This window comes from Ochlerotatus camptorhynchus, unplaced genomic scaffold, assembly GCF_037179485.1.
Source record: "Ochlerotatus camptorhynchus isolate MF236.1 unplaced genomic scaffold, CSIRO-AGI_Acam_v1.1 ptg000462l, whole genome shotgun sequence".
NCBI lineage: Eukaryota > Metazoa > Arthropoda > Insecta > Diptera > Culicidae > Ochlerotatus > Ochlerotatus camptorhynchus.
In genome coordinates, this window is record NW_027040948.1 from 127,244 (window position 1) to 407,548 (window position 280,305).

Sequence of the window (280,305 nt, forward strand, 5' to 3'; positions counted from 1 at the left end):
TCTTCGGTCCCAAGCTAATCGATTCACCCCTCGAAACATAAGAAAAACCAATAACCCCTCATTTTATCTGTCAAACTTTCATAGCGAATCAAAACAAACATTGCGTAGTACTAGAATTTCGACTATAATGGGGTACGTTAATCGTTTGCTTGGGACCAATAGGCTAGTCAATTAGTGAGCCAATTTAAAATCGTTAGATTCGTATTGATTGTTGCTAGTAGGTCCCGAAGAAACGAGCTCTACTTTTTGGCTCAGCTAGATTGTTGCTACTAGCATAGAGGTAACTCTAAGACCACTGGGTCCCGAAGAAAATCATTATTATTTTTGGCTCACTCAGTACCAGAACAACGGTCCCAAGCAGTCCCAAGCTATTTCACTCACCCCTGCATGTTCTGCATGAATCCACACACCCCTGATGTTATCTGTCAAACTTTCATAGCGAATCAAAACAAACATAGTTTAGTAATAGAATTTCAACTAGAATAGGATACGTTAATCGTTTGCTTGGGACCAATAGGCTACTAAAGTGGCGAGCCAATTTAAAATCGTTAGTTTCGTATTGATTGTTGCTACTAGTCTTATAGTACGTTCAGACTACAGAGTTATAACAACAATCAATATGAAACTAACGATTTTAAATTGGCTCACCACTTTAGTAGCCTATTGGTCCCAAGCAAACGATTAATGTACCCTATTCTAGTCGAAATTCTAGTACTACGCTATGTTTGTTTTGATTCGCTATGAAAGTTTGACAGATAAAATGAGGGGTTATTGGTTTTTCCTATGTTTCGAGGGGTGATTCGACAAGCTTGGGACCGAAGATAGTACCAGAGGTGAGCCAAAAAGTTGAGCACGTTTCTTCGGGACCTACTTGTCTTAGAGTTACCTCTATGGTTATAACAACAATCAATACGAAACTAACGATTTTAAATTGGCTCACCACTTTAGTAGCCTGTTGGTCCCAAGCAAACGATTAACGTACCCTATTCTAGTTGAAATTCTATTACTACACTATGTTTGTTTTGATTCGCTATGAAAGTTTGACAGATAACATCAGGGGTGTGTGGATTCATGCAGAACATGCAGGGGTGAGTGAAATAGCTTGGGACTGCTTGGGACCGTTGTTCTGGTACTGAGTGAGTCAAAAATAATAATGATTTTCTTCGGGACCCAGTGGTCTTAGAGTTACCTCTATGGTTATAACATGTTATAGCGCTATCTTGATGGTGGTTTCTGTGTTGCAATTATTTGACAACCGTTATAACATGTTATAACTCTCCAGTCTGGACAGCGTTTTAGAGTTACCTCTATGTAACAACTGTTCGTCTTCGGTTCATGAGTTGATGGGTCGATAGGTAGGGTCCAGGTGTGGGAGCTGCCTCCCTGGCACCAGTAACATTGGTGCTCAGCACGGAAAACTAGATCGACGGAAAACAAATCAAGGAAAAAAAATTAGGCCCTAATGCTCACCTAATGCAGTTGATAGTTCGGTCCCATACAAAGTCCCACCAAGGGGTGCTAAGATGGTGTTTTTGTTAATGTAATGGCACTTATTTAAAATAGTTCTAGTACACCAACATTGATGAAATGAAGGTCCCAGATTTATTCAAATGTTGCCAAAACTAGCTCTAAAGCTCGATGAATCGATTCATAATCGAACAAATCCATTTGATCGACTATATCCGATATAATCTGAGATATACCAACAATCAATACGAAACTAACGATTTTAAATTGGCTCACCACTTTAGCAGCCTATTGGTCCCAAGCAAACGATTAACGTACCCTATTCTAGTTGAAATTCTATTACTACACTAAGAGATGAACTAGCCTCAGGCTAAAAATCTCTAAAATAAAGATAAAAAAAAAAAAAAAAAAAATATTACTACACTATGTTTGTTTTGATTCGCTATGAAAGTTTGACAGATAACATCAGGGGTGTGTGGATTCATGCAGAACATGCAGGGGTGAGTGAAATAGCTTGGGACTGCTTGGGACCGTTGTTCTGGTACTGATTGAGCCAAAAATAATAATGATTTTCTTCGGGACCCAGTGGTCTTATAGTACGTTCAGACTACAGAGTTATAACATGTTATAGCGCTATCTTGATGGTGCTTTCTGTGTTGCAATTATTTGACAACCGTTATAACATGTTATAACTCTCCAGTCTGGCCAGCGTTTTAGAGTTACCTCTATGGATATACTTCTTCTTCTTCGCATTTCAAGCTTATTGTATATCGCATATTAGCTTATTGCGTGCTCTCGAATTAGTGTTCTAGATGCACTTCCACAGTTATTAATTGAGAGCTTTCGATGCCTGTACCATTTTTGCATTGATATGATTGTGTGGCAAGTCCAATCATACTTCGATGCCCAGGGAAGTCGAGAAATTTTCCAACCCGAAAAATTCCTAGACCGAACCGGGAGTCGAATCCAGTCACCTCCAGCATGGTCTTACTTTGTAGCTGCGCCTTTATCGACTTAGCTAAGGGAGGCCCTAGCTTAAATCTCTGAAAACGGATAATATCTGTTTGTATCGTTCACATCTCTGTTATCGGATCACATCTCTACACGCTAAGAAAAAAGTACCCAAAAGTAAGTTCTTTTCACTCATCTCGGCACTATAGTGTAGGAACCCAAAAGTAGGTAAAGCGGGCCAAAGTAGTTTTCATTTACTTGTGTACAATTCGTACACACTAAGATTTTTTTACAGAACATTGTAATTTTTTACCGAATATGGAACAGCTGAACATTCGGTAATCGATTCGGTAATTTTTATGTTTTACAGTACATTCAGTAAATTTATATTCAGCTGAGCTGTCAAAATTTAACGATACCGCTCTGTAAATTTTTACCGAAAATGCTGTAAAATGTTTACCGGTCGATCTAAAATTTGTTCGGTAAAAATTACCGATTGTTTTGTTACTGCATTTTTTATGCATGCATGGATTATTCTTTCTTTTTTTCAAATTTGAAGTTAACAATAAGATAAATAGGTTATTTGGTATATTTTTTATCTACGAATGTTATTAGCTACAATGTTTTTAATATGCATGCATTATCCGTCTGTTTCGGAAAGCTGTTAACAGCATTGTGATTTGGAACATGAAGGTACCCAGAGTTCATATTCCTTCATTCTCTGAATTCGGTGGATGCATTTTCCCGATGCATCTCTTCACTTCTGCAGGGAACACAAATGCTGATAGCGCATGGATGGTGATGGCGGTGGTGCCCGAGCTGACCGTAGGAAAAACACATGATGGGATCTTCATTCATCTCGAGAACCATCTAAAAAATATAATCGAAATTAATGATAAAAATAATAATAATATTATAACTATAAGTTTTAATTTTACTTACTAACGAAAAAGATCTTCTGTTCCTCCATCGAGAGCTTAAATTTTTTGGAGTATTTACTCATTTTTCAAACACTTTCCAATTGCGCACTTTATAACACCGGAGAAACGAGTCATAACCAACTTTAAAAAGGTGGGCAAAAAAAAGTTTGACAGCACGTAATTTACAAATCGTTCGGTACTTTTTAGTTTTTTACAGTATTACGGAATTGCAGCCATTTACAGGTTCAATCCGTAATTTTATTTACATTTTATGGTAATTTTCTGTAAATTACAGAAATTCGTCACTTTTAAATGCTGAAAACCGGTAAAACACAGTATTTTACAGAACAATCGGTAAAAATTGTATTTTACAGACTAAGTTCAGCAAAAAAAGTACCGAACATAATTTAAGAAGTTTGGTGTGTATGGAATTTTCCACTAGCTTTCTACCCAAAAGTAAGTTAGTTGTACCCAAAAGTAGGTAAATATGATTATACTCAACGTTGGGTTCCCACACTTTACTACCCCTGTTGGGTGGTTTTGCTCCTCCGTTTTTGACAACATTAGAAGGAGAAAAGGAGACAAACTATTCAAAAGTAGGTAAAAGTGAACTTGCCGTTGGGTACTTTTTTCTTACCGTGTATAATTATCATGACAAGTAACTGTGACAGCAGTTTGTTTATAAGGAAGGAACATCGCGAAACCTCGACCAGCAATACAAAAAGGCGAATAAGCTCTTGTAATCAAACTTTTAATGCTCTTTCCTCATGAACCGATGCTTGCCTTGCCAAACGAACAACACCATCAGGTAGGGGAAATTATCTGCTAATCGATAGTGGTGTTCGATTGGCAATGTGAGCTTCGGTTTGTGAGATAAGGAAATTACAATTTGTTTGATCCGCCCTTCTGAATTGTTGGTTGAGCTTGAAAATCTTTGTTCTAAAACAAATCTATAGATAGAGCTGGCTGGAAGTAGTGCGTAACAGCTTTTGTAAACAATGACTTCTCTCTATGATTACTAAGGAAATTATGGCACGCCCACACAAACCAACATAACTATCATGTAAAGGAAGCCTTCTAGAAATATTAAAAAAAAAAGAGAAACTGCATTCATCTTTGCCTTGGGTATAGTCGTTTCGAGATGACGGACTACGATTTGGACAACCCTAGCATCCGGTGAACATAAACATCGACACGGCATCTATAGTTTGGTCTAGAGTCGGTATATAATGAGTCACGCCAAGAGTGAAGCCAAGTCTACCTATTGGACTGTCAAACTGGCTACCTATCGTGCAAAGTAAACAAACATTACGATGCTATGAAAGGTCCACGAAAGGTATCGCAATAAAATATAAAATATAATCGAAGAAATGATCATAAACACGCAGTGAGCATTAAATTGTCATGGGATACGTTTGGTAACGATCAGTAATGAGAATTTCTACTATTTTTTGTTAAGATGATTGGACAAAATCACTGATAGAATGATTTACAACAGCCGCTATTTTTTTTGCTAGCTAGAAGTCATTTGAAGTTGATGTAGCAGTCCTCTGTTGCCAAGTGAAAAGAAAGGAAATCTTTCGAAAACCATGATGCGAGTTCAATTGTTTTTCTCTTGGCGTGACTCATTATACACCGACTCTAGTTTGGTCATGTTTGGTCATCCATGTCGGTAGTCAATTAGGTTACCAACCCGAGGGGCACGCAATATAAATAACCGGTGCGTTGAAGTTAAAATGCAATCAAAAGCACTTAAAGTAATTAATGCGTTTTGAAGCAGTTCTGACGGTAATTAAAATTAACTATCCGTACTTAATGTAATTAAAAGTATTGAAAATGTAATTAATGTACTTTAATTACGAAATTTCGACTGTAATTGGGTTTCTAAATTTTTGAAAAATATATCGATTTTTAAATCAAGATTTAAAGCAAAATAATAACTTCACTGTTTGACACTAAACTGACAAACTGACAGCTCGCTCCCATATAAAGTGACACCGAGGAGCGCTAATAAGGTGATTTTTGCAAATGTAATGGTACATATTTAAAATAGTTCAAATGTACCAAAATTGATGAAATTTAGGGCTTGGGTTCCATTTTTAATGCAGATTACGAATATGCATTTACCTCAATACCCTTAAAGAACCCAATTGGGTTCTTTAATTTTGAAAATTGTATCGTTTTTTACACATTATCTGAAAGAGCTTCGTTTTCTGAGCACAGCGATATTTTTTTCGAACCCACACACTTTCATTTCGATTTTTAAATCAAGATTTAAAGCAAAATAACAACTTCACTGTTTGACACTAAACTAACAAACAGACGGCTCGCTCCCATACAAAGTGACACCGAGGGGCGCTAATAAGGTGATTTATACAAATGTAATCGTACTTATTTAAAATAGTTCCAGTGTGCCAAAATTGATGAAATTTAGGGTTTGGGTTTCATTTTTAATGCAGATTACGAATATGCATTTACCTCAATACCCTTAAAGAACCCAATTAATGGACTTATAAAGTAATTAATGTTCTACACTGAGTAATTAATGTGATTAAAGCAGTAGTTAATGGAATTAATTTAATTACAGTCGTTGCCTGCCAACCCTCCGTGCAGATATTTTCGTTGCTTCCAGAGTTGGAACTTGAAGCTTGAAGGGTTTGAAACAATCACAGGTGCTCAGGAAATGACAGTTCACACCAAGATACACACTAAAAATAATATCAGTATAATGCTCGATAATTCTAAGACTATCGACGAATAGTGGATGAAATCGGATAATATCGAAAGGCGCGCGTTAATTCATAACGAATCGAAATTATCCAAAACAAATTCGAGGAAAGAAATGTAGAACAGTCTTTATCTTTCGTCCCCCTAGTGAAATTTTGGATCTCGGTTCCATTTTCAATTCAGATTACGAATATGTATTTACCTCAATACCTCAAGCAACCCCTTAACAAGCCAATTCCAAAAGGTTTTCAAATGTTTCAAATAAATGTCATTTGTTTACGTTCATTACATTTATTGCGCAGTTCGAAGCGCGTATACTTACCCCTCGGCTTACCCTTCACGGTAACCAGCGTAAACACATAAATGAGTAAAAAATACACATTTTTTTATATTTCTAATACACATTTTAAGAATGTAGTACCAGTCAAAAAATGTGTATTTTTATACTCGTTAATGGGTAAAAAAAACTTCAAACTTTGCTGTCATTCCCACTAAAGAACTTATCAAAATCTCATACTCATAGTACTCATCCCATAGGTAAAAAAGTCAAGATCGCAGGTATAAAAATAAAACTACAATGTTTTGAATCGGAACCTACCTAACTAATAAAACCAAAGATTTAAGTAAACTGAAGGAGAAAAATCTATACAACTCGTTAATAAGGAAAATCCCAAAGGCTTGGTAGCCATCATAATGAAGTAATGAAATTGGGTTGTTAGCAGAATGCTTAAATAAAACAGCAAAAAAGGTTATCTTACATTTAATTCTACTTAATTAGTTTCATTTTTATACCTGCGATCTTGACTTTTTTACCTATGGGATGAGTACTTGTTAGATTTTGATAAGTTCTTTAGTGGGAATGACACTGATGAAGGCTGCACATTGTAGTCGAAATACGTTTCTGTCATGGATACCAAAATTAATTAAGTGGATTGCTGTTTTATTAAAACAAAGTTAAATTGTTGAGAAGTAAAAAAAATATCTCTAATTTTTTAATATTATTTATAAAAAATACGCCCTTTCAAATGCTGTTGATGGATATTTTTAAAAATGTCTCAACAATAAATATTTAAATGTTAAAAAGGCGTTTTATTGAATAAAACATTTCAATAACTAAAGAGAGAGAGAGAGAAGGATTAGTAATTTCCATTTCAATCCAATACCTTTTTTGCTTATCCAACTTCCATGGTGTAGATACGGTTCGTAAAATCGTAATGTCTTTCGTCGATAGTTGGTGGTCCTCTGTGAAGATGTGTTCTGCAACCTTTGAATTGAAATCATATGTTATGCCTTTTCCTCTTGTTATTTGGCCTTATTAACCTTCGCTAAATGTTCTTTAAATCTAGTTGCTAAAGTTCTCATGGTTTGTCATGCATATACTTTGTTACAATGATAACAACTTATTTTATTTACACCTGCTTTACCTAAAACATTAACTGGGTCTTTAGTGGACCCTAACAATGATTTTAACTGGATATGTCTACTAAATCTAATCCGAATGGTTTAAACTGCGGTATTAGCTTAAAGGTAATATCTCGATCAAATGGAACAGACACTCGTTTCAAGGGTTCAGGTGCTGCGGTGAGGGTTGTAAATAATTTGCTTTATAGAATTCTCGCTTTTTTATCGATGATTGCCTGGATTGTGGTCTCCTTGTATCCGTTGAGTGTCCCTGTTTCGAAGATGTACTGTAATTTCTTAACCTTTCCTATTTCGCTGAGTGGAGGAGCCTGCATACGATGCATCATGTGGTGGAAGGCGGCCATTTATGCTGTAACGAATGGTTGGAAGTATTGGGATGACTCTTTTGGGGCTTGAAGCGAAGAAGATGATGACGATAACCTGATGACAAGAAGATCGAGAAATACGAGTGTTTCGTCTTTTTCTACCTCGTGAGTAAATTTTATATCTTTTTGAATTCTGTTGATAGGGGAAATGGCTCTAATGTTGGCCTATGGATAGAAGATTGGGCCCATCGAAAAAAATCTGCTATTTATCAATTTTATCTAGACTAACGCGACATTGGGACGGTACTAATGGATATTCCATAATTGGTGCCATAAAAGCCTGCTAGAATTAAATATAAAAAATGTGACTCAATTGCCATTAGTTGAAAACGAATCCTACGCAATATAACAATCACCTTAGGAAACCAGAACGTAGAAAAGTGTGATAGAGTCAGGGATTTAGGTGTTATTTTGGACTCAAAACTTACTTTTACCGATCATTAAAACACAATTATTAACAGAGCTAACAACATGCTTGGTTTCATTTATCCAAATAATAAAAGAGCGTCGCGAATTTGCTATGATTTCATTCGTAAACGATATCGTATCACATTGCATTGATTCTATTGAACTATTGTCATCTTTAAATTTATATACACCATCTAGGCATTTACGAAATATAAATATATTTGCTACAAATCGTCATCGTACGAATTATGCCAAATTTGGACATTTGAACCAAATGATGGACACATATAACTTGCACTGCGATAACATTGACTTTACAATGACAAAAACCAAATTAAAGCAATATTTTAGTTCCTCGCATAACGTCAGCTAGAAGTATTTTTTTAACTTGTTCTCAATACATATTATAAAAAATATAAACAAAGACAAAATTGTAAAAATAGCACTTAAAACAATAATTGTAAAACGGTCTACACTGATTGAAGACAAATAAATAAATTAACTTAAAAGTTGACCAAATTCGTAGAACAATAACTTTTCGTAAAATGTTTGAACTTTTTTTTTCACGCAATATTTATGTGATTTGTACATAGGAAATGATTTTCTGGACTAAAAGATATGTTGTATAAATACAGAACAATAACTATTATTTGTGAAAAAAAATCAAAATTTGTAATAGTTGGTATTCTATGATTCTTTAACTAGGGGAAATGCCAAAATTAGAGCCATTTCTCCTATATGTTTTGTATTACTTCTACGTGAAGTCAACGATTTACATAGTTGAAGATGCTAATTTCAAATAACAGTGGTAATTTTTATACGATAGATCAGGAGATGAAAGTATAGAGTTGATAGTTCCGTTAAAATAGGGCAGTGTGAAAATTGTATATAGAGAGTAGAAAGCGAGTAAGGACAACTTTTTACTATTGTCTTCAGCATCTTCAACTATGTAAATCGTTGACTTCACGCAGAAGTAATACAAAACATAAAGTTAAAGTACATAGCTCTGGATGAAAGCTTACCATCAAATACTGTCATTGGTCGAAAGGTACAGTAGCAGTACCTACCCTACCCGTGTCCCTTCGAGATCGTCAAGTCGACGATTACAGGAGCACATACCGTGGTAGAAGTAACAATAAAGGGTGATACGGTCAAAATTTGGTCAAGGGAAAACGCGTGTAAATCGGTGAAATCGTTTATTTAAAAAATCAAATTAAATTTATTTTTCAAGTTCAATTAGTATAAAATTCAGGAAAAATATTCAGTTAGGCTTCCGCTTTTCCAAATCCGAATTGCCGGGCCTTACGCTTGACCCCTGCCATCAGATTTTGTACAGCCACCTTGTCCACCTTCTTCGCCGCAGAAAGCCAGTTTGCCTTGAACTGCTGCTCGCCCTTAGCAGTTTTTTTGGTCTTCTTTAGGTTCCGCTTGACAATAGCCCAGTATTTCTCAATTGGGCGGAGCTCTGGCGTGTTGGGAGGGTTCTTGTCCTTGGGAACCACCTGCACGTTGTTGGCGGCGTACCACTCCATGGCCTTTTTACCGTAATGGCAAGATGCCAAATCCGGCCAAAACAGTACGGAACAACCGTCTTTCTTCAGGAAAGGCAGCAGACGTTTATTCAAACACTCTTTCACGTAAATTTCTTGGTTGACAGTCCCGGAAGCTATGAAAATGCTGCTTTTCAAGCCACAGGTACAGATGGCTTGCCAAACCAGATATTTCTTTGCGAACTTTGACAGTTTCATGTGCTTGAAAACATATGCTACCTTTCCCCTTCCTTTTGCCGTTTAAAACTCCTGTCCCGGAAGCTGCTTGTAGTCGGCTTTGACGTAGGTTTCGTCGTCCATTACCACGCAGTCAAACTTCGTCAGCATCGTCGTGTACAGCCTCCGGGATCGCGCTTTGGCCGTCGTATTTTGTTTATCATCGCGATTTGGAGTCACTACCTTCTTGTAAGTCGATAGTCCGGCTCGTTTTTTGGCTCGATGCACGGTTGTAGACGATACACCCAGCTTATTTGCGGCATCTCGGAGAGAGGTTAGGGTTTCGCTTGAAACTACCGGCAACTCTCTTTGTCGTCTCAGCGGCTTCCGGTTTTCGATTTCCCCCCGATCCAGACTTCCTGGCTGTCGACAAACGTTCCCCAAACACTTTAATTACATTTGTAACGGTTGATTTGGCAACTTTTAGCGATTTTGCCAACTTTGCGTGCGAGATTTTTGCGATGCGCGAGCAAAATTTTGATACGCTGCTCTTCTTGCTTGGACGGCATTTTGACAACTGAAAAGTGAATTCCAAAATCAAAATAGGAGCAACATTCTACACACACACACCTTCAAAATGAGGGGTGTTCAGGTTTTTTAAATGCAAAATTGAAAGAAATACGTCAAGTTGATATTGACCAAATTTTGACCGTATAACCCTTTAGCTGCAATTTCCAAACATGCGACTGGATGCCTTCCTTCAGATAACAACTTGAGTGCGGTAAAATCGATAGAACTGTTTCAAACACATCGTCGGTAGATGAGCGAGTCGGCGATCATCTCTTTTTGCTAGTGGTGGCGGGGGGAATACTCCTCATCATCCCTCTTCGACGGGGGAGTTTGGTAAAGAGAGATTATCAAACCCATTTTGTACCTTCCTAAAAAGTTGTCCTTACTCGCTTTTTACTCTCTATATAAAATTTTCACACTGCCGTACTCTAACAGAACTATCAACTCTGTACTTTCATCTCCTCATCTATCGTATAAAAATTACCACTTTAGTTTGTTATTTGAAATTAAATTCTATTATTTTTTCCAGTTTCCTATTTTTAATTGAAACTAAGCGATCGGTTCAGCCTTTGATGGTGAATAGGAGAACGCCAAAAGAGTGCTGTGAGCTGAAATTTTTACCGTGAGACATAGGAAGCGGGTCACCTTTTCACTCGCTTTTTCACTTTTCCTGATAAATTGATTCATCTGAGATTACTGGTTATGACCTTCCGGATTTCTTGTGTATGAATAGTTTAGGCTCAAATCAGATCATATCTGTGTAAAATCGTTAAATAAGACAACTCAAAATCTGCTATTTATCAATTTAATCTAGATAAACACGTCATTGGGACGGTACTAACGGATATTTTTGGTTGCTATTGAAAATTTAGTCGACCGCTGAATTTATGCATGGGTTCATATTAGGGGCATTTAGGCCGACATTACATTCATTTCCTCTGAACAGAAAAAAAAAAATTTGGTGACCAGTTTGGTAAAAATAAATGCTACCTACACAATTTTTTTTTCTTTTTTAAAAAGTTTACATTTCGTAAAAATCTACATTTTTTGGTTTTGTGCATGTGAAATAAAATGCCGCAACTTTTTTAATAGCGACATCTTTTGCGAAAATCAAGCCGGCTGTTTATCTATTGGAATGAGAAACATTGTATTGCTTTATTTTGTGCATTTTGATGTTCGTCAACATATCATGCTGAAAATTGCATTAGGTCTTAGCTAACATTGATCGAATCTCTACGTCGACTTTCTTTTTCGTTAATAACTTGAGTATATAAACGTTTCTTGTTTTGTTTGTTGTATTAGATGCTAGATAAAAGCTTATTTTATAGATCAGTTTGCTGAAAATACGTGGGAATGTCTTTACATGCAGTTGGGGATACAAAGAGAAAGTCGAGGAAGAGAATCTGTCAATGCTACTTAGGACATAATGCAATGTTCAGCTTGGTATAGCAAGCATTTTATACCTTGTACAGACATACAAAGTACACTGTTGTACCATAGAGGTAACTCTAAGACCACTGGGTCCCGAAGAAAATCATTATTATTTTTGGCTCACTCAGTACCAGAACAACGGTCCCAAGCAGTCCCAAGCTATTTCACTCACCCCTGCATGTTCTGCATGAATCCACACACCCCTGATGTTATCTGTCAAACTTTCATAGCGAATCAAAACAAACATAGTGTAGTAATAGAATTTCTACTAGAATAGGGTACGTTAATCGTTTGCTTGGGACCAATAGGCTACTAAAGTGGTGAGCCAATTTAAAATCGTTAGTTTCGTATTGATTGTTGGTTGTACTACCGTTGTATTTCTTTAAGCTAGTACCTCAAATTGTACCTTTTGAGGTACTCGATTAAAGGAGTACAACGGTACTGCTTTGTATGTCTGTCAATGGTATTATACCATTGACAGACATACAAAGCAGTACCGTTGTACCATAGAGGTAACTCTAAGACCACTGGGTCCCGAAGAAAATCATTATTATTTTTGGCTCACTCAGTACCAGAACAACGGTCCCAAGCAGTCCCAAGCTATTGCACTCACCCCTGCATGTTGTGCATGAATCCACACACCCCTGATGTTATCTGTCAAACTTTCATAGCGAATCAAAACAAACATAGTGTAGTAATAGAATTTCAACTAGAATAGGGTACGTTAATCGTTTGCTTGGGACCAATAGGCTACTAAAGTGGTGAGCCAATTTTAAATCGTTAGTTTCGTATTGATTGTTGGTTGTACTCCTTTAATCGAGTACCTCAAAAGGTACAATTTGAGGTACAAGCTTATACCATTGACAGACATACAAAGCAGTACCGTTGTACCAGGGGGTGGAAACTAACGATTTTAAATTGATTCACTGCTTGAGTAGCCTATTGGTCCCAAGTACTTCTATGGCGTACCCCATTCTAGTTGAAATTCTATTACTACACTATGTTTGTTTTGATTCGCTATGAAAGTTTGACGGATAACATCAGGGGTGTGTGGATTCATGCACAACATGCAGGGGTGAGTGCAATAGCTTGGGACTGCTTGGGACCGTTGTTCTGGTACTGATTGAGCCAAAAATAATAATGATTTTCTTCGGGACCCAGTGGTCTTAGAGTTACCTCTATGGTTGTACTCCTTTAATCTAGTACCTCAAAAGGTACAATTTGAGGTACAAGCTTAAAGATATACAACGGTAGTACAACAGTGTACTTTGTATGTCTGTACAAGGTATTAGATGCAATTATTTTAGGTCCCATGTAATTTGTTATCCCTTCAGTACACCGAAAATAGTTTTCATGTAGCTTCCATTGGAAACGCAAATGATTTTCATCCATAAACAAAAATTTTTCACTTCAGTATCCAGTAGTTCTGGCAACCATGCCAAGTGAAAGTGGTTATAGTGCATTATATTTGTTAAAAATATGTACTCCCAAGCTTCTCCTAAATACAAACATTAGGGTTTACAAGCTCCTCCTAAATACAAACATTAGAATGGTCGCATCGCCTGCTTAGATAAGCGCGTTAAGGTTCTACAAAGGGTCATTATTTTGTTTACTTCTTCTTTTTGAAATATTCTTCGATCATCATTTTCTAAATGTATAGGTAAAATTCATTGGAAGTGCATGTCCCCACGCCAAAACTGCCCATTTTTTATAAATATCAACTGGTATGGTGAGGAAAACTTAACCATCTCTTTTCTTCCTTCATTTCAATACAACAGCAAATGTGATGTCACACTATCTAGTGGATAAGAATGTAGCAGACAAAACATAAGCACTGCCAGACTGCGCTATATGCAAGTTTGTTTACACCCCTGAGCGGGAAAGTGTATAACAGGCTACGTGCACTGCTGCCATCATTCCTGTTAGTGTTGAATTCAATCTTCTGTGACTTTTTTAATTAGACCGGTAAAATGTTTAAAATGGTCATTTATGTTTTATTTAATCAGTTTTTGATATTTATCCACCATTAAATACATCCACTCATCTATGTTAATAAGGCAGACTTCGCAATTAATTGTTTTAATAAACTTAAATTCATTGCTAGAGGCAATACATCTGGCACCGCTGTTTCAATGATACTTTCACGATTGCTAGCAAAGCAGTAAAGTAGCAATGGTTTTCTTTGTGATGAATTTTGTTCACCAAGAGTTTTGTGAAGCAGTTGTTTTGAGTTTCGTGTATTCGATTGCGTTTAATTGTGCTATACTTCGAAGAACACAAGTAAGTACATACAGTGAATGTGTTTTCCCCAGGAAATTTTCGTGTTTTACCCACGAAATACATGTTTTAAGTTTTCGTATGCATAATATATGAATGTATGTGTAAACTAATGATGATGATTTTATGATATTTAAAAAAGAAGAAGAACACACAATTACTTACCCTTTGTAGAACCTTAAACGCTGGCCAGACTGAGCAGTTATAACATGTTATAACGGCTGTCAAATAATTGCAACACAGAAACCATCATCAAGCTAGCGCTATAACATGTTATAACTCTGCAGTCTGAACGTACTATTAAAGTATATACATGACACTTCCAGTATGCAATCTACGAATTACTCCATTACAAACGCAACGCAATTTATTCGATGCTAACGCTAAAATTGTGGTCGCGCTATTTATCGCTGATGAAAAATAATTCAGAAACCATGCTACCTACCTACTTGCTTGGCAGGTGTTTTCACTACGCGTCTCTGTGTATCGTCTCTGGTTGAGAATGGGTGAGCTTCAGTACTCGCTTCACTATGTAGAACAGTGCAGAATTTATAAATCATTACCCCAAACATTTGATCACCAATATCAGTGCGAGAATCGCAAACCTATCGCTGCACGGACCCCGTTATCGTGAATGGACAATATGATAACATAAATTGCTGTCCAAATCGACAGCAAATTGTCACGTTTAATACTCGCGCCATTCACAATCGATTTAGTGCCTATCTGCTTATAAACTAACCAGTGGCGTTGGCGGAGGGGGGCGACGGCGTTCTGCTCCTGATTTCACCCTTAGAGGGATAGTTAAAATTTTCAATTTCTTATAAAATTAAACTGTTACCCCAAAAATAATGAAAATAGCGAAAATTTAAGGATTATGAGGTATATCAGAGATGTCCAAAAAAACATTTCTTCTGACATCTCGGATGTATCTCCTAATCCTTCAATTTTCGTGGAAGGTTTTTACATCTTCGACCGCAACATTCTTCTAACTTCTGCCGGGAAGTTTCTTGCAACCTGTTTTCGAAGTTTAAATAAACCTTTCCCGGAAGTTCTTAGTAAATCCTTATCATCAGAATGGATTAATTTAAAAAGCCACTCACTAGTCACATGCATATTTTTTTTCTCCAATGAACATCAAATCCATTCCTGAGATCCTCCGATCGGCCGATTTTCGAGAAACTGTCTGTCAAAATTGATTCCTTGTCTGTCAGAAATAATTCTGCTGGATAAATTTGTACCAACAGGTCTGTTCCTTTAAAATGGAGAGAATTCTGCTGGAATAGCAGTTTTATTAAAAAAAATGCATCTGTCAAATTTAAGATGGAATTAGTCTTCTATAAGGGTGTTGCTAAAAAGGTAATTTTTTTCTGTTTGATAAGGGGTTATTCGCGCATAACCCACCCGGTTATCAACAAATCACGCTACGCCACTGAAACTGAGTAGCAGCGAAATGTGGCACTATAGATCAAAAGCCCGAGATTTAAGGGAATCACAACAGTCAGCTGATAATTTACCTGCACCGATGTGAAACAAAAAAACTAGGAATACTCAGCCGCTGTTTTGTGACTATCATGCTGTATTTGACGTAGGTACATATGCATACATCTACAACCTATATGTGGACAACACCATACAGACGAATCCGGACAGTTTTTGCAGTGTGAGATTAGCAGATTCCACGAATCACTGGATGTCGCTGAGCACATACCTATAAGCGCATTATAAGCTTTGAATATAGAATTGCAGTGCTAGTGTGAAACTATACCGCTTTGGTTTTGATATGAACTCTGGGAGTCATCTATTATTGTTGCAGTGCTTTCCAAAACAGAAAAGGGGGCGGACATGTCCGAAGTTTTTCCAATCACCGTGAAATAGCAACCAAGTGAGCATCGAATTGCACTAATCATATTTTAATGGCATCGAGGGAGTGAACTTGCAGCGAATAAAGTGAAATTAATTAGCGTAAATTCTTCATTGTTCTTCCTTTTTAAAAAAATTAATTTAAATTTGAGTTTGTTGATTAATAATGAAAAATCTCGCAGTCGGTTCGGAAGATAGCGTCGCGATTAAAAGTAAACGAACCCTCTTTGAAACCGTGAAGCTCCTGTTGAACACTGTAAACCATGCATTTATTGGCTTTGTCTTCATCTATACCATGTGGATTTGCTCAAGAAATGGATTTCAGTTGATCTTTACATGGCACGTAATTTTATGCGTGTTTGGAGTACGTATATCGAACAAATGTGAAGATGATCAAATTAAATAACACTTGTTATTGATTCCCACAGTTTCATGTGATGATGGCGGAATCGATCATGGTGTTCTATTCGGGTACCTCGTGGGCACAAGCCCTGACACAACCGCAGCGACGAACGACCCACTGGGTCATGCAAGCCATCGGAAGCAGCTGCATCATTGTCGGCATAGGACTAGAGATCTATTGGCGCCAAATCAATAACAAGATCCACTTCCACGGGGCTCACTCGATCCTGGGCCTCGTGTCGTTGATCCTGCTGGTGCTGAGTATGGGCAACGGACTTGGTTCATTGTATGCAATGGAGTTGAGGAAAAGGATCAAACCGATCTACATGAAGCTGAGTCATCATTTCATCGGAATGGCGTGTTTCGTTCTTGGGATGGCAGCTATTGTGTTGGGCTACGACAAACGAATCTATAGAGCAAATTCAACTCCTGAGCTGCAGGTTACGTTGCAAGTGTTCACAGTTTTGGTGATATTCCTCAGTGTTCCGGGAGTGCTGCGAACGATGATCACACAGGCGAAGACTTTGCTGCGGTGATATGAACAAAATAAATATAAGCTTGATGAATAGTGCATGTATTTTGGGTTGATTTCATTCAATGCATGAAAGATTTTCCCAAGGCCGGTATTAATTTTTATTCCACCTTTTACGCTAAATATAGATTCAAACTATAAAAACTTGAACTGATACTCTAAGGAAGCCTTAGCGTGAAACTTTAAAGGCACAAATGTCAGCTACCACAAAACATACAAATTTGAAATTGCTACTCCTTGTTTGCTGTGCTATTACAAACAGAGAGTAATAATTTCAAATTTGTATGTTTTGTGGAAGCTGACATTTGTGCCTTTGAAGTTTCACGCTAAGGCTTCCTTAGAGTATCACCTTAACATTGGTCAGCACGTACGGCCCAATACCGAAATACACTTTCATCGTGGTGAATCGGTGATGTACTTTTGAAGGGATCGAATGAGTGTTACGGGTGCGGTTAAAAGTGTAGCGGGAAGTGCAAACCAAATTCCTAAATTTTTAATTTAATAGTTCATGTTCTCCAATTGATGCCAAAACCTGTAAATGCCTAAACACAATGACAGTGGAAACGAAATAACTCGATCCCTGATCTGAGCAAACCATCGAACTACTTGTCGGATGGAAGATACGATAAAATCAAAATTACTTTAATCAGACATGATGAAATTGGTCGCAAATGTCAAAACTTGTCCCTTGCGTCCACATAGCTTCTTCTTCTTATTCGCATTTCAAGCTTATTGCTTAGTGCATATTAGATTATTGCGTGCTCTCAACTTAGTGTTCTAAATGCACTTCCTCAGTTATTAATTGAGAGCTTTCGATGCCAATTTCCAATGCATGAATTTCTATATTGTGTGGCAAGCACAAGGATACTTTATACCCAGAGAAGTCGAAAAAATTTCCAAATCGAAAGATTCCCTCGACCGGACCGGGAATCGAACCACCACCTCCGGCTTGGTAAAACCGTGCCTTTACATACCGTTCGGGCTTTAATTTAATTAATGTTAAAACCGAAGCTTTTAGAACGAGAATGATTAACTGTTCTAATTCCGTGAAGAAGATGAACACTTCGAAACGTCGGAGGATAGACAAGTCTACCGTATGGGTGATAATATTCTTGTGCTCGTCGGCCACGTCTTTTACCGGAAGAGAACTAATATACCGGTCGGTTCTGGAATTTGATACGGGATCGACGGTAAACATGCTCTCGTCGGTGAACAGGATTACCGGATTTTTTCGCTTAAGGAAGTTCAAGATTTCCTTGCATCGTTCGACTCGTAGCTCCCGGATGCGGTTGGTTATCATGTGAGTTTTTTCCGTGCCCTCGACTTCGCCCCGCAATCTTTCTTTACGGTCTTCCGTGCCGTAAAGTCACTGATCCCGTGTTCCTTATTGAACGCACTAGATTCACCCGAATCTTCTTTTGATAGCAGCGATATCCTTCGGAACCCGAGCTGACCTCGGACGACTTGTGGCCACCTTCGCGGATAGTTGTCCTTTCTTTTCTCGGTCTAAAACCCTTTTGACGGTCCACCGGGACACTCCCACGGCGATTGAAATGTCTTTTTGCGACATTTGCGCGTGGGCCAAATCACGAATACGCTGCCACTTCGTCATGGTGAACTGTCAAACTAAGTAGGGTAAACGCTCCTATAGTTGCGGTACGTTAGAAGCGTTAGGTTCCTATAGTTGTGTATTGCGTCTCCATACACAACTATAGGAACCTAACGCTTCTAACGTACCGCAACTATAGGAGCGTTTCCCCTAAATCATTTTCTTTTATACACATCCTACTACGGTATGAGCTATAGGTTACGTGAATACACAGAAAAAAAGTTGTTGAATATTACATCCAAACAGCTGCACAGAGATCATTCCGACGGTTATGTAATATTACGTTGTACGATGTACATCGATTTTGCGAACAAAATTACATCCATTGATGTAATATTTTATCTATTACATCATTATTTCATACATTAGCTTGAATTACGTTGATCGATATTACATTTGTTTTTGCTGTGTAGGGTGGCCAGATTATTTTTTTCATTATCGGTAGCTTCTCAAAACTTCTATCGGTAGTTATCGGTAGGCTGTCTTAAGAAGGCTTTCCCGGTACTTGAAACCTTTGTGAGCGGGGGGTGTGTATTGCTCTGCTTCAGAACAATACACTGTATTTCAGTTCTTCTGCTTTAAACGTGTCGAAATCAATATTTCTAATGGATCAATGAAAAAGCTTAGGTTTTGACAGAACTATGCTGTGGCTACCACAGTATTTTACATTTGATCGTCCATATACAGTAGCGCCAAAAGCATGCTGTGGTGGGTTCAAAACTTGACTATCTAAAATGATCAATTCTGACTACACAGAAAACAAAACATACACCCATAGAGGTAACTCTAAGACCACTGGGTCCCGAAGAAAATCATTATTATTTTTGGCTCACTCAGTACCAGAACAACGGTCCCAAGCAGTCCCAAGCTATTTCACTCACCCCTGCATGTTCTGCATGAATCCACACACCCCTGATGTTATCTGTCAAACTTTCATAGCGAATCAAAACAAACATAGTGTAGTAATAGAATTTCAACTAGAATAGGGTACGTTAATCGTTTGCTTGGGACCAATAGGCTACTAAAGTGGTGAGCCAATTTAAAATCGTTAGTTTCGTATTGATTGTTGATACACCTGTGTTCAATATAATAGCAGCGCATGCCGATTTCCATACAAAATGTTCAACTTTGACAAGTTGTAACTTTGTTTTACGATCAATTGAGCTGAAAAGTTCGCCACAGAACTACAAATATGTTCAATTTACGATTACCAAATATCAAATTTTTGGAAGCACCTGCCGGAAAGTGAGACACGAGGTAAAATTGTTAAAAATAATAGCAGTACTAATAATTTGCATTTCAGCTCAATTTTGAGATTTTAAATTTTACACTACTCAAAATTCTAACAATCCCCACCAATCAGCTCAATTGATCACTGCTGCTGCTGCTGCAACCTCGAACTTTGCGCGTCGACAAATCTCGATTACTTTTCGGAAGGACATATCAGCATCTAATACGACAAACACAACAAGAAACGATCCTGTGCTCAAGCTATTGGCGTTGACGAGAGCTCTGTAACTCTTTACTCCTATGGAGAAATCTCATATGTAATCAGTCTATGTGTGAAACATGGCGGACTTTTTCTTATTCTCTCACTCCAACGCAAAATTTTTCAAATAAACTTGCTATTCCAGCAGACTTATTTCTGACAGACAAGGAATCAATTTGACAGACGCTTTCTCGAAAATCGGCCGATCTACAACAGAGGGGTTTTCGAACATCTTAATTTATTTTCGAAGTATCAAATCTAAGTGAAAATTTTCCAAATGGAACACAGCCTTCGTATTTTTTTTCTATTTGTTCAATCGGTAGATAAAAGATGTACCGAGAACTTATTGGAGGGTTCATGGCTAATTGATATCATCTCGATCAACTATGAAATGTTGCATAACATTGATGCAAAATTTAGCACTCCGTTTTTGTGTGTGCATTTATTTTTAGCGTTTTGAAGTTGAATCGCTGAGGATCAATCTCATTACCATAGAAAAATTTCAAGAGTACAGATATCAGCTCTCACAAAACTTATAACAAAGAAACTGGAACTTCACGTTTGTTGCAGTCCAGTACACAAGGAGTTTCAATTTCATGAATGATGTCACAACCGTCCAAGATTCATGTCCTAGAAATCTTGAAGTGATAGGGAATATCAGCCATCATGACGGTCATTGTTGGACGCTTCAATGAATCACCTGAAGAAAGCCTTACTCATATCTGATTGTAATTTAGGAACCAAATGAAATAGAATATGTATTCGCATTTGCTAAGTAGCAAATACAAAATATGTACATAGGACCAAAATCATAGGTTACTTCTACTGTATTTTAAATCAATATCTAGAAAAAATGCACGAGAATTTCACTACACAGCTTAAAGTAGTCTACGTCAACCCTGCGGTCGTGTCTTGCACTGAAAAAAGTTTTCACTTAGTTGCTATTTGGAACGCACATAGTATTTTTCCAAAAACAAAACCAATGATTTTTACCTGAATATCACATAACATTAGAAATTATATATGAGAAATCATATAGATTTCATTGGACACATAACGTTCATGTGATTTAGTGGTGCAATTTTCAATTATGGGATCACATGAAAGTTATGTGAAATTCACATGGATATTTTCCACTGGTTATGTGATTTATTTTATGAGTGTGTACACAACCCCACCAATTTTTCCATTAACAAAACCAATGATATCTATCTAAATTTCACATAACATTCATGTGATCGCATGAGTTCTATATAATAAATCACTTAAATTTCATTTGATTTTGTGGTGTTATTCCCAATTACGATATCACATGAAAGTTATGTGAAATTCTAATGAACATTTTCCAGTGCACTGAAACAAATCGACATGTACCGTTTATTGGATCCATCTTTTAACATAGCACTGTCAGCAGATTTATTCATTCTATGTGATGATTGATAGATTCCATCGGATTATCACTTAAAAACTATGACTGCGATATGGAATGATTTCTATCGTAATTTCATATACTAAGTACTTGATAAAACTTTGCTTCGAACGTGGTTAGCGATAGGTAAGATGTATATGAATATTGTCTGATATATTTCATGGTGAAAAACTGGTGATATGTAATAAGTGTGAACAGACATCTAGAAACTAATGGAAAATCATATGAGTTTGCACTATGAGAAAATTCAGTAAAATATTCCTGTTTTCATGATGAATATTGCTCACTAAAAGATATATCTTATAAGATAATCATGTATATTTTATTGGAGTTGCTTTTAACGATTTTTGACGTTTGTTGATATGTCGCATGTAAACGGACGTGTAGAAACTATTGAACTGTCATTTAACTTTGCAGTATAGGAAAACATGTATATTTCATATCTCATTGGAATAGCTTCCTTTGATTTTTGAGGTTTAAAGATTGTAAACAGATCTATCCCAATCATTATATAGTCATATAGATTTGCCTTTTAAGAAATCCAACAGCAAACATTTGTTTTGACATGGTTATTCGCCCCCAATAAAAAACATCTTCCATGATTGTTCTTTATAAATTATTGCAACGATGTTATCGTACACTCATTAAAATGATTAGTCGAACTAAATATTGCTAACAACAATTATACTGTATTGAATAATCTTTGTTTGTTATTGTTCAATAAGACAAGGGGTTCCGAAAAAGAATGTATTGAGATTTAAAAAAAAATGATTCTACTGCAATATTTCTTTTGCTAAGATTCTAATTGTAAGCCTTCTACACGGCTTATTCAGTTTCCAGCACTAGTACTCGAATTTCATGAACCAGTTCCATCAACTCATATAATCTAGTCGTTGTTTTATTGCACTCAGGAGCATTAAGAAAGATTTGAATACACGACACCACCGAAACGGAGCATAAATTTGTCAGTGCTATTTTTCTTCACTCTAACAAAACGAGCATAACGTTGCACTACATTCCATGTCGGGAGAGCTGTTCTTACTTCATGCTAATTGAACGAGCTCAATCTTGAAGTCAGCCGTGGCAGCAGTGGAATCGAGCGCAGACACCGAAAGCATCACACCTCAACAGTTCTTGATCGATTCCTAAATCAGCTACAATAAAAAAAAGACACAACTGTGAAAGCTCCCACTGCCTGATGTTTATTTTTCGATTTATTTTTAGAAATCGATTAAATATATGTGTCAAAAGAAGAAGTAAATTTCATGTGATTTTCACATAAACTTTACTTCGATTGATTTATGACACATATATTATATTGTGGTGAAAAGTAAAGCTTATGCTTATGGGTTTCAAATCCATTTCAGTTAATTATTATTATTTGACCGATTTTCATTTATCATATGACGATCATATAAAAGTTACCAATTTATTAGCATTGTAAATGTATCAGATATTCATATAGAATTTACCTGACACATTTTCAATCATATCATTTTCAATGGATTATCTTATAGCGCAAATTTATTAGACAGGAATAACAGGAATATGTCATATTGGTTCAGTGTGGATATGTGATTTATTCTTTGCGTGTAGGCCAATCACTTATAGTCACCAGTCACCAGAATGTCCTCAACTGCAATGTAAAAACATCATCATCATGGTTCATCCATAGAGGTAACTCTAATGGCGGTAAGCTCCAACTCGGATTAACTTTTAATACCGTCCCTGTTTGGATGATCTGTTAAGTGTTTGCATAGCATCGTGTTGAATAATGCTGATGTCGACATCAAAGCAGCCGGATATTTTTGATCGGGATTTAATCCGAGGATAATACCGATAGGAGCTTACCGCCATAAGACTAGTAGGTCCCGAAGAACCGTGCTCAACTTTTTGGCTCAGCTCTGGTACTATCTTCGGTCCCAAGCTAATCGATTCACCCCTCGAAACATAGGAAAATCCAATAACCCCTCATTTTATCTGTCAAACTTTCATAGCGAATCAAAACGAACATTGTGTAGTAGTAGAATTTTGACTAGAATGGGGTACGTTAATCGATTTGCTTGGGACCAATAGGCTAGTCAAGTAGTGAGTCAATTTAAAATTGTTAGTTTCGTATTGATTGTTGGTTCATCTCCTTCATCTCCCAGTTTGCCGCCTTTATCTGCGTCCGCGTTCTCTGTTATGATGAACAATATGACGTACGTATACAAATAAACGTTTTTATGAGCCAAATAAACCGTTGCTTTGTTTTTAGAATCAAATCTAAAGAAAACACGCACAAAAACAATAAATTTTAACAAAATGGTCGGTAAAAAGTTTACAGAACGCTATTAGGTTTTGCACCGTCGGGGTTAACCCATAGAGGTAACTCTAAGACAAGAAGGTCCCGAAGAAACGTGCTCAACTTTTTGGCTCAGCTCTGGTACCAAAGATGAATACTAAGATGAAACTGTCGGAAGAAAAACTTTTAATTTCAGTGTCCTCTTTCACGGTCCCTTTCATCCAATGAATACCCCCAGTATGCAAGGTAATTTTGTGGTTTTGCTGCCCCCTCCGTACAGATGAAATTTTGCGCGCTTTTTAAAACGATCGGTGATGATCCTCTGCAGAAGTTAATGCTTATACCGGCATCGATTACAAATATTTTACTGTTTGGTTCGTTAATCGATTAATCGATTATTCGAATGAAAATCGGTCATCACTAGATGAAAGTGAAACGTCATTTCAAATATAAGGACCGTACATAAATAATGATACAATTTGAAAGGGACCGGGGCTAACCACAAATTACGTCCGCACGGTAACTGAAATAAACACGAGTGTTCACCGGTTGCTGGTACTCGCTTCGGTCCCAAGCTAATTGATTCACGCCTCGAAACATAGGAAAATCCACTAACCCCTCATTTTATTTGTCAAACTTTCATCTATAGTGAATCAAAAAAAAAACATTGTGTAGAATTTAGAATTTCGACTAGAATGGGATACGTTAATCGTTTGCTTGGGACCAATATGCTATTCAAGTAGTGAGCCAATTTAAAATCGTTAGTTTCGTAATGATTGTTAGTTAACCACAATCTGTTGACAGTTCAGTGGTACTGTTTACGTGGACTTAGTCAATTTTTTCTTGGACAGATTTTCTCGATAATTTTTCAGGCTAAAGTGGTATGTAAACCCCTCTTCTGCAAAGTGTGGAAGAATGTTGCTCATGGACAGTGCAGAAGTGCGGTTTACATCTCACTGCAGTCTGAAAAATTATTGAGAAAGTCTTCCCAAGAAAAAATCGACTAAGTCCACGTAAACAGTAGCACTGAACTGTCATCAGATTGAGGTTAACCCCGACGGTGCAAAAACTTAATAGCGCACTAGTGCACACTTTACCAATAATTTAGCAAATTTATATTACAGTTCAGTAAATTTACTGAATGAACTGTAAAACAACAAGAAATTCCTGAACCGATTACCGAGTGTTCTGCTGTTCCATATTCGGAAAAAAAATACAGTATACAGTAAAAAAATCTTAGTGTGTAGTGATGTCCGATGTTTATTCGAATAATATACGAATATACGATTAACAAACCGAAAACTAACATCTTTGTAATCGGTTATGTCATGCCAAGTAAGCATTAACTTCTCCAGAAGATCATCATTCATCGTTTCAAACATATTCTGCACTCTCATTGAAAAAAAAAAATGACAACACAGCGAGCAAAAATAAATCAATTGGAGGTATTTACGTATTCTCGTCAATCTACACGGAGGAAAAATACTACCCAAAATTTGGTTTCTTTTTACTTCATTTTGAGTTGAGCCTCTCACGTGCACTAATTATTGTTGTCAAAAAAGGAACGAGCGATTCGACCCAACGATATAGTTCAGCCCAATAAGTTACTTTTGAGTAAATTGCATATTCTCTAATTTACGTGAATTAAACTTTATTTTGGGTAGAATATATTTAAGAGTAAGTATTTTTTTTTTGCTGGTGTTAAAATGGAAACTACTGTATGCGATCTACTCAAATTTAGGTAATTGGGCTGAACCCGGGAATTGATGGAAAGTACCTAATTTTGGGTAGTTTTTCATCTCCGTGTAAGCAGCCACGGCACTTCTGTTTGCAATTGTTCAGCGTCAGGCACGCATCTGACGCGTTTGTTTGTTTACATTTATCTACTGCTTGCCACTCTATCGATTCCAATCGACAGAATTGTCCAAAACAACGGTTTGAAAACATTTCATCAACGCTATGAACTTCTAAGGTGAGCGTGACTCTTGTCGGCAACCTATCCATTTGAAATGCATGTTAACCATGTTAATCAACCGGGGGATGTAAGATTTGCCTACAATTATATGGGATTCATCATCAGAGGATGTTAGTGGAGACCGCATGAACCGAGGATGCGATATACCTACCTAGCTGCAGTCTAATGCAAGAAAATTGGAGACCGAAAAATGTAGAGTGTATTAGTGAGGTAAATTAGTTATGTCGAAAAAATAGGAAACAGATTTCCAACTGGACACGAACCACGAACTTTGCGATTATCAAACTTGTGCTTTCTCCACTGCTCTCTCCATGCTTCTGAATATAGATAGCCTAAAAGCAAACATGAAGCGCTCATTTTCTCGCATACTCGACCTCGTATGCTTTTTTTCTGCTGGAGAGATTCGAGGCAAGTGTGTGCGTCGTTCTACAATGTTCTACAATGTGCGTCGTTCTACAAGCTTACTTGTATAGTCGAAAGCGTAGAGAGAACACGAATAAAAAAAGACAAAAAACAATTACATCGCCTGCATGGTCAATTTCTAACATTCGTTGCGATGTTCATGAACAGAGGATGATAGGAAACGGAACTAACATGCATTGTAATGGATTTTTGGTTTGTGTGTACAATTTGCGTGAAGCCGAAAACTTTGATTTTCTGGTTTGATTCCACTTCAACATTTGACTACTGCCACCTGTTGCTGTAGACATTACGTGACCAAGTTTCGTTCATGCGTGATTCGTAAAGTGTTTTTCTTTTATTGATTCTTGCTTGAAATGTTTGTGTTTCATGTGCTTTTGATAGCGGTATTTCCTACTGTTTAAAATGAAATGTGATGTCATTGGATATGAACACAGCATTTTATTGCACAGGTAGAGTCTCAAGTCATTCATTACTTCAAAAGAAAAGCCAAAGTGAAGTATACACATTAAGGTGTGTCAAGTATTGTTCCCCTCTCTAGATTTGTACAGAGTTTTTTTAAATCTTTTTAAGGAGATTTCTAGCCATGGACTAGATTTGTATAGAGTTCCCTTAACATCTGTGTCAAATTTGAACGAATTTGGATGCGATTTGGATTAGCTGGGGAATTTTAAACTTTGGATGAGAAAACGCATATAAATATTAATTTGCTTGCCAATCCTTCCCGCAATGCTGAATATTATCCATAGCTGACACTATGATTGGGCAAACTATTCAGAACAACTTTGTCTTAAACAAACATCGATTCGACTTCTGTGCTAAAAGTAATAAACCATTCTGTATTTAGCTTGCCATCACAAACGCAAGCTCGCTGATCTCATATACGCCTGTAGGTATGCACTGAGCCATTAGCCAAAAGTAAATGGTTAATAACCTTTTGCACAGTAGTCGAATCGCTGATTGTGACTCTTTGAAAGCAAAATTGGCAGGTTTTATGTGTACAACACATTCCTTAAAACCTATTATTTACAAATACAAAACATCATTATAGCATCTTATGATTCCATCGTACCATAGCACATTTGTTTATGCACAATGAATGGAAGTGAGGGCCAACTTCTGAATCTTCCTGGATTTCAAGAATTTAAAACCTTAAAATCTACAATAATTTCTGAAACTCATCAGTGCAGGGATGGAGAGCTCTTTTGGGACTTTTTTTGTTACTTTTTAATATAGAATGCTTATTCCGATTGAATTTTCACGTAACCCATTTTTAAAATGTAATGAAAGTTTAGTGCTATTACTTTCTCAAAATTCAAAATTTCCGCACCGTAGAGGCACACTCTGTGTTTCCACTGAAGGTATCCTTGAGAGCGCTGTCGAGGGCACCATCAGTGAAAACACAGAATGTGGCTGTACGGTGCGGAAATTTTGAATTTTGATAGGGCAGTTTAATATCTTTTTTATGATGGGATAACTAAAAATTCAACTGGAGTTTACGTTAACATTCTAAAATAAAATGTAATTTGATTACGAAACGATATTAAGAGCAAGAACATGTTTTTCATGTGGTGAGATATGTTGAGCAAATGGTGAATAAAGTCCACTGTCTGCAGGTGGGAATCGAACCCACACCTCCCAGTACGCTAGACGGGCGCTCTACCGCCATGCTACCGTAGAAATGATGCTACTCTCATCAATCTTACGAAGCAGTGATATGATAGAGACGGTCCAACTACCCTAGTAAGCGGGATGTGATTCATCATTCTCGCAACACACTCAACCACCACATGTACTCTTGTGTGCCTACAAGTACATGTCCTCTACATGTTCTTACCATCTAGTATCGTTTCTCAACAAGTAAAAATAGTTTGACTCAACATTAGTCATTTACCCTTGCAATAAAAAGTAATGAAAAAGCTCCAAAAGAGTGATCCACCACTGCTTCAGAGTGTTTTAGAACTACTCTGATCTTTGGTCTTAAGGTGCAAATCAGATTGGATTTAGCCTTTGTATGTATAAGTATGCATAAATGATTTGAACGTATGTATTGGTTTTGGTGCAGGAGTACCAATACATACAGTAAATTAGTGTTTCTCTTTATAAAGGGGGGAAGTATTGTAGTTTTGCAGTTTTAAGTTTAACTATATTTTTTTCTAAAAACTTTAGGGCAAGTGTAAACTTCAGATTCAAATAAATTCATACGTGTAAGGGGTCATGTACTTATTACGTAAGGGTTTATTATTTATCGGGGGAATTGAGTTCAACATTTTCTTATTTTTCAAAATTGCATTATTTACTGACTTTTTTTCCTTTGATTTATTTTCCGTCGATCTTGTTTTCCGTACTGCTACCAATGGGGGGGGGGGGGTTTGTATGGAAATCTAACTCATGACCATCCACTTGAGAAGCAAACGTGTAGCCAACTACGCCACGGGACCCCCCTCTGTGTACTTATATCTCGGATTTGTTAGAGAAAAAAGGGTTGAAAAAAACTTAAAATAGAGTTGTTAATGGACGGGTCCTAACTAATAGGAATAAGTATTTAGTTTACATGAATGCTAGTATAGACACACCGAACACCATAGCACAAATTCAAGTTTTCGGTTATGGTCTAATCTATAATTTGTGGATCCGAAGTCCGAAAGAAGCAGCAATTTCAATAATGCTCCTTCGACGATATTGATATGTTTGATGAGAGAACAGATAATAATGGCATTTTTTGTGTAAACTACTTGACTAAAAACGGAACAATTACTTCTTTAGTAGAAAGTAATTTCCTGGGAATGTTTGAATTAGCTTCTAAAGAAGGGCGAAAAAACTTCCAGAGCGCGAATAAAGAAGTTCTTCTGAAGGAAGTTTAAAGAAAGTTGTAAACTAAGCCGCAAAAACAAATTTGCGGTGCTTCCAAGAAAAAATATTGGTTAACGTCTGGCGAAAATTTAAAGAAACTTTCAGGAAAAATCGGATAACACATCCAGTTGAGGGCAGAAAAGTTTCAGAAATCAGAAGCAAATTCCAGTAGTAGCCATTTCCATGGGAAGTCAGAAGAAGCTTGAAAAAATCTTCCCATAGAAGTCAAAAAAAAAAAAACCAACGAAGAATGGCTTATGGAGAAACTTCCAGGGGAAGACAAAAGAAACTTCTGGGAGAATTTGATAGACACATCTGGTAGAAGATTAATTGAATTTCCTGGAGAAAACGGAAGACGCTTCCTGAAGAAAACTGAAGAAACTTCCTGGAGACGCTGGAAGTAATTCGGAAGTCAGAGCGCTTATGAAACTGTCGACAGAAACTTCAAGGAGTAATTAAGGAAAAAATCCGGAGGAAAGAGATTTCTAGCACAATATTCCCTGAAGTTCCTTACATGCTCTAATGATCCATTTTTTTTATATTCATAAAACATCGCTGAAGACCCGCAATGTCCATGAAGTGTTTGGAACATTCCTGAAATATATCTTATAATTCCTCGGAACTCCTTAAAGGTTCTTGCAGTTTTCCAGAAGTTAAAGGATCTGTTTTGATGTTTTCTGATCATCCTCAAAGTACTCGGAACATCCCTGATTATAACGAACCGCAAATTCATATTTGAAGGTCTCTAGACTATCTTGAAGATTTTGAAACTTCTTGAGTGCTCTCACAATTTTCTTGAAATTAATAAATCATCAGCATTAAAGTACTTAGATATTTCAAATATCTATAAATTTTTGAATTTTTCGAAACTGCCTTAAGAAAGCACGGAACTTCCCTTAAAATGTTTTCACACGTCTTTCTGATATTCCTGTAACTTTCCTAACGTTCACAAAATTGCCAGGAACCTCTCGGAGCTTTTCGGAAATTCCCTGAGTTTCTCTGAACTCCTTTAAAGTTTCAGTAATTTCTTCGTTCTCAGAACATCTTAAAAGTTCTATAAATTCTCCTGATACAAATACAACTGTCCTGAAAAACAATAAAATTTCCCTGAAGTTTTTTGGACATTTGAACTTTTCGAAATATTTCTGTAGTTTCTGTTCACTTGAGTTCTCTGGACTTTCCTGAAATTCCTAGGTTCTCGAATTATAACAGAAGTTAATAAAATTGTCTTTTTTTTAACCCTTACAGATTTTTAAATTTACTCAAAAGTCTGAACGTTTCTGAAGTTTTAGAACTTCTTAAATGTTCCAACAGTTTTCTGGAAGCTAACTCTGAAAACAAAAAAGTAGAGACATTCTTTCAAAAAAACCGCGAAACTTTTTGCTAGGAGAAGGACACATTCATGTTTTTGTATGTTGTATGCTTTGCTGAGTGGAAATGAGCCATTTTACGATGGTATCCATTCCGTCTCGCACGCTGAGCCGGTCAAGTCGCATCGGTCTCGTTGTACGACACTAGTATTTGAGTTTTTGAGTTTTTCCCCACGCGAGGGTTTTTTCTCGCCAAAGTTAGTTGGCATAGTGTTAAGACAACTAGTGCGCGAGTGAGGAAGCCGTTAGTCATACGCCGAGCGCTTTGATTACGGTCCAGCTTTATCTCATCATCATCGCATCATCACATCATCCCATTGATAGCAACAACGAAAGCACGTTAAATTGCCTACCGAGGCGACCGAGGCATACCAGCTGCAAGGTTATCGACCCAACAGCCGTTGGGGCGAACAATAGCATCGCACCAGTCATCTGCCGCCTCAGTGCAATAGGTATAACGTGTCGCTTTGTTTTCACCAGTATCGCTTCTCCCCGCATGGTCCAATATTAGATTAGGTTGGGTCATAATTAGGGTGATCCAAAATTTTGTAAATAGTAAATATCTATAATTTTTTTTTTCTTGATTTTTTTTTCTCGTACTTTTTTTAAGTAGAGCATAGTTAGGGTGATCCAAATTTTTTTTTCAGTATATATATTTTTTTTTTCTATTTTTTTTCCTGGTTTTTTTTCTTTTTTTCGTTTTACTCCTTAGTAGAGTAAAACTATATCAATTTTTTTTTGTTTTTTTTTTAGCTTTTTTTTTCTATTGTTGATATTATTTGAAATTATTGTATATATTTGAAAAATATTTATCAAAAACACCATTGCGGCGATATTTCACCGCAATGGATGAAAATGATAAAGGCGGGGGATGGTCGCTTTCCATCTCAGACGACGAAACGCTTAATTCCACCTCACACGAAAGTCTCGAGGAAGTTGTGGAAATGGAAACCCTTGACGTCCCAGTTGACTCGCTCTCCAGCAAAAATACTGGAGCATATCCCAAGAAAAGGTATCGCCCACAACCCTCTCCCCCACCATCTCCTCCTCGTCCACCTGCACCCCCCACACCATTGCCCCCGAAAACCTCTGCGCTCCCCCGCCTAAAGGCTTACCCAGAAGCCTCGAAAGGCCCATGGGTTGTTTTTTTCCGGCCCAAACAAAAACCTTTGAACATTCCGAGGATCTCTAAGGATCTAACAACACATTTTTCGGCCGTTACCGATATTTTCAAGGTAACACCAATAAAACTGCGCGTTACCGTTGATGACCGGAAGCAGGCTAACCAAATTGTTGCGTGCGAGCTTTTTTCATTGGAATACCGAGTCTACATACCCACTAGTGAGGTAGAAATTGAAGGAGTGGTCACCGAAGCGAGTTTGACTAGTGACGATTTCATGGGTTCCGATTCCTTCGGAATCTTTAAAAACCGTGCTTTGCCGAAGGTGAAGATATTGGACTGCCTTCAAATGCAGTCAGTATCCATCGTAGGCTCAAAAAAATCGTATTCCTTGTCGAACTCGTTTCGTGTGACATTTTCGGGTTCAGCATTACCTCACTACGTCGCTATAGGCAAGGTTCGACTGCCTGTACGTCTGTTTGTACCTCGGGTAATGAACTGCTCTAAATGTAAACAACTTGGTCACACATCGGACTACTGCTCGAACAAACCACGCTGCGATCAGTGTGGCGAGCAACATCAAGAGGGCTCTTGCGGTGCTCCTCCAAAATGCGTGTACTGCAAGGAGAGCCTGCATACCCTGACTGACTGCCCGAGGTATAAACAGCAGGGAGACAAAATTAAGCGGTCTCTGCAAGCTCGCTCCAAGAGAACAATAGCAGAACTCTTGAAGAATACCGCTTCATCTTCTCAGACCACACCAAAAAACAGTAACACGTTCTCCATTTTGCCAATTGATGATCTAGACTCTGACTCAGAGGGCGGTGAGGGTAGTCCGTTTGTCTTTAAAGGCAATACGAGAAAACGAGCAAAACAACATACCACCGAAAAGCCTCGTAAGGCCACTCGTACGGACCACCCTTCCACCTTGGAAAAATCAAGAGGTAACGGAAATGCACCGAAACCCATTCCACCGGGTTTTAAACCTTGTAATTATGACAAGAACTTTCCGTCACTTCCAGGATCATCTAAAACCCCAGATGTTCCAGTTTTTAGGCCAGAAAATCAGCTGAATAATCAGCAAGAACATGCTCCCATGTTCACGTTTTCTGGTATTGTGGATAGCTTCTTCAGTATATTCAATGTCTCTGACTCAACGAGGAGCATTATTAATTTAGTGCTGCCAATGGTGAAAACTCTTTTGAAGCAACTAGCTTCTAGGTGGTCCTTCCTTGCATCGATCATATCCTTCGATGGATAATTCTCCGAATGAGGTCGGGGATATGATCTCTGTTCTTCAGTGGAACTGTAGAAGTCTTATGCCAAAACTTGACACATTTAAATTTTTAGTTAACAACTCACTTTCTGATGCATTTGCCCTTTGTGAAACATGGCTCTCTTCAGACAACGATCTTGCTTTCCACGATTTCAACATTATTCGCCTTGACCGCGCAGATTCGTATGGAGGGGTGCTTCTGGGGATCAACAAGCTCCATTCTTTCTATCGAATCGATCTGCCTTCGGTGACAGGCATTGAAGTAGTTGCATGTCAGGTTAATATTCGAGGTAAATGCCTCAGTATTGCCTCAGTATATCTTCCACCGAAAACCGCGATCTCTCGTCAAAGTTTCGCGGATATCTGCACGGCTATGCCGGAGCCACGGTTGATCTTGGGAGATTTTAACTCTCACGGTACAGGCTGGGGGGAACTGTACGACGACAACCGCTCAACCTTGATATACGACATGTGCAACTTCTTCAAAATGACAATTCTGAACACCGGGGAAGCAACACGAGTAGCCAAACCTCCAGCAAAAATAAGCAGATTAGACCTCTCACTTTGTTCGAGTTCACTATCGTTGGATTGCTCGTGGAAAGTAATTCAAGATCCCTACGGTAGTGACCATTTGCCAATCAAAATTTCTATTACCAATGGTTCATCTTCTACTCGCTCGGTCGACATCGCGTACGATCTTACGAAAAACATTGACTGGCGAAAATTCGCGACCGCGGTTCTTGATGCCAGTCAATCGGTTGACGTACTTCCTCCGCTGGACGAGTACTCCTTTCTCGCGCGTGTCATCATCGATTGTGCGCTGCGAGCACAGACGAAACGTGTTCCGGGTGTTTCCGTCCGCAAGCGACCTCCCACCCCGTGGTGGGATAAGGATTGCACCGCCGCGAACAGCGAGAAGTCCGCCGCGTTTAAACGCTTCCGCAAACACGGTAAGGTCGGGGATTTCGAGCGGTACACCGACCTCGAAGAAACCTTTAAGGACTTAATTAAAGCAAAAAAACGCGGTTACTGGCGTCGGTTCGTCGATGGTTTGTCGCGAGAGACTTCCATGAGAACACTCTGGAATGTCGGCAGGAGAATGCGAAACGCGTCATCACCGATTAATGAAGACAAGGAGTACTCGGACAGATGGATTTTCAGCTTCGCGCGGAAAGTTTGCCCGGATTCGGTACCGGTCCAAACCAACGTTCGTGATCGTCTGTCGGGTAATAACGAAATAGATTCCCCGTTTTCGATGGTGGAATTCTCACTTGCTCTCCTTTCATGTAACAACTCAGCTCCAGGAATGGATAGAATCAAGTTCAACTTGCTCAAAAATCTCCCAGACGTCACGAAGAGACGCTTGTTGAACTTATTCAATCAATTTCTTGAGCACAACATTGTTCCGGATGACTGGAGGCAAGTAAGAGTTATCGCCATTCAAAAACCCGGTAAACCCGCGTCGGATTATAATTCGTACCGTCCCATCGCGATGCTGTCCTGTATACGGAAATTGTTGGAGAAAATGATTCTTTTTCGTCTAGACAAATGGGTCGAGTCGATTGGTTTACTTTCAGATACGCAATTTGGATTTCGGAGAGGCAAGGGAACGAGCGACTGTCTTGCGTTGCTTTCAACTGAAATTCAACTGGCCTATGCGCAAAAACAGCAAATGGGTTCAGTTTTCTTGGACATTAAGGGGGCTTTTGATTCTGTTTGTATCGATGTCCTTTCGGATAAACTCCACGATAGTGGGCTTTCACCAATTATGAACAACTATTTGAGCAACTTGTTGTCTGAGAAATATATGAGCTTCTCTCATGGAAACTCGACAACTTCACGAATTAGTTACATGGGTCTCCCCCAGGGCTCATGTTTAAGCCCCCTTCTTTATAATTTTTATGTAAAAGACATTGATGGTTGTCTTGATGAAAATTGCTCGCTAAGGCAGCTTGCAGATGACGGCGTTGTATCCGTTATAGGGCCAAGTGCACCGGACCTGCAAGGACCATTGCAAGATACCTTAGACAATTTTTCTACTTGGGCTATGAAGCTGGGTATCGAATTCTCTCCGGAGAAAACTGAGTTGGTTGTTTTTTCTAGGAAGCATCATCCTGCACAGTTACAGCTTCAACTAAAGGGTAGAACAATCACTCAAAGTATATCTTTCAAGTATTTAGGTGTCTGGTTCGATTCCAAAAGCACATGGGGAAAACATATTGCGTATGTGAAACAAAAATGCCAACAAAGAATCAATTTTCTTTGTACAATCACTGGAACTTGGTGGGGAGCACACCCGGAAGATCTGATCAGGTTGTACCGAACAACCATCTTGTCGGTTCTAGAGTACGGAAGCTTCTGCTTTCAATCCGCGGCGAAAACACATATCCTGAAGCTGCAACGGGTTCAATACCGTTGCCTCCGAATCGCGCTTGGCTGTATGCACTCGACGCATACGATGAGCCTCGAAGTACTCGCGGGTGTTCTCCCACTGACAGATCGTTTCGCGGAACTGTCCTTCCGGTTTCTTATCCGTTGTGAAGTAATGAACCGATTGGTAATAGAAAACTTTGAGAAGCTGCTCGACAGAAATCCTCAAACAAGATTCATGAGTCTCTATTACGATTACATGACGCTGGAGATTGGCTCTTCTTCATTCAATTCCTCTCGTGTTTGCCTCCAAGACTTTTATAGTTCCTCTGTAAATTTTGATCTGACCATGTTGCAAGAAATCCGTGGAATACCAGATCACCATCGGTCGATGGTTGTTCCCTTAATTTTTGCAAACAAGTACCACCATGTTAGTAACAATAAGAGTTTTTTCACAGATGGGTCAACTATAAACGCTTCCACTGGATTCGGAGTATTCAACGAATTTCATAGCGCCTCATATCAACTGCAAAAACCCTGTTCCGTATACGTTGCGGAACTAGCAGCCATATTTTACGCAGTAGAGCAAATTGCCTCACTACCATCTGATCACTATTTTATTTTTACTGATAGCCTTAGCTCGTTGGAGGCTATTCGATCAATGAGGCCGATGAAGCACTCCTCGTATTTCCTGACCGAAATCCGAGCTAAATTGAGTACTTTATCTAACTGCTCCTATACTATCACCTTAGTTTGGGTCCCATCTCATTGCTCAATTCCGGGCAATGAGAAAGCGGACTCGCTAGCTAAGGTGGGCGCTATGGAAGGCGATATTTTTGATCGACAAATCGCCTTTGCGGAATTTTTTTCAATTACCCGTCAGCACGTCCTCACCAACTGGCAACAAAAATGGAATGAGAGTGATCTGGGAAGATGGTTACATTCTATTCTCCCACAGGTGTCGAACAAGCCATGGTTCAAAGGATTGGACATGAGCCGTGACTTTATACGAGTCATGTCAAGGCTCATGTCTAATCACTACTCGTTAGACTCGCATTTCTTCCGAATCGGGCTCGCAGGCAGCAATTTGTGCGCTTGTGGTAGTGGTTATCACGATATCGACCACGTGCTTTGGTCACCCAAGTAACATTGCAGGTTTTATCGCGGTTTTGTAGCATTCTACAAGTCTAAATCATGGTCTACAGAACCCTCATAAAACCAGAATTGTTACTTGGGCATGCACCCTACATTGTGTTGCTAGATCCGAGTTATCCGCATCCCTCAGGGCCCGAGGAAAACAACCTATGCGGCCCGTTAGAGACATCTTGGCGAGCCGAGATCTCGAAAATTTTAATTTAATTTATGTGTTTTTAAAACGGATCGATCTGAGGATTTAGTAGTTAGTGTCATCTTGTGTTCTCTCAAGTTGCTAGGTCTCCATCGGTGTACCCCCATGTTTGTCTTTTTTTCCAGTATGTCGCTTAGTTCTAGATCAAGAGCACATTGCTCTAAAAAACCTTGTGTTCTCAATCCCTACCCTGCCACCCGTTTGTTACAATTTGTTACCCCTAACCTCGAGAAAGCCGCGAGTAATCGGCCCCCGCTTTACTAACGTTAGTTTTAAGTAATTTTGTACCCAAACGATGAATATCGGCTCCGCAAAGCTACGGCAAATGAGCCTGGAAAAATAAACGCATTTAAAAAAAAAAAAAAAAACGATGGTATCAGGCGTGAACAATGATGGTGAAAAAAAATTTCTTTCCGTAGTAAAAACAAAGTATACACAGGCTTGATTCAAGTGATTTATGTAAACGTTCTGATCAATCTAATTGCCTTAGCGATTTTATCCTCTTAAAACAACAGGTTCTCTCTTCTCTGAACAAACTACGTTTGATGTATCTCTTCACTAACAAACGACATTAGTACACACTCTTTGTGAGGAGGGGGGGGCGGGGGGGGTGGATACTCCATTAAATTTAGTTAGTTCCAATGTTCGATCTGTATGCTCCTCATCCCGTGGTGTGGAAGGGTTATGTTCCTCAACATCTACTATTAGTCTGCCTTGAAATTGTACAACGAGAGAATCGAATTTACTTCCCTTTTCTAGTAATCTTAAAATGGTACACATTGTAAAATGGCACTTACACTCTACGGTGAGATTTATGTTCGTTTTTTCAGCTTCCTCCATCCTCGGTCGGTCAATACATTACCCGCTAGGGTTCGAACATGGCAGAGATAATGACATCCTTGTGTGAACCGGCTGGGATTCTGCTCTTTTTCTTATAACATTTACAGTTTTGTGTCGTGGGAAGTTATGTGGGGGAGAAAACATGAAAAGATTGAATCTTCGATTTTATGTACTTTGATACTTTGAATTCACGTGAATTCAAAACGTGACATTTTTGCTTGAACTCTTCACAGTCATTTCGATTTCCTAAACTTAGTTTTGCCTAGCGTCTACATGTATAGATAAATATTCTCTCCAACGCAAACTAAATTAAATCTGCATATGCTCTGTTGTACAAAAAGTAGTTGAGAGTAGTTTTGATTATTGTACCAGATTCTGGAAGAAGTTTAAACGGAACGGTAATTGTGCGAACAATAAACGTTAAATAAGATACTTGTTCACAAAACAGGTGATTTCCTACCAGCTAAGAAAAATAACTTAAACTCAAACTAAACTCCTAAATTCACTAAGTATTCACTCTGCTTGGCTACCGGACTTGGTGCTAGAATCCAACTAATACAGCTCGTTTGATCGATTTCGGCACGTCTGGCAGCAAGCCTGGCTGTAGTACGCATAGCTGCACAGTTTCGCTTTGAGAACTATGCTACAGTTCGGGAAGTCGTCCCGACAAGTGCCGTCGTTCTGTATCATGTCAACTCGAGGTTCAACATAGGACTCCATAGAGGCCGCCATAGTTGTGCTGGAGGTCGTCGTCGAAGGGCAGGGCTCTTCGTTACAAACTCGGTATGCCATAGGACGGTCTGCATAGCGACAACTGGCTGACTCCTGCATGACCTTATCACGTAGGTTGAACTCGAGACACTTGACCACTCTGCGCTGATTTCCACTGTCGCATGTTTTGGTGCACTGTGAAGCAAAAGAAAACATGGTAAGCTCCAAATCACCGTTCTTCATTGTCAAATTGAATTTAAAAAGTTACCTCGCTCCACTCCGAGTAATGCCATCTTGGTTTGCAATCATCAATCGCTTCAGTGTCGCAGGTTTCCATCGACACGGGTCGCTCGTTATCGTTACATTCAGAATCGGTGGCAAAGTTGTCATTTCGGATGCACAGTACTGTTCTTGATCTGGTCAGGTTGAAACAGTCACCGGAACACTGTTGAAAATAAGCACAAATTAGCTATTCATTTTGAATCAACAATATCAAACGGAACTTACCAATCCCCAAGGTCCGGCGAACCATTCGCCGTATTCGCAAGCTCGATTACTGGTACACTCCCTGGTCGTATCAGGAGTGAACCGTAGATCACATCGTTCGGCATTCGTTGATGCACTTCGGTCGCAGAATATTGACCTGGTTTGCAGTCCTACTCCACAAGTTGCCGAGCAGCGTTCACTCCAATCGGCAGTTATCCAAACTCCCGTCTTCTTCGCTTCCACCTGTTGGTTGATTCTGCTAGCGTCCAAACTGGTACGTCCATATCCGTTAGTGATTTGCATATCATTTTGGGTATTGTGTCCGTTATGGTGATTATTATGGTGATGATGATGATGATTTACCACGGTAGGCTTTCGCTGATGAGCTTCCATTTGCGGTGGCTTCGAATGTTTCGTGCAGTCACATTTCTCGTTAGCTGGTGGTTGCTCTTCCATACAAGCTCCACTGTTGACCTGAATCACAATACCGGAAATCAGCTCCTGGACGCATTTGACTTCTCTGGTTTTGTAAGCCTCGTTGTCCGTGGTCATGTGCTCGCAATCACATTCACTCCATTCGGATAGTTTCCAGTACGCCGGACATGGTTGCGTATTGCACCGTAGTAGATGTTCGTTCAAAACCGGTTGGGCTAGATGAGCGCAACGCTTCGGTGAAAATACTCGAGTAGGTGCCTCACGGACGCACTTGATGATCGGTTGCTGAATCCCTCCTCCGCAGGACTTGCTACAAGCACTGAAACCAACCACCTTCCAAAGGAACTTCCGCTTGCGGAGCGGCTTCGATGTACTCGATGGCAGAGTATTATTCAAGATTGTTCGTTGCTTCGGTACACGGAAGCTGGCCTTTTCCGTTATGTCGTTGGATAAGGCTACTTTAGGGAGAAATTTTTAATCAGTCAAATGGATCGATTCGTGCAATCGTACAATTTACATACCATCAACTCGGTTGTCCTCGCTAGATTCCTGCTCCAAGTTCGGGTTTGTATTGATCGGCATGAGATATTCGTACTTGATACCGGGGTTCGGCTGCTGGGAGAGAACATACAGCTCGACGGCTTCGTTGGTCGGACCTGGAGCAGTAACCCACTCGGTGACACCTTCGATCTTGCGAAAACTGCTGACGGTGCCATTGTTGAGGCCATCCACCCGGCGGTACTCGAAGGTAGTTCCTGCACCCAGGTAGAAACCACTCAACGATATGGTGAAGTCACCGTTGATGATGAACCGCTGGTGGTCGGCAGTTTTGAGCACTGTAGGGAGATAATAGAGTAGGCTTATTGGTAATTTATAAATGGAATAATATAAGCACTGATTTTGACTCTCTGAAAGAGAAATTGATAGATTTTATGTGTCAAATACGGTATGTATTAGACACATAAAACCTGTCAACCTATATTTGTAACTTACATGTACAAAATATCATTATAACATTTATTGATTTCCGAAAAACATGTTTTATATTGTAGGGAGCCGAAGCAACCTTGGTTATCGTCGCCGTACCAATGGGCGGCGCCTGGCCTTAACCCTTTCGTAGCGGGATAAAAAGTACATTTTGAAACAAACATTATTTTGAATGTAAATTCAATTAACAACTATGACAGCAAGGGAATAGCTTCCATCCATCTACTTGTTTACCGTTTTAAATCGGAGGATTCAAACCACGTGAAATACGAAGAAGTTGTTTTGCAAACATCACTTAAACACTTGTGTGGGGTCGGCACGAAAGGGTTAAGATGTGTTCCCATTATTACCTATGGAATTCCCGTATGACCATTATGACTTTGGAACTCCAATAGCCATGACTGGTGTGTGTGTGTATTCCCTCTAACCCCCACTGGCCGGCAGTGTTATTATGGAAGAACTCTCTCTACAATGTCGCATTTATGGTCATTGTAGATAGCTTTAGTCCTGGAGTTAGAAGGTGATAGCTCTATTGCAGATCCAGTGACCCATTTCAGAATGTCTAGAGAGTCACGACCATTCCGAGGTTACTTTCACTCACAATAAGTCATGCATGTATGCATCACCGTTATCAAATGGATATTGGTTATACATACACACTTCCAGGTTCGAAAATATTCTTTTCAACTCTGGCATGTATTTAGTTTAATTTTGATATTTAATTTGTAAACAATAATTTGGACAGCTCTCACCATATTCTGCTCTTCTACCGTCGTTAATTGCTTCCTTTGGAATCCCTTGGACTTTTTCTCTAACGCTCCGTATTTCATTCCGTACTTCACAGGCAATTTCCTTCCGTAGATCGTCCTTGGTTGGTTCTAACATGATTCCGCCTTTTCAGGGTTTTTCTTGTTTTCCGACTGAGATAAATCCACATTAATTTCCGTTCCTGGATCGATGTTGACTCCTTCCTCGCTGGTTGGTGTAGTCGGTTTCATGTCCACCATCTGTCACTGAATTGCCATAATGATCTTGTACGAGGCTCACGTCCAAAGTCGCTGGTCCACCGAGCGCTCCGTGTGCGAAAAGAGAATGAAAGAAATACGAAAGTGATCAGTTTCAAGACGTCACAGTTGCATCAGATTCCCCAACTAACCATGCTCATGCTCAAGCAAAGTAAGACTATATAAGCTATATTGCGACTATATGGTTACTTGGGTATTCATATGGCCTTCAGAATGGTTCATCGGTGAAGTGAAGTATTTCTGAAAAAATGCGTTAAATTTCTCAATATTTTGATTTTATCCTAACGTTACCTCAATGTTATATCACAGACAAACAGATACCCTACCGTCATCTGTCGTATACACTGTGATGGGCAATACACTCAACAGATGGCTGTAGTGTGTAAACGTCAAACGCAAGGGAATTGATTGTGTGCGCTACAAGTGCCGGTACTACCAACTAAGAAACATTTAAATTGACCGTTAAAAACTATTTCGATGAACATTTTAAGAGTGTTATGTATGCTTGTATTTGATCATGCCTTCACTTTTGCAACTTCAGGTAATCCGCGAAAGTACTTGCATGTTTCTCATGCACTTTTGATCTAAATGCAATCACTCTCTCCGATAGCCATGACTGGCACATCTATACCAAATAGCAATATTTTCTAAAGAAAAACACATGCAACGCAATTTTCATAGTTTGTAATTCACGTTGACGAAGGAAAGGGGATATTTTAGGGATTAGGAACATGAACAAGTGATGCCAATTGTAATAAAATCAAAAACGTTCTTTTTAAGGGCGATCCCTAAACAATCTATTTTCAACTGTCACAGTTTCCATGTAAATTTTACGTACCTGTCATGTTCTAATTAGTTGTTTTTCTTGTTCAAATACACATTTTTGTACAGGACAATCATCCGATATTCTTTGTATCTTCGGAGATATTGTAAATTTTCATCCAAATTGGCATATTTTTATTTTTTTAAATAAATCATAGTCCGGTGGCAAATGGTGACTTCTGTTGGAAATTGCAACAAAAAGACTACAAAACACCGGCGGAGTTATCTACATCTGTCAATATCGTGAAAAGTTAGTTTTAAGGAGAGAACACAATCAAATTTATAAGAAATGAACTAGCCTACGGTTAAAAATCTCTATAATAAAGAATTTAAAAAAAAAAATCAAATTTCTTCTATCAGTCATTCGACTTGATACATGGGCGACATTTACACTACTTTTTTGTTTAATTATTATTGAAATTTTACATGCATGCATGCATTCATGTCATATTCATTTATTCATTGTGATAATTATTTTTCATTTCACTTATCTTGACATCCTATTGATAGGTCTTCTTCATCTCCCTATTTTGCTTAATCGGCTGCGTATTATCTTCATCTTCTTGTATCTTCTTCACTTTTTCTGCTATCTGATCTTTTGTTGCTTGTTGGTATTCTTCTACATTCACTCTTTAATCTATCTTCTTCTTTTTGCTCTACATACTTCTGTTTATTTTTCTGTATCACCTCATCATCTTCTTTCTTCATCCTTCCTTATTTCCATTGCCTTGTTTTCCTGTTCTACGTCTTCATGATTTATCCAATTTTCCTTCGGCGTCGTCTTCCTAATTTCGCTATTTCCCACTTTATCTATTTGATCATCTTCGTCTTCTTCCGCTTCGTTTTCCGTTCCACCTTTGGCTGATGCTTCGCTCAATCAAAATTATTCTCTTTATCTTCTTCTGCTTCTACTTCGGCAAAATTCACGTTGTTTCTCCTTATTCTACAGTCCACTATCCGCTTTGTCTTCTTCATTAGCTTCACCGTCTTAACATAACCGTATCAATTTTCTCCAGCTTAGTCCACTTTCTTTGATCTTCATCTGGTTTTTTTCCACCTGTTCACATTCTTCTTTCCTTTCTTACTCCGTTATCTGCTTCTCGTTGCTCCTTTTTTCTATGCATCCTTTAAATTTTTCGGTACAGTCCAGTTTGACGTAGAGAATTCAGCAAATTGGTGGTTTGCTCCCAAGGTTGCTTCCACTCACTTGCTATAAAAAATGTTTTTTGGAATTATGAAATCATTAGATATTATAATGATAATTAGTACTTGTAAGTTCCAAGAAAATGTTGTTAACTATGTGTTTGACACATAAAACCTGTCATTATTGCTTTCAGTGCGTCACAATCAGCGATTTTACGATTTATGAGCGCTCACTCTGAGTGAACGTTCACGAGTCATAAATTCGCTGATTGTGATGCACTGAAAGCGGAATTGACAGGTTTTATGTGTCAAATACATTCTTCTCAACCTCTTTTTGTATCTCACAAGGACAAAATATCATTATAGCATCCAATGATTCCATAATTCCGGAAAACTTTTTTTATAGCGAAGTGAGTGGAAGTAACCCAGTTTGCTCCTAAGATTTTCCTAGAGCATCTCGTAAGCTTGCTGTACAAATTTCGTTATCTTGTCGTTGACTCTCGTAGTTTTTGCACAGCAGAAACACGTGTCGCACATTAAAAAACCGATCCAAAACAACTGGGCGGGCTTCTTTCTTCTATAAGAACATATGGGTTAGCCGTTTTAGCACACACGGTCGAAAGTGCTTCCCCGTTCCATCCACTTGTGCGTGTCGTCTTTGACCTCTCTTGGAGTCTGTGGACGCGAACCATTGGTCGCTCCATCGTTGCCGTATTCTTTGCATCACCTTTCTCAACGCATGGGATTGGTACACCAATGGAAGGTTGTGTTCTCGCTATGTTTGCTAACCGATAAGCTTCGTTGTTTCCGTGGAAGTATCCAGCAGAAACGAACGGATTTGTTTGCTCCACTTCCTGAATCCACGGGTGCTTAGATGTTCCCGCTTCTATGGCTTGAAGATAGCTTGCAGAGACTGTAAGAATTACTAATTAGTTCGTTATGTTCGGGGTAGTAACAGCCATCTTCATGGCGTACACCGGTTGGATCCATCGGTGTAGACGACGGCTGATCGGTGGAAGCGGGTCGACAGTAGTTGTTCCACTACCGGGCGGACTTTCTATAGTGGATCGCCGGCTCGTATACATATTTTGACGTCCACATGATTGATGGTTTTCGTATGTGCTACGGACGATCGGTCTGCCGCACAAGTTGATCGACAGCGGGAGCGCTTAGTTTGTCAGCTCATTGAGGTGATCCTATCCCAAGTAACATTCCCAAAGCTAATTTGATTTATTCAGGTTTTATAGTTGATTTCGATAAGAATTGAAAATATAACATGCATTTAAGGCGGTTTTGATTGAGTAATATTGGTTTTATGTAAGTTGCGGTTTTATATCCTAGAGAATCCCTTGGAGAACACAACTAAAACATCGTTTTACTTGAGAATATTTATGCATATAACAACTCTTATGATGCACTTGAGGATGTTATCTGACGATATGATTTATAATGGCAATAAATCTACTTCATAAGTGCTGTATAAAACTCATTGAAGAATACATTGATTTACGCAAGTTATAAAAAAAGTATTGAACTCCTCCGGAAACAAAAACGGATGTGAGCATATACCCAACATTGCATCAGAAAGTTGCAGCCATCATAACGAGAATCCTAATGAAAGAATTCGTAGATCATCACCAGCACGGGAAGCTACAGAATCTTCAAGCTTACTCGATAATCATTCCGACGAGCGGCAAATGTTTGAGGATGAACCGCTGGAATCAGTGAAAGAGTTCCATGATGAACCGATGGAATCTGAAGAGGAGCTCGAGGACGAAGGCGATAAAAATGAAGTTTTTTCGACAGCGATTAAAAACTGGCCAATTCTTCATAACATCAAACAAAGTGCTCTAAAAGATTTGCTAAAAATCTTAAGCGGTCGTTTACCAAACACTTTGTTTTGTTTTGAAGTTTCTGTTCTACCTAGTGGAGATGGCCAATATTTGCATCATGGTATCAGAAAATGTCCCTCACAACTCTTTTCGGATATTGACAAATCATGTTCAATATCAATCAACATAAATTTGGATGGATTACCAGTGTATAAAAGCTCAAAAGACGAATTTTGGCCAATTATATTCAATGTCCTTGAAATGCCTTATGTGCAACCGTTGATTATTGGTATAGCGGAAAAAATAAACTAACAGATCTGAATGCTTTTTTGAATCCGTTTGTCGTTGAATTGAACGGTATTTTGAAGAATAAGTCGATTACTAAGGATACAAGATTTCGATAAAACCTCGAATAAAACCAATTATTTTTAAAGTTGGTTTAATGGAGAGTGAATAGTTTTGTATAGCGCAAAATAATTTTATTTGAGAATAATTGATCTTGTTTGATACTAAGTTCACTTGTTATTTTTTTTTCCTTTGGTTTGTTTTTTCCGTCGATCTTGTTTTCCGTGCTGAGCACCAATGGTACCGACGTGCCAGGAAGGCAGCTCCCACACCTGGACCCTACCTATCGACCCATCAACTCATGAACCGGGGACCAACGGCTTTACTTCCCATCCGAAGGAAGGCGTGATCAGAGATGTTATGCCTCAGAACATCCCGGCGGCGCCGACTGGGATTGAACCCAGGCCTACTGGGGTGAGAGATAATCACGCTTACCACTACACCACCGGCGCCGTTTGCTTGTTATTATTTTAACCAAGTCAATAAAAAATTAATGGTGATTTGGTGATGCTTTTGCATGCAAAAGATCGTCACCATACTTACACGATTGAATATCCAATGTAAATATTGTATCGATCAAAGCTTTGTTTTTTACACAGAATACTGCAAAATTAATGATTAGCTAGCTAACTGAAACTCTGTCGGTCATTTTGTATCAAAATAATTTATGTTTTTTATTATTTAATCATATCTAAATCTTTCTATTTCGCACCGTTGAATAAAACCTACCAGTATTAATAGAAGTCTTGACAACATCTTGTAGGGTGGGCAAAATTGAATTTGTAAGTGTTGTAAGAAGGTTTTATTACGGTTTATGAGATAGTTTAGCTTTAAATCTGGTTATAATAGTTTGAATCATAAGCTTTCTTCAAGAAGATAGTAAATTCAATATTTTTATTTGGGTATGCTCATAGAATAAGAGGGAGGTTGTTGTTGTTACGATCCTTCGCTAGTATACGAATAGCAATCCGCGCTATGGTTTGTGCTGCTAGCAGTTTGAACGGTAAGGCTCCCGCTTCAGCCGTGATCGATTCTATTGGGCTATTGACGATGGCTCCGGAAGCGAAACCATTTTATTGTAGGCTGGGGCGAGGTTCTGCAGGGTTACTGGTCCTCCTCGAGTATCTGCTCCAATTCTGTACGCGGTCACTAGGGCTGATCCCACCTGCAGTAGCGATTTTCGATCGTCACGCGGAAGTTTGGCATCGATCATCTGAAGGATTCGTAACCGAGGTTCGCACGCTTTATTCACCATGAGGTTTGAAGCTCGGAATTCGGTCGAGGGTTATACCCAGGATGAACGGTTTGTCTTCGGGATGGATACTCGGTCTATCACGATGTTACGTGCAGGATTTCGACGTGCATTCGACCTGCAATAAGATGTACGACTTTGTAGCTGTCACCATATCAGCTTTCCACTCCAGCTTTCCGTCCACTTGTCGACAGCTTTGACGGCGGCCTGCAGTTCACGATGTAGGCCTTCATTTTTTGCTTCTCGTACCACGAGAAGGATGTCGTCCGCGTACAAGAGAATGTCGACTCCTCCCGGTATTACCCGGAAGATAGGCTGCATCGCGACGAGAAATAGCGTCACTGATAGGACAGAACCCTGTGGTACTCCATTTTACAGCTGGTTTTTGCGGTGCACAGTGGTGCCAAGGGTATCAAAACACGCGCGTTTTTATTTACGCTGAAATGGTTAATTAAAGGTACTAGGTGTCTTCTGAGAAGTTTCTCGGGTTACAACACTCCTTCTTATGGTAAAAGAAAATTAAAGATTAATCCACCTAAAAGCGAGATGCAAAATTTTTTTTTAACATAATAAGATACAAAATAATTGTGCTGGGCAAAGCTGTAGGGAACATTATTGTGAACAACTTTGATGAAGACTATAACTTTCTAGCTCTTATAACTTCTGATATATAAAGGTTTTTTTTTGTGGAGACATCGTTAAAATCAGTTTTGTATCTGTAACTTTTTCTACAATATTTCTACATGTCTGGCATGCTGTATAAAGATGTTAGAAATATTAAATTACATATCTTTTCAGAAGACTGAAAATTGCTACCATCAATACTTGAAAAGTTATTTAAATTTTTTGGTTGAAAATTACCCAACTTCCAATAATAATAGCGTTTTGATTAACCCATTTTGAAATAACCCAGGTTGCTTGGTTATCCATTTGTATGTCTCTTTTCACACCTACTCGATAGCAGTCCCGTGGTTTCACAAAATCGTCATTTCAAATTCTGAAAAGTGACAAGTTTGAATGCAAGTATTTTGGTTAAGGGTCAAGTGGGGGCGGTCTGGTTTCTTCACCATTTTATTGCATTTTCTTGTACTTCCAATTGCTTAATGAATGGCTTGCTCGTTTTTGCCCGTTTAGAAGCTATTGTTATTGGAAGTTGGGTAATTTTCAACCGAAAAATGTAAATAACTTTTCAAATATTAATGGTAGCAATTTGCAGTCTTCTGAAAAGATATGTAATTTAATAATTTTAACATCTTTGTACAACATGCCAGACATGTAGAAATACCGTAGAAAAAGTTACAGATACAAAACTGATTTTAACGATGTCTCCACAAAAAAACCTTTATATCTCAGCAGTCATAAGAGCTAGAAAGTTATAGTCTTCAGCAAAGTTGTTCACAATAATGTTTCCTACAGCTTTGCCGAACACAATTATTTTGTATCTTATTATATTGAAAAAATAAATTTTGCATCTTACTTTTAGGTGGATTAATCTTTAATTTTCTGTTACCATAAGAAGGAATGTTGTAACCCGAGAAACTTCTCAGAAGACACCTAGTACCTTTAATGAACCATTTCAGCGTAAATAAAAAAGTGCGTGTTTTGATACCCTTGGAACCCCTGCACAGTGGTCCAGAATGCAGATTTAGGTGGAATGATATGTTTTGAGCCTGAAATTGAAACTTTAGTCTAAAAGTCTCTCCTACATAGTTGTTCCTTATAGTTAGGCCCTCATTTTTATGACAATGAATTCTAGGGTGGCTCCTATTATCATTAAAATCAAAACTCTAACTTTTTTATCTCTTAAATTGGCCTATTTAGAGCTATTTTCTTGAATTGAGTTAGGGTGGCTCTTAAAAAAACAGTTTTTTTGCTCTAGTTTTCTTATTTCGAATTTCTCAGCCAAGATGTCTTCAGATAACTTTTAGATCTTAAGAAGGCGCAAATTTTTGCTCCACAAAGCTTGTCAATATCTTTCTCGGATCAAGAGTTATTGATGTTTTTATACTAAAAATATGCACTTTTCAAATGTTAATATCTCTGGTTGGAACAAACAAAAAAAAAAAGAAGTTTTTTACCGCATTTAAAAGGGCGTATGTTATTCTCAATAATATGAAAAAATGGAGGTATATTATTTATTAAACTCGTATAAAATCAATTTGAATTTATTCATATTTTTTACTATATTTGGGTATATCTTTTTTATTAGAAGAGATACAGGCAACAAATTCAGCTATCAAACATTTGCCTTAAAGAGTTTTAAAATTCTCTAGAAGATAACTGTCATGAGAAATTTCAAATAAAAAAGTTATTGACAAAAGATGGATTTTATAGGACCACTCTAATGACAAATTTATATAAAATGAGCTAGTACATGTGTTTAGATATTTGGACATTTAAAGTCTTGGAAGAAGTTTTTGTTCTTAAAAATTCCCTTCTTTTGGTGTTTGCAAACATCAGGGTGGTTCTCAAATTAGGGAATTTGCGCCTTCTTAAGATCTAAAAGTTATCTGAAGACACCTTTGCTAGAGAAAAAAAAAACTGTTTTTTTAAGAGCCACCCTAACTCAATTCAAGAAAATAGCTCTAAATCGGCCAATTTAAGAGATACAAAAAAGTTATTCTAAACAAAGTTGCTTGAAATTAGCTCAGCTATAACTTTGCCGAAGAATGTATACCTTAATTTATTCAAACAAAAAAGTTAGATTTTTGATTTTAATGATAATAGAAACCACCCTAGAATTCATTGTCATAAAAATGAGGGCGTAACTATAAGGAACAACTTTGTAGAAGAGACTTTTAGTCTAAAGTTTCAATTTCAGGCTCAAAACATATCATTCCACCTAAATCTGCATTCTGGACCACTGTGCACTGTGCGGTGGTGCTCCTATGCTCCTATGGAAATTTTGCAGCATGTTCAACATCCGTCCACGTAATCGTCATGGTTTTAGTGTCCGCAGAACTCCGTTTCGCGTGTCACGTGGTATCGTATGCCTTCGTCAGGTCCAAGGTGGCTATCAGGCAGTGTTCATCTTGAGTTGGCAGCGATCTTTCCAACTCGGCAAAATATTTATCAGTGCCACGGCTGACGTTTGTCAAGCCGTCCACTCGTCTCTAGTTCGGTGGTCAATCGACGATTGAGAATCCGCTCGCACAGCTTCGCCATGGAACTGGTGAGCGAGACTGGACGGTAGGCATCATGTCGTGGCAGTACGGTTTTGGGATGGGGACGACGACAGCATTCCACCAGCTAACGGGAAACACATCCTCGTCTCAGATTCTGTTAAGAAGCTCAACAAGCGTCATTTTTGCGGACAGTGGCAGACTTTGAACGGATACCCAATTCAGTCGGGACCTGTCGAGGCACCTCGCCCTTTGCCGAGGGCCTACAGGAGTTCGTTAAGGGTGATATCGATGTGGTAGACATCGTCGGTGTTTGATGAGAGATCTATGGATTCTCGTTTGGCTGCTGTCTGAAAAGATGGAGAGTAGCTAGAGGTTGCTGATCTTCTACTATAGCATTTCGCTAATTCCTCCACTACTTCTTCGGGCTTGTCCGTGAATCCATCTGCTCGCTTGAGCACTACGGTGCGTTATTGTCGACTGCCTCGCAGAGCATTAACCTTTCTCGACAAATTGGTGGTGGTGTTATTCGGCGAGATTTTCGCTACGAAGTTTTCCCACGATTGATTTTTCGCTTGGTTAATAGCCTGTGCAAATGCTTCGTGTTGGTCTGGGTCGAAAAGTCGTAGACGTCGCAGGGATTTTAAAAAATTTCTTCGTCGTCGAATTACCGCCTTTACATCGGGGCACCACCGTGGTACGCTTTTGGTCCTACACGACTTCTGGTCCGTGGTATGGATTTAGTCGCTGCGTCGATGATCATCTCGGTGAAACTGTTGACGTCCCACTCGACATCTGATCGAATACTTTCGGCTGTGATGCTTTCATATAACGACCAGTCGGCTTGTTCGTAGAGGCATTTTTGTCGCGTCGTTCGCGAAGACGACCACCCAATGGACACCGTTATCGGAAAGTGGTCGCTGTTGAATGTGTTCGAATGGGTTCGCCAACTGAACATATGTACCAGATACTTGAAGCAGAACTTCAGGGCGATTGCTTAAGTGTTACATGTAGCCAGGTCGATGCGAGTAAGGGAGCCATTGTTAAGAATCACTATTGTTAGTCCAGAGTTTTTTCAGCAATGAATCTGCCGAGAGCGGTCGATGGATGTGATCCCCAAGCGAGATGGTGCGCGTTGAAGTCGCCCAGAAAAATAACCGAACAACTCATTCAGTGCGGCCTGACTACCCTGGACTGCACTCGATGGTATGTAGATGGATACTGCTGTTATCTGAATCGCATCAACGCATCTACGTGCAGCTACGAGTTGTAAAGTGGTATCGATTTGCACGCACTCGAAAGGTATACCTTCCCGGATAGCAAGGTATATCCCGTGTTGCCAGTGGTGTCGCTGTTCGATTCCATGAGGGTCGTGTAGTTCCTTCCGACGAAGTCTAGTTGTAACACAAGCGCTACAATAGAGGGCTCATGGTCGGCGATGAGGAGTTTTAGCTCGTTAATGTTGGCCCGTAGTCCGAATAGGTTCCATTGCAGGGCGAAGCAACCGCCCGAATTTTCATTACAGTTTCTATGGAATAATGTTGGCTTTGTGGTCAGCCGTATTGTGAGTGTCACGAAGTGAGGTTTCGATTCCCGCTCCAGCCGGTGGAACTTTTCGCAACCCGAAGATTTCCCTACTGGTCTACTGGGTGTTGTATCTTGTCCGTCTAGTGTTGAAGACGGTGTTAAATGTCTTTTAAATGATCTCCAAAATTTACTTTCAATTCTGCTTAGGGTTCCTCTGAAATTCTACTCGGAATTTTCGATTGAGTTCTCCTGGTTACAATCTCTGTGGAATTCTCCTCAGAATTGTCATATAATTCTAGTCATAGGGTAAATGACGGCTTCGGTAACATCTTAATCTAATGTCGTCAGGCGGTTAATTATGTCCAAGAGTGTTAATGTTTTGCCAAACGATGCTCTAAAGCATGATGTATCAAGCACTCAACAATTTAATTTACCCCCTGATGATAGTAGTTAAACATATTGCCGAAGCCGTCATTTACTCTAATTCCATTGGAATTTTCTCCTCGCATTGCTTTCATAATAAGCTTGGAGTTCTGCACGAAAATACTTAAGAATTATTTCTACAGCTTCCTAGGAGTTCTCTACAGTATGCTTTTGGAATTATCATAATTCTCATCAAAATTCCCTGAAAATGTCTTCCTGTAAGATCCATCCAAGAGCCATGAACATTTTTCCAGTGCCCTTGATTTATTTTTCAAATACGAAATCTATGATCATTTATGGGATTTATTTTCAAAATGAATGTTTGTTATTTTCGGCATTCAGTGTCAAATAAATTACATTGACTACAATTCGAACATCGCCGAGCCTTCGGATAGACAATTTGGAAGGTGATTTCTTGGCTTTATTTCAAAGCTGAGATGATCTTCTTCCATATTTTTTCCCCTGAAGAAAATCCCAACATTTTGTTTGGTAGTTATCTACTCATATTTTTGTTTTTCTAAATTCTGAAAAATGATTTTGTTAGTAGATTAGATGGGGCATTTGCCTTGCCCCTCTGTTCTCTCTGGCTACTACCATCAATTAAATTTTGCCAGTGGTGGCGGGGGGGGGGACCCCCCTCACCATCCCTCTCCAAAGGGGGAGTTTGGTAAAGAGAGATGAAAAAACCGATTTGTACTTTCCTTAAAAGTTGTTCTAGCTCGCTATTCTAATATCTATATGCAATCTTCACACTGCCGTACTCTAACGGAACTATCAACTCTATGCTTTCATCTACTCCATCTATCGTATAAAAATTACCACTACAGTCTGTTATTTGAAATTAGCATCTTCAACTATCAATTAAATGTAAATGAAATGCCCCTTGGCAGGATTTCAGGGTTTTTAGACGCATATAACACACCATGAACCTACAAAAAAAATGCACTGTAGAGTTGGTTTTAAATCTCTATTAAATAGTCTTTAGGCCTCAATGTGCTACTCCTATAAAAATGACGTGTCTACAATACATTTCCAAATTTATTTTTCTGTACAGAAGATAGACAATTTCTGTATATACTACATTTTTCTTTAATTGTTTTTCGTTATTTTTTATACTAGTTGCATCAAACTTGGTTTTATTTGAACATCAGAAAAAAAGAAAATAAGACCGCGGGTTGGGTGTATAATAAATTTAAAATAATACGGTTGGTAATCGGTGAATTATACTCAGATATCAACTCCATGATTATATCGAATCAGGCATCGATAATTTGCTATATTGGGATGTCCGATATCTGAAAAGGACTTTTTATAATGGTGAAACTCCATTGCCAATAGCCAGTAAATTTGACAACAGAATGAAGTACCCAGCAAAATAAAAAAAAAGTCCCTTTCAATCACGTTGAACATACACGGGAAAACTACTACAATGCACAGGTTATTTACATTTTCCCGTGGTGCGGAAATTGCGATGGTTTTGCATACCGCGCATATGGTATCGATCACATCGATTGACTCTGCAGCCAGCGACCTCTTTGAACAACAATCAGTGCCATGAATTCTAGCCAGCTGGTGGGAGGTGGAAAAATCAATTCTGGTCCGCTTCCGGTTATGGTCACAATTTAATAACACTGCCAGCGGCGGTCAACACTACAAACCCGCCAGGAGATCCCGTAAAGAACAACAATAAGCACCCGGGTCGTAATAATCATTGTTTATAACGATAAATTCGCACTTGGTACTGATTCCGGACCCGATTCGGTGCATTCGCTCTCTTTTTATGCGAAATAATAATAGCGTGCGGAATTAATGCAATCGTTGGAACAATGGTGCTGAAATTTATGGCATTCGTCGAAGGGATTGAAACAGAAAAAGGAGCAAATTGCTGCGGTAATTACGGGTTTTTCTGTGGAACAGATGGGCGATGTTTATGGTTATTGGACTTGGGAGAAGGGTTGATGGTGCTGGGTGAATCGCTTGGTATGGAAGTCAGCCGATGTTTGGAGACATATTTGCAAGACTTAACTCGTCAGCTCGTCAAAAACATCAGCGATAACCTTGGAACCCACGGCTAGAACTTGTCTCTATTAGTTCGTCAATTCTCGATCGAACACGCCTCACGCATGGAGGTCCATCTGGAAGATTTATGTTTACAAGATATTTCCACGCGGCTTAGAACAAGGCCGTCATCGTTCCACTTCGTTCTCTCACTCAGGAGCAAGGTAATAAAGCAGCGTGTATTTTTAGTTTATTACACCTTTTACCGAGCAGGGGAGCACGCAAAAGAATAATGGCATTCTTGTGAGAACACTCCTAATGGGACTCGGGATACTTAAGTGGGTTCGCACTAGCAGGGAGTCGCCTCACACCTTGAACTGGCCCCATTAATGTCGGTATGGTTTCTTAGTCAAGTCACCGCGTCCGTCGGTGCCTAGTTCATCATTCGAAAGTGTCGCTCGGCATTTTAGCGCCACCGCTGCTGGCCACCTTGTGGAAGGCAATCAACCAGTTTACAGATGTGTTTGCTCTCACAACTCGTATAGAGCATGTCACAGTAGTCGAACTAATTTATTGGCCTATCTTGAGCGGTTTTACTACCAGTAGTGTCACACAGGTGTAGTCATCAGTACTGACGGGCTCACGATTGACGAGGGGTGGCACGATGAGAATGTGAAGGTTTAAAATGGTTTCTGTAGTTGAAGTCTTGCGTTTGTGCGTTTTAGGCGTTTGGTGTCTGTCAAAACCGGTGTAAAGGGTGTCCCATATCAAATTGCATCACGGAAAAAACCCTGTAGAAAATTACCTACACGGATAGAAATCTCCTTACACCTTTTGGCAAATTTCTATTGCTGATTATTCATAAAATGTATAAGTCAACTAATAAGCAGACGCCTTGCAAAAAGTTAATGAAGCTCATGTGTCAAGTGAAATGTATAAGCGGTCACACATACCTTTTATGCATTCTTATAGGACCTATGTGGTTTGTCTTATGGTATGTATAAGACTGATGTTTTGGCAAAAATGTATAAGTGAAACACATAAATAAGATAATTGATTTTCGTTTCTTGTAGTTGACAGATCCTTTTCAAACTTTCAGATAATAAAATATAACCCATTAGTAAGCTTTTGGCATATTTATTTCATTCAACTTCAATATCATAACCATACGCTCGCACCTTACGCTTAACTCCACTCATTAGGTTTTGTACAACAACTGGCTGCAGCTTCTTCGGTACGGAAACCCTCTTTTTCTTCATGTCTTCCTCCGATTTGACCTCCTTGGGAAGCTTCCGTAGTACCTGCTTCACAATAGCCCAGTATTTTTCGTTGGGCCTAAGTTCCGGTGCGGTGGGGGGGTTCATGTCCTTGGTTACTAAAGTGACCTCGTTGGCTTCGTGCAATCCAGGACAACATTTGAATAGTGGCACGAAGCTAGATCGGGCCAGAAGATCGTAGAGCCCTCGTGTTGCTCCGCTTCTGAAGACACTCCTTGAGGTAGATCTCCCCGTTTACAGTCCCAGTAGTCACAAACGGCGCACTCCATGTGCCACATTAGCAGATCGCTTGCCAAATCATGTATTTCTTGGCCAACTTTGAAAGTTTCTGCTTCCTTACTTCCTCCGAAAAATCAAACTAGTACTCGGCGGTGAAGAGGTAGGTCTCATCATCCATGATGAGACAATGAGGCTTTGTCAGCATCTGGGTATACAGTTTCCGGGCCCGTGTCTTACACACCGCATTCTGTCGTTCGTCACGATTTGGAGCCTTCTGTACTTTGTAGGTATGAAGTCCCACCCGGTCCTTGGCTCTCTGAACGAAAGACTTGGACAGATTCAACTTTTTGGCCACATCCCTAACCGAAGTATTGGGATTCCGCTTAAACGCTTTCACGACACACTTGTGATCCTGATCACTAATAGAACATCCATTCTGACCGCATTCCTCCTTCCGTTCGATGCTCAGAGTTTCGTAGTAACGTTTAATCACACGACATACCGTTGACTGCACGATTCCGAGTTGTTTTCCGATGTCCCGATGAGAGAGTTGAGGATTTTCCAGGTGCTGCGCAAAATCAATTCTTCTTCTTCTTCTTTCCTTTATTTAACGTCGGTCTCTGTTCCGCAAACTAGTGCCAATCACCGACGGACATCGATTGCCATTCATTGACGACAATCGAATGTGCAGGAAGGCAGCTTCCACACCTGCGTAGGATATCACACCCATTCACAACACACATGGGCCGGGACCAACGGCTTTACTTCCCTTCCGAAGGATGACGTGACCAGAGATTTTTATGCCTCAGAAAAATCCCACCGACCTCGGCTGGGATTGAACCCAGACCCATTGGGGTGGTAGAAAGCAGTCACGCTTACCACTACACCACCGGCGCCGGCCAAAATCAATTCGCGACGTTGCTTTTCGGGTGACGCCATTTTTCCAACTTTCGAAAAACTGACATCGATAAAAATAAAGTGTAAACAATACACTCTTAACTACTTCTACCCATATTTTCAAGAGAAATTACCCAATAAGTAATTTTCTACAGCGTTGATGCAATTTGTTGTGGGACACCCTTTATTTATATTTAATTGCGTTTTTTTTCAAAATACAAAACCTTTGACAATTTGAACTTAACTCTGAAGATACTATGGAATACTTCCTAGGAAATTGTTAAAAAAATATATTGTAAATATCGCATGTTACACATTTTATGAGCAGGCATAACAAAATAATTGAAATTCTCAGCTGCAAAAATTTACCTGTGGTTGAATTTTCAACGACATTTCATTAATTTTTTTATTCAAACTCCTTCAGATATACAGTTAACGAGTAAATATGAACAGTTCCACGCCAAATGACGAATCGATTGGATGCGTCCTTCCCCGATTTGCATGAAACTTTGCATAATTGTTTTTGTTTCGGCCAGACGACCTTATTCGTACAATCTATTCAGTAGTTGAAGGAAACGAAGAGCCACCCCCGTCAACTGAAGCTTGAACCGGGTACCTGTAAAATCCAACATACCCACTGCAACAACTAGCAAACGATGCCATGTCGTATTAAGTCTTCAAGTTGTTATGTAATGGTATATTAAAGCTTATAAAATGGATAGAACGATTTGTTCCAACAGCAATATTATAAAATGCCCAACAAGTTAAATCCAAAATCCTTTTATATAAATCGGAAAAGTTACTCAACTTATCATCTTATTTTTCGACACTGAACCACATCACTCAATGTAATTCACGGTTTTTCACGCACTCTAGAGGTATCCATTTTTCAAGCGAATCGGTTCCGGAGTATTTCCTTCGAGAAATAACGCCTTCTCCTCAATAAACACAACAGGGTACTTAAAAACTTATTTTTTTTTAATTGGTTCCCCTTGACTAGGACACATGGTTGAAGCTTTTTGCCTGAATCTCGAACACTAAAAACACGTTTGAAATCTTACTTTTTACTTAATTGAAACATCAAACGCGTTTGAATAGTTCATAAAATGAAAAAAAAAATTAACTCGAAAAAAACACAGCTGCAAAAGCTAAACACGTCAATTTTGCAGCGTGGCCTACTACGATCGCCCGGAGAAGTTCGATTGCGATTTTGTTGGCTCACAAAAATAAAAGTTCTAATTCTAGGTGAGAAAACCATTATCTGAAAGTTTTCGCTCATTTATTTCTAAGATGAGCTGACGCTTTTAGTTTGAATTTTGTATGGGGAATTTGGATCAAATACATGAAAAAATGACACTCCTACACTCGATCGATCTTAAAAAAGTTTCCTTATTCTCGCTTTGATTCAGATTTTCAAAAATTGTAGTTCAGTTCATGAGTAATAACTTTGCTGTAGATTACATCATGAATCCAGTTAGTTTTATTGAGCTATTCGCTTTTGAATGTATATGATCATTTTGTATATGAAAATTTCTACTATATGAACATTAAACCAAAAGCGCCAGCACGTGTAACGTCAAAAAAGCTGAAATATTCAACGAGCGGTTATCGCATCGACACGAACCTGGATCTTGGCCTGTGGAAAATATGGATTATTATTTTTAGTTGTAATTTAGTTGATACGTTGCATAAATGCCTGTATTTTATTGCAATATACCACCAGAATGCACATACTTAATTAAAACCTCCATAATACCACCTTGAATCATGAGGATGTCTTCAGCAAAGTTTTCCTTTATAGTTTAAAACGTGTGCTGAAATTCTGTGATTCATCTAGTTTGTGAAGGAATATTATTTCTCCATACATTTCTACCATGCTTGGCATATGCACAGTTGTACACACCAACTTCTCATTTGTTAATAACTTTTCACTCAGTTGTTGAAATTTGTTTTTCTTTAATGTATTTGATAGAATCAACACCAATGAATGTTTACACTTAAAGTCCAAGATGTGCAGCGAGCCTTTCTCACTTATGTTTTACAACGCAAAAACAAATACAATTTATTACTAGAATTAAACTCAACTTTTCTTTACGTATCTATAACAAGCTGAAGCTCTATTCTATCTACAGCGTCAAAAATAGCTAAGTCTCGTCAACTGTGTACAAAGTTATTAGCAAATGAGCAGTTCGTGACCAAAAGTGTATATGCCAAGCATGATTTCAACCAATATCCCCATATAAATTTTAATTCAAAAGCGCCAGCTTTACAGAAATCTATGAAATATTCTTATTGTGTAGTCTATGAAAAAGTTTGAAGTAGATAAAATTGGAAAATACTTTTGAAAAGTATGAACGGCAATCATAAACCCATGATCGTAATGATGAGCAGGGATTCTTTAGGAAAACGTAAAAAAATCTCTCATATTATTTAAAATCCGTTTGTTAATCATAAAATATGGTTTAGTAATTTAAATACCAATCAAAAATTATACAGATTACGAGCAAGCGATCAAAGGTGTTATTGAAATTTTTAAAAGAGCATGGAATTTCCTCCACAAACACAAACTACGAAGATTTTATTTTCTTTACCCCCACTCCCCATCTTATGATTTTCAGGAGGACCCCCACCGAGAAGTGACAATAGTTAATAAATATAATATGTTAAAAAAAAATGATATGTTGGTTTATTAACCCAACGATGCACCCCCGATTCGCCAGGGTTGCGTGCGCTTTATTTTATCGCCATGAATTAGCCGGAGCTGTCAACGAGGTACGCGGCTAATGCGTCTCCCTCATCCTATATGTTGATACTACTCTAGTCCCACGCGGCTTATTGTAAATAGGTCCTATACTTTGTTATGACACTTTCGGTAGCTCCCACTTGGTGTGGGCAGGGGGGAAATTGTATTCAGTAGATGCGCTGGTAAGCTATTCAGTAGCATAAGGATGATGCTCAGTTTGACGTGTGAAATACTCAACAACGTACGTCTATCGACCATATGATGGGACTGGAAACATTGACAACGGATAGCGCCGGTATCTATCAAATCATGCAGTCACGTTTGGTAAAGCGAGCGCCGCCAAAATATGCGCTTCCCGCATGATGGATATGGTTGGGTAAATATTTATTCCATCACGTGGAAGCTCCCCTGACTGACGTTGCATCCGAAATTCTGTTGTTGTTATTAACAGAATGCCGAACATTTTCCGAGAGGAGAGAAGCGATTTGAAATTTGAATTCCCCGGCTAGGATGATGGTAAGCCTGTCGAGGACGGACGTGAACCGAAAACACCCGTGTATCCGTGGTCAAGGTTTATTTATGAGATTTCACTTTTCGTTGGAGCGTCAACAGCTGTTGTTTATGTTGGATCGCACTGTGGTATGCGCTTTTGAATGTTCGCATAGTTGATCGTTTTTTTATTTTGAGTTTTTTGAGGATTTCATATTCCCACCGTAAAAGTGACATTCCTAGAGAAAGTATTTTACCCATCCTCCCTCCCAACCACTGGGTATGACGGTTATTAGAAAATATATTTTCAAACATATTGTATCAGTATGAGACAGTAGTATGGAAAAAAACGTTTTTGTATGTTTTTGTACCTTTTCCCTTCAGGTTAGTTATCGCAATAAAATAGAGTATTTTTCATTATTTTGATATCAATGGGCGCATATTTTTGTGGTATTTATGGATTATTTCTGTTAATGTAAATACGACTAATTTCCTTATTTTGTATATGACGTGTCAATAAACCATTTAGTCAAGGTTTTTTTTCCACACAGATGGCGCTGTTCCGTTGGTAGGAAGTACACTGAAGTCTTTTTTTACACGGTTTTTTACGCGGTTTTTCGCGATTTACACGATACGTTTTTAACGATTTCTCGACAACGATACAACATATCGACTTGATTCCAATCACATTATCCGTTTCAAGCTATAGGTAATCGAATGGCATACTTAGAAAAAAAAATCACAATTTTTGGTGTAAATACAGAAATTTTTAAAATCCGGAGAACTTTGAGATTTGGGCGTAACTGCTTTTGTAAACAAACATGTCAATCGCTGATTTCTCGTGAATAAAAGACAAATCTCGTGAACAAACTATACCAAATGATAAAGGACCAATTCATCTATCTGTTTGTGTTGTTAGTTTTTGAGATTGAGCTTCAATTCGCAAGAAATCGTCAAATGAAGTGTTTGTTTACAAAAGCAATTACACCCTAATCTCGATGTTCTCCGGAAATATGTCTATATGGACCATAGCATGCTATAATTGAGCGGTTCCATATCATTAAAGCAACGAGTAATTTTCATCTTTTTTGATTTGCATGAAACCTTGCATACAAGTTTTTGGGGAAGAAAAACGCCGTTTTGCATACTTGGTTCGCCATTTTGAATCTAGCCTTACTTATGAGAAGGGCCTATGAAAAATGCACATGATATCTTCAAAAAATTGTATCTCAGAAACGGTTTGTCCGATTGTTTTGGTGTCTTGGGCGAAGTTTTAGACAATTGTTGGTGTTATATGGAGAAAATATGCACGGTAAAAAAAAAGTTTGGTATTTGTGTTTTGAACTAAAATATAAATTTTCCCTTTAAAGTGACATGTCAATATTTTTTTTATTATCCTTATGTTATAGCTGACTGAAAATGCTATCTAGTGCACAGTAGGTTGTTCTGGAGAAAAATAGGTTACAATGAAAAAAATTGTTTTTTAAAAAAATACAATTTTCAAAAAAGCTATTAAGAAAAGTCAAAAAAGTTTGTCACCCTAATTTTATGAAAGTACATCAAATTTGCAAACAAAAAGTACTTCGGTAACATTTTTCTAAGATGCACCGTTTAGAAGATATTACTGATTTAATATTGTTTTTTTTGATAACTTAATAAGTTTTGGCCCTTTTCGGATGTACTCCGTGTTTTTTCAGTTTCAAAAGTATTTTTTTCGGAAAGATTGGAAAATTTTGAGTTAAAATGACACTGACAGCTTAAAGATTCGAGTGAAATTCTCTGCCTTAAAAGTATTTTGAAAAACAAGTTACAAAATCCCACTATCAGGAACAATGATTTCTTCAAGTGATTTTTGGTGCGTTGTGCTGAAAATGTGCATTCAACTCTTGCATATCGCCTAACAGTTTAATCCATTTAAACTGGATGTGTTTATACTGTGCATATTTTCTCTCTATTGCCGAACATCGCCACAGACATCAAACCGATGAGACAACTCGATTTCGAGATACACCTTTTTGAGAACTGCAAATGTAAGCTCCTCAATTAGCAAGATTCAAAAGAGCGAATTAAGCTTATTTTTCAGGGATGGTGATTGTGCGCAATAAAAAATAACATTATATGTTGGATATCATCAGTTTATTTTTATTCCTGTATTTTTATAAAATTATTGTTTACACAACTTTCTTAACAATATTGAATATTTTGGCATCATTGTCAGGACAGTTTGAATAAAGCTTTGCCTTTATTGTATTTTCTGATAGAGGGAGAAATGAGTGGAATTTTAGAGTTCCTTGAATTGTTTTTGCATTATTATATTGATTATTTAGCTGCAAAGACATATTTTCGTATTCTTCTGTAGTAGAATAACAAAATGACAACTTTGTAAGTTCTTCTTCTTTTCGTTTGTTTGCCCAATTAAACAACTCTCTTGCAGTCTTTATCGGGTGTTCGCGTTCTTTGGCTAAACTTGCTCTGGTAGCCATGCGTTTTATCGTACCTCCAATAGCATCGCATGGACCTTTTCCGTGCGATGTTGCGAAGAAATGCCATTCAGCGTCAATACCATACTTTGACTTAAATTTACAAAGGCTAGAAAAGTTTTTTCGGTTTTTATACTGTGAAGCAGCACCATCTGACATAAAATAATTTTTTTTTTATGTTTTTATTTTGATCAATTTGTAAAAAGTTTATCATTTTATCAATAAACAAATTGACAGCGACTGAATCATGTCTTAGTTCTTCAGAAATTATAATGAAGCTAAAATGTTTAATTTGCATATTTTCAGTATAATATATTACGAAAGGATGGATTGTGGCCTGTTGCACGTTCCAATGGTGTGATTGAACTTCATCCTGCAAAACGAAGCTGTTATTTTCAGAAAAGTCACAAATAGCTAAAAATTCACCATCTTGCAAGTTTTGTTTTGTAGTTTTCAAAAAATTGGATTGTTCGGTTTTTACAAAATCAAGCGGAATCAAACTTTCTAATTTTGAGCTGAAAAATGAAACAAACTCATCGGTTTGCTTTACAATAGTTTCTAAATCACATCTGTCAGTGGTAACCCATTGTTCGAATGAAAGCTTTTCAACAAAGTTTTCTTCCAGTTGTTTCAATAAACTGTCTTCTAAAACTGAGGTATCTGGGCAGTTTTTACATCTTCGTAGATGGCAATAAGTTGTCTTATTTTCGCAAAGTAATCTATTCGTTAATGTTTTTAGATCATTCAAGACATTGTATTTTTTAAGCTATGTAGAATTAAATTGACATTTTCATGCGTAGTGCAAACGCAAACATTATGTGTTCCTGTGATAGTCAATAGTTTACATTGCCTTGGCCGGAGGCTTGCAAATGATGAAAACCCTATTTTTACATTGACGTACATTTCATTAAAGCGATTAAAAGCTTCTTTCAATGTCATCATTAACAATCTTTTCTGAACAGCTAATCTCTTATTTCCTGTCTTTACGCTAACAAAATCTCTTTGGCCTGGCATTGCACGGCTTATATCATCGTCCTCAAAAAAAATTCAAAACCAGTTCTTTTGTTTCATTACTCAAAGCTTTTCCAGAGCTTGAACCTTGAGATGAATCAAATACATTATCTCTTTCCTTTCTTGCATCTGATGCCATATTTCTACTGGTTTTAAATTCGTCTACAATTTTTTGTACTGACCATGATTTTGGCAACAATGATAAAATTGATAGTTTTTCTTGCCTTGTGGCTGAATTTAAAAATTTAATTTTCATATTTTCTATGACTTCATCAAACTCGTTTGCTTTTTCTGTTTTAGCGTCTAATTTAAAAAGATTTCTTCGTACACCTTCGACGATTTCAGCGCACTTTTTTTTCAGGATAGTGAACATTTTTAACCTTACCTAAATCTACAGGTCTTCATTTGATTTAATTGTGCTTAGCGTTGACTCTGATGGTATCGTGACCAAACTTTCATAGCTTTGCGAATCAGGTACATCAGGTATGGTCTGAACAGTTGGCATCCTTGAGCCGCCGGCTACGCTTTGTTCCTCGTTTTGGGTGAGGTGAGCTCTTGAATCAATATGTAGACGGCAAGACGAACAGACACGAAAATCCTTGGTGTTCAGTGTGGATACCTTGGAAAATCTAATTGATTTTAGTTTTTGGATGATACCATCCGTGAGATATCGCAGCTCTTTCGAACACTGAATGTCTTTGAATGGGCGAATACATCTTATTTTACTCATTTTGTAATCTGTAACATAAAAAATATTTTCCAATTGTTAGTTTTGTACGAAAATATCACAAAACATATAATTAAAATGTGTATTTAAAACTTACCTTTGCACCAAAACATGTTACACTTTCCTTTACAATTATTATGTTATCAAACAACACTGGATCTCGTTCAAAAACACAGGATTATGAGCTGAAATTACTATAATCACTATGCTACTAGCAACCTTTCAGCATTTACTGTTGATCAACTGTAAACTGTTGTTGGTTTTCCCTAGTAGATACTGGATGAATTCAGAACCGAGTCAGACATTATTATACAGCTCACGGGTAGAAATCATAGAATGCTGGGTAAAGACTGTTGGGAGATAGGTAGAGTTGAACGCTCAGGTATCGTCGAACCTTCAGGTACGAGTTTGGAGAGTTGGAGCGAGGTAGATTTGCTGGCGTAGGTATATTGTTATTGAAGAAGATTGTAAATTGTATATACCTGGAATGAATAAAGAGTGCGGCGGTTGTTGATTGAGGTATCAGTCGGCAGCCCTCTAGTTTGATGGAAGGTGACTACTGCGTTCTTTTTATTTATTATTAAGGAACGGTCAACGACGGAGCTAGCCTCGTTATGGCCAGCGTGGCCATGGTGGACTAGTTCCAACAAAGACCATGTTTACAATCACCAACTGTACGTAGTACAGCTAACTGGTATCTGATTACCTGTATCTAATACTTGTTAGCACGTTTTCAGCACAATGCACCAAAAATCATTTGAAGAAATCATTGTTCCTGATAGTGGGATTTTGTAACTTGTTTTTCAAAATTCTTTTAAGGCAGAGAATTTCACTCGAATCTTTAAGCTGTCAGTGTCATTTTAACTCAAAATTTTCCAATCTTTCCGAAAAAATACTTTTGAAACTGGAAAAACACGGAGTACATCCGAAAAGGGCCAAAACTTATTAAGTTATCAAAAAAAAACATTATTAAATCAGTAATATCTTCTAAACGGTGCATCTTAGAAAAATGTTACCGAAGTACTTTTTGTTTGCAAATTTGATGTACTTTCATAAAATTAGGGTGACAAACTTTTTTGACTTTTCTTAATAGCTTTTTTGAAAATTGTATTTTTTTTAAAAAACAATTTTTTTCATTGTAACCTATTTTTCTCCAGAACAACCTACTGTGCACTAGATAGCATTTTCAGTCAGCTATAACATAAGGATAATAAAAAAATTATTGACATGTCACTTTAAAGGGAAAATTTATATTTTAGTTCAAAACACAAATACCAAACTTTTTTTTTTTACCGTGCATATTTTCTCCATATAACACCAACAATTGTCTAAAACTTCGCCCAAGACACCAAACCAATCGGACAAACCGTTTCCGAGATACAATTTTTTGAAGATATCATGTGCATTTTTCATAGGCCCTTCTCATAAGTAAGGCTAGATTCAAAATGGCGAACCAAGTATGCAAAACGGCGTTTTTCTTCCCCAAAAACTTGTATGCAAGGTTTCATGCAAATCAAAAAATACAAAAAATAAAAACTGGAAAAATTTCCCACTTGTTCGTGGAACCGCTCAATTATAAATGGCATCAAAATCTGATTTTTTAAAAACAGTAAAAAAAAACCTAAGAGATTTTAATTTTTTACATGCTCACATCTCGTAGGTTTTTTTTACAGGGTTTTTTTTTACACGATACGTATCCCCCGTGTAAAAAAAATACCTGAGTGTAATAACATTATCCATACATGCCTATTCAAATAAAAAAAAGTAAATGAGAACCTAAAGAAATCATTCATGGCCTTTATCGTTCAGTTTTTTCTCGGAAATTATTGTTAACCTACAATAAAAAAAATGTTTATTCCCGTACATTTCAGCTCACTTTCCTGCCACTCCCCAGAGAGTCAAACAATTCAAATATGAGAAAAAAAAAGTATCTCTCACGACCCAAATAACCATAAGCATTAATAATTAACTTCATATCAACTTCAATCAAGTATTCATTATACCCGGAAACCATAAAGGGTGTCCACGATGAAATTGCCACACACAAAATTGATTCGCAAAATTCGAGTTTTCATCCGATTGCCATCAAATTTTCAGGGATTGAGAAATAACTATTAAACTTCGTTTTACCATTTTACTCGTATTTTATTTACAGTCCATACGCAAATGCCCGCACCTTGGCCGTAACCCCGGCCATAAGATTCTGCACAACCTGTGAATCAACCGTTTTTTGCATGTAAACCCATACTTTCTTCAGTTCCTCGACTGTCTTCACTACCTTAGGTCGTTTAAGAAGGTGCTGCTTCATAATCGCCCAGTACTTCTCGATCAGCAATTATCTGATTTACAAGCAATTTCACAGCATGACAAATGCCACCAAGCATTATGTTAATCAAGTGCCGTCAAGCAGTTTTTCTGGGCCTATAATCACATATAATGCAAGTACTTGAGGCTTAGAAGTCAGAGCTTTTATTGCTTGAAAGCTTTCTGTAATGCCGAGTTGATGCTGTGATTTGTCATTTCATTCAATCAAACACAACTGCAGAATATCTTCACCGCCAACAGGAGGAGAAGACCAGGAACAGATCATCACTACTTCTACTACTTCGCTGTAGGAGTTTTGTGGTTTGCCGGTAGAAAAATTTAACACCATCGGGTGGGATCGCCGTGTTCGATGTTATCCTTCTTTATTTTGTTTAGCGTAATTCCATGTTTGCAAGCCGCCTCAATTTAACCTGATATATGTCTTCCCCAATCTCAAACAGCCTTCATCGCATCTTCACCCATTTCAAGTATCTGAATGTCAAAGAGTAAACAAAATATCAATCTTTAATATCATTTAGTTCGATCATAGACAGCGGTCTCATTTAGGTCATACAGCTAAGGTGCGCAAACATAATCACTAAACTTTGGTCCTCTGTTTGAATCTTAAAACCAATACAATAAAAAAATCTATATAAACCAAACAGAAAGTGTATGAAAGAATGAGATGGAGGGGAAAGCCACCAATATTTTTGTTTTTAATTTGCTGCTTTTTATGTCGGTAAAACAGAGCATGCGTTCACTTCTTCTTGGTTTGACATTTTTCTCCTGGCGTAATATCAGCATTCTCTAAAGCTATGTCATGTCTTACCTCAAGCTTTTTAATAACCAATTATTTCGCCTTTTTCGGACTTCAACCGGCATTTGAGAATTTTATAAATTTGGACGGCTGTAAATGAACGAAATTATATGCGCCTCTGAAAATGTGCAGCCTATAAGTGCTTGATGGTTACATGGGGAGCTCAATCTCTCGATATGCCATGTATTTTGATGTCACACGATTTGTGAATTTTCTCTCACAGACTTCGGACTAGAGCCTCCTACCTTTTTGACATACTCAGCACAAAAATACTTTCTTAGCCCAGCCCCATTAATAAAAACGACAGAAAATCCTGTTAGGAGCGGGGCTTAGAAAGTAATGTTTGAGCCGAGTATGTAAAAAAACGGACTTCGGATGTGAATCTTACGAGGTACCAGACATGTTTTGTAGTGTCAGGATAGATAACATGTAAATGTCTGTGAAAGGGATTTCAAGATGTTGCAACTGCATTGTCCTCTGTGAACAACTTAAGGAAAATAAATTATGCGTAATTTTCGATAGATGTCACCTCACACAACAGCAGTGACATCTGATGGAAAATGGATGCAGAAGCATGACGCAATTAATTTTTGAATAGGCCCTATGTAGGGATGACATTAGTCCGGGGGAGGATATCAGGACATTTTTAGGAAAACCCTTTTTTTGAAGGAACGCACAGTGGGGAAAAATTGACCCAAAATCCCACTTAATTAGACGGCACACGTTAGGAGTCCTGCAAAATAACCTATCTTATATGAAACAAATTAATCATTTTGTCAAGCTTCTGCATTCATGTGCCATCAGATGTCACTGCTGTTGTTTGCGGTGAAATCTATCGGAAACTACACACAATCTGTTTTCCTATAATTGTTCACAGAGGACACTGCAGTGCAAAACATGTCTGGTACCTCTGTATATGCATTTAGATTATTATTCGAAGTCCCTCTTTTTTTATACATTCTACACACAAAATAGCTCACCCCTCACAGAATTTCCCGCCGATTTTTATGTATGGAGCGGGGCATAAATTATCTTTTGCGCAGAATTTGTAAAAAAGGAGGGATTTCCAATGTTAAAGTAAATGCATAAAGGGTGATACGGTCAAAATTTGGTCAATATCAACTTGACGTATTTCTTTCAATTTTGCATTTAAAAAACCTGAACACCCCTCATTTTGAAGGTGTGTGTGTGTAGAATGTTGCTCCTATTTTGATTTTGGAATTCACTCTTCAGTTGTCAAAATGCCGTCCAAGCAAGAAGAGCAGCGTATCAAAATTTTGCTCGCGCATCGCGAAAATCCGAGCTACTCGCACGCAAAGTTGGCAAAATCGCTAAAAGTTGCCAAATCAACCGTTACAAATGTAATTAAAGTGTTTGGGGAACGTTTGTCGACAGCCAGGAAGTCTGGATCGGGGGGAAATCGAAAACCGGAAGCCGCTGAGACGACAAAGAGAGTTGCCGGTAGTTTCAAGCGAAACCCTAACCTCTCTCTCCGAGATGCCGCAAATAAGCTGGGTGTATCGTCTACAACCGTGCATCGAGCCAAAAAACGAGCCGGACTATCGACTTACAAGAAGGTAGTGACTCCAAATCGCGATGATAAACAAAATACGACGGCCAAAGTGCGATCCCGGAGGCTGTACACGACGATGCTGACGAAGTTTGACTGCGTGGTAATGGACGACGAAACCTACGTCAAAGCCGACTACAAGCAGCTTCCGGGACATGAGTTTTATACGGCAAAAGGAAGGGGAAAGGTAGCAGATGTTTTCAAGCACATGAAACTGTCAAAGTTCGCAAAGAAATATCTGGTTTGGCAAGCCATCTGTACCTGTGGCTTGAAAAGCAGCATTTTCATAGCTTCCGGGACTGTCAACCAAGAAATTTACGTGAAAGAGTGTTTGAATAAACGTCTGCTGCCTTTCCTGAAGAAACACGGTTGTTCCGTACTGTTTTGGCCGGATTTGGCATCTTGCCATTACGGTAAAAAGGCCATGGAGTGGTACTCCGCCAACAACGTGCAGGTGGTTCCCAAGGACAAGAACCCTCCCAACACGCCAGAGCTCCGCCCAATTGAGAAATACTGGGCTATTGTCAAGCGGAACCTAAAGAAGACCAAAAAAACTGCTAAGGGCGAGCAGCAGTTCAAGGCAAACTGGCTTTCTACGGCGAAGAAGGTGGACAAGGTGGCTGTACAAAATCTGATGGCAGGGGTCAAGCTTAAGGCCGGGCAATTCGGATTTGGAAAAGCGGAAGCCTAATTGAATATTTTTCCTGAATTTTATACTAATTGAACTTGAAAAAGAAATTTAATTTGATTTTTTAAATAAACGATTTCACCGATTTACACGCGTTTTCCCTTGACCAAATTTTGACTGTATCACCCTTTATATAGAGGTACCAGACATGTTTTGTAGTGTCAGATACCCTATTTTATAATCTGTGAAAGGGAAATCACAAATCGAGTGTCAACAAAATACATGGCATGTTGAGTGATTGAGGTCGTGAGAGCAAATTTTCTCTCTCAAATTTAATTTTTTTTGGCTCTTTGGGAACTGGTAGTAAACAGGTAAAACTGTATAATTTCCGAAAAAAAAACTGAACGACAAAATCCCTGATTAATTTCTTTAGGTTGTCGTTCACTTTTTCTCACCTGAATATGCACCGAAAGCGAATTATTCCCACTTCTCTCAATTTCTATATGGGGATTTTTATCACTTCCTACCAGCGGAACAGCGCCATCTCTGTGGAAAATGGTCGAACAAAATGATTAATTGGAGAACCGATTGGTGATGGCCCGATTAGGCTTGACTTCGAGAAGTGATCACTTTTGCCCAATTTACTCCTAATTTTGGAAGAAAAATATAATTATCATCCAGAAACTGAACTTGGTGCGCTTAGATTGAGCAAACGTGAACTTTATCCTTTTAAAAAGAGCTGGGGGTTAAATAGAGCTAGTTTTACTTTGGTCAGACGTCAATAAGTGGTAAATTTTACCCGATTTCCCCTTGGCTTATAAAAACAAGATGAATCACTCGGAAAGCAGAATTTGACGGACAAAATATTAAACTTTATGTACTTAACTATTGTACAATTAACTAATGAATCAGTTGCTGCGAAGTTTACCATGTGGCGACCACTGCAAAACTCAATTTTACCCTATATTGCGTGTAATATTAATGACGCCAATCTATAAACTACCATAAGACGGGGCTCACACCGTTTGATTTCCTGAATAATTGTACGATAATTTAGTGCTTGTAGGCTTAAAAGTTGTAGTTTCAATTCAATTTTACACTTGATTTTTTGGTTAGTTACTTTATTTGTACAGGCTCAATCGTATAAACTTTACAGTTATCATTTTCGTTATACATTATTAATATCTTAAATCTAAAATTAAAGGATTTGAATCGATTACTCGCGGTCTTCTCTAGGTTAGTGGATGAAAATTGTATGGATCAGGAGAGGGAGAAAGAGATTTGGAATATGATTTATGATTCAAAAATTTCACTATTTCTAAAACATGTACTTAATCCTATCAACGTTATATAAACTCTGTAGTTATACAATTATTACAGTAACAAATATACAAAAAAAAATACATACACACACACAAAATACAAACTAAACACAAGTTTAATCACACATACCATCTAAGGTTAATATTCTTAATGAAAACATGTATCAGTTGCATAAGGCCAGGTCGCGTCTAGCCAAAATATCCCAACTGGAACACATGACCAAATAATGTGATCTGCATCCTGGTAACCTTGTCCACATTCACAAAGATTGCTGTCTCTAAGCCCAACACGGAACAAGTGAGCGCTTAGCGAATAGTGATTACACATGAGGCGAGACATCACACGAATGAAGTATCGACCCACCTCCAACCCTTTGAACCAAGGATACTTCGACACCTTAGGGATGACCGAATAAAGTCATCGTCCCAAACTCCCTTTACTCTATTTATTTTGCCAGCTGGCGAGTGACTGCTGACGATAAATGAAGAAAAATTCGTTGTAGGCGATTTGTCGATCGTAAATATCGCCTTCCATAGTGCCCACTTTAGCATGTCACAGACAAAAAGGAGCCAGTTGTCTCCTCTTCCTTTTAGGTCATGTGGAGTTAGTAGTCTCTCAAAAAAAAAATAATCTTTTGTGATATTAAACAAATTTATTCTCTTTGTCATTCCATCTTTGTTTAGTGTTCACTAGGCTGTCGACAGAAGCAAGCCACTCTCAATGTGTGTTTCGCGATCGTCTGTTTACTCGGCAGCAACCATTGTGTGGTCCTCCTCATTGTTCTTCATCAGCAGTTCTTTCGGTCGATGCATCGTCGACTTTGGAAAGCAACCGTTTCGTGATGAAAGTGTGAGTACTGACCACGTTTTGCGTCCATTGCTGCAATGGAAGCGCTCTGACCCCCTTTGGTGAAGCGGCCATACAATGAAATCACTGGAAGCAGCTCCCGTTCTGATGGAAGAGGCTTTTTGGATAGCGGAAGATAAAGTGTTTATTGTGTTGTACCTTTTGACTATAGCTTTAAGATGTTTTGTATAGTGAACAAGAATCCTCGGCTCTGTAAAGATAATTCGGTTGAGCCTCATCAAATACATTAATGATGAAAAACAATTCCCTGCGTGTTGATTGTTTTTCAACCCATCTTCAAAATATTTGAAACGACACCGATGTCACATGCTTGTCGATTTCGTAATCTTACTTCAAATCGTGTCTAACAATCTTTTTGGCTGTTCAAGAGAGAAGGATTAGCAATTTCCATTTAATTCCATTACCTTTTTTGCTTATCTTTGACAGATATGCATATTTCGTCTACACGGCCGATCTGTATAACAACAAATCTTAAGAAGTCGGGTTTATATTACTCTTTTTAGCTAAGTTTCTCTAATTTCCTCCATTTTCAGTAAACGTGACTTTTGCTTCATAATTAGTAACATAAATCCCACTTTTTACGATTCTGACTTAGTCACATCGGCCGTGTACAATGTACAGAATGCTTCAATGTCTTGTACTAATACCAACAATCAATACGAAACTAACGATTTAAAATTGGCTCACTACTTGACTAGCCTATTGGTCCCAAGCAAACGATTAACGTACCCCATTCTAGTCGAAATTCTAGTACTACGCAATGTTTGTTTTGATTCGCTATGAAAGTTTGACAGGTAAAATGAGGGTTTATTGGTTTTTCCTATGTTTCGTAGGATGAATCGATAAGCTTTGGACCGTTGAAAAAGTTGAGCATGTTATTTCGGGACCTTCTAGTCTTAGAGTTACCTCTATGTTTAATACTTCGGTTGCTGGTACGAGACAAGTATTATACAAAACACTGAAGAAGTCTGTACATTGTACATATCCGTCAAGGGTAAACAATTAAGGTACACGCAAAAAATCATTACAACCTAGACTGCCAGCAAATATATCATATTAACAATATGATCCATTCATGCCTTTTCCAAATATTGCAATGGCAACCCGCAAAATATTGCTTTACGCACCATCTAGCGTTGAAAAAGGTCAGCAACAATCATTCAATTACAATAGAAAGGTGCGAATATAGCACTTATTACAAAAGTTAGAGTCACATTATTTTCATTAATTAAATTGTGTATATTACTTTAAAATTTGTCTGACACGTCACTGTTGTCATCAAATAAAATAATATGCTAAAATACATTCATTTGAAATATTAAAATAAATTTTCATTTGGTTTACCCCTCGTGACGATTAACAAATACATTGGTAGCCTTTTTGGCCACAGAGGTGTTTTCATCGCTAAAAAGTTGGTTCGCCAGCTAAGCGAAAGAGTGGATCATATTGTTAATATAATATATTTGCTGCTAGTTCATATGAATTACTGACTTAGTTCCCGTAAACGTGATCACGCATAGTGGTGGCCTTTAAATTTGGGATTAAGTTTTTGAAAATACGATCTACAGTGGTGGCCAGTCCCGGAAGCTATGAAAATGCTGCTTTTCAAGCCACAGGTACAGATGGCTTGCCAAACCAGATATTTCTTTGCGAACTTTGACAGTTTCATGTGCTTGAAAACATCTGCTACCTTTCCCCTGCCTTTTGCCGTATAAAACTCCTGTCCCGGAAGCTGCTTGTAGTCGGCTTTGACGTAGGTTTCGTCGTCCATTACCACGCAGTCAAACTTCGTCAGCATCGTCGTGTACAGCCTCCGGGATCGCGCTTTGGCCGTCGTATTTTGTTTATCATCGCGATTTGGAGTCACTACCTTCTTGTAAGTCGATAGTCCGGCTCGTTTTTTGGCTCGATGCACGGTTGTAGACGTTACACCCAGCTTATTTGCGGCATCTCGGAGAGAGAGGTTAGGGTTTCGCTTGAAACTACCGGCAACTCTCTTTGTCGTCTCAGCGGCTTCCGGTTTTCGATTTCCCCCCGATCCAGACTTCCTGGCTGTCGACAAACGTTCCCCAAACACTTTAATTACATTTGTAACGGTTGATTTGGCAACTTTTAGCGATTTTGCCAACTTTGCGTGCGAGTAGCTCGGATTTTCGCGATGCGCGAGCAAAATGTTGATGCGCTGCTCTTCTTGCTTGGACGGCATTTTGACAACTGAAGACTGAATTCCAAAATCAAAATAGGAGCAACATTCTACACACACACACCTTCAAAATGAGGGGTGTTCAGGTTTTTTAAATGCAAAATTGAAAGAAATACGTCAAGTTGATATTGACCAAATTTTGACCGTATCACCCTTTATACACCAGCATTAATCAGGATTGTTTTAAAGTGGCATAATCCCAATAGCTACTTAGCTCACTAGGGTTGCACATTTATTCGACCTCCCTGGGTATACATACGATGTACGAAACCAAAAAAAGCGAAGGCTTAGAAAGCTCACAATTAACAACTTTGGTAGCGCTCAAAGAATTCAGGCTTTAAAAATCAGTTGGGACGTAGCTTTAAACTAGAAAATTTATCTTTGTCATACATGTAGCCCACATCATACTTATGTGAGCCACTAATATTCCCTTACACGATTTGTTAGCCGCTGTAGGTACGGGAACAAAGCAAAAGCTTACCTTTTGATCCATCATTATATTGAAAAGCCGATTTTGCAAATATCCGTACGAGTCCCAGTTGTTTCCTAATTAGAGTTCACTTAAAATAGCTGAAACAAGATAAACGCTCTTCCAAAATATTGAAAATACAACCGCTAATGAAAATTTAGTCTCAGTTGAGAAAATCTGATAGTTCAACCAAATCATCTAACTTCCTTTTACCAGAGCGGCACCTGTTGTCAACGCAGTCATGACTACGATAATTTCATCCCTCCTTCGAATGGACATTAGCTTGCAGCAAACAAACTCCTGCTTTTTAATTAACTGCCCTCTCTTCCACTTACCGAGATAGTTCTGGCTGTTCTGCAGCTCGGTCACGGTGATGTTGTACACTCCCGCCGGGATGGTGGCCACATGGACGTAGCCGCTCGTCTGCTGGCTCTTGGTGTAGATGGCGGAAACGGGCCGGCAGACGGAAGTGCCACAGCGCACGGCGCCATTATTCATAAACGTTCCGGATATCACGCCACTGTTGTGAACAGCCTGGAATAAATTTTGAAAGAGAGAAGAAAACATAAGTGATAACAGAAAAAAAAAACAGCAGCATTTACTTGAACGTGTGGACCATTTTCCGCCTGAGATTGGTCGACGTGCCGAGGGGTGGTTGGAGAAAAAGTGGGAGTCACAGGGATGATAATTTCCTCACCCACAGTGTTATCTGCTGAGTCCATATTTACAAACTTTCCTTCGTTTCGGGTATTTTTTGTTGCCTGCCGTTTTACCGTAGAATCGTTGCGAAAAACGAAAAAGGACCTGAACCCGGCCCATAATCACCGTACTGTCACTTGTCCAAGAATTTTTCAGTGGTTTCGGTGGTTCCCAATCAAGAATGAGGCAAAGTAGAAGCAGAAAAGCCCGGTAAGCGATTTGCGGAAGATGAGGCTTAAAAGTTTTCATCCTCGGTCAACTTTGCTAAACCGCACGTAAAGAAGGGGAAAAGGATTTGATTCCGGATGGGGAAGGTGTCTTCGTCGGAAGCCCAAAGGCGGTTTGGGTTATTTGGGGCATTTTTTTTGGTGATGGTTGCGCTTTTTGAAATCTGCTGCCAAAACGTACCGTCATGTCTTTGCAGATGTGTTGTGGCGTGTGGAAAACCTTTTTGCCTTTTCGGCGTGGGGCCAATTTGAGGAGTGAAATTGAAAGGACGGAGAAGAAATTTGAGACTTTCCGTAAATTGAAATTGTCTAATTATTTTGATTATTTTGTATATGCATTGACCTAGGGAGCTCCGTTATAATGGTTGGTTGGTTATGGTTCATATGGATGAATGAGTATGATTGATATTTCAATTTCATATAGCTGTTTAATTTCCGATATCTATAATCAAAGATCATGAGATCAAGTGCAATGAAATAGAGTCGTCATGTGTCAACATAAATCGGAAGAAGCTCCAAGTACATACTGCAGGTTTTTGAGCATGACCTTCCGCAATACAATATCTGAAAAAGTGGAAGCTCATTGGTTCCAGAACAGCGACAAACATGAAACTAAAATGGATAGATTCCGACAATGATTTCCAGTAACCGATTCAAGCTGCAATTGATTATGAAATATAGGACTTAACGTCCAAAAAGTACACCGTCATCCCCAGTGTGGAAAAATACAATGACAACCTACTTTCTACGCGATGGCGCTCACTGCTCACTGCTGAGAATCACCAAATTGTGTGCCACCAGCTAACAGGCAAAAAAGTGCCACTTTGCACCCACACTGGACAGGTTGAAAAGCGCGACAGGCGGAAGAAAAAGTTTGTTCATCGCCGTCATCCGTCGTCGCGTCGCGTCCCGTCGTCGATCTCGAATATCGGTGTTGAAGCGGAAGCACTGCAGAAGACAGTTTGCAGTGCTGAAAAGGGATTCCCTGGGGAGAACGAGCTCAAAAGCGACGCAGCAGGTGGGACGGGACGCGTTTTCTTGCGACAGTGAGAATTTAAAATATGCTTTCATCCTTTTCAGTCTTTTGAAAAATGTGTGTTTGCTTTTAATTTCTTGGCTTTTCTATGCGGGCTATGTCTGCTTTGGGTGAATGGGCGTTACTGGGTAGCTCATCCCTATATAAGGTTATCGGGTGAAACGTGATGCTTAGGGATTTAAGAAAGGGAGTTGTCTTGAGTTTCTTAGCATACGAAGAGAACAATGCGGTAAGCTCAAAGAATGTACACATCAAAAATTGGCATGTATCTATAAAGTAACTTTTTGTTTCTTTGATTAGCAGTATGGTCCACTCTTTTTTAATCCCCACGATTTTTCCCGACACTAGAGCCACTAGTGACACGAAAGGTGACTTGTACAATGTAAATTGAGCGTTTGGCAGTTGACATCTCAATATCAACAAAATAGTTTTGATATCACATCAAAGTGGATGTACTTCAATCGTGTCAAAAATATGGTCAATAGGAGAAATGGCTCTAATGTTGGCCTATGGATCTAAGATTGGGGCCATCGCTAAAAATCTGCTATTTATCAATTTTATCTAGATGAACGCGTCATTGGGACGGTACTAATTGATATTTTTGGTCGCTATTGAAAATTTACTAGATTGCTGAATTTATGTATGGGCCCAAATTAGGGGCATTTAGGCTGACATTACATCCATTTCACCTTTTACTTGCCAAAAAGGACAACATTATCATTAATACAGTGCATGAACTGACATTACGCTGCTTTTACTGCATTTGTTTATTTTTGTGGACCTCTTGGATGTAATATTATTTGTACTCAACTTTATCGTTTTTTTTTTTATTTTGAGTAAGGTCCTGCAAAGATAGATTTTTTTGCCGAAATTGGCACCACCGAGCAGCTTGGCAATTATTTTTACTGAGATCAGATCTCAACAAAATTTATGTTTCTTAGCTGAGATCGCGTCAAAATTCCAATTTTTAAGCTGAATCTCGGCAAGTTGTTAACTGAGATCCAGCAAAATAAAATGCCGAGCTAGTCGTCGGTGCCAATATCGGCAAAAAGAACTAAGTGTGTGTTCCAAATGTAAGCAATGATTTTAAACGTCGATTTCTCATTTTGATTTTCATTTTCATTTTGCAGCGTTTGGTGGGGCAATGGGAGCGCAAGTCAATCCAAAGCCGAGGATAAAGGAAGAGTAATGGCTGAATAGTCTATGCGGACCACTTGAACGCCATGGGAAGGGATTGGAGAGGTCGGTTATTGGGGGGTTTTGAGGAAATGACAAATAGTACTGCAAAATGTAAAGAAACCGAAAATCCATCTCCCAATGAATCATCCTTTCACATATATACCAAATTGACATTTTAAAGCAACGCTCAATATAAACAGACAATATATGAATAGGCTAGTTGCCAGTTGCTTTAAAGGCTATTTGCCTCCCTAAGCGGACCCCCGCATCCTAACTCTTTTGTTAATCTACTTAATGTTATTAGGCTGTCTAAATTTTCTTATTAAAGTTCGTTTGATGATTATGATATCTCATTAATAAATAATTGAAATCTCTAATCTACCTTATCAACTATAACCCATGCTTTATTAAGTACCTGCACTTGTGTATGTAATCTAAAATTTAACGTGTATCAAGTTGCTTTTGATTTTGACCTATATTTATTATATATTAGTTCGTCCCAGGTGACACCTTCAAGTGACTAAATTGCTTCACTTTAAAGTTAGTTTTCTAGCTGATTTTTAAATTATATAGATTATATGCTCCAACTACACTCACACGTTTCCACTATGTCGTCCCACAATGTATGGGTATGTCACAATAGAAGCACGCCACAGTGGAAATCCCGAGCCATAGTTCAAACACTTATCCCAAATCAAAATGAAGCACATATAAGATTAGTTACAATACCATGTACAAAAATAGTGTTTAACATTGTTCCCTGAGTAATACTTCAATGAAAACAACAATGAAAGCTTGTCACGCAAATAGAAGGAGCACTGTTTGGCGCTTTCTGAAATATTTCAATAGTATAATTCCCGTGCAAACTCTAATAAAGATAACCATAAAAGAGAGCTTAACGACGTATTCGGGGTATCATCCAAACCATTTGTGGGATAGTTTACTCATTCGGGATACAGTTCATTTATGATATTTGTTTATTAGGGAACCCATCTGTGTAAAAATAAATAAAATAAGAGTGATTTACGGAAAACCCGCCAGTATCGCACCCAACGTTAGTGCCTATACGTAAGCGTACTACGACGTGGCTCTCAAACAAAGGAGTAACAAGTGTGATGCTATCATTGCTAGACTAGATCTTTGGTTTTCTCATGCAGTGGTACATCACAGAGCGGAAGCTCAGTAATCCTCATCGCATGCTCATGACGCTATTCTGCCACGGCATGAGCCAACGATGCCGAACCTAAGCCAACCGTCTCCAACGCTCCACTATGAAGCATAAGATTAGACCCACCCACCAACGTCCAGGTTAAAAACTAGCCAAGGAGAGGGATTTTAAACGTCGATTTCTCGTGAATATAAACTCATTCCGGCAAACTTACACCAGTATGTGAGAGAAAGTTTGCAGTATCAGATGATATAGTTAGTTTGTGTAGGCGTGTTGTAATACGTGAACAATCGACGTCTAAACGCATTGTTTATGTTTGGCTTGTTTGTCTTTTTTACATGTTGCTCGGAGAACGTTCTGATAAACTAAAATCTTTGTAAATCGATTTTCCAAATTTGTGTTAACGTTTCTTAGCGTGTTGACAGTTTGCTTCCTGTCAGTTGTCAATCTGGTATGTAAAGAGGGGTGGCAGATATAATCTGCCTTTTCCTTTATCTGTTTGATTCGCCTTTAAATAGTACGTTCAGACCAGAGACGCGCGGAGAGAATAAAAGTAAATCTGGTTGCATGGCCAACTAATTTATTTTTCTGCAAGATTTGGCAACCCGCAGTTTTGTGTTTACTTCAAATGACTTTTAATTTGAGCGACTGTCGTCTGCTTCAGCATTACGGTAAAATGAATACGTCTTAAGCCGTATCGGTATCGCTATTCAATGGAAGTATTTGAAGACTCAATTTTTTACAACTCTGAGTGAAACCAAATATACCACATTGGAGGGTATATTCTACAGAGCGCCCGCATAAACAATAACCATAAGAAGCGCCTAACCACCAATTCAGGATATTATCCCAACTAAATGCAGTGTGGTCGCACCATCTATGATATCCTTTGTGTATGGTACCCGTTTATTATGGCGTTGCACAAAATTGTTCAATCTGCAATGGATCATTTTAGATAGCTGAGTTTTGAACCCACCACAGCTTTCATTTGGCGCTACTGTATACGGACGAACCAATGTAAAATACTGTGGTAGCCACAGTACGGTGCTGTCAAAACCTCAGCATCTTCAATGATCCATTGTTGCTTCCTATCATGTATAAGTGAAATCTCTTTTTAAGACTTTCACAGATTTTACTATCTTAAAAAATTACACCGGAAACGCCTTGATCTGTGTTACAGAGCCTGTGTAGATGTACATATTTCGTTGTGCTGAAAAAAAAATATTTCGTGAGAACATAACGAGAATACAACTGTTGAATAACAACAATATTCCCTGTCCAATTTCACTTGTCATACGCAAACTTAATTATAATTATTTAATTCTCAGCAGTTAACCAGTGTCTGGCTGAAAATCTCCTTAATTAAAACAACCATCCTCAACAATTAAATTCAACCCCAATCTCAATACTTCTCACGCTTTTCTTTGTGAAGCGCTCGTGTTTATTTACATTGCTCGATTGGAACCGTGTTTGACGGTTCGATTGGAACTTTTGGCTTCAGTCTTCACGCGTCTCTTATTTAACATCGTCTCTGGTTCAGACTATACTGCCGCTCTTCGCATGTCGGTCCCATAGTCGTTTTTGTCAAAACTTAGTTTTTCAATGCAAATGGTAGCTAATTACCCATATTTTCATGATACTGGACTACTCATCAACTTTGTTCTGAAAAAATTGGAAAGACAATCACATTGGTTGTCCCATCACATAAGAAACAATGATACGAAGCAAACTTAAGACGCGATTTTCTCGGCTTGCCGATTTTTGCTATGGGACGGACATTCAAAGAGCGACTGTATAGCTGATATCACGTAATAAAGGCTTTCTTTATATCATATTATAAAAATCTGTATTTGTCAACAAGCCCGAAAATTTAGTGTAACCAAAATCAAACGGTTTTATTTTTAAATTTAAATTATGATTTCGATGATTATGAACCACCACCAACGTTTGTCATCTTTATTACATAGACGTTATTAATTAAAAAAAAATATATTAAAAATTGCAATCCCATTGAACAAAAGTACATTATTTTCCAAATCCGTTCGATTTTGGCATGGTGCAAAAATCGAACCCTGTCCAAAAACGAACGGGTACTGTAATTTATTTATTATTGTATCAGTGTGGATTTAGCTAAATCTTCATTGAGTTCATTCATAGTTCAGAAGAAGTTTGTTCAATGTTTAGAATCTTAAAAAATGACTTAAGTTTGCTTTCTTTTTTAAATCATGAAATCCTATAATTTTGATTTTTTAAGTAATTTGTATCTTTTCTACAATTCAGAAAATACAAAACATTAAGTTCCAGTATTAGTGAGAGACAAATCTGCTTTCAACGGAAAATTTCCTGCATTTACTAAGATGACTTTTTTTTACCGATTTGACATACAAATACAGTTAATTAAATATTGTATCTGTCACCATGTGACATGGTTAATTAAATAAAAGGAAAGTGAAACTAATATTCCTTCCAACCTTCCAACGAGAAATCAAAACATCTGAACATTAGAAACCCATTCAGAAGATTCCAAGCCGATTCGAAGATTATACAATCATATTCTATTTAGTGAAAAATACGTTTTGGGTTTGATGCTCACAGATTGAAATCAAGCTGCTCAAAAGTAGGAAACGATTATTTATCAGAATTAATAAATCTAAAAAATAATGTACAATATATTGTCCTTATTAAAAAAATCTGTATATTTTTCAAAAATCTGTAATCTGTATATACAGATATCAGTATCAAAATATTGAAAAAAAAAATCTGTATGGTTACAGATAAATCTGTATGTGTGGCATCATTGCACGCGACGACGAAACGATCTCCCGAACACTCAGCGTATTCTCGCTGCCTCTCTCAATTTTTCACCCAAATTCTCTCATATTTTCTCCCGAAGCTCAGAATCTTTGGAAAAAAGTTACCAAACTCTAGCCAGTGATGCCACATACAGATTTATCTGTAATCATACTTATTATTTTTTTTTCCAAAATTTCGGTATAGGTATCTGTATGTACAGATTACAGATGTTTAGAAAATATACAGATTTGACAGATTATATTTTATATTCTTTTTGTCTTTTTTGATCAGCTTAAAGAATGAAAGCAAACCAAAAACATATTTTCCAATAAATAAAATTAATAAATTAATAATTTTGAAAGGACTTTAGGTGTTGATTGTTGGTTTTTAAGTAACAATGTCACATGACACGTGGGTAATTCATTTTTTTGTCTAATCTTTAAACAAGCCTTTAGCAAACTTTCTCGAAGAGTGAACTGGATATTTTGGAATTTGAATAGCGTCATATTAGAAAGAATAATGTATGCTGATGATTGTGGGCGACTTAGTGGAATACCTGTATAATGAGAGTTTACCTAGTTTCTAAGTGAAAGTGTACCTGTGTTAATATATATTCGGTAAATGCGATGTTTTTCTTCAGTCGAGTATTAGTACAAGACACTGAAGAAGTCTGCACATTGTAGACGAAATACGCGTATCTGTCAAGCATAAGCAAATAAGCTAGTGCAATTAAATGGAAATTACTAATCCTTCTCTCTCTTATTATAATAATGTATGCGATTTGACTAAACTTCAAGTAAAATTTATGTCAATAATTACGGAGTTGAAAAAGCAAACCAAGACCACATAAAGATTACCGTAATCTCAGACAAAAAATAAAATTCTAGAGAAATGTGATTGTTACTTCATTAAGGAAATTTATAGCAGGAAGCAGATTTGTATCTTACTATTGGTTTTTTTTGTATTTTCAGATTTGTAGAAAATATACAAAACTCTTTAAAACATCCAGATTGTGAGATTTCGAGATATTTTAAATTGATTAATTCTTTAGAAAGCAAAATTTAGTCATTTTTCAAAATTCTAAACATTGAATTTCTTTAAAAATATGTTTACAGATTTTTATCAGCATCTATATAGATTGAACATATTTTTTTATGAAAATGCTGATGTTAACATGAAAAATGTGGCCCAGCTTGAGGATTATTTCCCTCTCGCTCTCGCTTTTTTTTAATACACTGAAAGATTTTTGTTTTCGTTTTACCTTTATCCACTACATAGAAATTTTCGGCAGTTCTAAGTCTGCACATTTAGAATTGATAAAACGACCATAAAATATTGAAAAAGTTTCTAGAAAAACATCCAAATGATCCATAAAACATCGGAGAAAATCCTTAAAAAAGTGTGGATGATCCAAAAAAATATCAATACTATCAATATTATATGCGAAATTTAGCAACACAATTTTAAAAATGTACCGCTAAATTTCTAAAGAATGAGCATTTAAATTGTACGAATTACCCATAAACATATTGCAATTGATCCATAAAACATTCAGTAATGGACCTTACACGAAAGAAAGTTATCCTTAAAAAATCAAGTTTGCACTCTTAAAAATATAAGCATGATCCATAAATTAGACGTATATTATTCATGTTTAGGACACTATTTTTTTAAATTTTGATCCATAAACCTAGATTAATTGCTCCACTGCATATCTACTAAGATTTACTGTCCTGCCGGTGTATTTTAGGTAGAGGTGCGAAGCGACGGGCAAGCGTCTAGAATTAGCTTCCAACAGAAGATACTATAATAATATTCTTAAGATGCTGCATTTAGAAACTTTTTTAAGAAGCTTATTCTAGACGCTCGCCCATCGTTCCACTCTTCTGACAACATAAAAACACGGGCAGAACAGTAATCCTGAGTAGCTACGCAGCAATGTTGCAATTTTCCAAGGTTTATTGATCAAATTAGAAAAGGGTCCAAAACATGAAAAACATATGTATTTCCCATGGACTATAATTGGAGCACAGCATAATAAGCACGTCTACCAATAACTGGAACACCTACGCTAGGCATGATCCATAAAATTAACATTTATTTTTCATATTTTTTCTTAAAAAGATTATTATAGAAGCTTCTTTTGGAAGCTAATTCTAGACGCTTGACCATCGCTCCGCACCTCTACCTAAAAAAACACTGCAGGACAGTAAATCTAAGTAGTTAGGCAGTAATGGAACAATTTTTCATTATTTATGGATCAAAATTAATAATGTAGTGTCCAGAACGTGAATAATGTACGTCTAATTTATGGATCATGGCTATTTGGAATATCGGGATAACCCTGTACCGCCAAGCCCAGCGACAACCTTGTGTAAGATTCGGAGAGCTACGGTAACGATCGCTGTCAGAAATGACAGACATCACGTTTGGTTCATTGGAACTGTGAGTTTAGATAGGTCGGAGTACGAACAAAAAAAAAGAGGTACAATTCCAAACCATCTAGAACACGTTTTACAGCTAAAGTAAGTTAATTGCCTAAATGTGTTACTATGCCTATCGTTTAATTAAATTGTAGTGATTTGTAGTGAACTAGCTACTGAAGTAGGTTAGTTGGAGGTGGAGTTCGTGAACATATTGAATTTAATAACCCTATACTTGCTTAACCTAGTCTAAAATCTAAAATCTGGTGACCTACTATTTGTTCCTAAACGCTATATAATTGATTTACCCTAAGTAGCTATCAAGTAGCTCATTCTACATCGTTTGCGTGCTTAACTAAAATAATAATTGAATCCCTAAATCCTAAATCTAGCCAAAGATAACTCTCGGTTTGAAAAATCTCCCGCTCAGCCTCTTATTGCTTTTCATGGAGAAATTTCTCTTCCGTCCAGGTCTAGAGATTCCTCCAGGCTGACCTCATTCCTTTTCCAGATTCGGATCCGGCATCACTTCTCGCACTATTCTTTCTGCTTGGTTGTTTTTTTTGGGACAGACTTCTTGTTTCCATTCGACACCTTCAGCACATTTGTGCACTTCGAGCACGTCTACGGAACCTCCTTTACAGCCAGGCTTGCTTCCACTCACTTGCTATAAAACAATGCTTTTCAGAATTTTGAATTCATTAAACGTTATAATGATATTTTGTACTTGTTAGATACAAGAAGAAGTTGAAAGACAAGTGTTTGACACATAAAACCTGTCAAATTCGCTTTGAGGTAGTCACAATCAGCGATTTTGCGACTCGCGAGCGCTCACTCTGAGTGAACGCTCACGAATCATAAAATCGCTGATTGTAACACTCTGGTAGCGAAATAGGCAATTTTTATGAGTCAGATACTTACCTTTCAACTTCTTCTTGTATCTAACAAGTACAAAATATCATTATAACGTCTAATGATGTCAAAATTCAGAAAATCATTATTTTATAGCAAGTGAGTGGAAGCAACCCTGTTTACAGCTATTGTCTTACCAGCACAACTATAATGAGTCCAGAAATCGCAGACATCTGTTCTGTTCTTCGTTCAACGGTGGTGTTGATCTCTCTGACATTTTAAGGTTATATCCGATGTTGTTCTTCAAGAATGTTCGGATTAATGAAAGCAACTTCCTCAAAGCAGTCTCGTTTTGGACAGCTTGAAGCTGAAATAGGTTTTATTATAAGCATTAAGATTGGTTTAGATGTTATATTAGTTTAATAAAACCTATTTCAGCTTCAAGTTGTCCAAAAAGAGACTGCTCTAAGGAAGTTGCTTTCATTAATCCGAACATAGCTATATTTTTAAGCGCGCAAACTTGATTTTCTATGGAACACTTTCTTTAGTTTAAGGTTCACTGCTGAATGTGTTATGGATCAATTGCAATATGTTTATGGGCAATTCTTACAATTTCAATGCTCATTCTTTAGAAATTTAGCGGTACATTTTTTTAATTGTTTTGCTAAATTTTAAATTTTACATAAAATATGGATCATATTGATATTTTTTAAGGATCATTCACACTTTTTTAAGGATTTTCTCCGATGTTTTATGAATTATTTGGATGTTTTTTTATGGAACGTTTTCCAATATTTTATGGATCATTTTTTGATTTTTATATTCAAAAGTATGTTTGCCGAGGTTTTTCAACAAATGGTAATGGCTTCAATGTTACCTAACATAACTGGAACTGGAATTAGAATTGCTGCTGGCCAAATAGTCTCGGGTAATGAAACCCAGTGAATGAGGAAACCTTGTTCCTGAAATCTGTTTTTAGCCAATTGGATACCGTGTACGTTAAGTTATAAACTCTTCAACAGTAACTTCCAGTTCGCGGTATGTTCTGAAGTAGATCCTTTAAATGAAACTTCAAATTAAATTCCGCTGTTTCACTAGCCAAACTGGTCCAGTTGTGTTCCAGTTTCAGTTATTTTAGGTACTATTGAGGCCATTAACACTTGTTAGGAAACCTCTAGAGCTACATTCCACAACCCATTGCTGGTCACATGTTGTTCAAAATTCAATGTTTACAATTACTGTACATGTAATAAGAATAATTACAGATTATCAGAAATAAACATTATTTAAAAACATGTTGCATAAAATTTATTTGGCACTTTCATAAAACGGCAGTCCCCGTTCTGATAATACCCATCCTGTAGGGTACTCCAAATTTCTTAACGAACCGGAAGTCACCATATTGTATTCCAAAAAGGCGTCATCCATTGATTTCCTGTCCCTACAAGTCGTTCCCGTTCAGAAAAAAACCAATATTGTATGCAATTGAATACTTTTTCACAAACCAAAAGTGACCATCTTGATTCCAAAATGGTGTCATAAATAGATTTCGGGTTTCTACACGTTATCCCCGTTTCGAAAATACCCATATTGTAGAATATTCAACAGCTTTTCACAACCCGGAAGTTGCCATCTTGGATTCTAAAATGGCATGAATCATCGATTTCCAGCCTCTACACGTCGTTCCCGTTCCGAAAATATGTATCCATATTGTCCGGTTAACCCACACGAAGTACATTTCCTAGTTTGTTAGACTTCATTCCTTACGACCAACTTATACCGTGTAAAATCTGTACCTGAAGGGGAATGGTGCCATTAGAATAACTTTCAAGGAGGTTACCTCCTTGAAGATTGTTTATTTTTAATGAATATCTGATAAGTCTCTCAGTGAGTGTTTTCAAAGCGTAAGAAGCATTTTCTTGGTGCTTTAACTTGAACGATGCACCTGACAATTGCTGCTAAAGGTTTTGATAGAAAGTATACACTGCCACTCATGGCAAGTAGGTCCCATAGCACAAATGAGCATGCCGAGAAAAACGAGTTTTAAGTATGCTTCGCACCATTGCATCTTATGAAATGGGACAACCCGTTTTATGTTTTTCCAAAGTTTTCCAGAACAAAGGTGTTGAGTTCATCCACGATTACGAAAATATAGGCGAATATCTACCATCTCAATTGAATAACAAAAAGTTTTGACAAAATCGCAAATGGGACCGACTTGCGATGAGCGGCAGTACAGGTGCTTATAGTATACTGAACAAATGTCTTCACTTTGTAATGCAGCATGACATTATAGTGTCTTTGTCTATTAGAAGTGATGTCAAGCTTTTGATAATGACATCGTTGACCCTGTCGTAAAAGTTTACATCTAACCTGTCGTTGGTAATCAGCTTATCGTAAGGCACACGGCTATCACGCTATTATCCTGATTATGCACAACATTCAGCGAGCCAGACAGGGTCTGGAATGGAGCAGCATTCATAAAGCCATTATCGCTCAATTATATTATTCAAATTACTCCTTCAACAACTTTGGAACCGCTCTGGAAACATTTTTTAACCACACAGCAGAGGGCGCAGGGTGGGGGTAGATACCTTTGCGGCTACCGGTCGTTGGTTGGTTGTTCAAAGTCCGAAATTGAAAGCAAAAAGGGATGATGGGTATACTCACCACAAGTAGTGTAGCTATGATCTGTAGCAATGAATTTTTAACAAACATTTAAAATTTTCCACTTTTCCTCCGGGGGACCAGCAAAGTGAGTAGATATGTGTGTGAGTGTTGAATTTTGCAACTGCCGGAGTTGGACCGTGGGATGGGCGATGAAATATTCACGAACTTTATGCCACTTTTGCCTGGTGCGCCTTACTGCAGCTTTTTCTTTCTGTCCTCCAGCAACTTTTGAAGCTCTTGCACTTGTGTTCACTGATTCACTTTTTGTTTCTCTGTTCTCCGCTTGTACTTGGTTCTTTGTTTGACACAATTAATACTATTTCAAGTTATAATTCAATTTCGCCAAGCACACGGAGCACATAACTTCGAGCAACTTTTTCTTTTTGCTTGGGTTTTGCGTTGCTTTCCTTACTCGTCACAGATTTAGCTCGCTAGGATGCACCGATTATGATATGTGAGTTGAGCGTATTCGCAACTCCTCTGTGTAGGATGGTGATGATGATGATATGTTTTTTTTTAGTCACTGGAAATAGTTTCGGTTTGATGAAGTCACGTTTTTTTGTGCAGTGATTATAGCGGGAGAGTGTCACATCGTAAACGGAAAAGGCTGGCTGGATAGAGAATGTAGACTAAACTCAATTTTAAATGCGTTTCAATTCACTATGTGAATTGAACATAGAATTTTGATGGTGATTAAGATATGTAACGAGTAAATAGTTCTCTATTGATTTAAAAATTATGGTATGATATTTGCTAAGCCCAAACACGACCGTCAAATCAATTATCCATACACTAATTCCTTTACGACTATGCTGGAACCGTTTTACAACAGCGTAAACACGTATGTGCCTATCGTGTGACATTAACAGATAATAACATCCCAGGTGATCAGTCTCTCGAGTCACTTTATATACACACATGTAACAGTAACCATTCGGATAGCCCAAGGGCAGTGAAACTGATTAAAACACAAGCGAGATAATACGAGAATCGATTGGACCAGTAATGAAATGCAATGTACGTGGACATCATAGGCCGGCTGGTTTGGTAAATATTCGATTTAACTTTAATTAATTATCCGCCACAACCGAGAGTTTCGATTCAGATTTCCATTTGCATGCTGTTGTTGTTCATTGGGAATTCCCTTCACGGATAACCTACGTGAGTTGTCAGTGGGGAAATGATTTCGCAAATTAAAATGCATGACACATATGAAAATCGTGTATTGGTCGAATTACCGGGAGAATTGTGAACTTTGAAGAAATTAATATAGATTTTGTGTAGCAGTTATGGCTATACGTTACTAATATGATGTGTTCCAATTATTTCCTATTGAATTCCCATAGGCCATAATTGGAACACATCATAATAGGAACGTATAGCCATAACTGGTACATCTAGACTTCAGCGCTTTCTGATTGTATTCTTCTTCATACCTGCCTCAGAAGAGAGTTGAATTCGACGAAATGTAGCCAAATGTGTATATGCTCAAAAGTGAGTTGAATTTTCCGAGATTTTCCAGGAAAAAGTTCTCGAATAAAGGGTGGCCACAGTTAAATTGCATCACTTTTAAAAGCTGTAACATTTTGCCCTTTGAGTTAATTTTAATGAAATTTTGGGTGAGATGGCCTCAGTGTGTATTGTTTACACTGCGTGAATTTCATTGTAAAACTTCCAGTAGTTTTGAAAATGGAGTCTTCCGGCGCCGGTGCTGTATTGGCAAGCGTGACTGCTTTCTCATCCCAATGGGTCTGGGTTCAGGTAGGTGGGATTTTTCTGAGGAATCTCTGGTCACGTCTTCTATCGGAAGGGAAGTATAACCGTTGGTCCCGCCCCATGAGTGTTGAATGGGTGCAAAATGCTGTGCAGGTGTGGAAGCTGCCTTCCGGTACATTCGATTGCCGTCAATGGATGTCCGTCGGTGATTGGCACTACACTCTTAGCTACGATTACCTAAAATTATCGGTAAAAAATTATCAGTATGTCTTACCGATAAAAATCGTTACTTTTTACTTTAAATTGGCTATTTTTTACTATAATTTAGGTAATTTTTAACGATAATTATTGGTAATCCATGATTACCGATAATTTAGGTATGTGCACTTTCTTCGATTATCAGTAATTTTTACCGATATCTAGGTAATATTTACCGACTTTAAGGTATATGCATCTTAGCGTGTAGATTGCGGAACAGAGACCGATGTAAGGAACAGCGCGTGCTCGAGAAAATTTCACCTCAACAACCCGATAAAACATCCCACCAATTTTTCCCTCAACTTCGTCGGGTTTCGTCGGCATGATCGACCGATTTTATTTCCAACGAATCGGTCGATTGTTGCACCGACGCTTATGGGAGCTTAACACAGGGGTTGACTGATTTTACAGTATACTAAATTGGCTCACCAAGTCGATAGATTGAAAGCGATTTGGTAGGGTGAATAATCGATGGATAAAATTTATGGTAAAAATCGACAAAAACCTATCAAATCGGATGATAAAGGACTACTAAATCGACTGAAACTGAAACAGACAACATCGGCTGATTTGTTGTTACTAAATAATCTGATTGGTAGACATAAAGAATCAGAGAATAAGTAAATCTCAAAGAAATCGTCCGACGCAGAGCTATTAAATAGCTTTATTAATCGACATACAAAAACGAACAACGAATGAAAGTCGACTAAATCGGTTGATTTTAAACCACTAAATCTATCGATTAATCAGTATAGAAAGAAATCAAAATACCTATGGAATCCAACGAAATCAGTTGATCAAGAGCTATTAAATAGGTTTGTTTGTATTTTCCTTACAGATAGTATAATCGCAGTTTATACTTACAGTATATTATTAATACCTTAATTCTTAATCTTAATTCTTGAAAATAATGTAAACACGGAATAAAGACGAAATCTCGGACGAAACATGCTCCTGCTGTTCCTTGCGGTAGTCGATAGCTACTGAGATCTGATCGGGGAAAACTCTGGCGACTCAATATCAGATTGAGAACAATCATCAGAACTCCTGCGACTACTGTTCTCAGGAGTCAATGATGTACGGGATTCAAAGGATGTTTCTTGCGGTTTGGATTTCTTCGGACTGCCTCCAGGCTGTTGATTGGGCTGATCAGATGTCATCACCGAGTTCTTCTTCGAACCCGCGAAGTGTGAAGCTTGCTTTTTTGCCTGTGACTGGCTGCATCCCGGTTGCTGGGATGACTTCATCTTGTTTTCTTCTGAGCCCTCGGAAAGAGGAGATCGCTTCTTAGTCTTCGTCTGACGACATCCCGGCTGCTGGTCGGATGGCTTCGTGTTTTCTTTCGAGCCCTCGGAATGAGGTCGCTTCTTAGCGTCCCTACGCTGTTTCGCATAAATCCTTCCTTTTGCAGCTGCCACCAATCCCGTGAAAACTTTCTCAGGTGTTAGGGTGATATTATCTAGAAAACAATATAATTTTTAGTGTAATGTTCGTTACCTTGGATATTTATACTTAATGATTATATGCCGAATAAAGTTCAGGTTCCTTATTTCGCCTTCTTCGTCTGAGGTGAAATGGTTTTCCAGGTGGACATCATCCGCGTCGTCTGCAGCATGATCAGCAGCTTCATTTGCATTTTCCCCTTCACTGTCCATCAAATGTCGTCGGTAAATTTCATCATATTCCTTATATTTTGCGGTTTTCCGCTTTGTTCTCCAAATACTCCATCTACTAGCCATCGTGAAATTACTACAGTTTCACTACTCACGGTAAAAATCAACACAAAAACACGTTCTTTTAGCGAGAAAACTCTAAACACTTTGTAAATAAACAAACTGACCGTGACTAGAGTCGGTGTATAATGAGTCACGCCAAGAGAAAAACAGTTGAACTCGCATCACGGTTTTCGAAAGATTCCCTTTCTTTTAACTTGGCAACAGAGGACTTCTGCATCAACTTCAAATGACTTCTAGCAAGGAAAAAAATAACAACTGTAGTATATCATTATATCAGTGATTTTGTGGAATTATCTTAAGGAAAAATAGTAGAAATTGTCATTACTGATCATTACAAAACGTATCGCATGACAAATGTAATGCTCACTGCGTGTATATGATCATTTCTTCGGTTATATTTAATATTTAATTGCAATACCTTTCGTGGACCTTTCACAGCATCGTAATGCTTGTTTACTTTGCACGATAGGTAGTCGGTTTGACAATTCAATACGTAGACTTGGCTTCACTCTTGGCGTGACTCATTATACACCGACTCTAACCGCGACTAGTAAACTTCCATTATCAACACAATGGTTCGAGCTGATTAAATATACCAATTTTAATCCGACATAATCGACTCCCGACGAAAACCGACTTAGCTGATAGACTGATGTACCGACAGAAATCATTGAAGAAATCATCGACTAATGACAGTCGATTAAATCAGACAACGTACGATTCAAACGGCACCCGATTTAGTTGGTACATTAATTGACTGTTTTCGTCTGCTCCCGATAAAGTCGGGTTTCGTCGGTATATTAATCGGTTGATTTTGTCGGCACCCGATTTCGTCGGTCTACCGTAAAATTTCCTAGCTGTCAAATGTTTTATGGGGAACCCACATCTTTTGCACCGAGCCATCGGAAAGATGTTGGTAATTCAACAATCTACTGTTTCTCGTATCATGAATCGTTTCGGAGAACGTTTAACTGTCAATCGAAAGCAAGTGAGTGCAAGAAAAGTGTTTCGTACTGCGTTGAAGATCACAAGCTAGTGATTGCTACCTTCAAAGGCAAACCCAACTATTCCGTTCGGGATGTCGCAAAAAGTTTCGTGCAGAAAGCCAAGAAACGACAGAACTTTCTTAGTTCAGAAAGCACCAAACCGCAATAAACGACATAATAGGACATCTAGAACGCGGGCACGTAAGCTGTACACACATGTTGACAAACCTACACACTATGATTATTTTACCGAAATCTGTGAAATTTTACCGAAATCTCAACAGCTGAACGTTCGGTAAACAGTTCGGTGATTTTTCACAGATTTTCTGTGATTTTTCACAGATGTTCGTTGAAAAATTACTGGAAATCTGTGAAAAATCCACAAATTTCGATAAAATAATCTTAGTGCGCACACTGCTGTATCGTGGACGATGAAACATATACGTAAAAGCGGACTTCAAATAAATTCCGGAAATGCGAAAAACAAGTTCGATGTTTCAGAGTTCCCTAGGAAACAGCAAGTGTCGAAGTTCCCCAAGAAATTCATGATTTGGCAGGGGATTTGTTCGTGTGGAAAACGGAGCAAGCCTTTCGTAACAACTACAACCAAGTCTACAACCTGAAAAACGGCTGCTTTCATTTCTCAAATCACACAACATTCCTATTTTTTTAAGGCTGGATCTAGACACATATCACGAATAAAAAAACGCTGTAGAAAGTTACCCATGTGGTATTTTCTCTTGAAAATTTTGGTAGAAGTATTTTAAAGTGTATTGTTTGTTTTTATCGCTGTCAATTTTTCGAAAGTTGGAAAAAATGGCGTCAGCCGAAAAGCAACGTCACGAATTGATTTTACGCAAGCACCTAGAAAATCCTCAACTCTCTCATCGGGACATCGGAAAACAACTCGGAATCGTGCAGTCAACGGTGAGTCGTGTGATTAAACGTTACTACAAAACTCTGAGCATCGAACGGAAGAAGAAATGCGGTCAGAATGGATGTGCTATTAGTGATCAGGATCACAAGCGTGTCGTGAAAGCGTCTAAGCGGAATCTCAATGCTTCGGTCAGGGATGTGGCCAAAAAGTTGAATCTGTCCAAGTCTTTCGCTTAGAGAGCCAAGGAGCGGGAGGGACTGCATACGTACAAAGTGCAGAAGGCTCCAAATCGTGAAGAACGGCAAAATACGGTGGGAAAGTCACGGCCGCGGAAACTGTACACCCAGATGCTGACGAAGCCTCATTGTCTCATCATGGATGATGAGACTTACGTCAAGGCGGACTTCTGGGGCTACTGCTCTTCACCGCCTAGCACAAGTTTGATGTTTCGGAGGAAGTAAGGAAGCAGACACTTTCAAAGTTTGCCAAGAAATACATGATTTGGTAAGCAATCTGCTCATGCGGCAAACGGAGTACGCCGTTCGTGACTACCAGGACTGAAAACGGGGAGATCTACCTCAAGGAGTGTCTTCAGAAGCGTCTGCTTCCTCTGTTGAAGCAACACGAGGGTCCTACGATCTTCTGGGCGGATCTAGCTTCGTGCCACTATGCAACTATAAATGTTGTCATGGAGAGGTACGAAGCCAACGGGGTCACTTTCGTACCCAAGGACATGAACCACCCCCCCTCTCACCACGCACCGGAACTAAGACCCATCGAAAATATTGGGCTATTATGAAGCAGGCACTACGGAAGCATCCCAAAGAGGTCAAATCTGAGGCAGACATGAAGAAAACTGGGTTTCCGTAAAGAAGAAGCTGCAGCCAGATGTTTTACAGAACCTAATGAGTGGAGTTAAGCGTAAGGTGCGAGCGTACCCGAAGGATTTCAATCCCCCAAACACACTGGAGTTGCAGCCGATTAAAAGATACTGGGGAACTCCGTAAACATCCTAAAGTTGTCACTACGGAGCAGGAAGTGTTGCAATTATGGTTAAAAGCAGAAAAAAAATGCCGAGTTAACTGTTGTACAGAACCTCCCAACTAACAATTTTCGCAATGTAAACGCTTTGCTCATTTCATTTATACAGCCTCAAGCTGTATTCAAATTTTATACAACCTCTTTACAAGCAAATCTGGCGAACTTAGTCAGCTACTTATGGCGTTGTGACGGTTGGGACAAGCTCTTATTGCATATCTATTTACGCTGTTTAGTTGTGTGTGAACTTGAAAGGCGCTTACTCAACCTTTATCCGATTATCCAATAATCACTACACAGTTTTCTCTTAACGCCAGGTTAAATATTGGAGGAATTTATCATGTTTATTTTACTGTGAATTAAATTAATCGAAATTATTTATAAGCACACCACCACCACCAATTATGTTCACTGTACTGGAACCTGGAATCGAACTCGAGACGACCGCATTGGCGAACCTTGATACTACCAACTTCGCTACGCCAACACCTTGAACTGACGTAAACAAATTCACATGCCTTTCTACAACAAGATTGCTAATAGTGCACATGAATCACTTTTCTCGGCTAGTCAATTCAGCTTTGTAAAGAAGCAGAGTAAAAGCTGTAAAACTGCACAAGTCTAAAAATAAACCTAGTTGACTGTAAAATAGCTTCCAAAGTAGCGCTAACACAGTGAATTAGTTGAGTACAGGTTGTTTAGCTGTTGAAAAAGCACTTTTGATGTTTATGTTATTCATTAAGAGTTGTTGGTTGTTATGAAGCCAAGTTATATATTCGCTTTATTAGCTTTGTTTTGAAGCTAAAAGTTAAAAGTTGATTAATATTTGCATAGAAGTTACATTAGCGTTTATTGGGTGATGTTATGCAGTGCGTCTGAAAAATTGAATAATAGTTGTGAAAAAGTTGAGTTAACGCTCTCCTAAACTATTTTGCAAGCTTCAGCTTGTAGCTGTATCTACAGCTATGTTTCAGCTACTTTACAGCACAACGCTGAAAAGGTTGGCTTATAATGCTGAAAATGTTAGTTGAGCTTATGGGTGGAATTAAGAAGAAAGTTCAGGCATTTGGATTCGGTGAAGAAATAGAGTTGAATAAAGATACATAAACCAAGCTTATATATATAGTATACATTCCCTGAAAATGTCATGACAATCGGTTGAGAGACTTATTTTTGGCGAGTACTTCTAAGTGATGCAATTTAACTGTGGACACCCTTTATGAGGAAGTTCGAGAGAGGTTTCACTCAGTCTATTAATACACTCCTGGACAGAGTAAAATGATCATCGATTTTATTCATATTCGAGAAGTATTTCCTGGAAAAGCTTGAAAAATTAAACTCATCTTTTGAGTCAGCATCATCGTACGAGTATGTGATTTGCACTACTTCTGGCAGCACTCATCGCAAGAGAGTCAGCCACCTTCGAATGTACGGCGAAATTCACTTGTAATTCGAGATATCGGCTAGGTTTAGCAACTCGTATTTTTATGGTTTCCGACAGCCGACGTATCAGCCACAGTTTGCCTTTTGTTGTTTAATTTTGGCGTGGCTACGATAAGCGTGTGTTTTTGAGCATCCTGTTCATTAATTTACAGAGCCTTTTATCCATCGAGCGTAAAAGGTTTTAATGACAACAAACCATTAAACAAGAAAGCAAACCACATCATTCGTCGCTCGTCGGCAATAATTGACATGATACGCTTCATGAAATCCGATGTAATTTGATCCAGAAATGTGCGGTATAATTTTCCTGAAACAGTGTTTCGAGGAAGTGAACTGGAAAATAATTCTCGGAATCATTAAAATTGTAAATAAATAGTGATTCATATTATCTTCTGTTGAAACGGTATCATCCAAAATTGCAACATTAATTTGGAAATCAGTCTACCAAGTTTATTTTTTAAAGTAAAGTAGTTATATATAACCATGAGCATGCAGTAGCCTCTTGAACAAACTCATTTTAATGCATATTTCCAAGCTGCAACGACAGCGAATTTTCAACTGTACCACCATAGCAGGTGGAAAATGTAAGTGGTGGAGTTCTGGCACGGGAATCATCAGAGTTTAATTTAATTCCTAGATAATCGAAACCCGTTTGGAGCAACTGTAGCTTGTTCCGGATGGAAAATATAAGGATGTGAGGATGTGAGGTTCTTGCTGCTTGGAAGAAGACTTGGCACCATAAATGAAAATTTGCATTCACACGATTTCTGTGAGGTCAGCAGTTTTTGTAGTGATAGAGTATTAATAGACATTGGCGTAGCAAGGATTGTGTTCGAGCTGAAGATAGAAGATGAGTTAATCATTCAAAGTTTAGCTCTAACAGGAGCTATTGTTTTGTAATAATGTTCGGAGAACAAGTTTTGTTAAATCTGGAGCCAATGGGAATAATCAATTTTCTCCCAAACTAGAAAACGAAATCCTAGCCATTTGATTATTTTATTTGGAACAAATACAGTAACACTTTTATAAAATCGTAGCACAAGAACTCTTGGTAAAATTTTTGAAATTTTTGCTAGAACGTTTTTTTGTGTAACTTCTTACAATGAAACAAGATTTGAAACTTTTTAAAATTACATAAAACTTGCTTGCTAATAAGAAGTTTAAAAATACGATCAAAAGTCGATGTTCAATGATTTTTGTAAATTTTCAAATGCCCATGGTTTTAAATACTCCAAACGTTTGAATTTTTCATGAGCTTTATTTAAAAATGTAAATAATGAAGATAAAATTTTACGATATTTAAGTTTTAAACACTTTTAAGATGAACTGAGTTGAACTAGCCAACGGCTAAACATCTATCTAATAAAAACAAAAAAAGAATTCAATAAAAAATAATTCAAAATTACAAAAAAAAAAAAAATTACCGTGTTTAATCTACCAAAACGACTTTACTTTCCTAGACAACTTTGACTCAGACGTCATTTCGATAAGAAGTGACGATTTTGTGATACAACTTATTAAAACATTTCAAAGACAACATTTTGAAAAAAAAATGGCAGAATTTTTGCAAAATTGGGAATGATTGCCCATAAAATACAAATATGTAAAGTTTCATGTGCACATTAGCTGAATATTCGAACAAAGTTTGTTTCTCCAAATGCAATGTGTGTGTGTGTGTGTATTTCCTCTAACCGTTACTGGTCAGCAGTGTTATTATGTAAGAACTGGGCCCGTAGCCAGAATTTGGTTTCGGGGAGGTAATTTTATGACATAAAACTCCAATTCTTTATAAAATGTGTACATAACGGAACATCGAATGATACAGAGTCACGATAAATATGTTAATTTATTGTTTTTTTTACCTTCACCAAAATCGTTCAAAATCATGTATCTTCTAGTTTTTTTTTGTTAATTCATTTTAATCTTTGATCGGCATTTTCAATGAACTATCAGAATGTAAAATAATAATTTTTCGAACCCTTTAATAAGCATTTATGAGAAAAGTTATACAAATGTATGAATTTTAAGAAAATATATATGTCATGAAATAGATGCGAAATTTGAAATGTCAGTAAAAATCCTGTTCGAGCAAAACAGACTTGCAATTAATAAAAAGATAAGTTACGATTACACGACAAATGAGGTCGACTCAAAGTTGAGATTAATTCACTCATATTCTTGAAAACGAAGTTAACTCGTAGACTGAGTCAAACTTTCCGAAATTTTACAGGAATTTGTTTTCTAATATAACCAACATATTGATGTACATCATATTCGAAAAGATTTATGAAACTCGGAAAGTAAACTACGTTTCTAGAGTTTGAGTAATGTAAATTGAAATTTGAGTCGATCTTATATGCCATGTAGTGTTGAAATCCGTTAATTACTTCGGCTGTGAAACAATTGCCGAGTTAAATTTAACTCGTGGTTAAAAGTGACATTTCGAAAGTTATTTTCTTTGTTCGAAAATACATGTGTTATCGATCGACCGATTTTCGAGTAAAACTCAGCCACGGTTGCCAAAATCTAACTTCTTGTCCGTCTGAAATAAGCATGCTCGGATAGCAGGGTTAAGCGATAACTTTCCATCTGTAAAATTTAAACCAAAAGTAAAAATAATCTGCCAAATGGTTCAGAACCTTAGAACTGGTCCTTTTGCACTAAAGGTTCCATCCCGGGATGTCCCGGGATGAAAATCCCGGGATTGTGACATTTTCCGGGATTACCGAATCCCGGGAAATAAATTTATAAATCCCGGGATTGCGTTAATCCCGGGATTTTTTTTTATCACTCTTTTACCCCATAAAATCTATCTTGGAATATCTGTAGCAGAATCCAGAACTTTCACATCTTATGAAATGTATCTCTTCCCTTCTTATGTCATTCATTCTGATTTATCGAAAGTATGGCACACAGACATCACTTTTTGTATATGATCGTTGTACAAGAAGCACTCGTGAAAAATACGTTCTAGCAGTGAAGCAAACCGTGAACATTTTTATTAAATTTTATAATCGTGTATATATATGGTACATAGACGAAAATTAGGTTGAGCGTTGAGAGATGTCAATCATTCATAGTTTATCGAAAAACCATTGAAATGCATTGTTAATATGGTTGGAAGTACGTAGTACTAGTCTCAACTGCTGAAAAACTTAGTATTTGCAGATTTTAGAGTCCTTCCTCAGATTAGCGAGCTGAATCTTGTAAAATGCTTACTCCTTCTGGAGGAACTTCTATAGGTTACCGTTTTCTATCCTGGCTATCGATGTCATTTGTTACGCAGAAAGGTATGCATTACCTTCACCCGTAAGTATGTAATCTGTGTAATCCTAAAGCACCATACTCCTCATGATCTGTACGCACTATTGTGAAATTTGGCTGATAAACAAAACATCATGTCACATTAGGGAACTTCGTAGATGTCAAGAGACATTCATTTGATTTCAGAGAACTTCATAGAAGTTCGTGGAACTTCAGGGACCATCATAGATCTTCAGGATACTTCGTAGAATGTTAAACAACTTCGTGGAGTATGATTACGGAACATCGCATGAATTATTTGAAAGTTCTGCAAGCTAAGCAGAAATTAAGTTATACCTATCAAAAAAATGAAAGATGTAAGCTATGGAAAAATCTTTGAAGTACTGGGAACTTCAAAGAAGTTGACGGAATATCCCAGGAATTCGTCGAATATTCTACATATTCAGAGAACTTTATATAGGCTTTGAGTTCATGGAACTGAGTTTAAGTTCAAGAAACTTCTTGAAAGTACAGGAATCTTCGTATAACTGATATTCACCGATTTGCGATGATATCTCTCGATACTATTCAAGACTTTACAACTTAATCAAGTAATGTTCTGAAGATCTGCAACTGTTCAAAAATTCAAACGACAATTTTTAGACATCCTTGCAAGATCGAAGTTTGATTAGAGAGTATTTAAGGGATATGCAGTTGGTCCGAGATTTAAAGACCTCTGGATATTTTTCAAGACTTCAGGTTGATTAATTATTATTCTTAAGATATTCAACTGTTCATAAAATTCAAATAACGTCTCTAGAAAGTCTCTCAAGATTGCTGGTTGGTCAGATATTAGTGAATTCAGGTTGATCAGGAAATCTGAAAATCTTAAACTAGTCAAACATTCAATTAGCTTTCTCAAGATAGCATATCGGTTTGAAAGTACTTAAAGATCTCCAGCTGATCTTAGATCACAATAAAGTCCTCTGGATATTTTACAAGGCTTCAGGTTGATCAAGTATTATTGTGAAGATATTCTCCCAAAACTTTATGTTGATCTGGAAGTATTCAAAAGATCTCCAGATAATCGAATATTTCAGTGAAGTGAATATTCAATTGGATCATGTTTTATTCTGAAATATTCGATTTTGGTTACATTATTCATATTCAACATATTCAGGAAGAAGCTTAAAATGTGAAGTCAAAAACTTCATTTATTTAACAAAAATCTCAATATGCCAGCTTAAAACTAAAAAAAAAAAAATCCATAGGAAGCCTGCTCCAGCTTCCGCATGTTTTGAAACAACTTCACAAATCATGAGATGTCTTCAAAATGGAGATGAAACGTACGAATATTAAAACAATTTACTATCTTTGTTCACTTCCCGGATCCCGGGATTTCCCGGGATGTCAAATAAATATTTCCCGAATCCCGGGATGGTGGAAACCACCGGGAAATGGAAGTTCTATTTTGCACGCCAGCAGCGGGGGAACGAGCACATATTAGCGAGAAATTTAACTTTCCACCACCTAAATATGGAGAAATCGACCATCAAAAGAGCAATTTATAAACTTATTAATACGATTCTATACACTTCGTGCTCAAAAAGTGTTGATGAATCAGGATGAGGGTTGCTGAAATGATTCATATAGGAAGGAATAACGAAATAATGATCATCGAGAAATGGAGAGTACTGTACAACGAAGCTAAGTACGATGAATTGGCTCTAAACACTAGCATTTATGTTCTTTTTTTTTGTAAATTTGTAAATTGTACAGGCTCAATTGAATAAACTTTACAGAGCCAAATTATCATTTGGGTTATACATTATTAATTGTAACGATTTTACAAATACAGTTTTAAATAAGATATATCAAGCAACATATTAATTACATTTTGCAAAATAATTACAAACATCGGGGAGAAAAACTTGACCAGATGTAACACAATAAGCTGAGACCAACCTTTTGCCTTTCTCGTACACCAAGGTATACCGAAAGGCTATGATATCACTTGAAACACACAATTTCGTTCCAAGACCCGGAGAGACGACTGGCATATACGAATAGACTCATGTCAACTGGAGCGGAAAATATTTCTATGTGTGTATATATGTATGTATATACACACATAGAAATTATTATTGACTTGTACACACTTAGAAATTACTATTTACTTCTTTTATATGGCTTTCTCAGTCTAGGGTAATCCAAACAGTTAGATTTGCATTTCCCAAAGTTTCGGCCATTTATTGTGGCCTTTTTCAAGGGTAAACTAAAAAAATAATACAATTCATAAAGACTGCTTCTAACATTAAACATTTATATAACATAAACATACAGAGTCTACCGATAATTTTTTAGCGAACTTTCAACAGCTGAAGCAAAACTTCGATCTTCATTTCAGAAGTCTTGCCTCACCGTAAGTTTTCCTTGTTTTGAAGCTTTAAAAGTAATGAATTAAAATGCATGATTTTTACTGAACAGTTCAGCTGTTGAAACTTAGGAAAAATTTATCGAAGTCGGTAATCATTTCTAAGTGTGTATGTATGTAAGTTCGTATGAGTGTAATTCACTCAACTTTCGCAGAGATGGCTGGACCAATTTGAGTGGAACAAGTTCCAGAAGATGTGTTTCAGATCCACATAGATAGTATTGATTTTTTTTCGATCGGAATTACGTTTCCGAAGATATGAACAAAAATTTGAATTCCAGATTCACCTGAGGAATTCGCAAAAGATTGATATATCAAAAACTCATCATGCGACACCTCAAATCACATTAGAATTTTACTTTAAGATCAATGGTGGACATATTAAGTCCCAGTGATCACAATGGCCTCTTTCAGATGTACCGGGTACCCCCGGGAAGGGGATAAATTCAGACATGCGCCGAAATGCATCGTGCGATACCTCAAATCACATGGAACTCACACATGATTTTCCTTAACTTATAGCTTAGCTGATGCTTTGAAAAAGTTCGTTATAGGGTTTCCTCTCTGGTTCCCTTTAATTTTTCTCGACTTTTCCACATTTTTACGACTTCTATTCAGGTACAAAACGGCGAAAATGGCCACTTCGTTCAGCACTTATACTGCATCCGGGGGTGGGTGTTCTCGAATAAAAAGATGGAATAGGATGTAAACACACTGTCCGTTTCGTTCACTTTTTCATTGACAGTGACTATAGACAGTCAAGTCATAGACCGGCCAACGTGGTGAGTTGACGTATCCAAATAAATCGTATGGAAAATGTTCGTTTTGGATACAACATGGCAGCACATTGACAGGTCTATAACTATGATCGTCTATAACAGTGACAGCTCGTTCGTGTGATGGATTTAAAAAGGCGCGAATTTCTTATGCGCGTTGCAAAATGCATCGCACGTGTAATTTGATCAAATATGTAAAACAGTGTAACCAAATAAATGTTAAAATTTTCCCTTGATTGCAAAAGTCTGTAACTATCTTTGAAAAAATTTAAAAGTCTGTAAATGTTTGTAACGAAATGTCTGTGAAAAAAATTAAAGTCTGTAAATTCACAGACATGTCTGTAAATCTGGCATCTCTGGGTGGAGAAAGATCTCTCCACACTGACTGTAGTAACCAAGAATGTCACCAAAATCGTTAACAAAAGATTGTTTAAAAATACGTCGAGTCACATTTATCAAGCTCCCCGAATGCCTCAAAATTCTTGTTAATATTTATGGATGTCCGGCACCAGAGCTCGTATTACCCCTTTACTGCAACCACGCTGATGAAATCACCAAAATAACAGTTAAGTTTGTCAACTTGGGATGACTCTCCAATATATGTAAAACCAGGCAACAATAATTGGAACACCGGAAGGATGTCACCATTTTGTGTCAAACGTTCCATCATTTTTTGGATCAATCCATCAAGACATGGAATGAAAACTGCTATTCGATAGTATTTCTCTGGTGTTTCTGCTGGTTGATTTGCGCGTATTTATAGCTTGGATACACGAGGAGTCGTAATTGCGCTATCGCAAACAGACATATGCAGATTTGAGGCTGCATTGAAAAATTCAGCAAATTTTGCTTCAGCGTTAGCTCGTCTCTCCTTGAAAAACCTGTACTATACTGCTCGTATGATTAAGAGCCGATATGAGGTCCACATATTTAGATTGTAATCCTATTGAAAGTGGTAGTGTTTAAAGATCACATTGAGGGCTTTCATGCCAAATGTAACAAATATGTAAAATGTTTGCATCGTCTTATAAACAGAAAATCCAATCTTTGTCTGAAGTAAATTTTTAGACCGGCCCTGCTTTATGCTGTGTCAATATGGTCTAGATCTTGCACTACCAAGAAAAAAGCACTTCAAAGGATTAAGAACAAAGTTCTGAAGATGATGTGCCATAGTACTACCGAAGTACATAGAATTTTGAATATTGAGACTTTAGAACAAAATGTCCAACAAATTAATTAATAATTTCAGTGAAAAATAGTTGCAATATTCCATTGCAACGATTAATTCCCTTTATTCTCAGATAAGATATAGTTCTAGTTTTGATGTCAATTGTTATACTGACATGCAGGTTTAGAAAACCTGTTTTAAATACTGAATTGCCTGAAGTGAAACGAGGCTGATCTTTCATAAAAACTCGATGGTCCCATGATTCCCAACAGAATTGCTGCAAACATAAATTGTTCATGCCAAAATGTAGGTACAGTCCAGGTCTCATAGCCAGCTGAAGCCTCGTCCATAAATTATATTAATATAATGTGAAAAAAAAAAATAAACCTTACGCAGTACAGTACAGGTAACAGATATCCATTATCTTGGGTCAGATTTTTTTCACATGATGATAATAATTTCGCGGGGGGCTTCAGCCCCATAGCCCCTCCATGGCTACGTGCCTGTAGAACTCTCTCTACAATGTCGCATTCATGGTATTTGTAGACAGCTTTAGTCCGGGAGTAAAAAGTATTATGGAGATTTATTTAAAGGAGTTTTCGCGAATATTTAGAATACTTAGATAATTGTAGTGTGAATTATAAGAGTTATTCAGGGAAATCCTGAAAGCAACTTTGGAGACATTTCTTGAGAAAATTCCATCTATATTCTATGAGAAGTAATCTTGTAGAAATCTAGAAATAATCTCATTGGTAATTCAAACATTGATAATTTGGGACAAAGAAATTCAAGATACAGGATTTGGTAGACAGCATTTAAAATTCTTAATCTTTGAACAGTTGCTAAGATTCCAAGCTTTCAAAATAACTATGATCTCGGTCTAAGAAAACTCTCCAAAAGAGAAAGTTTGACTGACATGGCACGAGTCGCACCCCATTAGAAGTATGATCGATAAAACCAACTCAGGACTTCAAATACATTATGAAACTTGAAACCCAATAAACCCAGGCCCACCGGGGTAAGAAACAGTCAGTACGACTCAACCATCGGTGCCATCCATCACATTCGTGGGGAGCATGCATAAATGACGTAGGGGGGTTTCAGAAGTTGCGACCTGTCAGGTGTCTGGTATAGCAATATACGCTACGATGGACGGGCGGGGGAGTTGGTGATTCCAAAATTAGTCAAACATATGCTACGTCATTTATGGATGGTTCCTTGTAAAGATCTACGCGACTCATAAGCAGAGCAACACCAACCGCTAGGGAGCTGTTTCATGCAAATCACACCCTCCGAACGCCGACGATGACACGGCACCGTACACATGTTTGTTATTGCTGTCGCCGTTGGAATGCGTGAACTGGCAATATGTAACTAGGTATATTGTAGCAGACTAAATGAGCCATTACCGTGAGGTGATAAATGTGCGATCAATATTTGTTCGACATCTTTTGGTCAGCCGACCAGAGCTAATTTAAATGTGGCTAGTGGACGCTTGGCCAGCGAAAATTATAACTCACTCATTGGGCAAGGAATTCTGCTTAGGATTTGTTGCCCAAAAAGTTTATTCTCATACACTGTTTGTCCGTTTATGCAAAAATTTCGAATTTGTTATTGTTATAAGGCGTGTCAAAATCAGAACCATCGGCACTTGGAGATTCAAATTTAGTTTTCATGTTCGATCAATGATTAATATGACATCATGTCGTTTGCATAAAATATGCGTGATAATGAGATGAGGTGCAAATTAAAATATTCATCGATGGGGTTGAAAGTGGTGCTGGATTTATTTAAAAAAAATACACTATGGCGCTCGCTGTGTGTTTCCATAGCTAGAGTGAATATTTTTTTTTTAATTATTAGAATTTTTAATTGAGTGTATTGAATTTAGCAAACAATTTAATTTGAAGCTAGACTGAATTGATCGATCTGATTGTATTCAAATATTAACAAGTTTAAGTGTTTTTGCCTTGGTTTTTTAGTGCTTTGTTCGATATATAAATCCACTGCGACCATTGGTTTGATCTATTGTGGTAGTTTGATGCATGTGGTATTACTCTATCATTATTGAGACATTGTGAAGTATAAGGTTTTTATACAGTTGACATAGTCATATCGCAAGGAACCAGTTCTAAATATTAGGTCCAACTGTTTTTACCATTCGGAAAGTGAAAGTACCCAAAGAAAGGCGATTTTTTGCCAAGCAAAATTTGAGTCCTCATGGTGGCAAAATCAAGTAATGGTAACGATATTGACCATTAGAATGACTAAACTTTACAATCCCCTGGTCAACACTGCTCTTTCGATATGGGGCAGCATTTCGAAAGTCGAAACGACAAACTTTTTCATGCAAGCGTTCATACAAAAAAAAAATGCTTCGTTTTGACTTGCCCAATAAGGCCCGTGTATTGAGGTCCAACAAATATGGTTAATATCTGGATTTGTGTGAGAATTTGAAATGTTGTATAGGAAAGCGTATGGGAAACGCAAACTATTCATTTGATTGTCAAAAATTCAACAATTGATAAACCTGAGACTTAGATTGGAAATACTATGCAGAACATCTTTGTCCAAATTAGCAAATCAATTCGACTTCTGTGCAAAAAGTTACTCATTAGGGTAGAGCGCTACTTCGTCGTAATCGCCCATTTCCGTTCTATCGATCAGAAAAGATCAATAATATCATTGATTTCACCGTGCACAAATCAATAATAGGTTTGTTCCGATGCGTTAGTTCATTAGCTACAACATAAATCCTGTTAGAGCGCATTGTATGAATATTTACGCTCATTGTTCTCAAAACAAAAGAAGCGCTCCTAGCGAATCCCCTTTTTCTACGTTTATCCGTAGGACGAAGAAAATCTAATGGCGTTTCAATGCGTTAGGACGGAATTGAAACTCGTAGAACGAATTTAGAATCAAGAAGCAGTGTTAGATTTTAGACAATATCTCATAAATTTGTGATTCTTTATCAAATCCAAGGGTACGTATGAAAAGATGAATAAATTTGCAATTCATCTTTGATAAAAATATTCCATTCTTTGTTTGAACTTGTTCAGAAAAGAGAGGTAAAGCGCGGGTTGTGCTTAGTACGACGGAAATTAGATCAAAAACCCTATATATGAGCATGTAGGTATGCGCGGAGCACTTGGTATAAAGTAAATAGGGTTTTTGATCTAATTTCCGTCGTACTAAGCACAACCCGCGCTTTACCTCTCTTTTCTGAACAAGTTCAAACAAAGAATGGAATATTTCTATCAAAGATGAATTGCAAATTTATTCATCTTTTCATACGTACCCTTGGATTTGATAAAGAATCACAAATTTATGAGATATTGTCTAAAATCTAACACTGCTTCTTGATTCTAAATTCGTTCTACGAGTTTCAATTCCGTCCTAACGCATTGAAACGCCATTAGATTTTCTTCGTCCTACGGATAAACGTAGAAAAAGGGGATTCGCTAGGAGCGCTTCTTTTGTTTTGAGAACAATGAGCGTAAATATTCATACAATGCGCTCTAACAGGATTTATGTTGTAGCTAATGAACTAACGCATCGGAACAAACCTATTATTGATTTGTGCACGGTGAAATCAATGATATTATTGATCTTTTCTGATCGATAGAACGGAAATGGGCGATTACGACGAAGTAGCGCTCTACCCTACGCCTTAAGGTATGCGCAAACACTAGGTCAAAAGTAATAAAATAATATTTTTTTGCATGGACATGGACAGATGCGGCCTTCATTCATTGTTGAGATCAATTCATTTTGTGCTACTCTCCATCATCGCAAGTTTTTTTGTCCGTCGGGTAGTAATGAAATAGATTCCCCGTTTTAGATGGTGCAATTCTCACTTGCTCTCCTCTCATGTAACAACTCAGCTCCAGGAATGAATAGAATCCAATTCAACTTGCTTAAGAATCTCGCAGACGTCACGAAGAGACGCTTGTTGAACTTATTCAATAATTTCTGGAGCAAAACATCGTTCCGGATGATTGGAGGCAAGTGAGGGTTATTGCCATTCGGAAACCTGGAAAGCTCGCGTCGGATTATAACTCGTACCGTCTTATCACGATGCTATCCTGCATACGGAAATTGTTGGAGAAAATGATTCTTTTTCGTCTGGACAAGTGGGTCGAGACGAATGGTTTACTTTCAGATACGCAATTTGGATTTCGGAGGGGCAAAGGAACGGAGGACTGCCTTGCGTTGCTTTCTACCGAAATTCAACTGGCCTATGATCGAAAACAGCAAATGGGTTCAGTTTTCTTGGACATTAAGGGGGCTTTAGATTCTGTTTGTATCGATGTCCTTTCGAATAAACTCCAGGATAGTGGGTTTTCACCAATTATGAACAACTATTTGAGCAACTTGTTGTATGAGAAATATATGACCTTTTCTCATGCAAACTCGACAACTTCACGAATTAGTTACATGGGTCTCCCCCAGGGCTCATGTTTAAGCCCCCTTCTTTATAATTTTTATGTAAAAGACATTGATGGTGGAACGGCGCCGGTGGTGCTGTGGTAAGCGTGATAACCTCTCACCCCAGCAGGCCTGGGTTCAATCCCAGTCGGCGCCGCCGGGATGTTCTGAGGCATAACATCTCTGATCACGCCTTCCTTCGGATGGGAAGTAAAGCCGTTGGTCCCCGGTTCATGAGTTTGATGGGTCGATAGGTGGTAGGGTCCAGGTGTGGGAGCTGCCTTCCTGGCACGTCAGTAGCATTGGTGCTCAGCACGGAAAACAAGATCGACGGAAAAAACAAACCAAGGAAAAAAAAAAGACATTGATGGTTGTCTTGATGAAAATTACTTGCAGATGATGGCGTTGTGTTCGTTATAGGGCCAAGTGCACCGGACCCGCAAGGACCATTGCAAGATACCTTGGACAATTTGTTTACTTGGACTATGAAGCTGGGTATCGAATTCTCTCCGGAGAAAACTGAACTGGTTGTTTTTTCTACGAAGCATCATCCTGCACAGTTACAGCTTCAACTATTGGGTAAAACAATCACTCAAAGTCAGGGTTTCTTCCACTCACTTGCTATAAAAAATTGTTTTTTTTTTTAAATTATGAAATCACTAGATGTTATAGTGATAATTAGTACTTGTAAAATACAAGAAGATGTTGTAAAGTATGTGTTTGACTTATAAAACCTGTCAATTTCGCTTTCAGAGCGTCACAACAAGCGATTTTTCGATTCGTGAGCGTTCACTCAGAGTGAGCGCTCACGAATCGTAAAATCGCTAATTGTGACGCTCTGAAAGCGAAATTGACAGGTTTTATAAGTCAAACACATACTTTACAACATCTTTTTGTAACTTGCTAATGATTTCAAAACTCGGAAAAACATTTTTATATAGCAAGTGAGTGGAAGCAACCCTGCTCAAACTATGTCTTAGTATTTAGGTTTCTGGTTCGATTCCAAATGCACATGGGGATAACAAATTGCGTATCTGAACCAAAAATGCCAGCAAAGGATTAATTTTCTTCGTACAATTACCGGAACTTGGCGGGGAGCCCACCCGGAAGATCTGATCAGGTTGTACCGAACAACCATTCTTCGGTTTTAGAGTACGACAGCTTTTGCTTCCAATCCGTAGCAAAAACACACATCCTTAAGCTGCAACGGATCCAATACCGTTGCCTTCGTATTACGCTAGGCTGTATACACTCGACTCATACGATGAGTCTTGAGGTACTCGCGGGTATCCTTCTCCTAACAGATTGTTTCGGAAAGACAGTCCGGTTTCTCATCCGTTGTGAAGTAATGAATCCATTGGTAATAGAAAACTTTGAGAAGCTGCTCGACCGAAATCCTCAAACAAGATTCATGAATTTGTGCTATGAGTACATGACGCTGGAGGTTGGTCCTTCTTCATTAATCTCCAATCGTGATGGCTTTCAAGCCTTATATAGTTCCTCTGTAAATTTTTATCGAACCATGATGCAAGAAATCCATGGAATAAGGACTGTTTATTAAAGAAAGTGGATATCCATAAATGAATGGTTTAGGGTCAAAACGCAACGAAAAATTGTGAGTTTTCGCTTAGTGTGTACGCGTATCTGTCAAAAGATAAGCAATTATAACGAAATTTAAAGGAAATAAACCAACACAATCAAAGCTCTTTATAAAGGGATTCCGTTAAGGGGTTCGTCAAATTTAAAGGTTTACAATCCTTTAAATTTGTCGAACCTCTTAACATTGTTTAATTTGGTGAGATATTTCGAACGATGGTTCGGATCAGCTTATCAATTCGCAGATTAATTCTGCACAAATTGTTTTCCGAAAAGTTGTCGTTTCGAGAATTGGCAAAAAACGTAAAGTGCAGTAAATCTATAGTATGCAAAATTGTTAAGAAGTTTGGAGATGCTCAAGAAGGAAAAAGTCGATTTTGTCGAAAATTTAAAAAATCCCCCAAACTGCCCTTAACTGCTGCGTCCTATCGAAAGATATCTACTGGATAATAATAAAACGGCATCTTAAGAAAGATGGAAGAGAAGCAAGCTCTGTTGACTGCTTCAAGAAAATTTGTTCTGCCGCACAACGAAAAGTTAAGAAGAAAGTTGTGCAGAATCTAATGGGAGGTATTAAGAAAAAAGTCCAGACGTTCTTCAGAAATGAAAAGTATACATTCAAACTCACGTGAAATCGGTCATATGTATGTATTTTCATTTATATAAAGTAAACTTATGAATTTGTTCGAAAATAAATATTTTCCTTTGAGAAACAGGTGTCTTCTTTCATTAATGAACAGTCCTTACCAGATCACCATCGGTCGATGGTTGTTTCCTCAATTTTTGCAATCAATTACCACCATGTAAGTAACGATAAAAGTTTTTTTCGCAGATGGGTCAACCATACATGCTTCCACTGGATTTGGTGTATTTAATCAATTCCCTAGCGCCTCCTATACACTGCAGAACAATGCTCCGTATACATTGTGGAACTCGCAGCTATATTTTACGCAGTAGAGCAAATTGCCTCACTACCTTCTGACCATTATTTTATTTTTACGGATAGTCTTAGCTCATTGGAGGCTATTCGTTCAATGAGACCGATAAAGCACTCCTCGTATTTCCTGCCTGAAATACGATCTAAACTGAGGGCTATATATAACTGCTCCTATACAATCACCTTAGCTTGGGCCCCATCTAATCAATTCCGCGTAATGATAAAGCGGACTCGTTGGCTAAGATGGGCGCTATGGAACGCGATATTTTTGAGCGACAAATCGCCTTCAACGAAATTTTCTCCATTGCTCGTCAGAAAGTCCTCATCAGTTGGCAAGAAAAATTGAATGATGGTGATTTAGGAAGATGGTTACATTCTATTCTCCCACAGGTGGTTCAAAGGGTTGGACATGAGCCGTGATTTTATACGCGTTATGTCAAGGCTCGTCATTGTTCGTTAGACTCGCACTTCTATCGAATTGGGTTCTCACGCAGAAATTAAGGGCGTGTGGCAGTTGTTATTACGATAACCTAAGAGAATAGGTGACAATACGGGGGCGAAAATGAACCACTTGTCTGTCAAACGTGAACCAGCTCCTGATTGGCCGATTTCATGTGCGTAAGATAGAGATAGAGATAGATAAAGATAGAGATAGAGATAGAAATAAATGAGGAAGAAGCCAATTGTCACCTCTTCCTCTTAGACGATATCGAGCATGTTGTTCGATCATGTACCGTACACCGTGTTGCCAAATCTGAGTTATCCACATCCCTCAGGGCCCGATGAAAACAACTCGTGATACCCGTTAGAGATGTATTGGCTAGCCGAGATTTCGACTATTTGAATTTAATTTATGTGTTTTTAAAACGGATAGATATGAGGATCTAGTAGTTAGTGTCATCTTATGTTCTCCCAAGTTATTAGCTCCCCATCGGTGTACCCCTATGTCTGTCTTTTTCATTAGTATGTCGCTTAGTTCGAGATCAAGAGCACATTGCTCTCCAAACCTTGTGTTCTCAATCCCTACCCTGCCATCCTTTTGTTAAAATTTGTTACCCCTAACCTCGAGATAGCCGCGAGTAATCGGTCCCCGCTTTACTAACGTTAGTTTTAAGTAATTTTGTGATCTAAACAATTAATATCGTCTCCACAAAGCTACGGAAAATGAGCCTGGAAAAATAATAGCATTATAAAAAAAATGCGGCCTTCGACAAAGTTGTTCTGCATAGATTTTTGAGTTTGATCAAAATTAAGCTATTTTTGAATTTTTGACAAAATGACAGCAAATTGAAATCAAGTTTTGATATCAACATCAAACTGAAATCATAAATTGATTTCAGTTTACGCAATTGACAAATTTGATACCAAATTTTGATTTCATTTGCCGTTCAAACATTTGTTGTTGCGGGTTTGTTTTCAATGCCTTAGCATAACATCAAATTGAATACTTGTTTTGCTATCAACAGGAAAAATTGATCTCAAATTGAGTTTTCAGTTTGCTCTCACTGATAGCAGAAATAGTTTTCAATGTGATGTCACAGGAAGATTTTTTGGCTCTCAATTTTGATATTTCAACTGTTAAAACGACCAAAACGACAGCAACCTGTGTAATCATTATCAGCGAAATCACAACATCCAATTTAGATTTCAATTTGATCTCAGTCTTTCCTAGGGATGCCATACAATGAAACCACAGAACAGTGAGCCAGGAATTGAATCTAGCAGGAAAAATAATAACACTCTGGTATTGCAACCAATTTAGTTGACGTCTTCAGTGAAGTTTCTAAAATTAATTAGAACTACAATTTGGTGGTTAAAAATAGTTCAAATTTTGGCCGCAAAGATGGCGCAGCGATACAAACTTTTTTATTCCTCAAGGTAACCGATCTGTCTGTCTTCGGCAAAGTTGTAAAAAGTACAATTTTATCAAAAGTTGCCCAAGATATAAAACAAACAACTGTGATATACGAAGTTTTATTAAATTTACCTTAAATTCACGTTTTTGTTATTATATTTTGAACAATCGTTCAATATAATACTTTTATAATTTTTCCTCGATCGGTACTGATCGATCCAATTTTTTTTCGAGATCAATTTTTCCAGATTATATGAACAGATATTAAAAATATATTGCACATAAAATGTGACAAAAATAGGGGAAATGACGGCTTCAGCATGCCAGACTATTTTCGGCAACCCAAATTGAAACACTATTTTCACTGGATTTTCTTACGAAAACACTTCGCTGAATGCATACAAACGATTCTTTATGCTTTCAGCTTCAATTTGACTATATTTTTACCACTGAGAAAAAGCAATCAAAACAGTTTTTGACAATTCTTTCGACTTAAATTGTTAGGGCAGCTGGCAGCAAAAGATTGTAAACAAACCAATACTGCATATGTGTGCGTTCCTTAGAGAAAAAGGCTATAGAAAGAAGGTCGCTGCTTAGGTTGCCGAGAATACGTAAATTCCCCTACATGATTTTCTGAACGGATTTTCAGAAAAAAAAAATGCGCAAATGAACGCAAAATGTCATCAATTATTCAAAATGTAAATCAAATAGACTTTAATTCTCAAAAATATCTCAGTGGTATATTGAGATATATTTGAGAAAGGGGTATGGCTCTAATGTTGACCTATGGATCTAAGATTGGGCCCATCGCTAAAAATCTGCTATTTATAAATTTTATCTAGAACAACGCGTCATTGAGACGGTACTAATGGATATTTTTGGTCGCTATTGAACATTTAGTCGATTGCTGAAATAATGTATGGGCCCAAATTAGGGGTATTTAGGCCGACATTACATCCATTTCCCCTAGTTGGATTTGAATCAAACAAGATATTTTATTTGAACAAGGCGGTTTTGACAGACGGTGGACGCAGCAGCAGGAAGACCGAGATCACGAGGCGATGGAAATTCTGTACCGCGTAAACGACACACGGAAGTTCTACGAGAAGCTAAATAGTTCGCACGAAGGCTACGTGCCGCAAGCCAATATGTTCAAGGACTTGGACGGTAGCCTTCTCACGACCGGGTGTGAGGTGATTGAGAGGTGGAAGCAGTACTATGACGAGCACCTGAACGGTGATGCAGCATAAAACGAAGGTGGCACTGCAACAGGCCTTGGAGCACACGCAGAAGACGACAGGCGACCGGCCCCTGATCTTCAAGAAGTTGAGGATGAGATCGGTCGTCTGAAGAACAACAAAGCAACTGGTGTAGATCAACTACCAAGTGAGCTATTAAAATACTGTTGTGAAGCACTGGCTAGAGCCCTGCACTTGGTAATTGCCAAGATTTGGAAGGAGGAGATATTACCGGAGGAGTGCATGGAAGGTGTCGTATGCCCCCTCCCCCTCCCAAAAGGACGACACGTTGGATTGTTACAACTTACGCGCGATCACACTGCTGAGTGCCACCTACAAGGTACTCTCCCAAATTCTATGCCGCCACCTGTCCCCATTTGCAATAGACCAAAATTTCGCGATTCGGCAAGTTCTGCAGAAATGCCGTGAATACAACGTGCCCACATCTAATTTGTTCATCGATATCAAATCCGCATACGACACAGTCGATCGAGATCAGCTATGGCAGATTATGCAAGAGTACGGATTTCCGGATATACTGACACGATTGGTCAAGGCGACGATGGATCGAGTGATGTGCGTTGTTCGAGTATCGGGGACACTCTCGAGTCCCTTTGAATCTCGAAGGGGGCTACGGCAAGGTGATGGACTTTCGTGTCTGGTATTCAACATCGTGTTAGAAGGTGGGATCAGCTATCAATTGGAGGTTGAGCCCCCAGATTTCCAGACATAGTGCAATTTTGGGACACCCTAATGTGCACTCACAATATCATAGCATGCTGCCTATCTTAACTGCAGGCAGAAGATGCCTTCTACCGCTAGGTGCGCTAGTGTTCGGAAATGAGTTCCACTTCTGTGATGGGATACTATACGAGCGTAGCAAGCGTGTTGTTTGCTCTCTTCAATGTTGCGTATCAAGTGACTATCATTGTAGTGCGTGTGTGTCAGTGTAGGTTGAAGGTATTGGCATTAAGATTTATAGCATAGCCAGCGTATGTCTGTGTATAAGATCGTGTCGGTGATATTGCTCAAGGCATTAGTAGGGGTGAGCTTCCATGGAAATTAGAAGAAGAAGAAGAAATTGAAGATCACCTAAATTTGCTCTGGTCAGTGACGGAAGTGGTTTGAGTTCGAGGTGATCAGTGTCAAGAAAAAAAAACGGCGGTGAAACGATTTTCCAAATTGATTTCCAAGCAGATCACTATGAGAATCCGAAGGATCGAAGAGGATTTTTCAAGTCTATGTCCAAGCAGGATTACCTCTGGTGGGGTCCAAACAACGATCGAAGAGGTATAAGAGTCGAACAAGGTAGAACATTTGCTGGTAATATTGAGCACTGAAAAGTGCTGTTTAAATTTGTTGCAGCTTTAGGTAGCAGTAACACTTCCATTTACCATGTGTATTTCTCCCTGCAACTTTGTCTTAGATATCATTTCGATTAGTAGCGACGATTTATTGAAAATTATTGAATACCCCATTTTTTTGATCAGTAATGTGAATAGTGGTTAACGATGTTAATGCCCGTTAACGTTTTCAATGTAAATGCCCATTGAAGACGTTAACGCTGACGTTAACGATTAACAACCCTGCTGATAAAATACAATTATGCAAAGTTTCATGAAAATCGGAGAACATCGAGTATTATTATTATTTTTTTGCATTTGCCCAGGAACTGCTCCATATACACGGGAAAAAATCCGATTTCATTTTCATGAATAAAAAATCATGAAATGAAAAAACTTGCCATCCCATGAAATCGTAACAATGATTCATGATTTCGTCATGGAAATTCATGATTTCATAATGCAGTGGAATCAAGACCGCTACAAGCGTTGCACGTACTTGGCAAACCGTCTTCATAAACCGCATTACATAGGTATCTGTTATACGCCTTTTGTCTTCCAACTTATACAAGTACTGATAGTCTAGTGGTGAAAGTATGGGTTTAGTGATCTCAAGGTTTTTGGTTCGAATCCAGTCTGATGCTTTATTTTATTCTTTTTGCATTTTTTGGTTAAAAGTTAAACCCATGAATTTAGCTCATGATTTCAACTCGGATGATTCATGATTTTGGGAATATTTGCTGCGTTACGCAAAAGTTGCTCATGATATCATGAATATTATTCATGGTGTATTTTCATAACATGAAAATACGCTGTGTTCATGAAATCATGAGTCATTTTTCTCATTTCGGAGATCGGATTTTTCCCGTGTAATAAAGGCCGCTAAGGGAGTCGAAAGTTAATTGGTAAGCGTGACTGCCTCTCACGCCCAGTGGATCTAGTTTCAATCCCAGTTGAGTTGTTGATATTTGATTCGAGGTAGGTTGTAGGATATGTAGGGTCCAGATGTGGAGGTGCACCGATCATTGGCACATAGTCCATCGGACAATTAAGCAGGAAAGCAAATCAGGACCGATTTTTCCAGCTAGTGAATGAATATGCATAAATTATGTACATACTCTCTTAGTATGTGTGCAGGCTTGCGACGCGGAATTAGATTGCAGTGGTTTGGTTAATATCAGCATCATTGAAATTGAAGGAAACCAACTGTAATGCTAAAACAAGCACGAGTACAAGTACGTTGCAGATATAAATGGAAAACAACTGGAGCCTAACTTTACTAGGTCTGGAGTGTGGGATGGTAGAATACCAGGTATAATTTCGCTCAAGCACCAACCAACTCGTGCTGTTATTTTTAGTATAGTAAAACAAATTGAATGAGGATTATATTTCCTGACTTCTGTGGATACATCCTAGGCTCACTTCTGTTAAATAGGATATAATAGGATAATGTATCGGAATGTACTTTATACCAGAAGTTATCTGTTTTATCATGACATCATGGTCGCAGTGAGTATGTCCCGAATAAATGAAGATGTTCGAGGGATGTAGACAGCCCCTTACATAAATCATCCTTTCAACTTGGTATAACAAACATGTAAAAATCTCAGCGGTGCCGGTGGTGTAGTGGTAAGCGTGATTACCTCTCACCCCAGCATGCCTGGGTTCAATCCCAGTCGGTGCCGCAAGGATGATCTGAGGCATAACTACACACTTAGAAATAATTACTTTTACATGAGACGTAATCCATATTGGACGTAAATCATGGAACGTAAACAAACTTTTATGTAAAATTAGATGTTCTTAAACCGAAACATAAGCAACTCGACGAAGAGAACGTTTTATTGAATTGATTTTCTCGTTTCTTTCAACTGATTCTTATGTCAAAAGGGCCGCTTACATGTGTCGGTCTCAGGGAACCGAAATTTACACGACTTTTTCGTAGTGTGCAAGGGAAGTAAAGCCGTTGGTCCCAGGCTCATGAGTTGATGGGTCGATAGGTAGGACCAAGGTGTGGGAGCTGCCTCCCTGGTTTCAGTAGCATTGGTTCTCAGCACAGAAAACAAGATCGACGGAAAACAAATCAAGGATGTAAAAATCTCAATGAGAGTTCCAGAACAATTTTATGCTTATGCTCTATTACGTATAAAGACAATGTTCTAGAAATCCCTCCACTTCACGTTTTCACTGCCACTAGCTTCACCATCCAGCAGTAATACAGATCTGAAAACTAAACGCGATGTTTGCTTCTCTTCTGCAAACATGTTGATTAAATTTGTACGTTGTACATTAACGAGATCGCCAGAGGTGGGCCCGAGAAAATGCAAATTGTATGAAAAAAAGGATTCCGTCAATCTTATCCCATGCTAAAACACCTTGAATGGCTTCTGAGTACAGAATGACACTACCCAACATTTCATTAGTTGGATCAGTTTTAATCCTTTAAGCTGTACAGGACTCTCGGGTTTGCGATTAATGCTCCATCCTGAGGCGAGATGTTGGTCGCATCTATATCGTCGTTATATACAATTCCTTCGGAGAAATTTTGACGAAGAGAATTCGATGGAACTACCGAACAAAATTGGTACAAACACCATTCGTGTACGAAACGCTGAAAGCGAATTCATGAGTACCATTTTCCTGTCGTTGTGGGCTCTTATGGATAGGAAATCGCTTCAGATTAGAGTTCTACGTGGAATTTACTCTTCTGTTAATTTGTGTAGTTCTAAGTAGCCGATCCGCTCCTGATGTTCAAGCGATATAGTTTACGGATGCTTAAAAAATCGGTGTAATGAACCTTTATAATCTTTTCATACAATTCTACCATACGGTTAAAAATAATAAAGTATGTTTTGGTAATCCTTTCTCCACATCTACTACTGCAATAGCCGTGAAGATTATTAACTCCTCTCTCCTCTAGGGAGGCACACATAAGTCCAATCTCTGAATGTACTGGAGGCCCTTATAGCTAGCAATTGCCCTTCATTCGTTCGTTGAAAGATCGAGCGGGAGTGGAACCTCTTACTCAAATTAAATAACAGGATGAACCTCGGAAATGATAAGAAAAGTAAGTTGCAATCCCGTTTTCTGAAGTGCATTTCAAGATCTGCTCTACTAGTCGTGTTCTGGCTGCAGCGTGCATCTCAAAGGCTGTCGTTGTCATTTGTCTATACATACTTATATGCACTTGTGTCCGTTCCCTGCAGCAGGAGCAGCATTGCGAGTGCTACCGCATTTTGCTTTCATTCCTTGCTGGAGTCGCTATGGCACTACTGCACGCCTTATGCAAGGTGTGTATCTTAAGGTTTTCTAGGTTCAAGGCAGAAAATAACATGACGAAGAATCTTTTTGCGGAAATTTTTTTGCTGCCTCTGCTTTTCGAGATAAGAGAGTGGTACGAGTTCTCAGCTAGCGGTAGAGTGCTTTCGTGGCCCATTTGGTTCTATTTCCATCACTCACCTGTTCAGGTGGGCGTGTGTTTTTCTTTCCCTACCAGCACCGTGGGGAGCACTCTGGATAAAGAACCACGGAAATGGTGTAATTTATCAATTATTGGTTTGGTTAAAATGGCAGATTGTGGCAAAGATGCTCATTCTGGACAGGATTGTCCAGTGATCAATTGGTATAAACGTGTAATACACACAGCAAATTTTAATTTTGATATAAACAGTCATTCACGTAAACTCGTATTTCATTGTACCATATGCAGTGGGATGCAATGGTTGGAAAACCCGCTATAGAAAATTCTTAGATCTATAAAAGTCGACTAAATCTCTTCCAAGGACCAGGAGAGTGTTCCAAAAGCCCAAAAATAGCTGACGGTGTAGGAAAAATTATCACGAAATCATTTGACACACGCTATTATCTGCAAATTCTAGGTAGTCATTAACAGATCACAAAAGAACTAGCGAAGCAGCATACCTTCCGAGAATTTGAGATTGATTTTTGAGCAGTTCCACGCCAAATGACGAATCGATCAGACTCAAACTTTTCCAATTTTCATGAAACTTTGCATAATTGTTTGTTATGGGCAATCAGTCACATTTGTGCTAAAACTCGGCCATTTTGAATCTAGCTTTTTTCAGAATGGCATATTGTGCATTTTTTAATAAATTGTAAAACGAGAACGTCGCTTCTAATCGAAATGACGTCTGAAGCAAAGTTGTAGGAAAATAATATTCACGGTGATTTCTGCTTTGATCTATTTTTTTTTAATTTTAGCACAGCAAACAATATATGACACCTTTTAAATCGTTTTCTGTGCAAACATTACATAAATTTCTCACAAAACGAACCATTTTTTTTTCCCAAAAGTTGATGATTTACAATTTTTTTTAATTTATAAAGTTTTCAATGTTTCTAAAGATTTTTTTTAATAATTAGAATTTTGAATAAGAGAATTTGTTGGTATATCAATTTTAACACTTTTTTTTATTCTTTTTCTCAAAATACAAACAAAGTACCGTGCATATTTTTCCTGGAAAGACTTTATTTTCCCCCAGAACTAAACTTCTTGCAATGTGTTGTTGAAAAATGTCGGATACGCCATTTAAAAAAAAATCAAGAATCAAAATGACCGAAATTTAGCACAAATGACAATGCTCATAAAAATCAATCATGCAATGTTTCATACTGCATTAGAGCTAAGGTAATCATCTCTTGGATCGGATTCTCCATCACGGATATCACACCCCAAAGAAGTCGGAAGAAATGAGAACATTGCTCCGGTACTACAAGCGGTCTTGCTTCACCAGTGGGTCAGCAGGGTTGCCAAAACTACAGAATAATCTGAATTTCTACCGATTTTCCAGAGTTTTTTTTTGAACCAAGAATCTGAATCCATAGATCACAGATTTCTAGGTTAGCACAGATTATACAGATTGTTTTAAAATTATGAGTTGAAGCTTTGAATTATGATTAAACATTCAATAAAGGATGCTCAATTTGTTAAATAACTCAACTTTTAGATAAGTCTTTTTAATAGTCATCGATGAAGACCGGAAAAAAAATTGTTGTGAACAGATATTTTATCCGTGAGACATAGGAAGCGGAACACTTTTTCACTTTTCCTGATATGTAAATTGATTTATCGGAGATGCTCAAAAACTTGATCTTCAGTTGAAAAATTAAATTCTGTATCATTTTTGCTAGGATCTTGCTGGTGTTCAGGAATATATTAGTTGAGAAAAATTGAAAATTAGAAAAGTGCCTTAATGGTTATGCTCTTCCGAATTTCTTGTGTGTGTATAGTTGAGGTCCAAATCAGTTCAGATCTGTGGAAAATCTTAAAATAAGACAATTACTAATCAATAAGAAATGCTTTAATTTGCGTTGTTAAAAATTCTTATTCATGGTGTAAACAAACGGTTTGGTTGACGTTTCTTCTGGAACGCCTGGCCAGCGTTGCTATGTATACCGATTGATCGGTATTTATACCGATACCGATGTACAGATAAGGTTTCTCAGAATACCGAATTTTAAGATATTATTTCGATTTTTTTAAAAATAATAACAATGATTGTTTTCAGCCCACACTCAACTGTCAGAGAGACTTTTATCTTTTTAAATATTTTAAATGATCAAAACTGATTCTTCTTTAAACATTTCTTATGCTTGCTAGTCTTTCAACAAGTGTTAACTAACATTTCCTCTCCGTTTTTGACTACCCAGGAATCGAGAAACAGCGAATGGCTCACCCGGGTAATTCTGGGTAATCGGAAAATTCTTTTATCCAGTTACCAAATAGGTCCATCATTTTCTAACTTTTTGAAGTTTATTTAATTTTCCTTTGGAAGTTTCTTCCAACTTTCCCGTTAGTAATTTTCCAATGCTTTCCCGAAAGTTAGTCCGACCTCCCTCGGAAGCATCTTCTGGTTTCGCTAAAAAAGTTCTTCCGTCTTCTACCGCCAGTTTTTTCCAACTTCCCCTGGAATATTATGCTAAAAGTCCGTTTAAACTATCTGATTTCTTGGTCTGATTTTGATCGCCGCTATATTGAACACATTTTGTCGAACCCCCCTGTTTGCTGTTGTTCACACTGCTTGCACATGTCAAAAGAACTGTCAATTTAGATTTCAAACCAAAACTGTATCAAGAATCAAAAGTAAATAGTTCCATCATGAATTACCGGAAAATTGCTATAGCTTCGGTAGGCGTATTTGCTTTTATTATTTTAAATAAAATGAGAAGGAGAAGGTGTACTTTGTGGAGTATGAAATGGTTGCTCAGGAGGAATACCGGCAGGGATCTGGCTCGTTTTGTCCTTCAAGAACTGCGATATGAAGATAAAAATGGATTTCAAAACTTTGCCAGGATCTCGATACCAACTTTCGACAAGTCAGTCGGAAAAGTTCTTTATAGATCTACATGATTCCTTGAGCTCTGAAAATCTGTTGAACTCAATTCTACACATTTCTTTGAAGACCTTCGGACGTCGCTGAAGTTTTGTTTCTGTTCTCCGGCAAAATACCTTTAAAGATCAACAAACTTGCTTGAAGATCTGAAAATTTCTCGGTAGTTCTACAGATTTCTTTGAAGTTATGTGTGTTCTTCAGAAGATCTGCAAATTTTCCTAAAAATCTTCAAAGTTCCTGAATCCCTGAAAATTTAAGATCCTTAAAGATCAACAATTATCTCTGATGTTCACAAAATTTCTAATAATCTACGAATTCTCGAAAGTTCTGTAATTTTATCTGTAGATGTCCATGATTCAATGAATATCTGCAAATATCTAGGAACATCTACACAATTTCCTAAATAATTAAAAGATTATCTAGAAATTTTTTGAGCTTTCCGGAAGTTGTAGGAAATTATCTGAGGTTTTACTTTTTTTCTGAAGTTGTGCAAATATCTCTACAGATCATCGAACTTACCTGAAGTTCTGTAAATTTCTCTTAAAATCCAAGAACCGCAATAAAAATCTTCTGAAGTTCCTAAAAAAAATTCAAATTCTGTAAAGTTTTCTGAAGTACTGTATTTCTGCTCTGAAGATCTACGAACTACCCTGAAGTTCAATTAATTTCTCAGTAGATCTCCGAACTTTTCTAAAGTTCTGTAAATTTCTTCGTCGATTCTTGGATTTCCATGAAGTTCTGCAGATCTATCAGAAATTCTTTGAAATTTCCCAAAACTCTACAAAATATCTGAACATATTTTAACTTCGCTAACGTTTTAAAAATTTATCTGAAGAATTTCTCTAAAGTTGTGTAAATACTTCTAAAGATCGGCGAACTTTCCCGAAGTTCTGTGAGTTTTGCTGAAGTTTTGCATTTTTTTTCTAAAAACGTGCGAACTGTCTGGCGTTCTGCAGACTTCTCTTAAGGTCTACAGACTTCTCTGAAGCTCTTCAGATCTATCTATTTCCAACTTCCATGGAGTTCTGCAAAATCTTGGACTTTTGAACTTCACTGCGATTTGTTTTTGGAATTGAGGTACTTTTCTGACATTTTACGAATTTTCAGATCTCACATTTTTCTGAAACTGTGAAGCTTTCTGAAAAACTCCTGCAAATAACTTTAATGTTCTGTAAAACTATCTGAAGCTCCGTAGTTCTATTCTCAAGATCTACGGAAAAAACCTTAAGACGCTATAAATTTCTCAGTAGATCTGCATCATTGTAAATTCCTCTGCAGGCTCTCGGGCTACTCTGAAGATCTGAAAATGTCTCTGAAGATCTTTTCAATTACCTTAAATACTCAAAAATTTCTGAAAATATTTGAGCTTCTTTGAAGTTTTAAATGTCTCTCTCAAGATTTACATATTTTCCTGAAATCGTGTAAATATTTTTCTTCCCTGAAGTTCTGCAAATTTTACTGAAGATGATTCTTGTGATTTTTTCAGAAGTTTTGAAATGTTTTTCAAAGTTCTGTGGCTTTGTTCTGAAGATCTACGAACTTTTCTGATGTTTAATATTTTTTTTAGTAGATCTCCAAACTTCTGTGAAATACTTTATATTTCATTGTAGATTATCGGACTTGTCTGAAGTTATGCAAATTTCCCCGAAGATTTGCAAAGTTTCGCTTATAGTTTTACAAATTTGTGTGCCCGTTTAACGTACCTCAACTCACCCAGCGTACCGGTCAAGGAAGCGATCAACCATCTACACTATGGAAATTTGATATTGGCTCTCCTCGAGATCAACAAATACCTGAATTCAACTTGAGTAAACAGGGATCAAGGAAACGGTCACATATGGCTTTTCAAGTTACTACCTAGGACACATCAACGAGGAAGAAGCGGAGTACCTGCTTCGGCAGAAAATTAGATTTAAGTTTACCTTAAAAAAAATGTTCCTAGGCTAAAATATATTTGGTAAAATGCGATGTTTTCTTCAGTCGAATATTAGTACTAGACACTAAACAAGTCTGCATATCGTAGACTAAATACGCATCTGTCAAAGATAAGCAAATAAGGTAGTGGAATAAAATGGAAATTACTAATCCTTCTCTCTCTCTCTCTTTCTCCCTTTATACAGGTATTGCACTAAGGTGCCCACATTCATCAGGATGCTACCTATCCCTAGAAGGTTCTACCGGTTTTTTTTTCCTGAAAATTTATTTCTTCTAGATAGTTTCCCCTACTTCTCCTAGAAGTTTCTATCGACTGTCCCGTGAATCCTCTGGCTTCCGACATTTTCCAGAAGTTCCTTCCAAACTACATTATCAAGTTTTTTTTTTTCCATGTATACAGTATGCGTGATAATGTTTACACCATTAAACATTGTCAAAATTAAATAAATTCTCAAAAATTTCGTTTTTGAGTTTTTTTTTATTTATTCAAAGGGGGGATGTTTCTCAGTGTCTTAAACTATGTTAATCATCGATCGAGTTTTCACTTGCTGCAATTACGGCCTCCACACGCTTCCGGAATGCACGCCAGGTTCTAATAATGTAGTCTGGATCCATTTCTCTACAGGTACAGGTCAATGTTTGTCTGAGGCTTGCTGTACTCGGGTGGCGTTTAGAACAGGCCTTGGCCTTCATGACACGCCATATTGAGTAATCCAGCGGATTAAGATCGGGGCTGGATGGCGGCCACATATCCTTCGCCCAGAACGGAAGATGTTCCTGTAACCACTTCTGAGTGCGGTTCGAGGTGTGGCACGGAGCCCCATCTTGTTGAAATAAAACATTTGGCTTCAGACCGTACTGTTCTTTGATCCACGGAAGAACATACTTACTTAAAATCCCGATGTAGACCTCCGTGTTGACCTTGTCGCCTTCTGGAATGAACACCGGGTCCATTTTTTTGCCATCGGAAGCCACCAATCCAAACACCATAACGCTAGCAGGATGCTTGGTCAGATACACGTTCTTGTGCTCGTCTTTTACCGGAAGAGAACTAATATACCGGTCGGCTCTGGAATTTGATTCGGGATCGACGGCAAACATGCTCTCGTCGGTGAACAGGATTACCGGATTTTTTCGCTTAAGGAAGTTCAAGACTCGTAGCTCCCGGATGCGGTTGGTAATCATGTGAGTTTTTTTTCCGTGCCCTCGACTTCGCCCCGCAATCTTCCTTTACGATCTTCCGTGCCGTAAAGTCACTGATCCCGTGTTCCTTTGCCATTTTCTTTATTGAACGCACTGGATTCACCCGAATCTTCCTTTTGATAGCAGCTATAACCCTCGGAACTCGAGCTGACCTCGGCCTAAAACCCTTTTGACGGTCCACCGGGACACTCCCACGGCGATTGAAATGTCTTTTTGCGACATTTGCGCGTGGGACAAATCACGAATACGCTGCCACTTCGTCATGGTGCAACTGTCAAACTAAGTAAATCATTTTCTTTTATACACATCCTACTACGGTATGAGCTATAGGTTACGTGCATGCAAAGAAAACCAGGGCATTGTGTGCACAGGTGAAACGGGAACCTTATTTGTACGATGGTGCAAACATTATCACGCATACGGTCTCCAAGAACACAGTTAAAATTATTTTGTAATTTTACACGGATTTCCATGCACATAAAAAGAGCATGCATATTCATGTAAAATTAAATTGGTTTTTATATTTACACGACTTGACTTGTACATGCATGTAAAATTAAACGTCTCTTGAATTTTACATGGATAGCTTTAGATGGGCTCACTTTGTAATTCTACAGGACATTTAGAATTACAAAGCCAAATTTTTGAACGAATTTGCATAAAATCGAACTGATTTTTAAGTACGCGGAATTATCACCCACGTGGAATAACCCGCCTATACGGCACAGTACATACCCTACACTTCCACCGCTGCATCAAAACGATCAGTCAGGAGAAAAAAGAAACCACGAGCGCATTTTTGAATGATATTCTATTTTTCCATATCCAAATGTTTGATTTTCTGCACGAACTAAAAGTGCTCTCTGTATAAAACCGCTGTAATCACTTTTTTGTCTGTCATCCATTTTCTATTTGTGGACGCGCATATGCACGATAAATCGTTTCACATGACCAAAACTGAGCGCACAAATCAAAACAAACCGAGCGGAGAAAAAACTGATGGAATAATCGGTCCGTCCGCCATATTAGCTTTCTCAATGTTTGTTGATTTAAATTTACACGAGCATGTAAATTTATAGGTTTTATCGTTGAAAATCCGATGTTCTTCGATAAATTTTTATATCACGTGGTGATATTACGTTGCAAGAGAAAATTAATCGAATAAACGTGTAGTTTTATGAGTTTCATCATGTTTTTATTATGTGCATGACTTTTAATGTAAAATTAAAGTAAAACATAGTTTAAAGCGATGTAATTTTAAAATGGATTTGGTTTACACGTCATGTAAAATTCATTATTTTTTGCTGTGAAGTTTCATCCAACGTCTCTGTAGGATATTTGATTATAGTATAGGATCTAGTCTTCTTCTTCTTCTTATTCGCATTTCAAGCTTATAGCTTAGTGCATATTAGCTTATTGCGTGCTCTCAACTTAGTGTTCTAAATGCACTTCCACAGTTATTAATTGAGAGCTTTCGATGCCAATACCAATGCATGAATTTGTATATTGTGTGGCAAGCACAATGATACTCTATGCCCAGGGAAGTCGAGAAAATTTCCAACCCGAAAGATTCCCTCGACCGGACCGGGAATCGAACCCGGCGCCTCCGGCTTGGTAATACCGTGCCTTTACTGACTAGGCTATGAGGCCCCTATGAGGATCATGTCATCATTGGAATAAATAAATATTCATTCTGTTTCCAACAGTTGTCTTAGTCACTACATTTTGGCGACGACAGGAGAAAAAAACTGTTCAAGAAAACCTAGCAATTTTTGCAGCGGAAAAGTTTGGAACTGAGCGGAGTTTTTACGGATTATTATCAAAATAATGGCGTTCTCCATGGTACGTATAAAATAAAGTATATAAAAAGATCTGATTGAAGCAATTTTCTCGAGGAAATTTTGGAGTATACGGAACCTACCATCATAAATTTTACAATATTTGAGGCCCGAAACAGTCGGGATGGCCCTCAACTATATTTTATGAGACCCGTGAAACCAGGATGAATCTTACAGGATTCAAAGTAATCTGAACTGAGGCCCGTTAGTCTCAGGATGGCCCTCAATTTAATAAGCAAGACCCGAAGTGTCCGGGATGAGCATTGCAAGATTCTGTATTGAGGCCCAATGCAGATTCGGGATGGCCCTCAATGAATCACGAGAGACCCGCAGAAATCGGGATGAATCTCACAAGGTTCAGAAGAGTCCGAATTGAGGCCCGACATTATCGGGATGGCCCTCAGAGAGTTGGTGAGACCTGGAGAAATCGGGATGGATCTCACAAGATATATCGTAAATTTATGAGTCGTAGGATGAAGTACGTAAAAGTAGAGGCCCAATAAATGGGTTGATCTCAAAAAAAAAAAAAAAAAAAAAAAGAATTGTAACTTCATACAAGAAAATTGTTTCTGTCAAATTTATCATTTGTCTGCCCACTGTGATTTACAGGTTAATCAAATCGTTCCACCGTTCATTGAAAACGATGAAGGACCCGCAGCTGTACGGTGGGAAAAGTGGCGAGAGCACTTCGAGGCCTATCTTGAGTGGACAAATGTAGTTGATCATGATGAAAAATTCAAAACGCTTATGCTCTTCGGTGGGTCACATGTACGGAGGGTTGTGTCCAAGATAAATGTTGACGATTCACATCCGTTGGACAACCGCTACCGAGCTGCTCTCCAACTACTTGATGAGTATTTCATTCCACGTGTGTCGAAGACCTATGAAAGACAAAAATTCCGACAAATGGCACCTGAAGCAAACGAAAAGCTAGATAGGTTTGCAATCCGGCTGAAGAAACAAGCAACAAACTGTTCATTCGAGGACTAAACGGACAGTATGATCGTCGATCAGATCGTATCAACACCAAGGATGAAAAACTGAAACGGAAATGCCTGGAAAAAGATCATACACTGGAAGAGGTTTTGAGTCGAGCTCATGAATCTGTTCAGCTCCAACTGAATGTCTGGAAAGGTGGAATCAATGAAAAGAACATTGTCAACACGGTGCAATCAGGTGCAGCTCCAGATGTGAAGGAACACCGTGTAGATAAAACCTGGGATAAAACCAAAACGAAGCACGCAAACAGATGTTTCCGGTGTGATGGACGGCACAACTCGAATGATTCCATCTGCCCAGCATTGTCTCGGAAATGTAAGATTTGCAACAAGATCGGGCATTTTGCTCGGTGTTGTTCGAGAGGTAAGAAGTTCCCAAAATATGATCGTCAGGAAAATCGTACTCAGAAGAAGAGGTTTGTTCGAGAAGTTAGTGGAGATGATACCAGTCAGAGAGAGGAGAGCGAAGTGTTCGACTTATTTCACCTTGGATCAAGAAAGCGGTTCGTATCAGCAGCAGTGGGTGGAGTTTCACTGAGGATGATTATCGATACAGGTGCTGATGAAGATATTCTCAGTGAAAATGACTGGAAGATGTTGAAGTCTACTGGATTCGAGGCATACAGTATCAAGAAAGGAAGTAGCAAGGTATTCAATGCCTATGGATCCAAAACTCCGTTGAAGGTTCTCGGCGAGGTAAATACGGTCACTGTTATCAAATTGGGTGTCATCAAGTTTCTGAACGTAGTTGAATCAAGTTTCTGAACGTAGTTGAATTGCATCACCGGTAAGAAGTGATTGATTAATATGTAAAATAATAGATGTAATTCAATAAATTTCTAATCGTTAATGCTGGTTAATGTATAGGAATAGAAGCCAATATTAAAATCGATAAAAGCATTCCACCAGTTCGACAAAGTCTACGACGCATTCCATTTCCTCTAGAAGAACTCACACTGATAAAATTAAAAGAGTTAGAAAAACAAGATATTATCGAACGCGTTACTGAAGCGTCCGAGTGGGTATCCCCTATGTTAGTGAAACGCAAAAGTACCAACGAAGTGAGGATTGTTATCGATCTGCGTGAAGCAAATAAAGCCGTCGTTCGAGAAGTTCATCCGCTCCCAACTTTGGAGCAAATGATGAAAAAAGTTGAGGGGAGTAAAATATTTACCAAGCTCGATATCAAGCAAGCATTTCACCAAGTTGTGTTGAAGGAAAAATGTCGCTACATTACTACATTTATTAGTCCAGTTGGGCTGATGCGTTACAAACGATTAATGTTCGGATTATCGGCTGCCCCTGAATTATTTCAAAAGGTCATGGAAATGATTTTCGCCGATTTTCCATGGCTGATCATTTTCATCGATGATATACTCATCCCAGCCAAAGATGAAAATGAACTTGCACTTAGAACCAGTTTAGTACGAGAACGTCTGCGGAAACACAATATTTTGATCAATACTACCAAAGTGGAAGAAGCTGTAAGGGAGACCGATTTTCTCGGTTACCACATTTCGAGACAAGGGATATCTGTCGCTGATGAAAAATTGGACGCTATTAAAAAGTAAAATCCACCCAAATCTACGGGAGAAGTGAGGAGTTTTCTAGGTCTGGTTAATTTCGTTCACCGTTATATCGCAGACATGGCAACTATAACCTATCCATTGAATTTATTGACAAGAAAGGGGACAAAGTTTAGCTAGGACACAAACCACCAACAAGCGTTTGAAAAAAAAATAGAAGTATTTTGCTAAAGAAGGAAACTTTAGGATACTACGATGTGAATGAAGATACCTTCGTGATTGCTGATGGAAGTCCTGTTGGCCTCGGAGCAGTTCTTGTTCAAAGAAATAAAAACGGACAATATCGTATAATTTGCTATGCTTCAAAGACACTCTCGTTAACTGAACGAAGATATGCGCAAACGGAGCGAGAAGCCTTAGCGTTAGTGTGGGCCTGTGAAAAGTTTTACTACTATTTATACGGTAAATTCTTCTTTCTGATCACCGACCATAAACCGTTAGTGGTTATATTTGGAGATCAAGTGAAACCATCACCACGCATTGAACGCTGGAAATTGCGGTTGATGTCCTACGAATTCAAAATTATGTACCGTCCGGGAAAAAAAACAATATTGCTGATCCACTCTCAAGGTTATGCCAGTCATACCAAGATTTTAGTTCAAGTTTTGATGAAGAATGCGAAAGGATAATAAGAATGGTTGCAATTGACACCTGCCCTGTAGCCATATCAATTGATGAAATTACTGCTGCAACCAATGAAGATACAGAGCTTCAAGAACTGATTAAATGGCTACCATATCATTCAAGACGGACATTTAGGAATATCTTCCATCAAACGTCGACTTCGTCTGAAAGTATGGTGGTCTAGAATGGATGATATGGTTGAAATTCGTTAAAAACTGTCACGGCTGTATTCTGGTATCAGAGCCGGACACTCACCCTATCACGTGATCGGACATGCCCAATAGGCCTTGGGAGAAAATCGCGATAGATTTTACGGAAATTACAGCAGGGGTTCATTTGCTGGTAGCTACAGATTATTATTCCCGATTTGTTGAAGTAGCCGTAATTACGTCAATGACAGCTGCGAAACGATCAAAAAGTTAATTAATTAATTTAGCTTTATTTAGGAGGCTTTATCAAAAAGTTAAGAGAAATGTTTGCTCGATTTGGATATCCTGACGAAATAATATGTGACAACGGCCAACCATTTTCTTCGGGAGATTTTCTATCTTTCTGCAAAACCAACAATATAAACATAAAACATTCAGTTCAATACGCCGCTTTCCAAAATAGTCTCGTGGAAAGACAAAACCAAACACTATTGAAAACTCTAAAGATAAGTGCATCTATGGGTAGGAAATGGGAGACAGACCTGCAGGATTTCTTACATTCATATCGAGCAACTTCTCATTATATAACAAACTTCTCCCCTGCGGAACTAATGTTTGGTTGGAATATTAGAGATAAGCTTCCTAACATAAACCGCGAAATTGATGTTGATCAAGCAAGGAAAAATGACGAAAATTCAAAAGAGAAAGGTAGGAAATATACTAATGCAAAGAGGAAAGCTAAACCTTCCAACATTGACGCCGGAGATCATGTTGTGGTGAAGAACTTCGTGAAGAAACATAAACCATCGTGCACCTTCCACCTGGATCCACACGTTGTAGTTCGTCGAGAAGGAACACGGCTGATCGTGGAAAATCTTATCAATGGAGCCATATCAAACCGACATGTTAACCACGCGAAACGTATTAGAAGTAAGAATCCTGTATCGACAAATGATGAACTTCCGATTGCACCTGATTTAGACTTGAATGCTGCCAACATCCGATTCAATACCCAATCCAGTATTACCAGAGAACAAGACTGAAATTCAACCTGGACCACGGCCGAAGCGAATGAAGAAAATGCCTTTGTACTTGAATGATTATAACTTAAATTTGTTAAATTATGATGATTAATTAATTGACTTATTTATAGTATAAAAGAAGGGAGAGATGTAGGATCTTTGATTATAGTATAGGATCTAGTCATCATTGAAATAAATAAATATTCATTCTGTTTCCAACAGTTGTCTTAGTCACTACAGTCTCGACGTAGTTACTTTAAACTCTATCTACCGAATTCTCCCAGTAGTTTCTTTCATCTCCCTCTGGAAGTTGGCATATAAGCTTCCTCCGGAAGATTTTAACGACCTCTTTTGGAAGGTTGTTCCGAAACCTTTTTGGCTTCCTCTGGATGTGTCCTCCATTTACTTCCGAAGGTTTTGTCTAATATCATTTAGTTCCTTGGATGTTTTTCCGACTTTTCATACACGGTCAACCAGAACAACCCAGCAACTGAATTCTTAACTCACAGCATTTTCTTTCCGTACGAAATTTACTCATATTTGGGAAAACTTGCTGTGAAGAAAATACATAAAATTTCAATAGCTTTAGCCTAATTTGACATCAGTTCTGAAGGTCATTTTTGTTGAAAAATGGAAAATATGATAAATTTTTATTCTGAATGGCAACTGGAAAGAGCAGTGTTTCAGTGCAGTGTAGCTCGCTTATTTTGCTGGGTCTCAGTAAAAAAAAAAACATGCTGAGATTCAGCTAATAAACGAATGTACGTTTTTAGAATTTTCTCCATGCAAATGAATAAAAGTTTTGTAAAAATATAAAAATATCCCAGGAATATAACCGTTTCTGTAAAAATGTGTGGCCCTGAGAAGGACCGATTGTTCGATCTCCACTACGTTGTCCGATGCAAAAATAAGCTTCGGTACGACATCGACAAAGCTCATTCCACACCTGCCCGATATCATCCGGCACTCCGGCAGAGAGAGAGAGAGAAAATCCACCTCTTGCTCTTGCTTACTGCTTGCCACGCCGTCCGAAGCGGAAATGAGCAGAGACATAACAGCTGTGCTGTTTAAAAACATTTCTGGTTCAAGCACAACGATGTGCAACCAAGTGGTACTTGATTATGGCGACTGGGCTTGGGGAAAACGTTTATTTCACGAAAACAGTGTTAATATATTATCATTTGTACACCTTAAAATATTTTTTTATGGAAAATTTAAAAAAAACATGAATATTCAGATTTGTAGAGTGATTTCTGATCGTTGCGTGTATTTGGATTTTAATTTCATCTATAAATGAAAAAGTTACAAGCTTTCAAAACCTAATACTATTTCACCACACTTTTTTTTGTACTACAGTATAGTCCACAAAGACGTAGTTCTACGTCAACAATACCGGGCTAGTATTTTTGATAAGGTAATTTGGTAATGGTAATTTTTTGGTGTAATTATATTGGCATCACGATGAGAGACAGCTAGTTAAGTGAAAGATGTCACCCCAATATTACAATAATCACCCCAATCGCAGAATATCGTCATTTTTTTATTCTTTGATTTGTGTTCCAACTGTGCACCCTCGTGTGCACCAATGCTACCGATGGCGCACTGACTGCGATTGAATCCAGGCCCTCTGGAGTGATTACCGCTACACTACCGGCGCAGCTATAATATTGTCATCAACATTGGTTTAAATTTTGAAAATCTATCTAACATTAGTTTCATCAAAAGCTCTGAAAATTTTCATAAACATTGATTGGTAAACATAAAAGATGCAATAAATTTAGTGACGGTATAATTTTACAGTCAAATCTCCATTTCTCGATATTCTATATCTCGATATCCCTCCATATCTCGAAGATTACAACAGTTCTTACAGATTCCCATACATATAGTTTTGTACACACTAAATTTAAATCGCTGTAAATCGGTAAAATTTTGCTGATTTTGAACTTGATGAAAGATCAGCAAAATAAAGTTGCTGAAACTTTCAGCAATGCGAACTTTTGTCAAAATGAAAACATTTTACTGAACTTTCAGTAAATCTGTTATAGCATTTTTTTTTATACGTACTGTAATTGCACTAGTAGGCTAATAAATGACTGTTTTCTGAATGTCGATCACTCCATATTTCGATAGTCCTCTCAATATTTTTTTTGATATGACACGCACTGTATATCACTCACTTATGGTGGTAAGCTCCAACACGGATTAACTTTTAATATCGACCTTGTTTGGATGATATGCAAAATGTTTGCTTAGAGTCGTGATGATTAACTCGGATGTCAACATCAAAGTAGCCAGACATTACTGATCGGGATTTAACACAAAGATAATACCGGTTTGAGCCTACCACCATTAGAGTATTTATAAATTTACATAAATATATTTCGAAGAGCCTGTGCAAAAACCGCATCAAATCTTGATTTTTCCGCTGTAATATATCCAAAATTGAAACAGAGGATCAAGTGTGTCTTCTATTTCCTAACAAATGTTTTGTACTTTAACATATAGTCGCTCCTGACTGAAAAATACAGTATGTTAGTGAGTTACTGATTGAACTTTCTACAAATGTGAAACGCCTAGAGAAAGATTCAACCCTTCCATAGTTGGATCTTTAAAAGCAAAATACAAGACAACAGTCGTCAACTAGACTGAAGTGTGCACTTGTTCTCGGTTCAAAGATGATAACAAAAAGCACCGGCAAGTTTCGCAGTGCCTCTACTTGCTACTACTGCAATGAGACCTTTGGAAAATGTTTCCGCTGCATAGTCGTTGGGGTGTACCTACTAGAAGAGAAGATTTCCCTTATTCACTACTTTTGTTATTCTTTGAAACGATGATTGTTTTGAAGTAAACAGACTCCAATCCGACCTTGGTTGTGTGAATACCACGAATCAAGCTAGCAATTCTTAGGCAATATCAACAAAGCGAGGTACGAGCAGCGATGCTTTTCCCCATACCTATGTAGGTACCTATGTTCACATTCGACGGAAGGCGCAGTCAATTTATTTCCTGCATCTACTGTTGCGCTTCCGTTTTGTGTTGTTGGCAAGGTTGGCTGGTTTGGTTCTGCTCCGGCTACAGCTAAACCAGCTGGGCAAACACAAACATCTGGCGGATGGTTAGCGAAAATGAGTTTTTCCATGGATGGATCCATAAATGAATGAAGCAAAAAACGAGCTGTGATAGTAGGCCGAAAGGGGTGGAAATTCATTGAGATGAAAGATCAAAAGAAGCGCAAGACGGAAAAGTGCAACAATTGACCTTCCCCTGTTGGGGTTGGCAGTAGGTATGCGAGGTGATGGTGGTCCTATATTTCCTTCCATTGACTGGATTGCAGTGCAGTGTGGCACAAGGATCAAACGAACGGTACGCTACATGCACCACGCGCATCAAGTGATTCGTTGGAGAAGAGCATCAGTTGTGCGCTGAATCTGTTTTCATCGGAAGTTCATTACGGAAAGAGCTTTTAGTGGTATTGAATGAATGTTTGTTGGAGCATTAAGTTTACTTACCAAACATATACTAAGTGATTACGAGATAATTATGGAAAATACTAAACGATGCATTGCATATAAATAGGTAACAAGAACGATTTCTGTTGTAGTTTTTAAAGTGAGACCGTCAATTTTGATTCACCATTCGAAGGATAGCGAATTAAAAATATAATATCTCACATACTCCATCATAATTCCTATCAACCGTGAGGTATTTTGCAAGTTTAGTTACTAATATAGTAAATTCATCCAATTCCATCGAATTAAGATCAAGATGATGCCACTACCATCACTGCGAAAGAGTGCGGCTGCGTGTACCATTGAGGATTGAGTAGCATAAAAAAGATGAAATTGATGAGCAATGGTTGCGGGAAGAAAAAAAAATATCGCTTCATTTTTCCACTTAGAGCGCAAACAGCGAAAGAACTGAATCATCGTGAACTAGAAAGAAAATGGTTAAGTTTTAATTGAATTTCCGTAAGACTTTCTCGTTCCGTTCTGGGTGAAGCGAAGAGTGGCTGGCTAGCTGACTGCAACTTCGCAAAGTGGTGAGCAATTGAATATAACCTATAATAAGTTCTACGGCATACGGGTGGAAGCGAGGATTTGCTTTCCTTGCAGGAGCCTAAGGGGTCATCGAGTGAATGAAAATGATGGAGGAACTTTCTTATACATTACTTGAACTATACATTCCGTCAATCATTGATTGGAGGTTTCTAGATGCTATATCTTCAATGGCGTAGCTAAAGTGGGCCTGTCAATGACGTAGCTGCAGGGGGCCTTCAGGACTTATAGATTCTCGTTTTCGGATATCAAACTTTCAGTTCGTTTTGTAGAGATTTCCCAATTTTTGAGAAAGTTAGATCCCAGATTTGTAGACATTTTTATAACCCGAATTGGATTTTATGATTAATTCGTTAATTTTAAAAATTTCAGAACTTATCAAAATCTAACCCCCTACTCATCTCCTAGGTAAAAATGTCAAGATCATAGCTGTGATGAAAATGAAACTACAACGTGAAAAATCGGAACCTACCTAATTAATAAAAAACTAAAGATTTAAGTAATCTTAAGGAGAAAAGATACTTAAAAGTTAAGAAAAATATTGAACAACAACTTTTGGGAATTTTTTTGATTTTTTTGTTTAAACAATTTTTTGAGGAATATTTCACAGAAAACAATTTTTCATACTTTCAAAGTTATTTTCTGTTCAAATAAAAAAAAAATATATATTTATTTGTACCTAAACATCAGATTTGTTCCTTGTCGCTAAATTTTAGACCCGTTTTTTATTTTGTCATTAGGGTGATCATTTCCATTTTAGGTGGTCCAAAAATCGATTTTTGACGTAGAACTACGTCTTTGTCGACTATATTGGGGTGCAAATCAATGTGTGATGAAATAGTGTTAGGTTTTAAACGCTTGTAACTTTGTCATTTATAGATGAAATTAAAATCCAAATACGCCAATCGAACGAATCTGCTGAAATAACTTTTACAATTTTCAATCAAAAAACTTTTGAAAAATGCGCAAAATTATAATTTTACCACTTTTTTTATGAAATAAACGTTTTCCCCAAACCCAGTCATCATAAACAAGTACCACTTGATTGCACATCATTCTGCTTGAACCTGAAAATATATAAAACAGCGCTGCTTTCCTGCCTCTGCTCATTACCGCTTCGGACGGCGTGGCACTAGGTCCTGCAGCAAGCAGGACCAAGTCAGCGATTCACACATATGTGGATAGTGTACTAGTACTGTGCGTAGCCAGCCAGCATAATGTAAGCAGGGCATCAGCGTCTACCAGCATGTGCTAGTTGGCTAGTATACTAGCACTAGCTAATCCACACAGATTGAAAGATTCCCTAGCAATTATCCCATACCACTTTAATTTTTTTGTATGGTCAATTGTCTACGCAGGGGATCGATCACCTTGACAACCAGCGATGTCGAAGAAGAGACGGTAACTAGTATGAACGACGGAAATTATGTACACAAAAAATACCTTTCCCCTCCTCCCCTCCCCCCATAATGGCAACCTGATAAAAGACACGACCTTTGACGATCACCTTTTTTTCGATAAATCAACTAAAAATTAAATTAAATTAATTCTACCCGCTTGCCCAGAAAAAAATTGTTCACCCAGGTCATTTTGATGATATTCTGTTTGTTATTTATCAACAACCGACTAAAACATATCTGGTACCTCTTTACATACAATTATAGATTAACATCCGAAGTTCATCCTTTTTTTTCACATATTCTGCACAAAAGATTCCTTTTGGGGGGGGGGGGGTCCCAATTCATAAAAATCGGCGGGAAATTTTGCCAGTTGCGGGGCTTAGAAAGAATTTTTTGTGCAGAATATGTAAAAAAGAAAGGACTTCGGCTGTATTTTTTGTGCAGAATATGTAAAGAAGGAGGGACGTTAGGTGTTAACCTAAATGCGTATAACGTGCATCATAGAGAAGGAAGCGCGTGGGGAAGTTGAAACGGTAGATGTATCTCTTAGCGGAAGTGAACAATCACTGAGAATATTTCTAATATAGTAGATTGCGGTAGTACACAATGCCTCTCAAAACTAATTACAGTGAATATACACTTCCGCTAAGATATACATGTACCGTTTCAACTTGCCCCGGTGTACCTTAACTATGATGCTTACTATCAAAACATTGAACAGGTGGAGAACCTGAATACGAGCTTTTTCTCTGGCTTTGAAAATCAATAACTGAATCTCCCTAATTTTCAATTAATGTTGCACTAAGCCCTACTTATTGGAAACCAAACGTTTGATTTGAGAAAAGTCACAGTATTCTATTTTGCATCATTCTACGAATACGCTGTAAAGTACATAATGATGATGCATGGTAATTTTATGTTAGGTAGAACAAATAGGTGCTTTAACCCCGTATGATCGTTATGCCCCTTCCTCTCCTCCTTCGCTGACATATGAACCAACATTATGATCAATATTGAAAGTACCGTCTTCTGATAGGGAAATCAACTGCCTGTTGCTTTATCATAAAATGCAACCTTCACTCTCTTCACTGCTTCAGAGACCTAATTCAAAACTAATGATGGAGCTATTGAAAAAAGTAACGTATTTTTAGAGAATTGTTTTATCCCACAACATGCATGGCGTTTTTGTGTATTATACTGAGGTGCAAATCAACAAAAATGTGTGACGAAATAGTGTCAGTTCCTCTTGTAGTCGATGTCGAATTTAGTGCACATTGATCACAGCAAAATAGATCAACATTGATCAACCCTATGTAGTTATGTAGCGAAAATTCTGTCATTTCTCACCATTACATTAAATTTAAATACATTATCTCATGCGTAAGATGAACCGTGGTCGATTATGCTAACATGAATTGTCACGAGTTTTGAACCATAACGGAAACATTGAAATACTGGGGGAGAGGTAGCTCATCGATTCTTCCGGTTCACCTCCTAGCATCGTGCTATAAGGTACCAGGCGATAACCAGGGTAGTTGATCGATAGCTCGATGACGTCATTTCGTTGGCGTCTGCAATGGGAAATTCTCATAGCAGGCGTTGACGATGGGACGTTGTCGAGTTGTTGAATAGCAACTATCGTGGTAACTCACCGATTACCTGTCGATCTGCCAAATTTGGAAAGACGTCTGCATTGAATTGTCTCATATAATAATATTCCGCCCACTATATCACAAGAAATTGCGAGTAGCTGAGTGGAATGGAGATAAGTTAAGCATTGGGTACAGGACCAAGTCTCCCCTGGGTGGTGCCAAAAGATGAGCGCAATAGAATCATCAAGTTGCCATAAGGCACGGATGAGACTATTGCATGGCTGGGTAGTCAAAGTCTTCCATTCGTTAGTCATTTCAGGTGGACTAGAACAGGTTTAGGTGGGCGTTGGCCAGATTTGGATTTTTCAGATGTAATCCTGGATAGGACCCTGTCATTGAACGTCGCGTGAAAGTGGAACTTAATGAAGGCCTAAGTACTTTTTCGTAGTTTTTAGTTTTCGGATTTGAAAGATCGTCGGTTACAGTCCCTCCCCATGGACATGGAGGTTGACGATACTGAAGCAAAGGGTTATGTTTAATTTCTGTATATTTGCAACGATGATGATTTCCTATAGTGACACATATCACCTTCTTAATGCTTCAGTATGCCTCAAACGATTAATTCTTGGTTGTTAATAGAACTTCCTTGATGAAATCGGCTGCTTCATGCAGACTGAGCAATTCTGATTATAGTATCAGATTTGTTCTGTATACGGAGGAACTGGGAGGGCTTATTAGAAACTTCTCACCAATAAAGTAATGATTTTCTAGTAAATTTTGCATTTAATTATATTAATACTTTATTTTTAGCATACGATACAAAAGTGCTCGTTTTTGCGTAAAATAATCAATATTTATTTTGTAATTACGTTTAAAAGTTTTTTTTTGTGATCTGAAAATTTTCCTAGTTTGGTTAGAAGTTTCGAAGCTAACGCATGTCCGCAGGCCTAATAGAAAGATAGGCAGAAAAAGTGATTTTCGGAGTTTTATTCGTTAGGTGTTGTAGTGGAGATTTGTGTTGTTGGATGCAGGAGGAGATTGGAGGGCGGGAGTTTGACGCATAGAGCCTGCCAATTTCGCTTTCAGAATGTCGCAGTCAGCGGTTTTATGATTCGTGAGCGCTCGCGATTCGTAGAACCGTTGATTGTGACTGCAAGTGGATTTGACAGGTTTTGTGAGTCGGACGTTTGCTTTTTGGCCTATTCTTGTGTCTAACATGTGCACAGTATCATTATAGGGTCTAATGGTTTTGAGATTCCTGGTTGCATGAAATATATTTGTGAGAATATCTTTTTGAGATTTTAGTAGTCACGTTTTGTTTGTAGTTTATATTTTATTTCTTTCATGTAATTATCGTAAATAATAGTTATTCAATAATAGATAGTTCATCCATATATTCGGACTTTGACGCGAAGCGCTGTGGATTATGAGATGCTTGATGACCCTGGAGGGATCGATTTTGCTTACTGAGCAAAAAATCATGGATTTAATTTCAAGCTCTTCCACAGCACAATAAATCGCCACCATCATTTGTATATTTGATATTGAACATTAATCTTGGAAACTATTTGCATATCAAGCGAAAACGTAGTCCTGTATTGTCGCGAAGCGTTATGGTTCTGAGATGCTCGATGACCCTGGAGGGATCGTTTTTGCTTACTGAGCAGAAAATCATGGGTTTAATCCCAAGCTCTCCGTCATGACTCTTAAAATTCATGATCACTAAACAAAATGAATATGTTCTTTCGATAGCCGGCTATCGATAGATTAAATAAACAACAAATAAACAATACATACTTTTGGTTGCATCGCCAACTTGAGGTGAATCCTAACCGAATACCCTACCCAACCCTCCAACTCCGTAGCACTTATGAGGGTGTCGGTGGCCTCTCGTTAAGTAAGTACTACATCAACATTTCCTTCCCTATCCCTAGTTATGGTAAAGATGGGCGTGGCCGGGAATAGCGACAGTCATGCTTCTGTTACTCTTGTTTTGATTGGAACCAATGTTTACTCCCCAGCATTATTCCTGAAAGTAGTCTTACTGAGAATTTCAGAAGAGACGTGAGTGTCGCTAGTATCCAATCTACGAAGTATATCATAACAACGCTAACGCTAACGCTATAACGGAAACATTGAAATACTTGAAAATTTTAAGATAAAGTATAATAGTCGAAAATGCATCACATACATCAATTTGGCTTAGTTCTACGTCATACTGCGGTCGTGTCTAGGACACAACTCTTTATTTTTTTTTTAAATAATGACTCTTTTCAATAAATCATAGCTTTTGAACCACTGCACAGAGGAGTAACTGGAACAAAAACCTGGCCAAAATAAAAAAAAAACAAGATTTTCTGGATTTTTCATGCTTCTATTTTTTTTATATATTTCAATATATGCAGCATAAAGTGGCAACGGAATAAAAACGTTACATTTTGTTTACAAATGTTGAGACGTGTTCAAAAACTGAAGAAATTCGAAGCTTCTTGTTTTCCAAAAAGTAACTATGTAATAATTACGCCTACCAGATATAAACAATTTGATCTCACTGCGTCCTAGCAAGAAGTACGGTCGACTTGTTTCGAGCTCCGTTGTTTTGGAAGTTTTCTCGGTATTCGCTTGATATAAATTATCAGTTTTTTCTCACTAAGTGACTCCTGGCATAGTTCCCGGTAAATTGATCGAAAAGTGAGTTTTTTTTGTAGTAGTAAGTGTCATTTTCGGAACGATAAATCCGTGCTATTGGTAATTCGCAAACCAATTTGGGCATCATCGTTGCGTGGTCACGCATACGCGCTCACGCATACCCGCTTACGTATCATCATCATCGAGTGTGAGCACCCGTTTCTACATCTACATCGTTCATCAATCATCGTGCGCCTGTGTGCGCTGAGAACCGCGCCTCGATCAAGTGCACCACAGCGAAGGTCATCCACGCAGCGCGTCTCTTCCAGCCATCTGTGTAAACGCCTACACATATAACGCTCGGTGGTAGAAGTATAGAATTATCAGATAAGTTTTTGTTTTTTTTGTTTCTTTTCCTCCTCCATTAGTTAAATTTTCATTTTGTATTTCTGTGTTTGTAGTGTTTTCTGTGTATTGTGTCTGTGCGTTCAGTGGGAGAGCGTTTTGCGCTCCCACTAGTTGAACAAAATGGATGTTTTGTCAGAAGACGACATGGATGACCATTCATCTCAGAATAATGATGATGTCATCCCTGGTTCGTCGTCTCAGTCTGTCAATGGGCAGGATGAGAAAAGCACCAGATTGCGGGCCTACCCGAATGACTCGACTGGCCCATGGGTTGTCTATTTTCAGCCCAAAAACAAACCCTTGAATGTTGTTCAGATATCTGATGATCTGACAAAGCGATTCTCTGCCGTGACCGAAATAACGAAGGTTAGGCACAACAAACTTCGTGTGACCGTCGCTAACCTGAAACAGGCCAATGAAATTGCTGTTTCCCAATTTTTCACACTGGAATATAGGGTGTACATTCCAGCCTCTGATGTGGAGATCGAAGGCGTGGTCACTGAGGCGAGTCTGAACCCCGAGATACTGGAGAAGCAAGCGGTTGGCCGATTCAAGAACCCCTTGCTTCCTCCGGTAAAGATACTGGCCGTTCATAGAATGAAGTCAGTATCGCTCAGCGAGGGTAAAAAGAGTTTTACCCCCACAGACTCGTTTCGGGTGACCTTTTCTGGATCTGCCCTTCCTCAATACATCGAGCTGGGAAAACTTCGTCTTCCTGTGCGGTTGTTTGTACCTCGGGTCATGAACTGCCAGCATTGTAAGCGGTTGGGACATACGGCCTCCCACTGCGGCAACAAGGCACGCTGCTCCACATGCGGGGAGAAGCATGAGGATGGCGCCTGCGCAGCTACTGCACCAAAATGCGTGTACTGCAACGGAACTCCTCCTCATGCTCTCTCGTCGTGCCCGGCGTACAAACAGCTCGGGGACAAAATGAAACGCTCCCTTAAGGAACGTTCCAGGCGGTCTTTTGCAGAAATGCTTAAGACAGCCAAGCCATCGACCAACGAAACAAATCCCTTCGCTCTTTTGTCAGATGACGAGTCTGGCTCTGACTTGGCTGAGGAGGGAGTTTCTTTCAGTTTTCCGGAAGGTTCTGCCCGGAAACGAAAACGCATCCGTTCGCGGAAAGTTGCAGATCAAGAACCCCAAATCAGCTTGCCCAAATCAAGGAGTGGTGGAAAAAAGGAGACTTCTACTCCTCCTGGATTCCGCAGAACTGATTATACCCAGGATTTTCCACCTCTTCCGGGGACATCCAAAACCCCTGATGCCCCCATTTTAAGATCAGAAACCCCTTCTTCATCTGGGCTGTTCTCATTTGATGACATTGTGGACGGTATTCTCAAATACCTCAACATTTCTGATCCTCTGAAAAGCATTGTCCTCACATTGCTTCCGACTGTGAAATCCTTCTTGAAGCAATTGACTTCAAAATGGCCCCTTCTTGCAGCTATCATCTCCTTCGATGGATAATTTTCCAAACGAGGTCGGGGATTTGATCACTGTTCTACAGTGGAATTGTCGAAGTCTTATTCCGAAATTAGATTCGTTCAAGTATTTAGTCCATAACAATAATTGCGATGCATTTGCCCTCTGTGAAACATGGCTCTCTTCAGAAATTGATCTCCCTTTTTTTGATTTTAACATTATTCGATTGGATCGTGAGGATTCACGTGGAGGAGGGGTACTTTTGGGGATCAAAAAGTGCCATTCCTTCTATAGAGTGAATCTTCCCGAATTCCCCGGTATTGAAGTTGTCGCAAGTCAGGCTACCATTAAAGGTAAGAGCCTTTGTATTGCTTCTGTATATATTGCTCCTAGAGTCTCTGTTAATCGCAAACAACTTTTCGACATATGTGCGGTACTTCCCGCTCCATGGTTGATCATGGGAGATTTTAACTACCACGGTACAGGCTGGGGGGAGCTGTACGATGATAACCGTTCTACTTTGATTTATGATCTCTGCGACAACTTCAACATGACAATCCTTAACAATGGAGAAGTAACACGTTTGGCTGGTCCATCCTCGAATGGTAGCAGATTAGACCTCACCTTTTGCTCCAATTCACTATCGTTGGATTGCACTTGGCATGTAATCCAGGATCCGCACGGTAGTGATCATCTGCCGATCAAAATTTCGATTGCCAGTGGGTTCAACTCGTCAGAATCCGTTAACGTCGCGTATGATCTAACCCGTAACATCGATTGGACTAAGTTCCAATCCGCGATAGACGATACAGTATCGTCAGTGGAAGAGCTTCCGCCGTTGGAGGAATATAATTTCCTCTCTAATCTCATCGTCGACAGCGCACTTCAAGCTCAAACACGACCGGTGCCGCGATCGTCAATCCGTAAGAAAACACCATCGCTCTGGTGGGATCAACAATGCACGGAGGTTTACCGTAAAAAGTCCGACGCGTTTAAACTTTTTCGGAAACGCGGAACACGCGAGCATTTCGACGCATACACATCTCTTGAACGTGAACTCAAGAGCCTCATCAAGGCCAAAAAACGGGGTTACTGGCGGCAGTTTGTAGACGGATTGTCGCGCGAAACGTCTATGAATACGCTTTGGAGTACGGCGCGAAGAATGCGTAACCGGTCTACTAACAACGAAAGCGAGAAATGCTCGGATCAATGGATTCTTAAATTCGCGCGAAAAGTGTGTCCAGATTCCGTGCCGTCGCAGTTGATTCCTCGCGAAACCGCGAATTCGGTAGACGAAATCAGTCAGCCTTTTTCAATGGTCGAACTTTCACTCGCTCTCCTTTCGTGTGGCAATTCTGCCCCGGGATCTGATAGAATCAAGTTCAACTTGCTGGAAAACCTCCTAGACGTCGCTAAGAGGGGCATGTTGAACTTGTACAATCAGTTCTTGGAGCTCAATATTGTTCCCGACGATTGGAGACGAGTGAGGGTGATAGCCATTAAAAAGCCTGATAAACCCGCGTCGGATCACAATTCGTATCGGCCCATCGCGATGCTGTCGTGTATTCGGAAATTGATGGAGAAAATGATCCTTTTTCGCCTCGACAAATGGGTTGAGACGAACCACCTTCTTTCAGATACTCAATTTGGTTTCCGTAGGGGTAAGGGAACGAACGACTGTCTCGCGTTGCTTTCCTCGGAAATTCAGTTGGCTTTTGCTAAGAAAGAGCAAATGGCTTCTGTGTTCTTGGATATCAAGGGGGCTTTTGATTCAGTATCCGTTGAAGTTCTTTCAGAGAAACTCCACGCTTGTGGATTGTCTCCATTAATGAATAATTTTTTGTACAATTTGCTGTCAGAAAAACATATGAGCTTTTCTCATGGAAACTCTACAGCTTTTCGATTTAGCTACATGGGTCTCCCCCAAGGCTCATGTTTAAGCCCCCTTTTGTACAATTTCTACGTTAGAGAAATTGACAATTGTCTTAGTGACAATTGCACGTTGAGACAACTTGCAGATGATGGCGTAGTGTCTATCACAGGGCCAAAAGAGGTCCCTTACAGGATACCTTGGACAATTTGTCTACTTGGGCTATTCAGCTAGGTATCAAATTCTCCACGGAGAAAAATAAGTTGGTCGTTTTTTCTAGGAAGCATAGCCCAGCACAACCAAAGCTTCAACTTTTGGGTAAACCGATCACTCATTATATGTCCTTCAAATATCTTGGGGTCTGGTTCGATTCAAAATGCACCTGGAGATCCCACATTGAGTATCTGAGACGAAAATGCCAACTAAGGATCAATTTCCTTCGATCAATTACCGGAACGTGGTGGGGAGCCCATCCACAAGATCTTCTGACGTTGTACCGGACAACGATTTTATCGGTTTTAGAGTACGGTAGTTTTTGCTTCCAGTCGGCAGCTAAAACGCACATCATCAAGCTGGAACGGATCCAGTATCGTTGTCTTCGTATCGCGTTAGGATGCATGCACTCGACTCATACTATGAGTCTCGAAGTGCTGGCGGGCATGTTGCCACTATCCGTCCGTTTTTCAGAGTTATCTCTGAGGCTCCTCACCCGTTGCGAAGTAATGAACCCACTGGTGATCGAAAATTTTGAGAAGCTTCTGGAGCTAAATCCTCAAACATGTTTTATGACTTTGTACTACCTATATTTAACACAGGATGTCAGCCCTTCAAGAAATATTCCCAATCGTGTAATCTTCTCCGATTTCGGCAATTCAGTGAATTTTGATTTATCTATGACGCAGGAAATCCGCGGAATTCCAGAGCATCATCGTCCTATGATTGCTCCGTCATTATACGCTGCAAAGTTTGGCCATGTTGATTCTGCAAGAACGTTTTTCACAGATGGATCTCTAATAGAGGAGTCCGCTGGTTTTGGTGTATTTAATGAATTTCATAGCGCCTCTCGAAAACTTGAAGCTCCTTGTTCTGTGTATGTGGCTGAACTGGCAGCAATTCACTACACTTTGGAAACTATTGCTTCACTTCTTCCAGACCACTACTTTATTTTTACGGATAGTCTCAGTTCTGTCGAGGCTATCCGTTCCATTAGGCCGGTAAAGCACTTCTCGTATTTTCTCTTGAAAATACGAGAACTGCTTAGTACTTTATCCGTGCGCTCTTTCATCATCACCTTCGCGTGGGTCCCTTCGCATTGCTCAATTTTGGGCAATGAGAAGGCGGATTCACTTGCGAAGGTGGGCGCTATGGAAGGCGACATTTATGATCGACAGATCGCCTATAGTGAATTTATCGTCAGCAGTCGCTCGTTAGCTGGCAACATCAATGGAGTGAAGGGAGCTTGGGACGATGGCTACATTCAATTATCCCTAAGGTGTCGAAGTTTGCATGGTTCAAAGGGTTGGACTTGAGTCGAGACTTCATACGCGTGATGTCTCGTCTCATGTCCAATCACTATTGTCTAAACGCTCACTTGTTCCGTGTGGGGTTGGGAGACAGCAATCTCTGTGAATGTGGACAAGGTTACCAGGACGCTGATCACATCCTTTGGTCTTGTGCGGAGTATCGTGGAGTCAGATCACATTTTTATGATTCCCTTCGGGCTCGAGGTAGACAACCTAATGTTCCAGTTCGGGATATTTTGGCTAGACGCGATCTGGAGTTTATGAAACTCATATATGTTTACTTTAAGGATATTAACCTTAGATTGTAAGTTTGATTAACCTTGTGCTTAGTTTGTATTTTGTACGTGTGGGTTTTTTTTCAATGTTTGTTTTCAAGATGAATAGAAATAATTTCATGCTTTAGGATTAATTAAATAGTTGTATCGTAAACCACATTTCAAACCTCCTTCTTCCCTTTTCCCATCAAAAAAATTGTAAATCTCCACTAACCTCGAGACAACCGCGAGTACTCGGTCCAGTTCCTTTAACTTTAAATTTAAGACAGTAATAATGTATAACGCAAAGGATAACTCGGCCCTGTAAAGTTTATTCGATTGAGCCTGTACAAATAAAGTAATTATAAAAAAAAAAGATATAAACAATTTGATCAAGAGAAAAGTATTATAATAAAATGGGTACTTTGGGCTCTTTTCTTACAAGTTATGAGTTAAAAACCTTTAAATTTAAATAATGTTTTATTTTTTCAACAACATGAAAAAAATGTATTTTTTATGTTTTTTTTGTACTGTTTCAGACTTGAAAAAGTTGTAGAATCTTGCGCGATCAGATCATATAATCTATGGAATGAAAGTTCACGTTATTATAAACACATTGGCATTAGAATCTCATCCGGAGTCGTCCGGATTGGCAATTGCGAGCCATTTGAAAATGGCATGTTTTGCATCATTTGGCAAAATTTTATCCCTTTATAAGGTCATACTTCCAGAAAACTTCCGTAACACAACGGTTTTCTGCAGATACCTATGACAAACTTACCGAGTACTACTTCTGTCCTTCTTTAATCTATTACATCAATTGTGGTGCTAGATTAAAATTACACTTCAGTAAACTACTCCCGGTTTGATACCCATGGCATGGGTGCAATCTTAACCACTTTAACACCTATCGAACAACACAATTTGAAACTTTACTCAAAGTAGGGTTGTGATGGTTCTCAGCAGGACAAGTTCGAACAAAAATTTGAAAACTACGAAAACACTGACAATCACATTTTTTAAGCTCCTTTGTACCTCTGAGACTGTTTGTCAATATCGAAAACAATCATAAATTGTTGTGGCAGAATCCTTCCCCGTCATCATCACAATATTGTCACCCTCTTCGTGGCCGAATTCTCCGTGAAACTAATGAAAGCACTAATGACGAAATCACACATGTAGAGAACCAAATTGATCAACTGTCAAGATCAGAATATCGTTCTGCCAATTGAAGCCTTATTTTAATAAAGCATACACTTCAACCCACCATGGTTGACGCCAAAGTATGTAATGCGGCAACCAACACCTCGTCTAGCATGCGTTGCTATACATGTGGAGGAACGTCAAGAACTTTCAACGATTTAGAAAAAAAAACTAAAGGAAGAAGATCCAGATACCTTCAAATTTGGTTTGTCGACTTTGCATGCGCGAATTCGTCTTTTTGAGTTGATACTTCATTTAAGCTATAAATTGCCTCTACTTAAATGGCAAGCACGTTCGGAAGAAGATAAAAGGATCGTTGCAGATCGAAAAAAGCAGATTCAAGCTGAAATAAAGATGAAGTTAGGACTTCTGGTAGATGTACCAAAAGCAGGTTGCGATAATACAAACGACGGTAATACGGCGAGGCGGTTTTTTTGAGGACTTCGATTTAGTAGCCGAAATAACCGGGATTGATAAAGGGTTGATTTATCGATTCAAGGTGATCATTGAAACAATAACATGTGGCCATAGCGTGGATACTGTATGCAATTGACACAGCCCGGATGTACGTATCGTTATACAGTTGGCATCCCATGACACCTACTGTTCATAAAATCTGGGTGCACGGCAAGAGTGTTATGAAACATGCACTTTTACCTATTGGTTTAATGTCTGAGGAAGCCGCTGAAGCTCGTAATAAGCATTTTAGAGTATACCGACAACACTTCTCGAGAACAGTATGAAACCGAGACATTCTGAATAGGTTGTTACTAAGTTCGGATCCCTTTTTGAGTTCAAGTCGTAAGAATCCTATCAGAAAAAGCAAGCCGTTGAAACCCAGCAAATGCTCAAAGTGGATGCCATCGTAGGTGGACAAAATACTGCAGAGGACGAAGTTCGCAGCGGCTCAGACGAAGATTCTAACTAATCGTACGTAAGAAATCTCAAGTTATTTTATTAAAACTTTCGTTATTTTTTATTATATTTTTATTTCAGGGCAATGATTATTGGATAATTTCTTTACTCTTTTTGTTAAATAATCCTTATAGGGGAAATGCAGGTAATGTCGGCCTAAGTGTCCCTAATATGGACCCATACATAAATTCAGCAATCGACTAAATTTTCACTAGCAACCAAAAATATCCATTAGTAACGTCCCAATAACGCGTTCAACTAGATAAAATTGATAAATAGCAGATTTTTAGGGATGGGCCCAATCTTAGATCCATAGGCCAACATTAGAGACATTTCCCCTAATAAGCAGAAGAATAAAGAAATCCTACTTTCAAAACTCATTACATTTTTTTATTCGTATGGATGATGAAAGGCCAGATATGCACTGCTAAGTAGATGGATTTTAAAAGTTAAAGTTAACAGAAGTCTAAAAACCTATTATTAAATATTTTAATATATATTAGCAGAAAATTGCTCAAAACCAGTGAATATAATTTTGGCCTGGTTTTTGTTCCAGTTACTCCTCTGTGCACTGGGCCGATTTTAAAGACCAAATTATCAATTAAAAGGTACCGTAAAACGGTTTAACATTGATAGTTTTTTAAAGTATATTCTAAATCTTTTTTACAGCAATGAATGTTTTTTCAAATTTTATATTTTAAAACAAGTACTGAGGATCCAAGAGTAAACTCGTTAGTAATATGTTCAACGAAAATTAAAGCATTCGCACTATTTTTTTAGTTTTGTGACCGAACTTCAGTATTTTGATTTGGGGTTACTTTGATAATGCTCGATGAATGTAGAAAAGAATGAGTGAAACTCAAACAATTTAGGTTTTAAAATATGAAACTATGAATGAGTATATAATCAGAAAACCTCATAAGCAATAAGCATACAACATTGAATTTGTTATGGCTCTATCAGAAATACATTTCATAAGTGATGGTTTGAGTGTTTTTTCAAACAGGCGAAAAACACGAAACTAGTTTTTTTTTTAATATTTTTGTAAAATATGTTACACATACTATATACAAATTATACACGATATCAACGGAAATACCTAAAGCTACAATATGGAACCAATTTTTCAAATTTGGAAAAAGCGCAGCGAGTAAATTAAATCTTTATATTAAATTATCAAAGTTACCCGCATTATCAAAGATACCCCGTTTTACGGTAATTATAAATTAATTTCAGAAAAAAATATAATGATATTATACAATAGGAATTTAGTATTGAAAACATTGATTGTATTTGTTTTTTTTTAATGTTTTGTCACTATAAATCAATAGAGACGCATGATAGTCTAGTCGCATAGGAGTATTGAGCAAAAAACAAAAAAAATAATATAACTCAAAAATAAAAAAGCATATTGTTGATTTTTGAAAAAAAGCCTAAATATTAAAGGAAAAATTTAAAAATAAATATTGTGCCTTCTGTCTCCAAACCATGAAAACCATAAAAAACAAATATAATCAATGTTTTTCTGTATAATTTCAATTTTTTTATTCAAATATATATATCTTAAAAAGTATTTTTAATTACCTTTCATTTGATATTTTGATCATTGTAACCGGTCCAGTGGTTCAAAAGTTAGGATTTTTTTTTAAATGTCATATTTTAACCAACCTAACATAGAAATGGTCACCCTAATGACAAAAAAAAATACGTGTCTAATATTCTGCGATAAGGAACAAAACTACTTTTTTTTGTTAAGAAATTCTGAGAACCACGATATCGTTTTGCTATGGAATGGTTACATAATTTTCAAAACTTTAACCAAAAGTTGTTTTTCTATGATTTTTGGAATTTTTTGGTACATATCTTGAATGTTTCACAGAAGTTAGCATTTTCATAAGATTTCAAATGAAAAATATTTAAAAAATATATATGTAAGAGTGTAATTGTTTGCAATTTAAGTGTTTAAACTGTTTTGGATTTTTTACAAAACATTACTTGACATTTTTTTCCTTGTATATTTTTACTTTGCAAATACTTGTTTGGAACTTCGTAAAACTTTATGGAAGTGTCGAGTTTATTGCTAAGTTCAAGGAACTTTCAGCCATAGTTGTAGAAGGTCAGTGAGCTTCGTAGAAGTTCAGAGAATTTTGAGTTTCACGGTTTGATTTGAGATTTTACTGGAAGTTTTGGGATTTTTGTTTTGCCCAGGTGTTTGACAAGATTCAAGGTCTTTCCTGAAGTTTGGTGAATGTCATGAATATTCTGAATTCCTGCTCAAATTAAGATAAATTGAAAATGAAAAATATGAAACTGGAAGACGTTGATGGAACATTGGAGCAAATTTTCAAAAGAAAATACTACTGAATGGGTGTTATATGTTATCCGTTGTATCTTGTAGTGTGTTCAGTCTTCAGCCTCTGTTTAAAAATGGTGTCAATTATATTTTGTTGTTGAAGGGAAGAGCACCAGTTTTGGCTCTAAAAAATTAATTCCAGATTTAGCATGTACCAGTGATGTGATTTAAATGCGTTGAACCAAAACTAGTCTTCTTCTTCTTCTAGGCTTTTTACGCTTCCGTAGCGCAATCGGTAAAGCAAGACCAATGCAGCAAAGCAGCAGCTATACAGCAACTCCATGCTGATTGCGGCTGGGTTCGATTCCCGGCCAATGTATAGGATTTTTTTCGGGATGAAACATTTCTCGACTTCCATGAGCATATAAAGGTTGAACATGGAAAAATCCGGACACATTAAAAACGCTGCCATTAAGGCATTTTTTGAGTAAAATTTCTCAAAATTTCTCTGAATCAAGCTTAGAGTGTATAGAATCATAGTAGGCATTGGTTGTCATGATAAGTTCAATTGTTTAGATTATGGCTTCACCGGAGCAATCACGTCGCGATTTGATCCTGCACGCTCGAAACGAAAATCCCGGTCTATTCGCTATTCCTGTGGAATACTGTACAATTGTGAAGCACATAAAGGGTGTCCACGATGAAATTGCCACACACAAAATTGATTCGCAAAATTCGAGTTTTCATCCGATTGCCATCAAATTTTCAGGGATTGAGAAATAACTATTAAACTTCATTTTACCATTTTACTCGTATTTTATTTACAGTCCATACGCAAATTCCCGCACCTTGGCCTTAACCCCGGCCATAAGATTCTGCACAACCTGTGAATCAACCGTTTTTTGCATGTAAACCCATACTTTCTTCAGTTCCTCGACTGTCTTCACTACCTTAGGTCGTTTAAGAAGGTGCTGCTTCATAATCGCCCAGTACTTCTCGATGGGGCGGAGCTCCGGAGTGTTGGGAGGGTTGAACATTTTCAGCACGAAATTGACCTTATTGTCCGCATACCACTTCAGCACGTCCTTGGAGTAGTGGCATGAGGCCAAATCCGGCCAGAAGATTGTTGGGACGTTGTGGGCCTTCAGGAGAGGAAGCAGCCGCTTCTGGAGGCACTCTTTTATGTACACCTGTCCGTTCATCGTGTCCTGGGTCACGAAAGGTGCACTCCGCTTCCCGCACTTGCAGATGGCTTGCCAAACCAGGAATTTCTTCGCAAATTTGGACATCTTCTGAGTGCGGACATGCTCCGGAACGCTGAACTTATCCTTGGCCGTGAAAAACAGGTTGCCGGGGATCTGTTTGAAGTCGGCCTTCACATATGTTTCGTCGTCCATGATGCAACATTCAACTTTCGTCAGCATGTTGAGGTACAACTTCCTGGCACGGGTTTTGGCGGACTTGTTCTGCTTCTCGTTGCGATTAGGGGCCCTATGTACCTTGAACGTACTTCGGCTTAGGTGCAGCTTCTTAGCCACATCCCTAACGGAGGCGTTCGGATTTCGGTTCAAGGCCCCAACTACGCGGTTGTGATTTTTGGTGTTGTACGGAATACTTTTTCCTTCACTTCTGGGCTTCCGATCGGTGGTCAACCGTTCCTCGAACCGCTTAATCACTCGTGACACCGTGGAATTCGCGATTCCCAACGTTTTAGCGATGGAACGATGCGAGAGATCCTTGTTCTCGTGATGAATGCGCAAGATTTTATCACGCAAGAGCTGGTCTTTCGACTCCATTTCCGCGAGTTTTGATCACAGGACTTTAAAACTTGCAGGATTTACATCTATGAACTAAATCCACCCAAATTTTCATTAAATTCTACCCAACGGTTAAAAAGTTAGAGCAATTTTATAGTGTGGTAATTTCATCGTGGACACCCTTTACTGAAGAAAATGGGTGGAACTGCAATTGACCTGATGGATTTCAAGCGGAAATGGAATTTGACAGCTAAAGCAGGGTTCGTACAAAAGATGATGTACCCGTGTACGAAGCAATGGCCTATGGTAAGAAGGAACACTGAAACAATGGTCTTACAATAAGTATAATACCTACTAATCTATAGCTGTTATATTGAGCTATGAAAAATAAAACGCATTTTTAAACCTCAACAAGATTTTCGTGTCCGGATTTTTTCGTGTTCAACGTTTAGTATGATTGTACTTGCAACACAATTATACTAATGCAAACATGGTACAGTCTTAGAAAGTTCTCAACTATAAAACTCAAAGAACACTCAGTTGAGAACACTTAATTGTGATCCGCCGTAAAGTCCCAGTGGAGTCGAAATAAATCCATAGAAGAATAAGAAGATGAAGATGAAGAAGACCTTTGTGCCATTATTGAATTAAACTGTATGCCATCTACAGGTCTCACACAATAAATGAACAACACTGCTAAAGACGAGATAGTTCTTCATGGACAGGATCATAAGATATTATGTAAAAACGTATTTATTTGAATATCTCAAAATTTATTTCCGATATGATGGCTTTAGTGATTTTCAACTAACAAGTTTAAAATAAATGATTAAATCACTGAAAAGTGACCCGCTACCATTGAACAATAGATTGCCTTGGGATATCCTTTACCAAGTTAGTACACGCATGTTCGCAGGAGACGGAAATTTGTAAGAAAATTATCAGTCATACAATCATTTATTCTCAAGTTACCATCCCGACGTGTTCTTAATACCTCAAGAGTGATGCCTATTCAAAAACATGCAGGCAGTTTGCTGCCTTATTGTCATTCACCATCGAGATTAGAAAACAATCCATTTGGAACAATGCTTCAGCTTTGAAAGAACTAATCTGCTACAACATAACAAGCAACAAGGCTTACAGCTACCGGAATTCGCTTCGATGCATCGTAGAAGATAAAACATGAAATGGGGAACATCCTACTGAGAGCCTGCATTGTAGGTTCCCTATGTACAGTGTGCAAAGATTGAAAGCTTCCTGATTGTTGCGAGCATCCTAGCAAGCCATTGCATCGAGAGATGCTTCTTCTCTTTATCCACGTTTCATCATTCTTCACACGTGAGTGAAGTTTCAAAAGTGACGGAAGTTGCCTCAGCCATAGAACAAGCTCGGTGGAGATGAGCTTGCAGGAGGAAAACACTTATGTTGCCGCTTTTTCAATGGCCGGAACAAAAAATGATGAAACGTGAAACAATGCACAATGGAGAAAGGGGAATTGCCGTTGCAGCACAGGATGGCATCCTTTCCGGGTCGCTCCGTTGACAATCGCCTGCTGGACTGTCAGGAGAGACAGTAAAAGATGTTACTCTCTGCTTGCGGACCAGTCGGGAATTAAAAGTAGGTACACACATACGTTCAACTACTCTGACTGGAATGGGACGGCAGAATGCTTTTCTAGTACATAAATTTGATTGTTTGTAACATATTGCTGTATAGAACTGTTGTTGTAGTACAGGCAACAACTGAAAGTTCGTTGTATAATATCTGCACTGTGTGTTTAGAGTGCATGGGAGAAGTTTTTTTTTTCTTTTTCCAATCCATGGTATTTTTAAGTTGGACAAATATTCCCTGGAATTTTCAGCTCCTGTGAATTGCAATCAGATCTGGAGTACGGTGCTGAGTTAACGTCTGTATGGAATGTTCGAGTGACATTTGCGAGTAACTGACCCGATAAAATAAAATTGAACTGTCCTAATACTCCATATCATCCTAAAAAAAGCTCGGAACGCAATTAATCTGTTTGCTACAAGGAAGAAGTTTGAAGTTCTTGTAACCAATCTGTTTAACATTTGAGTGACACACTGTATCAATTATTGCTAAATTTAATGAGCATTTTCAAAAAGTTAAATTTTTTAAAAGTGAGTTAATAATTTGAGAATCCGTAGAATTTATTCTGGATTTTTCAAAAAATCCCAAAAACTCTTGAAAACCCATTGAACTTAATGGTCAGTAGACCCGCTAATCTAAAAATCCGTAGAGTTGACCACACTGAATGGTGAAGGTGGAAAAGATACAAGGCTCTACTGTTATTTCTTGTTGTTCGAAAGATCAGTGCCGGATTAGAATTGGCTGCCACACCGGTGCACTATGGGGATTCAGGTGGCCAATTCGAGTTTGTCCACCGGTAGAATACTGATGAACGGAGAAAACTCAAGAAAATCAGTTCTCTACGCTGATAGAATTCTCTTATACCTTTTGGAAAATTTCTTTTGCTGGTTATTCATAAAATGTATAAGTCAACTAATAAGCAGACGCCTTGAAAAAAGTTAATGAAGATCATGTGGCAAATGAAATGCATAAATGGTCACACATACCGTTTGTGCACTCTTATAGAACCTTTGTGGTTTGTATAATGGAATGTATAAGGCAGATGTTTTGGCAAAAATATATAAGTGAAACACATGAATAAAATAATTAATTTTCGTTTCGTGTAATTCATACCGAGATACAGGTAATAGATTCGAACAGTTACTGATTTTTATAAAAGCAATTATGAAATCGTTCTAAATTTTCTCTTAATTGAATTGATATTTTTCTATGTTTGAATATAGTCCTGAAAGCTTATATTAGATGCTTCCAAATGGTGTATAGTGTGGTTGTACCGCACAAAAAAAATCACAATTTACATTCGGGACAACCCTTATGACTATCCTTAGGAAGACTAGAAAGGGTTATCTAAATCATCTATGGCTGCTCTACCGAACTTTCAGTTACTTGAGCGGCAAGGAAGGGGGTCATTTTTGTTTGTAATACGTCATATATTGAATATCTTAATGATACCGTTCCATGGTGTGCATGTCGTCAGGAGGCTCTCTTGAGCTTCATTGATGCATACAGTTTTCAGGACATTGTTTAAGCCTATATTCCCAAGAAACATTTTAAGTTTTATGAAATACTACACAGCAACTATAAAACAACATTCATAATACCCTGGCCTGGTCAAGGCTATTTGGTCATGAATGCATCCACCAAAACCTCATTACGACTGGAGAAGTTTCTGAAGGGTGTATTCTCGAAGCTGTTCAAGATTGATTTACTGCAAAAGGTTGTATGACGAACGCATTGATAACCATTTGAAAGCTACAATAAAGCTACTTAGCAACAATAAAAACCCTTTCCGAGCCATTTCTTCTAGCTGCTTGCTAAATCTGCTAGGAAAGCATCAATCAAGATAGAAAAGGATTTATGAATCCGAGCTAATCAAAATAATTAAAATAGAAACTGATGGTATAAACATATTGTTGAATATCCAAATGTATTACAATAGTTCTCATTAAGTGGCCTAGCTTTAAGAGTCTTTTTAAGTGTTATGTGAAATGTACGTGAACACATAAAAAAAAATCCGCCGTAAAACGTCGATTGACAAAGTATTTAACATTGAAAAAAAAAAAATTCTTCAGATCTAGTTTGGCAGAGATATTTTTATGATTTTCGCATTTAAATGTTTGCTCATTGCTAAATTTACCAAAATATAATTATATCCAAGAAAATATAGATTGAAAATCGAAGATTGTAAAAAGCAAGCAATCTAATTGTAACATGGCGGTGGCTTTAAAGTTGATTTTCATGGGTCATTTGTGAAAAAGTTGTTTTGCTTTCAAGAAATCCTTAACAAATTCATAAAGTTTTAAAATGGATTTGATGAAGAAAACTTGCTGGCTGAATTGTATTTATCTAAAGCCATTTTGCTTGATCCTAACCCGTTCAGATTTATGGTAGATTTATGAAGGCAAAGTTGCCTGCAAAAAGTTAAACGTCAAAGTTTGTTTATCTTTCGATATTTAGTTGCGCTGCGGGATCCAGGGTTCTTCCTGGCGGTTTTATCCCGATGGATTGGAAGCAGTTACTCAGATAGTTTGCAATACTGTTTTGCAACATTTCGCATTTCGAACAGCTGGAAGCGCAATCGTTCCCGAGTTGTCCAGTTCTTCAAAAACATTGTCATCGTTGGGACTGTCCTCTAAATGACTCGTCAATTTAGTCGAAACACGAATGCCTGCATGAACTTGGCACAGGAACGGTACACGGAGATTCGCTCGCCGGATATGGGTTTAGAATTTCACGTAGATGAAATTGCATCGTTGGTCGATAATTAGTCGATGGCCTGTAGAAGCGATCTTTGATTGTACGACTTTTCCCCGAAAACCAGTCCCCCGAAAGTTATTTCCCCGAATTAACTTTTCCCCGAAATAAAATTCCCCGAAATAAAATTCCCCGAATGGAACAGTTCCCCGAAAACAATTTCCCCGAATGTACCATTTCCCCGAATCTTCACTGGTTAACTACTTGTATCGAAGAATACCTCAATAAACATATTAATGTGTGTCGACTCCTTATAGGCCGAATCTAAAATTGTATGGAGCACGAAGAAAGCAATGTGTGTTGAATAAAGACAAAAGTTTGACTTTCGTTAGAACAAAATGTAAAGGTCAAGCTCCTGAAATCGATGTAATCCTATTTTAGGAGCTTTTGGCCTTTACATGTAGTTTTAACGAAAGTCAAACTACCGTATGCGTGATAATGTTTGCACCATTAAGCAATGTCAAAACTTAAAAAAAATCTCAAAAATTTCGTTTTCAAGTTTTTTTTATTTATTCAAAGGAGGATGTTTCTCAGAGTCTTAAACTATGTAAATCATCGATCGAGTTTCCACTTGCTGCAAGTACGGCCTTCACACGCTTCCGGAATACACGGCAGGTTCTTATAATGTAGTCTGGATCAATTTCTCTACAGGTACGGGTCAATGTTTGTCTGAGGCTTGCTGTACTCGAGTGGCGTTTAGAACAGGCCTTGGCCTTCATGACGCGCCATATTGAGTAATCCAGCGGATTTAGATCGGGGCTGGATGGCGGCCACATATCCTTCGCCCAGAACGAAAGATGTTCTTGCAACCATTTCTGAGTGCGGTTCGAGGTGTGGCACGGAGCCATATCTTGTTGAAATGCAACATTTGGCTTCGAACCGTACTGTTCTTTGAAAACATACTTACTTAAAATCCCGATGTAGACCTCCGTGTTGACCTTGTCGCCTTCTGGAATGAACACCGGGTCCATTTTTTTTGCCATCGGAAGCCACCAATCCAAACACCATAACGCTAGCAGGATGCTTGGTCAGATACACGTTCTTGTGCTCGTCGACCTCGTCTTTTACCGGAAGAGAACTAATATACCGGTCGGCTCTGGAATTTGATTCGGGATCGACGGTAAACATGCTCTCGTCGGTGAACAGGATTACCGGATTTTTTCGCTTAAGGAAGTTCAATATTTTCTTGCATCGTTCGACTCGTAGCTCCCGGATGCGGTTGGTAATCATGTGAGTTTTTTTTCCGTGCCCTCGACTTCGCCCCGCAAGCTTCCTTTACGATCTTCCATGCCGTAAAGTCACTGATCCCGTGTTCCTTTGCCATTTTCTTTATTGAACGCACTGGATTCACCCGAATCTTCCTTTTGATAGCAGCGATAACCCTCGGAACCCAAGCTGACCTCGGACGACCTGTGGCTACCTTCGCGGATAGTTGTCCTTTCTTTTCTCGGTCTAAAATTCTTTTGACGGTCCGCCGGGACACTCCCACGGCGATTGAAATGTCTTTTTGCGACATTTGCGCGTTGGTCAAATCACGAATACACTGCCACTTCGTCATGGTGCAACTGTCAAACTAAGTAAATCATTTTCTTTTATACACAGCCTACTACGGTATGAGCTATAGGTTAAGTGCATGCAAAGAAAACCAAGGCATTGTATGCACAGGTGAAACGGGAACCTTATTTGTATTTATTCAACATACATTGCTTTCTTCGTGCTCCATACAATTTTAGATTCGGCCTATAAGGAGTCGCCATGTGACTAGTTTGTATGTCATGGGGACGCATGATATCTTTTCTTCGTTTGTATGGAGTGTTTTTAACGTCGTACCTATCCTACACACACACACATTGTATGCAATTAGCTCGATGGATCATACCAAATTATACGTCAAAGAATGAACGATGATTCAAAGAAGGAAAATTTCTTGCGACAAGCAAAGACAAGGTCGTTCTTTAACGTTTTGAACAATAAATATCTTATTCATTTATCAAAGTGATATCTCATTGTAATACAATTGAAGAACGAGCCGTGATACAAAGAAAGCAAAATGATATCTCTTTGATAAAACCAATTAGATACCCAAAAAAAAAAACATAAACGAACGATAACCCAAATGATCGAACCATTCCATAAATGGTTTGGATGAAACGTCGAACACGTCGTTAAGCAAAATAACCATACAAAACTTATTATGGTAGTTATTATGCGATACGTTAAGGAACGAGCTGTGATACAAAGAAGAGACAATTCAGTGCCAACATTTCAAAGGGGCGTAATTGCATTTGTAAACAATGGCTTTAGCCATAGATTTCTCGCAAATAAAAGCTCACTCATGAAAAATAATAACACCACCAGGTAGAGGAATGTTTCCTCTACCAGCTAGCATTGTAATTTTGGAGAGGTAAGATATCATTCGCGAGAAATTGACGTCTAAAGTCATTGTTTACAAAAGAATTACGCCCCTTTGAAATGTTGACACTGAATTCTTGAAACAAAAAAATCTTCTTTGTATAAGGGGTGATGTACAAATTATGTCACGCCCTAAGGGAGGATGGACGTGTAGAAATCTGTGATTGGTTAATTTGCCTCAATTTTGCGTGACATAATTAATGTATGGCCCCTAACGGCTCGTTTTTTTTTTAATTTGATTACGATTAGGTATCACTTTGATAAATTAGTAATATATTTATTCTTCAAAGCGTTAAAAAACGAGTTGTGATACAAAGAAGGGAAAATTTTGTTTGTTGCAAGAATTTTTCCTTCTTTTTATCTTAGTTCATTCTTTGACGTATAATTTAGTATGTTCCATCGAGCTAATTGCATACAATGTGTGTGTGTTGGACAGGTACGAATGTTAAAAAAAACTCAATACTAATAAATAAAAGATACAATGCGTCCCCATAACATTCATACTATAGTCACTTGGTGACTCCTTATAGGCCGAATCCAAAATTGTAGCAAAGCATGATTGACCGCCCACGGTTGCTGCTCTGTTATTACCAGATCAGCTGCAATTACACAGAGAACCAACAGATGATGTTGGGGACTAACATTCATCCTCAATGTGTAAGAACTGGAGATCTAATATTTAGCAATACCAGCGCCGGCCGTGTCCGAATGCAGGTCAACTAGGGAATGGGAAGAAATGTGTTGACGTGGTACTCGCTGTGAAGGAAACCGAGAAATCCTCTGCGCTTCCACGAGAAATCACTGGGATGTTGGATGTGGGAAAAGGTTGCACACGCACACGCAGGGATCGTTTTTGGTAGAGCGATTATAATACACAAACACACACACACACACACGCACGTGCACTCATCGAATTTCTATTTTTAGATCAGGACCCACACTGTGGTAAGTGATGCGATCGGTGTTAAAGAAGAATTTGTTTTCATTAAAATCTAGTGGGTATAGAATAAAGCAAAGTGAAAAATTGCAAGGAAGGGGGGACGGGCCTGGGATTGAACTCCCGACCTTCTGCTCAGTAAGCAGAAACGGTAACCACTGAGCTACCGAGCCTCGTTATAGTCACTTGGTGACTCCTTATAGGCCGAATCCAAAATTGTATGGAGCAAGAAGAAAACACCATACACCGATTTCATAAGTGTTTGACCTTTACATGTAGTTTTAACGAAAGTCAAACTGTTGTCTTAATTCGACACACATTGATATGTGTATTGTGGTATTGTTCGATACAAGTAGTTAACCAACAAAAAAAAAATTCAAAACTGACACACTTTTCCCTTCTTAATATCAAAGCTCGGTCTTTATTCTCATTACAATCCGAAGATCCCCTTCTTCAGGATGGTTACAGAAGTGCACCATCCAACGATGCAGAAATGTGCGCTTGAATGAAATTTTCGAAGAGTTGATTCTTTCGTCGAATAAAATCGCTGCTATGGATCGGAAACCACCTAATCTCCGCCAACTAAAAGTTTCAGTGGTTTGCTGTCGATTGTTATTTCGATTGTCATCTATTCGCATGATCTGGAGAATGCTGGTATGTTTTTAAACTTTCGACAATGTTTTATGAATTCGAGGGTCACGCTCATTTTCTCTTCTCCGACAGATGGTCAGTCGTTGATGGTGTGCTAGTTCATCTAAATAAGTAAATTTTGCTGAAATCGACTTGAATTTTTCATCCTACTTCGTCTGTCCTGCGAGATTTCCTTGTCATAAATTTGGCTTTTATTAACTATGAGGAACCATCTTTTAAGCTCAATTTGTAAACAGAGTAATTGTGGAGTTTTTGATGCGCTTTAAAAAGCCTTAAAAGCAACAATAAATGCTTTTTGCTCTAATGCAAAACCTAATGGTTTTATGGTTGCTTTTATAATGATGGAACACATTTATAAAGTATTTTATCAAGACATTAATAAACAATTGCTAATGACGTTTATGCTTGAATTATTGAACAGTTTTAAGGAGGGATTAAAAATTGTTTTAAAGTTATTTTTAAAACAAGAAATTTTTTGACTTTCTTGCAAGACTATAAAAGGTTTTGTAAATAGCAAAATGCTAAATTACTAAGCAGGAATGTTTTACACTTTGCAATGCTGTATTGAAACTAAATGGATTGTTCTTTGCCGTTATAAAACCATCATAAATCAGAGTGGAAGCTAAATGGTTACTGAATTGTTACTTGAGTTGAGCCTGTAGAACTTCAAGACCTCATCTCCAAAATAGTTTGGAGTGCATGCAAAATCCTAGTGATACCATTCTATAATGCGCATGCTGTCATGCAGCTCCAAAATGCTCGGCTAATGTCTTGAATATGTCGGAAACGTGCATATGAAACCACATCGAGTCTGTAGAACATCAAGATCTTAACTGCAGGACATTTTGGAAAACCAAGAAGAAGTCTTCACGAAAACATGTACCATGTTGAGCTTGTGTACACAAATCAAAGCGAATGTTCAGTTTGAACTTACGCGCAATTTTTTACACAGGTGCAATTCATACAATACCCTCTGGTGTATCGGTGTGCACAAGTGTATTCGCAGATGTTTGCATATGGGTACAATGCACATGGGTTTGTGCACGGAGCAAAATTATAAAATTATAAAAAAAAAACTCGTCTACTTCAAAGCGCGGGTAAAGTTAAAGTTAAAGGCATATAAGAAGCACTCATAGTAGGTAAGGGAACTAATTCGTCTGCCCCTTATGCAAGCCGTCTCTCATATGAGCACAAGCGCATTGACGAGTGCACGGATGGATTTTAGTTCACTCACTCGACAAAAAGTGACACAACAGCGGGGCCCTGTTTACTAAAAATGAACACATGAATAATACTCACGTAACATTTGAAACGGGTCTATCAACTTATGTACACAAAACTTTTTAAGCCTTTTTCGCGCGTACCGAATACGCTCACGCAAACTAACAACACCATCGGGCAGAGGAAATTCTCCCCTTCCCGATAGTGCTCTTGGTTGGCGTGGGCGTACTTCGGTTTTCGTGAAAAGGACCTAGCAAATTATTTATAAAAGTTGATAGGCCATTTTCAAATGTTACGCGAGCATTATTCATGTGTTCATTTTTAGTAAACAGGGCCCCGCTGTTGTGTCACTTTTTGTCGAGTGAGTGAACTAAAATCCATCCGTGCACTCGTCAATAAGTTTGGACATGGGTGTAAACTTGTTCATTGTACTTGAGTACAAACTTGTGTACAAATGGGCTTGTACATATTCGCACATAGCAAGCGGAGAACAAGTGAGTGCAAAACATTCGTGTACTTTACACACATGTTGTAACGTGAAGAGTGCTAGAAGACTTAATGATTATTTGTTTCCTTGATTTGTTTTCCGTACTGAGTACCAATGCTACCGACGCCAGCTTCCACACTTGTACCCTACACTCAAAAAATTCCACACGTTTGATCGAAGTGTTTAAACACTTGATTTTTTAAATGCACAATCAGATTTACTTTAAGTGTATTTCACCTTGGCTCAATGTGTTATACACGTTAATTTCTAGTGTTTCAAGCTTTCAAATGTTAAAACTCTTTCACTATCTATTCAAGTGTATTGCACATTGAATCACACTACTGTTCAAAACAGGTGAATTTAAAGTGTTGTGAATTTCAATGCGACGTAAATTGCTTGCTTAGAAAGGTAAACATCGAAAACAAGAGTTGTGACTTTATCCTATCAACCCGCCTCATATATGAGAACAACCGTGGCACAGTGGGATCGAACGAAGACTCCGGCAGCAGCACACCCCAACAGTCCATGATCGTATCCCAAATCAGACCCATTAAAAAGATATGTGAAAGCTCTGGCCTCTGGCAGTTTTGGTAATATATATTTGTCGATTCGTTTTTAGAGTCGGCAAAGTAGCAGTCGATAAAGTAGAATATTGTAGAATATTGTAGAATATTGAACTATGATGTGCAAAGCTATTGATATCACCATATGAGGTACATAGAAAACAAATGTGTCACAATTCAAATCCATAGTGTTCAGGCATGATTCATAGCATAAGATCCACACATGAAATGGATGTGTTTCACAATAAGCGCAAAATTAAGTGTGATGACGTATAGAATTTTTTGAGTGTACCTCTATCGACCCATCAAAAACTCATAAACCGGGGACCAACGGCTTTTCCTTCCGTGATCTCAGAAAATCCCAGCGGCGCCGACTGGGATTGAACCCAGGCCTTTTGGAGTGAGAGTCAATCACGATTACCACTACACTACCGGCGCCGCTGGCTTTATGATTAATTTTGGCATATATTAATACAACACTTGTCAAATAATACAAAATAAGCAAGAACTTTTTGTTGGCCATCGCTTGGTGTGGAAATTTCCCATAGTGCGGCGGGTGGGTGTTGGGATTTGTTTTAAAAGAAGAACAATACAGATGCACTCGGTTGATGAATAGAATTTCTAATGGAAACCAAACATCAAGGGAGGTGTGCTTTGTTGAAGAGATTCTACCGTTTGTGATATTTTCCACAAGAGGTTGTGCTTAGATAGCATTAAAATAATTCCTTGTTTGATCCGATCCGCTGATTGTTTAATTCTTTTGAGCTTGAAGCTGCCGCCAGGGAAGGTTAGCGTGACGTATGCGGTAAAAACTGAAAATATTTTCACCGAGTTTTAATCCTGCCACCAAGGGTGCATATGGTTCAACCACAGATGGCGCCGCCGGGATTTTCTGAGGCATAAAATCCCTAAGCAGGAAAGTAGAGCTGTCGGCCCCCGGTCCATGAGTGTGAGAGCTGCCTTCCTAGCGTCGGTAGCAGAGCGATTCCAGACGAATTCGCAAATCCATTAATTTTCAGAAACGTTCCTCATGATGAAAAATTCCATTTTGCATCTTCAAATCACCATTTTAAATCGAGCCTTAATTTTGAAAAGGGCCTATGCAAATAGTTAGCTTATTTTCAGAAAACTGTTCCTCGAAAAATGATTGTACAATCGGTTTGGTACCTTCCGCAATGTTGTAGGGAACATCTGGAACTGTTTGAAAAAAATCACTGTAAACTAATTTCGCTATTTTGTTTTATATTAAATAAACACTATTTTTTTATTTTTTTATATGTTTTAGGGGACGATGAATTCTACCTCTTGCATAAGAGGTCAAGATGGAGAAATAATGGACAAAAAAGTTATGATTTTTGAAATATTCAAGTTTTTGGGAAAAATATCCAAAATTTGAATCAATTATTTTTTTGACTTGATATATTGAAAGTACACCAAATTTACAATAAAAAAAAATCAAAAAACTACAATGGACAGCCCTACGGGGTTGTACGCAATGGTGACGTAGGACTATGATGTCTAATATAATAAATGTTATTTTTTAACTGCATCAGGAGCTTGTGTTTTGCGTAGGAATAGGAATTTGAGCGGGTTTCTCTCTGTTTATACTTTTTAGTATGACGCGCTCACAGCCACTCACGAAGAGCTACTGATTCCGATCAATAGCGGTGCGGCTTCTTCCTCCTTCTATGGATGCTCATGTGGGCTGCAGCTCGCTGCTTACAGGCAGTGATGCCACATATACATATTTATTTGTAATCATACAGATTTTTCTCAATATTTCAATGCAGATATCTCTATATACAGAATACAGATTTTTTTTTAAATATACAGATTTTTCCAAGGGGGCCAAATGTCCCAGATTTATTTAAGAATTCAAAAAAAAAACCTTAATGCGCACAGCAAAAAATAAATTTTAATATAACATCCAAGAGGATGCACTTCAATCATTTTGAAAATCTCATGTAATTTTTATGGCCACAAAAATAAACAAATGCAGTAAAAGCAGCGTAATGTCAGTTAACGCACTGTACTTATGATAATTTTATTCTTTTTGGCAAGAAATATTACACCATATTTGTGACACAACTGAAGTGCATCCACTTTGATGCGATATTAAAATTAATATTTTGCTGTGTGCGTTGAATTGACATAAATTAGAATTAGTCCATTTAACCGATTTAATCTGATATAATTGAACTTAAATCTCTTAAAATAAATAATATCGTTTTTTATGGTTCACATCTCTGATATCGGGTGTCGCTTCGAAAACGCAAATGTTCTGTGATGGGTTCGTTTGATCGGGCGATACACTTATTTTCGAGGGATCAATGGGTTTTGGTTGGCTTTCTCTTCTCTGGGATGGGTGGATCGGTTTTCGGAATCTGTCCGTACACATGCTGGGAACAAGATCTACGAAAATCGATTTTATCTTCAGACTACTTTGTGAAAAGTTTATGAATAATGGATCAACGAAACAATTTTACAATTGGCTAACGGAAATGTTATCAATCCTATAAGTTTATGGAAGTTTATGCATGCAATCAGGTATTGAAAATGCTCGCTCAATCCGAATCCGAAAATACGACTGAAATATGATCCGGTGAACATGTAGTAAATCCATCATCTAATACATCAAATCACATCCTACGTACAAAAAAAAAATCAATAACAGTCAGTCCGAAGATAAACCACCCTCTCAAAAGTCTCCTTAATAAAGAAAGAAGAAGTCGTACTGAGTACCCAGGTTCTCTACAATTATAATGTCACCACCAGTGTTGTCAAAATCAGCAATCAATTGATATTTTCCGCTCTCATGTGCTCGCAATATCACGCGTGATATTGGAACAAAATATCATGCTTGATATTGATTTAACAAGCTCCTTTGATATTGCGAGACTATTCACAACGTGCAAAAATCAAGCTGAGAGCTGACTCGACACAAAAATGATTCTGTTGCACATCGTTTTCTTAGAAAGAGAAAGTATAGTTTGCTATCTCTTTATACTCTTCACCGATGGCAGGCACGAAGTGACTGCTGCTAGCCGTTATGGAAGTCTCGGTTGCATTCGAGTGAAAAGCAAAAATCATGAAGCTGAATCTCACCACAGTTTGTTGAGATTTGCAGCAGGTGAGTTTTGTTAGCTTGATATTCCGAGCTGCGATATCACAGATTGTAAAATCAACCGCAGTTGTTTACTTGTTGATTTTTGTCTGCGAAAATACGGTGTGATCTTGGGCGTTGGTGAAATTTGATTTTTTTATATTTTCCCAACACTGGTCACCACAACTAACTGACAATTGCTGACAGTTTCAAATACTCAACGTCTTGAAGAACTGCACGGAGATGAAAAACTAAACAAAATTAAGTATTTTTCCGTCAATTTCGGGGTTCATCCCAATAACCCGAATTTGAGTAAATCGCATATAGTAGTTTCCATTTAACACCAACAAAAAAAATTATTTGCTTTTAAGTAGATTCTACCTAGAATATGCACTTTACTCAAAAGTAACTTATTGGGCTTAACTATATCGTTGAGTCAAATCTCTAGTTCCTTTTTGACAACAATAAAGAGTGCAAGTGAGAGGCTGAAGTCAGTATTAAGTAAAAAGAACTCAAATTTTGGGTAGTATTTTTTCTCCGTGTGGACTAGAAAAGCGAATCTCTTTCATTCTCCCGCAGTTCTGAAGTTAGAACGAGTTAACGTTACACTCATCGGTACATAAGAACAGGGAGAGAATGGAAGAGACGACAAATGCTCATTGCTGGACCTATTCTGTATGACATTGGAAATCAATAAGGCTACCTTTTGATTATAGGAATGATAGGACCATGACAAAACCACACCGTATTTACTGACAAAAAATACTGAGTACAGTTTGGTATATATGTTCGAGCAACAACAAGCGAATTCATCATTTCAATCTAAGAAATGCTTAAATAAAGTTGAAATTTGGTTTTATTTGAAGAATTTGAGAAAATGAAACATTGAACATTAAAAGTAGCGTTGAAAATATACAAATGATTAGATAAAGATGTTCGTAATCTCGGACATAAAAAATTCAAATTCTTAGGAAATGTGATTGTTACTTCATTAAAGAAATTATCAGGTTTGTTTCTCCCTACTGGTACTTGAATTTTAGTATTTTTAGAAAAGATAAAAATCACTAAAAAATTATCAAGTTTTAGGATTAGTGGAAATTTAAATAGATTAACTCTTTAGAAAGCAAACAAAAATCATTTTACAATATTCTAAGCTTTGGACATACTCTACTGAACTTTGAAAAGGAAGGTTACCAAAATGTGCACTAAAATCATATTAAAGAATCTATCCAGATTACTTTACAGATTTTTGTCGGCCAGATATAGATTTAAATGATTTTTTTTACTGTGAAAGTACAGATTTCAATTGGAAAAAAATGTGGACACTGCTTTTCATTGTGTACTGGAGAACAATGTTCAACGTCACGCACCGAAAGCACTGCTGCTGCTGCTGATGCCGACGACCGGACACCGCCACGCATGGTGATTGGAACTGAACCCGATCAGCGGTTGAGGGCAGCCTTGATAGCTAGCTGCTTGCGGGGAGCCTTCCGGTGTGTACTGGAGAACATCACCAATCACCACACGGTTATTGAATAAACACCGTTTGGTGAGACTTAATGGAATTCAGCTTTGAAATCTGTGATAGGGAAATCGAATTTTGCAGGCAATCGGTGATAATTTTAATTATCATAGCTACAGTTGCACATTTGTAAAATTTCAATAGTTACATTTTGAAAAATGATAAAGTTTTAGTTTGAAATACGTAGAAATATTTCTGATCGATTGGTGATAAAGTTATTGAAATTGGTCCAGGGGCAGCTGAGTTATTAACGTTCAAAATCTTTCATGAATTCGTACATGTTCCATTTTTGGTTTTCATTAAGTGTACCCCCATATAAAAATCACAGACGTAGTCCTACGTCAAATTTTTTTTTCAAAGTCACACCAAATCTTAACTTTTTTTGTCCATTATTTCTCCACATTGAACTATAGTGCAGAAGGTAGCATTCATTGTCCTTTAAAACATGTCAAAAAATAAAAACCATCCGTTTTTGAAAATCAATTTTCAAGTTTTTGTTTTAAATAAAAATAAAAATAGTTAAAATTTATTAGAGCGATATTTTTTCCAAACGGTTTCAGATGTTTCCTGCAGTAATGCCCAAGTTTCGAGTAACAGTTTTCTGAAGATAAACTAAACATTTTTCTATATGCCCTTTTCAAAATTAAAACTTGATTAGAAATGGTGATCTGAAGATGCAATGGCATTTTTGGTCATGAGGATCGTTTATGATTATTCAGTTATCAAAGTATAATTTGCTATTGTTATGATACTGTCGTATAATAAATTAAAAGCAAATTTGATCTGATACTAGAATAAGCTATTTATGTGCCATTCAATTGATTGATTGATTCAAAAATTTGATGAGATATAATAGCCAAATGCAATGTCAATTTGCTATGATTTTTGCTATTCTTTATATATGGCAACAAATGACTTTGATTTTACTCAGTTATGGTTCCATGGATTTTTTGATATTTTTTTTATATTTTACATCTTATATCAATCAAACTTATAGCAATTGTTTAAATTCTGTTCCCCAATCTTAATACTAAAACTTTCTTTTGATTTTATATTCCCGTCTTCTTGGGATGCAATCATTTTTGAAAACAATCCGAAATAAGGTTTAAAAACCACCATGTCAATTGTGTTGCTTTGTTTTTCATGCGTAAACTCACATAAAATGGAATGATTTATTATGAAAATATTTCTAAAGAAAAGTTTCACACTGAAAATATTACTATACTAAATAGTTTCCATGCATACCCAAAAATATCCCAAATCAGATTTCAAAAGAAATAACTTTAAGGCACTCCTGATCTGTTCTGAGCATGCTATCCAAATAGGGGAAAATCAATATCCTCCTCAGTGGCCACCGTACTCCGGGGACCGAAACTTGCCATAAATCAGCTGGCTCGGAGGCCTGTATTTTTCTGCGGACCCGTTTTGTGAAATAGGTTCGATTTTATTGCTCTGGAATCAAATTGAATCCCTATTTCCACTTGAATCGCGCGGATCTAAAGAGGCAAATTAAATTTCTCCGTTCGCCGGTAAAATATTGCACGCCGACGAAAATAGCATTAAAGGGCGGTCCATTAGTTTGCTATAGCGCTGCTACGATGATGGCACCATGACGTCAAATTGTCCTGTTTGGGATTATCTGTTCCGTTCCCCCGAATGGTAGCATTGAAAAAGAAAAAATTGTGCCATGATTCAAATATGTCCATGGACGGTGGACTCTTCACTCGTGTGGATGCCAATGTCCGGAAAGGGTGACTGATGGACAGTTCAAAATCCGATTTCCGATGGTGTCCACTGTTGCGTTTCGTTGTGTGTCGCTTCGAAAATGCAAATGTTCTGTGATGGGTTCGTTTGATCGGGCGATACACTTATTTTCGAGGGATCAATGGGTTTTGGTTGGCTTTCTCTTCTCTGGGATGGGTGGGTCGTTTTTCAGAATCTACCCGTACACATGCTGGGAACAAGATCTACGAAAATCGATTTTATCTTCAGACTACTTTGTGAAAAGTTTATGAATAATGGATCAACGAAAGAATTTTACAATTGGCTAAAGGAAATGATATCAATCATATAAGCATGGAAGGTTATGTATGCAATCAGGTATTGAAAATGCTCGCTCATGAGCTGATGTACGTGCTCTGGATCTATTAGGGCCACTTTAAATTTGTACTTGTACTTTATGAAGCTCCTGCAAGATTGCAAATGATCAACTGAATCTGGAACTGAAATCAATAACAGTCAGTCCGGAGATAAACCACCCTCTTAAAAGTCTCCTTAATAAAGGAAGAAGAAGTCGTACTGAGTACCCAGGTTCACATTGGTCACACTTTGATGTGATTCAGGTAGTCCGGAGGAAATGGACAGGATATGATATAAGCCAAACACCTTCTTGTGACCAGGGTTACTTCGACTCACCTTGCTTTAAAAAATTGTTTTTCGGAATTATGAAATCGTTAGATGTTATGAAGCTTATAAGTACTTGTAAGTTACAAGAAGAGATTGTAAAGTATGTGTATGACTCATACAACCAGTCATTTTCGCTTTCAAAGGGTCACAATCTGCGATTTTATTATTCGAGAGCGCTCACTCTGAGTGAACGCTCACGAGTCATAAAATCGTTCATTGTGACTCTCTGAATGCAAAATTGACAGGTTTCATGTGTCAAATATATACTTTTCAACCTCTTCTTTTAGTTTACAAGTACAATATATCATTATAACGTCCAATGATTCCATAATTTCAAAAAACATTTGTTATAGCGAAGTGAGTGGAAGCAAGCCTGCTTGTGACACCTAAAATCTCATGTTCTCATGTAATTTGAGGTGTCACATGATGAATTTGGGTCAAAAGCAGAAAATGATTGCATGCTCGGGGGTCCAAAGGTGGCCAAAGTAGTTTGAGTACTCGATATGACTATTATTGAACTTGATTTAAATTTCTCATGAGATTTGAGGTGTGCTTAATGGGTATTTTTATTATTTTCCCTTAATTTGTTTTCCGACGATCTTGTTTAGCGTACTGAGTAAAAATGCTCCTGACGGACCAGGGACCAACAGTTTTAGTTCCCTTTGAAAGGAAGGCGTGATCACAGATTTTGTGGCTCAGAAAATCCCAGCGGCGCCGACTGGGATTGAACCCAGGCCTTGGGGTGAGAGCCAATCTGTACAATCGAAATGAGGAACCTGTACAATCGAAATGACTACTGTTAAACTAGTTTTTGAATTTTCATGTGATTTGAGGTGTTGCATGATGGGGTTTGGTTCAAGTAGCGGTACCCGGAACATGTCTGGATGTGGCCAATATGGTCCTGAGCACTCAATGACCGAAGTTCTTTGAACTTATTTGAACTTGAGCTGACATGAACTTGTTTTTGAATTCTCATGTGAGCATGATCAATTTGGCTCCCGTCAGAAACTGGTCGGAACAAGATCAGATGTGATCAATGTGGTCCAGGGCACTTGATATTCCTTTCATTGAAATTGGTTTTGGATTTTCTGGCGATTTGAGGTGTAGCATGATGTTTTTTTGTATTTGTTTAATGACCTTTTAACGTGTGTCATTCAGGTCCACATGATGGGTTTTGGTCCAAGGCACAAATTGGTCATTTCTCCGGGGTTACCTGGAACATGGCCGGGTGTGGTAATGGATTTTTCAAATATGCTAGGTTGATTCTAACATTTTTAATATCGGCGTTTCTACCAAATTTGGCCATTTTCCACCTAACAACCGGCCGATAAGGTCTTTCAGTGAAATTTTGAGAATGCAAAGCATGATATTCGTTCAAATAGTATGGATGCCGAATATTCAGTGCATCACTAGCATCCATTACTTGGTCGTTGTATAGGTTTGTTTTAATATCTATATCACTTTATGTGCTATCGAGGGTCCTAGGTGGCCCTTAGTTGGCTCTTAAATATAAACAAAAACAATGATCATCATGAAAGTAATCATTTTTAATATAGTAGCATAAACTTGAGCAAAATGTGGTTCAGATATTTAGAAAGGTCTTGAACAATAATTTCTGACAGTACTAATCCTATATTACCGCAATTAGGCTTATTATAGTTTATCGAATGAGGCTTGTATCGGATTTTAGGTAGTTTTATTGTAAAAAGTGAGTTTTAATCGTTAAATATAATAGACAATGATACCATTGACATTATCTTTACATATGTATTTTTTTAGAAGATCGAAGTATCATAGGCCATGGTCAAAAATATACTGTTATTCAACGAACTTTCTTCTTCACGCTATGCACAAAATTCAATTCTCGTTGGATTATCCTGAAATTTTGAATTAGGAGCTAAAATAAAACTGCAACAAATACAGAGAAGTTTAGAAAACTTTAGAAAGATAGAGCCAGAGAAGGATGTTTAAAATTGTGTGGAGGAGTGACATCTCCGTCCCCTTTAAACTACAACCCTGATGTCCACTGGGTATAACTGCGACCGCTTCCTTTTATTCTGCCGATCATCCATCCAGTAGACAAGTCAGAGCAGAAACTGGTAGGAAGCCTGAAATAATAAACAACCCTTCGTGTCTACCTACAATAAGAGTAGCCGATACGGAGTGAGATGCCAGAGTGAAGGAATCACTGCGCACGCAGTGGTGAATATGCTCGTGGAAGTTGAGCCAGTAGTAAGAGAGAGATCTAATTCTCTCTGTTCCAACGGCTAGCTTCGATGACCAGTCAACGGTCTGTTGATGACCAGTGTTATTTTAAGAGCAAATAGGTTTAGTTAGCATTCTCCGATCGTTAGCGGCGGTCAAGAACCACGCATGGCTAGTTTTTTTGTATCGTTTAGATTAAGTGTCCATTGTTAGTTTAATGCAATAAATGTAGTTTGTGTAGTTTGTGTAGTTAGTTAGTTTTTTTTTGTTAAATAGAGTGTTTTAATTAAGCCGCGAGTGTAGTGACTTTACGGAAGAATTCCTCACCAAAACCTATGGATTACTGCCACTAACCCATTCGAAGAGGCCGAGTGTTGAAAATCCACCTAGTCTAAGAAGCCAATGATCCAGTTCCCCAACAAATTGTTTCCGGCATTTCCCTTATATGCTAGAGCTTCAAAAAAGCACATCAAAAGAATTACGAGAGCTTCTGGAAAGCTCAATAAACAGCAGAGAAGACCAGAGAACCTCAGGGCAGTTCAATTTACTTCAAATTGAAATTACAGGACTTTCAAAGGAGTTCTGAGAAACTCAGGAATATACGAACACTTTAGCAAAGTTCCGAGAGTTTCAGGAAAATTGCGGAATCTTCAGAGAAGTTCTATCTTCTTCTTATTTTTCGCATTTCAAGCTTATTGCTTATCGCATATTAGCTTATTGCGTGCTCTGAACTTAGTGTTCTAGATGCATTGCCACAGTTATTATTTGAGAGCTTTCGATGTCTGTACCATTTCTCCATTAGTATAATTGTGTGGCAAGTACAATCATACTCTTTGCCAAGGGAAGTCGAGACAAATTCCAACCCGAGAAATTCCTAGACCGGACCAGGAATCGAACTCTGCCACCTCCAGCATGGTCTTGCTTTGTAGCTGCGCCTTCACCGACTGAGCTAAGGGAGGGTAAGTTCTATGACCATTCGGAAAATCGCAAGAACATTTTATTGGAAGTTCTGAGGCAGTTTCGAGAACTTCCAAAAAATTGCGGGAACTTCTGCAAAGATCAAGAAATTTCAAGACACCCTATTAATTTCAGAAAAAAACAAGATCTTTCAAGAACTTCCGAAATCCAAAAAAACTTTACAGTAGTTTAGGGATAGCAGTTTCTTTATCTTCAGAGATGTTTTGAGAACTTCGAGCATGATCAAGAAACTTTAGAGCACTTCCAATAATTTCAGGAAAATTGAAAAAAAAAAAGTATCTGAATGTCTCAAGGAGTGATGAAAAAAAAAATCTTGAAATGGCAGTAAATAGGGAAGGAAAATTGCTGAATCATTATGGAAGTTCCTAGAACTTCTTGGCAATTTAAGGAACTTCAGGGAAGCACCAACAACTTCAGTGAAGGCCTTAGAACCCACAAACAATTTTAGCTGCAGATCAGCATTATGCAGCTAAAACAGGTTTATTAAATTTTTAGCCTGCTAAATTGTTTGATGTAAAACCTAGGGGGAGAAAGTTTAAAAGATGTTCCGTGATACTCAAAGTTTTATAAATTTAATTTAATTGGCGCGCACTTTTAAAAAGTTCTTAGAAATTTATGGAAGTCTAGAGAACATTAACAAAAATTAGAGAGCTTTAGGGCAGTTCCAATAACTTCAGGATTCAAAACGACAAGAATGTTTAAAACTTAGGAGAAGTTTGAAGATCTTGAAAAAATAGTTATGATAAATTGACTGCAGTTTTAAGAACTTGAAAAAAATCGAGAACTTCACAGGAAACGTGAAAACTGTATTAACATTGAGAACTTACAGAAGTTGCGGAACATTTAGCGAAGTCCATTCAACTCAAGTGATTTGTTTTATAAGTTCTGAAGCTTTACAGAAGTTCATAGAACTCCACTTGAGTTTAAGATAGATCCGAGTGCTTTAGGGAAACAGAAAAATACTTAAGAGAAGTTCAATGATCATCAGGATAATTGCGAGAACATCAGGTAAAATACTTGTAGATCCATTAATTTTAGGAAATTAAAAATTAGCTTTAAGAAGCTCAAAGTCCAAAAAACTTCACAGAAGTGTAGAAAACTTAAGAAAACATTCAGGAATTTCTCAAACGTTCAGGCAACTCACTTAATTTTAATAGTGATGTAAACATTCATTCACGTATACTTGTATTTAATTTCACGCAACCGATCAACTTGTAAACAATGTTGTTAACAACAATGGGCTTTTGTATACAATATTTGCTACATTGCATGAAATGTCTCAGAACTTTACATGATATAAAATGTAAACTTATATGATATGTGACGCTCCATTTACGTGCATCATACTGAACAGAAATTTACACTCCTTTTTTGAACTGTGCAGTATGGCCCTCTGCTCCTTTCTAGTAGAGCTGAACCAGCTCATGGCTCCGAACCCACTGCCTCTGACATAGGCATGAGTCTTTATTTACTGAGTTGTAGAAGGGTCTCAAACCGGTATGTAAAGCTTTGCATGCCAATTTTGCCAGGATTTCTACAGAATTTGGGAAAATTTCAAGTTAGAGAGAGTTCAGTGTACTACAGCGGATAAAATTCCGAGTCAACCTTCTAATTGGCATATACCTTTCAAAGTATCGAATCTACCGTTTTATTCTCCACTTGCATCGAAGCCCCCTCCATACACCCAACAACCGAACAAAACGAACAGATTCATCGAAGTGGAATATCCAAACCAGAGAGCTGCCATGTTTGACCATTAACTGAAGTTGATACCTAGTTGAGATCTGGCAAATATTTCAACCTCGTATAGTTAGAAGCAAATTTCTAGCTGCATCCTCGCAAACTGATCCTTTACGTTTGGGTTTTCCTCGTACTCACACACACACACACACACACACACACACACTGGTTTGTACTCTTTTGAAATTGACTCTGGTACACACCAAGTCAGAACGAACAGGTACCTAGGGAAAATTTTGCCGATTATGAATCCCCTAGTAGCTGTTTTAGTCATTTACACTAAATTAATTACCGTTATATTATTATTTCAGCAATGTTTTTCAATAAGGCCCAAGTTTATGCTTTACTTGGTGTGACGGATACGTACAATAAATAAATTACTTTATTTTCAGAGTAGGGTTACCTGTTACCCACGAAAACCCACGTTGAGTTACCTACGAAACCCACGATTGTTTACATCCTATGATGGACCGTTTAGAATAAAATCACATTTCACATAACAATTCAGCTTATAAAAAACCGTAGAATCAATATATGAGGTTTGAAAGGAAACATTCAAATTACGTGCCCTAAATTGGACCATTTGTTTATTTGACAGCTGGTTCACATTCAAATGTATTTTCTACTTGTTTTAAATAGTATTTGATCAATGTTTTCCATGATCCATAATGTGGGTTGTAAATGTAGTCTACCGATGAAATTTACCATTAAATCACTCCAATATTTAGGACAAGTTGAATTAATCCATAAGTGGTAGAACACTTAGGCAACAGGGTCCATAAACGGCAAGTTTACCCTATGTAGGTATCATCTATATCAACAAGTTATATGCCCGCTCTCGATGTACTACAACATTGTACCAAATTCCCACTGGTGCGGAGATGTGGCCCGCACACATTCATTTACAGCCCATAGAATGTAATCGTTTGCATGGAAAACCTCAAACGATGAGATAATGTAATTCCCAAATACTAATCTTGCTAATAAAGGTACCCAAATTTTATCAGAGATACCGGTAGCGTCATTAACATCATCATCGCCATCATCGACATGGGAGGCAATTTTCTAGTTTTAGGGGTAGAAAAGTACATTTTATATAGTATGTAGGTACATACAGGTTGGTAAACGGACCGATGAAGGTTGAATAGTGGCTGTGTAATTTGAATCTGAGTCATTCTCCGCCCATACCTATTTACCGTTTCTGCTCTTATGCAAGCTAGTGAAGCGTAATCGTACTTGATAGTGGAATGAAGTGACTTTTGGCATGTAGAAACCATTTGGATGCGGCAGTAAACAAGATAAGCAATTACGGCAACCAACCGACGGCGCATTTGCAGGGAGGATTTTCTATGGCTGGTGGAAATTTACCGACTCTGTAGTTTTTGACTTTCATCTGCAGTTTCATGCAGTTGGAGTGTCATTTCTTTGATTTACTGATATGGGAACATGCATAAATGACGTAGTGTTGGTGTGGACTTTTCAGAGCGGGGTGTTTCAGAAGTTGTGACTGGCCTAGGGTGCCAGGGAACGTATGAAGAACAAATTACCATATAATTTAAAAAAAAAGATACCCCCTGCAAAATGTTTATTTAATCGAAAAACAACCGTATGCAAAATTTGAGCTCAATCGGACTTGATTTAGGGGTGACAGAAAGCGGTCAAAGTTTGACCTTTTTCACTATCGAAAATTGTGAAATTGTGGAAATTGATGTTTTTTTCGATGACAAATGAAATGTCGAGATCTCGTGTTATCTCGGAAAATTTTATTTTGGCAAAAATCGACTTTCTGGGACTTTATGTCCTATGTGCATTGGCATAGCTACTGCGGGTGCCAAGGGGGCCAGGCCCCCTCCAGAATTATGTAGCCCCCCCAGAACTTTTGGTTTTTTTCCACCGGTATTTTGTCAAGCTTGTCAAGTTCGATGTTACTAATCTTTTTTTTTAAAGTTCTTTATGATGACTACTTTTCTTACGTTCTGCACCAGAAGAAGCGATTTTGATAAATTATATTATATTGATCTTGGGGCAAGACAGCTTTCGATCATGAGTATAATCGGAGTTAATTTTGAGTAACTCTGAGTAACTTGCATTGCTCAACAACATTTACACATAGCAACCTGGTTGTTTGGTTGAAACCGATGCTGTCAAGCAAAGATAATTCAGTGACAACATTTCAAAGGGGTGTCATTGCATTTGTAAATTTGTAATACGTATTTCAACATTTTAAACGGTGCCCTTTCAAACTAAAGCTTAACCGACAAGATATTTAGGCAATGGAAAGGCAATCGCACTTTCGTACAGCACGCAGCGAAACATTAGCAACCACATAATACGGATTCTGATGTACAATCACAAGAAGGACTCTGGACAATCCCAGAAGGATTCTGGACAATCCCTAGAAGACTTCGGACAATCTCTGGAAGGATTCCAGCCAATCGAAAAGGGGATTTATGACAGAGGGACTCTGAACTAGCCTAGGGCAGAGTCGATGTTATAACAAGAGTCCCGCCAAGAGTGAAGCCAGAAGTACCAATCGAACTGTCAAGCGGGGTACCAAACAAGCAAAGTAAATAAACATCATTGTTCCCACAGCCAGTGAACTACAAGTATTGCATTCATTACTGACAATATTTTAGTAATTTTAGATGAAAAACATTTCTTCTCTTTATTTAGTACATTGTGGTATTTATAAGTTATACCAACAATCAATACGAAACTAACGATTTTAAATTGGCTCACCACTTTAGTAGCCTATTGGTCCCAAGCAAACGATTAACGTACCCTATTCTAGTTGAAATTCTATTACTACACTATGTTTGTTTTGATTCGCTATGAAAGTTTGACAGTTAACATCAGGGGTGTGTGGATTCATGCAGAACATGCAGGGGTGAGTGAAATAGCTTGGGACTGCTTGGGACCGTTGTTCTGGTACTGAGTGAGCCAAAAATAATAATGATTTTCTTCGGGACCTACTAGTATTAGAGTTACCTCTATGGTTATACCAAGCACTTGTTTAAACCTTTTTCAGGTTCTATAATTGTTTTTGTCTCCCAGAAGCTCCGTTATCGACATGAAATTTTTCTCTTCTAAATGAAAGTCATCCGATGCTAACGCAAAAAATCTGGTTGCCGTTTATTCTGACGAAAAATAAATCACAAACAGTGCTGCTTGTTCGCAACATTTTCTTTTGGTGGGACTCTTATCATAACATCGACTCTGGCCTAGAGGTGATTACAGAAAATTATCAGAAAAGATTTCAAGACCAACAATTGAAATGGCCTTAACTCCATTTTATAAACAAACCTTGTAAGACCATTTTCTCGCGAACCGAAACCTTCATTCGCAAACCTAAACCACAATCAGGTAGAGAAGAATTTCTCCTACCTGTTCATTATGTTGGTTTGCCTTTGCGGACTTCGGTTCGCGAGAAAATGGCCTTTCAAGGTTTGTTTACAAAATTGAGTTAAGGCCATTTCAATTGTTGGTCTTGATTTCATACAGTACGGCTTCCGGACAACACCAGAGGGGTCTTCGGGCAAACCCAACAGGGATTCTGGACAGTCAAAAGGACTATTTCAGTCAATTTGAAGGGCATTCATGACAGTCCAGAGAGGATCCCAAATAATCCCAGAAAGGATTCCGTACAATTCCAGGGAGATTCTAGACAGGGAGGACTACAGTCATCCCAAATGGAGGATTCTGAACAAGTAGCATAACAAAAAAGATATGAAGGAATTCCTACATCCCTTCGACGATCGCTCATGTAAGTGTTGGAATAAGATCAACTATGACTTGGCCAAAACTAATCTATTGTGACTTAGGATGAACAGCTATATAAAAGACCGCATTCGTCAATGTTCCAGTTGTGCTAAATGTGGATCATCACAACAACATCAGGCGATAAAAATTTAACCTGTTTCTGATCACAATTTTCCCCTGTCTTTTTCTTAGAGTATCAGGGAAAACAACGGAAGTTTCTAGTGACAGTTGACCATTACTCTGACTTTTTCTAGAAATTTTTTTCCGGAGATTTATATCTATCTTCCATTATGAAGGTTGTAAATTTAATTTTGCTGGTCACTGTACACCTCAATTATAAATAATTAGTAATGTTGAGTTTCCTCATGCCAGATACTAATTCCACAGAAAAAGAAGCCTCTTAAATCGGTTTTGAGAGGTTGAGTATTAATTATCATGAGCTAAAATAATCTTCTCATAATATTAGGTCAAATTCCAACTTTTTTGGACTTGAAATCACACCACCATATCACGAAAAACTTCGAAGATCAGCAATCCCTAGAAAGCAAAAGAGGACAAAATCAATGTAACTTGGATCATTTAATAATGGAAACTTAATATTTCCGTTTCATGGTCATCATGCTATATTAAAGTTGATAAAGGGCGAACACGAAATTATTGCGAAACATTCAACAGGGCATAACTTTTTTACCATTGGGTAAAAATCAACCAAATTTTGCACACTTTCTCATTGATGTGTATTGTGTACATGCTGTCAAACTCGAAGTCGTGTTTTTCGATTCAACGAAAATGGAGGTGAACCAACGCGAGTTGAGAGAACAAATTCTTTCCAAACACCTGGAATTTCCTGACCTGTCGCACCGGCAGTTGGGAAAAATGTTGAACGTTCACCATTCAACCGTCTCCAGAGTGTTGAAGCGGTTCCAGGAGCGGTTGACGTTGGACCACGGCAAAGGAGCTGGAAGAAAACCGGGACCGGAGAACAAAAAGACGGAGGGAAAGGTGAAGCGGATGATTAAAGCAAATCCCAACGTCTTAAGCCGTGATTTGGCTAAAAAGATCGGCATGTCGCAGAGCTACGTCCAGAATGCAAAGAAGAGAGCTGGACTACATACATACAAGGTACAGAACTTCCCAAACCGCGATGAGCGGCAACAATCGACGGCTAAAACTCAGGCACGGAAGCTCTACGAGAAGATGCTGACAAAATATGGCTGCTGTGTGATGGACGACGAAACGTATATAAAAGCCGATTTTAAGCAAATTCCGGGGTTGGAGTTTTTCACCGGCAAGAGCAAGTTCGATGTGGACGACAAATTTAAGAAGAAGAAAATGTCGAAGTTCACCTCCAAATATCTCATTTGGCAGGCCATCTGCTCTTGCGGGCTGAGGAGTGAGCCTTTCGTGACAAAGGGCACAGTAAATGGCGAGATCTACAAATCTGAGTGCCTCGAGAAGCGCCTTTTGCCGTTCTTGCAGCAGCACGACGAAGCTCCGCTATTTTGGCCAGATTTGGCAACATGTCACTATTCTAAAAGTGTCCTGGAGTGGTATGAGGCCAATTCTGTCAATTTTGTTCCAAAGGACATGAATCCGCCAAACTGTCCGGAACTGTGCCCGGTGGAGCAGTACTGGGCAATAATGAAGCGGGAACTTCGGAAGAGCAAGAAGACAGTCAAAGACGAGAAGGACATGTTAAGAAAATGGAAAAAAAACTGAGAAACTGGTACCGGATGACACTGTAAAGACTTTGATGGAGGGCATCAAGCGAAAATGCGTTCAATTTTACACTCAAGGCTCCATCGATTAACTTTTCTCTTGATTTTTGAAGTACTTTATAGAAGTTTTGCAAATTTCGTAGCATTTTGAGGAGCAGCGTAAATCTTCATATAAGTGTAAGGAATTTTGAAAAAGTTCAGGAAATTTTATTGAAGATCTAAATATAGTTCAATAAACTTTTAGGAACTTCAGGGATCCTCGGTTCAGTATAGGTAACTTCGTTGCAGTTTATCAGAGATCTTAATTCGAAAAAACTCTATGATTTTCTTGGGGTTTTTGAGAACACGTTAAATTTCAAGGAACTTTCCAGATTTTCAAGAATATTTGCAGATGATAGGTGCCTTTCCAGAAGTGCAAAGATGTTCAGAGATATTCGTAGAATTAAGAGAGATTGACAAAATATGGAATTTGGAATAAATTCAGGGAACTTCGTAGAAGTTGAGAAAATTTAGTAAAACTTAAGGAAGTGTTGTAGATGTTCAGGAAACGTTGCATAAGTTACAGGATATTCTTTCAGACATCCTTCCTAGAGAGCAGGAAATATTCAAAAGATCTCCATATAGTCAAAGATATTAGTAAAGTTCTCTCTGGATATTTTTCCAAGACTTCAGGTTGATCAAGTTCTGAGGATCTCTAATTGTTTGTAAATTCAATGTTCTTTGAAAACTGTAGGTTGTTCAGGAATTACCGTAATCCGGGGGAAAATTAAACACCGGGGTGAAATTGATAATAATGCGTTGCACTTTTAACTGTCACGTATAACATGGTCGGTGATAGATATCAAGAGAAATCTTAGAAGTGTATCATCATGACTCCAATGATTGCCTTAATGTGTTTTTCCTAAAACAAAAAATATATTGCATAAATTTAAATTTGATAGAGCTTAATGTTAAGTAGCATACAATATCAACATCCAAACGATCATAAGACTCCAACGATTGATGTTATTACCATTCCAGTTTTATGTTTTACCAAACTAAGTGTCGATGAATCCGAATCATTTAATAAATTGCGCTAGAATGTTTCAAATATCAAGAAATCCAGTTTTTCGCATAATTACCAGTAATTTTGAATAAAATTGCCTACTTTTAGGTGCAAATGTGCATTTCAGACATCTTTCATGGCGTTTCTGCTGAAAATACTTTTCACACAAAGGTTTTAGGATCTGAATCGGATTCAAGGAACCCACATTTAATAAGAACAATTACTAAAAATGCACTGGGAAGCCATTTGAGGGGTTGATCAATTTCACCCCATATATAGATATATTGAAATTTAAGATTTAAAAAATTTCCTATATATTTACAAAACATCCAATATTATAAGAAATTATGCAGGACGATGAAGCCCTCATAGCTATTGATTTAAAAACCATTACTTTTTTCAATTTAGTTTATTGTAGAAATTTATTTATTTACGTTAAATAATGATTAATTTTTCCCCGGATTACGGTATTCAAAAGTTTTCTAGCTAATTGTATCTGATGAAATCATGAACGATGAATCTAGATTTTCTGGACATGTTTGTAAATTCTCTATAGGGAAGACCCGTGTATTGGTGATTTAGCTATATTGTCAAAAATTAGCACTCCAGCAGCTGACTTCCGGGCATAAATTTTAACGAAGAGATGGAAATTTCTACACATATCTTATATGTATAAATTTATTTCTTTTCGGTGAAACTTATGCCCATTATTCATCTGCGGGATAGTTTGAATGCCTTAGCACATAAAAAACCGTGTGTGTATTTTTTGATTAAATAAATCACGAACATTGAAAAAGCTCGTGTAAATAATTAATTAATTCCAAATTGTATACTCAAAACTTACTTCATTTAAAATAAAATAAATCCCGATGCTTTTGTTAAAATAAGTTTAATTATTATCTAATTTCAAACAGGGACACATTCATTCAAAGTTAATTCTTGATTGGTTCCAAATGTTAGTTAGTCCGATGCATCGAATAAAAAATTGTTCTGAATAAATGCTTTATTACTTTCTTTTCTCTTCAAATATCAGAATCATGACAATATATAACCAGACTTTTTTTAATATTTTACGATTTTTTTCAATCTGAATCTTGAACATGTTTTAGTTCTAAATGTATGAAATTAATTCTGTGTGCACTTTACCATGTTTTAAATTCAAACTTCTTAAATTTAATTTTGGTTCCTATCAGTGGCGTCACGTGAGAAAATTCACTGGTTCCTATGTCTGAGATTTAACTGATGATGATTTAAAAATCTAAAGAAAAAGCTAGTTTAAAAATTTATGGAATTACTTACCTCTGAGCATTTTCTGAAGTTTGATATGCTTTAACTTATGACATCCGGACGCTATGTGATTTCATTACAAAAAGCATGAAAAAAGGATAATTGCTTGTTCAAATTCAGTAAGTTTGTAAGGCTCCCCAATCGAGGTCCCAATCATTGGTATGAAATATATATAATCAAATTTATTGTTTCACCATTCAAATAAAAGTAAGCCTCAATCTCATATTATTAGTCACAGGAATAATGTACCCAAAAACAAGCATCTTCGCGAGATTTAATTTATCCATTGTTCTCCAGATAAATTTTCTAGCTACGCCAATGCCTATATGAACCACCCTGATGTAGCCTCATATAAAATAAAAGCTAATGTCAGGGGATAGATATGGCTGTCATATCGCTTAAGTTTGCTGCGTACCGAACATCTGCAACGTTGTTAGCGGTACCCTGATATGTTTTGTTGTTTTGATGTTGAGTACGTGTATGCAGCTATATGTCAAACCCCTGGCTAATGTAAATGAAATACATTGAAAGAAGTTTGTATAATGATCGGTTAAATGCCTAAATGGGGCGATAAGTGATTTTCAGGAGAAAGAACAAATGAAATCAATATAATGAGAGAGAGAAGGATTAGTATTTTCCATTTAATTCCACTACTTTATTTGCTTATCCTTGACAGATACGCGTATTTCGTCTACAATGTGCAGACTTCTTCAGTGTCTTGTACTAATAGTCGAGTATTAGTACAAGACACTGAAGAAGTCTGCACATTGTAGACGAAATACGCGTATCTGTCAAGGATAAGCAAATAAAGTAGTGGAATTAAATGGAAAATACTAATCCTTCTCTCTCTCATTATACAGGTATTCCACTAAGACGCCCACATTCATCAGGATTCAAAATGAAATCAAGCTGAACATTGCCTTAGGTCCTAAGTAACATTGACAGATTCTCTTCGTCGACTTTCTCTTTGGATCCCCACGGTCATGTAAAGACATTCCCAGGAATTTTCAGCGCACAGTTCGATAAAATAAGCTTTTATCTAGCATCTAATACCACAAACAAAACAAGCAACGGTTATGTGCTCAAGTTATTAACGAAAGAGAAAGTTGACGAAGAGATTCGAGCAATGTTACTTAGGACCTAACGTAATGTTCAGCTTGAAATAAACACTGTGCTGAGTTGTTCAGTTGGACTTGATTTATACTGGAGTCAACACTTATATTTCTATAAAAGAAGAATTTCTCTCCAAACGGAAGCTCATCAGTTTGAAGTTTCACTATTGGATAGATTTTTGTTTGAACACAGACAAAGGACAAACTCAAATGAGATTCAGTTTATCTGTCATAACTTTGCAACATTAAAATGTAATAACATGATGTGACTTACTCATATATATTTTGAACCTGTTTGTTATATGAAATGCATTTGTATTAGTGAATTTTCACTACAGTTATTATAAATAAACATTATTCAGTAGGTACCTAAAATTGTTTGTACATGTTTGGAACCTTATTTTGAATGGGATAGGAACTGAATTTAGATTTATGAAAGTTGAATTCAATCTATTTATTTATTTATTTATTTATTTATTTCGTCAACCAACGTAGACTAGTACAATTAATACAGTTTTGTTTTCTTAAATATATATTTATATAAAAAAGTAGTGTCAGCTTTCTTGTCTTTTCTTTTATGAGTTGTTATTTCTTATGGAATAAAAATATTGCTTTAGTTTATGCCGAGACATTGTAAAGTCAATGGTTTTGCAGTGTTTATTGTAAGAGGCCATCATGCGGTTTAATGGCCCATATTTTGCATAATTTGTGCGATGATGTTTTATGGCAAATAAATTTCGATTTCGGAGTTGCCGAGTGGGTGCATGGAAGTTTAATTTTGATAAAAGTTCTGTTGAGTCAATTCGCTGCGAAACGATATCATTTACAAATGAAACCATTGCATATTCACGACGCTCTTTTAATGTTTGTATGTTTATAAGCATGCAGCGTGCTTCATATGATGGAAGAGGAAATGAAGTCCAACCTAATTTACGAAGAGCGTATAATAGAAATTGTTTTTGTACTGATTCTAATCTTTCTTCGTGCGTGATTGAAAATGGAGACCATACAATACTGCAATATTCCAGTATTGACCTCACATTTTTTTTTTTTTTTTTCCTTGTCGGGTATTTTCATCACTGCGACCATTTTTCTGATCTATTGTGATACAACCTCACATAGGCAATATATAGTGTTTTAATTGTGTAAGGGTCCTGAAAGTTATAGCAAAAGCGCTTGATAAAGCCTAGCATGTTATTTGCCCTGTGAATAATTGTATTGTAATGGTCTATGAAAGTTAGCTTAGAGTCTAAGATAATTCCTAAATCCCTAACTCTTTCACATTTGTCTACAGTTTGATTTCCTAATGCAATTGAAATGTTTGAAGTTGTTCTTTTTCTACTAAATGATATTAAGTTACATTTTTTTACATTCAATTCTAGTAGACTTTTTTTGCACCATATGTAGAATATGTGTATTTCATTCCGGAACATATTGATGTCTTCTTCATTTCTTATTTCCAAAAAGAGCTTCATGTCGTCGGCATAAATAAGCAATTTAAGTTTTTTGAGAATGTAAGATATGTCGTTTACGTATAGAATAAAAAGGAGAGGTCCCAAATGAGAGCCTTGGGGGACGCCTGAAGTGACTTGAATTGGGCTCGATTTCTTTCCGTTGAATTTAATTATTTGTTGGCGGTTAGTTAAATATGATTCAAGCCATTTCAGGAGCCCTGACTTAATTCCAATTTTTTGCAGTTTAAAGAGTAACATTGGTATGTCAATGCGGTCAAATGCCTTGCTAAAGTCTGTATAGAGAGCTTCTACGTGGTTTCCATTATCCATTGCATTCAATGAATAGTCTATAAATTCAAGTAAGTTGGTCGAGGTCGAACGACCCTTGAAAAAGCCGTGTTGCATGTCAGTAATTCTATTTTTGATTTGGAGAAATAATTTTTCGTTGATAATTGACTCGAAAAGCTTAGGAATGCAAGAGATAATGGCTATACCACGATAATTACGTACGTCAGATTTTCGACCAGATTTAAAGATAGGTACTAGAAATGAGCTTTTCCAAATTTTAGGGAAGGTTCCGGATTCTAGGGACATATTAAAAAGCCAAAACAATGGAGCAGTGAGTTCCATTGCTAGACATTTAATAAATACTGGAGGAATTCCGTCAGGTCCAGGACCTTTTGAGGCATCTAAATTTTTTAAAGCCTGCAAAATGTCCTGCACTTGAAGTTGATTGAGGCCAATGTCCCTTGAAAATTCTGGATAAAATGCAAAATAATCGCGGTCACGATCTTCTTCAGAAAATGTCGTATAAATTTCTTGAAAAAATTTTGCGAATAGATTACAGTTTTTTTCCGAACTATCACCGACATTTTCGTCTAGATGCATTATTGAAGGAAAATTGTCAGATTTTAATTTCGTTTTTACGTAATTAAAGAAGTTCTTCGGACAGGACTTTATTTCACGTTCAGTTTTTGCATTATATTCTTCAAATGCAGTACTGATAGCTAAATTCAGTTGATCGCATAGATCCAAATAAATTTATAAATTATTACTACTATTGTGTTTTTTATAAATTTTATGTGCTTTTTGCTTCCGATTTTTCAAGTTTTTTATTTGTCTGTTAAACCAGACTGGATTTTGTGTGTTTCTGTAACGTCTTTTTTTCTTCAAATGTATTTCTTCCGAAATTATTTCTGTTAAAATTTTGTAGAACACGTCTATACCAATTTCGACATTTCCTACATTCCTTAAAATTAATTGCCAATTGACACTGTTTAATTTAAATTTTATTTTTTCGTAGTCTGCTAATTTGTATTCAAAGACTTCTACGTATTCGCAGTCGTTGGGTCTTTGGTTTTCATGCATAAATAAAGAATATTCGATTGCTGTGTGAAACGCTTCATTTTTCCACAGTGGATTTAATGATTCGGTCACACAGAAATCTTCATAAATATTCGTTAGTAAAAAGTCCAAATAGCAATTTTGTTGGTTTTTGATGTGGTTAATTTGGTTCAGTCCTAAATTAGCAGTTTTGTCAAAAATGAACTGCAATGTTGCATTATCCCCAACGACTGGGAGTAAGATACATTCATTTTCAGAGTCCAGAATGAAGTCAGCATGGCGTTGATTAAAGTCTCCATAGATGTGAACTTTAACCTCAGGAGGAAGGTCAGATAGAATTTGTTCAGCACTTTGGAAGAAGGCTTCATAAGTGCTTTTATGAGCATGGTCTGGTGGAAAATACACTGAGGCGAACACGTGCGTTTCACCGGCTATGTGTGATTTCACCCAAATATGCTCAAATTCTGTAAATTTTGGTGTAATGATGAGTTCTGAGTTAAAATTGGTCGCAAGAGCTATAAGGACTCCACCGCCTGACTTCTTCTGTGTTGCATGAAAATTTCTGTCGTCTCTGAATACATTAAAGGCATTTCCAAAGATTTCTTCACTTTTTACGCTTTCGTCCCAGCTTGTTTCAGTTGCCAAAATGACCGAAAAGGATGAGCATAATAAATGTTGATAAATTTCCTTCATTTTAGCTGGGCTTTTCATGCGATTGAAATTTTGACAGTAAATCAAAATTTCAGTCGCATTCTGTCTGTGTGAAGAAATTGTTGGAAATACGTCGGTTGATAAAGTATGGTCATTGTTATTATTAGTTACCTCAGTCTCATGCCGAGCATCGTTCAAGGATATTGAATCCCCCCTAATTTCGACCTGTGCGCCGCCACGCCACGCCGCCGCCGTCGACGATTTTCATACGCCGCCGCCGCCGCCGATGAAATTGAGCCGGCGCGCCGCTGCAGTAAAATCGTTCACGCCGCCGAATAAATTTATGTCACGCCGATGAAAAATCCGCAACACCTCTTCGGTAAAATGCATCTTGAATGCGTTGAAATTAGAGCTTGTGTGCATGCTCGTTCATGGCTTCTCAACATTGAGTGAAAAACCACTCAATTTCATTAAAACCGGATCTACTGTAAATTTTGTAACATAGGCAGAACTCAATGTTGATAAAAAGGTCGAGGTATTTGTTGATGAGTTATTTCCTAACTATAGGGAAATGAGTCGAAAATACACAAATGGGCAAATATTTCGTTTCTTTTCTTTTTTTCTCTTTAGGATTAATAAACCAAAAACTGAAAAGCATTTAAATTAAGCATTTTATTTTAAGTAAAACAGAATGCAAAACAATTACCATTCGATTTAGGGTACGTTTCCGCATCCAAAGCGGCTGCAATTTGCACCATTTTCGTATTTTTACATTCTCACAACCAGGGCTGAAAAACTTATCTTACATATCTTACATAAAAAACAATATTATTATAATAACTCATAGTTTCATAATTTCGAAAAGTTGCGTTTTAGCTGTAATGAGATTTTTCAGGCCTGTTCACAATTCCATTTTTTTTGTTGAGTCAAAAAATGGGTAGAAATTGCCCATTTATTAACTGTTGAGTCAATGTTACTCATAATCAGAAATCCCAATTAATCATGCTTTGACGTTTCAAAAGAAGTTATGAAAATGAATACACCCGACTCATGTTTGAGTAACCTCAAAGAAGCCTGTATTAGAGACGTTGAATAGAGACACGCATAGACTGAAGCAAGAAGAACCAAACGAACCGTCAAACATTGAAGCAAAAGAGCAAAGTAAAGAGGCTGAATTTATAAAGAGACGACATGTCAAAATTGGAACAATGATTGTCTGGAAAAGTCATTCCAATCGAGCAGAAGACCTGTCAAATGGATACGATGTCGCCTCTTCATAAATTCAGGCTCTTTAGAGCAAAGTAAATAAACATTACTGTTCGCTCAATTAACCAAAAAGGAGTATTGTTGTCAATGATGAAAAAAGTGTTTAATTATTTTCACGAAATATTTGTTAGTAATAAAAAACAATTTCGAACGGGAACGTTTTATTTTGTTTTATGGTAGGGGAAATGGATCTTATGTTAAGATTGGTCCCATCGCTAAAAATCTGCTATTTATCAATTTTATCGAGATGAATGCGTCATTGGGACGGTACTAACATAGAGGTTACTCTAAGACTAGAAACGTGCTCAACTTTTTGGCTCAGCTCCGGTACTATCTTCGGTCCCAAGCTAATCGATGCACCCCTCGAAACATAGGAAAATCCACGAGCCCCTCATTTTATATGCCAAACATTCATCGAGACTCAAAACAAACATAGTGTAGTACTAGAATTTTAACTAGAATGGGGTACATTAATCGATTTGCTTGGAACCAATAGGCTAGTCAAGTAGTGAGTCAATTTCAAATCGATAGTTTCGTACTGATTGTTGGTACTAATGGGTATTTTTGGTCACTATTGAAAATTTAGTCGATTGCTAAATTTATGTATGGGCCCAAATTAGGCCGACATTACATCCTTTTCCCCTAATTGAAAGGATTGCGCTGCTAGCAAAACAGTAAAATATGACAAAAGTTATACTGTCATGAAACGACTGTCATACTTATTTGATGGAACTTTGTACGACTCATGGATTCTCAGCCTAAAGGTAAGGAAACGCTCAATAATTTTTCTCCTGATATCATGACAGTCTTCAAAAATATTTGTGTTGAGTGTTTTCATAAGATCACCCAATTTGGCAGCAATGTTATTTCTAGATGTGATGGTAAGTGATAAATTGTCGCGGAATATTCTTTCGAAAGCAACGAAGCAAACGTAGACATACTACTTGATACTACTTGATATACAGCAATGCTTCGCCAGCATAATCCTTCAGTATAGTAAACTTCGAGTATGATTTTAAGATAGCACGCTTGATATACATGACGATAAACAAGCTTCATGGCAACGCTCCGCAGAATATATCCACCGATAAATTTGATTTCTTTCAGAGTTGTTAAAAATGCATAGTCCAAAACATCCTCCGGGTATTCCACAGTGATCAGTTGGTCATCACTCACAACTTACTTCTGAAGATCGTTACTTACTGAAGCCGTCTCCTGCCATATGTATGCTGTAAAGTCCGTCAGTCATAGTCTATCATCGTATTCATACAATGTGTTTTGAATTTCTGCATGAATTGGGAAACTGATAGCAGTTTTAAAATATTCTTGAACTGCAGAGCTATTGGTCTTTTTTGCTAAAACCTAAGCAAAGAAAATGCTCTGAAGTCTATTTTTACACGGTTTTTTACGCGGTTTTTTACACGGTTTTTATACGGTTTTTCGCGATTTACACGGTACGTTCTTAACTATTTCTGGACAACGATACTACCTATCGACTTGATTCTAATCACATTGTCCGTTTTAAGTCTTGGTTCTAAAACTATAATTGTAAACTTTTGTTGCTAAATCTCGAGTAACTAAGCCTACAAATAAGTTCCATATGACCGATTGGTAACCATATAGGGTTTGAAAATTAATATCCAACCAGTGCATTGAAGATCAGATGTTTGTTCACTGATACACTAGACATTCGATAGCTGAGAAAATAATTTTTGTTTTTCACCTAGCGAACGGAATTCACTATAAATTAATGCATTTAAAAAGCATAAGTGTTCATCCAGTTAATCTTGACATTTTAAAATTGCATCATTTTGGCAGAAAATGTACCTTAACTGAAAAATTGCCACAGTTAGCGGACAAACTAAAAACGTTCCAGTTAAAAGATGATCACGTAGTGAACGTTTAGTGTGAAAAGTTTCATTTTAGTTCCAATGTGATTTTACTCTAGTCTGTTTCTGAGACATGGTGGTTTTGGTTTCGGCTTTACTTGACCCTCGATTTATGAACCTGAAATGCATTAAAAGTGCTTTGGATAAACGCTCGATTACCAATTTCTTTTACGTACTGTATGATATGAATTTCTTGTACGTACTGTCAAGGACATCATAAAAAAAAAACGAGTATTCAAATGGGTGTCTAATCGGTAGCTACATCAGATGAATGCGATGAACTTCCTTCTAACTCATCTTCCTCGTTGCTCAGTCTTGCTATGAAGCACTCAAACGTAGAGAATAGTACGACCTCTGTCAACGAGCAAGAGTGCACCGCATATTTGGCTACGCCATAGCCGAACAACGTTGTAGATGGAGATATTATCTGCTTTTGGAAAATTAGAAAGCTTGGCATCATTGGTTCACAAGGTATTGTGTGTGCCCGCCAAGTCAACGAGTTTTTAACATAGCTGGGCCGATCTTACCTGCACGTTGGTCAAGCATCCACCCTAACAATGTGGATAAAACAATCTTAATTCATGACAATTACAGCATTTGCAGAAATAGTGTTTTGGTATTTACTGGTATTCTGGTATTTTTTTTCTAAACCAATAAAACTAAGCTCACGCCGACCCACGTCGCCACGCCGCTGCCGCCGGCAGAAAATAATATACACGCCGCCGCCGAAAGTATTTTGATCGGCGCACCGGTCTAAATTTCAAAACTTTGAAATGAATGTTTGTTTATTTTAGCATAAAATCAAATATCAATAACTTTGTAATTATTAATTTAATTATTAAACAAAATAATCTCGTAATCCTACATCAATAATGTGGTCACCCTTGGGACACAACCCTTCATTTTTTTCTCTTTAATGTGAGGCAAAGATGCGAACAGCTTTTCACCCAAATGCTAATCTATTGTTTTGTACGTACCTCTATGAATCTCATACTCTTTTTAATCGGTTGTTTCAATAAAATCCATGTTCGTCAAGCGCTCCAAGTTATTAAGAAATGAGCTATTTGCACAAAAACTGTCAAAGTCAACCCTGCTGAGATGCTCATCAAACATCAGTCAACAGTCAGTCGGTGGTGGCATTTAGTCGTTAAATGCCTTTTTAGGTCTGACTGACGACAGGTGGAACGCATAATTTTCCCTGCTTTGGTGAATGGGGTTGCGGATAAGACGTTGAAAGGCAGAATTAGAATGATCACAAAGTTTTGGGTTGTCATTGCTCATTTCTGCTGCCTGTTCTGCCAGTGGTAGCATAACTGTCCCATGTGACATTTTGACTTTTTTGAGGTTATGATGCTTAACGTTGTAAATCAATACTTTCTTTTAATATATCATATTCAAATATGATGTTTATTCTAGAATAATAAATAAAAATGTGAAGTCGTTTTGTCCCATTGCAAAAATGGACGCATATCTGTCCCACTACTCCAATTTTAAATATGTTTAAGAAATTCTTCAAAAATTATAGTCTGTTATCCAAATAATACAGCGTAAACATATGACAAGCTCCAAACGATTAATTGGTAAAATTAATTTTTAATTGTCATCATTAATAACAGGTACAATCCACTTTAATTCAACGAGGAGACCATTGCCAGAGTACGTTATCTTCGGTAGAAAACGTATCCTGGAGTTGTTTATTGGAAAACAGTTTGCAGTATTTAAGGTCCTCACTATTGACGTTGCTTACGTATGCCAGCTCATAACGTCCTTTTTGAAAAACCACTTTTCTCATGTTGTCCACGTACGGGCTAGGCTTGAATAAGTTCAACGTGTATTGTGAGACAATAAACTTGGCTTGGAACAAGTCAGGATTTCCTTTTTTTGGTGCTTTTACTGGTTTCAAGGTTTCCGTCACAGCAACCCGTTTGGCTGGAAACTGTTTGATTTGTCCCTGCTATGATATCTACCGAACTTGTTTGCGCAAATCGTTCACGTGTACCATCTTCCAGATCAAACCCATGAAATTCTTCGTAAATATCACTGGAACTACAGTTCTGCTTTAAATAACTCCGTTTAATTATTGACCAGTATCTTTCGATAGGACGCAGTTCAGGGCAGTTTGGAGGATTTTGGAATTTTTCGACAAAATCGACTTTTTTCTTCTTGAGCATCTCCAACGTAGCAGAAGCATAGTGAGCGTATGCCAGATCCAGCCAAAACAATGGAGGATCCGTAGGCTTTCGGTAGATGAGTAGAAGCCGTTTTTTGATGCAATTTTCACATCTGATTGTGCCCGTTGTGAAATACGTAGAACTCTTCAAGCCACAGGAGCAAATGGCTTGCCGCACCAAAACCTTTTTTTTTTCTCCAAATTTTTCGGTTCGGATGTATCGTACATCATCAGGCACATCTATCGTCTGCTCAGCGTTGAAAAGTTGCTGCCCGGGAAGTGTACTGGTATCCAATTTGACGTACGTCTCGTCGTCCATCAAAGTGCACCGGTTCGGATTTTGAAGGAGAACGTCATACAAGTTCCGTGACCGTATTTTCGAAGAAGCTTTCTGTGAATACGTCCTTTTGGGTGCTTTTTGCTTATTGTAGGTTCTGATATTGTTACGGTTTTTAATATCCTGCACAGTTCCGACGCTAATGTCCTATTTTTTGATATTTCACGAACGGAACACGGCTTAAGTGATTTCAAAAGGCGTACTGCTGCCAGCTCCTTTTCTGGTCCAATGCCTCCTTCAAAATCATCAAGAGAACACGTTTATTCGAACTTCTTAACAATCTTGAACACTGTAGATTTACTGCACTTGACGCTTTTTGACAATTCACAAAACGACAACTTTTCGGAATTTCTCACTTTTTTTTTAATTTTTCAGGTATGTTGCCAAAATAAACAATGTTTTTACACACTGAGCGAAAATTCACAATTTTTCGTTACGTTTTAACCCTAAACCATTGATAAACAGGTGTCCACTTTCTTTAATGAATAGTACAAGGCAGACGTTTCCGGCCCACAATAAAATCAACAATTTTAAGAAAAACAAAACTCCAATCGTCACGCACGAAGTGCCAAACATAACAACAGTAGCAACTGAGATGTTTATCACAGTGGGACAGATATGCGTACATTTTGCAACTCGTCAGAGAAAAGTCCCAGAAGATTTTTCTTTTGCAAAATTTTGACAGACTTTCTGTGGAATAGTTATATAACGTCAGTTTTTTTTAAGTAGAACCAAATTTTACCGTGACATTTTACTATAGCAGCAAAGCGTCTGTTCAAACTTTAACTGCAGTTATCTCATTTTTGTGTTTTGTAACATGGGACAGTTATGCTTCCACCAACAGTGTTGTACCTACTGGTAGAATTTCCCTCAGTTTAGGTCGCAATGGGAACGCATCATTAAAATTGCTGACCGGGTCCCATAAAAGGCGCCTAAGTGCCTGTGAGCATCCAAACGGAAATCTCCGTTCCGACGGTAGTAAAAGAAAAAGCCCTGCTGATGCAGAAAAAACATTGAAATTAGCATTGTTGTAATTCACTCGACGATGATGAAAACTTTTTACCACCCATCCTCTCTTCATCCATCCCGCTGCTGCAAGTGATACCACGACATAACCGATGACGGCCGGCAAACAATAATAAAAAAAAAAAAGATGTACACTAGAAGGTCAAACAAAGTGTAAAAAGTGGGCAATCTGTAACAGGTCTCCGGGGAGGGCGTTTTTTTCGGGAGGGGTTGAAAAGCAGTTACAGGAATCCCCCGAATAACGCGGTGGGTGGTGCAGTACTCTCAACGCTATTTTTCTCAGCTGTCCTCCTTCCAATTGATCCAATTAGTGTCACCTACACAAAATAAGTTCAATCGGTTGGAGGATAGCGTGGATGCACTAAACCACCCACCGCGCTAGTTGGAAGATTCCTGTATGGAAAAAAAAGCTCCCCAGAATGGCAGCTGTTGTGCAGAACTTTTTTTTTTCTATACTAGATGGGACATCCTGCGGTGCGGTAAATTTGTTTGCAAAAGTTTCGATTGTAATTTTTCCTCTTTCACTTATGCCGTGCTGCTGTGCTCTGGGGATGCAAAATCGTGGGAAAACTTTTTTTTTATTGGAAAAATCGGCAAGAGCGTAAATCTCTCCAGTGGACAGGTTACGATATTGTTTTTTTCTGAGTTTTTATTGTACTTGGGAATTTTAAATTATGCATCAGATTGGCGAAAAAATAATCGCAGTGAAGGGAATATGGGAATCTCTGAAGTATCTTCATTACGCGTCTGTCTGAATTCTAGCATGAATTTGATTTTAAACTGTCTAACAATCTGGAAAGTTGACAAGGAATATTGGAGGGTACATCGTTTTGCTCGTTATTCACTCACTAGGTAGGTGTACCCCTACTGAGTGATGGGCACATTAAAATAAGCGATGTAGAGCGAGCTAGCTCTCACGAGAGAGCTGAGAATCGGTGCACCAGGACATGATTTTCAACCGGGGGTGAATGCAGCTATACAAGGGAGGGGTGAATGGAACGAACATGTTTTTTACCCTTCTTAAAAAGAAAGGTAGGGGAAATGTATGTAATTTCGGCCTAATTTGGGCCCATACATAAATTCAGCAATCATTCATGATATCATGAGCTATGTTTGCGTAACGCACCCAAGATTCCCGAATTCATGAATCATCCGAGTTAAAATCATGAACTAAATTCATGAGTTTAACTTTAATTTTTAAACCAAAACATATAAAAAATAAAATAAAGCAACAAACTGGATTCGAACCAGGAACCTTACGATCATTAAATCCATACTTTGACCACTAGACCTATCAGCACTTGAAAAGGCGTATAAGAGATACGGATGTAGTGCGGTGAACCAGGGAACGCTTGAAGCGGTCATGATTTTGCTGCATTATGAAATCATGAATTGTTATGATTTCATGGGATGGAAAGTTGTTTGATTTCATGATTTTTTTATAAATGAAAATGGAATCAGATTTTTTCCCGTGTGGAAGGTGTTGCTCGCAGTCCGTCAGATTGAGCATAGAAAACGATTTTATGAAATATGCTTTCGGCGATACTCAAATTAGAATTTTTATACAACAAAAATTAATCACAGATGCACTTATCACTAATAACAAACAACTTACATTCAGTTTTGCTTGGTACCAATAATCCTATTCTGGCGGCGACCCCTGCGTAGTGGTTAGCATCCATACCTCTCACGCCAAAGCCACGAGTTCAAATCTCAACCCCGGACAAGTCACGAATGATCCAAAAGCGTTAAAGTGAAATCCTATTCTCACTTTCAACACTCCTATCGTTGGTTTCTAGAGGTCCTATGCTGTAAACATTAATTTATAAGCTCTAGTGACTATTAAACTCATGGTAAGTAGCACAAAATACCACCGGAACAAATAATAAACTGATACATATCTAATTAACGGAACTCTGTATTAACAAAAAATAAAACAAATCATACCATACTTAAATTAATCTACACATTCTCCACATACATGTAACATTTACAAAAGCTAATTAAAGACGGACAATTTCCTTCTTTGACTGGACAAAATCTATCACAAAATGCACCATTTCTCTGTTTACTTATTCAAGTCAACAGTTATCGGTAGGTCGACTTAAGAAGGCTTTCCCGATACTTGAAACCTTTGGGGGGGGGGGGGGGATGACTCTGCTCCAGAACAATACACTGTCCTTCAGTTCTTCTGCTTTAAACGTGTCTAAATCATTTTTTCTAATTATAGCGGAAATGGCTGTAATGTCGGCCTAAGTGCTCCTAATTTGGGCCCATATATAAATTCAGCAATCGACTACATTTTCAATAGCGACCAAAAATATCCATTAGTACCGTCCTAATGACGCGTTCATTTAGATAAAATTTATAAATAGCAGATTTTTAGCGATGGGCCCAATCTTAGATCCATAGGCCTACATTAGAGCCATTTCCCCTAATCTAAAAATCTGTGATTCTCGGTAGGAAAAGTGAAAAATCGGTAGTTTTGAACCTTTCGTCTGTGAATCGGTAGGCACCCCGAAAATCGGTAGGACTACCGATAAATCGGTAGGTCTGGCCACCCTGGCTGCATGCACATGTATGCGTTCCTTTCGTTTGGCCCATCTTTATCTGCTATTGACAACCGTCAGTGGACGGGTACGTTCACGGTAGTCACCCTTTCGCAACTGGGTGCTCACTTTCACCAACGGTAACCCTTTCGCTACCGGGAGCTCGCTTTTAGCAGCGGCAACAGAAGGTATTTTAGTTCCATAGAATGCTATTGAATATGTTTCCCTCCCCTTGGCTAGTTTTTACCTGGACATTGATGGGCGGGCCTAATCTTATGCTTCATAGTGGAGTGTTGGAGACGGTTGGTTTAGGTCCGGCATCGTTGACTCATGCCGTGGCAGAATAGCGTCATTAGCATGCGATGAAGATTACTGAGCTTCACCTCTCTGATGAACCACTGCATGAGAAAACCAAAGATCTAGTCTAGCATTGATAGTATCACACTTGTTACTCCTTTGTTTGAGAGCCGTGTCGTAGTACGCTTACGTAAAGGTACTGAAGTTGGATGCAATACTGGCGGGTTTTGACGTAGGACTACGTCTTTCAGGAAGATGGGGTTACACTTTATGAAAACCGAAAAATGAAATTATGAAAGATTTTGAACGTTAATAACTTAGCTGCCCCTGGACCAATTTCAATAATTTTATCACCAATCGATCAGAAACATTTCTACGCATCGATAACACTTATCGATGTGACTGTTGATTTTCAAATTGGAACTATTGAAAAAGTGGTAAATGTCAAGCATTGTCCAAAAGCTTCGAAATAACTTACAATTCCACCAATTACGTACATGCATGTGATGCTTCCCTAACACAGTCATCAGAGAATGGTTCCTAGATGAAACAAGTTGAAGTGACATAGAATAGGGAGGATGCAATTGCGGAACATTTTGTTGCCAATTCAAAACCACACGCCCCCAACGACCACACAAAATGCTCTCAGTTTATTTTCCTTGGATTTGTTTTCCGTGCTGAGCACCAATGTTACCCACACCTGGACCCTACCTATCAACCCAGGAATCAACGGCTTTACTTCCCTCGGCGTGATCAGAGATGTTATGCCTCAGAGCTTCCCAGCAGCGCCGACTGAGATTGAACCGAAGACAACAAATCAAGAACACTGGCAACTCTTCCATTTTCTCATACGAATGCTATGAGACGGGTACAATTGCGTCATCTGCCGCTCAAAGGTAAATGCTTCGAACGAATTTGATAGCAAAGGTTACATCCTCAGAAAAAGGGTTTGTGTATTTGCGAATTTTTCTATGTGTTGCTTCCACCTTCACTCATGCGCAGCGCTATTGTAAATATCTGTCGCTTGGATTCTGACAAAGTTGCCAGTCTTCTTGATTTGTTGTCTTCGATTGAACCCAGGCCTACTGGGACACTTACCATTACACCACGGGTGCCGCTGCTCTCCAGAGTTGTAATCTTGTAACCAAACTTGGAAGCAGGGGATACTCTATATAAATACTATTCTAACTCTTTTCTGAAATGAACTTGGTGGCCCTGAAAAGGGCCGTTTTGTTACGTTGGTGATAAGTTTTAACCTCCGAAACCGTACAAAGTGCGTCCCTGTCGCTTCAGAGCGTAGACGAATTTGCTATGTAGCCTGTCAACATTATCATCCAGTGGCGACATCTGCGTAGAGATTTTACGGCAATTTCCAAATATCGACAAAGCTGCATCACCATGACTGTATATAGCCAATGGGAAGCGAGGAAATATGGTACCGGCAGAGCTGGTTGTCTATCTAACAGGTTGCTAACTACGCTTTTGGCTTAGTTTCGATTCACCCGTTCAACGAAAAGTAACAAGCATCAATGACTGGTCAGGGCCACCAAGTTCAATTCAGAAAAGAGTTAGAATAGAATTTATATAGAGTAACCCATGACCCATTCAATTTGTCACTAAATGCATCAAAATGATACAAAAACCAAATAATTTGTTAGGGGAATAAATTATGTTATATTTGTAGTCTTATCGGTGGGTTAAATTTATTCCGTTTCACTTCAATAAACTGAGAAACCCTCATCGTATGCATTCTCCTGCTGCGTGACATCTTCGAAAACGTCCGAACCGTTAAATAAAACAGAGTACATATAGTACTGACTAGAAAATCGAACAAAAATTTCGTAGTCCTATGTCAACAATGCGGTCGTGTCTTGTACACCACCCTCCAATTTTTTTTTTTATATTTAAATACAGACGCGATAAAGAAAACTTGTTTATTAAGCTGTACACTTGGGAGAGTGATTGATTTTGATCTTATGCAACATTGGGAGGCTGACTAATTACATACCATTCGGACGAAATCCTTTCCATTTATTTGTTTAAATTAAGTTAATCTTTTCCAAAGAACGCCTCTAAAATATAATTGAGGAGGTCGCCTAGCTTTTTTTTTTCCTTTGGTTTGTTTTTTTCCGTCGATCTTGTTTTCCGTGCTGAGCACCAATGCTACCGACGTGCCAGGAAGGCAGCTCCCACACCTGGACCCTACCTATCGACCCATCAACTCATGAATCGGGGACCAACGGCTTTACTTCCCATCCGAAGGAAGGCGTGAAAAGAGATGTTATGCCTCAGAACATCCCGGCGGCGCCGACTGGGCCTGCCCAGGCCTGCTGGGGTGAGAGGTGGGTCGCCTAGCTTGATGGCTGCCGCTTTTGCTACTGACTAGAAGATCGTCAGTTTAAGACGTGTTGATCGGAAATCCATAAACAAATCTTCTCAAGAGCAGTTATTGTCGTCGTCGGTGATGCCTCCTTAATAAAGAATTAAAAAAAAACATCGTCGGTTAGGTCGCTGAAATCTTGTAACAGCAAGTTTAACGGGAACTTGATCGCGACCGATTTTGCCTACTGAGCAGAAAATGATGGGTTCAATCGCAAGCTCCATCATATTATAGAGTTTTAGTGTAAATCGTATTTATTCTTAATATGAGATAAAGCGTATTGAAAATCGGTTGAAGGAACGAGCACGTAAAAGAAATAATATTTGAGTTTGAGGAAAGACGTGTTAATGGGTAATCTATAACAAATCGTTCTCAAGAGTAGTTTTTATCATCGTCGGTGAGGTCGCCACCAGGTTAGAAATCTAGTAATTGCAAGTTAAACGGGAACCCGGCCGCAATGTTTTATGAAATAGGGAGCTCTGTGGCCTAGTGGCGACCAATTTTGCTATCCGAGCAGAAAGTCATGGGTTCAATCCCAAGCTGGAGTGCCTTGACTGACTAGTTAACCTGAAGCCACTGGTTAGTTGTGAATGTAAATTGCGCATTTGACTTAATAGCGGGCTCTATTTAGTTTCGTCGAAAAACCATATTATCCGAAAACGGTATTTGAGGTGAAAACGCTCCCCAGATCCGTGCTTATCGTTCAGGCTCATGCCGCGCTCATGAAGTGAGAGCCTATTAATACTTAATGAGAGGATAACCGTTCTACGGTCAACTGAATACCATACCGTCGTAGATAAGACTCCAAACGGTGAAATCAAATGAAGTGCCGACATCGCGTTTGACCATCACCTTCTAATCGGTGAGATCCGCCTACGCGTTGCGGTGGCAGGAAAGACACGATGGCTAGAGGATCCAGCAGTGAAATGGTCGATCGTTGAAGAGCTTGAGAACCGAGCAGTGGATGTTCCGAATGGTGGCAGCGTAGAAGAGCAGTGGACACTGGACAGCCATCAAGAATGCGTTTATCTAAACAAGTTAGGGATAATCTGGGTGAACAGCGCCTTCAGAGGAAAATTGGATCACGGATGAAACCTGATGGAAGATCGAGGAGCCAAGAGAAAGAAAAGCCGCGATTAAGCGGGCGAGAACCACAGGAGCCAAGAACGAATCCCGTCAACGGCATTCGACTCTGAGAAGGAAGTAGAGTGCTCCTGCGGACGAGACAAGATAGCGTTGGTGTACTCCCTGCCTGACGATGGGAAGACAGCCGCAACATCTGGTGATAAATATTCAACGCCTCTGTCATCTACGAAATCTCACGAGGCCTGAGTGAAGCAAATATGATCGTATGGATGTGCCTATGAAAGACGTGATGTGACAGTTGCTTACCAAACCCACATAACATAATTCTTGTGCAGTAGGGTAGAGCACTACTTCGTCGTAATCGCCCATTTCCGTTCTATCGATCAGAAAAGATCAATAATATCAATGATTTCACCGTCCGCAAATTAATAATACGTTTGTTCCGATGCGCTAGTACATTAGCTACAACATAAATCCTGTTAGAGCGCATTGAACAAATATTTACGCTTATTTTTCACAAAACAAAAGAAGCGTTCTAGCGAATCCCCTTTTTCTACGTTTATCCGTAGGATGAAGAAAATCTAATGGCGTTTCAATGCGTTAGGACGGAATTGAAACTCGTAGAACGAATTTAGAATCAAGAAGCAGTATTAGATTTCAAACAATATCTCAACAATTTGTGACCCTTTATGAAATCCAACGATACGTATGGAAAGGTGAATAAATTTAGAAGTCATATCTGAAAGAAATATCCAATTGTTTGCTTAAACTCGTTCAGAAAAGAAAGGTAAAGCGTGGGTTGTGCCTAGTAGAACGGAAATTAGATAAATAACACTATATCAAAAAAAAAATTACCTTGCCAAATCGATTGTCATAAATTTGAGACTGTAGTGTAAATAAAGTTGCACCAATGTTAGGCCTCTACCGAAACTGAAAATCCCATCTGTGAAAGCGATAAGAGACTCGGCTCAATTGCTATGCAATCATGATTTTCCTTTGTCCAATAAATGCCACAACACGATGAAACTGTACGTATTCTATTTGTATTTCAATTCAACCCTCAATACACCTACCGTCAATAAATATCTTAAATTGTTTGCAATTTGATGAAAAGCACTATGGCTGAAATTGGAGCAATTGTGCTTCGACATCCACACAAAATTGGACGATGGTATGAGGGGCCCACAAAGCCTTTCCCTGAATCGGTATAATCGTCAACATCATCAATGAATCATAACTTTGCCATATACCATTTTGGGTTGGGATAGAAGCTTCAAAAGGGTCTGCGGGAGCAGTTGCTGTTTTTCCCTGAACGCGTGAAATTTCGTCTTCTATTTATATATATATTCTAAGCTCCTGACAAGCTTGCCAATTGCGACATTTGCCATCAGTTATGGATAGCATTTCTGAAATCTTTGACAAACACGCTCATTCAAATCATATCTAAGTGGCGAAATCAGTGATTTCTGAAATTCGTCGCTCAATGTGCCATGGCTCCACTGGTTTCCTCCACTGCACCACCTTAGATACCGTGACATGGCTGGTTGAATTTCTAACTTGCAGGAATTGATGCTACATCCGGAATTTCCTTTCACCATTATTGCCGCGACGACCGGTCGTTAAAGCTTTGAGCTAACCCGGGTCGTCAGTGAGGGAAAACGAAACAGAGTAAACCAACGTAGGTACCTTCACACCGCCCAGCAGGGGAACACACACGGCGGGAGCTTTTTCCCGTGAATGATGTATGAATTTTATGATGCATGGAAAACGCGATCCGATCCTGCCTTCGACATTGGACATCGCATCGCCATACACGGACTGGAGATGACGGTGCAGGTTGGTTGGTGTAGAGACAGACATCATCCGGTCCCGAAAAGGTCGCTTCGCTATGTGATTCCACACGTTTAACGAGACGATGATTCACAGTGGCGTTGGGGGTCATAGGTGGAGTAAGATTTTAATTAAAAAGGGTGGGAGTGTTCCGAATTTCTCTTTGATGTAAATATAGCTCACAATGGATGGTACTTGATTACTTCGCTTGAAATGTTAATCAGAACCAACACTGCATACCTACTGACTGCAGCATTTACTACTGAATTAAGGATTTCATGATATACAATGTCATATATCTAGTGATTCTTATTATCGATTTTCTGTTTAGTTAATTACTCGGCTTGAATAACATATTGCAGTGCATTTGCTGAGAGCATATTAAATTGCTCACCACCGAACCCCATCTAGAAAAAAATAATTAAGGGTTGTGTCCCAAGCATGACCGCATTATTGAAGTAGGACTAGCACTGCACAGTGGTCCAGAATGCAGATTTAGCTGGAATGATATGTTTTGAGCCTGAAATTGAAACTTTAGACTAAAAGTTTTTTCTACAAAGTTTTTTCTTATAGTTAGGCCCTCATTTTTATGACAATGAATTCTAGGGTGGTTCCTATTATCATTAAAATCAAAAATCTAACTTTTTTGTTTGAATAAATTAAGGTATACATTTTTCGGCAAAGTTATAGCTGAGCTAATTTCAAGCAACTTTGTTGAAAATAACTTTTTTGTATCTCTTAAATTGGCCGATTTAGAGCTATTTTCTTGAATTGAGTTAGGGTGGCTCTTAAAAAAACAGTTTTTTTGCTCTATTTTTCTTATTTCGAATTTCTCAGCAAATGTGTCTTCAGATACCTTTTAGATATTAAAAAGGACACTTTTTTATTTGAAAATTCTCATGAAAGTTATCTTCTAGAGCATTTTTAAACTCTTAAAGACGAATGTTTTATAGCTGAATTTGTTGCCTGTATCTCTTCTAATAAAAAAGATATACTCAAATAAAGTAAAAAATATGAATAAATTCAAATTGATTTTATACGAGTTTAAAAAATAAAATACCTCCAATTTTTTCACATTATTGAGAATAACATACGCCCTTTCAAATGCTGCAAAAAAACTTTTTTTTTTGTTTGCCCCAACCAGAGATATTACCATTTGAAAAATGCATATTTTTAGTATACAAACGTCAATAACTCTTGATCGGCGAAAGGTATTGACAAGCTTTGTGCAGCAATAATTTGCGCCTTTTTAATATCTAAAAGTTATCTGAAGACACATTTGCTGAGAAATTCGAAATAAGAAAAATAGAGCAAAACAACTGTTTTTTTAAGAGCCACCCTAGCTCAATTCAAGAAAATAGCTCTAAATCGACCAATTTAAGAGATACAAAAAAGTTATTTTCAACAAAGTTGCTTGAAATTAGCCCAGCTATAACTTTGCTGAAGAATGTATACCTTAATTTATTCAAACAAAAAAGATTTTTGATTTTAATGATAATATGAACCACCCTAGAATTCATTGTCATAAAAATGAGGGCCTAACTATAAGGAACAACTTTGTAGAAGAGACTTTTAGTCTAAAGTTTCAATTTCAGGCTCAAAACATATCATTCCAGCTAAATCTGCATTCTGTACCACTGTGCACTGTCGCAGTAATGGCCCTTTGCTCATTTTCAACTTCTATTCAATTTTCATACTGCCGTACTCTAACGGAACTATCTAACTTCTCTCTTCTAAGACCATTCTCTAGCTAATAAATTATTACACTAAAAGCTTCATGTTAGATAGCATTTTCAACCAACTCTGAGTAAGAAATTGTTTTTCTGCTTAATAATTTAATTAATTTTGAAATTAGAGAACATTAAATATCCTTAACTGAACTCAATTTTCATATTTCAGCATTCAGTTCCTATCCCATTCAAAATTAGGTTCTAAACATGTACAACCAATCTTTTAAATTTGTCGAACCTCTTAACGGAATCCCTCTTCATGTACAACAAATTTTCAGGTTCCTACTGAATAATATTTATTAACAGTAACCAGAGTGAAAATTCGCTATTTAAAATACATTTCATATAACAAACTGATTTAAAATAAATATCAGTAAGTCACACCATATTATTACATTTTAATGTTGCAAAATTATTACAGATAAACTGAATTTCGTTTCAATTTGCCCTTTATCTGTGTTCAAACAAAAATCTATCAAATAGCGAACGCTGTAATTAACAAAATTTAACGTCAATTAAATTGTTTCATGTTAACATAATTTTGTGAGTTTGAACTTATCGATCCTCGTTCTCACAAGGCATAGGGGCTGTATTTAAATTTGCAGACATTATGGTACCATTTTGATAAGTCTTTGTCAAAGTTTCGCTGATGTATGCAATTACAAATGCAATTTTAGCTATTCAAGGGGATTCTACGGTATGTAAGAAGCTTTTCTAAGAAAATCGAGGAAACATTCACTCATTCGCTAAGTAACCCCTTTTTTTAGCAAATTTTGAGTCAATTTCGCCGTGTACTTGTGTACTCATAGATTTTAAAGACGCAACAATTTTCTTCTTTTCAAGCATATTTCTGCAGATGATTCATTTTTGACTTTTTCGAGAGAAATTCTACTCAATTTTGATTGTCTCATCAGCCGTGTATGGCGTTTAAGGACGTGACAACAGTCACATCCTCAAATGATCTGAAGCAAAACGTACAGGTAAGCTCGCAACCGGCCGTCTCTCTCTATCTGTTCTCTCGATAGTCATAGCAAGCGAGCACGTAATGAGTTGATTGCGGCCTAAAATTTTGATCAATTTTCAATAGTTTACTAATCATTAATTACTATAATGTTTATACCAAACAAGTCTTACATCAATTCAGAATCAAAGGGTGTGATAGGAATTTCAATCCATCAATGAATGGCCGAGTTACAAGCGTTTAAAATCTAACACTATTTAATTACACATTTTTTTTTATTTGCACCACAGAATAGTCACAAAGACGTCAAAAACTCAGTAAACCCGTAAGCTTTGGAGCTGTGTGTTGGCAGCATACCACATGTCATCTTAAACCTCTAGTCTGGTGCAATATTTAATTTTCATCTGCAACGTTGTGGAAAATCCAGGTTCACACCAATACGTTGACACAAACGGCAGCTGTAATCGCACCCTTTACTTAAACTCGTGGAAGATTAATGTTTTTGCTCAAATAGTTCACCCTGAAACCGCTGTAGAAATTTGGCATTTTTTAAATTTGGAAACTTCGATGACATTCAGGATTTTTTAATCAACTTACAACTTCAGGGACTTTGTGGATGTTCAGGGGACATCGTAAAAATTCAGGAAATTTAATAAAAAATTCCGAGAATTTCAAAGGGTTTAATAGAACTTTCTAGACATTCAGCAAGCTTTGTAAAAATCCACAAAAGCTCGAAGAAGCGGGAACTTTGTACAAGTTTGGGAAACTTCAATGGAACTTCATTTAACTCTGCTCAGGAAACATTAAAGAGCTCCAGGAGACTTCTTAGAATTTTTTGTCATTGATTTGTTTTCCGGATAAAAATTCTGAATTTTAATTGTGATGTAAATATTCATTCACGTAGACTTCTATTTCATTTCACGCAACCGAGCAACTAGCAAACAATGTTGTTTACAAAGATGGGCTTTTGTATACAATATTTGCTACATTGCATGAAATGTGTCAGAACTTTACACGATATATAATGTGACCGTATATGATATGTGACGCTCCATTTATGTACATCATATTGAACAGAAATTTACACTACTTTTTCGAACTGTGTGAGTTACAATGCTCCCGACGCCAGGGAGGCAGCTCCCACACCTGGATCCTACCTATCGACCCATCAACTTATGGACCGGGGACCAACGGCTTTACTTCCCCTTCCGAAGAAAGGCGTGATCAGAAATTTTATGCCTCAGAAAATCTCGGCGGCACCGACTGGGATCGAACCCAGGCCCTTTGGGGTGAGAGATTATCACACTTATCACTACCCTACCGGTGCCGCTAACTTCGCGGAAAATCAACGAAAGAACTATGTATCAGGAAACTCCGTATTAGTTCTGAAAACTTTGTAAAGTTAAGTTAAGCGGATTACGTAGCAATTCGAGATAAAGTGCAAACTTCATAAAAGTGCAGGGTATTTATAGTTCAGTGAAGAGAAGTTCGACAAACTTTATATAATCTCAGTGAACATCCTAGAAGTTCAGGGTAGCTAGGGTAGATCAGGAAATATCGTAAGAGATCACCAATCGTTTTAGAATTTCCAGGAGCTGCGTATCAGTTTTGAAAACTTAGTAGCAGTATGTTAGCGACCTTATTTCAGCGAAAACTCAATGAACTTCCTGGAATTTTTACCTGCGTTTGCCCAGATGATTAGAGAAAGGGAAAGGGAATAGTATTTCCCACTATTTCCACTGCCTCAATTGCTTTTCATTGACAGATACGCATATTTCGTCTACAATGTGCAGACTACTTCAGTGTCTTGTACTAATACTCTAATCGTAGTACAAGACACGGAGGAAGTCTGCACATTGTTGACAAAATACGCATATCGGTCAAAGATAAGCAATTAAGGTAGTGGAATTAAATAGAAATCCTTAATACAGATGTTGCACTAAAGGGCAAACACGAAATTATTACAACATATTTACTTTGCTCTCAAATTTCACGTATTTTTCAGATAAAAACCAAATTTGTAGGGTGGTTCTAAAAATGTTTATAGCTAAGTTTACATATATTGGATTAATTTTTGGGGGTTGTTTAGTAAAATGCACGACACTTTTGCTATACGCCATCCATTTGCATCCTTTACTTTCTCCTTGGTCTTACTGAGTTCCCACTTCATCATGGTCCAATAGGCTTCGATTAGGCGTGGTTCTGGACAGTTTGGTGGATTCATGTCCTTGGGGACAAAATGCACCGACCTAGCCTCATACTATTCCAGCACGCTTTTAGTCTTTTTTTTTTTTTTTTTTTTTAAAGTGAAGTTTTATTTGTCAGTTTATCATACAAAGTTTTTTTTTTGTTTTACCGTCTATTTGCTACATCACGATGCAATTTCAAATCAGCTATATCAATTCTACCGTTACAATCGTTAACGAAGCAGATATATGTAATAAACAAATTCAGAATTGCCACTCTATGTCTGTCGTTTATTCCTAATAGGGCAGGTCTTAGCAAGTCTTCGAACTCGAGTCGCCTCCATCCACCCAAGATGACTGCTACTCTCTGCTGAAGAACCGTCCAAGCCGGGCCGACGCGAGCACAAGCGCAAAATTTGTGGAGGAGAGTTTCTGCTGTACGGTTGCCACAATGCGTACAGTTTTCGTCATCTACTCGCTGCATCACGAATAGCAGTTTGCGGTGCTCTATCTTCTCGTTCACCAACAAGTAAAGCTTCGTCCTCTGCGCTGAAGTAAGTTGCCTCGATGCAATGTTACGTTCCACCCTTGGTAGCTCAGTTTGCTGGACGAAGTACTGGTGAATTTGATCGGTGGAGGGGTTCTAGAGCTGGTAATTGCAGCTTCAAGCCTCCATTCTCTCTGCTGCGTGCCAGCTGCATAATTGGGACTCGGAGACGACCCCAAAAAGAAAAAAAAAAAAAAAAAAAAAAAAAAAAAAAAAAAAAAAAATTGGGACAGGGGCGACAGTCCCTCTCCAGAGGAACGTACCCATTTCTGATGTGATTTTTGCCTTATGCACTCCCAACGGCGGTAGTATGGACGCAAGGTACCATATCCTGGACGTTCCGAACGTGTTGAGCATGATGACCCTTTGGTGCAGCGTCAGCGTGCTTTAGAATAGTGACATGAAGCTAAGTCAGGCCAAAACAATGGTTTTTCACTGTGCTGCCTCAAAAATGACAGCAGACGTTTTTAGAGGCATTCATTTTTGTAAATTCCACCATTGATGATGCCCTTTGTGACGAATATTTTACTTCTTTTTTCACAGGTGCAGATAGCCTGCCAAATAAGGTATTTTTATGCAAATTTCGACATTTTCTTTTTCTTGTAAGCGATCATCCACTTGGATTTTTTTTTCTGGTGTAAAACTCCTGTCCTGGTATTTGTTGGAAGTAAGTTTTGACGTATGTTTCATTATCAATCACACAGCAACTGTATCTGGTCAAAATGTCTGTGTAGAGCTTCCTTGTGTGGGTTTTGGCAACAGTTTGCTGGCGTTCATCGCGGTTTGGGAAGTTTTGAACCATGAATGCATGAAATGCAGCGCTTGCCTTGACCTTCGGCGAAACACCGACCTTTTTTTCACCGATTTCGGGTGAAATTACCCTTCACCTTTCCTTACGCCTTCCGACATGCTGCTCCCGGTTTCCTAGCTGCTCCGTGCTTGAGATCCAATGTCAACCGGTCCTTGAACCTGTCTATAACTCTTGATACGATTGAATTATTAATATGCAGTATTTTTCCTAAAGCACGATGGGACAGCACCGAATTGTCCATGTGAGCGTACAAAATGTTTTCACGCGTCTTCACTTTACTCGCTTCTAGCTTAGCCGCATTGAAACAGACAATAACGCAATTTACAGGATGTAAATAATTGACCAATGCACGGAATGAACTCACGAAAAAATTTGACGGTGCCGTGTTTACTAAAAATGAACACATGGTGCAATGCTCGCGTAACTTTAGAAAAGGTCCTATCAACTTTTATAAACAACTTGTTAGGCCCTTTTCTCGCGAACCGAAGAACACTCACGCAAACCAGACCACTATCGGGTAGGGGAAAATATACCTTACCCGATGGTGTTGTTGGTGTGCATGGGTGTACTTCGGTTCGCGGGAAAAATGCCTAACAAGTTTTGTGTACATATGTTGATAGGTTATTTTAAAATGTTACGCGAGTATTATTCATATGTTCATTTTTAGTAAACACGGCACCGCTCAAACGTCAAATTTGTTCATGCAGTTCATTCCGTGCATTGGTCATTACACTTCAAGTTTGGTCAATTTCCGCCTAGTAGGAAGAAAGAAACAGCAAGATGAACCAGCATCTGGCTGAAAATCACCTTAATAAAGACAACCAACCAACGACACCGGTGGTGTAGTGGTAAGCGTGATCCCAGTCGGCGCCGGAAAACAAGATCGACGGAAAAAAAAACAACCCAAAGGAAAAAAAAAAAGTTGACCAACCAACCAACCAACCAACAGCCAGTTTGCAATAATTTAGTGTTCGATCGTTATAGACGTCTAAATTGTAGGCCCTACAATAATCATGATTCAGATGTACTGGGAAAAGCGTAGAAAGGTTCAGGATCTTCTGGGAAGTTTGTATAAGTTCATGGATGTCCTGAGATCTTGGAAAAATAGCGAGCTTGAGAAAAAACTTGGATTTGGAAGAAGTTCAGGGAACATTGCCATACAAAATGCAAAATTTTCATACAAGCACAGCAAACTTGGTAAGCATTCAGTTGTAGTTTGTATAAGCTAAAAAAAATTTTTTTTTGCTAGTACATGGAACTTCATTGAAGTGGATGAAACATACCAGGAGTTATGGATCATTCCATAAGTTAAGAGAACTTCATAGAGGCTCAGAGAATTTCAGATATGGATTGAAAAGAAGATGTTGAAGCTTTGTTTGACTTTGTGGAACTAAGTTTAAGCTTAAGAAACTTTGTGGAAGTAAGAGAACCGTCGTAGAAGTTCAGTATTCTTCTTAAAATTTTCGAGAGCTTCTTTCGTATTCATGAATTTTCAATATGATATCAATAAAGTCCTCTTGATACTTTTATAGACTTTAAGATGATTTAGGATGATTCTGAACAAATGTTCCAAGATGGCAGCTTGACCAGGACGCATCTAAAAGATCTAGAGCTCATCCAAGGTTTTAGTAAAGTCCTTTGGGTAGTTTTTTCAAGACTTAAGGTTGATCATGTATTATTCTGAAGATCTTCAACTGTTAAAAAAATATAAAATTACGTCGCCAGATATTCTCCCAAGCTTTCTGGTTGAATTTTAAAGCTGGAGATCTTTCCAAACCCATCGAGCAGTATTCGGAGAATATCATGAGACATCATTCAATGTTTTGATCAATTGAAGATCTTCAGAATAATACTTGATTAACTACTGAGAATAAATTCCAATAAAGTCCTCTGGTTCATTTTTCAAGACTTCAGGTTGATCAATCTGAAGATCTTCAACTGTTCAAAAATAAAAATGGTGTTTCTAATATATTCTTCCAAGATGACGGGTTGATCAGGAAATGTTTACAAGAACTTCTGGTGTTCGATGATTTCAATTCAGTTCCCTTGATATTCATTCACGGCTTCAGGTTGATGATTCTAAGCTGTTCAATAGTTCAATTGACGTCCTCAAATATTCTCGAAGGTGGCAGGATGATCAAGTAGTATTAACAATATTTTCAGTTGTTCGAAGATTTCGATAAACTCCTCTGGATATTTGTCAAGGCTTCAGGTTGATCAAGTATTGTTGTGCAGATGTTAACCTGTTAAAAAAACTCATCTAACAATAATCGAATAGAGTTTTCTCTGCATTTTGAGATTGCATACTACAGAAATTATTCTTCAAATAATCTTGCACAATCAAATGTTTTATCTATTTTAACTCCAACCCCCCTCCCCTTTTCGTGGCGCCACTGACTCAATATCACTATTATTGAACTTATTTTCGACTTCTTATGTGATTTAAGGGGTTAAGGGGTTTGGTTTGAGTCAAAACTGATACGCTAGCCGTTGATCAATGTATTGATCAAAAGTTGTGACTCGGTTTGAAAATGATCGACACATGTTATCAAACTATTCACATCCTTACTCTGCCCCTGGGGTTGCCCTTGCAGGAGTCGCGGTCTCTTTGGTTGATGCTGAGTTCTAAAGTCTGTCAAACGACTTTTCATGTTCACGCTGCTTGGAGTGCCGCCCGGTATGGTGTACATTTTATGTGTTCGTGCTTCTACATATTTGCACACTTTAAACAGAGCCATTTAGAGGTTTGATGTACCTTGATTCACCGCTCAGTATTCTGGTGTGCTTGGTTGACAGTTTTGCGGCAGTGTTGGAGAGAACGAATCATCGCAGTATCATATCGGCTTGCATTCGATAGGCCTTCCTTTTGTAGAGCGGTCTCTCGATGAATTGCTCCATCCCCTGCAGCCAAAGCTTAATCTGCTCCGCTGTGGTAAGTGGTTGTATTACGATATCAGTCGAGAACACCATAGTTGAAAAGCTGGATCTGCCTAGCGCTTCCCCGATAGACGACGGATGCTGCCCGCTACGAGCTGGGTGGACGAGATTCGATTTGCCACGCATGCATTTCCATCAATTGGCAGAAGGCAACTGAGCAGAGCAGCAGCGGAATCCGATGAATTTGTTTGCGCTATGTGAAGGGCTGCGGGAGCATAACCTATCTTGAAGCATGTAGTATGATGTTCCCGTCCTGGTGTATAGTGTGGAAGGAGGACGTGACGATGATGCGGTCGGTCATTGCAGGTAAAGGAGCAAATAGCACACGACAAAAGGCATTTTAGTGTTGCTCTGGATATTCTAGTCGTGGTTGGCTGTTTGGCTCGTGCTGGAGCTAGAGCTGGTTGGTCGCACGTCAGCCAGGGCAAATGGTAATTGATTAGCATAGGAGGGATTTATTTATTTATGAGCATGCTCTGTTATTCATCGCTTAAATTGTTGTTGTTTATTCAATAAATGGTATGCTTGGGAGATGGCCTGACTGGATTGGGGGGGGATTATGATAAGGCTTTCGTCAGGAATGGAACTACTGTTATTGTGCCACTAAACGGTCAGCAATGGCGTGACGTATGACACTTGTGGGTGGGGCATTTGCAGAACGTAAGCCCAATGTTGAATCTTGTTAATTTATGTATGATTTGGGGATTTTAGCAGGTTTGGATCGATGGGTCTTAGAATTTCGAATTTAAAATGAAGTTTTTGGAAAATCTTATCTAAAATGTTGTTTCTACAATCATGTTCGCGGTAGAGGGAAATCGCAAGGTATTTAAAATTTATCCAAAGATATTTTCATGCTGCTTATCCTTCAGAGTAGTTTCTCTTACCGGTTTTGAGTTATCTCCAAAAAAATAGTATTTTGATACAAGCAAAAAAGCAGTATTTTGATACAAGTGTCGACGTAATTTTTGTTCCGAGGGTTAAACCAAAGTTTGACGAGTATTTAATGAGAAAAGTTAGAAATGCTTTACTCGTAGTGGTCAGGGTGGCTTTGAAATCGATTCTAAATCAGGTCATTTTCCCAAAATTTGAGCACATTTGGTTGCGATCTCATACTGCACTGGTCCTTTGAAGTTTATATGGGAATTACTATAGGCAAAGTTCTCATTGTCCTAACCTTTTTTCCATAATAACTTTTGGGTAGGCTTGCTATCTGTTCTTATGTGAAATTTAATCATCTACAACTTTGCTCTAGATCACTTTCTGATTGAACTTCAAGATAATTAGTAGTTCGATATCTACAAAAGCAGAATTGAGTGTATTAAGAATGATATCAATTGTTCAGGCTCGTGCTGCCTTTGAAAATCAGTTACACGTGTGAAAACTGAGGGTCTTAAACTTAAACCAATTTAAAATACTTTGGTAGCTTAGGCAGAGTTTATCAAATCAAAAAATGAGAAATTTCAGAACGTCCGTGCTGGATAGCGGAGTCATGCAGTTCTCGTTCTGTCTTGGAACATTTATTTTCCCATAATTTCGATCGACAAGAAAAGTGTTCGAATGAAATGTCTCATTTGCATTCCTGGGCAGAAAGAAACCATCATGGCTAATTCCAACAATTCAATCTAATAAAACAATATTCAACCGAGAACACTAGAACTTGTTACCGTCAGCGCCCCAACACCTGTGCCACTGAATAAATTTCAAATAATGCTGTGGAAAGCAGCCACGCATAGCTGCCATTATGTATCGTGTTTCTGCTTCGCCTTCGGGTGGTACATTTTTATCAGCGTGCTTCAATGTTGTTTATTAGATAATAAAATGTGTTATCAACCAGCGCAAACCGAACGCTAACACTGGTGATGTGCCGGTTCGGCTGGAAGGCACGCACTTCAGCAGCATCCAGAATATACAACTGGGTTAGAAAGGCAGGCAGATACCTGCTGAATTGAGTTATACCATCAAAAGCGAGCCTAAAAAAAAAACCCGCCCCCTACCGTCTTATTCTTAGGTACTGTTTTATGCGCACAGAACGTACACAATTCGGTTTGTATAAGCAGAAATAGAGAGATAGAGAGAATTCATCCGAAGAGCAAAAATATGAAACGGAACTGTTGAACTCGTTCAACGTAAATAAAAACTGCTTGGTATCCTCGTCATCTTTGCCGAATGGGACTGTTATTTTTCCTTTTTGTGCAAGGTGGTTGATTGTTTGGAACCACGAGGCAACAACGGAAAAGTTTGTTTAAGGAAGATATAAGTTTATTTTCGCACGATTCGGTAAATTTTTGAGCGCCGATACTAGCGGGAAATTGACTGACAGGATATATAGCAGGTGTTTTCCCGTTTCTGCAATCAATGTAGAGTATGTATGGGTGGGCTTCTATTTTGCTGATGCCACATGAGCACTGTTTCCCGGTGTTGGCATGTAGGTAGATATGTATTTGGTTATACATCAGTCTTGATTTCGGAAGACAGGTTTTCCACACATTCCATTCACCACACGACCGCAAACAATGGCAGACGTGAGTGGGTTGAGGTGGTTTGTTTGTGGGTTGTGGAGAAATGGTTGGGAGCTTTGGAATGTGCTTATATTCTTGCATAGATTGGAGTTTGGAAACGTGCCAGGATGAGCATGATGATCAACTGAGCAGATGGAACATTCCGAGGGAAGTAATCTCAAGTGTAAGCGGATTTGTTTATTTCGGAATACAAAGTTTATGTGTTTACGGAAATGAAATAACTGGCATGATTTCATTGTGTTGGAATTCGTGGTATCAACAGCATTCACAAATTGACTGGTTTCACTAAGCAGAGGAAATCATGGCTTGCTCAAGTTCACATTAATATAAGTGATCATCGGCGCATGAGTGAGTATTTTAAATGCCTGAACTAGGGTTTCGCGTGGTTTGGGGCTCCATAAGGGTCATGACAAGTCCGTCCATAGCACAAATCAGCAAGCCGAGAAAAACGCGGTTTAAGTTTGCTTCGTACCATTGCTTCGTGTTCTCATTGCTAATAGTACGTTCAGACTATATCTGATATTATGTAATATAGGCTATCTTGATATCAAAACTCATACCTATGATTTTTGGTGAAAATTTGACGTATGAGTGTTCATTGCAAAACAGTCTATGTTACGTGACATATGCAGTGAGCAAAACAGTCAGGTTTAATTAGTGATTTTCATGTCTCTTTATTCACTACCTCGTAAGAGTCTGAATGATTGGGAATTAAACAAGTCACTGACAGCAGAGCACTCAGTCAGTAGTTCAGTCAGCACGTTTATTCTTCCGTGATGGTAGCCAATCCTTGTTTTGAATGACTGAGCGTATATTTTCTAAGGAAAAATGCCTCAAATACATGAACAAATGCAAGTGGTGTGAGCCGCCTGTTCGTGAGTGACTGATTTTTTTTTTGGTTCATCCTTTACCGTTTGGTACAAACGGTCTGGGTAGAGCAGGTGATCCATGAGACGTTTCGCAGTTGACCTGTCAGCTAAAAAGTCGATTCAAGATGTAAAAATAAACAAAGCTATTTTCAATGAGAAACTTTAACTGTGAACTGTCAAAACTTCTCGGTAAACAAAATAAAACAACATACCGCAGCTGTCTCATGGAATGTATTATTGAATAGTGCAGTGCTTTCACACTCAGTCTAAGCAGTCAATAATTATAATGTTACGCTTTTAGACAGTGTTTCATTGATTAATCAATCCATTGAATTGGTCGATGACCCTGACGAAATAATTAACTGGCTTTTGTAGTTGTAGATTTGAAGTTTTTCACCCAATCACATTAGATGAACTAAGAGTTATTTGTTTTTCATTAGGAAAATCGGCTGGAGTAGATAATGTTAATGCTAGAGTTATTCAAGATTGCTTTCATGTCATTGGCCACATCTTGCTGCTTATTAATGAATCATTACAAACTGGACATGTGCCACAAATTTGGAAGGAATCCTTAGTGGTCCCTATTCAAAAAGTTGCTGGAACGATTAAAGCCGAAGAGATTCGTCCCATCAACATGTTGCACACATTAGAGAAAATTTTAGAACTTGTTGTTAAAGGCCAGCTGTTGGAGTATTTAAATAGTAATAGTTTGTTGATACCAGAACAAAGAACAATCCGTGTATCGGGAAGGTCATTCTTGTGAAACCTCGTTGAATTTGGTATTAGTGAAGTGGAAAAATAATTTGGAGTGTAAAGATACGATTGTTGCTGTTTTTTTGGATCTTAAACGCGCTTTTGAAACAATTTCTAGGCCCTTATTGTTAAGATCAATCAAGCGCTTTGGAATTACGAGTACTGCATATAAATGGTTTGAAAGCTATTTGTCTGATAGAACTCAACGGACTGTTTTTAATGATTCTGTTTCCAGTCCCGTGGGGAATAACCTTGGAGTGCCCCAGGGAAGTGTATTAGAGCCCCTGTTATTTATTATGTATATTAATGACTTGCGACGTGTTTTACGATTTTGCGAAATTAATCTTTTTGCAGATGATACTGTGCTATTCATTGCAGCTAAGGATTTAGATGATGTCGTTTTACACTTGAATGAAGATTTGCGTTCTCTAAGTAGATGGTTGAAGTATAAGCAGTTAAAATTGAATACAAGTAAAACTAAATGTATGGTAATTTCGCAGAATCGAGTAAATGAGAACGTCTCTGTTGTAATTGATGATGAGACTATTGATCGCGTTCGGGAGATTAAATACCTTGGCGTGATTATTGATGACACACTTAAGTTCAACTCTCACATTGACAATGTCATCAAAAAAATTGCCAAGAAGTATGGAATTTTATGTCGACTGAAAAACGATTTAACTATTGCCAGTAAAATACATCTATACAAATCAATCATCTCTCCTCATCTTGACTTTTGCCCTCCTATTTTTTCCATTTTATTTCTGGCCAATGCAACACAGATATCGAGATGATTACAGCGCTTGCAGAGTAAAATAATGCGTTTGATTTTGAGATGTAATAGATTCACTTCCTCAACTTTGATGCTAGACGTCTTACAATGGTTGTCGGTAAAGCAAAGAATTGTATATTTGACTATGGTGTTCATTATTAAAGTAGTTAACGGTTTACTGCCTCGATATTTGTGTGATCGAATTGAAAGAGGAAGTGACTTTCATAGATATAATACTAGAAACGCGGTTGAAATAAGAACACCACATTTCTTGACTTGTGCTTCTCAAAATTCATTATATTATAAAGGAATAAATGTTTTCAATTCGATGCCAAGACATATCAAACGTTCAGCAACACTTACAGTATTTAAAAGACACTGCATTTCACACGTTAAAACGCTATTTGAACAGTTATCCAGTGATTTTTTATGAATTAACAAATTATGTATCTTGACGAAGTTATCTCTAACGGATTATTTTATATGGATAGCTGTCATAACGACTTTTTAATAATTATTGTAGCACTTTTTGCAGTTGTAGTTTTTGCACTATTTCTGTTCGCCACGAGGGTGATGATGGATTTTTAATATTTGATTTAAAAGTAGATTAATTAAAAAAAAAGTAGTCTATAAAGGTTTGAGCCTCGCGTGCGTATTATGGATATAGAGGACTGAATTTAACATATGATATAAAAAAAAAATGCAATTTTGAAGCTAATTTGGAAGATACCTTGAGTTAGTAGTAAGTTTTCTGGCAAATGTTGGGGGTTCGTGAGCATTCCTGACATTGCTGAAAATTATGATAGCATCTGATTGCGGGGTTGCTAGTGGGATGCTTTGTTGATTGTTCATTAACTCTTCTTTGTTTTTAAAACTTATGAATATTTTAGGTGGACAAAAAGGCGAACTAAGAGGTGGACGCCTGAGCTTTTCGATTTTGTTTGCCAACCTGCTTAAAATGTCATATTTAATTATCTTAAAGATGGACGATTTATCTGTGTCTTTATCTTTATTCGACTGTATTAGTACAAGACACTGACGAGTATTAGTACAAGACACTGAAGAGTATTAGTACAAAACACTGAAGAAGTCTGCACATTGTAGACGAAATAAGCGTATCTGTCAAGGATAAGCAAATAAAGTAGTGGAATTAAATGGAAATTATTGATCCTTCTCTCTCTATTTATACAGGTATTCCACTAAGACGCCCACATTCACCAGGATTCACTCACATATTGTTCATGAACCACGCATTTAACAATCAATTTATGTTTTTTTATTATTTGTAGTACAGTCGCGTGTGACGCTTATAGTCAATTTCCTTGCGTTTGACGTTTACATACTACCGCCATCTATTGAATTTCTGAAAGCGCTTCCTCTGTTGGATCTGAACGAGAAACTGAGACATAATGTTAATGCTTAATTAAGTAACCACTCGATTATATCTCGAACTTCGACATCTCGACGACAACCACTCGAACACATTCTAATAGATTTCAACTGGCAGTGAACGTCTATTCTCCTTTCCGCAGATATTGCCAATTCAAAGAAAAATTAGCATTTGGCGTTAAATTTGACAGCCAATGCCATTGAAAGTTTGAAACACTGAACCAAAACTATTCGCAGAAGGCCATGTCCTCATGACAATGCAAAAAGCATCACAAAAAAAAAATGATAAATGAATGTTCAGAGTCAAAATCTAAGAAAAAGGAATTTTGTGCGGATTTACAGCATTTCAAACATTTAGAATGATGAAAATAAAGAGTTAAAACTTTTGAAATACAATGTGATGCAGTCTATAATCGAGCTAACAAGTCAGGCGCCGGCCGTTCATCCCACCAATCATGCCTACAAGTATACCGGAAGTTCATCATGTATTCTAGCATGCAATCTAATCCAATTAGGTAAGCCGGATAAAAGCTATAAGGTCTGTATCCACATTAATCCAGACACCTTCAAATCACTGTAACTTTTGAAATATTGCACGTGGGAGTGAAAAATTTCACTGAGGTATAGCTAAGAGTCATTGATGAAAAAGATTATGATTGGTATTTACATTCCATGTTTAGTGTTCAAGATGGCGACGAATGAAAAACACGTGCGCGAGCGGATTTTGTAGGGACGTAATGCAAATCGGCGGAAAACAGTTAATTTTATTCTTAAACGAGACATTAACAAACGACATTTGATACTCTAAAACTTCCAAAAATTCATTCATTCACTTTACACTTTTAACTACTTGATGGATAATTCTATCAACACTTCAATGTTTTAGCATGTGTTAAAGAAAGGTAATAATAATAAAATAAATTGCGCTTTTCAAAGTTAAAAAAGCTGCGAAGTCTTGTGACGTCCAATCATATAATCTGTAGACGAATGAAACTTCAAGTTGTTATGAACACATTAGTTATGAGAACTCATCCGAACTCGTCCGGATTGACATTTGCGAGCTTTTCGAAAAATATGTTTTTTCCATCACTTTAAAGAAATTTTTTTTTTTTTACCTTGATTTGTTTTCCGTCGATCTTGTTTTCCGTGCTGAGCACCAATGCTACCGACGCCAGGAAGGCAGCTCCCACACCTGGACCCTACCTATCGACTCATCAACTCATGAACCGGGGACCAACGGCTTTACTTCCCTTCCGAAGGAAGACCTAAAGAAAATTTGACAAATACATTATTTCTGAAGAGCTTTGAGTGGGTTGGTTTATTTCCTTTAAATTCCGTTATAATTGCTTATCTTTTGACAGATACGCGTATTTCGTCTACTACTTGCAGACTTCACCAGTGCCAAGTACTCAACACCAATGGTGTTGATAAATAGAGGGATTCCGTTAAGAGGTTCGACAAATTTAAAACATTATTTCTACTTTTTACATTGTTTCAATTCCTAATATCACTCAAAACAACATTCAATAATCTTGGCCAGGATATTTCTGTAGTTTCTCCTCGGTGCGTCGGTCATAGATTGTTGTGGTGTAAGGGTCACGGTGGCCTTTGAGTGACCGTTTTTGCAGAAGATCGTGGTTTAGAACCCAAGCCCTTTGATAAAGTTGTTAGTTGATAGGGTCACATCATTTACTTACCATGCTTTAAAAGATCACAACACTTTCCAAAGTGAGTCCACATACAATTCACCCTTCCCTCCAGCTAAAACGTCCTTCCCGTGACAACTGTGGAGATGCAGAGGTGATGATGATGAGATGATGATGGTCCCACCTCTTATCCCTACAAAGGTTTATCAACACTTCAATGCTTTGAGATAATGAAATATGACATTTGAACCAGGTTAGCAAACAAAATCGAACTGGTTACAGTTACAGATATAAATTCCCTCTAGAGTTTACAGTTGCTTCACAGCGATATAAATGTGGAAAAGCTCAGGCGTCCACCTCTTAGTTCGCCTTTTTGTCCACCTAAAATATTCATAAGTATTACAAGCAATCAAGAGTTAATGAACAATCAACAAAGCATCCTATTACACTAGCAACCCCGCAATCTGATGCTATCATAATTTTCAGCAATGTCAGGAATGCTCACGAAGCCCCAACATTTGCCAGAAAACTTACTACTAACTCAAGGTATCTTCCAAATAAGCTTCAAAATTGCATTTTTTTTTTATCATATGTTAAATTCAGTCCTCTATATCCGTAATACGCACGCGAGGCTCAAACCTTTGTAGACTACTATTTTTTTTTACTACTACTATTAAATCAAATATCAAAAATCCATCATCACCATCGTGGCGAACAAAATAGTTTTTGCAGTGCTACAATAATTATTAAAAAGTCGTTATAACAGCTATCCATACAAAATAATCCGTTAAAAATAACTTCGTCAAGATGGGTACACGACGTTAGGCATACGGTCGTTAGGCATACGGTCGTTAGGCTTACAGACTTTAGGCATACGGACGTTAGGCATAATGGACGTTGGGCATAAATGACGTTAGGCATAATGGACGTTAGGCATAATATACCCGATGAATTCCAGAAGGATGATTGCTGACTTCGGTGACAATAATGAAAGAGCCTTAATTTTTGGAACTCATGAAAACTTGCGACGTCTTGGACAGGCAAAGTTGATACGTTTGCCACAGTTCCTTGTTTGTTTCGGCAACTCGTCACTGTTCATGGAAGTATCGCTCCCTCACATCAGCAGACAGCTCCGCTAGTTTTCATTCTGATTATAACAAAAACAGAATCGTTGTATCGAAAAGTATGGCAGGGAATCCTGGAAGCAGCAGGTATGTTTTTTTTTGCTATTGAATGAAAAACCACAGAATTTACCATTCTTCACTTCATGAGCTGTTCTTTGGCATCATATTTTATTCAACCTTATTTAATAAAGAAAATGAAAACCTTATCTGTTTTTTTTTTGTTATTGAATAAAAAATCACAGAATTCACCATTCTTTATTTCATGAGCTGTTCTTTGAGGAAAACCTTTTCTTCTTTGACAATTGCAATATGTGTGTAAGAATATATTACAACAAACGTGTGATTTTTGTATTTCTATATGCGATTGATTTCAAGATATAGTTCAAAACTGTGCTGAGTTTTCATTGCCAGATTACTTAACCACTATCGCTACTAATCTTGGATCTAAGTAAATATGTAGCTACGTCACTTTTGAAATGATAAATAATGGATTCCAAACTGTGCTTATTAAATAAACTATGTTTGTTTAACTTGTATCATTTTTTATTCAACGCTTAGCCTAATTTAAGCATTGTTTACCATGCTCGAAACAGGTTTCTAGAGTTGCACAGCAGTAAGGAATTTAATGCCTATCGTCCATTATGCCTAACGTATATTATGCCTAACGTCCATTATGCCTAATGACTTTATGCCTAAACTCCATTATGCCTAACGTCCGTATGCCTAACGTCCGTATGCCTAAAGTATTTATGCCTAATGGGGTACACTCCGTCAAGATACATAATTTGTCAATTCATAAAAAAAATCACTGGATAACCGTTCAAAAGACAGTTTTAACGTGTGAAATGCAATGTCTCTTAAATTCTGCTAATGTTGTTGAACGTTTAATGTGTCTAGGCATCGAATTGAAAACATTTATTCCTTTAAAACATAATGAATTCTGTGAAGCACAAGTCAAGAAATGTGGTGTTCTTATTTCATCCGCGTTTCTAGTATTATATCTATGATAGTCACTTCCTCTTTCAATTTGATCACACAAATATCGAGGCAGCAAACCGTTAACTACTTTAAAAATGAACACCATAGCCAAATATACAATTCTTTGCTTCACCGACAACCATTGTAAGGCGTCTAACATCAAAGTTGACTTTGACTATATGTTTTAGTATTACTTCTACGTGAAGTCAACGATTTACATAGTTGAAGATGCTAATTTAAAATAACAGACTGTAGTGGTAATTTTTATACGATAGATGGAGGAGTAGATGAAAGCATAGAGTTGATAGTTCCGTTAGAGTACGGCAGTGTGAAGATTGCATATAGATATTAGAATAGCGAGCTAGAACAACTTTTAAGGAAGGTACAAATCGGTTTTTTCATCTCTCTTTACCAAACTCCCCCTTTGGAGAGGGATGGTGAGGGGTGTCCCCCCCCCCCCGCCACCACTGGCAAAAAGAGATGAAAACCAACCCGCTCAAGTACCAACTGTGTGTTTGAAACAGTTCTACCGATTTTTACCGCACTTCAGTTGTTATTTGAAGGAAGGCATCCAGTCGTAGGTTTGGAAATACGACTGGTACGATTGAGAAAGTTTGAGAAAGTGAATCTATTGCATCGCAAAGTCAAACGCATTATTTTATTCTGCAAGCGCTGTAATCTCGATATTTGTGTTCCATTGGCCAAAAATAAAATGGAAGGGCAAAAGTCTAGACGAGGAGCGATTATTGATTTGTATAGCTGTATTTTACTGGCAATAGTTAAATCGTTTTTCAGTCGACATAGAATTCCATACTTCTTGGCAATTTTCTTGATGTCATTGTCAATGTGAGAGTTGAACTTGAGTTTGTCATCAATAATCACGCCAAGATATTTAAACTCTCGAACGCGATCAATAGTCTCATCATCAATTACAACAGAAACGTTCTCATTTACTCGATTTAAATTACCATAAATTTAGTTTTACTTGTATTCAAATTCAACTGCTTATATACTTCAACCATCTACTTACAGAACGCAAATCTTCACTCAAGTGTAAAATGGCATCATCTAAATCCTTAGCTGCAATAAATAACACAGTATCATCTGCACAAAGATTAATGTCGCAAAATCGTAAAACACATCGCAAGTTATTAATATACATAATAAATAACAGGGGCCCTAATACACGGAAACAAATCAGATTCTATTTTCATGAATAAAAAATCATGAAATGAAAAAACTTGCCATCCCATGAAATCGTAACAATGATTCATGATTTTGTCTTGGAAATTCATGATTTCATAATGCAGTTAAATCAAGACCGCTACAAGCGTTACACGTACTTTGCTAACCGTGTTCATAAACCGCACTACATAGGTATCTCTTATACGCATTTTGTCTTCCATCTTATTCAAGTACTGATAGTATAGTGGTCAAAGTATGGGTTTAATGATCTCGAGGTTCTTGGTTCTAATCCAGTCAGTCTGGTGCTTTATTTTATTCTTTTTACATTTTTTGGTTAAAAGTTAAACCCATGAATTTAGCTCATGATTTCAACTATGATGATTCATGATTTTGGGAATGATTGCTGCGTTACGCAAAAGTTGCTCATGATATCATGAATATTATTCATGGTGTATTTTCATAACATGAAAATACGCTGTGTTCATGAAATTATGAGTCATTTTTCTTATTTCGGAGATCGCATTTTTTCCCGTGTACACTTCCCTGGGGCACTCCAAGGTTATTCCCCACGGGACTGGAAACAGAATCATTAAAAACAGTCCGTTGAGTTCTATCAAATAAATAGCTTTCAAACCATTTATATGCAGTACCCGTAATTCCAAAGCACTTGATTGATCTTAACTTTAAGGTACTAGGTTTGGATTGCTGATCCCAAACCTTATTCTTATGGTTCTTTGTACAAATTTCGCTGAATCTGTTCAATCACGGAGTGGCAACTACGAATTGTATGGTCATCAATGCTCATGCTCATTACCTTATACATTGCTTGCCACAAATTTCTGAACCTTCCCTCACCCCTTAGTGCGTGACGTACATAATATATCACCCCTCGGATGATTAATTGATTTATTGAACGTTTTGTTCATGAGGGCTCGCCTCTCGATATCAATAATAATAAAAAAAACAAGTAAGCAAAATGTTTAGCACGTTATAAGGTACACCACGTTAAGTCGGAAAAATCATTAGAGATCACTGTACCAATAACGTCATTAGTAGTATGGCGTTACTGGCTCTATACACTCAAAAAATTCCACACGTTTGATTGAAGTGTTTAAACATTCGATTTCTTAAATGCACAATCACATTTACTTTAAGTGTATTTCACAGTGGTTCAATGTGTTATACACGTTAATTACTAGTGTTTCAAACATTGAAATGTTGAAAATCTTTCACTATCTATTCAAGTGCATTGCACATTGAATCACACTATTGTTCAAAACAGATGGATTTAAAGTGTTTTGCATTTCAATACGATGTGAATTACTTGCTCAGAAAGGTAAACATCGAAAACAAGACTTGTGACTTTATCCTATCAATCCTCCTCATATATGAGAACAACCGTGGCACAGTGAGATCGAACGAAGACTCCGGCAGCAGCACACCCCAACAGTCCATGATCGAATCCCAAATCAGACCCATTAAAAAGATATGTTAAAGCTCTGGCCTCTGGCAGTTTTGTTTATATATTTGTCGATTCATTTTTAGAGCCGATAAAGTAGAATATTGTAGAATATTTAACTGTGATGTGCAAAGCTATTGATATCACCAAATGAGGCACATAGAATCCAAGTGTGTCACACTTCAAATCCATACTGTTCAGGCATGGTTCATAGCATAACATTCACACATGAAATGGATTTGTTTAACAATAAGCGCAAAATTAAGTGTAAGACACATGATGATGACGTGTGGAATTTTTTGAGTGTAGAGTTTCCTGTCTTATCGCACTAACGCTTAAGATCAGTGGTTCCCAACCTTTCTGCTACAGCGATGCATTTTGAAATTTTCTAAAAAAAGTTGCGGCGCACCAATATTAAATAGAAAAAAGGGTGGATTACTTCATAGAGAATGAAGTTTTTTTTTGTTTATATAGGAGAAATAGAAATTTAACAACAGTAGGTAAAAAGTAGAAATAATGTAATGTCGACCTAAATGCTCCTAATTTGGACCCATACATTAGATTCAGCAATCTACTAAATTTTCATTAGCGACCAAAAATATCCATTAGTACCGTCCCAATGACGCGTTTATCTAGATAAAATTGATAAATAGCAGATTTTTAGCGATGGGCCAACTGGGCCAACATTAGAGTAATTTCAAATTTTACAAGCTTTTTGATCACCAAAAACGTACAAAATAAGGCAAATTTTCAATTTAAAAAGTTAAAATTCTGATGCGAGTCACTTTTTACAGATGTTTTACATTTTTATCACCCCTACGACAACAGCGCCACGGGTGGCTGGTGCTTGGTTGGATTTCACTATTGCAGGGGGAGAGATTTGAGACCACTTTTTAACTACAGAAGTGAACAGAGGATATATTGAAATTTTTATCACATGTTTGAATATTAGGCACTGGTGAATGAATGAATTTTAAAAAATACGTTCCCTAGCTGGTGTTTAATATATATATTGTTTAAATGAGCCCGCGGCGCACCTGGGAATGCTTCGAGGCACATCAGGACGCCGAGGCGCCCAGGTTGGGAAGTACTGCTTAAGATGCAACAATACATCTTGAAAATTATGCCTGCTTCTTCTTTTTTATTCTTTAATCATAACTTTGTTAATGTGTTAGTAAAATACAACGCTAGCGTGCACGTTTGCAAGCGATGAAATCTTCAACTGTTAGAAATAATGTAGTGATCCAAAGAGCACAACTATGCATATACAGTGAACATATTTTGCAGAAGGAATCTGGTATTAAGTTTATAAAATATATGTTTGAAATTTTCTGTAGCTTGCCGAAAAGAATATTAAATGAAGAACCAGAAATATTTAACTTACTGCTTGTGGTACCTTAAGCATTCAGAGATTTATTGACCGTAACCATGTTCTCACTTGAAGTTTAATGTTTAAATCCAATTTTTCAATTCCCGTTTTTTCCCGATGCCTAGGGGCACGAACGGAAGCTTGACGTAGGACCGCTAGTGGACGAAACAAATGTGAAGATAATTTAGTTCTTTTAATTGATCGATCATCTTTTATATTAATTCTGTTGGATTTTTAATTGTAGGCGTACCAAATTTGTAGTATTTTTTTTTCAAAGAGAAAGTTGATGAAGAGAATCAATCAAAATCAATTGCACCCCTGCTTCCATTTTTTTTGGTCGTTGGGGGCGTGTGGTTCTGAATATGGACAAACAGGCACAGATAAATTCTATTCCTACTCTTTACTGTAATAAGCTTGTTGGACCTGAAAAGGGCCATTTTGTTGCCAAAGTTGGTGATGATTTAACCTCCGAAACCGGACAGAGTGCGTCTGTCGCTTCAAAGCGTAGATGACATCCATGGCCACAGCATCACGGATCTCATTATCCAGGAACACCACCAGCAGACCTGGTAGATCAGACCGAAGATACGTTTGACACCACCACGGTAAACCAGACGACAGATAGCGGTTATCACGAAGAACCTTGCGATGACGCTTGGCGCCTTCTTTACCAAGACCTTTTCTCCTCCTTTGCCACGACCAGTCATTGTTGCTTGTTAGGTAGAATAGTGGATCACCTTCCTACTGCTGCTATCAGTCGGAAGTATTGATGCGTGGGAATATTTCTGATCGATTGGTGATAAAATTATTGAAATTGGCCCAAAATCTTTCATAATATTGTAACATGTTCCATTTTCAGTTTTCACAAAGTGTACCCCCATATAAAAAGCACAGACGTAGTCCTACGTTAAAAAAACCAATCCAAAAATTAAAAAAAAAAAAATTCCTGCCAAAAATGAGCCAAAATGTTGTATCGGTGTGTTGGATAAAGCGTATATCAATAAAAGTTGCCTGAACAGGACAAATGCATTATTAAAAGTTCTTAAAATCTTCCTGGAGTTTATATCTTGAAGTTCTATAAGCCAAACAACATTTTGTGGGATACAAAGATGTGCTACCAAAATATTTATATTTCTCCAAATTGTCTAGGAGATATTTTAAAGGTTAAGAATTTTTAGCACTTTTGAGTATTTTGAGTTCATGACATTATTTTAAATTATCAATTTTGTTTAAAAAACAACATTATTGGATTATCCAAATCATCCCGAATATCTGATTTTAAAGTTCTGCAGACTCAACAAGGTATACGATGATTCGACTTAATGATATAATGGGTAAACCTACGTAAAGCCCCATAATATCATTGGTTTGGATTATTAGATTTTCCAAAATGCCTGGAGTTCAGATTTTTCTTTAATTATTATTATTTTAGTCACTCTTGTATCATTCGTGACTCATGCCGGTTAGATTTCTACTCAGGATAATGATGATTTCTTCTAGAATTAAGTACTTAGAATTTCTTTATGTTTTACAGATTAACCAAGGTATTCTACGATGTCCTGACTATTCTTGTGTACCTGGTTAGCACAAATGCAGACATTATTTTTAATTCATCTCTGGACCAATCATTTCATGAGTTTACATGTATAATTTCGTTGAATGTGTCCGGTGTCGAACATTTGCATGCCAAGTTTGATCGGGCATTTTTTTTGTTGGCATGAATCTGCTTCTCTATCTTCAAGTAGCTTCATAACAAGATATGTCTCGCTCAGGCTTTATAACTACTTCACACAGAAAACTGTAGCAAAAGAATTCAATCATTTTTCTTCCAATGACACCAAAAATTTAGCCTACAGACATTCGTGGTAAAAACAACGGCAAAATCACCGTTTTCTCTGTGCGCGAACAGATTGTGAAAGAAAATAATAGAGTTTTTGTAATTTTGATGAATTTTGATACTTTACCACAATGAAAGGCATGATATGAAAGTTATAAACAGATCTGTAAACAAAATAATATAATTATGTACATGCTATAAAATGAATTGATTCCATGTAACAATGCAAGTTTTATAAAGGTTTAAATAGTTCTTCAAGACCATATTATAGCCCACAAGACTATGATATTTAAAAACAAAATTGCTACTTAGGATGAATATATATGTATGATTTTCCCGGTGCGATTTGGGTTTTCCCGGGTTTTCCCGGCAAATCCGAATTCCCGATTTTTTTCCCGGATTTCCTGGTTTTCCCGGTTGGATGGATACCCTGTAGTTGTCCCGGCATACCTATATGCAGTAGGTATGAGATACTAGGCATCAATTTGTCTGGCTCGTTACATATCTGCAAAGCAGAACTAGTAATAATGTTTGGAATAAAATGTGGTATTCATCATTTCCAAATGCTTTATAACAGAAGCATCACAAGCATTTAATTTGCCTATTGTTTTGCTCCTTCTAGCTCAATTCAGTCAGTTTTAGAGATGTTTTGATGGACCAGTCGGCTTTAAATGTGCCATAAGTGGTAATTCTGATGCTGAAAGAAAACATCCTACCTATGAGTCCTTGCTGGAAAATCGAGTTCTACATTATTTTTTTACGATTCAACTGAATCTTTCAATAATTTCTTATACACGCATTTACAAATACAGAAAATAATTAAATGTAATTAAACAAACATTACATGAAATTCAACCGGCATGCAAGAAGATCCAATCCGAGAATCCATGGTTTATTTGTCGATTTAATCATCGTCGCATCACCAGCTCAATGTCCTCTAACTTGATGAAAATGTTGCAATTATCCTGATTATCTTTTCCATCGAAGAGGTAATAAATTATTCCTAAACGCTCATAAATAACCTCTGTGCGCGTTCACTCTGAGCTGTACTGTCCCAACGGTTAAACATACATGCCCACCGAAGCTTCTGAACGAGCTATCGAGATAAAGGGTTAATGTCCCTAATGTCGGCCTAAATTATTGGACAAAAATTTCGAAGGAAAGCATTGTTCGACAATGTTTCGCTAGCAACCAAAAATAATCATTTGATTTGACCATATGACGCATTCAAGATCTTTAGATCCACAGGCCAACACTAGAGCCATTTCCCCTAAGAAGCAAACAGCAAAGCATTGTATCCCACCAAGTTGGGGGGGTGATAAGTGCACATAAGTCATACGCTGTTGGTTGGGCCTACCGGTTGCGGAAGGTGCAAGGTCCCGTGTAATCACGACCTTCCGTTGACTGAAGATGACGGTGATGTTGTTATAAAGCCAGATTGTGATGGTTATCTCTGAAATGGATTTTCGTCGTCTGTCTGCATCATATTTCCACACATTGGTAACAGCCGCCCAAACAGAAGTAAGGTAGCAAAAAGGTAGGTGTCCAAAGGCAACATAGCCCTATCGTGGTAGAAAATAAAAACATCCACCTTCCGTGATATGACATACACTCTCCCGTTATGTTTGCACTCTGAGTTTATGCGCCGTGCTTGCTCGCACGGGTTCTTATATTTGCACAGCAATGCTTTCGGAGCTCTTGTGCAACAAGCTTCGTCTATTATCCTCGTCTGATTACGACACACTGAAGATACACAAATAATTCACTCTCGGGCGTGATACAATAATCTCCGTGTGCCAACCCATCGCACGGAATCACTTTAAGGTTGAACTGTAATGAATGAGCTTTTCCTCGTTATGCACACAACCGTTTTCACACCACCTTCTTCAGTCCTCTACCACTACGCCACCCGCGGATTCGCTCAAAACAGACGAAAAACACTGCGGGTGTATTTATGCACAAGGGAAATTCGCTTCACTGAAAATTACAACAAATTATTTGCACATTTACTCTGGTGTCCAAAGCAGAGTGCATATACACATCCCACATATATATATATATATACACAAACACACACACATGGGTTCTTCTGCCAGTTTCGTTTGAATGTTCCTTTTGCCTTCACAGGAAACACATTTGCTGCCCTCGTTGGTCCTGTACCACCACGAGGAACACCCGCGGAAATGAGAAAACAGTCAGGTGGGAAATACGTTTCCAGGCAAGGCAGCACCTTCCGCGCACCTGAGTATGAGATTGGAGCAAATTTTCGAACGAACTCCAACTGTTCCGTACTACGCGATATACTTCCTGTGTACAAAACAGAACAAAAAAGAACAACTCATAGAGATAGCTAACCACAAAGCGCCAGAAAGCTCCGGAAGATCCTGTCAACTCGGCACACCGAACTGAACTGAGCCAACTTGAATCTAGATAAAGACTGGAAAGCGCCGATGACATGCTTTTTCCGTTTGCCGACCGACGATCGCGCGAATCTCCCGTCAGGGGGAGCAACTGGCACGCACTGCCTATATCAACTTGTCGCGGGAGAGATTTTCCACGTTCGTTCCACGCTCTCCTGCTCCAGAGATGGAGTTCGCTCTGTTTTGGGATATCTATCTACCTACCTGTTCGGTCTGATTTCTACCACCCGCAGCATTACGTAGGGTGAAATGGTGTAAAACGCGCCAAGGGAGTGATATGACCCACAGCATTTTTTCAAGGACTTTTAATCAAAGTTTAATGGTTTTTTATTCAGAACTGCTGATCTACCATTTAGTGATTTTTTCATATAAATTGCTGATTCAAAAGTAGTTGAAAAAAGGTGGTTTTTCTTACACCGCTAGCGCGTATTACACCCAGTTGCCTTGCATAGCTCGTTACGTCTATGCTTGGTAGACTCCTCTCGCTAAAAATGGTGAGTGGGTGGGTAGAATCATCCGCACTCTCTTTCTCTGTGAGAAGCTCCACTGCATGGAACAATGTGCTGTGCAAAGGTGAGATACCGTCGCCAGATAAACAGGTGGATGCGCATGGTGAGAGATGAAATCACGTGTGAAGCGGTGGTACACCGATGGAAACAGTGAGTTTGGATACCGTTTTCATGTTGGTACGATCTTGCTCTATTGACAGCATCAATGATTAATGGTCGGGGTTAGGAGGGATTTTTGTTGAATTTAATGCTCCATAGAATCTATTGGATAATGTTTTTGTCAATATCCAATTAGCATTTTTATATGAAACTAGCTGAGTATGCCCGGCCTTGTAGTATCTTGAGTTTAAGCGCCGATTCAAAAATGCATGCTATATTTTTCTGTTTCATTTGTATGGGAGCCCCCTTTACAGAGGGGGAGGGATCATAAGAACCTTTCCCGGCCCTATTAATCCCTGCATACAAATTTTTACGCCGATCGGTTCAGTAGTTTCTGAGTCTATAAGAGTCAGACAGACATACAGAAATTCATGTTTATATATATATGTAGATTAAGTACATAAGTGAAAAACTGTAACATGGAGTTTTGGGAACATAGGAAGCAAAATTTGAATGTAGACAGATTATTTGAAGTTGACGATTAATCTCAACATAACTACAATCAGTGCTGTTTTCTTGAAATTAATTTGAAATTATTTTAACATATAGGGATTTGATATACCGCACAACTTTTTGGTTTACCCAAAAGGATCTTTGTACAAAGATCCATGCGGGCATTGCTTTTCTAAACGAACGACCGCGACTAATGAAAGGCCGCAATGTTATTGCCCATCCTTTGAACAGAGAGCAGTTCCACTCTAATGGAGTGTACTAGCCAACTAGCACGAATTTTGGTTGCTCATGAAATCTCATGCTGGTAGACGCTGATGACTGGTTTACATTATGCTGGTGAGCTTTTCTGCTAGCAGCTGGCTCATTAGCGCTAGTGAAATAGCATACAGTGTATCTCAAAATTTAGGGTACAGCTGTCCGTACATTTAAGAAAAACAGCTGTACGAGCACAACTTAAAAAATTAGATTTCTAAATTTTTGGCTACTGGTTCATCAACCATTTTTTGGTTATCGGTATAGTATTGGGCTTATTTGGATGAGTGTGTAAGGAGTTAGAGTTATTATAGAAAAACTAAATTTCCTAAAAAAAAAACGCATTTTCTTGAAATTTCATAGTCATAGTAAAGATCTTTAAAATGCCGCTATTTTTTCCTAAAATCCGCCTACTATGAAAAAAGTTTAAAATCGACCGTTTTATTGAAATTTCTCAAACTTCATACATACTCTGCCAATAAGTCCAAAGCTGTACTGATAAATCAATAAATAGTTGTTCAACCAGCCAAGATTTCAAAAATCTATCTACTCACAGTCTTTCAAAACCTTGCCCATTCAGGTGTACGCTCAATTTTGAGATACACTGTAAGTGTAAACACCCCGATTTTTCCCTCTCCAAATTCCATGAAATTTCGCATATTTGTTCACTAAGGGCCATGAACTAAGTTTGTGACGGAATTCGGCCATTTTGATCCTCGTATAATTTTTCAAAAAAACGGCTCATCTAATCAATATGATGTCTGAAGCAAAGTTGTTAGAAACTGGATTGCCTTTTCAGAGCAAGAGACGAACCTGCCCACGACTGAAAGTCTCATGGATAAATCTAACCTATCCTAAGCTTCCCTTTTCAGAAAAAAAAATACTAAAGCATTTCCAGGTCAAATAGCAAAATAAAATGATTATCTGACTCGACTTTTTTCGATTTGCACGAAACACCCCATGATTGTTTGCTATTTTTTTATATAGGACTTATTTCTAATTTTGGTCCTACTAAGCACAATCCGCCATTTGTGTATTGACAGAAGTATCCATTGGGTTAGGGAAAAATCAAAGACCATGTACCCTGATAAATGTGCACGCGCCTAATAATGGAATATCCACTTTTTTTTTGCGGAACTTGGACATGCTTTACTGTCTTGTGAAAATAAGAAAGAAGTACTTATATGTGGTGACTTCAACTCCCAGTTGGGCAGCACAGATTTAGGCCCGGATGAGAGCGAGCTTATAGGGAAGTTTGCAGGACACGAAAAAGCTAATGATAATGGAATACAAATGAAATTTTGCATGCGTACGCATAAACTAGCAGACAGGAACACTATGGCCCACGCTTCGGTGCAGAAAACATGGATTTGCCAAGGGAAATCGTCTCAGATAGACCACGTTTTGAATAATCGCAACTCGAAAATATTCATAAAGAAAATTCGTGGTTTCATGCTTGAGGATGTTCAAACCGATCATAAGCTGCTCACGTTTGGAATTCAGATCAGAGGCAAGTCATCAACAAAAAACAATAACTACAAAGATGAGACGAACCGGATTAAGGATAATACGGAATCTATAGTCAACTGGGACGTAACATTGCTACAGAACGAGATCTATAGAAAAAAGTACCACGACAACCTAGCTAAAATGACGATCAATATGGAAGATGGTTCATTATCAACGTCGGAAATGTGGGATAAACTAGTTGACAAAATGAAGAAAGCAGCAACTGCTTCAATCAACAAATTGTCAAAGATTCCTAACTCTCCAAATCGTCGGTGCGCTTTGGCTAATCTAAAAAAATGTATTTTTTGGAAAAAATAGATGCCCGTTGAGTTCACGTAGACTGAAAGACCTCTCTGAATCGCGACGTAACTATAGAAAACTTTGTGAAGAAAAAGAAGAGAAAGAAGAAATGGAGTTCTTCAACAATCTCGAGAAGTTTAAACCAGCGGAGAGAATAAAGAGAACCTATCAATACGTAAAAAAATACAAAAAGAAAACAGCGGCCCAGAAATTCCTGGACATTTCATTGAACCAATTCACAGACCCGGAATCAATTAACCTTCTGCCCGAAGAACTGGATACTTTAAACGAAGAAGATGCATCTTTGGAGGCACCAGACACCGCACACATAGAAACAATAGAGGCATTCCACGAAGGTTCGCAAATCGATCCTGACCGATCATTTCCAATTACGCTGAAACTTTGCAAAGCTGTAAGAATGGTAAAGCTGCTGGGGAAGATGGGATACAGATTGAACTGCTAAAATATGCGGATGAACCGACGCTGGAAGAGTTCAAAAACCTACTTAAGAGAGTATGGGAGGAGAACAACATTCCTAGAGGATGGCGGAAAACTCTAGTAATTCCCATTCCCAAAATTAAAAGCCCCAAGACAGCAAAGGATTTCAGGAAGATTGTATTAGCTAGCATCGGTTACAAAATTTATGCGAGCTGGATTCTAGGTCACCTGATTGAATGTACCAGCCCTATCGGATCTCATCAAGCAGGCTTCTTAAGTCAACGTTCAACGATGGACCACATCTTTGCTGCACGCCGCATCTTGGAAGAAAAATGGAATGCGGGCGACGATATAACACATCTATGACACAAACGTCATTCCCATATACTTTGCGTGAAGCCGAAAAATCCTGGTTCTCTGGTTCGATCGAACCAGAGAACCAGGATTTTTCGGCTTCACGCAAAGTATATGGGAATGACGTTTGTGTCATAGATGTGCGATATAATAGTGATGGCTTTAGATATTCAAAAAGCATTTGACAATATCAGCCTTACAGCACTTCCAGTCATTCTTACGGGTAAAGGAGCATCTAAAGAACTGACCAATAGAATAACGAGATGCCTGAATATGGAGGAGCAACAGATTATTTGGAAAGGACAAAAGACAGCTCCAAAAAATCGAATGAAAGGGGTTAAACAGGGATGCCCTCTTTCTCCCTATATATTCGATCTCATAATGGAAGAAGTACTTATAACAGTCGAGGATGAGTTGGATGGTTTGCTCAAACTTAATCAGTCCGGTAAGCTCAAATTTCCTATTATTCTGGTGTATGCGGATGATATTCTGATAATTGCCAGAACAGTAGAGGAATTAGATAAGCTATTACCAGTACTCCAGAACTACTTGGGAGAAGTCAACTTAAAGTTGAATGAGCAAAAATGTCAAGTAATGATAAGATCACCTGTAGGAATATCACCCTCAGAATTAGTTATTGCTGGGCATGTTTACAAAACAACATCTTCGTTATTTTACTTTGCAGTACCGATCACGGAACGACTTCACCGGAATTTAACCACCCGAAAGCGCTCAAGAGATGCAGTTATTGCCTCAAAAATCATACTAGATTTCCTAAAGAAGAGAAGACCAACAATGAAAATGGGCACGAGACTATTCGAGCCGGTTATTGCACCAACTATGGTGTATGGTACTCAAGCCACAGTACTTACAAAGAGGTCAAGAAAGTCCCTCAGGAGGTATCAGAAGCAAATATATGGGCAGATAAAGGCACTCTGCAAACCCGAGACAGGCACTAACTCCACTTGCGAACCAAAATCGGTCACAAAATGGATCAGGATACTTCAGCTGAGATATTGGGGACACATAGTTCGTAGACCTGATAATCACCTTTTAAAACTAGCTGCTGAGTACAGATTGCCTTATAAGAAGCGCGGCAGACCTGCATTCACCTGGTGGGATACCATAGCCCAGAACATGTGGAGATTTGAAAATATGTCTGTGGATGATTGGTATAGCATCGTAGAAAGTAGGGAGGAATTTGAAAAGACAATACAGGAGCTACATAAATTACCAGAATCAGCCTCAGACGAAGACTAGAAATCTAAATGAATCAATTTCGAGACATACTTGCGCCAGGAGGAGTAGTGGTTTAGGAACATACGTACTAAAGTGAGTCAGGAGAAATTTGGTGAAGAACTCTCATTGACGAATGGTTGTAATTTAAGTACAAGACACGCATTTTACAAAATGTAGATGCATGAAACGAGATTGATTATCTTTAGGGCGTGGAAAGCGAGGAAAGAAGGTTTCTGTCAATGTCATCGATAATACTCGGAAGTGGCTGCCAAGCACCGGATCTGTCACTGTCAATGTCAATGTGAATATATACCTACATTCATAAACTAATCCCCAGTCATCATTTTATTATTTTTCAGCAAGCTTGGTATTGCGGAAGCCACCTGGATGATTCATTTTCCTTGTAATTAGTTAAAAATAGTATTTAGTTGAAAGTAGCAATAATAATAAGTAAGTAAATTATTTTAGTACCTTGTAATTAGTTTACATTAGTACTTAGTTGAAAGTAGCAATAAGAATAAGTAAGCCCATTTATTTTTTTATTATTTTTAGTGCCGTAAGTAATTATGTTAGTACCGTATCGTGGTAATATGTTATCACCACTAATCAGTTAGTGTATAATTTTGTTGGATTTTTATTTTTTATTTTTTATTTTAAGATAATATTCAGTCATAACTTAACTACAATAACTCATTAGATTAACTACAATAACTCATTAGCTATAAAACATAAATATTAATATGTAGGTATACGTGGTAGATATGTTGTATATAGGAGGTAAGTTGTATAATAGTGAGGATATCCCGAACATAGCTATATTCTGACTTTGCAATTCTTAATTTTCGTCCATGCTCTCCCAGCATAAACCATTTTCATTCACGTTAGAAGCTATATATAGATATATCCTTGTATCCGGATATCCTTGTGAAATTCTCTGAATCATTCTATAACAGCTAATCCTGATAACAATGGCATTTCAACGATGGAGAAACTTATTTCTACAAAGGCTAATGATTCTAAAGTTGTTGATAATCTCAGCTGACACTAAGAATATGTATTTTTGTTTTGTTTTTCAGAACGCAGGAAGTCAGGATGGACAAGAGGCAATGCAGCACCTGTTGCATGACAGTGGATTATCAATCGTATCTTGCCTAAATTTAATGTTTTTTCCAGATTTTTCTAGTTGAATTTATTTTTTATTAAGCTCACTATCTGATTTATTGTTATTGTATTTTAAAATGTTTGAATGTGTTATTATTGACAATCTGAAAAGACGTGAAGGTTTTGTGCCTACGGGAGAACAATTAACATGATTTTTTCACTCCCGCGGGCTTTTCCCCTCACCATTCAAAAAATAAAAAAAAACCCGTTAAACATATTCACAGTCTCAGCATACTCATTCTCACAACACTGAAAAAACCATGGACGAATATTCATTCCAAACTATGATTTCACATATTATAAACAACATTTTACACATGAGAACATCTTATCGATCAGAATGGATTGTGCATATGTTTAGGAACAACCGAATTTTTGGGCCAAAAGAGCAACAGGATCGAGTGTTAACGTATCGCAATTCCGGAATATGAAGACTGTTTTGAATAATATGTTTAGGTAATGGGCAGCAACAACGGTCAACGGATAAATGATTTACAGGTTTTATTTCTCAAATACTTGATATAACGATTGCCAGCAACGCCGGCTGGGCGTATCCTATGGCTTACCCTCCCTACTAACAAAATTCCACCCTTCCCGTGACACTTATGAGGGGTCGTAGAGTTCTCTGCATCTCTCTTAAGTAAGTGTCGGACTAACATTCCTCCCCCATCCCCACCAGATGCAAGGACGTGGCCAGGACAGCTCTGGTCTGTTGGAGGGAAACCCATCCTTTATCTAAGAGGTTGTAATTAATCACAAATTACTATCTAACAGCAACGGATGAGGATGCGCCTCCTTCTTAACAACAGTTTAGAGCTCGTACCACCTATGACATTGTGCAACCTGGATTATGCTATGCTATGCTATGCTACTAAGCACAATCCGCCATTTGTTTTTATTTTTCGAGTAGATTTTTTTCACAAAATGGAATGTTTCTACTGCAGATACCTTTCCGTACGTACGTAAGATTTGATAAAGAGAAATAAATTGTTGAGATATTGTTAAAAATCTAACACTGCTTCTTGGCCCCAAACTCTGCCTTCGCATTAAAACGCCATTCAAACGCCATTGAATTCACTTCGGCCTATCAGATGAAGATAAATAATCTGAAAACACGGAGTACCTGATAAAAACTTACATACACAGCAAACACATTGTAAATTTACATGTAACAATCCATGTAATCCTATTGACGTCTAAGACGATCATGTACTCTTGCAAAAATCACTTATGTGATATTTTACAATATGCACTTTTCGAACTCATCCATGAGTTCATCATAAAAGCAATGTCTTATCATAGCATTCATATTATCCAACGATCTAAATTGAATCCTTCTTAAACTGCACGTTTATCAAGCAACGGCCTACAATGGCGACCAACGAATCCAAATTGCGCATGCCGAGTGGCATTTGCGGCAGCCGCCCAATTTAAATTGTTACATATTAGGATCATTCTTAACCACGTTGTTGTTAATCTTGTTCACTAGATAAGTCTTTCCTGATCTCATGTTAAACATCATCACGGAAAATAATTATTCGAGCCTGGACAACATGTTGCTGATTTGAGGATGAGCTGCGTAGTTTGACGGCCGTCTCATACGTTTAGTCATTTTAGCGTCTGTAATATGACAAAAGTATAGTGTAAAGTTATGTCAAACATAAAGTTATCAAGATATCGTATTTGATGATTGCACCATCACAAGTGATGGCATTCTTAGTAAGTATGTCCTTCCGTGGATTACTGAGCAATATGGTCCGGAGCCGAAGGTGGTCTTTCAGCAAGGCGGGGCCCATCCAGTTCCTCGAACCGCACGCAGAATTGGCGGAAGGAACATCTGCTGTTCTGGCCGAAAGAAATGTGGTCGCCATCCAGCCCCGATTTTACCCTCTTGCTCGCTATTTCAAAAATACCCAAATTTGGGTAGAATCTACTCAAATCGGTCAAAACTGAACCTACCCAAAAATGGGTAAACTATGTTGGGAGTGACAAGTTGACAAATGAACAAAGTCGATCGGATTCATGTCGATGTTGTCCATTTGTCAACTTGTCACTGCCAACATAGTTTACCCATTCTTGGGTAGGTTCAGTTTTTACCGATCTGGGTGGATTCTACCCAAATTTGGGTAATTTTGGACATATATAGAATATACAACATATACAGTAGATGTAATAAATCCTCACTAATATTTGATGTAGGTATACTGCGCATAAGAGTCCCATGGTGCATAAGGATTGCATAGAATATGGTAAAGTTAACGGCAGTATATGTCATTATAACGTTTAATTTAGCTACTCGTCGTTTGTTTATTCGGAATATTAAATATTAAACAGTTGAAACTCCTTTATTCGGCACTGTTGATAAGTCATATCCAATGCTCTAATTTCGTAACTGTGTCTGCATAAATCATTCGACAAGCTACATCTCCATTAAATAATTTTGAATACAACCAGCGCTCGTGAGAGATTCTCTCCTATTTGTGATAGGCCCATTCAAGAGAGGGAGTGCCGCCAAACAAAGAGACCCATCGTAGAAATCCTGCTCCACTCGAATTCCAATAGTCCCTAGCATCCCTGACCTACCTACCGCGTCACTTCCCTTCTTCGTTCCGTCACATCCGATTGATATGTTTCAGTTGGTTGCATAAATTGAGATTAACGTGAGAATTCATTCTCACTCTTGGACGTAGTCCGAACCTGTCCAGAAGATCATCTGTGACCACATTGGGGTGAGTGCTGTTTTGAATTTCGAAACGTTAGTCAATTTTCGAATGGCTCAATGGACGGCCATGAATACACACGTTCGCTAGGGAGTCGGAGGCTTGATTCCTGACCTGTCCGGAGGATGATCCCGCGTCAGTTTGGGTCGGAAGCTCGTACATTCAGGAGGTAACAAAGTGGAAGGAAAGGGAAGTGTAACGAAGCGTGATGGCTGATATATGGTGCCTCGGGATTTATGATAATCGATGGTTCCGTAGGGTTTTTGCACGGGAAATGGCAAAATATGTACGTGGGACTCTCAGGCTTTCGTGTGATGTTGCTTTTGTACTCTGAAAAATAGGGCCACGAGTGTTATGTGCGTTCTAGATGGCGACGATGATGATGATTCTGCTGCTGCCTTGTGAATAGTTTTTCGGTCTTTGTTTTAAACCGGTTGTTCGTATTTGAGCCTAATTTTCTTAGCACCACTACTTGTGGGGGTCTTTGTATGCACTGGGATGAAGTCGTTCAGGCAGTGGGGCGATGCTGATTCTCAGAATATATTTTATTTTGGGTACCTTTCCTAATCTGAATGGAAATTTTCGGTAGGCAGAACTGATTGCCCCCAGTAATATGCCACGCGAGAGTAGGAAAGAGTGGGGAAGATTTTCGAGTGCAAGAAGGTTTAAGCTTGCTACCATTGGCAGGTTTGCTCGTTCTATTTGGATAAGTAATTCGTCGGCTGTGGAATTAGGAAAGTATACATTCTTCACGGATAGAAAGTTGCTTGTTTAGAGATGATTAGATTCTTGTTATCTTTATGTTGACTGCATGGATTCAGGGGAAAGCATTGAATCGTTTGTCATTATTATTCTAGTGGTGGACAACATCTGCTATGAACAATCTTAAGCTAGAAATGCCATCCAAAAATTTGTTACTCGAAAGAACTGCTAATGTCTTAAAGATGTGATGAAATCTGTTATAAAAAATCAAATGCTAAAAATTCTTCACCTGAAAATGTTTCTATATGCGAGATCTCGCGAATATTTGCATAGTCTTAGTTCTTTAACAATTTTCTACGCCTATGATTTTAGAATTTTGTACGCAATCTTGAATTCCAAGTATTAGAATAAGACACAGAGCTATGAAAAATATTATCAAATATTTATTTTTTTAAATGTTCGATTGTATTTCCAAAGATTCTGAATCTTTGAATTTTTTTCAAGTTCGTGATTGTAAAAGGCATTTCATGAAGTCATTTAGGAGGTTTGATCAAATTTCGGTCCTACTTAGCACAGTCCACACTTAACCTCTCTTTTTCGAACGGATATGAACCCAAAAATGGAATGATTCTACTATAGATGACTTCCAAATGTATATACCTTTATATACGTACTGTTGGATTTGATAAAGACTCACAAATTGTTGAGATGATGTTAGAAGTCTAACAATACGTTTTGATTTCAAATTTGTGCTACGAGTTTCAATTCCATCCTAACGCATTGAAATGCGATTGGTTTTTCTAGGATTTGGTTTATTACACGAATGAACGTAGGAAAAAAATGGATTTGCTAGGAGCGCTGCTTTTTTTAGAGCAATGAGTGTAATGCCGCTGCCATGCTGACTTGGAAAGCGTGACAAATCTATTTTAAGGAATAATATCAATAATAAAAATCCTATGGACGCGCGACGCAACGTTTCGCTTTCCGCGTCAGCATGGCAAAGCCTAAATACTCATACAATGCGCTCGTATAGGCTCCATTTTATAGCTCTGATCATTAACTACGTTGACAGTCAATGGGGGGCAATTATGCACAGCCCATACAAATTTAAAAAAATGTATATGGACAACTCTAGATAGATCTGGAATTAGGGCGTAACAGCTTTTGTAAACAATGACTTCTCTCGATGATTTCTAGAAATCAAGGCTTGCCCAAGCAAATTAATATCACCATCAGGTAGGGGAAGCCTTCCCCTACCCGATGGTTGTGTTGGTTTGCGTGGCCGCGCCTTGAATTTCTATAAGTCTTCGAGAGAAGTCATTGTTTACAAAAGCTATTAGGCCCTAATTCCAGCTCTATCTAGAATTGTCTACGCAGATGGAGGGGATCATGAATCCCATAAAACTGTCTACGTAGTTAATGAGAGCTAACGCATCGAAATAACGTATTATTAATATAAACACAGTTATGTAATTGATGTTTTCTGCTCGATTGAACGAAAACGGGCGATTACAGCGAAGTAGCGCTCTACCCTATGTATTTCCTTTCGCATACAGATATGTTAGAACATTTTCAAAGTTCCAGAGTATTCCAATGAATATTCTCAGTTTCATCATTTAGTTTTCAAAATTCGGTGTAATGAACCATTCTGACCCATTCTGCCTTATGACGTTCGGCCTAATAGTCCTACACCGCTATTGCCTATCCACTGGCTCTCGTTGGATCCGATGACGAAAGAGAAAAGCTGTGTAGTTGAAGTCAAAAAATGCGTTGAATTCGTTGAAACGAGCTGACATAAAGTGAATTAGGTCATGTAAGCCGTATTTCACTGCACGTGGATCAAAATGTAGAAAACTTCTCGATCAAAAGACTCGCTCAGATGCATAGATTTTAATTTTCACCAAAATCCCAGTAGTCCATATCACTTTTGCTGGCTAAAGGGACATGCAAATTGGATCCGTAGTGATACGTTGCGGCGAAATGACAGCCAAATCTATTATCTAACTGTCAGATTTGCCGCAAAGGATCAACAACAGATAACAGCGTAGTAAGGGAGCAGATGAGTTTGCTGGTCGAAAGATCATATATGATTACCTTTGTGTGGGCGAGATTTATGATAGAAGAATTTCACATGATGAATTTTTCCCATTAGTACGTCAGAGTTCTCTTTTAAGTTGACAAAATGATTGGACAAGTAATTCTCTTGGGCGGTGGTTACATTTCATTATTCCAAATGTTTCTTCGAGAGCGTGGTTAAAAGGTCTGGTAAGTCAGGGCTTCATTCGCGTGATGTCAAGACTTATGCCCAACCACTACTCGCTAGACGCACATATCTACATAATAAACCTCGTTGACAGCAATATATATAAAGGGTGATACGGTTAAAATTTGGTCAAGGGAAAACGCGTGTAAATCGGTGAAATCGTTTATTTAAAAAATCAAATTAAATTTCTTTTTCAAGTTCAATTAGTATAAAATTCAGGAAAAATATTCAGTTAGGCTTCCGCTTTTCCAAATCCGAATTGCCGGGCCTTACGCTTGACCCCTGCCATCAGATTTTGTACAGCCACCTTGTCCACCTTCTTCGCCGCAGAAAGCCAGTTTGCCTTGAACTGCTGCTCGCCCTTAGCAGTTTTTTTGGTCTTCTTTAGGTTCCGCTTGACAATAGCCCAGTATTTCTCAATTGGGCGGAGCTCTGGCGTGTTGGGAGGGTTCTTGTCCTTGGGAACCACCTGCACGTTGTTGGCGGCGTACCACTCCATGGCCTTTTTACCGTAATGGCAAGATGCCAAATCAGGCCAAAACAGTACGGAACAACCGTGTTTCTTCAGAAAAGGCAGCAGACGTTTATTCAAACACTCTTTCACGTAAATTTCTTGGTTGACAGTCCCGGAAGCTATGAAAATGCTGCTTTTCAAGCCACAGGTACAGATGGCTTGCCAAACCAGATATTTCTTTGCAAACTTTGACAGTTTCATGTGCTTGAAAACATCTGCTACCTTTCCCCTTCCTTTTGCCGTATAAAACTCCTGTCCCGGAAGCTGCTTGTAGTCGGCTTTGACGTAGGTTTCGTCGTCCATTACCACGCAGTCAAACTTCGTCAGCATCGTCGTGTACAGCCTCCGGGATCGCGCTTTGGCCGTCGTATTTTGTTTATCATCGCGATTTGGAGTCACTATCTTCTTGTAAGTCGATAGTCCGGCTCGTTTTTTGGCTCGATGCACGGTTGTAGACGATACACCCAGCTTATTTGCGGCATCTCGGAGAGAGAGGTTAGGGTTTCGCTTGAAACTACCGGCAACTCTCTTTGTCGTCTCAGCGGCTTCCGGTTTTCGATTTCCCCCCGATCCAGACTTCCTGGCTGTCGACAAACGTTCCCCAAACACTTTAATTACATTTGTAACGGTTGATTTGGCAACTTTTAGCGATTTTGCCAACTTTGCGTGCGAGTAGCTCGGATTTTCGCGATGCGCGAGCAAAATTTTGATACGCTGCTCTTCTTGCTTGGACGGCATTTTGACAACTGAAGAGTGAATTCCAAAATCAAAATAGGAGCAACATTCTACACACACACACCTTCAAAATGAGGGGTGTTCAGGTTTTTTAAATGCAAAATTGAAAGAAATACGTCAAGTTGATATTGACCAAATTTTGACCGTATCACCCTTTAGGTGCAGAACCGGTTATGATGACATCGATCACGCAGTTTTGTATTGTCCGGATAATGACGCCTCCAGAGCACGGCTGTTGGATACCCTAGTGGTCCGAGGTAGACAACCCTTCCACAGACAAACAGACATAACACATTGAATATTTCTCACTGTAAAACATCGTCGCAAAAACATTACTGCCATCTGTTGAGTACACTGTGGTGGGTAGTACGCTGAACAGATGGCGGTAGTGTGTAAACGTCAAACGCAAGGGAATTGACTATGCGCGCCACAGGTGGCGGTACTACCAACTACGATACTTTTAAATTGACCGTTAAATGCTTGTTCGATGAACAACTTGCGAGTGTTATGTCTGTTTGTCTGTGACCCTTCCGTGAAGTAAGAGATGTATTGGGAACTCGTGATCTTCCCTACATGCAGGCGATCTACGAATTTCTTTGTTTGTCTGATGTTAAAGTTTGATGTGACCATCCCCTCCTTTCTAAACAATTTCCAGCCATTGTGTCCCAGTCTTGTTGTCCTCCTGTTTCTGTGCTACTTGCCCCTGCTCAGCCAGGATTTCGTGAACCGTCCGACAGTAGTATCTGAAGGAGGCTTCAGAAACCAGTTTCCTACCTAGCTCCGCAAAGTCTCGCACACGCCTGAGCCTAGTAAATAAACGAACTAGTTTAAAAAAAGATAACAGCGTGGACCTTAACCACCACCTATGATCAAGTGTATCAACACCTAGAAGCCGAAAGGGGTCCTCGTAGGTGAGTGATAGGTTTTTGATGTCTTGGACAACATTTCTCAAAACTGTGAAATGCACATCTTTGTTATTAAAAAAAAATATCATTGTAGGACACTCCGTTCAAAATATAGATTCCAAGCACCACCTATGTGGCAGGACTACGAACTAATCAAAAACACCAAAAGTTGGCTCTTAATAAACTGAGAACCTCTTTCGAAGACTGAAAATCTGTACAATGCATACCCACGGCGCTAGAAGTTTTGGCCATGTTACCGGGTTTACTGCTCCACTGTGAGATGGTGTCAATTGTCTTTTATAAAATAGACCCAAATTAGTGGTTCTTCCGAAGCAACATTTTTTGTTTTGTTGAAGTTTTATAGCTGTTGATATAAAAAAATCAAAAAACCTTCACTGAAGACCACATTGCTTTAACAACCTCCTGTTAACCGCTATACAGCCATGTCATGGCAAATTGGCCCAGTTTTAATGCAATCATCAAAACTTGATATGCGAACTACCTTAGGATCATAGGTTTTATGTCAGTTTTATCACAATTTGTTAAAAATAAAAGCTTAAAACCTCCTCATGGTCAGAAAGTGAATCATAGAATCATAAAACTATATTACAACCACGTAAATTGCTCCTGAAGAAATTCACATTTTGACATGAAGGTTTTAAGTTGAGTTTTTTGGACGATAGTAAATATTGAGAAATATTTTATTGTGGTTTTATTCTTTCGATGTTTGATGTGAAATCATGATCCTTGTCAGTTGGTAATAATAGCTCAAATTATTGTATATTGAAAATAAGACGACTTTATTACAATTTTGAACCCATCTTTATACACCCAACCGGTGGATGTAAGATTCGCTTACAATTATGTGGGATTCATCATCAGAGGATGTAAGTGGAGACCGCATGAACCGAGGATGCGATATACCTAGCTGTGGTCCAATGCAATAAAATTGGAGACCGAAAAATGTAGAGTGTAATAGTGAGGTAAATTAATTATGTCGAAAAAAAATAGGAAAAAGGTTGCCGACTGGACTCGAACAACGAACGTTGCGATCATCAGACTTGTGCTTTCTCCACTGCTCTCTCCATGCTTCTGAATAAGGATAGCCTAAAAGCAAACAAGAAGCGTTCCTTTCCTCTCACACTCGACTTCGTATGCTTTTTCTGCTGGAGAGATTCGCGGCAAGGGTGTGCGTCGTTCTACCATGTCATACATAAAAATCAAGGCAAATGCTGGCTTGTGTAGGTGAAAGCACAGACAGAACACGAAATAAAAAAGGCAAAAAACCATTACATCGCCTGTAAGGTCAACTTCTAACATTCGCTGCGATGTTCATGAACAGAGGATGATAGGAAATGGAAATAACATTCATTGTAATAGATTTTTGGTTTGCGTGGCTTCAGAGCATGTCGTGCAATATTTTCGGTGATTATTAAACAAAATAGGAGCAAAAATTCGCCGTATGAATACTAAAATATAGGGATATTTTTGATTTGTCTACATTAGCACCATGCATTCAAGAATCATTAAAGGTTATCTTTTTAGTACGAAACTGTTACTACAGTTGAACAATAACCAGTCACATATTATTTTATTATACATAGATGTATGAAAGTGTTTTATCACCTATCAATTATACGTAATTATTAAAAATGCCTCAATATAACATAACATAACATATTATCCTAGATTGGAATTCTATAGCATAACATAAACCTAATGGTTGTATCTTAGCATTTCCCAACCCAACTAGGGAGCGTTAAGTTATATATAAGCTCTATAGCTAGCTTGCTGGTTTTATTCGGTACAGCGAATCAAAACAAAACAAAGCCCTTGGCAACCTGTTAAAAAGTCAACATTCCAAGCGATCCTCCTATTTTCACTTGTTATCAAGATGTAAGAAATGCTATTGGCCCCATTAAAAGTTTTTTCAATACAAGGTTTAAAGCTATGTTGCCAATACTGGCCATATCCAACCGGATTTAGTGAAACTGTCTGCGTTGTTTTAAGAAGGGTTCGTGGATCTTTCGGAAGTGTATCGGAAAGCCGCTTGTTCAATATTTTTAAGAGCTCTGTAGAACTTCCAGTTGTTTCATATTGGCGATCGTCTCATCTACATCGCGTTCAAAAGCACTGAAGGGGTTTGCATTTGATGTATCTGAATCGATTTGTTTTTTTTTTTTATAATGGTTGCAATTTTCAAAGTATTTTTTGTAATTGTTGTTGTATAATTCTTATCTGTCAATCTTAGGCCTCTGATAAAGATGATAGTTGTAATGAGGCTATAAGGAAGGTATAAGAGTGCTTCAAGTTTTATATCGGTCATGAAAATTATGCCATAAAACATAATTGCATGTTATGTTCTGGTTCTTCAGTTATAAGTAGTGATACAGAACCACCTTACAGCAACCGTTAAAACTATGAACTCTGAGTTTTAATTTAGTATGTATGTATGTATGTAAGTAGCCACCATCCTAGCTTGGGTCTTGCCCTGCATGCGGCTCCACTCAACAGCAAGATCAAATTCCGTCATCATTCTGAATTCAACATACTGCTGTATGAAGGGCCAAAAAGGGTTGGACGGGCCCGTAAGCAGAGGCACTTACGCGAAACCCGCGGGAATAAGAGAATCTCCTTCCAACAATATGATCCAACAAAATGAATAACGAAATTCGCAATACATGTTAAGCTTTCCACGGGATGGTTTGTTAAAGAAGAGCGCGTCAAATTCATTGCAACTGTTGGAGTGAAATGTAACTATCTAAAATGACAGTACACATTCCCTCCTAGACTCCGGTTGGCACTCCACTCCATTGTCCAGTTACAACTTCAATGATGCCCTGATGCTCCCTCCCCTCCCAGTATTTATTGGAATTTACATTATGAATTTATATATATAATCATGTAATATACCTATAATGAATATAAAATATGTAGAAAAATGAAAAATATAATAAAAAATTAAGATGTTTTACAAAATACAAATAACCTAGATTATTGGGTCCTATACACACACTTTTTGTTTTGTGTGCCATGAAATGACATAATGCATAATTGTATGTTTTGAAAATATAATACTGAAGTATTGAATCAATAGACCGAAAATCGAGGTTATTTGGACATGAGATATTATATTTAAAAGGATACTACCAAACCGACCATCAAACGCACTGCCCACAAAAGCAGACACGTCCCCTCGAAAATGCAATCGAGGAATGTACAAGAACAATCCTCAACTGGAACGTACTCACCAAATCAATGTATCCGGGAGCGCATTCCCGATGTCGTCAAACGGCAAAAGAAGGGAACTCGATGAGAAAATTTGTGATACGGAATTTTCACTGAAAACAACCGCGAATTTCACCATCTAACTGCGAAACACGTTTGAAGCACGAAGCACTTTTGGTACACTTTCGATATCAATTTCTTTCGAAAAAACTTAATTATTTTTTTTTTTGCAAAAATAGTTGCAAGTGAACCAACATCAACACCGATCGTGCCAAGCTCTATCACGCACCTTGCAGCGCGTATATGAAATGAAATTACAAATTATCACTCGCGATGCCACAAATATCTGGTCGGGGATTAAAAAAAATCAAACAACTCAGAAAGCACCAAATCTTCTGACGCTTGCAAACATGATGAATCACGTTTTCTTTCTCGATTCTAAAACTTCCCAGAAAGCGAGAAAACCACCAATCACACACGTATAACCGTCCGGGAGGCAGAGTGCCAGCGCTAATCCGACAATTGCAGCCGAAAACTATGAAAGCGAACGCACGCACAAAACAGAGAACAAACTCAACCGTATCCAAAGGGGTTCCGTGCGCGACGTACTCTGAGTTTTAATTTAGTAGTCATAAAACAGTTTTATAGACGACTCGACGGCCTGATTTTATGACATCCTCACAAAACCTTAATACAACCACAGGCTGGAAGGGATGCTATGATAAAACAATAATAAAATAAGAATAAATCTTCCAAGCATTTAGATTGTTACTTGGGTTAGCCTATTGTTTATTAACTCCTATCCCAAACTTCCTGCAGTGCCAGTAGGGCACACAGCCTAACCGAACGTCTGTTTCCCATGTTTGGAGCAGCTGATCATCATTTTCGTGCCAACGTTGGACTCTAATGGGCTGTTTACACTTATGCTAGTTCACTAGCTCAACCAGCTCAACCAACTAGCACGAATTTCAGTTGTTCCTGAAAACTCATGCTGGTAGACGCTGATGCCCTGTTTACATTATGCTGGCTACTTTTTAGTACAATAAGTTCGGTGAACCTTACCTTCGAAGACACATCGAAATCTGGCCGGTGGACCAAAAAGTGGACCAGAATATCACTAAGTTTTCGTCAATAAAAAAAGTGCCTCTGTTAGAGATTTGGCCAAAAAACTGAGAACGTCCAACGTGCCAAGGCAAGAAACTGGCTGAAAATGTTCAAGAAGCAGAAGAAGTCAAAACGGAGTCACAAACATGCCGCATACCCCAAACGGAGGACTCGGAAGCTATATGATAGCCTGCTGGCTGAAAAATTGACGTGTGTTATCATGGACGATAAAACATACCAGACGCTCCCGGGAGACCAATACGACACAGTCCGTGATGGTCACACAGTTGGCGATGGCTTTAAGTCATTTTTTGCCGAAAAATTGGGTAAGAAGGTTATATGTGAGTGTGGAAAGTTGTCAAATCTATTTGTGACGAAGGAGAAGATGAACACTGAAATTTACGTTCGGGAGTGTTTGAATCGGCGTCCGCGGCCCATGATCCGTCAACCTGATGGCACAGTACTATTTTGGTCCGATTTGGTGTCAATGCACTACTCGAAAGACACGGTGGCTTGGTACAAAGCAAACAATGTGCAATTCGTGCCAAAAAATATGAATCCTCCAAATTGTCCGGAGGCCCGGTCAATCGAAACTTTTTTAATTCATTCCAAAGGATATCTAAAGCGAAGAATTTGAAAGAGGTTGGACGAAACTACCCAAGCTACATTTCTGGTTTTATGAAGGTTCTGTAGACCATGATTCAGACTTGTAGAATGCTATGAAACCTTGATAAAACTTCCAATGTTGCTTGGGTAGCCAGCATGATCACCAAAGGATCTGTGCTGAAGCTCATGGGCAGCGTCAGATCAAAAGTTTGCTCCTTGGCATACGAATAAAGGAACTGCGGATTGTTTTCATTCAAATGAAAGAGAATACTACAGAGAACATATAGGGGAAATGTCAGCCTAAATGCCCCATAATTTGGGCCCATACATAAATTCAGCAAACGACTAAATTTTCAATAGCGACCAAAAATATCCATTTGTACCGTCCTAAATACGCGTTCATCTAGATAAAATTGATAAAGAGAAGATTTTTAGCGATGGGCCCAATCTTAGAATCATAGGCCAATATTAAAGCCATTTCATCTATGAAATAATAATTTGAGTTCACTGATATAACGTTGTTTTATTCCAATAATAAACTGTGCTTGTACTTTCTGGGATACCCTATATCATTAAGGGATGAAGCAAGAGCTGTAGATTTACTGGTCATGTCCAGTGGAGTTCAATACCGCGTATGACGTAGGAGTCCTCTGATTTGACTATCGATCCACTTCAGATGATTTGATAATGTCAGCGCTGTCTTCTCATCACCTTGAGGACAACTTAACCATTAAATTATTTGAATATTTATACTCATATTGATAACCTGTTAAATTATTCTATGTGTATATTTTAGATGTTAAGTTTTTGTAAACACGCCAACACGTATTAAAGTAAAGGAATTAGTTCTGGTATTCTCTGCTTCTAAGCTACAAATAAGCGTACGGTAAATTTGCTTGAAAACAAATGCACAATAAATGATTTTGAACTAAAATCTAACCTTCGTGAAATGGAGCTTGAAAATTTATAGCGCTAAATTTCCCTTGTTAAGTTGATCTGGCTGCCACTGCCATTGTTATGAGGGAAAAGTTACGAGCGGTACCATATTTGACTATCCTACAGCATCCGATTGGCAGCATCAGTCTCATCTCAACTTTACCACCAAACAAAGTGTAGGTAGTGCGTTAGGTTAAATACTAAACTCAAATATTTACGCTGATCGTTATCGAAGTAGAGTTTTATGATCTACTTAGCCGAATAAATTTGCATAGGCCCTAGGCAGTTTATTACGGTTGTAAAATTGTTGTAGCTGCTGGCGCGAGCAAACGGCGGCATCGCTACGTCCGAATGGTAGTGTTTGATGGTGACGAAAGTATTGCCTTCGTGCTGCTGTAGGCAATCATGTGTCCACGTGTCGAACAACGACCGTGAACTGGAAATTCACTCTCCCATGAGAAATAGTAAACATTGGAATCGATCGCTTTTTACGAGCCTACTCTGCAAAAGCAAACAATATCACACTAAGGTGGTGCCTAGCGGTTGGGGGGCAAAGGGGGGAGGGTGAAGGAAAACACTTTTAGTTCGACCGAACTAATAAGTTATTGGCCTGATGCGATGAGTCTCATACAAACTAAGCGATAAGCTTATATTTTGAGGATTTTATCGACATACTTAGGGAAGTGGTGTGAAAATTGAAAACGAAGCTTATTGATTTTTTATGTGAATAATCTGTGCTAGTAAAGACATACAGTCCGATTCGAGCGATGTAAGGAAATAAAACGGAACGGCATAGGAAAGTTTTTTTTTTATTCGGAGAAGATTGTGCATAAGTTTGTATGATGCTGCCGCAGAAGACGCCAACGCTGCCAAATGAAATTTGCATATTTTTCGCAAAATAGATTTGAATAAAATGTATAGGGTAGGTGTACCAATTATAGACACATGTTCCTAACAGGTGTTCAATAAAAAATGAGAATGATTTCAGTGCCGTCCAGCGCTCTTGTGAGAGCATCGCGACTAAGTTGCGTCGTACGGCTGACCAGGGCCTCTTCTCCAATATTCATTGGCGTTTTTTTTTTGAAGAATAAACATTATGTTTTTAATAAAAAATACTAAAATCGTTGAAATTTTTTTTTTTTTACTAGCTATATGACTGAAAAAATTTAATTTTTTATTGAACACCCGTTATTATGGTCCCACAAGGCATAATTGGAACTAATAGCCATAATTGGGGCACCTACTCTATTAAATCTAATAAAAATTCAAATTACATTCCTCCGATACCCAAGTAGATGAGAAAATCAAACCAATAGCAAGTTTAATATTAAAATTAGGGAACAAAATGTCAAAAATTGATATAAGCTTGATTGCAATAAGAGGAGAAAAATATCAAAAATAATGTCAACAAATCTATGCGACCATTACTGAGTAATAGCAAAGTAAGTTGTTGCATAGCTAATGAATAGTAAATTAATATCACATTTTGCTATTAAATCGCATCATGCTATTAGTATGTTATTTAAATTAATAAATATAATGACATTTTAATAGCTCATTGTGCTACCTGATCAATAGTTGTTCTTGAAATCTTAATAACAAAATATTATAACAATAGCAAATTATGCATTTATGACAGTATAAGCTATTAACTTATTATAGCGCATAACATACCCATAACATCCCGAGCAGGAATGAATATCTCGATACTTTAAATTGGTATGGATGAGCCTGACATAAGAGGTAAAATATTAAAAAATAATACCAAAAAAAATGTTCCCACAAAACCATTCCAATATGTACCAAATTATGATAATGCAATACCAAAATAATACCTCCCACGTACTCTTTTGGTATCCAAATATCAATTTTTGGTATTCACAAAGTATTTTGCATGTGATTTTTTGGTATTATACCTCTTATGTCATGCTGGTCAATACCAAATTTTGGAATCAGATCAGAATCAGGTATGGATAGTAAAATTTGATATTATTTTGCTCTGGTTTTGCAATTCTCCTCTATCTGGGTATGCTTACCCGAGTAGAAGAGAATATCAAACCAATAGCAAGTTTTACTATTATCAAAAGAATATCTGAACATCTCAGTTTGTTATTGGTTTCATCGAACTCTTATTAAAATATCCAAAATAATAACTAAAATACAGGGTGTTTGGTTCCGGGTTTTACATATTTTCAGGGTAGATAGGGCTCCTAAAGTTATGAAAAAATCCCCATGAAACATAGGGTCGGAAATGACTGCTAAGTGAGTTATTCAACATTTTATGTTTTTTTGTATTGCCAACTTTGGTTAGCTATATTTTTTTTAATCTTAATGTGGTTTTCTGATTTCAACATACCAAATGAAAGATTAAAGTCTTAGCTATCAATGCTTTCTATAAAATAATTCGATTAAAGTTAATTATCATACACTAAAATTGAAAAGTATGTTGAAAGTACCAAAAAAACTGGTGAAATTTCATACATTTTAGTGTTTTTAAGTTGGAAATTTTCATTTCTGTTTATTTTGTTGTTCTACAAAACATTTTCCATGCAGTTCCCTAGATTTGTGCCTTTGGTAGTAACCTTGTAGGCTTTATGGTTTCTTCGTAATTATTGATTTAAAACAGCCATAAAAACTTGTGACGTTTTCTTAAAATGCGCTATAGTCACCCTATTCGTTCGTACGTTCGGCTGTTGCAGTGGACTACGCACATGAAAATTTGGTAGAATGTTATTGTAAATGTTTAGCTACATTCTTAACTTTTGATTACCGCACATCTCCTGCGCCGAAAGAAAACATAACTGCGGAGATGTTTCGCGGTATCGAATATTGCTCAGTCTCAGCAGAAAACACAACGAGAGACACCGAATCGGCGAATTCTGAGAGCGGAAGGGAGAGAAGTAGGTAGTGGTAATAAGTCGATGTCCTTTTTATTTCATAACACTCGCAGCCAGAGATGCCAGATCTACGGAAATCTCCGTAGATCTACGGATTTTACAAATTTTTGCGGAAATACGGATCCGTAGGCAAAATCTACGGAATTCGGTACAGTTTATACGGATTTTTTCTTGAGTATACGTCTCCCTTCAGAATCGAATTTTACAATCTAGAGTATAATCTGATTCTGAATGGAAAGAAGCATAAAGTAAAATACAACCGTTTTCTTGCTCACTTATCCGCTTTTTGATAGAATTTCCGTTAACGGCGACCGACTCTGTAGCTCTTCTCTCCTATGAAATATCCCGTGAGCAAACGTCAGACTGTGCGTGAAACTCTTCACTCCGGAGAAGGTTCCCATTATATACTGTCAATCTTTGCTTGAAGAGAAAATTTTTCGACGGTGCCGTGTGAAGGCGAATAAAAGTCGTGTCGGTCGACCGTAGTCGAGACATTTTCTGTGATAATCGACTGCCTTTGCTTCCGACACTTGCAAAACAAGCTTCTAAATTACAGTACCAATGTTATACGACAGGATCTGTCATAGTGGTCTTTGGTTTTTTGTTCATGATTCCGTTATAAAAAATCTGGGACTTTGAACAGTTTTCTGAAGTCTATGACTTGGAAAATTGGTAACTACACTGCAATGCTCATTTCTGTTTGTCAAACTTTGTAAACATATCAAACAGAAATGAATAAATAGTGTATTACTGAATTATAAGTGGGGATGGATTGTGGAACTCTTCGGTAAAACTTAAAAAAATCTGTGAAAAATTCAAAGTTGAGAAATGTGTTACCAAAATTTACAGACTAACTTCTGTTAACCCCGTGTAATGATGAAAAATAAAAATTTTCGGTTTTATCCAATCTTTACGAATAACAGTCATTTGAATTTTAACCGAGTCAGTAATCCAAAAATCCAGTAAAAATACTAACTCCTGTAAAAAAAATCTAATAGCGAATTCGTTTATTATCGGGGTTGGAACCAGTTCCAACCCAGTGCGAAACCGAACTTTTTATCAGTGCGAACCTCAACCTGAGCTAGGTTTTAAAAACAAACGAGCAAACTGACGTTTGTCAGAAAACAAGCAGACCCAATCCTGATACCCGATCCAGGTTGGAACTGAATAATAAACGAATTCGCTATAAGTGTGTATACAGAAGCAGCGGAGCTCCACACTCCTCCATCGAAACAGCACCGCAGCTGAGCTGCGAGTGTTATGAAATAAAAAGGACATCGACTTATTACCACTACCTACTTCTCTCCCTTCCGCTCTCAGAATTCGCCGATTCGGTGTCTCTCGTTGTGTTTTCTGCTGAGACTGAGCAATATTCGATACCGCGAAACATCTCCGCAGTTATGTTTTCTTTCGGCGCAGGAGATGTGCGGTAATCAAAAGTTAAGAATGTAGCTAAACATTTACAATAACATTCTACCAAATTTTCATGTGCGTAGTCCACTGCAACAGCCGAACGTACGAACGAATAGGGTGACTATAGCGCATTTTAAGAAAACGTCACAAGTTTTTATGGCTGTTTTAAATCAATAATTACGAAGAAACCATAAAGCCTACAAGGTTACTACCGAAGGCACAAATCTAGGGAACTGCATGGAAAATGTTTTGTAGAACAACAAAATAAACAGAAATGAAAATTTCCAACTTAAAAACACTAAAATGTATGAAATTTCACCAGTTTTTTTTTGGTACTTTCAACATACTTTTCAATTTTAGTGTATGATAATTAACTTTAATCGAATTATTTTATAGAAAGCATTGATAGCTAAGACTTTAATCTTTCATTTGGTATGTTGAAATCAGAAAACCACATTAAGATTAAAAAAATATAGCTAACCAAAGTTGGCAATACAAAAAAACATAAAATGTTGAATAACTCACTTAGCAGTCATTTCCGACCCTATGTTTCATGGGGATTTTTTCATAACTTTAGGAGCCCTATCTACCCTGAAAATATGTAAAACCCGGAATCAAACACCCTGTATAATGGAACTAAAACTGAAGTTGTTGTAATATCAAACCAATTTCAAAGTTTTGTGAACTGCTGAAGATCAAACTAATTGCAAAACCCTTGCCGACTGCGTGACTATCGCAAGTGTTCTGACCACTCACCTATATTTAACACGAGTTTTCTATGAGCACGCAAACCATCAAAGCATGCTCCCCATTTAAACTGCAGGTAAAGATTCCATTGTACTACTAGGTGCGCTAGTGTTCACAAAAATAAATGGAGCCATTTTTGGATCCGAATTTCTATTTCTGTTCTGTGACTTTAGCCTAAATGCTCCCAGATATGTGTTTATTGAGGATCCCATGGAAAAAAAATCACTTGTTTACGTAAGAAAAAAATAAAGGCAGAACCCCAATCTTTAACCATTTTCGAGATATACGGCATAGCAGGTTTGGACTTATACCCACGAATATGATCTAGTGCAAACAGTGTTCTTGGCAGGGCTAGATGCAGTGAGCGGATGAGTACGATACAGATCGAGCGAGAACGCGAGAGTGAGAGGAAGCAAGAGAAGAGAGTACTTTTCTTCAAGTCAGTTAGGTTTTTTTCTTGTGGAAGTTAACGTTTACTATAAGATTCTGGAAACTTTCTTCGTTTTGAGTTACATTACGATTATAATCATGAATTTGCCGGTCGTTTTGCGTGGTCGTTTACGACTTTCAAATTATCGACAATGTTCATACCATGAATATAGGCTTCATTCTTGATCCAGGACCATACAGGGACAATGAGGAAACTGCTGTTCATACCTAGTGTATCAAACAATTTTGCTGTGTTTGCTGTTGCTAAACGTGAAAAAGTTGCATTCAACAAGTCTTTGAATGGTAGATCCCGCTTTCTCTGCGGTTTATTACCTCCTGGTTTCAATCGAATCGACAGTGCGAGATTCTGTCGCTCCATGTCGGGAAGACTTTCATCGAATACAGCAAGGCCAACTAGTTCCTCGCTTAGATACCAACCCAAAAAACATTGCAAGTTTTATGGAGGTTTTAAAGCATGTTACAAGTCTAAATCATGGTCTACAGAACCCTTATAAAACCAAAATTGTTACTTGGGAAGTGTGCAACAAAAATTTCTGGCGCCACCTCTAAATCTTAACGAAAACGCTCATTTTTGGATATGTTCCTCATTTGGCCCTAGTAATCATTGTCCACATGAGAAAACGTGTACCCGAAAGATTTTGAAAAATTAGCCCCACCCTACTGAAAGCTATCCGTCAAATTCATGATTATAATCGTAATGTAACTCAAAACGAAAATTTCCAGAATCTTATTGTAAACGTGAAAGAAAAACCTAACTGACTTGAAGAGAAGTACTATTGTTGATAAGTATTCATCATCGTGAGGTCATATTCGAGAATTGGATTTTATGGATTAAGAAAATTTAACACAAATATAATGAACACATTTCTAGAGAAATATTTCAAAATGTCCTATCTGCATTGATCGATTCTCTTCCGTAAAAGCTCAGCTGTAAAAGCTTTCCCTATTGTATTTGACGTTTTGGATGCTAGATAAGAATCTACTTTATCAAACTATGTTGTAAAATTAGCGCGAAATCTGTTTGCATAGCAGTGGTTATCAAAAGAGATAGTCGATGAAGATAATCGATCAAAGCAGATAGGACCATTTGAAATGTTCATCGAGATTTAATCATTCTCTCTCTCTCTTCTCTTCTCTTTCTCTCTCTCACACTCTCGCGTTCTCGCTCGATCTGTATCGTACTCATACGCTCACTGCATCTAGCACTGCCAAGAATATTGTTTGCCCTAGATCATATTCGTGGGTGTAAGTCCAAACCTGCTATGTCGTATATCTCGAAAATGGTTAAAGATATCGCCAAACGGACAAAATGTTTGTCCTTCAGGGTAACGATATATTGTCGATATATTGGACTTAAGCTACTGGCGCCACCACTAAATCTTAACGAAACACGCTCATTTTTGGATATGTTGTTTGTTTGGCCTTAGTAATCATTTTCCACATGAGAAAACGTGTCCCCGAAAAATTTTGAAAAATAAGCCCCACCCTATGCCGGCAGGGTGTGTAGAAGTTTAATTGTGAAAGTATTTCTGATGATTCTATGCGATGTGAAATAATGTCATTGATGAAGAAAAGCATTGCAAATTCGCAGCGTTCTTTGAGTGTTTGTAAGTTGATGAGCATACAGCGTGCTTCATATGATGGAAGAGGAAATGCGGTCCAATTCAATTTCCGAAGGGCATATAAAAGGAATTGTTTTTGGACGGATTCTATGCGTTCCTCGTGTATGGCAATCTACGGATTCCATACCAGGTTACAGTATTCCATAATAGGTCTTACGTATGTAATATATAATAATATGATAGTGTATGGGTCTTGAAAATTATAGCTGAACCTCTTAATGAAGCCCAACATACTATTTGCTTTCATTATCATTGTATTATAATGTTCTACAAAAGTGAGTTTGGAGTCTAGGATCACACCTAGGTCCCTTACAATTTTACATTTTTCTACTTTTTGGTTCCCTAAAAATATTTCAAAAAGAGGTGTTTGTACTTTTCTGCTAAATACAATTGCGTTACATTTTTTTACATTGAGTTGGAGTAGACTTTTAATACACCAAGTGTTGAACAAACTGATTTCATTCTGGAATTCTTCTGTGTCTCTAGAATTACTTATTTCCATGAAGAGCTTCGTGTCGTCTGCATATATAAGAACTTTTATTTTTTTTAAGTATGTAGGAAATGTCGTTTACGTACAAAGAAAAAAGAATTGGGCCTAAATGAGAGCCCTGCGGCTCCTCAGAGGTGACCGAAATAGGTTCTGAAAGTTTATTCTGAAAACGAACTATTTGTTTGCGTTGCATTTAGTATGATTGGAGCCAATTCAGAAGTCTAGATTCCATTCCTATTTTTTGCAATTTAAAGAGTAATAATGGTATGTCGATTCGGTCAAATGCTTTACTGAACTCAGTATAAAGAGCTTCCACGTGCTTGCCATTGTCCATTGCGTTAAGAATGAAGGTTACAAATTCAAGAAGATTAGAGGTAGCTGAACGACCTTTAAAAAAGCCGTGCTGTTTGTTTGTAATTTGATTTTTTACATGCTGAAAAATTTTGTCGTTTACGATTGATTCAAAAAGTTTTGGGATGCAAGAGATAATGGCAATTCCACGATAATTACGGATGTCAGATTTCTTGCCTGATTTGAAAATAGGCACCAAATGAGACGATTTCCAAATTTCAGGGAATTTCCCATTTTTCAGAGACATATTGAAAAGGCGTTCTAAAGGATTACTGATTTTGCATTCATGTTGTTTAACTGAATACGGGCCTGGCGTAAATGGTTAGCATCTATGCTTCTCACGTTGAAAGACTTGAGCTCAAATCTCACCCCAAGCAAAACACGAATGACCTAAAATGTGTTATACAAAACAAATAAACAATAATCGTTATGAAGAGCTTTGAGTGTGTTGATTTATTTCCTTTAAATTCCGTTATAATTGCTTATCTTTTGCTAGATATACGTATTTTGTCTACTACTTGCAGACTTCGTCAGTGCCAAGTGCTCAACACCACTTGAGTACTTGGCACTGATGAAGTCTGCAAGTAGTAGACGAAATACGCGTATCTGTCAAAAGATAAGCAATTATAACGGAATTTAAAGGAAATAAACCAACATACTCAAAGCTCTTTATAAAAGGATTCCTTTAAGAGGTTCGACAAATTAAAAAAAAATTAAACTAAACTTAACTTAAATTAAATTTTAAACAATACGTTAACAGCAGAACTTCAAGTTAAGTTGAAGTCACACCTCGCAATTTCAAGAGCACACAGCTCAAGATCTACGAGGTTTTTACATTTGAAAATTCCAGATATTGCTTGCGTCTCCGCAGCAAACAACAAGTAGTAGTTTTAGCTACGTGCATTCATAGAAACCTTATTATTTGTACATGTCAAATTGCGAAGTGTAATACGAAAATAGGACGCTACAGGGAATCACCTTAAGTTATTTAAAAAGTCTTGACTGCATAATGAAAGCACAATATGATATCAGACTTCTGTCGCGGCAATTGAAATCAAGATTAGTTTTCATTATGATAGGAACTGCAAACTTTAATATCGATTTGCTTTCATTTTGTTAACCGACTTTGCTCGGGTACATTTTTAAATTTTTTGGCGAAGCGGAATATGAACCCGAGTTGTGAGGAAGCTTTCTATACTACGTATACAACATGATCCTTGAAGCTGAGCTTGGAGTCTATCAGTATTCCCAGATCCTTGATAGTCGATTCACGTTTCAAAGTTATGCCCGTCAGGGTGTAGTCATGGTGAAGAAGCGAACGCTTGCGGCCAAAGGAAATCACAGAGGATTTCGAGACATTCAGTGACATGCGATTCATACGACACCACTCAACGAAGACTTCCAATTGTTGCTGCAAGAAAATGGCATCACACATCTTTTATCAAGTCGTCCGCATACAATTGTTTAAGGCATTTCAGGATGGTATTGACGTTATTCATGTACAACACAAACAGAAATGGCCCACGGTGGCTACCTTGGGGAACGCCGGATGTCACGGGGAAGGATGAAGAAACCTAGTCTCCAATCCAATCCAAATTGTGTGCGAAACAAGTCGGCAATACCCACGATAGAGTCCACTTCCACTACGCCGTTCGTCATACTTGGGGGTAGTCCGCTTTCCTTTCTTTGGGCATTCACATGGCGCCAAAAGTTCTTAGGATTTGATTTCAGACGACGCTGAAGCTGGTCTTGCTGTGCATGGTACAGTTGAATGTTGAGTCGCTTGTAATTCGTGTTTGCTTTAGAATAATATGCTTTCATAGAATCGGTTTGGTATTTGCTTTGCTTACGAAGAGCAGCCCTTTTAATTTTTTTTTCAATCGCTTAAGCTCTTAATTCGACCAGGCAGGTTTAACAGGTTCGCGACTGATTCGCTTAGGTACGAATTGATCGATTGCGTACAAAAGAATGTTGGATATCATCGATGCTGCGAGGTTAGAATCACAGTCACGCAGTGCCTCTTCCCAGTTGACATTTGTGAGAAAATCATTCATCTCGCTGAAGTTGGCTTCGCCAAAGCTATAGAGGACGCTCTCTACAGTGTCTTTGAAATAACGATGAACGTTGAGCTTTATGCTCACCAGCAGAGGAGGATGATGTCTACAGTTTGTAGCAAATTACACGATGCCTGACCAATCGACGAACGGGATGCACAAGGAAAGTGAAATCCACGAGCATTGCGCTTCCAGCAAACGTCGCGTATGTTGAAGTCACCCAGGATGATTAAGTTGTCAGTGGCGCCCATTTGCGAAACAATCCAATCGAGTGACAGCAGGTGTTTTTCGATGAGAGTACCATCGTTTACACGATCCGGAGGAATGTACACCACGCAAATGTAGAGCGTAGAGTCACGAGAAGTAATTGACACCCACAATTGCTCAACGGACGAATTTCCAGGAGGTGATAGTAACCGTGAACGGCTAAAAGAACGCCACCGCCAGTATTTTACTGCTGTTGGATGGCGGCTGGTCTTGGTGAAAAACGGTGTATGTACGGTCGAACAACTGACATGATAATGTATTGCCATTGAGCCAAGTTTTGGTAAGGGGCTGTTCATAAACTACGTAGACAGTTCAGGGGGGGGGGGTTGATAATTATCCACGGCCCATACAAATTTTAAAAATTTTGTATGGACAATTGTCTACGCAGGGGGAGGGGGGGGGTCAAGAATCCCAAAAAACTGTCTACGTAGTTTATGAACAGACCCTAAAAGCGTAGATATCGTAGCAGGTGTCACTGCATGCAAGCTGGTACTCTGCCAGGGAGCTATTGATTCCCAGGTTTTGAAAATACAGCAAGACATTAGATGACACTTGCTTATCGTTTCTACGGACTGCCGCTTGAACTTGGCGAGACGATTGCTGTATCGTACAGGTGGTGGGGGGTTCAGGAGCTTCCATAAAGTCAACGGCGGTGCGTCTTATTATCCGGTGGCTTGCATTTGCGATAGGAGAGATAGACAACTGGCCATGCAGCGATGATCGATTATGAAATGACAAACTAGAACCAAGCGATGGATCAACGGATGAATTGTCAGAAGCGGGATCATACTTGCCAGAAACGACGGGTTGGAAGACCCCGTCACCATGCCCGCACACAGGAGCGGGACGGCTGCAGATCGCTGGTTGGAATGGCTCGACTGTGGCGGGTGGATCGGGGGCTTCCGTAATGCCAGCGGCGGTGTGTCCCAGTGGGCAATCAGAAGTTGATAATGGAAGCGTTGAAAAAGACGGAATGCTGGAAGTGATTGATGCATCAAGAATCGAAGTACTGTTGATTAAAAAGTTATGAGTTTGACAATCAATAATTTAAGCATTACATAATTTTGTTTGGATTATAATTTTCACATATCTAGAATAAATAATATGGATACAACGTTGAATGTAAAAGCTACTGCCTCTTCTCGGTGTCAGTTTTACAAAGTGAACAGTCCTTAAATGAAATTTCCAGCTAAATTTTTGACGTAGGACTACGTCTTTGATTTCTATATGGGGGTACACTTTGTGAAAACCGAAAATGGAACATGTAACAAATTAAGAAAGATTTTGAACGTTTATAACTCAGCTGCCCCTGGTCCAATTTCAATAATTTTATCACCAATCGATCAGAAATATAGCTACGCATTGATAACAATGCTTCTGAATGTTGATTTTCAACAAGAAACTATTGAAAAACTGGTAAATGTCCAGCATTGTCCAAAAGCGTCGAATTAACTAACAAATCCACCAATTACCTACATGCATATGCTGCTTCCCCAGCACAGTCGTCAGAGCTTGAGCTTGATTGACCGCCCACGGTTGCTACTCTGTTACTGCCAGATCAGCTGTAATTACACAGAGAACCAATAGACGATGCTTGGGACTAGCAATCATCCTCAATGTGTAAAAACTGGTGATCTTAAATTAGGCAATACCAGCGCCGGCCGCGCCCGAACACAGGTCAAGAAAGGAATGGGAAGGATTGTGTTGACATGACACTCGCTTTAATGGAAGCCGAGAACACCTCTGCACTTCCACGAGGAATCACTGGGATGTTGGATAAGAGGGTTGGGTTTGCAGCAGGGTTCGTTTTGGTAAACGATAAGCTGAATTGATGTCCTAACGATCATATAACGCGAAGGAGCTTGGGACTAAACCCACGGTCTTCTGCTCAGTAAGCAAAAACGTTTGCCACTAGGCAGACGAGCACCTTTTTAATCACCGAGTTGCTGTTATTACCATTTAGTCATATTAACAAATAAAACGATTGACGAATCTTGAATGTAAATGGGCCTGAGATTAGACTCATGATGTTCTGCTCAGTAAGCAAAAACGGTTGCTCTAAGGCCACCGAGCCCCTCATATCACATAATACCGTTGCTCAAATTTGTGTATCCATTCAAATCCGGAACCAACGACAACAACGAGTTTCGCAAAATACACGATACACAAGCGATTTTATCATAAATCTGACCTGGGACCGCGTTTTTCTGCCCAGTAAGCAGGCCACTGTAACCAACGATCTTTCAAATCCGAAAACTAAAAACTACGAAAAAGTACTTAGGCCTTCATTAAGTTCCACTTTCACGCGACGTTCAATGTTTCAATTTGCTCTTTACGTATTGTTCAGGCTATAAATAGGCCCTTTTCAAAAGTTACGCGAGAAATACGCACAATCGTCGCCTACCTCGCAAAACTGGTTCCAAACGACAACAAAGGCATAAGCAACGATGGATTGTTGAACTTTGCTGGCTCCGGTGGTGTAGTGCACAGCAAAAAAAATGTAATAACGATCTGTCTCTGTCTTATCTCAAATACAAAATGCCAATGGTATGAATGTATCTATATATAACTTGGAAATGACGTACAATCAAATAAACCCGTAACCCACTCACTTGGTGAGGCTTCAGAATCGTCCAGTGGGCAGTGCGCTCTACACTCCAAGTTCCCTTTTTTCAAATTTACCGCAAATTTGATATTTTACCCATTGCGTGTTGATTAGTCACAATGAAACATTGTGACAGAAGTTGAGGTTACTAGTGTATTAAATAATCTAGGTCCTATTTAGGATTATCCTATCCTATCCAAATCTGGCCAACGCCCACCCTAAACCTAAACCTGTTCTAATCCACCTGAAATGACTAACGAATGGAAGACTTTGACTACCCAGCCATGCAATAGTCGCATTCCGTGCCTTATGGCAACTTGATGATTCTATTGCGCTCATCTTTTGGCACCACCCAGGGGAGACTTGGTCCTGTACCCAATGCTTAACTTATCTCCATTCCACTCAGCTACTCGCAATTTCTTGTGATATAGTGGGCGGAATATTATTATATGAGATAATTCAATGCAGACGTCTTTCCAAATTTGGCGGATCGACAGGTAATCGGTGAGTTACCACGATAGTTGCTATTCAACAACTCGACAACGTCCCATCGTCAACGCCTGCTATGAGAATTTCACATTGCAGACGCCAACGAAATGACGTCATCGAGCTATCGATCAACTACCCTGGCTATCGCCTGGTACCTTATAGCACGATGCTAGGAGGCGAACCGGAAGAATCGATGAGCTACCTCCCCCTCTGCTTCCCCAGCACAGTCGTCAGAGAGTAGTAAGTAGACGAAACAAGTCGAAGTGGCATTCGCCTTCGATCCTCGGGCGCGTGCGAATAGGGAGGATGGAATTGCGTAATATTTTGCACACTCATCGCCATATTCAGAACCTAACGCAAATTCTTCGAGATAACTACCATCCGTCGTCTGGCTCGCCATGGCGGTGTCTGACGTATCTCCGGTTTGATTTACGAGGTGTGCTGAAGGTGTTCCTGAAAATTGAGATCCGTGATGCTGTCACCTACACTAAACACGCCAAGCGTAAGCGGCCATGGATGTCATCTACGTTTTTGAAGTGACATAGACGCACTCTGTTTGGTTTCGGAGGTTAAATCATCACCAACATTGGAAACAAAACGGCTCTTTTCAGGGCCACCAAGCTTTTTACAGTAAAGAGTAGGAATAGAATTCATCTGCCTGTTTGTCCATATTCAGAACCACCGACCACACAAAATGCTCATGTAATCAAACTGGAAGCAGGGATACAAAATATTTTGATCAACCTTGATCAACTTTGAATCGCCACGGCCGGATATTTTCGATGGAATAAGCAACAATCTAGCATCTAATTCGACGAAGACGGCAGGAAACATTTCTGGATCAACAATAGAATAGGGCCCATCAGCATTTGTAAACAAACCGTTAGCGTTAGCGTTGTTATGATATACTTCGTAGATTGGATACTAGCGACACTCACGTCTCTTCTGAAATTCTCAGTTAGACTACTTTCAGGAATAATGCTGAGGAGTAAACATTGGTTCCAATCTAAACAAGAGTAACAGAAGCATGACTGTCGCTATTCCCGGCCACGCCCATCTTTACCATAACTAGGGATAGGGAAGGAAATGTTGATGTAGTACTTACTTAACGAGAGGCCACCGACTTAGCGACACCCTCATAAGTGCTACGGAGTTGGAGGGTTGGGTAGGGTATTCGGTTAGGATTCACCTCAAGTTGGCGATGCAACCAAAAGTATGTATTGTTTATTTGTTGTTTATTTAATCTCTCGATAGCCGGCTATCGAAAGAACATATTAATTTTGTTTAGTGATAATGAATTTTAAGAGTAATGACGGAGAGCTTGGGATTAAACCCATGATTTTCTGCTCAGTAAGCAAAAACGATTCCTCCAGGGTCATCTCAGAACCATAACGCTTCGCGACAATACAGGACTACGTTTTCGCTTGATATGCAAATAGCTTCCGAGGTTAATGTTCAATATCAAATATATAAATGATGGTGGCGATTTATTGTGCTGTGGAAGAGCTTGGGGTTAAATCCATGATTTTCTGCTCAGTAAGCAAAATCGATCCCTCGAGGGTCATCGAGCATCTTATAATCCACAGCGCTTCGCGTCAAAGTACGAATATATGGATGAACTATCTATTATTGAATAACTATTATTTACGATAATTACATGAAATAAATAAAATATAAACTACAAACAAAACGTGACTACTAAAATCTCAAAAAGATATTCTCACAAATATATTTCACGCAACCAGGAATTTCAAAACCATTAGACGCTATAATGATAATCTGCACATGTTAGACACAAGAAGAGGCCAAAAAGCAAGCGTCCGACACACAAAACCCGCCAGATCCACTTGCAGTCACAATCAATGATTCTACGAATCGCGAGCGCTCACGAATCATAAAACCGCTGACTGCGACACTCTGAAAGCGAAATTGACAGGCTCTATGCGTCAAACACCCGCCCTCCAATCTCCTCCCGCATCCAACAACACAAATCTCCATTACAATATCTAACGAATTCAAAACTCCGAAAATCACTCATCTATAGCAAGTGAGTGGAAGCAACCCTGCATGCAACCATTCTTCATGATACACTTTTTCTGTCTATCTTTCTATTAGGCCTGTGGACATGCGTTAGCTTCGAAACTTCTAACCAAACTGGGTAAATTTTCAGATCACAAAAAAAAAACTTGAAAAAAAAAACTTTCAAAGGTAATTACAAGTAAAATAAATATTGATTATTTTACGCAAAAACGAGCAAGTAATATTAAATCTCTTGTATCATATGCTAATGCAAATTGACTGTAACAAAATTAATATGCTTAAATAAAATAAAATATTAATAAAATGATATGCAATATTTACTAGAAGATCATTACTTTATTGGTGAGAAGTTTTTAATAAGCCCTCCCAGTTCCTCTGTATACAGAACAAATCTGATACTACAATCAGAATTGCTCAGTCTGCATGAAGCAGCCGATTTCATCAAGAAAGTTCTATTAACAACCAAGAATTAATCGTTTGAGGCATACTGAAGCATTAAGAAGGTGATATGTGTCACTATAGGAAATCATCATCGTTGCAAATATAAAGAAATTAAACATAACCCTTTGCTTCAGTACCGTCAACTTCCATGTCCATGGGGAGGGACCATGAGCATTTTTCATGCTTCTGGTTTAAGGTGTTTCGCGGTGAGCTCCTTATTATTCGAAACTCTAAGTGCACAAATATCAACTTCCTCGAAACGTAGCACGTTGAAACTGTTACTTCACGTTTGCTTTACTGTAGTATACATGAAGTAGCAATTTTAGGTGAAATGGGGCATTAATTTCCGAGATTTGTGTAATTGAAAATTCGAAGTGGAAGTTCATGTATAGCCTACGTGGCGGCCATTTGTGGACTCTACAAGGAATCACCTTAAGGATCCCATTAATTTGATCTAGAAAAATAAGTATTAATTGAATAAGCAAGAATACGGTGCAATTCTAACTTCCATTTCCTCACTATGCAGTCATTTTTCTACCTCGATTTTTGATAAACAGAACAGAACAGAAAAGTGTTCAAGTTGTTGTGTTAGTAATCACGCTAACCACCGGCGCTGATATCTATCACGGCGAATGAGAACGACCCAAATTTGAGTTTAGTTATCTCAGAAATAAGAAATAAAGTGCAGGAACTCAGCGATGAGTAAATTTGCCTCATGTTTTCCCAGGTTTTTCCAGGATTTTCCAGGGAAAAATTCCCGAATTTGAGAAAAGTAAAGATTGGATTCACTCAGTCTATTGGTACTACTCCGAGACTGAATAAAATTTTCGTCAATTTCCTAATTATCTGGCAGATCTTTTAGGTTTTCCACAGGAAACCATGAGACAAATTTACTCATCGCTGAGTTCCTACACTTTTGGCGATTATGAGTGAACTAATCTCAAATTTGGGTTGTTCTCATTCGCCGTGTATGCAAAAAGAAAATAGCCAGCGTCGCTACTTGATAGCAAACTACTCATAATGGGAGGAGTCTTTGTAGCTTTTATACCACTTGGTTGCACATCATTCTGCTTTAACCTAAAAAGATATAAAGCAGCGCTGCTGTCTGGTATCAGCTCATCATACTATATAACCGTCCAACAAGGTCGCCCGTTCCACGAATTCTCTGCTTGATCGTCAAGCAGTTCAGTTCGGTGTTAGCTCGCTCTCTCGAGTTGTTTGAAAAGTTCATTGCGATAGTGTTCGCGCTCTCTCTTTCGCGGTTTGTCGTGCGTGTGTGTGTGCCCCGTAATGGGGAAGCATCGGTCGCGAAGCCCGGCGAAGGTCCAGAACCCCGGAGAAGGAAGCTCCGGTGTGCCTACCTCGAACAGGTTTGCTGCTCTCCCCATGGATGGGAATATCCAGCCAGCTGTGTTGGAAAAACGCAGTAAGAAGAGGAAGAAGAATCGAGGCCAGTCCGATGTCACTGCGACGAACAACAGCGATGTTGGAGATTTCGGTGACGCTGCCGAAACCGTGAATACTGCCGAAATGAGCTCGGCAAAAGTGAAGCTACCTCCATTGGTAGTAAAAAATGCCCATCTTAATGTGCTCATTGCGGATCTAGCGACGCTGGGTGTTAAAGCCGAATACAAGTTGGGCAGAGTCGGCACTAAAGTGATGCTCCGTACCAAAACGGAGTTTGACGTGGTCGTCGCCCACCTGAGGACTTCCAAGGTGGAATTCTTTACCCACGACATTCCCGGTGAGAAGCCGTTCAAGGTCGTCATCAGGGGCCTACCAAACTTCGACCCGAAGTTTATCGAATCAGAAATCAGGGACCGGTACAAGCTGGCCCCAAGTGCCGTGTATCGAATGACAAGAAGAGACGAGAATGTGAAGGCGTATCCGGATAGCCTTTTCCTGGTACACTTCCAGAAGGGAACGGTGACGCTCAACGCACTGAAAGCCATCCGGTCCATCAATTCCATCATCGTTCGCTGGGAGCCATACCGTGGCGGCCATCGCGATGTGACTCAGTGCCAGCGGTGTCTGAACTTCGGACACGGTACCCGCAACTGCAACATTAAGCCACGCTGCGGAAATTGCTCTCAAGACCATGCCACCTCCGAATGTGCTGCGGATGAAGCTGTGGCGTCCAAATGCGCCAACTGTGGTGGTGCTCACCAAGGATCCAACAAGCAGTGCCCTAAACGCGAGGATTTCAAGCGCATCCGAAATCAAGCGTCCACCAACAATCAACCAGCACGAAGGAAGGATAAGGCCCCGGCTTTCAGGACAGAGGACTTTCCACCTCTTCGTGGACAAGCGAATCCCAGGGTGCGATCCACGCCCCCTCAAGAAACGTCTGGATCTTCTGCTGGACAAAGCTCTCCATCCCCCCCTGGATTCTGGAGGCAACCAACAGCTCAAACAAACAATCCCGATCTGTTCTCAGCAGACGAACTGATGGAGATTTTTATCAACATGACCGGTGCTCTACGTAAGTGCCGCAATAAGCCCGAACAGATCCAAGTGCTCGGTAAGTTCATCATCCAATATGGTGTCTAAACCGCTAACCATCGCTACCTGGAACGCTTGCTCTGTAAGAGCTAAACAGATTGAGCTTGCCGACTTCCTCCGCAAGCATAGCATCGACGTGGGTCTTCTAACCGAAACCCACCTAAAGTTCGGTGACAGCTTCTGGTTGCCTGACCAGAACATTATCCGGCTTGATCGCACCAGCTCCAGGGGGGGTGGTGTAGCGGTCATCGTCAGAAAGGGAATCAAGTTTTGCACTCTGCCCCACATCCGCAATTCTATCATCGAGGCCATTAGTGTGGAGGTGGAATCACCAACTGGAAACGTCCGGTTCATCGCTGTTTACTGCCCACGCCAGTGTACCGCAAGCAACGGATTAGGAATCCAATTCAAGAAGGACCTGACCGCCATCACCCGTACTAGCTCCCGATTCATCGTTGGGGGCGACCTGAACGCCCGCCATGAAGCTTGGAGGAACTACCAGAGGAACCGGAACGGATGTCTATTGTTCGACCACGCACAACATGGACTGTACACAGTGCAATTTCCGGACGAACCAACTTTCATCTCTCCGGCGGGAAATCCCTCCACGCTAGACTTTTTCCTGTCAAACATCGGACTATCCAAGCCGGAGGCGCACAACGATCTCAGCTCCGACCACCAACCGGTGGTGACTGAAGTCGGTGTCAACGTGGTTCCTGCTAGAGGCTGCCTGCGTAAAGACTACTACCATGTCAACTGGGTGCAGTACGGTCGAATGGTGGACAGCAACATCGATGAAAATCCACTGCTCGACACCGTAGATGACATCGACCGGGCGTTGGAAGGACTCCAACAGGCCATATCCGAGGCTGACGAGACATGCGTTCGACAAGTTCCTGTGAGGGGTAAGTTTGTTGCTATTGATTCCCACATCCAATTATTGATTCGATTGAGAAATGTGCGTAGACGCCAGTTTCAGAGGACTGGAGACCTGGGCAAAAAACGTGAAATGGCCGATCTGAACAGGCAGATTGCTTCCAGGATGGACTCACTCCGAAATGAAAGTTTCGGGCGTGTTGTCCAGAATCTGGACGACCGCTCCAGACCATTCTGGAAGGTAGCCAAGGTCCTGAAAAATCATCCCAAACCCGTTCCACCTCTCAAAGTCGAAAATGATGACGATCGGCTTTTAATTACCCCACAGGAGAAAGCAAATGCGATCGGCAAGCATGTCGCTTCATCGCATTTGCTTGGCTCGACTATCCAAAGTCCGCTCGATGATCAGGTTGCGCAATGCGTTCAAAACCTAGATGCCTCCCCTTGTGTCGTGCCTCCGGCGGATATGATTACAGTACAACAAATTTGCTCAGCGCTGAAATGCACCAAGAACATGAAGGCTCCCGGGTTTGACGGTATATTCAACTTGATCTTGAAGAGACTCAGCATGAAAGTGCAGTCTCTTCTAACCGCTATCTTCAACAGATGTTTGGAACTGCACTACTTTCCAAGCATCTGGAAAGTAGCAAAAATCATACCGATCCGCAAACCCGGTAAGGATCCAACATTGTCTTCAAGCTACAGACCAATCAGCCTCCTTTCAGCGCTGAGCAAATTGTTCGAGAAACTCATTCTCAATCGTTTGCTCAAGTTTGTCGAGGAAAATAACATTCTCCTTCCGGAACAGTTTGGGTTCAGAAAGGGGCACTCCACCAATCACCAGCTAGTACGGGTGATGAATAACATCCGAAGTAACAAAGCTGTATCCAAGTCCACAGCCATGGCCTTGTTAGACGTTGAAAAGGCGTTTGACAATGTTTGGCATGATGGACTTGTGTACAAGCTTTGTAACTTCAACTTTCCTTTACATCTTATTAAAATCACCCGTAACTACCTCCAGCAAAGGTCGTTTAAGGTATCGTTGAATGGTTGTCTCTCAGACACGTTTTCGATCCCAGCAGGAGTCCCGCAAGGTAGTCTGCTGGGCCCCTTGCTTTACAGCATTTACACTTCCGACATTCCTCCCCTCGGCGACGGTTGCGTGTTTTTCCTGTTCGCAGATGATACCGCAATAGCCGTCAAAGGAAGGATGCCTCGCGAAATAACGAACAAACTTCAACGATGCCTTAACGCCTTTGCTGATTATGCCACCACGTGGAAAATCAAAATCAATGCCACCAAAACACAAGCGATCATGTTCCTCCATCGGCAATCGCCCAAACTGAAACCGGCTCCATCTTGTACTGTAATCATGGATGGCACAAGGGTTGAGTGGTCCGCCGAAGTAACCTATCTCGGGATGTTGTTCGATGAAAAGCTCCTCTTCCGTTCGCATGTAGAGAAAACAGTAGTCAAGTGTTCTGCCTTGGTTAGGTGTCTGTTTCCGCTGATTTGCCGCAGATCCCGCCTCTCAAGGGTGAACAAACTGGCCGTCTACAAACAAATCATAGCACCTGCGATCCTCTACGCAGCTCCGGTGTGGGAATCATGTGCACAGACTCACAGGAACAAAATCCAGGTCGCTCAGAATAGAGTGCTGAGGATGGTACTTGATCGTCCTTTTGACACTAGAATAACAAATTTACACGAAGAGGCAGGCATTGCCAAAATAGATTCCAGAATTAACGAAATTAAGACTAAATTTGCACAAAAATGTAATTTATCAGAACATGCTTTGATAAGCAATTTGTATATAGTAGATTAGGTGTATATAGTAGTTGTAGGTTAGTTGTAGTTGTAAATAGTAGTTATAAGTAGTCTTCTTTTTCAAATTTTCAAGCAAACCAATCCCACCAAGGTGGTCATTCTCTAAAACAGGCCTGATAGGACTAGGAACTGTAATTAATAATAATTGAAATTTCACAGGAACTAAAGTTGAAAAGACGCATCTGTGTCACTTGATAAGTTATACATGTAAACCACACAAATTCAAGAAATATAGATCATTTAAGTCAAAAAAAAAAAGGTATCAGCTCATTTTCGCTTCGGACGGCGTGGTCAGCAATAGCAGCAGTAGGAAGGTGGCTAGTCCACTTTTCTATAACCAACAAGCAACACTTGACTGGTCGTGGCAAAGGAGGTGCCAATCGTCATCGCAAATTCTTCGTGATAACCACCATCCATCGTCTGGCTCGCCGTGGCAGTGTCTGACGTATCTCCGGTCTGATCTACGAGGTGTGCTGAAGGTGTTCGTGGAAAATGAGGTCCGTGATGCTGTAACCTACACTAAACACGCAAAGCGTAAGTGGCAATGGATGTCCTCTTCAATAAAACGGCCCTTTTCAGGGCCATCAAGCTTACATCAGTAATGAGTTGGAATAGAATTTATATGTGCTTGTTTGTCCATATTCAGAACCGCAAGCCCCCAACGACCACACAAACTTGGAAGCAGGGGTGCAAGTGATTTTGATTGATTCTCGTAATCAACTTTTTTTTTGAAAAAGATCCCTACAAATTTGGTACGCCTACAATTCAAAAACGGAAAGAGTTGAGATAATAGATATTTGATCAATTAAAAGAACTTAATGCTCTTCACATTTATTCCGTCCACTAGCGGTCCTACGTCAAGCTTCCGTTCGTGCCCCTAGGCACAGACCCTTCTACTTTTTTTCTAATTTGAAAAGTACAGCGAAACTACCATTTAAAGTAAGTAAGTAGGAACACAAATCACATAGATAATTCCATAATTATTAAATTATAACCGTGTATTATTAGTGGAATAATTAATTAATTAAAGCAAAACAAGTGTGAGTGAGTGTCACACTACACGACGTCCGGTCAATCCGTTACTATTTTAATCATCAAAAATTCGAAATCCACCAGCAATACTCATAAATTGGACAAATAACTGTTGCAGATTGATCCCACTAACGCATATATTCGCATATATTTCAAAGCCCAAGCATGAATGAACGCCAATTTTTGGATCCTCAAAAAAAACATACGATTCATTGAACTAGCCAGAACAACACGACACACGATGATTAGCGAATGATTTACAGAGAAATCTACTCGCTTGCTTCGTCCCTCGTCTCGCATAGGTCCCCATCATAATGGGATTCGTCATTGGTGAACCACGGAAGAAGACCGATGGCGCTCGTCTCTAGGTTAAAATTTCCGCATCAGCTGCTCTGGAAGGATGATTTTTTGTGTTGTTTAGACTTAAAAATATCCCACTCAGTGTCTTTCGATTACCACCAGAACGCCACGCACGCATGTTTGTTAAATGCTAATCGAATAGCAAAACCGGGCCATGACCGTTGCGAAACCCAGATGGCCGCGCAGTTGAAATCAAATTATTATTGTTATTGCGAATTTTGCCTGCGTCTAAAAGAATTCTAATCTATTTCCCATGGGACGGCACAGGCCTTTGCCGTTTGCATGGTTTTTGAAAAGATTGGTTGCGTAGGTATGACGGAATTTGACGAAGCGCTTCAGAGGGATGATACATTCTAGTGTAGTTTGCTGTTTTTCGAAAAAGATATGGCATCTAAATTATAGCTCCACCCTCCTGAAATTGGCACCAACTTGAGCTTCCCGTTTTTAGCGCAAATGGGTGAGTCTCGAGTACTCAATTAGTGATTTACATTTAAATCCGGGATGGGAATATTTTTTTTCCGAAACCATCTAGTTATGTGCAGACGTGTGCGTTGACGTATTTTTTTGCAAGCAGCGGAGAAAGGGCAATTTTTGTCCAGCGGCCGTGATGGCAGCGGCGTCATACCGCGCGAAACTTTCAGCTGTGGCAGCGGCGCCGGTACACGGTAACCGCAAAATACCCAATAATGACTACCCATTAAATGAGTAAAATTTTCCCATTTATGAGTAATTACAACTACAAAAGCAAGTAGTAAGTATTCATTTTTAAATAACAAATACCCATAAATGGGTAGTATTTTTACTCATTTTATGGGTAGTCCCAGTCTCCCTCGAAAATGCCTACTTTGTAGTCATTATTGGGTATTTTGCGGTTACCGTGTAGTGTAGTGGTAAGCGTGATTATCTTTCACTCCAAAGGGCCTGGGTTCAATCTCAGTGCGGAAAACATGATCGACGGAAAAAAAATCAAGAAAAAAAAACTTTGAGCGGTGGCAGCGGTGTGCATCGGCATGAAGAATATAGGAATCCATTGTTTTTTCTTGTCTGTCCTCCAACTAATTGAGATATTTTTATCGCTAACTAGCTCAAAGTTGACCTAATAACGAAAAAAAATATCAGGAGTTGTTTAGTTACAATGGAGATCGAAAAATATTGCTCCTTACACCATCTAGCGTTTAAAAAGGTCACTGAAGGATTATATGAAAAATTGGTGGGATAAAATCGCCAAAACAGATGGGTCGTATTGAAGGAAAAGTTCGAGAATTCCTTCGAAACCGCGACGAATTATTCGATCCGTTTTTTTTCTTCTTTAAATATAATACGTAGTATGCACTTGAGTGAAAACCGTTTTCAAATCCTAAATTCTTCAATACATGGTGGTAAATATTTACATCATTGACAAATCTAGAGAACTTCGAGATTAGGGCACAATTTGTTTTGTAAACAAACATGTCAATCACCGGTTTCTCGCGAATTAAACCGAAAAATAACTACACAAACAGGCAGAGAAATGACTCCTCTACCATTTGGTATAGTTTGTTTGCAAGTGTTTGTTTACAAAAGCAATTACGCCCAAATCTCAAAGTTCTCCGGAAATCTCAGGTAATCATGACACTTCGATCGTTGAAAACAAGGCGAATTTAAAAAAGAAACCTACTGCGTCAGGATCTGTCATGATGACCTGAGCTGTACACGGATAAAAATCTCCTTATACCTTTTGGCAAATTTGTATTGCTGATTATTCATAAAATGTATAAGTCAACTAATAAGCAGACGCCTTGCAAAAAGTTAATGAAGATCATGTGTAAATGAAATGTATAAAGGTCACACATACTTTTTATACATTCTCATAGGACCTATGTGGTTTGTCTTATGACATGTATAAGGCTGATGTTTTGGCAAAAATGTATAAGTGAAACACATGAATAAAATAATTGATTTTCATGAATTAATGAAATTGGGTTGTTAGCGGAATGCTTAAATAAAACACCAAAAAAAGGGTTACCTTCCACTTAATTCCATGAATGAATGGAGTCAAATTGACCCCAGGGTACAGACAACGTAAGTTTATTTATTTATTTGTCGTCAATCAGTGTAGACCGTTTTACAATTGTTGTCTTAAGAGCTATTTTTACAATTTTGTCTTTGTTTAAATATTTTTTTTTTAATATGTCTTGACAACAAGTCAAAACATTACTTCTAGCTGACGTTATGCGAGGAATTAAAATATTGCTTTAATTTGGTTTTTGTCATTGTAAAGTCAATGTTATCGCAGTGCTTATTATATGTATCCATCATTTGGTTCAAGGCTCCAAATTTGGCATAATTCGTACGATGACGATTTGTAGCAAATATATTTCTATTTCGTAAATGGTGTATATAAATTTAAGGATGACAATAGTTCTAAAGAATCAATGCGATGTGATACGATATCGTTTAGGAAAGAAATCATAGCAAATTCACGACGCTCTTTTAATGTATGGATACTTATGAGCATACACCGAGCTGTGTAAGATGGCAGAGGAAATACACTCCAACCTAACTTGCGGATTACATACAATAGAAACTGCTTTTGAATGGACTCTATTCTTTCTTCGTGTGTGGTTGAAAAAGGAGACCAAACTATGTTGCAATATTCTAATATCGACCTTACATAAGCAATGTACAATGTTTTTATCGTATACTGATCGTGAAAGTTATAGCAAAATCGTTTTATGAAACCAAGCATGTTGTTAGCTCTGTTAATAGTTGTGTTATAATGATCTGCGAAAGTAAGTTTTGAGTCCAAAATAACACCTAGATCCCTGACTCTATCACACTTTTCTACGTTCTGGTTTCCTAAAGTGATTGTTATATTGCGTAGGATTCGTTTTCAACTAATGGTAATTGAGTTACATTTTTTTATATTAAATTGTAGCAGGCTTTTTTGGCACCAAGTATGGAGAGCTTTGAGTGGGTTGGTTTATTTCCTTTAAATTCCGTTATAATTGCTTATCTTTTGACAGATACGCGTATTTCGTCTACTACTTGCAGACTTCATCAGTGCCAAGTATCCACTGAAGTATCCATCTTTTATCTACGAGTTATATACTAATCAATAGGTACTAAAAAAATCAGCAGGTATCCACTGCCATGTCAAAATTTACCTAAACAGGTACCTAAATTCAGTCTCCAACTGATGTGTTGTTTTAGGTAGCATGCTAAAGAGTCTCGAGTATCCGTTTCCTTGATCTCTATTACGCAATGTTGATGGATTATGTTTAAATATTTCTAGACTTTCAGCTACGTCTAGTTTGCAAGGCAAAGATACAGTCCGCAGGATATTAATGTTTTCCTTAGTCAAATTGTGCCCCTTTGTAATGATATGTTCTGCAACCTTGGATTTAAATTCATAATGAAGTCCTTTATCCATCTCTTTGTTAGCCTTTTTTACCTCTGCGATGTGTTCCTTAAACCTTGTTTCCAAAGTCCTTTTCGTCTGACCAATGTAGATTTTATTGCAATCTGGACAAGAGATTTTGTAGACTCCGGCTTTCCCTAAGACATTTATTGAATCTTTAGTTGATCCTAACAGTGACTTCTGGTGATTTATCCTACTGCTAAATACTAAATCTAGGCCAAAACTTCTAAACTTTGAAATCAATGGTTTGGTAATGTTTTTGTCGAAATTCACCGCTACCCGTTTTAAACCCTCAGTTACTGGTGTAAGAGTTGTCGAAATACGCCTAAAATGATCCCTTGTTCTTTTATCGATTACTACTTGAATTGTTTTTTCTTGATACCCATTTAAAAAATGTGAGCTATTTCCTTTGATTTGCCTGTATCGCTAAGAGGAAGAGTTTGCATCCTGTGAACCATGTGGTGAAAAGCGGCCATTTTGTGTTGACGGGAATTGTTTGAAGTGCCTGGTATTACTCTCTTTGTGTTTGTTGGTTTCCTATAGATTTCGAAATTGAACGAAGACGTTTCCCTGATGATGAGAAGATCTAAGAAGGGGAGTTTGCCGTCTCTCTCTTCTTCGTGAGTAAATTTGATGTCCTTGTGAACGTTGCTTATGGCCTCCAAAGTTTTTGATAAATCTTCCTTTTTCACAATGCTAAAGATGTCATCCACGTACCTATACTAACATTTGGGCAACAAATTCCTATCCTCCAGAGTATTTTCTAGGTTAGCCATGAACAATTCACATAAAAATGGAGAAAGCGGATTGCCCATAGGAGCGCCTTTAGTTTGTTTATAGAAATTTCCTCTGAAAATAAAATAATTTTCGTCCATACAAAGACGAGCAAAATTTCTGTACTGGTCTGAAGATTAGGTGAAGAAGTTGATGGTAACCTGGCATTCATAAAACTATTATCAAAATTATTTATCCCTGATCCATGTTCCGAATTTGTTTTGTTCTGCAAAGTGTCGTGATCTTCGTTATTTTCTTCCTCTATGGAGCGTGTCAGTTTTGTAGAAAAAACGAGTACCTCTCCTTGATGTAGAGAAGTCGTCAAGTCCTGGATAATGTCGGGGTCTGCCGGAGCATTGTCTTCCTCCAAGGGGTGTGTCAATTTCGTACAAAACACGAATTCCTGCACACACACACACACGATAAGTGTTTCAATATATATATTTTTTTCAATAATTAAGTTTTCAAGGTTTTTTGAGCAGATTTCATCTAACATTGCAGACCTAGTCCTGGAAGAATTAGTAAAATCCATTGACAAGTAAAAAAAAAAGTTACAGCCTTTCAAAGTTCCCTGGAGTCAAATTGAACCCATGGTACAGACAAAGGGCTAATAACCGAGCGTGTAATTTTGTGTTTGAATACATGCTGGAGACTGGAGTTGAAAATAACGTAATATATAGCATACTATATTAGTCAAAAATGTGTAACGTACCCTCTCGACCTAAATCGACAAATTGCCAATTAAGTAATTCCTGTCGCGAGCCACTATGAGGCACTTATAACGCCGCTCAATTAATTGACGATGGCGAAAAAATCTCAACTCTATTGTAATCCAATTAGAAGCTATCTCATACCGATTATATGTGGGAGTGGTGGCGGCATCCACAATTCATCATCACGCAGCCGATAGATCAAATCGCTCCAATCAATCCCCTGCACCGTCTTGTCTTGTGAATGAAAATCTTTTTTTTTTTGTATGTCGATTATTTCACAGCATACGTCCTTCCCAGTTCCAGTCAGTCTGCTGTGCTGTATAGGAGTTTGATAGTCTTCAATCTAGACTCATCAAAGTGAAGCGGCAGCACGAGGCAGGAATACCAAAAGCGATCAAGAGTATTGTTTCCTCTGTGTGCTTTCAGTTCTGGAGTCGTATATTGACATAAGATTTCTCTTCTATTTCTCGAGGACTTGCTTTGCAACGGGCGCCAAGAATAGCGCAGTGGAAAAGACAACGAAGATAAAAGGCAAACGTACAGTTGATTATATTTTAGATTTTTATAGCTCTCTACGTTTAGCAGTCAGTCTCCACAGTACAATAATGCAAATGTTCAACTTTAAGCAAATCTTCATGTTGGTAAAGGCACCATAATATCATGTACCTTTTAGGTGGATTCTTCTCTGCTGGATTTTTTATGTCAGCATAATACTTGCGTTCATTGACACTGATCCCACCGGGACGCTTATGGAAATACCTCGGACTGCTCTGCTGGATCGAACAGCATCAGCTTTCCAAGCTAGCTGATAAATGAACGAAGAATAAAATTAATCAAAATCAAATCTAGTCTTTTTGATATTCGCGACAAATTTGCTAATCAGCTGCGGTCGCCTACCTGCCGCCACACTTTCAGCATTAGATGGGACACAAAAGTCCATTTGAAAAATTCAAATCTACGGATTCTGTATATTGGTTTACATTTGGCGAACCGTCTCCCATCCTGTGAGCTTCGTTTTCGCTTATCGATGGGCTAATTAGTATTCTATTAGTTTCGGGCCGATAATAGTGACGTGCAGTGGGTGGGTGATTCAGCAAACTTGTTTCCATATAGCCGTGGATTGTGGACAATTTCGATAGTTTGGTTTCCAATTTGTATCTTCTGCGGTATGATTTATACAATGCGACCAAAAGAGTGAGAATGTTCCTACATCATAAATCACTCGCGTGGGTGTGACAGTGTAGAAAAACGTGAACATTGAAAGCAATAGCATGTTTATATTCCGAAAACAATTTTAGCTCAATAAGCTGATGGTAAATAAGTTTTCGAAATGGTTACCTGCCAGACAAATTAAATAGGCTTCCATTCATGTTTGTGCTGAAAATGGTTTGAGCATTCATTTATGAAACATTAATTTTCCCACCCTTGCATTGCAAATGTAAATTAGTTTCCAATAAAGTCCAGTGCCTGTACAAAGAAGGCACCGCGCGTTGAATTCACGCTCCTATTATGTATTTAAAGTGATGGCTGTACTGGTTGTTCAAATGGCGAAAATTGCATCTGAGTACTGCAAACAATGCACAGAACTCGGCTGCATGAATTTGGATTTGTTTTAGTAGATAATTTGCGTTTCAAAATGTAGAGGCTTTGATACCAAAATTAGTAGCTTAAATAATTGGGTACTTACAAGTACGTACTGGTAATATTGGTACAATCCTATTTTAGTAATGTAATGCAAAAGGGTAAGAAACATGATTGCGTGATTTGGGGTTCGTGTTACCAGTTTTTACCCATATGATCATATAGTAGACTGATTCTAAATACTGAGTACTCCAATTGAGAAATCATCAGCACTCGAATTAATCCTTGGGGTATAGCCTCCAGTGACAATTGAGATGAACTAGCCTAAGTCTCTTTAACTGACAGAACCCCAGGGGTGCACAGTGCATGGTAATCCTGTGACACAGAACGCTTGCCCCGTTGCCAAAAAGCGAGCGAGATATTTATGAACGGGTACCTCAACAGAGTTTTTTATTTTGCCTTACAGAGTTTCATTTTGACGGGAAATCAATTCTGTTTGGCAAGAACACTGCAGAGTGCGTAATTAAAAAAAAAAACAAAACAAAACTTGAGCCTTATCAGAAAAACAATCAAAAACACGTAGCATGTTATCCATAATATTCAAGGGACATTGGTATCAATCAGTGTTGAGAAAATATCAAAAAATCAAATCTCACCAACGCCCAAGATCACGCTTGATTATCGTAGACAAAAATCAACAAGCAACTTACTGCGGTTGATTTTGCAAGCTGTGATATCGCAGCTCGGAATATCAAGCTAACAAAACTCATCAACTGCAAATCTCACCAAACTGTATGAGATTGAGTTTAATGATTTTTGCTTTACACCCGAATGCAACCGAAACTTCCGTAACGGCTTGCAGCAGTTCCTTCGCGTCTGCCATCGGTGAAGATTAAAAAGAGATAGCAAACTATGGAATCATTTTTGTGTCGACTCAAATCTCAGCTTGATTTTTGCACGTTGTGAATAGTCTCGCAATATCAAAGGAGCTTGTAAAATCAATATCAAGCATGATATTTTGTTCCAATATCACGCGTGATATTGCGAGCGCATGAGAGCAGAAAAATATCAATTGATTTCTGATTTTGCCAACACTGGTGTCAATCAACTTCAAGTGTAGGATATTTTGCAAGCTTTAAAAAATGTAGACGCCTCAAAAGGTCCTGGACCTGACGGAATATTCTTCCACTATTCATGAAAAGTCTAGTAATGGAACTCACTGCTCCATTGTTTTGGCTTTTTAATATGTCCCTGGAATCTGGAACCTTCCCAAAAATTTGGAAAAACTCATTTCTAGTGCCTAATTTTAAATCTGTCCGAAAATCTGACGTACGCAATTATCATGGAATAGCATTCCTAAACTATTCGAGGCAATTGTCAACGAAAAATTATTTCTCCAGATCAAAAATAGAATTACTGACATGCAACACGGCTTCTCCAAGAGTCGTTCGACCTCAACAAATTTACTTTAATTTAAAGACTATTCATTGAGCGCAATGGATAATGGAAACCACGTAGAAATCCTCTATACAGACTTTAACAAGACATTTGACCGCATTGACATACCAAAGCTTCTCTTTAAATTGCAAAAAATTGGAATTGTGTCAGGACTCCTGAAATTGCATGAATCATATTTAACTAATCGACAACAAATAATTAAATTCAAAGGAAAGAAATCGAGCCCAATTCAAATCACTTCAGGCGTCCCTCAAGGCTCTCATTTGGAACCTCTTATTTTTATTCTATACGTAAACGGCAATTCTTTCATTCTAAAAAAAAACTAAAATTGCTAGTCTATGCCGACCACATCAAATATTTCAATTTCATTAGGAAATCAAAATGTAGGAAAATGATCAAAATATTTTTCGATGTTACTTAAGTTACCCGATTTCTATGGAGATGCCGTTTGTCTTAAGTAACAGCACAGAGAAACCCGCGAAAAGTGTATGCTCGTCGTTTTGCTTTCTCATTATTAAAATGAATAAATCTAACTGTTTGTTGCTAAGATGATTTCGGTGGTCCTAAAATGATGAATGGGCTGCACGTAAGGAGACGTGATTGACAATTCTCCCGAATATCCTGGTAAATACACTTTGACTTAAGGGGAAGTTCATCACTCCGAAAAAAATAATTACGTTTTGATTTTTTTTTTAAATACCTACTGGAAAAAAATATCAAAAATCTAAAAAATCACATTTTTTCTAATTTTTTAAAGAAAATTCAAGTAAAACAATATTTTTTAAGTTCTCATGGCCTAAAGTTGGACTCAAAAAACCACAAAACATCGACTTTTCGGTTTTTCTGAGAGTCCATTTTTTTCATGATGAGATAGAAAACATATTTTTACATGTAATTTTGACAAAAATCTAAGGAAGAAACTGATTTTCTTGGATTTTTGAAAATATATATAAAAATGAATTTCTGTCTGTCTGTTTGTCTGTCTGTCTGATCCTTAAAGAAAATTTGTATGCAGGGGTTTTTGGGGCAGCAAAAGGTTCTTGTGATGGTTAGAGACTCCTCCCCTCTTTAAGGGGGGGGGGCTCCCATACAAATGAAACAGAAATTTCTGCATAACTCGAGAACTAATCAAGCAAATGGAACCAAATTTGGCATGTGGTGATCATAGGGGGTAGCCCCTGAGATAAGAGGGGGGGGGGGCTATGTACAATATAGCATGCTATTTTTTTAATTGGCGCATAAACTCAAGCTAATATTGAATCCCGAGCAAGGCCGGGCACATTCAGCTAGTATTCAATAAAAGCTTGCTTGAAACTGAATACCTGTCAGCAGTGCTGAGCACTCCCAATTGTAACTCTTACTCCTGCAAGAATGCTGGATTATTTATTAAAATAAATCAATGAATTTGTTGTCGCGAGTGATGTTATCGATGCTTACGATTTAGAATACAAATAAAAAAGGGCTTAACTTGGGAATGCATTCACAACCTTCTACTTGGAAAATGGAAACGTAAACCACTATTCTACTGATTACGTCTTAATGTTTGGCTGAATCAGTATTGTGGAATATTGAATCTAATACGTTGTTTATAAAGCATTTACAAAGCATGTGATTAACACAATGCATTAACATCTAATAATGGAGCTATAAAACATTTATTAGACGTCTAATAAAGCAGGTTATTGAATCAATTGAAAACAGTCTAACTAAAGCGTCAATGTATGGGCAAATAGCACTTATTCTGTTTGTTATTATATCAAACTTCTGGAGTTGAATCTGGAAGACAGCCAACGTTTATAAATCAGAATAATGGCGCATCTATCGATATCAATGAG

The 280,305-nt window shown here is 38.2% G+C and overlaps 2 protein-coding genes across 5 annotated transcripts; one reads left to right on the forward strand and one right to left on the reverse strand.

The window, feature by feature from the left end:
• Positions 1-15,936: 15,936 nt before the first annotated feature.
• LOC135712188 (uncharacterized) lies at positions 15,937-17,091 on the forward strand. The gene is made up of 2 exons (XM_065235152.1): positions 15,937-16,471; positions 16,536-17,091. Exons 1-2 carry the CDS (start codon positions 16,274-16,276, stop codon positions 17,043-17,045), a joined length of 708 nt encoding a protein of 235 aa, XP_065091224.1. The 5' UTR covers positions 15,937-16,273; the 3' UTR covers positions 17,046-17,091.
• A 19,934-nt stretch (positions 17,092-37,025) lies between these two features.
• On the reverse strand, positions 37,026-227,984 carry loh (lonely heart). 4 transcript variants are annotated; one of them, XM_065235145.1, is made up of 7 exons: positions 227,930-227,984; positions 86,604-87,126; positions 73,892-74,090; positions 39,578-39,892; positions 38,643-39,514; positions 38,404-38,580; positions 37,026-38,330 (listed from the first exon to the last, which is right to left on the reverse strand). In XM_065235145.1, the coding sequence occupies exons 2-7, from the start codon at positions 86,649-86,651 to the stop codon at positions 37,977-37,979; spliced, it is 1,965 nt and encodes a 654-aa protein (XP_065091217.1). In that variant the 5' UTR covers positions 86,652-87,126; positions 227,930-227,984; the 3' UTR covers positions 37,026-37,976. The 4 variants fall into 4 exon arrangements, with proteins under 4 accessions (XP_065091217.1, XP_065091220.1, XP_065091219.1 ...); XM_065235148.1 differs by having other exon boundaries at positions 38,643-39,511; positions 227,930-227,983; XM_065235147.1 differs by having other exon boundaries at positions 86,604-87,034; positions 227,930-227,977.
• Between the last annotated feature and the right edge of the window lie 52,321 nt (positions 227,985-280,305).

Excerpts from the sequence above, each read along its gene's own strand:
- LOC135712188 (XM_065235152.1), top strand. The coding sequence starts at position 16,274 with ATGAAAAATCTCGCAGTCGGTTCGGAAGATAGCGTCGCGATTAAAAGT. Across the intron at positions 16,472-16,535 it reads TAATTTTATGCGTGTTTGGA|TTTCATGTGATGATGGCGGA; the intron begins GTACGTATATCG and ends TGATTCCCACAG.
- loh (XM_065235145.1), bottom strand. The coding sequence starts at position 86,651 with ATGTTTGTTAAAAATTCATTGCTACAGATCATAGCTACACTACTTGTG. Across the intron at positions 74,091-86,603 it reads TCATAGCTACACTACTTGTG|GCTGTTCACAACAGTGGCGT; the intron begins GTGAGTATACCC and ends AATTTATTCCAG. Across the intron at positions 39,893-73,891 it reads GAACAGCCAGAACTATCTCG|TGCTCAAAACTGCCGACCAC; the intron begins GTAAGTGGAAGA and ends ATCTCCCTACAG.